The following is a 245148-nucleotide window of genomic DNA, read 5'->3' on the forward strand; positions in this document are numbered from 1 at the left end:
TTTTGCCCCCCCTTACTTCACTTATTATCATTCCCAAGTGTAGACAAATAGCAGTTGACTCATGTGTTGTCATTCTTTTTAGAACTCCAGTGTTTGTTTTGTAAATTTTAATGATCACTCCATATTCTGTATTTTTTGTATTACTTCAATCACCATCCACACTTCTTTATTACCCCTTTATTGATACCTATGGTTAATACTCTGTTTTTATTTCTGTTGAATAAACTGGAAATTGTAAAGAACCTTTCCGAGCTGGAGAGCAACCAGTGTAAATGCATGTTCTCCCATTGGGCATCTGTAAAGTAGTCAGTTGGGCATCCTTGCCCACCTTTGTGGGTGAACCATCGAGACAGATGCCGGCCGCGCCAGGCTTGCCAGCCACTGCAAGCTCTTCCCCTGAAATTGGCCTCATCTTCCACCATCGGGTTTGACACTCCCTGCCAGAGGAGCACATATATATATAATGAAATAAGGTGATAACACAAGCCAGCAGTAAAACTGAAATCTATACACATACAACCTCCAATTGAGTACAAATTAAAACAGACAATGCCTGCGTGAACAAAGAGCTTGATGTTAAAGTCTTGTTTGTATCAGAAACCTTACATTAAATATGCACACAATGCAATCAATGCAATCACTGATAGAATGCAAACAAAACGAACTAAAATACTTTAAAATTGAATATTTACATACTAATCACTTCTGGTGGTAAAGACACATAGAAAGTTCATGTAAAGAAAGTCGTTGGGTATAAACAATGCTTTTTCACCTCCACATTGCAGGGGACACTGCATATAAAAGGCCAGTACGTGTGGCAGAAATGAGCTGCATATAACTTTCTACTGTTGCACTTCTAAACTCTGCGAAGGTCCACCACCGCAAGGATGGGACAGAAAGGGTGGGTCCCTGCTGTAAACATTAAAGAGCTGATGCACTCCGTGACGCCCATCGTTTGATTGATTGATATTTATTTATTTAAAATAAAAAATAAAAAAAAACGTTCACGCGAAAAGTTCAAATATTCTCTACCCCCATGTCATGGAGCATTTCAACCTTGAGGATAGCACCACAAGAAAAGTCACATATCACTGACATGTGCAGATCATTAGTCATGTTTAAAAGAAAACATTAAAAATGGTTAAAAAAAACATTGCTTTCAAAAAAGGAAAAACTAGTGGTTACGAGGCAATATTGGCCTTTCTAGTGCGGCTATTGCAGAGAGAATCAAACTAGGTTAGGGGAAGCCAGAACGTAACCATTTTGTCCTATTAGCAGTCCAGAGTCTACTTATCACTATTCTCTTACAATGAGGAAAATTGATCAGCAGTCTGTCCTTTGGGGTCTTATACGCCTCCTATCTTGGTAGCAAGCTCTCTTAAGACCACTGACCTCAAAGCATGCAGTACTGGAGGGGTCTATTTGTGTCCCTGGGGACCCAGCCTGCAACCTCTGGACCTTCAGATGTTTTGGACTTAAGCTCCCATCAGCCACAGCCAACAGGGAGGGATCACGAGTTTAGTCCAGGACAACTGGCGAGCCAGCCACACGTTGCACACTCCTGCGTGCCAGCATTAACATATGTTCCTTTACCAACATGTGGTACGGGAGAGAAACCTGCAATCTAGGTCAATAATGCCCTTTTGCGATGTCAGCAAGAATACCCCTATCCTTACAGCAAGAATAGAAATTAGAAAGGTTGGTCCCCTCCCGCCATTTTAATATTGGGTCAGTCTAACCTTGGGCTTTCTGCTACCACGTAGCATGGCGCCAGTGTCTTTACGCAACCAATATCTTTGGATAGCCTGCGCTCCCATCATGCAGCCATCACATTTCTCCTTGCACCAGGGATAATACACACTGGGAGCTTTGTCAGCTGTCTTTGCATCGCTACTGTGTAGCCCTAACGTACTGGAAGAAAGTCTGTGCTGTAATCAAAAGGCATTAGTGGTAGTACTGGTGGCCTAGCAAGAAACAAGAACTTCCTTGCTGCTCCCCAGATGCAGACGCCAGTAACATTCTCTGGAGGCAACACACCAGTACTGAAAGTTAGTCATCAGGGTCAAAGCCTCCACTCATCACTATGCCACAATCCTTGTGACACAATGCTGAATATCAGATGGGCTGGTGTCATCCAACCATCATGTCAAGCAGTACAGTACAGGGTGCCCGTCCTTGGCATCTCTTACACATCCTTCTAGCCATGCTACAATCTGTAACCAACTGTTTGTTCCATATCCAAGATGGAAGGTACATCTCACCATCAACAAGTTACCAGCAGTCCGCCCCCCCCCCACCACTTGTATCACTATCACATAAGGTACTCTAGGGGAGCGCATGCTTGGGCCACATCAGGACTCGCCTTTGTCCTACCCTATGACTATTCTACGCAAATATGGAACCTCCCACATGTGGCGCATTCCCGTTGCAGTCCCGGGTGGTCTGACAGCACGGTCAGTTCATTACCACCAGGAATGGTAGATCAGTGCTGCCCAGGTACAACTTCCCCTTGTGCTCGTAGACGTCGCTGGTGGCCCAGGTAACGCTCCCATCAGGGTCATGGAAGCTCTCCAAGATCTCTCCTCCATCGCTGACCTCCAGAAACAGACCATGTTTGCGGAGGAGGGCACTGTACATCGACAGAGGGATAACCTGAGGAGAGCACATAAAAACAAGCTGCAATAACTCACAAATTGATTAACTGAAGCATCACAGAAAGAATATATGGTGCTATGAGACAAAGTAACAATGGCTGCACCACCAGAGAATGCATTGCGCCATGGCACAGCCACCAACTCATTACACAAACAAATTACGCTTGGATTGCATGTAGAAATGACCTGCCGCCATGGCCTTTGAACAGGCAAGTAGTGTAGAGCAGGATAAACTGGGAAACACTTTTCCCAAGAGTACGCGGCGCAAGCCCAGCCGTACACATTGGAACAGGTGGGCCGCTGGGGGCAACATGCACCCTTGTGCGTGTAAATGCACCATCATTCAGACCCAACAACAAACATTAAAAAAGGGTAAGGCCATTTGGAAGCGATTAGGGACAAAAGAGGGGAATGGGAGATTCCCCCGGAATCCACATTAAAAAATTGATTAGAACTTAAAAAAAGGAAAAGATACATAAAAAGTATATTAAATGTAATTAGTTGAAACATATTGAGGTAAAAAGACTGAAAAAAAAACTTCTACATTGAGTTGGACATTCAGTGAAACAGACTTCATTGTAGTGTCATATGGCAGGGGCGAATAGCCAAACTTGAAGGTTCGCGGGCAAAAGAGTTTGCTCGTTTTCCAAAAGCGCCAGACGCTCAGGTCAAAACAGATTTCTCACTGTAACACTCTCAAACTCGACACTTGAGTGAACTCTACCTTTGCAATGAATCTTTTCAGTGCAGGATATGGGCCGATGGCATCCAAAAACGGTGGGAACAAACCAGGGAATCGGACGGTGGCAATGCCAATTCTGTACGTGCCCGTGTTAGAAATTCTTATGTTATCGGGGTATCCTGGCAAGTTGTCCATGAACACTTCTTTGATCCCGGATTTGCTGCCAGTTAGCCAATAGCTGTTTGCGTAAAAAAAAATAGAAATCAATAATTTAATATGGGATGGTATGTTCCGAGTCTGCATTGAATCCATGTAGAAACTTCCTCAGTGATCTGTTCTTTGTGCAAGCGGAGTTCTAAAATGGGTCTCTCCACCCCGTTGTCCCCCTGCCTACCACCCCTTCCACAGCTCAACTACTCGCTCTACGGGGCCACTCCCGCACACTCATCATCATTATGTTTTCTGCACATTTAATGTGCAGAAAACAGTTAAAAGTTAATTTAACTTTCACAATTAAGTGAAATCTATAAAACACTTTGAGTTTCCGGATGAAAGAAAATATTGGTTATATAATTCTTAGGTTTGGTATTGAATCTGGTTTGATTTTCTCAATTATTTCTCGCAATTCAGCTTTACGCGGACATGTGCTTCGCACTGTACACTCTGAGGCATTTTAACATTTGGTAGTTTTTGCTTTAATAAAAAAAAAATAGAAACAAATGAAAGAAAAGAGATCAAATAATGTGATCCGATTATTAAAAGTAGAAAATACAAAATAAAGTACACATTCTTGATAAATAGGTCTGTTCTTGCAAAAATAGCTTTATAAATATCATACGTCTTGGTCGAGTACATACACTAGTTCCATGGACTTTTTGCCCCTTGTATTACCGATATTGCTGTAATGGATATTATGGAGGATCTTCTGAAATGTATTCCCTTTAGTGCTTGCTTAATGATACGTGAGCATTGGATAGACAAACTGAGGATGTTGAGTTACTATGGGTTGACTATTCCATTGCGCATTCAGGCGATTGCTCACCTGCGAGGATAACTCAAATTCTCCAAGTATGGGAAAGGAGAGGAATTGTTCTTATGAGACTGTGATGAGAAACGATGTACAACAAAGTTAGTTGTACTTAATAAGGAGGGTCCTCAGAGTCAAGTTAAAACATTTTTTTGCGATTTTGCAAGACGCTTTGGGATCAGACCTCAAGTGCCAGGGCAGTAACATCCTGTCAAGAAACTGGTAGTATTGGACTATGACTGCTAAAATGATTAAATGCGATATCCGCTCAAAACATACTTGACGTTTATTATAAATACACCACTGCATGGTTCAAAGAGGTGAAACACAAAATGACTTCCTTAAGGTAATGGCCCTGTTCTGCAAACTGCTGGGGTTGAACTGGGAAAATAAGGTAAGTGCCAAAGTTGTAGATGAAAAATTGTCAGATTCTAAATGAATAGCTTAAACACTGTAGATAACAATCTACCCAATGATTTTGTCTAGGATTATTTTTAAATTATGAACATTATTCATACGGGGGTCATACCAGAAACTCACAGATGACAACTACATATTACATGCTACACACCATACCACACCAGTAAGTGTGACGAATCCGGGAAATGTGTCCCTTCTCCCCTAGCTGGACCCAACCCCTTTGAGGGTAGGTAGGTGAGCCCACTTGGCTACAACCTTCATAGGGGTTTGGGAAAGTGTGATATCACTGGGAGTGACTCCCATTCCCATTGGGCAGTCCCTTATACAGAAGGTATTCTCTGCTTGCATGGGAGTATGAAATACTGACAAGACATCTATATGTTTGGCTCAAGGTAATGCTGAAAACACATTCATGTGGTTGACTCAAGGTAATGCTTGACAACCTGTGGTGAACAATACACCCCTTCTGAATACCGAATAAAGGGCTAACAAACGAATGGAGAAAGAGAAACCCATCGCTGAGGTGAGCCTCGGACATGAGAACGATGGCACAGGGAGAAGCCGCACAGACCAGCGGAGCTGGCTGCAGCGCAAAAGGAGGTGGATGTCATAGAGAGTGATGCCACATACCAAACAAGGAAGTGCACAAGGCTGGAGAGGCAGAGGCCGCGTAGAGCAATCCAGACCTGGAGGCAGGGCCACCTTCAGGACATGGTGGGCCCTTAGCCCACAAACAGACCCAGAGGTGCCAAGTCACAGGTACCCAAGAAATCCACGAGAACCAGAAGCCGAGCGGGGTCACAGGAGCCCTAAAGGACTAAGTGAGATATTGGGGCAGGGGATCCTAAATGAGCTACAGGGGCCGAGTAAGCAGAGTGACAAAAAGAGAACGAGACAAGTCAAAGGGTTACGGGAGCCCGAGAAACCAGAGTAGCATAAACCTCCAGAAGGGTCACAGGGACCCAAGAAAACTAAGAGAACCACAAGCAGAGAGGGTTCACAGGGGCCCTAACAAACTAGCTTGGGTCGGGGGACCCTAAATGACCATGGGGCCATAATAAGCAACAATGGCTACAAGGTGGCGTTGTGGAATGTGTGACTTGGCTCAAATTAACTTTGACATTTCAGGTGAAAGTTTTTTTTTCCAAACCTTTTTAAACCCACCATAACTTTATTGGTGTTGTGAAAACATGGCCAAATGCTCCAACCGCAAGGCGGTCAGGACTATACTGTACTGATGATCCCTAATAAGGGTGAAATAGATATAGATATTTTTTAATTATTTTACTATAGGCGAGAACCGTAGTTTGGTTTTGCTAGGAAGGGAACTCCCTTTTAGAACCAGAGTCAGTGAGGCGTTTTCTTTTATTTTAAATAAAACTACCGTCAAACACGTCCTCTGGTCGCAGTCCTTCTACTGGCTTGCCACAGTAGTCCGAAATATTCCAACCGGAGAATTTGAGAGAGCAAACATTTTTAAATGGGTGCGTTCATAATCAAAAGTCTAGTACAACGGAAATACGTCCTATTTACTATCTTTGCATCTATACTCCAATGAGTAGCAGCTTGACAGAATGAGACTGCCCTGACATTGCGGTCCGAGTCCAGACCAATCCATAAATAAATATTTAACATGATTCTGATCAGGGCCATCATTAGAAATGCTCTCTATAAAAACTTTATTGCTAAATCTGCTCGCCCACTCGCATAGTCGAGGAGATTTTATGAAGGATGAGGATCAGTGTCCTTGTCCTTCTTGGCAACTACAGGGATGTGGGAAACTTGAGTTTGCCATTTGCTGCAAACAACCGTTGTTTGCGGTAAATAGCAAATAAAGGTTTCACTGGGTGCAGCTGCCATCGGGTGGCTGCATTGTGCCGAATATGAAATGGACTTATGGGGAAATGCACCATTTAACACAAAGCCCTCGTCATTTCCTTTACCGTATCAAGGACCGAGTGAGCTATTTTTAGTCGAGTAGGAAAACCAAGTAACTAGACTTGTAGGTCTAGTGATTTTTTTTAAAGGATGTGCAAAGCCTAATATGGGTATTATTAGACAAGAACCAATACATTTTTGTTGTTGTTGAATAATCTGGGTAATACCCTTCACTGAATATCAGTAATGAAACGGGTAGTAATAGCATAAACATGTTTATGTAGCTGAATAACTAACTACCAGGTACAAATGTTATAATTATTAAGGATAATTATATAGAATTCCTATATTTTCTATGTTCTACCTTCCATTCTCAGATCACATGATTAACCCCCAGGCCATTGTCTGTTTCCAACTTCCTTCTTCATTAGAGTAACAATTACTAAATATATAAATACCTTGAGAAAAACAATCTACATGAGACATGCACAACCATCTGCCCTGATGAAGGCAAGGAGAGTGCATTTCCTAGTTAACGCCAGAGATGTTGAAACATATGTAAAATTCCTTGCTGTCTATTTTAAACTATTTTTGGACTAGGTCATATTTTGAAGAGTGCTTTTTGTCAGTCTTGTTAATTGTGGTTACATGAATTTATTTCTGACAAATTAACATGCAGAAACCCATGTAATTTTGATATGTGTAAAATGGATTACAAATACATGGTCAGTGCTCATTATTGCCCCCCAAAGGCCACAGTACGCACATAAAAAACAACATTAACTTCACTATGAAGTAGGATATTGACTTGACTATGAAGCAGGATATATAAGTAGAACCCTTTTTTCCTATAAGGAGAAATTTATTTGTACCCATAAGCTTGTTGTTGGCTTCATGCATTAAATTTATTAAGGCACACAAAGAAAATAATTAGGGCCTTTAAAAAATATTTTTGGAGTGCGCATGCGCGAGCGACGTATGCGCTGCTAAAACCAACGGCTCCCGGCGGCCGCTGCTAATATCCTGCATATTTTCCACTTTACGTGGACTAATCGTGCCTCAACCGCCCACCAGCGGTGGCGGCCCCATCAGAGCTGCTGACGCCGCACTCCGGAGAGAAACCGGGAAGGGGGACACCAGAACCAGCCCGCGGACCGCCGACGGACGACAGGCGACCATCGCGGCGCGGGCGGAAGAGGAGGACCGCCCCTCCCCCCCGGAGGCGCTGAGTTCGCTAGCTCCCAGGCGAGATTGTCGCTCGGTACGCGACCCCGCGGCGCTCTCCGGGGGCCATTGAGCGGCTGAGGAGGGTCCCCCCCCCACCTCCTCCACCCTCGAGACAACAGGGGCTTACACACTACGGGAGCAACGCATCTGGAGAGGCTTTGCGGCCTGGGCTCTGCAGCACCAGCCTTACCCGCTGGACCTCTGCCCCTCCCCCTCACCAGCAAGACTGAGACCCAGGGTCGAGCGGCAGCAGGAGCCGTGAGCTGCGCTCCCCTGTTGAGGAAGACACGCTGCAACCAGAGGCACCCACGACAGGTACAAGGGAGCGGGGGGCGGACGCTTTGCTTGTTTTTCTCCCCTGCGACCCCTTTCTGCAACCAGCCTGCTGCAGAACCCACAGTACACAGGTGTGCCACAGACCAGCACCAGACCCAGAGCGCTGCTACGACCTACGTGTCCGCGGTGGACCCCAAAACTCCGCGTGAACAGTGGAACAGCCCTGCCTCTCTCTTGGGACCACCTACCTCACACCCCGAAGCGCAGCACTCCCGGTAGAACACGGGCACAGTCCCACGCACTTTGGCCGCTCGGTACGCCCGAGGTAGACAAGTGCCAGCATCACGCCGCCTGGTGAGGCCGAGCGACGACACCGCGAACACCCCAAACGTGACCTTGGCCGCGATTCACTGTGCGCATCCCGCCCCGAGGGGGAACAGCTAGACCCCTACTACACAGAACCCAATCGCGACATGGGAAAGGAGAAAACCAGGAGGCAAACGCTACAGAGCAAGATGGATCTCTACACCGTGGGGGCCCCTCCCCAACGCGAGCCCCAACCTCTAGAAGAAGAAGGTAACCCTGGAGAACTCAGAGACCCTCCTGTCTCCTTATCAGACCTCATGAAAGCGATTGGGGACTCGAGGACGTCCTTGGAACTTAAAATGGGCGGCTTATCCTCGGAGGTGTCCCTTATACGCCAAGACCTCCGCAACTTGTCGACCAGAGTGGGCGAAGCAGAACAGAGGGTGTCCAGCAATGAAGATGCGATCCACCGCATGGAACAGCAGCTCACTGCGATTGCCCAAAAGGTGACCCAACTAGAAAACCGCGCCGAAGACAGTGAAGGGAGGGCGCGACGCAATAATCTCAGGATCCTCGGTATACCGGAGAAAGAGGAAGGCCCCTGCGCAGAACTCTTCCTGGAAGATTGGCTCACTCATATCTTCGCCCCGAAGAAGCTATCCAAATTCTTCTCGGTGGAAAGGGCACACAGAGTCCCCACCGGCCGGCCTATACCGGGCGCCCCACCCAGAACAATGATTGCACGCCTACTGAATTATCGCGACCGGGATGCGATCCTACAAATGGCGAGGGCCATGGGCCCGATCACATACAACGGCTACAAGGTTGGCTTCTACCCCGACTACACGAAAGAAGTCCAAAAAGCCCGCCAATCTTTTGACTCCGTTAAGAGGAAGCTCCAGTCACTATCCATCAAATATGCCCTCTTCTTCCCGGCATTGCTAAAAGTCCAGTATGAGGGCGCTACACACCTGTTCTACAACCCCAAAGATGCATGGGACTGGCTTGAAACTCATGTCCTCACGGAACCCAACGGGAGACGTGGGCCATCGGGCCCACCCACGCAGCGACCCCGACCTGGGAGACCCTCGCCCCCTCGCTCCCCGTCTGCAGCGGATGACGAAGCGTCAAGGACCCCGGCGGGAAAAGGATGAATACCCTGTACTGAAGGGCCCGAACTGCAGATTGGTAGAGTGGAAATGCTCACTTAGCGGCCGCCGCCCCCTAAGACCAAACGCGCGCTACCACACCCGGGTTATCCCGAAGAAGTTCATAAAGTTATAGGTTTAATGTTTGGGCGACAGGTGCTCCCAGTTGGGGGGGGAAGTACAGGGTGGGGGGGAGTTCAAAGTTCATAAAGAAAGCGAATCAAGAAACAAGAAGATACGACACATAGAAGCATTGGCAAGGGAACCAAGTATTGGCTATGGGCAAGACCACAGACACGATCATCATCCAGGCAGGAGATATACCAACACGAGAAGACCTTCGGGCATCCCCCCCGAAGGTATAGCCTTGCACAAATCTCGAGCGTATAGGACTACCATTGATCCTCCCAGATGTCCAGATAAGCGCCCCACGCAGAGAGAATGAACTCCAACAAGGTGACCGTGCTCTCCTGGAACGTCAATGGCCTCGGCTCCAGCATAAAGCGAAGACTGGTGCTCCAGTACCTTAACCGTCATTCACCTGATATTGCCCTACTAAACGAAACACACTTGCTAGGCACGAGCACTAACTTCTTCAAAAAATCCAACTACTCTCTCACCTACCAGGCTGGATTCACAACAGGAGCTAGGGGCACGATGATCCTGGTTCACAAGCGAGTCCCCCTGCAGGTCAGGAAGGTTAAGATCGACCCCCGGGGCCGATATGTTATGATACTGGCCGACATCTGGGGCGAGAAATGGGGCCTCGCTGCAGTTTACGCCCCCCCCTCACAGACGAAAGAGCTACTCTCCGAGCTACAGAGCCGGCTGCTTGAGGATGTGGCCGATGTATGGGTGATCGGCGGGGACTTTAATGAAGTGATGAACACTGCAATCGACAGATCTCACAGGAGGTCAGGTTCCTGTCCTGCCCCCACACCACTTGCCATGTTCGCCGAAGCTCTGGGTATGACAGATGCATGGCGCGCGCTCCACAACAACGAGGCTGGGTTCTCCTTCTTCTCAGGTGTCCACAAGTCATTCTCCCGAATCGATTATGCCTTCGTCCCCCGCAATGTAAGTCACAGGCTCCTTGACGCTGACTTCCTCGCAAGAGGTATTTCTGACCACTCTCCGCTCCTACTGTCTATGAAGAACTCCTGTCGTGGTCCGGATCGCAATTGGCGCCTGAACACATACCACTTACGTCTCCCCGAAATAGCGGAGGAACTGGAGAAGAAGACAACAGAATACTTCGAAAACAACGAAGGATCAGTGGACTGCCCAATCTCGCTCTGGGAGGCATATAAGACTGTCCTCCGCGGGGAAGTTATCTCGGAAGTTTCAGCCTACCAACGAAGACGAATCCAAAAGATCAAAGAGGCAGAAGCGCGCGTCCTGGAGTGCGAACAACAAACCCTGGAACACTCCACCCAAGAAGCTAAGGAAGATTTGGTCACCGCACAAGTGGCCCTTAGCAACCTGGCTCTAGACAATGCACGGACAGCCCATCAATTGGTCCGGAGCCAAATCTATGAACGAGGTGACAAGGCGAATAAGACACTGGCCTGGCTGGAACGGCGCGAGCAGACCAAGGGACATGTGCGGGCAATTGAATCCCCAGACGGAACGCTCCTCACAGACGACTCGGACATTGTCGCAGCATTCGCCGCCTACTATGAGAAACTCTACACTCCACCGGCCGAGCACCTGCCTCCCGAACCCACATGCTACCTTGACCGGTTTGAGATCCCGAAGCTCTCTCAGCGCCAAACAGACCTCCTGAACGCCGATATCACTGTAACTGAGGTACAAGAGGCGCTCGCACAGCTCCAACCTGGGAAGACCCCGGGTCCCAACGGGTTCCCTACAGAAACATGGAAATGCCTCGGCGGTTCACTGCCCGCCCACATGCACCGTATGTTTCTACGCAGCAAAGAGCTGGGGGCACTCCCCCCGGACCTCAGGAAAGCATGCATAGTCGTCATACATAAGCCCGGGAAACCCCCGGAGGAATGTGCCTCCTATCGCCCAATATCCTTGATCAACGGCGAAGCCAAGGTCCTTGCAAGAACACTAGCCAACAGACTGCTGCGGGTTATTGAGACCCTGGTTCACCCCGACCAATGCGGATTTATGCCCAACAAATCCACCCGCATGAACCTGCGCAGAGTTCAGTTGGCGCTGAGTAGAGCCAAGGAAATATCGGCCCCACTGGCCCTCCTGGCAGTGGACTTTGAAAAAGCATTTGATTCTGTGGACTGGGAGGCCTTGTGGGCAATCATGACTCAAATGAACCTGGGGCAAACATTCATATCGTGGGTTAAACTCCTGTATGCACACCCAGAGGCCACGGTAAGGGTGAACGGTAGGTCTTCTCGATCATTTCCCTTGGGTCGGGGCACGAGACAGGGGTGCCCTCTCTCCCCGCTGCTTTTTCTATTGGCCATAGAACCTCTCGCAATTGAGCTTAGGACCAACACTACTTGGACAGGGTTCGCCTGGCCGGGGGGGGGGAGAGGACCGACTATCCCTCTACGCGGACGACCTCCTCATATACCTAAGTAACCCACGTACTTCCTGCCCGATCGTCTCCCGCATCCTCAAGAATACCAGCGCTTCGCAGGCCTCAAAGTAAATGAAACCAAAACCATTTACTTCCCGATCCAGGGAGGGGAGTCTGCGATCCCTGAAACCTGTCCATATCATGTCTCCATTAGAGAACTCAAATACCTGGGCATAAGACTCGACCCGTCACTGGGGGGGTTCCTACAACTCAATCTACAACCAATAATTGACCGATTCATTAGGGACACCTCCCACTGGCAATCACTCCCATTATCACTACTGGGCAGAGCGGCACTATTCAAAATGCTGACCCTCCCCAGACTACTGTATGTACTTCAAAACGCCCCCCATATAATCCCCCGAGACACCTTCGCACTCATTGACAGACGCCTTCGCACACTGCTGTGGGGAGGGAAACAATCCAGGATCGCCCTGGAGACGCTGCAGCGATCAGTATAGGAGGGAGGCATCGGTCTACCATGCATTCGCACCTATTATCTTGCAGCCCAGATTGGGGTGGTAAATGACTGGATACATGCAGACCCCACACTCCCCCACATCCGTCTTGAAATGGAGAGCATGACCCCACTAACCCCACTACAGACCCTGTACGCCACCCACGACCAACCCCCGTTGTTACCCAAAATGACACGTCACATTTGCCGGGCCTGGCGAGATGCGCACAAACTGATAGGCTGGAAAGGTAAACCAACACTATCTCAACCCCTATGGCACAACGCACTCCTCCCAGAAATAGTAAAGATGGGCCCCTTCGGTCACTGGTGCGCGAAAGGGATACATACACTAGCACATGTGATACAAGGCGGCCACCTCCTTGACTTTGAGACCATGCAAGAGCGCTTCGACCTCGCACCTATGGACCGGTTTCGACATGCGCAAATGACCCACGCCATCCGCACCCAATTCCCTGACACGACGACCATACCCCCCTGTACTCCCATTGAGACTAACATCCTTCCGCAACGCATTGCCTCCAAGGTCACCTCCACGCTCTATCAAGCCCTTAACTCCTTCGGGGCGACGCAGCTGGACGGGCTCAAAGAAAAATGGGAAAGGGATACAGGTCACATGGAACCAGAGGACTGGGCAGAGGCATTAATGTCCCCTAGAGAAATAGGTATTGATTCTAAACTCAGGCTTATACAACTGAGGATCCTCCACCGCACATACTATTCACGCACTGCCATGGTCAGATGGGGTGGACTAGATGATGGGACATGCCTCAGATGCAAAACAGAACCGGCCACCTTTTACCATATGTTATGGGAATGCCGAGTCTTACAGGTCTTCTGGGAGAGCTGTACCAACACGATTTCTGCCACCCTGGCGACACCAATCCCCAGAGACCCCAAAATGATGCTGTTGGGAATCCGAGGTGAAGTGGATCTCTCAAAACATGATAGAATATTTCTGGCACTGGCACTTGGGGCAGTCAAAAGATTGATCGCGGCTAGCTGGGGCTCTGCCGACCCCCTATCGGTGAACCGATGGGGCAATGAGTTGGACAGATGCGCGGCCCTGGAGCGACGGATTTATAATGCACGAGGGTGCCCCCGCAAATTCCAGAAAATATGGGGTAAATGGCTGGACGCTAACTGAAATGTACCGAAAGAAATAGAAATGTACTATTGTTAACATTGGTCACCTACCATACCCAACGAATGTCTGATGGCTCTCGGCCCCACTGGGTTCCCTCGGCCTCTTTGAAAACTGCCTTACTGTCATGATCTGTTGTATGCCTTTGACCCATGCCTGTTTTGTTGTTGTGTTATTAAAACGTAATAAACAGAATTATTAAAAAAAAAAATATATATATTTTTAAAATACCACCTTCACCCACAGATCAATGTCTGGTTCATACGCCACCTCTTCGGACAACCTTCGCGGTGCAATGGTGGTGACGGTTGCAGTACAAATGGCCAGCTACGCAACATAACATACCGCAGAATCCTGCAAATGCTGGTTTCCGCTATCAAGAGGTAGTCTTGGCGTGGCGATAACGCAATCCCATTGGCCATGTAAAGGCCGTCCAGCAGAGTTCTCGCTCTTCCAGTCACTGGATTATATTCCAAGAGTCGTCCCCGGTGATTGGTTTCAATAACCTGCACAAGAAGAGGAATTCATTTAGTTTGTGTTTGTAAAGTGTGGTGGCACGCCTTCCCCCATGTGCAGCACTGCTTCAACGATACGAACGTACGTAGTTAAAACGAGACGCAAAACGTATGGTGAAGAAAGTAAATGCAGAGAATCGAGGAACCAGCATGCTTTAAAGGGTAGCTGCCACGTCACATTCACACGGAATAAAGGGTGTTTGCTTTGTGTAAGTGCACTGGCCCTGAAGCACATCCTCTTTCTACTTGGACTTTGGCTCTAGTAAAGGTGTGCTCAACACTGACACACATATGGTTAGTCTCATCATTTAAAGGCCCAAATAGGAAATAAAACAGCAGACTGAAATGCTAGATGGAGTAATTCAAAGTGGTGAAGAAGGGTTAGCCCAAGAAGCTCCATGCAGCTCTTTTTGGTTTTCTTAAGGGGTTTACCCAGGCGGAGTGTGCCTACTCTTAGGTAATAAAAGGGACAACACACTGAGGAAGTTCAAATAATTTGAAACACATCTGGCATCAATTGGGTTCCCATGTAGAGGGCACAGGGCCTGCATTTCAAACGAGGCTCCTCCTGAACCTCCTCCTACTCCCCCCTCTTACTCTGCCCTCCCACTCCCCCGGGGGTGTTCGGGCTCCATCGCTATGCTCGGTCGCTCCAGCATTTTTGAGGCACACATTTACGCCCCTCCAATTAAAGAATTTAATATAGCCACAACAGGAGCAGAATAAGGGAATTGGTAGCGATTCACAAGCAGCTTAGATAGGCTGCATCTTGAATTGTTGTCATTTGAAAACCCATCCCTTTTTTAATCTGCATATTCTGTCCATGTGCACCTCATGTTTCTGTGGTTGGTCAGTACATTTGTTTATTGTACCCAAAGTGCATTGTAAGGGTACTACCTTAAATATGGGCTGAACCTGTTGTACATTGTCACCCTACAATTAGACTGCTTGGCTTAAACCCAGTTTGAAAATAAAATAACATGTAACATTAAATAAAATCACGTGCCAGGATCTAGATAACACAACAGAAGGCGGCACAGTCATTTTGACTCATCAATTGCCTCACAGGGAGTGTGGCCCACTGCGCCCTTGAATCTCTGTCTTCTTAGACTTCAACCTCCTCTTACTTTCTTCCTGGAGACATACAAACATTACAATGCCAACTAGACTAGTTAATAGCCCCACACACAAGTAAACTACACACAGTTGAGGTTGTATTTCGCGCAATGACCACCCAATCCAAACACTTGGTCTAGACTGGCCAGACCACCGATCACCCAGTTTGCTTATGGGGACCTCTCTGGTCAGGAAGGTGTGACAAAGTGTCTATAAACCCAAAAGGAAAACTGAATACAGTGAAACCAGTGGTGCATCAACATTCTCACTCCAAGATGCAGCAGCTCTACGAGGCAGCTGCCGCAAAGAGTAAAACAGTAAAAGATGGCCGACTTGATTATATAACCAGAGGTTTCCCTTGTCATGTGACAGAAAACAGAAGGCAGACCGTGATGGGAAAAGGGGCAATGCAAAAACACCCTGAACAACAGAATTCAGGAAGGTGTGACAGAGTGTCTATAAACCCAAAAGGAAAACTGAATACAGTGAAACCAGTGGTGCATCAACATTCTCACGCCAAGATGTAGCAGCTCTACGAGGCAGCTGCCGCAAAGAGTAAAACATAAAAGATGGCCGACTTGATTATATAACCAGAGGTTTCCCTTGTCATGTGACAGGAAACAGAAGGCAGACCGTGATGGGAAAAGGGGCAATGCAAAAACACCCTGAACAACAGAATTAAAAAGAAAAGGCAGTGTCTACCTCTCCTAATCAGGGATTAAGATGAGGGTTATAAGATCAACATTGCTGTAAGGCTAGGTCATCTGGAGTTGGGTGCATGGAGCTGGTTTACAGGGAAATTGTTGGGGCCGTTCTCAGATTCCCAGTAGTTTCTTAAAGCATGAGCCCATCAGCATGCTAACAACCTTCTGAGAGCCCTGAAAATGCTTAAAACCTGAAAATGGCACTGAGAAGTTTCCGAAAGGGCCTAGAGCCTAAGAGTAATGATAAGGAATCTCAGAAGCACTGATAGCCATGTATGACTCGAAACGATCGAGAAAGCGACTAGAGACAGTCTTGAGAAAGCAGTAGAGAGGAGAGTTACCACGTAAGCCTGAGACAAACCCTAACAAAGTGCAAGAAACGTGCTCTTCTAAAATAATGCTGCTTTCAGACACTATGGGACTCATTACACGGTAGGCGGTAGCCATGGCGCTATTAGCGCCATGGCTATCCCCTTACTGCATTCCGGGTCCGTGTTCCTGGAATAGGGACTTACCGGGTCATTCCGACCTTGGAGGACCCGGTAAGTCCCCATTCTGGGAACCATTCCCCATTCCCATTGGTCCCCCATAGGGCTCAATGGGAATGGGGAAGGAGCTAATAACGGTACCGCAATTTGCGGTACCGTTATTAGCTCTGAAGTCCCTTAGCGGGTCCCTTCACTAACGCCTGGTAAAACCAGGCGTTAGTGGAGGGACCCGCTAAGGGACCTCGTAGTAGGGCGGTAAGGGATTACCGGCACCGGTGCCCTTACCGGTGCCAGTAATCCCTTACCGCCTACCGTGTAATGAGGCCCTATGTCTGTGTGTGCCTAATACCACTCTACCTTATACGCTTTAGTCATCTCAACATCAAAGTGGAGCATTCGACTTAACGATAGCGGCCACATGCTTGCCGATATTGGGGGTTTCGTTTTATGCAAGTGCTCATCTTAGTACTAAACTCATCCTTGACCCCATTTTCAATTATTTGCCCAATCGTCCGCTACCCCACACCTGGGGAAGATAATGACTATCACTGGGCACAGAAATGCTTAGATACCGAAGCACCAGTAAAGTCCTTTGCACCATCACCCTACATGTTTTACCCCAACCTTCTGATAGACAATTGAAAAAGGGCCTTTAGAACTAAGGCACTGACTGGACAATCTCCAGGCCAGAGAGGGCTGCCATACACACACCCATGAGTATCAAGGACCACTCAGACTCCCATTAACTGTCATGGAGACCCCAATGTTCAAATAAACATTTTTAGGATTCTGTATTGGTTTTGAGCCACGTAGGCACTGTTGAGATGGATTTCTAGAATCTGGCCTGGGGACAGAGTTTAGGAGGCCGCCCTAGTCATAGTGAGCAGGGAACTCAGAAAGGTTAGCCAAAACTCAATGAAGGTAGCAATGCAGAGTAAATATATCAACAGAGGGGGCGGGGGTGACCAGTGGTGGGTATTAACCCTAACAACACACCTAATGTTTTTTTACACAACTAGTGTTAGGGCATTATTTGTTTTCTTTTTCTGTTTTAAGTTAACATATGTTTAGCTATTTGCCCTCCAACATTCTAACTATTCCCTACTCTGATGTCTCACCCTAGACTGTGCTCGTTGGCCACTTATCTAGGGGAAGGGAATAGAAATAGAAATTTGCCCTACACCTAACTGAGCTTCATTGGTATTCATTTTGTCATTTTTCTTTTATAAAAAAAGCCCAGTCTACATGCATCCAGCGTAGCAGGTGAATTACCTTAATGTATTCTTCTTCCCTGTTTCGGCCTACTAAAATCAAATATAGAATTAAAAATAATAATGTCTTGAGGTTTGTTTTGGAATACCCTACATGTTTACTATAAAAAGATATTATACAGACAGTATGGGGGTCATTACGAGGTTGGAGGTAAGGGATTACAGGCACCGGTAAGGGTGCCGATGCCGGTAATCCCTTACCTCCGTATTCCGAGGTCCCTTTGCGGGTCCTTCCTTACCTCCTGCTTTTAGCAGGAGTAAAGTATGGGACCCGCAAAGGTACTTCAGAGGTAATTACGGTACCGTAATTTACGGTGCCGTAATTACCTCCTTCCCCATTCCCATTGAGCCCTATGGGGCAGGAATGGGAATGGGGGAAGGGCACTGGTGAATGGGGAATTACCGGTCCCTCCAACCCTGGAATGGACCGGTAATTACACCATTCACCATGCCGGATTTGGGACGGTTTCGGAGGCAACCATGGAGCTAATTACTTCATGGTTAGCTCCAAACCCGGAATGAGGCCCAATGTCTCTATCATGCAGTTATCGTGCCACTTACTGCTGACGCCTCGAGAGGGCACAAAATTCCCTAAATTATCTAGAGGTTTAGAAAAGCCTACCGGTTTCAGTGGTTTGAAAAAGAACGAACTACTTTCTTCAGGGCTACAGCATAATAGTTGTGCTGTATACAAAAAAATAGAGAATCTTTGCTGTGCTTTATGCCACGCCCTTTTGAGTGCACAGCACAGATAAAACAAACATTTCAATTAATTAATCTATAGACGTAGACTGTGCTTTTTATAAAAAAAAAAGATGACAAATGAATACCAATGAAGCTCAGTTAGGTATAGGGGAAATTTCTCTTTCTATCCCCTAACGCCAGATAAGCGGCCAACGAGCGCAATCTAGGGTGAGACATCGGAGTAGGGAATAGTTAGAATGTTGGAGGGCAAGCAGTTAAACGTAAGGCAACTTAAAACAGAAAAAGAAAACAAATAATGACCTAACACTAGCAATGGAGAGCAACCAGAGATTATCCTCAGGAGAGAATGAGATGGATCAGGGGCTCTCAATGAGTCTGCAGAGTATGGTACACAATAATTCAATTTAGACAGTGTAAGGAAGGCATGGTATCAAAGTAAGACAGACACTTGTGATCACTGTTCAAGGGTGTTTAGTAAACTGTAGAATTGGTGAGATAAACGCCTAATCTAAATCTAAGATGGGAGCAAGCTACGACCATTATAATAATAATACAGTCCTAGAGGAGTCTAGTCAAATAAAAAGTGCCTATACAAAAAAAAAAAACTATTGCCAATCCTTACCGCTATGCTACAAACGGGTGTGGGATAATGTTCACAAGAAAAGAGAGAAGTGTTACAAAATCATAAATCAGGATGTTATGGGCGGGGTCTCCCATTCCCACGTTTCTAGCATGGAACAAGGCGGGACTCTTGAGCACAGCACACTCATGAGCTTCTCCGGCATGAGGTTAGTTAATTTTCTCAATATCAGGACCTTCAGTGTCCAAGTCTCTTTCATGTAAAGTCTCTTGCTTCAGAGGGCCTGATGTGCCATTATAAACAACAAAACAAAAGTTCCTTCTGCTAATCTTCACGTCAGGTGATTACACTTTACCCTTGGTTCCCCCTCACCTGGGCTCCAATCCCTCTCTCAACGTTAGCCGGGCTCAGACCAACCCCTCACTGAGGACATCCCTCAGTCGGGTTCATATTTGTTGTCACAATGTTCACGGGTGTATTACTGTTCACCCTAATTCACAGGCATCCCTCAACCGTGTTCACATTTGCCAAAATATCACAGTTCACTTAGTTTTAAACACAATGCAGGATTCACTTCCCTTGGCTTTCTCTTGGCATCGCTCCGTCGGGTTCACATTGCCATTTAACCCAATTCAAAGAAAGCTATTCCGGACCCCTTAGGTTCTTCCCTTGCCTAAGTCTGGGTCTCAGCCGCCAGTCTGGCTTTCCCTAAAGCTTCCAGTCAGTCTTCACACATTCTATTACCACAATGTTCTCTGATGGTTACTGTTTAACCTAATTTACAGGCATCCCTCAGTCAGGTTCACACTTTCCCCATTTACACAGTTCACTTTGCTTCAACAACGTGTCAAAAACTTTCGACTGTATGAGGGGTTGGGGTTGACCCTCTTATGACCACTTTGACACCTTTCGCTGGCCTCCCCCAAGGCCTCTTGGTACTTGTAGTTTTCTACACCAACTGAAGACTTTCGACTATGCACGGGATTCAACATAATTCGATGCATAATCACTCAGATTTCCCAGTTCAACACATTCTCCTTGTTCAGGAGTCCTTCAAAGGAGCGCTCACGTGGCACCGGACTACTAACTCCGATACCAATTTTGCTTATAAAAGACCTTTGTACTTCAGTCTTCTTTCTTCATATAATGGTGCTCTTCGCAACCTTGAGGCCAACACAGTCCAGTCTATCATCAGCCCCTTCCGACTCACCGGCTGTGCCGAACTCTCTTGGTGTCTACGACCTACAAGGATGGCAACTGCTTCTCCCTGCCCTGGCTATCCAGTGCAAGAGGGTCCCATGTAACGCTGACATAGTTTGTACCATTCGCCAGCTGCGATTCCCGGTCTTATGTTTCCTTTTTTGGAAGTTGAAAAAGGGCAAGGGCAAATCCCTCATCGTCCTTTCAGGTCTCACCGCCTTTCTCCTCCGTTTGAACTGCCATCTTGGAATAACTGCTTACTCATGCATTTGGCCTTGCTCTCCGTGCGCTCTGCCTTTTATCCCTATGGGGAAACGGAAGGGAAGTCAGGTGTGTAGTTATCAGCAATTGCCTGACTTTGATTGACTCTTGAGTTGGGACATGTCAGGTACGGCTCTGATATTAGTCCGTTGTCTTACATGGTAATTTTCTGTGGGAAAGTGTTTGTGTCAAGAAAGGGGAGGAAGGGGGGGTTTCTAGATATTCTATGGGGTAGGATGGGGAAAAGGTGTCATAAGGAAGGGGGTATTGCCTCTCACCGTTCAGTGTCACACTTCCATTCCCCAAACAAGCCTCATCCAGGTATTCCTCCCGCACTGGTCCACCCCTAGGAACTGGATTCAACAGCGATGGCCATGTCCTGGCCACCTGGATGACAGGTCCCAGGGGACTAGTGGGTGAGACACCTTCAGGTTTCTCACAACAGTCATGTTTAAAAATACAGCTATTTATTATAGGCCTTCTGAACACACTAAAATAATGAATCTAACAGGCAGTATTATTGCACAATACTCTGTGATGCATATATATACATTTACCGCAGTTCAAATATGCATTAAATAACTTATTCAGCAATGCAGGTAAGTAGGCAAAATGCAATATATGATGGCACTAGGTGACAAGTTAATTCCCCAACGTATGCAGTCCAAACCCTAAGAAGAATAAGGCCTTTGCCCAAAAGTCACAGGAGCCACAATGTTTCTCCCCTGAAGGGAGTCTCTGCAGGCAAGTTGCAGTTCACTTGTGTTGGTGATAGTTCCAAAAGATATTGATTATTGTTATTATTGTTATTATTAGGGTATGTATTGAGCACAAACTTGGCTTCAGGAAGCAACAGAGCATTTTAACACCATAGGGGGAAGAACACAATGAGGGAAGCAGACAAAAAAGGAATGGGGAGCAAACAGGGGAGGGCAAGGGTGGGCAATTGGCAGCAAGGGATCTACAGGCAACCTTGGGAGGAAACAGGGGGAGCAGACCAGCCAGTCCCGGGTAGGGTGGGGAGTGGAGGGTGTGTGGACCTAGGTGTTAAGGAGGAGCCATTCCTTGAAAAGGAGGGTCTTAAGCTCTTTCCTGAACTGTAGAAGTGAGGGGGTGAGTCTGATGTTTACGGGAGGAGGTTCCAGAGTCTTGGGGCGTAGGCAGAGAAAGCTTGTCTTCTGGTTCTTTCCTTCCTGCGTCGGTGGAGTTCAAGTCTGCACATGTCCTTACTTGTGGTGGATTACAGGCCTCCAGACATGCTGAGGTTCTCAGTGAGGTAGTTTGGGGACTTCAGGGTGACAGCCTTGTAGCTGATGTGGCAGGATTTGAAAATGATACTTTTTTTTTTCAACTCTTATTTTACATAAACTTAACAGAAGCAACAACGGACAGCAATACTGTTCAAATACAAAATAAGGTAGTGCCATTGACAATGATACCATTACAAACAATGCAAATAGTCATTAGGATGAGTCTATATCAGACATTACGTAGGCCACGTATGGGCCCCAAACATTCCTTGGTTCGCAGACAGGTGCAACGTGGTACAATATTCAGTCTCTACATCGTGACAGTACCATATTTCAGACTTCCACTGATCATGCTTGGGAGGGCAACCCTTACCCCTTACCATGGCAACCCTTCTCGCCCGAACCAACAGTGGTCCCACAAGATGCCTCACATACGCTGCCACTTCTTTGGTATATCCCAACAGCGCTATTATGGGCAGTGGGTCATATTCATTCCCACAATCGCACTTAAAATACCAGACATCAAGACAAAAAAGCATAGACTCGAGGAAATTGCCACGACAAATCTATGAATGTGGCCGGTGACAACCCACATCTCCGATACGCATCTGATGTCTGAGGGAAGACCGTATGTAAATCAGCCGGGGTGAAATAAAATGGATGCAAGAATGTAAAGTGGATTAATTTGAATCTACTGTTGAGTGCCACTCCTTTCGTCTGGGCACAGCAATATTGCCAAACAGCATCCGCGATACAGACTTCAAGGGACTTTTCCCACTTTCTTCTATAATCATCCACCCAGTCCCTTGCAGCTTCAGTCATTTTTGCATATAGCCCTGATACCAGCTTTCCACCATCCTCAGCACTAATCACCCTGTGCAAAACTGGATCCGTAGGAGGCCCCATGGGGAAGGCTCGAAACCAGTTCTTCAACACTTTCCGCAACCTGAAATATAAAAAGATATCTAGCTCTGAGGTGCCACCCCTACCTCTAAACTCATCGATGTTTAAGAATTGTCCCCTGGGAAAAACATCTTTCCAGCACGTGACACGCAGCCGAGTCATACATTGCATATGGACCTTTTCGCTCGTCAGCAGGATTCCTGGGACATGCATAACCGGTTAGTGAGGAGTAAATAGGACCTCCTTTCTCGACTTCCCCTCAATGTGCCACCAGGCCTTACAAGTGATCTCAACCATGCTTGTGGCCCTGGCTATACGCTGTGGAGAGGTAATGATCACTTCCCTCAAGAGTGAGGGTGCCGCCAGAGCTCTCATTCAGTACATTCTCTCTATCCGGAAATGTGTCATAGCATTAGGCTAGGAAAGATGCTTCTGCCCCAACCAAATACGTTCCTAGATCCGGCAACACAAGACCCCCTCTGTGCAGCGGGGCAATCATTTTATGCCAGCGTAGGTGGGCCTACCTTCCCTGCCAGATAAACTCAGACAACAAGACTTTACTTTCTTGAAAAATGACAGGGGGACCTCTATAGGCCCATTCAAGAACATGTACAAAAATCTGGGGTGGATGACCATTTTAATCACGGCTATCTGCCCATATAGAGTCAATGGTAGATGCTTACACCTCCCCAGCCTAGCTTGAGTATGTTTCGCCACAAAATTCTGCCTATAGAACCAGGAGTCCTCACGACCCCCACTCCCAGGTACTGAGTGCTCTCCTCGTGCCACTGAAAGCCCAGCTCTTCCTGCACTGTGCCACACCCTCCATCAGAGAAACACCACCTACTTTGCGGGATTTATGTTAAGCCCAGAATATGGTCCAAACTCAAGTACATCTGTCATAATGGGCGCCATGTTCGCTTCCGGTCTTTGACAAACAAGATCATGTCGTCGGCACACAATGAAATTACCACCCGATGTGTAAACAGGCCAATCCCCCTGTGAATGTGCCTGGACCTGACCATCTACGTGAGTGGCTCTACTGCCAAGGCAAACAGAAGTAGGGAGAGGGGACACCCCTGCCTCGTTCCACGACCCATCCTAATGGGATCAGACAATCGCCCATTCACCCCTCAGCTGGACCCTTGTACATCAAGATGACCAAAGAAAGAAATGCCTCACCTACCCCCATGCGCCTGAGCACTGTGAATAAAAAGGGCCACTCCACGGAGTCGAACGCCTTCTCGACATCGAGAAGGGCAGCTACAACTGGGGGCTGACGATACAATACTGATAAAAGGCCAAACACACTGCGCAACACATTTGAGGTGATCTCCCTGGGATGATCCTGCTTGGTCCCCCTTTACGCACTTTGACATCAGGGGAGCCAGCCTAGCTGCTAGAACCTCAGCCAGTATTCAATTAACCAGATTTATAAGAGCAATCGGTTTAGAAGACGAGCATTCCTCAACATTCTTCCCGGGCTTTAGAAGCAGCGTCACTTTGGCCTCACGCATAGATGCTGGCAGACAGTCATCCGCAAACGCCTGCTACCACATATTCAACCGGTGAGGCACCCATATTGCCACCTATGCACCGTAGAAATTGGTGGAGAGCTGGTCCGGTCCTGGTGCTTTCCCTGAGGGCAATGCTTTAATAGCTGCATTAATCTCCTGCGCAGTAATAGGTCTACCCAGCCAATCACGTTCCCCTTGATTGAGCCAATACAAACCGGCCTGATTCAAATAGTCCAGAATCCTTAGAGACATCAATGTGAATTAACCGGAAACAACTGAAAAAGGAAATGTAACTAGACACGCCTGAAAAGGAAAAGAAACACAGCTTCCCTGATGATTGATGGAGTCAAGAATACGTTTGGAGGAGAAGACAATTTGTTGCTACAGCAGGAAAACTTGACTGGGAACCAGAGTGCGCGCCTTGCCATCGATCTTAACACTACAGTCATCCACCTCTGCCTGACTCACCACGGGCTTAGGCGACAATCTACAAGAGCCCCTGCAATGGCCTCATCCGTATGTAAGAGGGTCCGTGCTGATGTTTTTATGGCAGAAATGGGAGCACCGGGGGGACTTCACCCGCAGGGCGCATGCCAACAGCCTGCCAGGCCCCTGACCTTCCCCATACTGACACACCACTATGCACCAGTGCAGAAACTGGACTTCCCTCTCTGCTAACTCTCTGAACCGGCCCAGCTCTGTACAAAACCGTGCCTGTAACTCTGGGTCTGTAAGGAACCCGGTTGCAGTTTCCAAGCCCCTCAAGATAAACTCACTATCGGACAGCTCGGCCCGTATGGTCTTGAGGGTCCTTTGCAATACAGACTCTGCGAATTACACATTTAGAGGCCACTCATAACATCGAGTAGGATGTAACCGACCCCACATTGTAGTGAAAAAATGAAGAACACCCTACTTGACCGTTTCACTAAAGGCAACATCACTGAGATTCTCTTTCTTGAAAAACCATCCTTTCTCCCCAAACCACCTACCCGGAATACCCACTGTTGCAACCACCGGGGCATGACCTGACCACTTATGTGGTAGGATATCACAGTCCAGTGCCCAATAAGCACCCCTCTGTGAGACCAATATGTAGTTGAGCCTAGACGCTGTATGATGCACAGTAGACTGGAATGGCTTCCCCCCCCACCCCCCGTCATACCAATGGTGATCCCTCCACACATCCACCAGCTCCTATCCAGTTCAGGCCTCAGGAATGCATTAAAATCACCTGCCCATATAACACAGTTCTCTGGAAATGTCCTATGGTTTGACTCAAACTCAAGCGTGTCAAGGGAGTCTGTGTTGGGGCCCTAAGAATTGACAAATGTAACCCCCTGCCTTCGATCACCCCAGAAAGGATTAACGCCCTCCCCTCAGTATCCCTCCCTAGGTCCACATAGCAGAACCCCAGTCTGCCCTTTATAGCTATGCACACCCCCTCGAGTAATGTGAGAATGAAGAAAAATATCTATGACACCCCCAGGATTTAGCAAATTTAGTTTCATCTAAGGGTCAGAGATGCGTCTCTTGCAGGGAAGCCACATCCATGTGGTGCCTCTGCATATACAATAATATTTTCCTTGCTTTGGAGGGGCAGTTAGGACCACGTACATTCCATGTCATGCATTTAACATGGAATGTACGTGGTACTCCATGATCTGGACCTACAAACATCTATAAAAATGGGCATTATTTCGTTAATGCTCACCATTAACTAGCAGAGTATGTTGCCAACGGTGTTGGCAATTCTAACTTCTCATTCATTCCGTCACTTCTTACACAATTTGTAACTTTCTTTTCCGTCCAGCCACTCATTTAGTCTTTTTTTCATTCATTTTCTTTCATTCATTTTCCATTTCTCACCTGTCAATCTGGCCGAGTATGCATACAGGGCCAGATTCCGTCTCAAGTCTTAAAATCATCCTGACTCTGCAATACAAGTACTTTTGGCCCTATAGATACTGTCTGGCACACATGTAGAGATAGATACCCGTTTATTCATCCACACGTACTTTCTGGTCTTTGAAGCATTTGCGTTCACTTGCTTCTATGGCACTAAAGCTAGGCGTATGGTAGATTTTCAGTTTTAGATATACGTGGAGGCACTATTGTGGTTTTTTAGACTCGCACTGTCCAAAGTACAATGGCAACCGTTGAGTGTCCATCAACGCATTCGCCTTATTTTGGGCAATGCATACTACAACTCCCACATCGCCTCTGACACACGTAACCACTCCAACTTTCCCTTGCCGCACGGAGCCATGCATGCAAAGGACGGAACGTGCGCTTTTTGGAAAACATCACGGGATATAAATTGCGAGCGTCACTCCAATGCTTTCTCCCTGCAAGACCTTTGATTTTTCGGCGCCGCCAGCTTGTAGAAAACTACTCACTCGTACTTTGGAGGCACACCAGAATTTATCTGCATAACAAGAATCAGGTAAAACCACATACAAGGTATCCTACTCTGGATGCCCCTGCTATTTCAAAAATAGTATTTAAAAAATAAACCCTCTGAATCAGACGCACGACCATCCGAGTCCATTCACTGTACATGTCTTTCTCTTTTTCATTTAGTGTGGTGTTTTTTGCAACTTCCCACCCAAACTATTCGTCAATCTTGGATTATTCGCTAGCGCAGCTAAGGGGACAACAGGTTAGTTCAGTATGTGTTTAACAATTTGTTGAATCGACTTTGTTCTAATTGAAATCACAATCGTTAGCCATATAGTGGATACCTTTCATATCATGTCTGTGTGGTTCCTGCATGAATTTGCATTAGGGCTCCGTACCCGTGTTGCTACTCACTGGGTCTGGTACACATGTACCCCACAAACACACCTAACTTGAGATGTGTTGGTACATTCATGTTCCTTGTGAACATTGCCAATTATAAGTAATTTAAGTGGCAACTGAGTTATGTCATAAAAATAGGCACCTCGATTGACACAAACCATATTTTGGTTTATATCTAGGTACTCTGTGCAGAAGTTGGAACTACGTTAGCATCTGCAGTCGGACTGCAGTCTCACAGTCACACATCTAGGACCTTTCCCAAGGAGAGAAGACACTCAAGTTGAGGGTAAGACATTTACCACACCAGGCGACACAAAGAAAAACTGTGCAGCCGTTGTACAACTTACCATTGTGTTGTGTCTCTCCTCCCCCTCACCTCCTCCCCTCCCGTTCCCTCCCCGTTCTGTATTCCAACAGACTGGTCCACCTGCATCTAAGGAAGCTATATTTAGCCACTCCCAACACCCACAGCGTCATTTTTGGCGAACTGTTCCAGCCCTGATGAAAGTGGTCTCTACCGCTGAAACCGGTCGGCTTATTACAATACTGTATCTGCACAACTGAACGCAATATGCGAGAATACAGTTTGGTCAACCCTAATGAAGACAAGGACTGATCAAGGATCATTAATGTGTACCCAACGCACAGAGATATAGAGAAAAATCCTCTATTAACAACATCAAGAAAAAAGAAAAAACAAAAGAAGAATAAAAAGAAATTGACGCGAGGACTTTAGGTCCCAGATATACCAAATATACCCCCCTCCTACTAAAGACAGCAACTAGGCATCAGTGGGGGTCTTTTAAGAAAAACCTGCCCTCAAGGGAAACCTAATAAAGTCAATATTGCTTCACTTTGAGGACAGCCTTTTATGACAAACAAACGTTTTCCAAAACCTTTTTCTTTTTTTTTAACCATCTTTATTTTTGGTTCGAAGGCATATAAGCAATTACAACATAGCATTTGACAACATTAAACTCGTATGCTCTACATTTAACACCTGTTCGTGTCTTTCAGATCGTTAGGATACGCTTTACCTCAAGTTCTCCCCTCAGTTCACTCCCTCCCTCCTCCCCCCCTACTCACCCACTTCTTTTTATTAACCTCTTAACCTCTATAGGGTCCTCTCCCCCCCAACTGTAAGTATTGTTTTACATTTCAGATTCTAAACTTTTGAAGTTTTCTTCCCCTTCTTAACCTCAGCGTCTCATTATCTTCATTTTGAGGTAGTTCATGGTACATGTGTGTTTCGGAGCAAGCAGGGTTTGAAGAAATGAGCTTCTCTGTCCCGTACATGTTCATGAAATGGGTTCCATGTAGTTAGGAATCTTAGGTATTTACCGGTGCTGATGGCGCATATCTTCTCCATAGCCATCACCCCCCAGATCTTAACCCACCAGCATGCTGAAATTGGACCTTCTTTGTTTTTCCAATTTTGTGCAAGAGTCATTCTGGCTGCTGATAGTAGATGGGTGATAGGTTTGGCTCTTGCTCTCGACATTGCGTATATCCCTTCTATAGGGACACCTAGGAGGATTGTCTTCGGAGATCTCGGCAGGTCCACTCCTGAGATGTCTTTTATGTAGCTTAATATTTCCTTCCAGTAGGCGACTGCCTTAGGACACGTCCACCACATGTGGAACAAGTCTCCCTTCTCCCCGCAGTTCCTCCAACAGTTTGGTGAGTAAGACTTTGTAATTTTGTGGATGCGGTTCTGGGTCATATACCATCTAAGGCACAATTTGTACGCAGATTCCTTTATTGTAGTGCATCTGGAGGTGCTGTGTGCACGCGCCCATATTTGGTACCATTCCTCCTCCGTTAGTGACTCTTGCATATCTGTTTCAGAATTCATTTTGTATGCGAGATGGTCGGTTGGCTGGTCGTTGGAGAGGAGTTTGTAGAGTCTAGAGACCCCCTTTGCTGTGTTGCCTTCTTGAAGCGACAGTTCTAGGCCTGATGGTGTTCTCATGCCCACCTTCACCGTTGGGTGAGTAATCCAGTGTCTAATTTGCGCATATCTATAGCGTTCATTTTCACCTATATTGAATTTCAACTGGCAATCTGTGAAGAGCAATGGAGCGCCGTCTTTGTACATGTCTTTCAGGTGTGTTGTTTCTGCCCCTGCCCAGCCCACCCAATATCCACGCTGAAGACCCGGAGTGAAGTCTGGGTTGCCCATCAGTGGCGTATATGGACCCATTGCACCAGGAATGTGTTTCTTTTTCCGGGCTTTGTCCCAGCTTAGTAGAGACCATTTCGTCATTTTTAGTAAGGCTTCTCTGTTGTTTCGGTTTTTTTTTGCTCAGGCTCAGAAGGGCTATTAGGGGGGCGGATGAGACTGTTTGTTCGATTCTGCACCATCCTTTATGGTCTTCTGGTTTCGCCCATCTCAGCATTGGTGCTAATTGTGCCGCCATAATGGATCTGTCCATTTCTGGAACTCCCAGACCGCCCATATGTGTGGGGCGCATTAGGGTTCGTTTCTGGATTCCAGGTTTCTTATTATGCCATATGAATTTGAATACCGCGTCCTGCAGCTCTCGGATCTTGTCTTGTGGTATTGGCACTGGCAGTGAGTTTACTACATGGAGGAGGCGGGGGAGAATGATCATTTTGACCGCTGTGATGCGGGCGAACCATGACAGCTCCTGGGAATCCCATCTGCGCATGTCTTCCTGTAATTGTTTCCACAGCAGCGTTATGTTTGTCTGATATAGTTTGTGTGGATCGCTGGCGAGGTGAATTTCTAAATATTCCAGTTTTCTTTCAACCCAGCGCATCGGGAATGATCTCGCCAGAGTCTCAACATCCTCTCTCCTTGCCGTTATGTTCATAGCTTTCGATTTGGAGAAGTTTATGGAGAACCCCGAGACCTGTCTGAATTCCTCCAACTGGGCCATGGCTCTGGGCATTGCATTTTTTGGGTCTCCCATGAAGAGCATGATGTCGTCCGCATATAGGGATATTTTGTGGGTTTCTTGACCTATTGTAACTCCCTTGATACTGACGTCATGGCGGATCTGCATTGCACATGGTTCCATTGACATTGCAAAAATTAGGGGGGAGAGAGGGCAGCCTTGTCGTGTGCCCCTTCCAATCTCCACAAATTCTGTGCACTGACCATTGATACTGAAGCTTGTCGATGGGTGTTGGTAATTGGCGAGCACCATTTTCGTAAATTCTGGACCGCAACCAAAGCGCTCCAAAATCAAACTCAGATAGCCCCAGTCCATACTGTTGAAGGCCCGGGTGGCATCCAGAGCCGCTACTGCAAATGATTGTTGTGTACGTAGCCCAGCGTCTATGACGTCTACTGCCCTTCTGATGTTGTCTTGTGTGCGTCTATCGGCAATGAACCCTGCTTGGTCATCCTGTATTATGTTTGGAAGGATTTCCATTAGACGAGTTGCAAAAATGTTCATGTACATTATTACATCTGAGTTCAGCAGTGCTATAGGCTGATAGCTTGCACAGTTTTTGGGATCTTTGCCTGGTTTTAGCGGTACTATAGTTATGGACTTCCCCATATCTTGCGTGACCTTCCCCTCTTCTCTAATTGTATTGAATAGTTTTGACAGCGGACCTAGCAATTGTGTACGAAATGTTTTTTAATAGCCATTGCCAAAATCGTCTGGACCTGAAGTCTTATTTGCCGGTAGTGCTGTGATAGTGTCGCTGATTTCTTGGGCTGTAATTGGTTTCCCAAGATTGGTTCTGTCTTTCTCTGCAATTTGGGGCAGCTGGAGAGAGTTGATATAGTTGAGTTGATGTTCTGAGTCTAGATTTTCCCCCTTTAATAGTTCCGTGTGTAATCGTTTCATTATTTCTTTTTTTTCTAGCTCTGCTGTGTGAGGTTTCCCATGGGAGTCATTTAGCTGCACTATGTAGTTCCGGATTTTTTGTCTTCTCAGTTTTGCTGCCAGGAATCGATTAGCCTTGCCTCCGTGTATGTAGTAGGATTGTTTTGTTTTTAGCAACGACTGGGCCACCCGGTCCGCTGTGTGGTTCTCCAGTTGAGCTCTGATTTTCCATAGTGCTCTTAAGGTTTTCCTTGAGCCCCAGGTCTTGTGTTGGGCTTCTGCAGCTTTCACCTCTTTTTCTAGTTGGTTTGCCACTAGTGCTCTTTCGCGGTGGTATGCCGCTGCTTGTGACATGAATTCTCCCCTGATCACCGATTTTCCTGCGTTCCACATTACCCCCCAGGTCGTTTCCCCGTTATCGTTTTCTTTAAAGTAGTTGTTGATGGCGGTCTCCAACTGGGCTCTTAGTGCGATGTCTTTTAGGAGAATTTCGTTTAATCTCCAAAGTGGTTTAACTCTGTTCCCTTCCACCCCCCAGTCCACCCCCACCATCACTGGTGCATGGTCTGAATGATATTCCACTCCAAATTCCACTTCTGTTATTTGCGGAAGTAATGCTGTGGATACTAGGATCATATCTATCATGGAGTAACCGAGGTCGACCGCTGAGTAGTGGGTGTACTCTCTCCGATCTCCATGGAAGAATCGCCAGGTTTCAATCACTCCTAATTCTCTGTAGAACCGGCCCAGGGCTTGTCTGTTTTTCTGATCAGTGGTAGTTGGGGGAAGAGTCTTATCCAGCATTGGGTCCATAACGCAGTTGAAGTCCCCACCCACTATCAGTTGGCCCTCACACCAGCTGCTGAGTCTGCCCAGCAGATCGGTTATGAACACATCTTGGCGGCTATTTGGAGCGTAAATTGCTATGATTGTGTAGAATTTTCCTTTTATCAGCCCTTTAAGCCCCAAGTATCTGCCCTCTTTGTCTTTGCGAGTTTGTAGTTTTTTTAAAGTCTAGGGCCTTCCCTATTAGTATAGCCACACCTCTTTTTTTCTCACCACTTGAAGCAAAATATTGTTGTGGACAGCACCGACTGGACATGCCCTTTTCGTCTTTGGGGAGGAGATGTGTCTCCTGCAGGAGCCCAATCGCCATCTGCATTGATTTCAGCCTGTCTAGTATCGCCCGGCGTTTTATTGGCGAGTTCAGGCCCTGTACGTTCAGAGATATGACTCTTGACTCAGCCATTTTGGTTTAGGAGGGGTTGCGCTGTTACAAGCTGGGATTGAGTTGCATTTGTGCCTTCCATGTTTACTTTTTGGTGCCCCAGGGCTCGGGTTCGTGCTGTTGCTGTAGTTTTTGATACGTTTTGTTCTTCTCGCCGCCTTCCAGTTCTCCCTCTCAGCTGCCACCTTTTGGGTGTGCTGTTCCCTCTTCTCTGTGTAGGTTTTGTGTGTTTTGATGTATTGTAAATCTCCATCATTGTTCTGCTGGTGTACATTCCCTGGTTAGCTGCTTCTCCGAGCGTCCTTCCGCAACTTGTCATTCTTGGCTCTGTTGCTGGCTTTTGGGCTTCTCTGTTTTTTTTTGGTTTACGCTTTTTCTCAATTGACCATTCCCATGGTTTACTCGCAGTGTCTAGGGAATTGGGACGTGTATGGGCGATCGGACGTTCCTGGACTACTTCTAGCTGCATGATTGCACCGCCCTCCTCACAATTAGTAATCTTCTGCTGCTTGCCCTCCCACATAAATGAGAGGCCGAAAGGGTGAGTCCATCTATATCGTATCTGTTTTGCTTGTAGTACCTTTGTAATTGGCTGCATCATTCTTCTTTTGCGGAGCATGATGAGTGCCACGTCTTTATACAGTTGAATATGGGAACTATTGATTGTGAGGTCATTGTGGAATCTTGCTGCTCTCAGTATTTCTTCTTTCTGACCGTAGGACGTTACTGCTATTAGCACATCTCTAGGTCTTGCACCCGGGTCATTCCGTTTTTGGCCTACTCGATGCATACGATCAAAGCCGATTTGGTCTGATTGAGTTTCCGGCAGAAGGCTGCTGAAGCACAGTTGCATTGTATCTTTAAGGTCACAGTCCTGGATTGTTTCGGGGAGGCCTTTGACTCTGATGTTGGATCGTCTTGAGCGGTTTTCAAGGTCTTCTGTTTGTAGTTCTAAGTTGGTTGTTGCGGTGGCCAGCTGTTCCAGGAGGATACTTTTATAGTTAGATTCTTCTGCAACAGTTGATAAGCCATTTTCGACTTTATCTACTCTGTTTCCCAGGTCCATCATTTCTCTGCTTACTTCCTGGAGGAAGGATTTCAATTTTTTTTTCATCTGTTCCAGCTGGTTGTGGAATGAGTTTGTGAGTTGGGCTTCCATCCCCTTCAGACAGTTCAGAAGTTCCTCCTTATCTGACGACATTGTGGATGATATTGTTACTGCTGTACGTACAACCAGTAGGGGGGGTGACTGACTCGCCTCTCGTCGACTCTGACCCCAGCACTTTTCAATTTGGCCCACTTGAGTTTTGGCTTGGATTCTTGGTTTTGACTGTCCAGTTCTTCCTCTGACTCCCGGCATCAGGGCTGATCCGTCGGGAGCAGTCCGTGCTACTCGGAATTCAAGGGGGATGACTCCTTGAATCCAAGTGTATGCTTCCTTCACCGCTTAGAGTTCTTAGAGCCATAACGTGCTACCTGGCTGTTCTTGTGATCTTTTGTTGCGTTTTCTGGGTCGTTGGAGTGCCTTAAGGTCGCATTTGCTTACGGAAGTTGTAGTGACTTCGGGGGGGGGGGGGGAGTTGTGGCCCATGGACCCAGTTTCTCACGTTGTAGGGCTGAGAATTGGGGTGCCGATCCTGTCGGTAAGGCACAGTTTTGGTGATTCTATGTGTATATATGGCTAGACTGCAGTGGTCGTCGGGGCGCAGCTATACTCTCGCTAAGATTGTCCTTGAAGCTGCGTGGCTGCTGGAATTCACCTCCTCAGGTTCCCCGCTAACCGGTAGCGCTCGACAGGTCCACCTGGAGCGCCAGCAGTAAGGGATCGAGGGGTTAGGATAGATTGAGGGCTATGCAGATATGTCTATGATGCATGTTGTTGAGGTCTGGGGGGAGATTTTACTTCGGTCAGATGGCGCAAACCTTACAGAAGGAGCAGTGGGACGCCGATCTTGTGACGTTCTGGTGTGGTTCCCGGCTGCTGATAGAGTATGTTCAGGACGATTCCTCGGAACCAGGCTGCTGATGAGGGCAGGTCTCAACACAGTTCTAAGCAATTTGGGGCATGAGCTTCAGCTCGTATGTCTCTTTGACCACGTGGACCAGCAGCAGAACTTGCTATGGTATCTCAGCAACACAAGAGGCGATGGAAATAGAAGAGATCTTGCGGGCCACAGGCAGTAAGCCTATGTGACTGCTAAGGGTAGGTGGTAGACAGTGGCTTTAATGGGTTACAGTAGGTTTCAATGGGCTGAGTGATTGTAGGCCCAAACGGACCCTGTGGGGTTTTGGGCTGGCTGGTTTGCAGGTAGAGGTTGGGTAGTGTACTGTGCTGATTGAGGTGTCCAGGTCAGATCTCAAGACCTCTCCCCAGGAGGGCTGCAGGCTCGCCCCAATACCTATACTGTGACCTTCTCTGGTTCTTAGGGGCTCCTGGGGTCCGGTCGCCACCTGCCAGAGGACAGTCCCTCCTCCTTGGTTCAACGTTCAGGTGGACCTCTCAACTGTCCTGATGTCACCCAGTGGAGGTGATCTGCGCCCACTCTGGGCTTATGCCAGTGACTAAGGCCCCGTGGGGACCCGTAGAAGGCCCCACTACCCACTGCCCTCTGGGCCGCTCATAGGCCTGTGTATCACTCTCCTTGGGTGGAGGGACCGTCCCTCTGCAGCGTTTCCCGTAGTCTTTGAGGGCTTTCCCTGGTATCCCCCTCCTTCACTCTCGTCGAAGGGGCCGACCTCCCATCTACCGTGTGGGCTTTTGGTGCTCACCTCTCCAAACCCCCAGGTCGTCCGCTGCTGGGCACTCGCCCTTCTGGTTTCTGCAGATGGTCCGCACCGCGGGGGGTGGGTCGTTCGGCGGGCGCAGCTCCACGTTGCTTGTCCCTCTCTCTGTCGGCCCCGGAGGCACGTCCTGCTTCCTGCACCTCGATTCCTCCCGGGTCCCTTCTCTGTACTCCCGGCAGTGGAGCTGGTGATGAACGGGGGACCGTTCAGCTGTGGGTTGGATGCCTGGAGGTCTCTGCTGCGCCCGACCGCACTGCCACTCTGGTCTCACCTGCCGGGGCGGAGACACAGAGGAAGTACTGCCGGAGGCGGGCCTCAGCGAGGGTTCCCAGTGAGCAATTGCTTATTCTCTGGTAGTCTTCCGGGGACTTCCCAAAACCTTTGTTTTTTAAGAAACTATTTCAAATAAAAATGTCCAAATCCTAATGTGAAAACATGCATTTAACCCCAGCATTGGCCATGCAACACCAAAGAAGTCGTTCAAGGCAAAAGTGCCCCGCCAGATGCCCCTGCCAGGAATTGTGGGGCAGCCGAGCGCTACCTCTGCAGCGAGTACAATGAGGTTGCCTGCAGTACCATGATCAACAGCAAATCCTTGCTGCAGCCCCACGCCTCTACCTTCCCTCCCGCACCAACAGTCATGACTCAAGAGCACTCTCCCTTCCACCCGCTTCCGAACCCAACAGTACTGCACTCTTCTTCCAATACATCAGCCACAGTTACCTTGCCACGTCACCCTGATTATATAGACAGCATGCCATCCGCCACAACAACATACCTTCCTTTTGCCGACGGTCATTTTTCCGATAACAAAATACATTTCAATGGGGTTTTCAATGGATTTGTGTCTGCAAAAAATCCATCGAAAAAACGAACGTCGGTAAAATGACATAGAACCTACATAACAACCTCCCTGACCATCAGCCAATCCTGAAAGGTCCCCACCAGCAACCGTGAGGTGAAAACAGCCTGCCGTCCAAAACAACATAACAATCAGGTCATCTAAGGTCCCTGTCTCGAGGGCAGCCAGAGTTATTTTTAGCCTTCGATGTTTTAGCTTCATTTGTCGCTGCATCAAGGAATTCGATTGCCTCCTCTGGAGTCTGAAAAAACAACGCTCTCCCATTGTGCTCAACACAGAGCCTTGCAGGAAACAACATGGCGTATTTAAAACATTTTACTAGGAGCCTCTCCTTGACCTCAACAAAGGTTATTCTGGACACCTGGACCCTATTGGAGAAATCAAGGGAAATGTCATATTTGGTCACCTTTAGAAGTGAAGGTGCTTTGTTCCCTGGAATGGCAGAGGGCAAAGACTCTGTCCCTATGATTGAGAAGTCTAGCAATGACCAGCCTAGGCGTCGGACCAGGCACTGAAGACCTCCCTTCGGGTATACGGTGGGCATGCTCCACCACAAATTCCGTCAAGAAGTCATTCCAGCCCAGGGTTTCATGCAGGATAGCCTCTACCATCACATCGTTGCAGCCCATATCCGAGACCCCCACGATCCTGAGGTTATTCCGGCGAGAACTTGATTACAAGTCGTCCTGCTTCTCAGTTATTTCCTTGATCACTTTTTCCATCTGAGACACTTCCCTGGAGCTCGACAGGGATTCGTCCTCAACCGTAGAAAGGCAGGTTTCGGCCTCATCAAGCCTGTCACCATATTTATTAAGCCGGACCTGCAAATGGTCCACCTTGCAGGTTAAGGAATCAAGCTTTCCGTCCACCTAATGGATACCTGCTTGCAGCTGTGTCAGTATGCCTTTAGTATCCTGTAAGGCAGAGGCAGTGGCCTGCGGCTCTTCCGCTGATTGAGTATCCAATGTGCCCCTGGAAGAATGCTTAGAGTGGATGGGGGTTGAATAAGGAAGCTTTGACTGATTTTTGTCTCTCTTGACTCTTGACACGCGGGTTCCGGATTACAAAGCCATCCCCTCCATAACGGGGAAAAGCAGCACTCGTTCCTGCAGCTGTGTGCAAAGTTATAATGTCTCAGACAGTGCCTCCCAGTGACATCAGCAATACTCATCCAAGGAGAAAAAGGAAAAATATATATAGATTTTTTTTAAAAAGGGGCAACATTGCACTGCTCTACCACCACTCAGAGAGAACATTCCTATAACTCTAGTGCAAGGGGGAAATGTTCTATTCAATGCTCCCCTGCCGTGATAGCACTGCCCATCCAAGGGAGAGAGCGCACCACTTTACCTCTCCTTCAGTAGGGGAGCTTCAGCAGGCCACTGCGCGCCATCAGTAAGGTAGCAGATGTCAATGGCAGATTAGTATACCATCACAGAATCTGCTGTGGCAAGGGAGAGCCTCCCAGATCCATGCTGCATAAAATCCTTACACTGCACCCCTACTGGCCCAATTATATGCCCCCCTCTGTGGGGATCCAGTCTGCGTTGCCGGTGAGCGTAGTTGACAATTAGGCAGCCGAGCCGACATCACCGCACATAGAGTGCTACCGCTCTACTACGGAGCTCTGGCCCGCTGTCAGCCAGTCACAGGGCGGGCCTCCAGTACACTCTCCACTGGGGGTGCTCTCCAGGTGTCCACTCACTCCCTCATATGCCGCTCAGTGCAGGCATCAAAGTTAATAGAGAGCAAGCACGCTACTGAGCTAGGCTCACCCCGGCTGCTAGTCTCATTGCAGCTCTTTCTTCAAGTGCGTCCTCTCCACTCTGGGCAGCTGCGCAAAGATAATCAGCTATAGCCACTTTGTCTGCACCATCTGGCCTCAGACTTGCAGACACTGAATGCCAGGGACCGTTAGTACACGGACGTGCTGCACTTGTGCCTCTCCAAGACGGATGGCGCAGGATTTTGACCAGATGTTTTGAAGGAGGATCAAGAAGCTTGCATTAATACAGCCATCTTGGAGGGGCTCTCGAGCGCCCTCCGTTGAAAATGATAGACTTGCATTGGGAGCCAGTGCAGTTTCCTGAGGGTGTGGGTGAAGGGGTTGAATTTGGGTAGTCCTTTAATGACACTGCTGCAGCATGCAGTATACATTTCAGGGGTGCCAGTGTAGTCGTTGGTAGGCCTTCTAAAAGGGCAGAGCGACCATCCAGGTAGGAGAGGACCAAGGCTTGCCCAGCATCTCTGTTTTTTGGGATGAAGGGCTTGATATTCTACAAGAGAGAATGTTTGTATCAAGTAGTTTGTGTCTCCGTTGCTATGTACCGTTTGAAGGTAAGATGTTTAACTTGGCGCAGGTGGCCAGCTGAGAGGTGAAGTCCTCAAGGTTCATAGCAGAGATACAGGTCTCTATGTCAGGGTGTTCAGCGTTGTTGGTCAGCAGTAGGAATTCTGTCTTGGAGGGGTTGAGCTTCAGGTAACACTGAACACCCATGACTGGATCAATGTGAGGCAGGTCTTCAGCCTATGGATCTCTTTGAGGAAGGCTATCTTGGTGTAGGTATGTGTGTCATCTGCCTATTCACGAATGTGAAATGGAGCAAGGAGGGTTCCATGTAAAGATTGCAGATCACGGGGATGGGATGGATCTTTGAGAGACTCCACAGGTGATGGATAGAGTTGGTGATCTGGAGGAAGCAATTTGTACAAACTGGTGGCGATAAGCAAGTACGATAACCAGCTGAGGATGATTTCACTAATTCCCATGCAGCGATGTAGATTGTGGGTGAGTGTCTGGTGATCCAACGCTGCTGAAAGGTCATGGAGAACTAGGAGGCAATGATTGTCATTAGGATTTTAAGGGCATCGTCGATCACTAGGATCCAGTGTTGGTTTCTTGAGAAACAGGACGATTTGTGCAGTCTTGGGGGGAAGGAACCTTGAGTGAGGGAGCTCTTGGTCATCGTTAGGTAAAGGAGGCATGCTTCTGTCGGAAGGGTCTAGGGATGCAGGGAGGATTTCATCAGCATACAATGTGGCCTTGAGGGATGCAAGGGTGGCAGTGAGGTCATCCCTGGTTAGTGTCTTGAAAGCTGCCAGGTAGTTGTGGTTTAGAGAGATGTAGTCTGCTGTCAGTTGTGGCGTCGGGGTCCATGGGCTGACGGATCATTCTGATCTTGTTGGTGAAGAAAGAGTTGATGGTCGTGGACTTTTCAATGGTGTGGTGCAGGTGGGTCGGGCAGAGGGTTGATGCAGTGCTTAATGGCTTTGAAGAGGGCTCTGCTTTTATTGTTGGCCTAGTCTAGGGTGGTTTGGTAGTAGTTGGCGTTGGCAGTGGTGATCAGTCGTCTGCGCCTAGCACAGAGTTCCTTGAGCATGGTGAGGTTGGATGCAGGATTACCACCAAGTATTTTATTGTTTTTGGATTGTTCACCTGTTGAAGTAGAGCTCTTGAATGTGTCCGGGTGTGCGGGTGTGGAGGGTTTAGGGTGGAGGGGGCGTTGTTTCCCAGGGGCATGGCAGATGTTAGTTGTGAGGGACGGGTTACGTTCTTGGAGAAGATAGTTGCTGTCCTGGTTCGTTAGAGGTAGATCAGGCCACGTGAGGTGGAGTTTGGCGAGGATTTCCGTGAGAGCATCCACTGGGAACTTCTTGAAATTATCTGAAGGCTTGTTTGTTCGGTTTCTGATGAGTTTGCCCGACTGGGGTGGTGTGACCAATGTCAAAGAGGAATTCCAGATTGTCTGACAAGTCGAGTGGGATTGCAGAGCTGTGACGGAGGGTGGGGAAGGCAGTGATTATGAGGTTGAGGATATTACCTTTCCTGTGTGTTGAGTCTTTCGTGCAAGGTTCAGAGCCCCTAGACTTCTGTGCAGCAAAGTCTCCTAAAGGCCTATGGGAAGGAACAACTGGAACTGAACGTACGGTTTGCTTTCCGCCTCTGGCACTGCTTTTAAATCAGTGGATAGTGATGGTATCCCATAAGACAACAGCTACTACGCATATTGAACTAGGAGACAGTACAAGGAGGCCTCTGTAACAACTTAAGCAATTGGGGCTCCTCAATGTACAGTTTTTCCTAAACCCTTCATTTACATAGAACATTTGACCATTCTCGTCAATGAGACTTTAGTGCACTGACCATTATAAGCTATACAGAGTATTGCTAACCTCCTAGAATTAACATAACCAACAAAAGCGTACAGCCGCTCAGTTGAAAGCGCTTCAGAAATCTAATAGGATTTTCCTTTTCGTATTGGGCGTATGCCATGGTGAATTAGTTGCCATCTTGTAGTGATGCCCTGTTCACTCCTCCACCTTGACTACATCTTTCACCATATGGTAGATATCAGTTTAGCCTCCTCTGCCCAACCTAATAACAGTAGCAACAAGTATTGAGCGAAGGTTTACCCCAAATGTCAATCCAAGCAATAGAAGGACATGTCGGGATTGCCTCTAAAGCCTCTCCTATATTATCAGAAACCTGGGAGACCACAAACAGCTTGAAGAACTTGTTTCGAGTGCAAACACAATATCAAGAGCAGATGGGGAATATTAGTCCATCATTTTATGTAGTTTACCATCATGCCACCGGAGTTACCATCAACACTTGGGGAATTACAGCACTAGCAACTAGTTAACGAGAACTGTAACACAGGATCATGGGTTGAAGATGTAAAATGCACGCTCACTCTTTTCCAATGCCGTAAACATACATGACTTGATACTAGAAAGGACTTGGACCTACTTGCCATCACTGAAACCTGGCTGCATGAGGCAGCAGGTTCCACACCTTCGTTCGCCATTCGCAACGGCTACTCAATTCTCAGAACAGACAGACCTTCCACCCCCGGTGGAGGAGTTGCAACTATCTCCAAATCTTCTCTCCCCATTAGAACTCTCCCCCTCCCCACTATAATGGGCTATGAACTCCTTCTTGCCAAAAATCGAGCCATGCCCCCAAACAACTATTAATATTGTACTCCTTTAACGCCAGTCGAATAACTTCAGTTCCCCCCGACACCGACATACCTCTTCCCTTCTTACTGCTCCTTAAACCCAAATCAAACTCATACTACTTGGTGATTTTAACCTAGGTTTCAAGGACGTATCTGACTCTAAGGCCAAAGCCCTTAGTGCCATGCTTCTAGAGATGAACCTCACAAAGTCATTACCACCCCCACTCACACGAAAGGCCGGATACTTGACTGGATCTTGGACCTCAACACACCTGTCTCGGTCACCTCCATTGACCCCTTACCCTGGTCAAACAATTCCCTGATCCTCTTTAGCCTTACTCCCAAAGCCACTGCAGCCCATACAGTCACCAACCACCCCCCTATTACTGCAAGAAAGACCCGAAAATTCATTAAGGAGATGCTTGAACCCACAATTCCAACCTGCCTTGCTTTACTGCCTAAGAGCAAGGATCCAGAAATGATGCTCTCTGCCTACAGTGCCACACTCCTACACGCACTGGACCTGCATGCTCCGCTCAATACTATGCCACCAAATAAAAGGAATAACCACAACTGTTTTATTGACAAATGAATTACCCTCCACAAACAGAAAGGGGCCCAAGAACAACCGTGGAGAAAGAAAAAAGAATAACTCACAAATACACAAAGAGGCCTTTCTCTCCACGGCCAAAACCTACAAAGCCACTATCACCACCACAAAAGCCAACATCTACAATACAAGGATTCACGAAGCCAGCTCTAACACTAGAGAACTTTTCAAAATCTTCAAGGCGCTTGAATCCCTGACACACTCCCTCATCAGCTTCCCCAAGGACAAAGCCTGGTGCTCCCTTGTCCAATCCGCCCTTTCCAACAAAACACACACCCTCAGAGACAAAACAATCCTCAAAAAACCTTGCCCCCAATCAAGGATGAAGCCCTGCCCCACTCAGTGACCCACCCTACGATCACTAACCACATTTCCCATGTAAATCCCTCTGACGTCCTCACTACTATCCTTCGCCTAAAAACCTCAAACTGTAAAGGAGAAATCTGCCCCTCCCACCTGATCAAGATGTGTGCTGACCCCATCGCACCTATCATTGCTAAATTTATCAATGCCTCTTGAATCCTGCATGGTCCCGAAAACCATTAAAGAAGCACGGTTCACCCCCCTACTCAAAAACCCTTGCTTGATCCTACTCTTCCCACCAATTACAGCCCTATCCCGACCACCGTACCTTACCACCTGAACATTCTTGAGTGCACCGCCTACACCAAACTTCAAACCCACCTGGAAACCCACGATCTTCTTGGCACGCAGTATTAAGATGGATTCCGAAACTCTGACCTGGTGGGCAGAGGTTTAGGAGGCCACCCTAGTTTAGTGAAACAGGGGAACCTTCTGGACAAGCCAGACCGATCTAGGTAGCTTGGCAGGCGGTCAAGACCAGGTTTCAGGAGGGGGGAGAGTGATCACCCCCCACAATGAGCAAACAGTAAAGAACCACAAATTACCTTTAGACAAGTGTATATGAAAAATATCTATACATTTACAATTGACACAAGTAAACTTCAGTTATATAAAAACAGCTACCACACAAATACTATACTAAATAAGATATATAGAATACATTTCCTAATGCGACAAAGGAGTAAAACACAGCCACAACCTGTAAAAAGAAGGGTGAGTTAACACACTAGGAGCATTAGACAATTCTTCAGAGTCATTACCTAACTTGCGAGTCCAGTCCCAAGAAGTGGGCAGCCCTGTGCTGAACAGTACAGTTGTGCGTAAAAAGGCACGATCATGCAGGAAGAACAAAAAGCGGGTCTTCTTGGGAGAGCTGTAGCAAGTCAGGAAGAGGCATGAGGCGATGAAGAATTGGTTCCCACTATTCGGGTAGCATATGCATTTTGCGGCAGAGCAGTTGTCAAAAGGTGAGAATAGCTAGGGAGCGCAGACTAACCCAGCCAAAAGAGAATACCTTTTTGGGGTATTCGTGCGCAAAAGGGATCGGTTGTGCCAGGGGGCCACCGGTAAGTGTTGCAAGTACTCACTGACCCTGGGCACAGTCCAGACCAAACTTTGCCAGTTTAGTCGAGGTCGCTAGTAGGTTCGGGCCCTTTAGTTTTGCTGCGCTCCAGCTCTCCGCGGCTGCGGAATAGAACGATCATCCGTGACTTTTCTGAGCTTCCGAAGGAGATACAAAGACAATTCTGGTGCAGCAGGCTTCAGGGCACAGGAGAGCAAGTCAGCAAGACACCTACAGCGACCAACAGGTAGTGACGCAGGAATCACAAATGCATGCAGCGTTATGCACTCTCCTGAATCGTGACCCAGGCCTACAAAATTTGAAAGGAGAGGGCACGGGACCACAAGCAAGCAATGTCCCAAATCTCGGGTTTCAACTCAAGGTGGCTACGATTCTGCGGGATACCCTGAGGTTGAGCTGGACAGTTCACTGGATGGCCCAGGAACACTTCTGAAGGGGCTCGTTCAGTGGTTAAGCAGGGGGCACCAGGAGTAGTTGTTTCCACTACTCAAAAGGGGCAAAGCACCCTTGCAGGCCTTCTTGATGATGAAGAAAACAGGGGTCAGACGGGACAGCAGAGGGCGAAGGGTGCCAAACCTTGCAAAGCGTCTATGGAGGTGCCACAAGTCTGTTTCTTCATTGCAGGGTACTTGCCTCCTTCTGTAGTTTGGGGAGGACTCCGATGATTGACCTGGAATGGATGCAGCACCCCAGCTCTTATCCAGGAATAGCTTTGCCCTAAAATCGAGGCTTCCAATCAAAGAACCGCTCTCATGCAGGCATCCCAATCGTGGACCACTCACGGCCCACAGTGGTCCCAGCCATTCAGGCACTCCAGACATCCTGGCACCAGTAGTTTGGATTGGGACCGGACAGTCCCAACCCGCTTCCTGGGCACACACACATGACATGCAGAAGCCTGCAAAATGGATCAGTTTTCACGGGAGTCTGCATGCCCAAATAAGGAAACCCGGGTCACTCGTCCTGGATGAAGGAAAAGGGACAAAACGGCTATGGGACAGAACAAAGACTTTGTGGCTCAGCCATTTTCAGACCCGGCCACGGTCTTGAACCAAACACGGTTAATGCGATGTGATCCAGTAAAAAGAAGTAAAACACTAATAAAAAGTAACTGCTGCCACCAGTTTGTCCTAGGCACACTCATACAATCACCAAAAAGCCTTTCAAGGGTGTGTAGGGAGCCCAGCGCACGGTACTGGAAGGTACATTGTGCACTGTAAATAGTTACCAAGAAATGGCAACATAGTCGAAGCCTAAGGGAAACAGTTTCCCAGTACTGACAGTCTGAAGGACATGTCAGTTTCCCCAAAACAAGTGAGCAAAAGCCCGGGGGAGCGCAGCTGTAGGCTGTGCTCCACTGTCACAAGTTAGAATAGGATAGCCAAACAAAAGGAAAAATGTGGGGGGTCCACAAATGGAGGGAAAATTACACGTGGCAATCTCGATTTCGACCAAGACACAGCACGGAGGTAGCCCTCCTTGACATTACAATCCAGTTCGACACTATTTGCAACGCAGGAGATGGCGACATCCTCCTACTCAACCTATCTGCGGCTTTTCCTCTCATGGACAAGGACCTCCTCTGCCACCACCTTACCTCCTTCTTTAACCTCTACAAGGACGTGGCCAGCTGGATCAACTCCTTTCTGAGTGAATGCTCCTCCAGGGTCTTTGCCAATTCTGAAGCAGCCGACCCCATCACCATCTCATATGGAGTCCCTCAAGTCTTGTGTCACTCATCCATGCTATACAATATGCATACTAAGCACCTTTTTGATCATCTTGACAGCCTTGAAATCCCCTACACCAACTTGGCTGTTGATACTCAAGTGCTACTGAAACTTACAGGTAACCATAGCGTTGACTCCACTAACAATTGAATCTATAGCTTCAAACCCACCACCAACCACCATCTGTGCTTGAATTATGATAAAACGGAGCTCCTCATCGTAGGCTCCCCGCACCGACTCAAACATCTTGACCTAGCCATTGCCTCTTTCTCCATTGATGGCAACATCACCCCCGTATCATGACAAGTTAAAACTCTGGGGGTTAATCTAGACTCGCAAAAACACGTTAAAGCCATTGCCTCCTCTGCCTCCTCCGCAGCTTATTCAACGAAAATGATCAGCCGGAGCAGAAAATGTCTGTCCCCCGACAATTGCTTCAATCTAGCCAGAGCCATCATTGGTAGCAAACTGGACTATTGCAATGCCATTCTTGCAGGAACCGTAAATAAAAACCTTACCAAGTTACAACATATACAAAATAACGCCCTGCAGGCAGTTTGGGGTATGAAACGCTCTGACCATATCTCGTTAGTGAGACACGAGGGCCATTGGCTATCAATTAAAGCCCATATCAAATTTAAAATCTTGTCAGTTAGATGCTGATGCATCCACAACTGTGCACCTACCTACCTCAACCAGTCATCACCAAAAAGCCCAATTCTTGATGCCTACGATCCTCCTCTTCCACATCTCTAGTAACACCGAAATTCCCCAGAAAAGGCCGTCCTAGTGCCTACTCTCTGGAATGCCCTACCGCCTTCTCTGCAAGATGAGCCCTCCTAGCTGAACTTCCGAAAATAAAAACTGAAAACTGTTCTGTTTAACAAATATACCTAGCTACTTTCTTCTTCAAGTCTGTATTGACTGTACTGTATTCTAATCTAATCTAGAGCCGTGATACTTCCGGGTCTGGGCGCTATCAACAAATGAAATAAATGTTGTATATGCTTACGTTACTTAGTAGTTCATTTGAACATTCTTACAAGTAATTTCTTAGGAGATTGTAAAATAGAGTTTTCCATTCCTTCCTAACTGATCTTTGATGTTTGAGCTGGAATAAAGCTTACCTGTTTTCACCCATGGGTCTTGAAGTGACCAAATTCTGACAGCGTTTCACATTTCATTTTGATTGCTTACGTGTTGTTCTCATTAATTTCTTATATTTCTTTTAAATATTTACTACTAAGCCCTTGTCATATTTTAACATTCTTAAAACTGTTCCCGTTAACAGTTTGGTTATGCAGATTTCTTAACCTCTTTGTGTATTGTATTTTATTTATATAGTGCGCCAAGCCCTTGGGCATCTGGGCACATTTAAGGTTGCAGGAATTATACAGTTACATAGACATTATTTACATATATGAGGATGAAAGATATATTCTGCAAGATACATTTTACAGAAAAAAAAGGTAGGTATTTGCATAGCAGGACATATAAACATAGAAGTGTTTAGTAATGTGTCAGCAATTAGGTTTCGTTCATAATAAGCCAGTGTTTGAGGCTCTTTCGGAATTTGTTGTAAGAATGTTCTAGTCTGGGTAGGGCGTTCCAATTTTAGGCTGCCAGTACAGGGAAGCTTCTGCCGCTTGCCTTTTGGAGTTTAAATCTAGGTACGATAAGGGTGTTGGATTGGGATGATCTGGTCAGTCTGTACATTGTGTAGAGTTTGAATTTATCACATAAGTACATAGGTGCTTGATTGTTCAAACATTTGTAGGTAAATGAAAGGGTCTTGAATTTGATTCTTTGGTTTATTGAGAGCCATCGAACACTTTGGGCCTCATTCTGAGGTAGCCATGGTGCTATTACCGCAGACTGAATGGGGACTTAACGGGTCATTCCAACCTTGGAGGACCCAGTATTTCCCCATTCAGGGAAGCCATCCCCATTCCCATTCAAGTCCCCATAGGGCTCAATGGGAATGGGGAGGGAGCTAATAACGGGCCTGTTAATAACGGGCCGCTGCACTCGGAATGAGGCCCTTTGTCTAAACTCAGAGATGTGGAATGTTCTTGGGAAATTCATTGCTGCTCTATGCGCATTGTTTTGATATGTTTGAAGTTTTTTTAGGTTTTGTTGGTTAGTGCCCAGGTATAAGGCATGGCAGTAGTCTAATTTTGTTAGTACTAGTGCCCTGGCTAATGTAAAACAATTGTCAGTGGTTAGAAAAGGTCTAAGCATTGATGAGCTTGCAAGTGTAAGCAGTGGTGGAGGCACTGGCTCTGATTTGTCTGGCCAGAAAGAGAGTTACATGCCTAAGGTTTTTATGTCCTTCGAGACCTTGATCTCATTGCCATCAATGTTGAAGGTGTTAAACTGGTTGTCATATTTGTTCAGTCTGGCTTGGGTTCCTACCAGGAGTCGCTCTGTCTTGTCGTCATTTAAGCAGAGTCCATGTATCGCCATCCCTGCTTGGATGATGAGGTATATGTCGTTAAGTTGTTTGGAGTCTGTCATGTAGTTGCCTGTGGTGGGGATAAGAATTTGGGTGTCGTCAGCGTAGTTTGTATATGAGATACCCATTTGGTCTAAGTTGTCCATTAGAGGCTTTGTAACTATATTATAAAGTGTAGGGGAGACACACGAGCCTTGAGGGGCCCCGAATGTGAATGCAGCGGGTGGGGCAGTTGCAGTCGGGGCAAGCACTCTGGTAGTTCTATTGCTGAGGAACAATTGGATCCAGGAAGTGAGGTCATTTGAGAAGTGGGCTGCAGATGGTTTTGTGGTCTACTAAATCGAAGGCAGCTGATAGGTCTAGTAGTAGAAGGAGAGCAAGGTTGCCTTTCTCTTTTATTGCTTCTATTTGGGTTACTAGATCCATCGGTGCTGTTTCAGTGCCATGCCTGGGACGGACGCCCGATTGTCGTAGCCCCAGTACATTTTTACTTTCCCGGTGATGCTGGATCTGTAAGTGGGCTGCTCTGTCAATAATCTTGAGAAGGAATGGCACTGTCATGATCGGTCTGTGTGTTAGGGTCAAGGGAGGGTTTCTTGAGAAGAGACATCACCCAGGCGTCCTTGAGGTTAGTGGGTACTGTGTTCCTTGTAAATGATGCATTTATCAGCGAGGTAATAAAAAGGTGCAAGTTCCTTTGCAGTTTCTTTAATAATAGGTGCAGGGCAAATGTCGCCCATGCATCTGGAAGGTTTTTGGCTTAGGATAATCTCCTCGACTTCCCTCGTGCTACGGGGAGATCATTTGAACAGGTTAGGCTGCTCTGGCAGAGGGGTTTGGGTTGTAGGTTGTTGACTAGACTAGCTTTTTTAGTTTCAATTTTCTTTTGAAGGAGCTTGATTTTGTTAGAGAGCGCTTTTTGGATGTTGTGACACCAAGTGGTGTTTTTGGCACAAGATACGGGAGGTACCGTGCCTGTTTCTAGCTCTCTAAATATATTAAATAATTCTTTGGTATTGGATTTCGCATTCTGAATCCTTTAATGGTAGGATTAGCATTTTGCTAGGAAGATCCCTGTTTTGTAAGTGGAGGATGCAGTTGTGAAGTTATCTTTGCTGGCCGTAGAAGGGAGGGTTTTCCAAGTTGTTTCAGCTGCTCTTATTTTTTCTCAAGGATCTTAGGTGAGGGGTGAACCAGGTGTTCATATGGATGTAGGGTTTGGCTTTGCGTGGTTTTTGTGGTGCAATCTTATTAATGGCCTCAAGTATAGTCGCATTATAGAGGCCCACAAGATGAGTAGGGTCTACACTAGGACCATTAGCAATAATGGAGTTAGTGATAGGTTGAAGTAGCGGGAGCAGCTTGAGCGCTGTTACATTGCACATATTTCTAGCTATTCTTGGTGGTGACAGTGGTTTGTCAGGGTTAGGGTTAATGCTCTTTTGTAGGGTGAAGAGAATAGCATGGTGATCTCTCCATGGGCAGGGCTGGTTAGACGATATGTTGATATTGCAGTTAGTGTCTGTGATCCAGTCTGTCTGCCTTTGTTTTGAGTTGTATGTGAGAGCCGTTGTGTGAAGCCTAGTTCGGTGATGCAATTACGTATGGCTGCTGCATTGAGCTCTTAAGTGTCATGGAGTCCAAGGTTAAAGTCTCCTAGGAGCAGGATTTGAGACCCAGGCTTGGAGTTGGTTGTGAGCAGTAACGATAAGTCTTCCTCGAATGAGGCAAAGTGGCCGGGAGGTCTATAGATCAAGTGAGTTGTTTTGGCTTGTGTTGGAGATAGAGGTAGTTTCATTTAGAGGAGTTCTCATGAAGGGAAGATTTGGATCGGCACCTGCCTGAGGCCCAAGGAGATTTTTGCAATGATGGCAACGCCACCGCCTTTGACTAAGTTTCTATCTTTCCTGATTATTGTGTACTGGTCTGGAACGGCTAGTGAGAGCAGTGGGCCACATCTAGGTTGGGGCCAGGTCTCCATAATAGCTAGGAGGTCAAGGTCATTGGCCAGTATGAGGTCATTGATATCGCATGGGTTGTTAGAGCATTAATAAGTCCTGCTTTGATAGTAGTGGTGATATTTTCCGAGGCCAGTCTAATGGCTTTGGGATTGTTGGCTCGAAGACTCATTTTGAGAGGTGTCTTGCTAGTTGTATTGCTGTTTATCTGATCGGATACTAGATTGGTGGTGCTTTGAAGAGGGCTATTTGCTGTATGGCATCCCTTCATGATTCTGTGGCCAAGTCTACGATTTCTGGTTGCAATGGGACATGGTCATTTAGGTATAGGTTTGATAGTGGTTAAGTGAAGGCTATTGGTTGGTGTGAGACGTTCTTGATGAAGTCCATGGCCAGGTTTGCAGTATTTGATTACAGTTAGGCAGGGTACGTTAGGTGTAGGTTTGATGTAGTAGGGTTTTAATCCTGGGGCATGATGTAGAGGAGGGTCTGTGATAGGTCTGAATGCAGTAGGTGTCGTCCAGTTAGTAGCTTGTTCGAAATCGGGTAGGAAGGAGAGGGTTTGATGGTGTCCGAGCAAGGAAATACTGTGGCCATAGAAAGATAGAAAGAGAGCGGCTCCCTTTTTTATAGAGGATTGAGTTTGCCATGGTGGGATTTTTGGTGGCAGCATTGTGGAACTGCCGTAGGCCAGGTCTGCCATGCTGAAAAACGTGAGCCAAACCAAGTTAGGTAGTATAGCAGAGGTGGTTGGCCGGTGTTGGAAGTGGTCTGGGTGCCATTTAGCAGATGTTTCTAGCGGTACAGGCTAAGCGTCTAAACAGTAAACAAAGTTTGTAGCATTGTTCAGCGCGTCTACTGCAGTGCAAACTAGCATGGGTCTATGCAGCAAGCTAGGTCAATAGCATAGATTAGCACAGTCTGTAGTTATATAGGCTGTTGCTCTATTCAGAGCCAGGGCTTCCCCTCTGGGATGTATGACATGGACTATAGCCGAGCAGGTTCAAGTCTAAGCAGTAAGCAGGTCTATAGCCTTGTTTAACAAAGTCTACAGCAAAGCAGGCTATAGGCAAGTAGGAGGCGGGGACGGACGGTGTAAAGCAAGATATGGTCAACAGTAATGTGGACACATAAGTGACATCATCATTGCATTGTGTAAAAACATGTCAGACAGCCAGGAAGTATTGGTGACCTATAATTGTACTCAGTATCGGGTATCAGATGGTAGCGGATATGCTAGGAGGAGCTGAAACAAATGATTAATACAAGAATAGAGGAAATTAAGCCGTAGGGTGATAATGCGTTAATGCTGCGCACGCTAGTATGCATCGATATGCATCGTACATGACAGTAGGCAGTGAGGGATAAACAATAATAAGAAGACTTGTGCTGATTTACCGCCGCCTGACTTTCCGGAAAACACCGGGGCATTACAGCCCTGGTGGTCCGGTAAGTAAGGCGGAAGTCATTGTTAGTCCCCATTGGCATTTGAGCCCAATAGGACTCAATGGGAATGGGGACCATGCAAGCACCGGCACCGTTAGTAACGGTGCCGGTGTTTCCATGCAAGTCTGTGGGCGGGTGCCTTTCCATCCACCAGGGCAGACCTGGTGGCGGAAAGGCAACCCGCCCGCAGACTTGTACTTTGCCGATCCGGAAACAACGATGCCGGTAAGCTTACCGGCACCGTTCTTTACAGACCGGCAAGATTGTAATGAGGCCCAATTATTTTTTGAAAGGTCTAACCAAGCATTATTGTTTCTTGCTCAAGTTCAGCCTAACTCCTTTGGGCTCACCCTACACCTTGCATGTGCCATTCTCAGGGAATTGGATGGAGCTACATTTTTTGCATATGAAATAATGCTAAATGCCCTACTAAGAAACCAATATGCATCTTTCAGAATGAAGTTATCCATACGAGATTGCCTAAAATCCCTATGGAAAGGGTACATGTTCGGGTTGTCAACTTGTGCCCAAAACTGACACTTTAAAGCGATCTCCTGCTCTTTTGATGCTCACCTCAAGTCTGTGGTGTCGCCGCCCCCACTTGTTACTTGAATCTGTGAAGTATATGGTACCATTGCGCGACAGCTCCAGCCCATTTAAGAACTTAAAAGGGACCCCGTCCACACCTGCGTAAACAAACGTGCAGATGAACCAGCGAAGCGTCGAGACATTACTATCTTACAAGAGCAGTGCTTCAATACTCAACTTGTTTGCCCGCCCCATGAAATTACCATTTTCTGGAAGCCAAAACCTTTTCTCATGTCAAATTGAATGATAAACACTGAACACTGTCTCAATGACAACTTGGGGATTATTTTAGGAAGAAACTGTTCCAGTGAGCAAATAAATGATTTCTAGAAGAGCTTTTTGTAGAGTGAACTTGTCTTGAGGGGAGAATAACGTTTAACTAGCAACAACCGGAAGGCTTTGGAAGAATCAGGAGGGTCAAGCAAAGATGTTGTTTTGGCCCTTTCCTGAAGGTGATGGCATTATTATTATTATTATTATTATTATTATTATTATTATAGCCTAAGAATTAAAGGGATGAGTTTCCACAAAACAGGCCACTGGATGGAAACAACTAATACCAAGCATTCTTTGGAGAACTATATTTACCATTGGGATTTAGAAAGCACAGATCTAACTAGAAAGCCATGGAGCCCTGTACCAAAAGGAGGGAGTTATAAAGAAAGAGAGGGAGCTAGTCGGGGAGAGAAGGGGTATGGGAGAGGGAGTTTGGGGGGTGGGGAAGAAGGAAAGGGATGGTGCCATCAGGGGGCCATCAGGCTACAATGTGTTCCAGGAATGGAAGGGTCCTTCAGTTCTTTCCGGTGGTGCTAAACATGATTGGCATGGGGATGTTGTTCCAGAGTTCAGGTGCGCAGAAAGAGATGCCTAGTTTTCCGGTTCTTTCTTCTTAGCACCCTATAGAGCAAGGTGCAGACACTCCCACCATTCCGTGCCATGTTCCTCCATTTGCAGCACAAACATTGCATGCATTTGTTCCTTCTGAATGCAACGTTTGTGATGCAGTACCTAATCCAGCCTGTTGCCTCAGGTCTCTACCAAGTACTGTGAGAAACCTAATGGTATTCTCCCGTTTACTCCCCCTTTTTAACAACCATAACAACTTCCTCCCATCTCAGCCAAGAAATATAAAGGAGTATACAAACTCTCAGAGACCTACCTGCGTAATAAATGCCATATCATATCATACCTGTCCCACAATTCCTCAGATACTGACAAAGAGAAGGGAATGCAGGGAAATGGGTGCAAAGTACCCAAGCTTGAAACTCAAGATTCCCCCCCCCTTTCATCTACTTAAGCCAGAACAGAACCCTCTCCTCTTTAGTCAGGGGTCACTTACCTTCATACCCTATATCCCCCCTCCCCAATCACTGGGACGAAGAAGAGCAAGCAAAGAGGAAGGAAGATTTCCCATAGGGATCAACAGGGAACAGCTGCCTATGGAGAACGGTCATGTTGTAACCTTAATGAAGTCAGGCAAAATCAGGCAATTCATTTCAATCATCCACACCGGACTTCACTTAACCAATACACAAAGGTGTGGTTATAAACAGCAGAGTGAGCGAGCTGGGAACCTGTTTCACACTGAGGAGACCGCAAAGAGTACTACTTGACAAGAAGCGTAGAGGAGCACAGTGTGCCAGGTCACCGTCCCACTCAGCGAGAAAGGCTGTAGCAGGTCAAGGGAGCCATGCCTCCCGAGAGCTGGAACCAGGCCAAGAACTTGCTATGGACATTGTGTGAACAAGTGCTCGACCCCCTGGGATAAAGAGAGCCCAGGCGTCAGAGGTGCCATAAGAGTGAGCCCTGATCCCAAGGCTGAAGGAAAGAAATTGTTACAGTGCCATGCGGCAGCTGGTGTGTGTCTAAAGCTCAAAGGAGCCAGGTGCACGTGTGCGTGAGGATCAAGGAAACACACCGAAAGAAACATTTTGGTACATATATGTGAAGTACATTGCCACCAAGTAAAGGGCTGTTAGAGAGAATGTTCATTTCTGTGCCAATTCCCTTTACCCTTAGAGACCCCCAGCTCTTTTTGCTGGACTCTGGGCTTTTTAATTTTTACTCCTGGGAGAGACCTTTTTCTCACTCATGTGTTTTTATGACTATGATTTTATATGCGTTTTTTTGGAGTCTGGTAAACTCCATAGGCATCTGATTTTGCATTGTGATACACAGCACCTTTTGTGCAGTGCCATTGAGAAGTCTTTTGGACTTCTCTTAATGTGAGCTACATTTTCTTGGGTGAACTACTGTTCCCAAGACTAGTAAGATGACCTCTTTCTTACTAACCTTAACTTTATGGATCCAGCACAAACCACCATATGTGGAGTGCTGGGGGGTTGCATAGAAATCCCTTTAACCCATTTCTCATGTAACATTTTGTTACATTAACTCACTTGAATGGCTGGTGGCAGTGGTTTCTTTTTTACTACCAAGTGACACGCATCTGCAGGCTGATACCTCAGCTGCAGTACAGCACCCAAGGGTGACCATTTTCCCAAAATGGGAACGGTCTTTTTTCACCATTTCTTGTTAGTTTCTTCTGGGCTTTTACTCTGTTTGCACCAGGTATGAGTCAGTTGTGTAGTTTGCCTTTGATGGGCATCAGCCCAGAAGCCCCCCCCCAGGATCCATCCAGTGTGTCTGGAAAGGCAGTAAATGAGGGAGGGTCCTGAAACTTACCGGTCCCTTGCCTCTAGGTGCAGCTGAGTGCATCCAGTTCCAATTGGACAGCTGGCTTTCCTGGAGGACAGCCACCCTGCTGTGTGATTGACAACCTGGGGCTGTGAATGAATGAGAACTTGCATAAAAAGCAAGGTTTTTGACTAGAAGCAGAGTCAACCACTAGAGGACAACATCCGAAGCAGAAGAAGTGAAAAGACGCCATCAGCACCCACCTGGACCGAGAAGTGCCCGGTGAAGCCCTGCAGCTGCACTGACCCTGTTTTTGAATCAACAGGGAAGACCCGTAAAGGTCGACAAACTCACTTAGGCTGGTGGGACCAACTAGCCTCGAGGCAAACTATTTTGGCGCAACCCCCGACTTGCTGCAACGTTCCACGAGCTGCAGAAGCCCAATACCGAGAATACCATGACCATTTGTGAGTGCATTGTCTTCCGACATCCGGATCCGGCCAGATCTTCGTGGGCATCCACAGGACCCTACAGAAGCAAGAAATCTGCGTCCATAGTCCCCTCACCAGAATCCAGGGCCGAGGGATCAAGGAAATCCTAACCAGAGCTTTTCGTTCTTCATTGGCGTTGAGAAAAAGGCACCAAAACCGCAAAGAGCCGCTGAATCGACGGAAATCCATTGCTGCAGAGTCCCTCTCTCCAGTGCTGCTCCAGGAGCCCTCCAGACGTCTTTCCTTTCATCACCACGACCAAGGACCAGGAACAAGGGTCTACTGCATTGCATCGTGAAGGCAACCAGCTAGAACACATTCTTCATTTTCAAGGTACTGTGGTGCTTGGGGTATTTTATCCTTTTGCCATTTGGGGTGCTTCCCATCTTTAGGAGTGTGTGATTTAACCCTACACCAAGTTGACCTCCACTTACCTGCATTGGCCCCGCGGCTTCTGCTTTCAAAAAGGTGACTCCTCTTGAGTTGCTGTGATTTCTCTTTTGAACACTGGCTATTTAAGAACATATTTCGAAGACAAAGAGTCTCAGAACTTTGACTTGGTCCATTGACTTTGGCTGTCCTGCCTCCTTAAAGGCCCCTTCTGAACCTATTGGCTTTGGCAGTGCTTTTTCCCTTACAGGTCTTAAATGTTGAACACTTTAATGCTGGGATAATTGACTGCCTGCAGTCCTTTGGGAGAATCTAGACTGTCTTTATAACCCATCATTCTATTCTGATCTAACCTTTCCTTCTTGAAAAACTCAATATTGCAAAGGTGAACTATGTAAATGCTATACTGACCTCAAATAACGTCACCCCCGGGTTCTGGAACATGTGTAATACATGAATGAATTACTCACCTGCTTTATTGTTCACTTTTTTAAGTGAATCCTAACTGGAAATGTATGTTACATCTAATTATTGCTTTTTAAAGGATGATTTAAATATCTTTGTGTATAAATAATGTATTATATAACTTTAAGTGTGTAAGTATTTAATTGGATAGTTGTATTTACAGGTTTCATTGCACAGAGCTCACATTACCCGTTTTGTATGATCGGACTTAAAAAAAAAGGTCCGACCGTACAAAACGACTGAAAAATGCTACTACCAAAGGTTGGAACACCAAAAGTTCGAACCTTTGGAGGTAGCATTGCAGGGAAGTTAAAAAAAAAAAATCAAAAAACACTGCTGGGGCTGCGGGGGTGTCCCCTGCAACACCTGCCCACTATACGGTGTGGCATAGTGAGCGGGGGACACCCCTGCAGCACACCCACAAAAATAAAAACGGGGGCTGCAAGGGTGTCCCCAGCAACCCCCGCTCACTATCCTGCAAAGTTCACTTTGCAGTATAGTGAGCGGGGGTTGCGGGGGAAACCCCTGCAGCCCCCTTAGTCTGTGAGTGTGTTCGCGTGAGAAAGGTACAAACTTTTAGTAGTTCGCACCTTTCTCATGCGAACATTCCGGCCACGGCAAAATCAGCCGCGGCCGGATCACTTAGAATCCACATTACCTCTTTTAAGATAAGCCTGGTTGCTCAGTCACACTACCAACTTGTGTAGTACAGGCCTATATTAAAAGGTGGGTTACCTAATACCAAGAGCCAAGTCTTGTGTAGTCCCACACCAGTTGGGCTGCACTAATTCTTACCTAGCACGGGCATGAGAGAGCAAGATTGCTGAAAGCCAAGTTAAAAAATGAACAGTATACAAATGGTGCAGAAGTAGTGCATTCTGGAACGGGAAGTTTAAAGTATGTGACTATAAAGAGAAAGAGGGAAGAACAAAGTCTTATGGGACATGTGGTCTGAAAGTGAAAACATACTGTACACACACAAGCCACAGCCCGGATATCAGGGGGGTTCCGCACAGGGCTGGGGAAAAGATACTGTGCATTTTCAAAAGGCCCTGATATTAGGAAGTAAGAAGGAAATAAGGGAACTTTCTTGAACTGTGAAATCGAAGGGGTCTGAGCCCGAACGAGGGAGACCCATCGTGAACATTGTGCTTAAGGGGTTCGAGCCCGAACGAGGGAGACCTATCGTGAACATTGTGCTAAAGTGGTCCGAGCCCGAACGAGGGAGACCAATTGTGAATATTGCGGAAAAGGGGTCTGAGTCTGCACAAGGGGGACCTGTGGTCTGAGCCTGGCAGAGGAAGACCAATTGAAGGTTTTCTGTTAAAGTGGGTCTGAGCCCGGCAGAGAGGTAACCGGGGTGAACAGTAAATCACCCAAAAAATTGTTCATGTATCCTAAGAAGAAAGGAACTTTAATGTTTGTTGTGTTGCATCAGGCCCTCTGAAATAAGAAACCTTCAATTGCAAAGAGACTTTGGCACAGAAGGCCTTGATGTTGAAGTTTTGACCTACATCCTCGTGTTAGAGAAGCCAGAGAGTGTGCTAAGCACGAGTGTACCGCCTTGTACCCGTGTTGAAACCGTGGGGAAGTGAAGCGAACGGCCTGAATATCCTGACATATAATTTCTTGAACACTTTTCTTTTGCATAACATCGTTTGCATTAGTATTTGTATTTAGAAGTAAGGATTGGAAATAGGTTTATTAGTATAGGTCCTTTCATTTTGACAAGACGCCACTAGGACAACTTTATTATTATTTGATGGTCGAATCTTGCCCCCATCTTTAGATTTAGGATTAGGATTAGACAGGCGTTCTTCAAACCCAATTGAAGTTCAATAAACACCCTTGAAATTTGATCACTTGTGTCTGTCTTACCATGCCTTCCTTACAGTCCCCGGCAACACTTGGCAAATGGCTGGCTGGCTCCTCGACCAAAGAGCCAAACAACCTCAACTGTCCTGAAACCGGACTCTGAACATTCTGCTAATGCCGCAATCTGCAGTCGCAAACCAATTTTTATGGAAGGACGGTAAAACAGAGGATTTACTGAAGACCGGTATTGCGCCGATGGAAATGCTGCTAAAACTGGCCTCCCTTGAATTAACCTTTATGTTCTTTGCTTATTTTTTCCGCTGTCCACGGTCCAAAAATCCAGGTTATTCTGGTCAAATGAAAAGATCAAATGAAATCATGAGACCCCAAACCCTAGTGCCAAAATGCAACTGGGATTAACTGGATTTTGACCCTTAGGACTACAGCTAAGCGGGTTTCCAAAACCAAGACCAGCAACTGCCCCCAGAGGAGGACATTTGTGACTGGACAATTGCAATGTACATCTCAGAGAAGTGCTACAGGGACTGGGAAGAGGGATATACTAGAAAGCAGACCTGGCTTCTAATCACCTACACGGGTAACTAAGGCCTTCGGTTAGGGGTTGGTGGCAGAGTACTACTTTTTTTGTATCACAGTTTGATTTGAGTCAATTCTATTCAGGTATTACTTCATATTTTGAGGATTAAATCCACACCGCTGAATTCCTGATTTCTTTTATCCTTCAAGATTTCACACATTGTATGTTGTTTCCCAAATAAACATTAATATTTATTTCGTGTTTTGGAATGCAACCCTTTAAAAATAGAGATGAATCTCTTGTATTCCAATAGGAGGTTGCCCCATCACTGATGAGACAACTCCCATACGTCAAGGTCCTTGTTCTGAACTAGTATAGTGATTTACAGTGTCACAGATCCAAAAAGATCGCACATTCCTTGCTCACCTCCTGGTAGATGAGAGGTGCCCCTTGTGATTCGAATCCGACGTCGGATCAAGGACCTTGACGTATGGGAGTTGTCTCATCAGTGATGGGGCAACCTCCTATTGGAATACAAGAGATTCATTATTACTAGCGGAAGACTAGACCACACTAACTGGTTTTGGTCCTTAGCCCTGAAGAAAGTGGTCTTAATAATCCCAATACCACTGAAACCGGTCGGCTTTTATGTGACCTAATTGGCAAAATTACGGATCAGAGATATCCCCGATTCAGGCCACACTGTAATCCCAAAACCAAAAGGGATTGTGTATTTGAAAACCTTAGGAACTGAGCTTACACAAAGGAATATATCTCTGAACCACACAAAAAATAGGAGTAGTCTTCGACTATCTTTGGTCCAATACTCCAAATAACACTTTTTAACAAATACTACTTGTGAAATAAACTCATGAGTTCTGCCTCTCGACTTCTACAATCCTATTTTCAGCTGAGAGACATTAGATCAACACCTCTATTTTTAAAGGGTTGCATTCCAAAAAACGAAATAAATGTTAATGTTTATTTGGGAAACAACATACAATGTGTGAAATCTTGAAGGATAAAACAATTCAGGAATTCAACGGTGTGGGTTTAATCCTCAACATAAGAAGTAATACCTGAATAGAATTGACTCAAATCAAACTGTGATACAATACGAGGGAAGATTTGAGTTCCAGATCCCCAAACTAGGTTCTATTATTGTGGATACCATGGCAGAGTACTACTGCCAACCGTGACAGCACCACCACAGATTTGGAGGAAGAGCTGGGCTCCGCCTCCCCTGGCGGGAATCCTCCCCGTTGCGGTTAAAATGGCGAGCATTCCGACATGGCTGTCGCTTCCACCCTGTGCAAGGGTACACTCCTGAGCAATGGGAAGCAATGGCGGTGTTGTCAGTTTATACAACGGATGGTCGCTCAACCAAAACGGGGATGTTTCTAAAATAAGCCTGTTCCAGGTAGGCACTCAGGGTGTACAGAGCACATTGAAACCAGAAAGAACTACATACCCTTGTTAAAACTTCAAACCCAGCCACAGGTTCTATGTTCAATCATTGCCAGTCTTTTTCTCTCTAACAAAATGAATCAAAACATGAATTGTTTTATTTTTGTGGGTGTTTCCTCCCTAACCCGCCTCCCCTATTTATTTTACACTATTCCCTACCTCCCCAGTCCTTATATACCCTTACCGACCCCCCATATATTTTTCTATATATGCTTGGGGCAGACTTCCCCTTTGGCGGCATACACCCTTATACCGACCATATCACTGAACTAGCATTTTGCACCCCGAAGTAACAAAATCAGGGCAACATGCAGCAGAAGCTGAAGAGTCAGAGTATATTTGGTGTAAAAAGTGACTAAGGGGAGGAATGGTGTGAGAGGGTGGGGTTTGTTAATGTTCTAGAATGTTCAAATGTCAAAACAACACATTTTTTAAAAAAGTGACTAAGTCATCTACACTGCGGTCAACTATTCCAATAACAGCATTGTATACATTTCATTACATTGTTTACACGCTGATCGGTAGATCTATATTTTTAAAGCAGATTTGCCGGGAGATGTCTAAGAAACCAGAGGCATGTAAACTAGTCAACAATCTTATTAACCGTTTTTAAACAATCAAATATTCACCTTCAGCTGGGATAACACCCAACACGCCCTGATCAGTCTAATTTGCCATTAAACCGTCAAATATAGCGTGCAACCGTCAAATATAGCGTGCAAATTAAATGTTAAAATTCGCTGCCCTTCACTGTATTTATTTTGCTGATTTTCATGCGACACAGTTGGCGGACACGGTTGGCGGAATGGGTTTACCGGCACCGGTAATGGTGCCAGTGCCGGTAAACCCATTCCGAAGGGGACAGAAGGGGCGGGTGGAGCAGGCACACGGAACTGAAGGCCTCGACCATGACATTCACAGGCTCACCTTCTTCGCTGCTCAGGAGGAGGGTTTTCTCGCCCGTCTGTGGATGGACTTGGTAAATCCCAAAATAGGAGTCCGCCACAATGAGGTGACCATCTCGATCCATTCGTATTCCATGGGGTCTACCGCAGAGAGGTTCGTAGTCGGGGATACCTGGAAAACAGCAGCAGATTAAACATGTCATCTTGTAGCGAGGTTTCAAGGGCTCCCAGTGGCTACCTCCGCTATCTTCATACTCTCAGCATTAGGCAAGCCTCTAGCACCCACAGTAGCCGGATTGGTGCCTTTGCCTTCAGCCGGTATCACCAAAGGGCAGGGCCATCTTAACCACTTTTGGGGCCCTGGGCACGGACATCTTTGGGGCCCCCCTCCACCAAACCATCTGAATTAAGGGATCAAGAAAACTGGTTGCACCCACAACCCTACCCGTCGCGTTCACAACCTATAGGTTGATATGCTGTCTAGCAGCATAACAAGCATGTTTACTCCCTTTAAGTCCCCTTTCCCTCTTGATACAGAATGATAAACAAGTAGCATTTGAAGACCAACATTAGCAGTCTACGAAGAGGTTACTGTTCTAGTACATACAGTATACCTTTTATCAATAACATACAGGAAGGTATGCAGCCTGTAGTATTAATACAGGACCGTATGTAAAAGGTACATGTAACCGATAATAGACAGAGAGCTCACATTAGATGCCTCACAGAATGCAAAAGTGCTCATGCATGGATAAAGACCAGGGGCCTCATTACGAGGTTGGCGGAATGGGTTTACCGGCACCGGTAATGGTGCCAGTGCCGGTAAACCCATTCCGCCCTATTACGAGGTTCCCTTGCGGGACCCGCACAGAGCGTCTGGTCAGACCAGACGTCCTTTGCAGGTCCCGCAAGGGGACCAAGGAGCTAATAACAGCCTCGTTATTAACGGGCTCGTTATTAACGGGCCTGTTATTAACGGGTCCGTTATTAGCTCCATCCCCATTCCCATTGAGCCCTCTGGGGGCTCAAATGGGAATGGGGATTGTTTTTGTGAATGAGGAATTACCGGGTCCTCCAAGGTTGGAATGACCTGGTAATTCCTCATTCACAGAACCCGGAAACGATTTTGGAGGCAGCCATGGCGCTAATAGCACCATGGCTACCTCCAAACTCGTAATGAGGCCCCATGAATTGGAAGCAAGGAGAACGCTACACATATCGCAGCATGGATAACGGAGGCAGATTAGAAGCTACCAGGAAGGAGTCTTTATCCAGACCGACTGAGATTAGAAGTGGGATATGGTTTTCAAATAGTGTTGCCATTAGATATCAAAGGAACCAATGCCTGTGGTGTGCGATATAAATATGCTCACTATTAACACGGTGAAACCATGAATACAGCTTTTATGAAGACCATACAATGAGAAGGAAATCGCTCTTAAGGGCTGACAATTTTGAAAGGTTTAGGGACTGGCAATATTGAGAGCTTAAGCAATCCAAGATTAAATGAGATGCCCACTATCACACATTGGTTACGGAGTGAAGGGGAGAAGCTGGGATGTGTGCCAACTCTGCAATTTCTGCATTTCAACACTTTCTTTTCCAGTTCTTACCATGAACTAAAACAATGTCATTTTATAAAAATCGGACTTGGAAAGTACACAAATCACATTACTAAACATGACAACTTTTAAATTAAATATTATAGAAGGGTGTTATGCAAAATGGGAATTATTCTAGCTTCATTCTCTCCATCATCAAGCGAATTGTTTAAGAACCATCTTATCAATCGATGAAGTTTAACAAATTTAATCTAAGTTTGTCTTTTGTATTGTAAAGCTTTAAATACTTCCAAAACATTTTCATTTATAAACGTGCATAAAAACCTTAAACTTTACCAAAAAGCAAACCGTTTTTTGTGTCAGAAAAGCAGACCTTAAAATATGCTTGCATGAGGCCTGCAAAATATGGTCCGCTCTCTTTTGTCTACCAACCCTTCCACCCAAATGGCCTGCATAAGAAGAAAGATCAAGTAATGGGCTAAACGATACCAGCAGCATGCAAGATGGCAAACCTCACAGAAGACGGCACAGTAATTTAAGATATATCAGATGATTTGACCAGGATCACTGTATCGTCTGCTGGCAAATCCAGGATACAAACATGAATGCTTTTGTTCATAGTCTTGATTTTGTCATTCAACTCTTGGACTAACAGTTTATGCTATCATTGGAGGCGATTGCCTATGTTTTACATCACCCCATCTGAACAAACCAATTTCTAGACCTTCACCATACGGATAAAATGTTAGTTTTTATAGCAACCACTATCTGGTTCAGCCACATTGCTTATAATAGCAGATGTTGGTCTGCAAAACCAAGTACGTATGCAGGCAGGTTTATAAACTTCAGACATAGGAAAGGCTCAGCCAGCCTTGCTGGAATGTGATATTCCAGTTTTGCATATGAACGCATCTCTCTCCAATGGGTGCTTCACACACTGAGCTAACTTCTGAACCATTGTGGCACTCAATTTAGCAATATGCATTTCACCATTGCCTATTGCACATGATCAACATAATTCCCACAGGAAGGAAATAATGCTACAGAGTTGTGCCATAAGGAACACAAAACTATGTACGTCACAGTGAATACTGAAAGCAATACATGATGAATTGATCAAGGCAGAATGTATTTGCAAAACCGAACGGCAATGAGTTTAGAGCCTCAGCAGCATCCCATAAAATATCCTGATGTGTGCTATTTAAGACTGGTGAACAATGGAATCTTACTTCTTCTGATCAGCTAGCCTTGTGGGCCCCCCTCCAAGAGGGGGGCCCTGGGCAAGTGCCCCTTTTGCCCTCCCATAAAAACGTCTCTGCCAAAGGGCCAATGGCCAGTCCTTCTGGGCACAAAACCTAATGACGGGGGATCCTTCGGGAGAGAAGTTCAAACTGCAACACATACACTACCACTTGCAACTCTTCTACTCAGTTTTTACCTCCTTCTGCAGCACACCAAGTTATTTATGAGTTTATACTTCTTGCAGGATTTTTGGATGACTTCATGTGATCTCATCTTAGTCAAAGGCTGCATGCCTAAGATCAAAATTTAAATGAGGTCACTTCCTGTGATGTTGGCAAGTGAGTTAATCTTCCAGAATACCTCTGCTAAAACACCACCTACCTTGAAAATAAAATAAAACCCTGAATTATAATGGCTTAAAAAGCACATTATGATTTTGTAAATGACGAGTACTTATAGTTTTGTGACTTAATACAAAATTGCTGGCACATCAGATTGTATTTTACGAATTTATTTATACAACACGCATATTCCCTGAATCTTCTGCAATTTGACCTGCAAGTATCTTTGCAATAGTTTAGGATTTCCTGCTTTTGAAGCATCAAGATTTAAAGAAAGTTGACCAAGTTTGCTAGGTTTACATGCTAGTGTAATTTATCAAAAAACTACAACCAACTCCCTGTACACCCTCAAATACTCATTTTATCCTCTGATGTTTCTTTAGCCCCTTAGATTTTCAAAGGCCATGACTGGTTTAAACCAGACACAAATCCTGTTTGAATTCAGGACTAAACAAGAAATGTTAAGAGGTCCAAGATTAACTTTTCTGTATGAAGGGCTCGCTCACCCAGAGGCCTCGTGGTACCAGAAATTGAATAGGCACAACAATGTAATTGGATACTTTTGTGAAGCTGACGAAGGCCTGGTGATTGCTAAAAAATTTCTTTTGCAGTGCTACAGGGGTGGGGCATGGACAGAGACCCTTTCCTAACCTGGGTGAAGTTGACAGGTCAGTGAAGGACTTCAGAGTTTGTACAAGACAAAGGGAGTTCTGGAATTGTGGAGAGTATGATACGCTACAAAGTGCAATTTCAACTGAATCCGCAGCTCCAAGGAAAATCATTCGTTTGTGGGAAACGTGAACAAATTCTGTGATTCAAACGGATTTGAAATGGTGCTGCCCTCATGTAACAACATATTTCGTGGATGTGTTACTGAAAAAAAAGGGTTTTCACTTGTGTGTGTTTGTCCTACGACTTTCTTCTGGTGCTTGGAGAACATATTGGTGCAAACAGAATTATTTTAAATGGTTTTAGTTGGTGTCGGATCAAAAGTCCTAGTTACCCTAGCCTGTTTTGTGTTTTGCTACCTTTCAAAAGCAATTTTTGCAAACAGTTTACGTTAATTAGAGGACTGCTCCTTGATATTGCATCTCCACTCACCACATTCAGAAAGATTCTGCCCCATCTGAGTGATGAAAAACAACTGTCCATCCCGGATCCGCCACAGCTTCCCATCCACAGTGCCCGTGTACAGGTTTCCTAAGTAGAAAAATAGTGTAAGGGATACATCGGCAAGATCAAAGTAAATTCATCAAATAGCTGGGAAGCCTGACAATCCATCAATCTGAAAATGCAAGAAAAACAGGAATGCATGAACAAGAATACTCACCCACCTCTAACAAGTCACAACCGTCCACCTCTGGACCCCTCCTCTCCCCAACTACTTTTCAGATTCATATTCTCCTTCAATCTTCCTACCAAACATTCCATACACAATACATTCCATAAAACACTATGTTCCTAATAAAACACACAAACAAAAATCAAGACTAGAACAGAAGAACAGAATTATTGCAAAACAATCCTTGAACTGTATATGCATTCTGAGGATTCCCTACCCGCACGTCATGCTGCACACCACCCATCACCATCTCGTCCGAGATATGGTCCTGAACAGGATTACCTGCACTCTGTGTCACCTACAACCTTGCTCCCATCATGGCTCCTTGTACCATTACTTTTTCCTAACACTTTATTCATCCTTTGATAATCGCTCTCTTATCATTTTCCCTGACATTCAGACTGTCACGTTCACCCTCACCACACATCCCTGCTTCACATCCAGTATTCTGATAGGATTCAATGTCCCTCCTCCCATCAAGACAAATAGGTTGTCCCTCCTTTAACGTCATGTGACATGGATATGAAAATACTGATGCATCTTTCCTCCTATTCTCCGACAATGATTTAACCTTAACCACATAACATGTGTGAAATTAAGTCTCAGGCAGAACCCTTCTGGCATCAGTGTCTGGTATCAGTGTCCCATTTGCTACAGCATTGCTTATGTCATGACATTTCCCCTCTTATTACATTCAGACCCATTTTATTTTGTATGAAGGTCATAGCCATTTTTACACAAATTAGTCAGAGTTGACCTAGCATGCAACCTTCCAACCCTCTTTCTAAGCAAATGAATAAGGAGATACCGTACACGATCAGCAAACTACCTGCAATGCCATTTAAGCATGGTAAACCACTTTTTGCCACAGATAGGTGTACCTTTTAACCATGTTAAGCCACTCCACCTGTCCATTAGCTCGTGGATAGTATACAGAAAAACGGTTTTGTTAAACAGCAGTACCCAAGAAACACCCACATGTTATCAGACACGATTGCACTCCATTATCGGACAATGAATCCCTCGTCACTCCTTCACAAGCAGATTCAGACTCAATGCAATCCATTGCAGATTTTGGGAGACTTCTCCCGCAAATCTCAAACTATTTTGAGTTGAACATCAGTACAATGGCATATCTCTTATTATGTGGTTATGTTGCTTTATTATATCGATGTATGCCGCAAAGCACCTGAACATGCGACAGACAACATGGTAACCGCTCTTTCTGAGAAACATTTATCTCTCTGTGTAAGCTCCATGCATTGACATCAACAGTGGCAGTGCAAACTTAATGCAATTTCAGCAATAGAATCATGAAAAGCACAATTTAATTGCAGAAATAAGAAAACATGTCTGACACACTCAACATTAATACTACCGTTTATCTGAAGAACACATGCTCCAGCTTCAAGGTCTACATTTACCTTCCATAGTAAGTTGACTCTCATACCAAGTTCATCTCACAAGAAAAACAGCGTCACATGTAATGCCCACTACAAACTACCCTTACTGAAACGTCCCTACCACCCATTAATATTAAAAACAGAATCAAGCTAATTCCGGCATGGATTCTAACTCAACTGGACTTTTGCATTGCCTCTACCTAGAAATGCAGAGAAAAATCTATCAACTACCTTCAACTAGTCACTAAAAAACAGCAACAATTACCTTTGGTCTCAAACGTTGTGACCATATCACACCTGCAGTGGATAGCACTTTGCTTTACATCATTTAAGCAACTAAAATCTAATTTGCAAAAGCCTTCTGGGAACTAAGACCCAAGTATCTGTCAGACACTTTCAACCACTATACACCGGATCTTCAAGGACAGATCAACCGCAATGGTGAAGAGAAATAAGAACTGTGGCTACGCACTTATTCACACCAGGACCAGTGGAACTGAAGGAGCTGTAAGATGAAGCAAGATCATCTTCTTCAGTTGTGGCCCTATCCAGCTTCATTGTTTGAAACATGGTGGAGCTTAAAGCACATATGCAAAACGTTTCCCACAGTGAAATCCAAGACCTTGCACTGTCATCAAGCCTTAAATCTCACAGCTGTGGGTTATATTAACTTCAAGCCTTTGATCTAACAGCAGTGGGTTATATTGACTTGTTAAAGTCAAACAGACTTCCTTTCGCTCTGGCCATTAACTCAAACATCTGGGTTTTTCAAGAGTCTTCGTAGCCTGTGAATTTCAGGTTATAATAACTGGTTTCTTTTTAAGACTGAACTGTTCAATACTATTTCATTGTATTTGTTTTTGTAAATAGCCAGGTACAATGGGTTGAGTAAAAGGAATGGGGCAGAGAGCTTTCTTGTTCACACAGCGTTGCCCGACGATTTATCAGTGCAGGGATTACCTGTTTCGTCAGCAGTGAAAGATTCTGGGCCCTTCAGGACTCCTTCGAAGACCCGCTGCCCTCGCTTCAGCTTCTGATTCACCAGCAAAGGTCCAACGAGAGCAGGTGGCGGCTTTTCAAATCTGTACAAAGCGGGGGGAGAATCAGAAAAATAGACTGGTTCCAAACACACAGATCTTCTGCTTAAGAATCTTCTACTACCTCAAGCGTACCTGGCATTACATTCCTGAGGTGGCGGCCAGTGCCCCTGACAATCAAGGCTGAGATGGCACTACTAATACTGGCCCGCCTACTGCTCTGACCGGTGCTGCAAGCACTGAAATGTGAACTATTATGAATGGTGCAACCTCTGGCCTTGGAGTCGCTACTGCGATTAGCACCATTAGTTCTACTTGTAATATCGGTGTAAGTAGCATTGCCAATGCTGCCACTTATACAACTACCGCTGCTGCTAGGTCAGTGGGCTTTGACATCTTCTGTGGCTTCAAAAACTGTCATTTATGGGAAATGCAACATACGTTATGTACTAGTGCTATCCTCTGTATAGTCCACAAAGTTATTTTTAGTCCAATTGCAATCAATATAGACACTTCTTATGAAGGAATGCAACACACTACCATCCCATAGCATCTGTACAATGCCTACACCTGGATTAAGAATACAAATGTAGGATGTATATCTAGTGCTTGTCGTGTATACTGAATTGAATTGCCACCTTCAAGTACTAACCTATACCACAGAAAGAGCATTACCGTGAATACACAGTGTAAATAAGTATGTGTAGCTTCAGTTTCCCCTCAGTGTCCCCCGTGCGCAGATGTCCTTGTAAATCTACCATTGGAAGTCTATACCCTGTAGACCCTTGCACCCCTTTAGTGATCCACCAGATCTGAGAGTGTCTACTCTCTTTTCCAGGAGCTCACCGAGCGTGCAGAATGCTACCGATTACCCCATGGATATGTCCATGCACATCAGTATTTCATTTGTTCGTTGATTATTTATAAGGAGTGCCACAGACCTACCAGCTGCTTCAAGGCACCATGTTTCAAGGAGTGGAACAGAGAAGGGTTAGGAGGATTCCAACTTGCACTCGCCGCTTTCTGGAGCCAGTAAACATAGGCATCGGAAAATGTGGAGGCGCCATGTAACGTCCCCAGCCCCCACTTTAGCGACATCTAGAGCGATTACAAGTAAACGCACTTCTTTCTCTCCCACAGTAGGTGGCGGCAAAGGAGAATTGTCTGATGTGGACCCAGGGACACTACAGGGCTCTTAGGAAAGCCAAGATCAATTGAGAGTCCCAGGAATAGAGCTTCAACTGGAGCGCAGCAGCAGCTACACCATCAGAATGAATCAAGACTGGATCTGCCTGCATCCGCTGCAGCTGCCTCTAATCCGCTGTATCCCCTCAAGGCATATCCTCAGTGAACTCAATAGTCCATCCCTATAAGCGTGTTCATATTATTGTCATCTCTTTCTTTATCTCCAGCCTGTAACAGTCCATATCCTCCCTCTGCAGGACCATTCAAGTCTACCATTAATAGACCATCCTTCAAACTGTATCCCCCATCTCTTACTGTATCTCCATCCGGTAACAGTCCATATCCCCCCTCTGCAGGAACATTCAAGTCTACCATTAATAGACCATCCTTCAAACTGTATCCCCCATCCCTTATTGTATCTCCATCCGGTAACAGTCCATATCCCCCCTCTGCAGGACCATTCAAGTCTACCATTAATAGACCATCCTTCAAACTGTATCCCCCATCTCTTACTGTATCTCCATCCGGTAACAGTCCATATCCCCCTCTGCAGGACCATTCAAGTCTACCATTAATAGACCATCCTTCAAACTGTATCCCCCATCTCTTACTGTATCTCCATCCGGTAACAGTCCATATCCCCCCTCTGCAGGACCATTCAAGTCTACCATTAATAGACCATCCTTCAAACTGTATCCCCCATCTCTTACTGTATCTCCAGCCGGTAACAGTCCATATCTCCCCTCTCCAGGGCCATTCAAGTCTACCAATAATAGACGATCCTTCAAACTGTATCCCCCATCTCTTACTGTATCTCCATCCGGTAACAGTCCATATCTCCCCTCTGCAGGACCTTTTAAGTCTACCATTAATAGACCAGCCTTCAAACTGTATCCCCCATCTCTTACTGTATCTCCAGACTGTAACAGTCCATATCTCCCCTCTCCAGGACCACTCAAGTCTACTTTCAACAGCCCATCCTTCAAACTGTATCCCCCATCTCTTACTGTATCTCCATCCGGTAACAGTCCATATCCCCCCTCTGCAGGACCATTCAAGTCTACCATTAATAGACCATCCTTCAAACTGTATCCCCCATCTCTTACTGTATCTCCATCCGGTAACAGTCCATATCTCCCCTCTGCAGGACCATTCAAGTCTACCATTAATAGACCAGCCTTCAAACTGTATCCCCCATCTCTTACTGTATCTCCAGACTGTAACAGTCCATATCTCCCCTCTCCAGGACCACTCAAGTCTACTTTCAACAGACCATCCTTTAAACTGTATCCCCTGCCTGTAACCCCCTGCACCTCCCCTCCAGGAACTTCCAAGGTGTATACTCAGTAGTCCTATCTTTCTAACTGCATCTCTAACCGGTAACCCTGTGTATCCCTCCCAGGGCCTTCCAAGAACCCCCTCAATAGTCTTTCCTTCTAATCATGGCCCTAGTATTGTCCCCCCTTGCTGAACAGTGCTGGGCTCCTTCCCAGCTAGAGTTGCGCTACATACAACCCGGCTCATGCAAACACTTGAGCATAGGCGCTTTCACAGCTAAACGACAGGCACACTCCTGTTCCTATGTAGTAGAGTGTAGGTAAGGACGAGGGGAGGGATGCTGGTATGAAATGTGCGTTCTATGATGATCCTAACGAAGGTCTGAGAAGTCGTCATTTGACTGTGGAGGCTGCAAGGCACCAGGGGTAGACATAGGGTTGGATGAGCGAACTCTATCCAGTGTTTAAAGGCTTGGCAGACCAAGAGCGCGTTCAATTCCTTCTGGTATATGAGGTGATCTAGTTGGAGTCTGAGTGTTGTCACTTTAATATACTCGCTTTCAGAGTAAGAACTGGAAAATGGGTTGGTGGGAGAGGGAGAGGATTGTGATGGCATCTCTTCTGAAACATTATATTTTTTTTACAAGTGGACTTGGAAACAATATTGTGTTCCAACACTAAAGGCCTACGATTTTAAAAACAGCGAATACTGAAGGCCTACGATTTTAAAAACAGCGCAGACCCACCTTGATGTTTGTGGAAAATCCAACAGTGTCTTTTGCAGCGGACTCATTTCTCACTAGCGCACTTGGGATAGGACCCCGATTAAAGATGGGCCGGGCGGATAGCTCCGAAGCGAGGCGCTAAGACAACACAGAGCAACACAGGTTCGATCCCCAGCTCTGCGCTTAGAAACCTCTGGGTATTAAGCGCGTTATAAATAACCAATTACAAAATATTACAAAGAAAAGTTCATCTTGAGATCATGTTTTTGATCCGATTTGTTTTATTGTGTATTTGTAAGGCGCTTCTACATCAACTAAATTGTGTTTCAAAGCGCCCCCAGGGCAAGAGGGAGGGAGCATGAGAATGAAAGGCAAATAGAACAATGAAAGAGAGAGGCGGGGCTACTAGGCCTTGTGAGCATTCAGATAGTGCAAGTGCAGCACTTAATAGCTGAACCACAGTGGAACAAGGCATGTAAAGCCCTAGACTCCTGGTGTATTATGGGATAATTATGCAGATGCTAAATCAGGACACATTTCTTCCCTTTTCTGTTGCAATATCTATTGGGAATATTTTAGTGGATTATCAATGACTTTAAGTGAGATGATCTTTTGAACTATTAATGATGTTCCGGTGACATTCTAGTTGGGATCGATCACTTTCTGTGCATGTCTTTGCTGTGCTCCTGTGAATGTTCACTGTTTTTTTTTATTGCTTTTATGGGGGATTTTTTATCTAGTCTGAAGTCCCGACTTTGCTCGGCTCAGTATGTTACCAGCGTTGGCCCCACTGCACCCAGAATCCTGCCCCTGGAGGTTCATTTATCCCGGGTAAATCCCACCTTCTGATGCAGATATCAAACTACATGCTTTGTGTTGCCCTGAAAACTTTTTTCCTTCAATCTTAATTGTGTTTTAAGGCTCCCACTGCAGTTTCTCAACTATTGTCTATTGTATCATTATTAACCTTTATTGAACCGTACATTGGTTTTTGTACAGCGCCTTGGCGTAAGGAGCTATATAAATGACAAATGAATACAAATACAAAATACATGTTAGCAGGGGTTTAAATGAAGATATCATGAGCAGGAGCTAAAACTAGCTCTCGGTGTGAGCAAGAGCTAAAACTTGCTCTTGGGTATCAGGCATTACCTAGTGAGCAAGAGCTAAAACGAGCTCTCGGGTATCAGCCGTAACCTAGTGAGCAGGAGCTAAAACTAGCTCTCGGGTATCAGCCGTAACCTAGTGAGCAGGAGCTAAAACTAGCTCTCGGGTATCAGCCGTAACCTAGTGAGCAGGAGCTAAAACTAGCTCTCGGGTATCAGCCGTAACCTAGTGAGCAGGAGCTAAAACTAGCTCTCGGGTATCAGCCGTAACCTAGTGAGCAGGAGCTAAAACTAGCTCTCGGGTATCAGCCGTAACCTAGTGAGCAGGAGCTAAAACGAGCTCTCAGTATCAGCCGTAACCTAGTCAGCAAGAGCTAAAACTAGCTCTCGGGTATCAGCCGTAACCTAGTGAGCAGGAGCTAAAACTAGCTTGCGGGTTTCAGCCGTAACCTAGTGAGCAGGAGCTAAAACTAGCTCTCGGGTATCAGCCGTAACCTAGTGACCAGGAGCTAAAACTAGCTCTTGGGTATCAGCCGTAACCTAGTGAGCAGGAGCTAAAACTAGCTCTCGGGTATCAGCCGTAACCTAGTGAGCAGGAGCTAAAACTAGCTTGCGGGTTTCAGCCATAACCTAGTGAGCAGGAGCTAAAACTAGCTCTCGGGTATCAACTGTAACCTAGTGAGCAGGAGCTGCCCCAGGAGAGCCCGGGCCTAGCGCATAGTGCTCCGCAAATCTATCTTTTACGCAATGTGCATACTTTTAACCTTTTGTCCATTGTATATTTCTCAAGTCACTCTCTTCTCCCACCTCTTCCATCCGTCACATGCCACAGCATCTGCACTTCTTCAGGTCACTGACTCTCTCCTTGCTGCTCGCTATATCAAACTTTCATCTATACTCCTCCTTTACTTGTCTACGGCCTTCGACACAGTGGACGACCCTACACTGCTAACCTCTCTCTCCTCTCTTGGTCCGTCTGATTCCTTACACTGGTTTCACTCGTCTTTCTGGATGATCCTATTTGGTTCCTTGGGCTGCGCAGCTGTCTTCTAGTCCTCTACTTTACAGTGTTCCACCTGGAAGAACAAGTAAAGCGAAAATATCCCTAGGAGGCCTCTTCTGCCAGGCAAAGCGAGCAGGCTGCTATATCACTAGGAGGCTGTTATGCTCACCTGGTCTCTGCCGAGGCGTTGGGGCACGGTTGCAGCCCTCCTGGGGATGAGGTCACTCGGGTCAGACTTCGCCCTCTGCGCTTATGTGGTGACTGGTGGTAATAGGTGATGCTGCTTGGGACTGCTCCTGCATGGAGAATAGGAGGCGTGAATATGCCAACTTGTGCGCCTGATCCCCTTCTCCCAAACCGTGGTACAAGTTGGATGCGCTGTCCCTGGAACGCTCACCTCTTGATTAGTTTTTGCGAGCACTCAGTCCTGCTGCTTCTGGCAGGGGTGCTTGTATGATCTGGACCGCGTTCCTTTACTGGTCCCTTGCATGTAGTAGTCCAGTCCTGTTAGGCAGAAACCTGTGCAGTTCCCTTTGGGAACACTGCAAAAGATTAAGGACTACAGGTGCTAGCAGTAAACCCACTTGGTAGCAGTCTGTACCACCCAGATTTACCTGGTAGCTGTGGCTGAGCAGTCAGACTTCCCTCAAGAAGAGTTAGGCAGTATGCAAAGTATACAAAATAGGCACTCAGGCACAATAGCACAAGCAAACACTGACCAGAGCTTTGGTATCAAAGTATATAATTATTTATTTAAAAACACACGGTTTGAAACACTCCAGCACTCTTATTTGTAAAACACTCTAAACACAGTTACTATATAATATATACAACCCTTATTCCTTATCAGATAAGTCTTAGTTAACACAACTTATTTCCAGACAGAGGTGAGCGCTTAACTATAGATGGCACTCCAATAAGTTCATGAAGAAGGGAGGGAAAAAGACAGAATATGGAAAGATACACCACTCTAGGATTTAGGAACACTATTAGCAAGGCAGAAGAGCAAAAGTCACTTGTGAGCCAAAGTCCATAGGCTGGGCCCACTCAGAGAGAGCAGAGCACAAATGCGCCCAAGATCACACAGTTACACTAGGCTTAGAAAGTCTTGCAGAGAGTTCGAAAAGAGTTTAGAGAGGCTCAGAAGAGTTTAGCCAGGGTGTCCCAGGCTAACCCAGGTTCGAAAGCCGGGGGCTAAATCTACCCCGTACAGTCGGTGGCAAGGGAAGCCAGCCAGGGACACAGTATCTTAAATGGGAAGGATCATCCAGCGGTGGCAGTTGTTCCTGGCAGCGGGTGCAAGTCTCGTCATCATCCAGGGAAAGAGAAGATCTCGACTTGGAGGAAAGATGAAGGTCGTTGCACTGCCAGGGAAGAAACCAGCCGCAGAGTTTTCCGGTTAAAGGTATTACCCTTTATTTCGCAGTCGTGGTAAAACGTGGTATTCCGGTTGCCGGGGTGCTTGGCACAGGCAAGGCAGCCACGAGATGCGTCGGGAAGGTGAAAAGACGGTGAAACTGGTTATCCCCACCAGTCGAAGGAAGAAGACTCTCCGGCGGGAGATCTCCTCTGTCGTTGGGAAAAGTGGTGAGACAGTCCAGCAGGGCTCAACCGGTGGTGTCGTCGTGGCAGGTCGGCTCAGCTTCTCCCTCTTCAGATTCTTAGGTCCTGTGGTGACTTCTGAAGTTCCAGTCCACAAAGCCCTGCTTTTATGCAGAAAACCCCCATTCGCTCAGCCTAGCTGTCACTCAAACATGCTAAGTGGTGAGCCGGCCGGCTCACCACTTGGCCAATCAGGACGGAGTGCGACTTGAGTTGCCTTGGCAACTCAGTCCAGGGTGCCTAATTCCCCCTCCACCCCTCCTAAGTACCCCAGACAGAGTGACACCACTTTGGAGGGCTTCTGTGGAGAAGCCCGCCAAAAAGTGGAACAAAGGGCTCGACTTGGGTTGGAGTCACAGAAGAGAACACAAACGCCATTTTAGAACCGAGTTTTGGCAAAAAATACCAACCGGAGAATTAATAATAATTAAATAATCCGGCAGTATGTTCGAGGCTATCGTAATTAAATAAATAAAGATAGTAGCCTCGAACAATGGGAAAATCCCATAGAGAAATATTTGCGGTTGAATATAAAAAGTAGTATCCACTGCCACCAAACTCGATCAGGGGGGACGGAGACGTGACCCCTCGACTAACAGACCCCCGGGCAATCGAATTGCCCCAGCCAGTACGTCCACAATATGATGGTTTTTACTGGTTCTGTTCAGAATTTAAGACTAGTAAAGTCAATGGTGACTTTACATGCCCTGGGAGACAGTAGTCAGTCCCAGGGTATGGAGTCTATACTGGGGGGGTCACTATGACACCCCTGTGTTACTGCACTGAGGGTGCTGTGTAACACACATCACAAAAACACATGAAGCCCTATGGAGTAAAAGACCCCATAGCCCATTAAACACATCTAGAGTCAAAGAAACAGACTCAAAATCATGTCCAAGAGTCAGGGTAAAAGAGTGTCACTCTTGGCAGGAGAGAAAAAAATAAACCCCAAAAATCCAGCAAAGCTGCTGGGGGACTCACTAGGTTAGGAAATTCAGCCTAAACAGATAATTCTCCCTAACAAGTCCTGCTGCGACTAAGCCACTATACTTCAGTTAAGTGTTAATGTTTGCCTTTGTCTTTCCTCCTCTGTTTTAGTTGTATTGTAAGGTTCATTGTCTTGTATTGCTGTCCGTTCCACTTTTGATGTTTGCTCTTTTGCTTTCTTCCCTTGCAGGTGATGTTGCCGGCTCGGTAGAAGCTGCGGAGCTCGAGGCGGCAGCCGGAGGGAATGAGGAACAAAGCTGCAGCGGTACAGTAGCTGGTAAATTGTTAACTAGGGGGCGCGTGGGGTTCAAATGCGGCACGGACCTAGGACAGATGTTCTAACCTGGTCTTTCTTCTTCTTCACAGGGTCCGAGGTTGTGGATGCAGAGTGCAGTGCTGCGGCATTGGGATCAAGATCACTGGATGTCAGGAGAGGAGTCTACAGATGAAGCGATGAAGCACCAGTTTCCTGGAGGCAAGTATGCAGGAGAACGCCTGGTTTCAAAGGTAAGTAAACTGGTCCAAGCGGCGGTGAGCGTCACATTGCACGTGAGTGCACAGTAACGCAAAGCACCGGCCTTAAGGATGGAGCAGCTTATATAGCTGAGCTTCTGAAGCCACGCCCACCAGGTTCAGCCTCCCTGCCACACCCTGTCACACCCGATGAGTCAGCACATGAGGATGTTCTCTGGAATAAAAGCTTTCAGTTCCTGGAAAGTTCTTGTAAAATAAAAGCACTCCTGCACTGAAATAAAGTAAAAGCACTCCTGCACTCAAATAAAGTGTTCTTGCTCACATCTCTATATGAGCCTGGCACCAGGACTGAGTCCAGGAAGCGCCCCTGTGTTTATGGGTCCGAAAGGGACATAAGTGAGTTAAGTGACCCATTGCCCCCATCACTAGATGGTGTGGGTTTTGTGTTCTGGGGCCTGTGGCCATGACAGAGGCCTAATTCACCAGGCAGCGTGAACAGGGTCCTATATTCCTAGGAGGCCTGATCCATCTAGCAGAGTGAGCAGGGTGCAATACTCCTAGGAAGCCTGAGCCATCTGGCACAACAAGCAAAGCACTATATCCCTAGAAGGCCTCTTCTGCCAGACAAAGCGAGCAGGGTGCTATATCACTAGGAGGCCTAATTCACCTGGCAGAGTAAGAAGGGTGCTATATCCCTGGGAGTCCTGATCCAGCTGGCACACCAAGCAGGGTGCTATATCCCTAGGAGGCCTCATCTATCTGGGAAGGAAAGACAAGCACTACATCCCTAGGATTCCTGTTTTGGCCTGGCAGAACGAACAGGGCATTATATGCCAGGAAGGACTAATCCACCTGGCAGAGTGATCAGGGTGCTCTATCCCTAGGAGGCCAGATCCACCTGCCAAAACAAGCAAAGCATTATATCCCTAGGATGCCTCTTCTGTCAGGCAAAGCGAACAGGGTGCTATATCCCTAGTAGTCCTGATCCACCTGGCAGAGCAAGCAGGGTGCTATATCCCTAGGTGGGTTGATCCATCTGGCAGAGTGAGCAGGGTGCTCTATCCCTAGGTGGGCTGATCCATCTGGCAGAGCGAGCAGAGTGCTTTATCCCTAGCAGTCCTGATCCATCTGGCAGAGCAGGCAGGGTGCTATATCCCCAGGAGTCCTGATCCAGCTGGCAGAGCGAGCAGAGTGCATTATCCATAGGAGGCCAGATATATCTGGCAGAGAAAGAAAAGCACTACATCCCTAGGATTCCTGTTTTGGCCTGGCAGAGTGAACAGGGCACTATATGCCTGGAAGTCCAAATCCACCTGGCAGAGTGATCAGGGTGCAATATCCTTAGGAACTAAAATGTGAGAGGGAGTCCAATCCCTGTTCTTGGTTAGGGCCACAGCCCCCACCATCCTGACCCATTTAATACAGACTAATAGATACAAACTGCATGCCTTGTGTCACGTGATCCGTCACAATGCAACACAATCGAGAGGTTTCAAACAGGGCTTAGTCTGAGACTACATATGTGACTTTGGATAAAGGCAGGCCTTCGATCTCCAGGCCAGTGGCAGACTGGCTCAAATATTTGCCCTAGGAACAAATTGGTTGTGAAGCTGGTTATCGATTTTAGTGCTGCCAGAAAAGGCAGAGCCAGGCAGCAGCTTACACAATAAAGAAATTAAAACACAATTATAGATTTCATGCAATGATTTAAATGATGTAAATGTACTGCAAACTATTCATTTTAAATGTTGCTAGGCAAGAGGTCAAATAGAGAGGAGTCTTTCTTGAGCTCCCATAAGAGTTGTTGCTCGGGCTCTGGGTGGCCTGAAGGTTAGGGAGGGCTTCAGGCAAAGATTCTATCAGAAATCTCTGCTGGGATGGGTTGTGCTCAGGGCATGGCTGATCCTCTGGGTGGAGCGCCAGGCTGTACTGGGCTTAGGAGAATATTGGTTTAAGGAAAAGGCTGTGGTGCAGAAGGGGTGAGCTGTGGACAGGTTGGCCACCAGTCATGATATGAGTTCTAAGGATTGTAAAAAAGGATGTTGCTTCTCTGCTTCACATCAGGGCTGGAACTGCTCATTGGAGACACGTGTTCCTCCCCATCACATTAAGAACTGAAAGTAACAGACTGGTGGGAAGGGGTTTGAGGTACTTTATTTGGGAGAGGCCGTCAATGTTCACATGCATTAACCTTGACACTACTGCTTAGTGGCAGGTCTGTGACCAAGTCTGTATGATTGCAACGTGCTCCCTTGCTTCCCGAAGCTAGGCCTACGCTCAATAAATACCCTCACATTAATAATCATTTCTGCAGATGAATGGCACCCTGCGGCTAATGTGGATTTTCTTAATACTTTTAGGGTGCTGCACCGATAAGCAGGTAAACAGAGCACACTGGAGTAACCTTTCATGGTTTTGTTGCCTGCAGCCATGGACTCAGAGGTCAAAGTGCAAAACGTAAAGTAGTGGAACTATGCTTCCTGCTGCCCCGCTCCCTCCCCACCAGCCCCACTGCTACCCCCAATACCAACCCCATAGTAATAATGTATTTCTTATATAGCGCTACACACCCATGGGTCTCAGAGGACTGAAATAACAGAAGTCATTATCATCCCACAGATGGTACTCAATGTATCGACCTTGGAAGGATGAAAGGCTGAGTTGACCCTGCTGGGATTTGAACCTGCAACAGATATCAGGGGCGAGCGCTTAACTCACTGTGCTATCTGACCGCTATGGCTACGGCCATACCTGGGTTCGGACTTTCCTCCACTCCACCCCCCCACCACTGTATTTTACAACTGTACTATCAAGATTGAATGACACAAAGTGAAAGAAAATGCACCTTAAACTACCACCATTACTTGCATCCATCCTCGCCCACAGCAAGCAGCTTTGTACATCCTCCCCTTTCTCCTTTCCACCCCCACCCCCGAACGACCAATTACCTACACACAGTTGTGCCTGCAGCAATTCCATGTTAGTTGTGCTTAAATGCAGAAGACAAAATACTGATACCAAGGATGCAGAGGTATATGGCTGTGTTGGAGTGAGCTTTACGCTGGTGCCAGGGCCAACTAGCCGGTCTGATAGCACAGCGAGTACAGCGCTCGCTTTGACATCTGTGCAGAGCCTGAAGGTTCGAATCCCGGCAGGGCCAAACTCAACCTTTCATCCTTCAGAGGTCGATAAAGGAGCACCACACACTGTGGTTAATAAGCAGCGATCAGATGCTCGAGGGTTCATAGCGCTATATAAATGTTAAATTATTATTATTAACCAGGAGGCCTTTGCGAGCGCTGCACTTCGTGACGATACCCACTGCCATCAGTGTGTATTGGGGCATAGACCTCAAAATAGGAAGGCGGTTGGAGCCAGTTTAGAAGAAAGGGAGTTATAGCGAGTTGAAAAAAATATTAATAAAAGAGAAACTTGCTGTAAGGCCCTGGGGAGGTTGCTCTAGTGGGCCGGCATGGGCTAGTCCAGGAGGGGTAGGGCATGGCTTGCAATGCAAACTCTGTCAGGGGTATGCAGTGGGATGGGGCTGGCTCTTCAGGCTTCTACTCCACTACAGGTGAAACACAGGGTTGCCAGGTTGGGTTTTGTGAGAAACCAGAGGGTGTCTCACCCGCTAGTCCCCGGGGATATAGATATATTTATATATCTCCTAAGTGCATACACCCGATACCAGTTAGCTCTCCTCACATGAATAAAAGGCAACACCTGAAGAAACACTCTGAGCCAGGTGGAACACAGGAACGGGCAGAACCTCCGAGACGAAGACACACCTACTGGAGCAGAGCAACGGACCAAGGGACAAGAGCAGCGGGCCGAAAACCCCAGCCTTCCCTACTGGAGGTTGTTGCCTCTAACCGTGAAAAACACGTGAAGAAGCAGAGTGCGGACGTAGAGTGCAGTCTTTCTGCAGTTCCCCCCGTTTCATTTCGGATTCTCCAACAGTTTTTCCACTACATTTTTTTCCAGGTGAGAGGAGTAGCCTTCACACCCTTAAAACGTCCACCTCAACGCAAAGTGGATTGCGGACGTAGATTGCAGTCTTTCTGCAGTCCGGCTGCAACATGCTGAAACCCCGTCACCAAAGAAAGCTCCTGAACACATCGCCATCAAGCTGCGAGACGGCGGAAGACGCACCAAACACAGACGAACTGGCATCAGGCATGCAGGTGAGCGGGAATGCGAGCAGCAGCTTAAACCTAAATCTGGAAAGAACATGTTATAAAGACCTCTTGTCTGCATGTGACTATGACCCAGCCATAACAATATGATCTGCGATTCAGTTTCCGCCGCAATTAATAGAAGCCAATGTCAACGCCACCTGCATTCCCCTAGCTCGCCATGCCACAGCGATGCCAAGTCCCCTTTTACCTTTCCTCCTTGGTTGTGACAATATAACAGCCTGGGCCCCCACATAACTAACTCAGCATACAACCAGCAACACAAAGGTCGCTAGAGCCAACTCAGAAACAGCCGATTGCTTGTTCCTAGACCCCTATGATCCAGTCGACTTGCGACGAAACAAAACACCTAATGCGGGATCCACAACAACAAAAACAAAGCAAAATAAAAACAAGACCCACAGAGTTGGGAACTTGAACTTTATGCAGGAAAGGTACACCAAGTACCTGCTATGATACACAGCCCCCCCCGGTCAGCCATCACTACCACCCAAAATGTCCCCCGAAACATGCTAATAAACATGACCCTGAACACGATAAGCGAATCAAACAAGGAAACCTAAGGAGTCCAAGAAAGGCACTCATTGTGACGCCGACTGCAACACCAAAGTTGGTGCCAAGTACAAAACACGATCTACCTACTAGCACTTTAAGTACGCCGCATGACAAAGCACCCAACTTACCAGAAGACCTGTCACTGTATATTCCTCGATCTCGGACAAACGGGGCGAATCCACCAATTGACAATACAAACCAAAATGACACAAACTCACCATTGAAGCAAGGTCTACGAAGCTCAGACCTAATCGTCAACGTTTTTTGGATCGCACGGAAATAGATCTTGTAAACTACGCTGATGTACGGAAGCCCCTCTTGTGCAACACCACAAAATGGAAGCTGTATCGGCAACATCGACACCCATAACTGGCAACACAAGAAATACAAATGCAATGACATACAACCAAGCAACCTCACCCACGGATAGTGCCCCAATCGGAAACGGTAAGAGCAGTAATTTACAGGATCATACTCAGATAATACCAGTGAAAATCACTACTGCCTTGGCAAACTCTACCTTGACAAAGCAGTAGCCCAGGATGGAAAACAAAATCCTGTTATGTCAAACAGGAATAATTTGTTCATATCCACAAACACAGGAATCACCGTTACACACGGGCAGTAAACTGCAGAAATCACCCTCTGCTAGTTATAGCGAACCACCACCTTCAAGTTCTGTCCCGTTCAACGTACAACAAAATATATCAGGTGTAATTTTTCAGAACAAGACGTATTTGGACATCAGAAAGCCCAACGCCCCTTCCATACTATTTTCTGAAGGGAAAACCCTCTCATAGAACATTTTTAGATACATCAAAGACCCTTAACTTGGAAAATGATCTCCTCATCGAAGAAGTTGCCCATATGACCATACAGCTCGAAAACAGCATGCACTGTAAAAATGGCACACCATGTGCAGAAAGAAACTACACGGACAGCAAGAACTCATAAATAGTTCATCACCAAACAGTGGTCAAATAGCTGAAATAAACAAGATGAAACCTAATTCATCAAAAATGAAATCTACCTTACCAGAATCGCAAGATTGGACACTCGCATCCAATTCCGCAACACAAACACCATATCCAGAGACGACTGGCCCCGAGAGGGTGTCCAGGTGCATGGTGCCGAGAGAGAGCAGATCAGCAGCGGAGAGGGGGGGCGAAGGTGGAAGCAAAGAGGAAGGACTTGAGGTGCTTCCGGAACCAGAGATGGTTCTCCTCAAGCTTTAGAGTGGCAGGGAGGCTGTTCCAGGGGGAGGCCCAACTCCAAGCTAGTTTATATTGAAAATGCAGTCAGTAGCCTTGAGAAGAGGCATGATAAAGACGCAACACAGGCTCTACTTCAAAAATTACTGTGCGAACACGTGACGGAATCGGGGACAAACCAAGACATACAGCTAGAAGCTGCAAAAGAAATTTTAAAATTGACGAATCACCCCGCAAACAACACTCACAACTGTGGAATTCACCACCCTCTATTGGAAATAACACCAAACAATAAAAACACGCCATACTAATCGGAGCTACATGAACCTCTAAATAAATGGACACAAACTACACCAAGTATGGATCAGGATCGAATAACATTAGACATTGCCCAACCTCCTGCAGTTATTTCACAACCAACAGTAACTGTGGCGGATTGGAACCTAAATGCCGGCACTATAGAAATTGCAGACCAATCCCCCCATTGAAGATGAAACCCAAGTAGGCCAAAATTATGAAATTTTCTTGTCAAAAAGAACAAGAAAAAGAATGAGTAAAAACAAAGTAGCTGAAATAAGCACTAATCAATCAAAGAAATTGAAAAATCCGCAGAAGACGAAATCTATCAATTTAACTAGCACAAAAAGCTTTCTTCGCAATCTCAGTAGACCGGAAGAGACCCATGGCCTCGAGAAAATACTGATCGAAATAGCCACTAGGAGCACAAAACAGCATATCCCAGACACATCTGTGGGACAAAAAGAACATCATACCTCAAAACAAGTGGAAGATGCCATCGAGCCAGCCGAAGCCTCATTCGCCTGTGACTCAATCACTACCGAAGTCTTACTCGATGTCTTAGTGTTTAGTCACAAAGAAGTGGCTGAAGAATCTGACACATTAACACAAGGAAATGCTGTAAATTTACCAACCTCTGGAAAAACACAAATGGAAGTCAATTACATATCTCCACCATTTCTCACATTAGCTGACAAGTGCAAAGTTGTGTGTGACCGTAAAGCACAAAGCATCATCCTCGAAACACACCCAAACAAACTAACCGCAAAGAATTTCCCCAGCCATCACAAAAACCAACAGAAAAACCATTATTACTAAAAACCAAATACAAAGCAACACCACGAACTAGCAGTTGACGGCATCTATGAAATAAATGGTCTGCAGATAACCATACAACCACTTCAAGCCGGTAAATCTGCCCATGTCATCATTGCACAAAATCAAACAAGGCAATCAAATCTTGACAAAAGAAACTGGGATTGGCTAGCCAAATCACTTAATCCAACAGCCTCACATTAGAGCGAGATATGCCCTACACAGAGAACCATCGTAATAGGTTCCTGGAAGACATAGGGCAATCACCACCTATTTACCTCTGACATGAAAGCCTGGGACCTCTTTGACATACTATGTTTCCAGGAAACTTGGATGATTGACAAACCAATAGCCGACGACTACGAAGTAATCCAGAATCCAGCACAGAAAAGTCGCACGGAACGTGCCTTCTCCGGTTTATTAACGTTGATAAAGAAAAAAACTTGACTTCAGTACTCAATCTATTCAACATCCCAATGTGAACATGCAGATTGTTATTCTGAAAACAAATAGCTCACAGAAGAAATCTTATGACACACTAATTCTAATGAACATCTATTGGAACTCAGTCAATTGGGAACCAAGCTAATTCATAGACATGATGACAAATCTTGATGATTGCTTAGCAATATACAACAACCCTAAAATTATAGTTTGTGGAGACTTAAATGCAAATTGCCTATCAAAAAACCCAAATAACACCACGCGAAAAATAACAAACACTAACTCTAATCTAAAAACAGCAAAAGGAGAAATGTTGAAAAAGGAACTTCCCGCTCAGCTCGCGACTTCCGCATGCTGAATGGCAGCATTAAAGGAGATGTCCCCCTGCCACTACCTGGTGAAATGGACTTGCCAGCTCAACCATAGACTACTTTTTTGTAACCAGCAATTTAGTCGAACGAGTAGAGCTCCTAGAAATCACAGAAACCACCAAGTGCGACCATAGTCTACTTAAGCTCACATTGACTTGGCTTAATACCCTCTTGCTTCAAAAATACTGCCATCAAGTCAAGCTCAACACCGGCAGAAACCGACTATTCATCACACCTGAAGGAGTTGAACAATTGTGTAAAACATATGAAACATCCAAAGCAAGTGAAAACATAGACTGCAACTACGTGCCCTTGTTGCAAACGTTTATACAAAAATCTTCCAAACACATGAAACGAACTTTTAAACACACACTTGTAGCAGATTCATCCCTTAAACAACAAAAACATCTTTAAAAAAACGCAGTTAGGAATCTCCAAAAAAGGAATATAAGTACCAAATACACTACAACATTAAAACAAAAATACAAAAACTGAAGAATTGCACACAAAAGCATGCACCTCCAACACGCTGCTGAGATAATAATGAAAATACTATCAAACAAGAACACAAAATCCTTTTGGTCGATCCTAAACGAAACCACCACGGAGCAAACAACGCTAATCAACAATTCAATATCAGGGACTAAGTTCTTCTCAACCCCGTAAAACCACATTACCGAACCAACGTCTGGCTCAAGCCACTAAGCCGTCCCTTTAGAACAAGGACACAACGAGAAGCAAAAACTTGAAGATGCACAAATTATAACATTTGACTGGAATCTTAAAACAACTAACAACAACATTCTCACATTAATTATGAGATTGAGTACTTTGCATGCCTCTGGCCCCGACAGGCTCTCTAACTTCCTGCTAAAGAACGCTCTTAAAGAGTGGGCTAACTTCCGTCAGATCCTCTTTGACACAATAGCTACCACCAAAAAACGTCCTCCATCATGGACTTATTCAGTAATTATTCCAATCTTTAAAAGAGGCTCAAGGGACGACCCAAAAAACTATCGACCCATAGCGCTTTTAGATGTGCTGGGGAAAATGTATGCCACACTTCTGCTGGACTGGAGTAGAACCTCAAATCACTTTGATAACCGCCAATGCGGATTCGTAAGAGGTGTGTGTTAAATCTATTACTCTTAAACACACTGAAGATTAGAGCCCTGCAAAAAGGGAGCAAACCATACATCGCTCTAGTGGATTTCGCACAATCCTTTAACAGTGTTGATCGACCACTACTCTGGGAAAGGCTACGACAATGGGAATGCCCTTAGAACATACTGAATCCAATCATGGCCTTATATACGAACACCACAATCAAAATCAGACTGAATCAAGATAGTCTACTGACCAATGGCATAGAAACAACTAAAGGCCTAAAGCAAGGATGCCCTTTGGCGGCGGAGCTGTTTAAACTATTCATTTCTGAGGTGGCTTTAACAATCCATGAAGACACCTCATTCTCCCCAAAGATTAACGGTCAAAGACTTGGAAGACTTCTATACGCACACGACTTAATTTTATTAGACCAAACCAAAATTGGTCTACAAAGGAAATTACATCTCCCAAATAGCTATACAGCTAAAAATATCCTTAAAATTAACACCAATATAACCACGTTCCTGGTATTAGAATCCACACAGGGAAGAGCGGAGAAGAATACGTTCCAAAGCACTTTGGAATAAAGGGCTATATAAATTCAATAAAATACAAATACAAATACAATGCTACCTAGAAAAACAACCATTACTCCAAGGGCCAACCGCTAAATATCTAGGAGTGATAATTAACGGAAATAAAAACGATACTCCGCAACACACGGCTGCAAAAACAAGAATACGAGTCTTGACAACGCAAGGCCAAATCATACATTGAAAATTTGGCACATTTTTTTTAATACCTGTACTTAGCTTTTACAAGCCAAGCAGAAAGTTTGTCCAGCAGTTACCTATGGCGCTGTAACAGCGCAATGCTTACCACGTGAAATTTGACCCACCATCAATGGGCACTTTTGGAAACAGATTCTAAATCTACCTCAAAGCATGCCAGTACAGATCATCAGGCACGAACTGGGACTACGATCACTAATTGCAGTTGTTGAGTGGAACGCCTTGTCGCTTTATCGAAAACCTCAACCCAAATGTGGCGCCACTCAACACCACATTTTTAGGGGCGATAAACCCAATCATGTTGACCCTGTTATTCAATCATGGGCCAAATGCTGTACCAATCTGCTCGGCGAAGCAAACATCACAGAGGAATTACTCATTAACAACCCAAATGAGTCAAAAAGGAAATTCTGGATAACAACTGGATTAGAATTGAAGATGATCGAGTAAAAATTAAGCTGCAATCTCACATTCGCCCAGAAATAAAGGCTATGAACAAAATACCAACCTACCCAAGTATGTTCCTGTATATCAAACAACATTTATGTGCTTCAGATTAAATATCTTCAAAACAAAAGAAATACTACTCCAGTGAAAGCAGATCAATACAAATAACCAACTATGTCGACTGTGCCACGAAGAAAAAGACATTCAAACATCTTGTACTTGTATGTCACCAGTTAAACTCAACAAGAATAAAAGTCTTCATTCATAAACAATGCACGTTTAAGAGATGTTGACGTCTGGTGGCACAAGTTGTGCGAAATGGAAAACGTGAAATTAATCTTTGCCTTAAGAAAACGGTTATACAGGAGGTGTTTCAAAAAGATCCATGGTATGCTTTGCTTGTGAAACAGAATTTATCGAACTAAACGAAGAACGGCTCCTAATCCTTCACTAATAACTGAAAAGGCAATGATGAATAGATTGTTCTTACCACATGCTGGCAAAGGTTTGTAATAAACCATATACCGAGAAATTAACAACAACAAAAAAACGCGAAGAAGCCCAGATCCCACAAGTGAAGATTGCATTGTGTTTCAAGGATGCCAGCGACCCTCCCGGTTGAACGGCAGAGTTGGGGAGGCAAAGCCAAGCCTGCAAGACTAACCTTGATTCGTAAATTGGAAACCGCTAAACAAGAAAGAAGCACACACAGCCGGTGAGATGGCAAGAGCGTGTTAAAGTGAATGAAGTAGCAACATCATATCACAAGTGAAGGCTGCATGCGTGTGGATGAGACGTGAAGAAAAGCAGACCTGTGAATGAACTTCAAAGTGCAATGCTGCTGCGAGATCAGTTATACTAAGTAACGGAGTGGTCCGGTGAATGGAAGAAGCCCATTCGAAAGTCTTAGTGAAGGGTACATTGTTTGAAACAAAAAGGCAAATAAATGGCAAGGGTGAAAGTAAAATAGTGAACGTTGAGTTGAAGTGGTCCTGCGGTGGTCTGTAAGGAACCCACGCACATTCGAAAGACTTTGGACATCCGAAAATGGTCCGTGCCTGATTGAGGGAGACCCGAAGTATGCTAATCTTGGGGAAAGGAGGCCCCCCCTTGCAACTTCGTGTTGAACTTTATTGCAACTTTCTGTTGACCTTTATCGTGAGAGGTTTGGGCCCGGCAGAGGGGGCACTACAAGAACTGTGTGGTGAAAGGTCTGAGCCCGGTAGAGAAGGACCTATGTGACCGTTTTGTTTGACTCATACATTTTGAAGTCAGAGAAAGACTAACATGGAAGGCCAGATGAGCCTCGATCCACGGTTTTGAGCCAGAGTGTGTCATCATGCCTAAAAGGATTGCCTTACCCTGTGAGGCCTAATGTGGGGAGGAGAGCTGGTTCAGCCACATATTCATTTGAGCACTGATTTTTCCTTTGCATACATTTCTCCTTTTTACACTTTTGTACAAGAGATAGGGCAGGCATAAGGTTTTGTTAGCATAGGCCATTTTGATTCGACGGATTTCACTAGGACTGTTTTGTTTATCGTTTGATGGTGAAGACTACCCCCATCTAAGTTATAGGGCAAAATAGGAGTTTCTCCAACCCCAACATTTTCAAAAAAGGTTTTACAAATTGTATCCCTTGTGTCAGTGTCAATACTTGCGATACCATGCCTTCCCTACAGGCTATTTCTCAGACAAATGGGCTCCTCAAATTGTGTGGGGAAAATTAGCGTGATCGCGTCACCCAAGTTTGAGCTACTTTGGGCTATTTCTTCACAGCAGACTCATGTTATTTGAAAAAGTAGGTAACAGGGCCAGCATAGGGCATGTGCAGCCTGTGTCACTACCAAGGGCTTTGCTCTCCTCTGGGCCTTTCAGCCCCCATATACCACCAGAACACCCATATACACCCTCCAAACCCAAGATCTAGCATTAAGCCGGGTCTGTGGTTCAGTGGACTAATGTATCCCCTACAGGAACCTGTGTTTCACCTCATGGCCACAGGTTCCAATCCTGGCTGCAGTGGCGGGCAGTGAATTTTTTAACTGGAGGGGCGTAAATATTTGTAGCTGATATGGCCAAGCGACCGAGCATAGCGAAGGAGCCCACACCACACAAGGGGCGTTCGGGGGGGTTTCTCCGCCTGAGAATGTTTTTAAAATAATTGGTGATAATGGTGCATTTTAAAGCACACTTTTTAGAAAAATTGGGTAAAAAGCCAAACAGTTTGCAATTGGGTTTTGTAGGGTAAATCATAAAAAGAAATCCAATAGATGTAAGCCACCAACAGTGCACAGGAGCATTTCTCCAACACATTTTCATGATGCCTTTTCCCACAATATGTCCCAGTATAAAACAATGTCACACTGGCTGTGCCCAAACATTTCCATCCTGACTGCAACATTATACCCTATTATTCACATATAGGAACACACTCAGGTTTGCTTTGTGCATAATGGCAGTAATGCTAGTGTAAGAAAGCATGTCCATGTTTGTTCTGCCAATATATAGCAGTATTCCCACATATGAACATACTCCAGTTGGCTTTACCATTAAAAATGCATGCGAAAGTATGAAAACATGCCCAAACTGGCTGTACTAAAATGCTAGTCGAGCTAAATAATAACACTTATCATGCTTGCTTGGTTTACTAAACAGGCCCAATACAAAATGTCATACAGCAATAAGAAATGGCTAGCCTAAGAGCATAAAAGTGATGGTGTTGCTTTATGATAACATTTATCGTGGTTGCTTTACCAATGACGCCCAATACACAATGCCATACCACAATAAGACATGACTGAGCTGGCTGCATTGAAATGTCAATCTAGCTACATAATAACACTTACCATGCTTGCGTTATCAACCATGCGCAGTAAAAAATGCCATGCCTGCTCCATGGTGTTCCAGCGTCTTGAAGTCAGACATAATCACAATGATGAATGGGATTATGTGTGATTGTGAGGCGCTGGGGGCACTGGGGTAAGGAAGGGAGTAGTTTCTTACCTGTAACTCCATTTCTCCAGCATTGGTATCTTTCATGGATTCACATGCTTAGAATATTCCCCGTCGTCAGACTGGGAACCCTCGGTACACATATATATAGTCATTTCCAATAGGAAAAACTTCTGCCCTATCCCCGTCTGCGTCCTCTACGGGGCCGCCCACGTACGCCCCGTTGGACGTGATGGTATATAAGCCCCGCCCCCGCGGGTCCCTTCAGATTTCGACCCCTCCAAGATAACGGGGGGAAAACTTGCTTGCATACCAATCTTCCACATTGCAGTCCGGGGAGGCCGGAGGGCGCATGTGAATCCATGAAAGATACCAATGCTGGAGAAATGGAGTTACAGGTAAGAAACTACTCCCTTCTCCAGCATTGGATCTTTCATGGATTCACATGCTTAGAATAGATTGTAAAGCAGTAACATCAAGAAGGAGGTGAGAGTGCAATGTAACTTACAGTCGTAGAGACACCCCCAAACACTACCGTTTACACCATGTATGTAAGCAACAACTTATTATACTGATACGAAACGGATTTTCGCCATACAATGCTATGTCATATGACTCAGTATGCACCCCTTGCGCACATATCTACCCAACCACTTATGTTTAGGTCAATAAACTATGCACCTCCATGTATACACTCAGAAAAAACCGGCTGAGGCCAAATAATAATAATAATAGGCAGCATTTTACTTGAAACTTTGGCTTACCTCATTGAAAAAGGTGGCGAAGCACTGCCCTTCCCATTTGTACCTCATCCGCGTGCTGCTTTTCCAGGCAGTAGTGGCGCGTAAACGTGTGCGGAACAGACCATGCCGCCGCCTGGCAGATGTCCGTCAGCGGAATTCCTGCCCATAGAGCCACGGAGGAAGATGTCGATCTCGTGGAATGGGCTCTGGGACGATGTAGTAGAGGTCTCCCGGCCTTGGAATGACACAGGGTAATCGCCGAGGAGACCCAGCGAGCCAGACCTTGTTTGGAGATAGCCTTACCCCTAGCCGAGGGGCCGTAGGCGACGAATAGCTGTCTGGTGGTTCTGATATCTTGCGTTTTTTGTAGGTAAAATTTTAGTGCCCTTTTGACGTCCAGAGTGTGAAGAGCCTTCTCCGCCGTCGACGAAGGAGATGCAAAGAAAGTAGGGAGTACCAGGGTCGAGTGTTTATGATAGACCGACGGTACTTTTGGGATGAATGAAGGGTTAGTTGATAAAATAACTTTGTCCTTAAAGAACCTCAGATATGGAGGGTCTATGACCAGTGCCTGTAGTTCCGACATTCTTCTAGCCGAAGTGATGGCAACTAGGAACGCGAGTTTCCAAGATAGAAATTGTAGAGATGAAGAGGACATTGGCTCAAAGGGAGGCTTCATTAAGGCAGCTAGAACCGTGTTCAGACTCCACGACGGTGGGAACCGTTTTTCCGGAGGGAAGGTTCTAAACAGACCCTTCATGAAATGCTTCACTAGCCTGTCACTGAATAGTGGAGGGGACTGTCTTCTTCTGGTAAATCTTGAAACAGCCGCCAGTTGTACTTTGATTGACGATGATGACAGTCCGCTTTCCGCAAGATGAAGAAGATACGGGAGGATTTGCTCCGGAGTTACTTCCAAAGGTTGTATATTTTGTTGTGTTTGACACCATATACAAAACCTTTTCCATTTGCTTGCATATGATTTGTTAGTGGACGGGGCTCTGGCCGCCTGCAGAATCCTTCGGCAATCAGTCGAGACTTTTAGGTTCCCGAACTCCGAGAAGTCAGGAGCCATGCAGTTAAGTTCAGGCTGTCCGGATTGTGGTGCCACACGGTCCCCTCGTCCCTGGACAGGAGGTTCGGTACTTTCCTGAATGGTATCGGCTGATCCAGCGACAGATGAAGGAGGTCTGAGAACCATGGTTGCCTCGGCCAGCGCGGGGCCACTAGGATAACCCGGCAATTGTACCTGTGGATCCCCTGGATCGTCCTCCGTATGAGGGGAAATGGAGGGAAGGCGTAGAGGAACTTGCCTGTCCACGGAAACGAGAACGCTTCCCCCAGGGAGTCTGTTTGGGGCCATCTGCTCGCGAACTGAGCACATTTTCGGTTTCTTTCCGTGGCGAAGAGATCGATCGACGGGGTCCCCCATCTTTCGAAGATTTCCCCGAGTTGAGTGGAGTCCAGCTCCCACTCGTGTATTTGTGACATCGTCCTGCTCAGGGAATCCGCCTGTAAGTTCTTCGCTCCCGGTAGGTGGTATGCTACTAGGGAGATGTGGTGTTTTAAAGCCCAATGCCAGATCTTTTGAGCTTCCTTCGAGAGGGTCCTGGATCTGGTGCCACCCTGTTTTATCAGGTAGAACATAGCTGTCGTATTGTCCGTGAGCACTCTTACTTTTGACCCCTTGATGTGTGGGAGGAAAGATTTCAGGGCCCATCTCACCGCTCTTAGCTCCAGGACGTTGATATGTAGGCGAGATTCGGTCGACGACCACCTGCCTTGGGTTTGGTGACGTGACATGTGTGCTCCCCAGCCCGACAGAGAGGCATCTGTAATGATGGTGTTCTGAAATTCCGGCTCCTGCAAGGGGACCCCTCTGTCCAGGTTGCGCGCCACTTTCCACCATCGGATGGCTTTGATAACTCGTTCGTCGTCGACTATTATCTTGTCCGACCAGCGGCCTGTGGCCTGCTTCCATCTGTCTGATAGGAACCCCTGTAGAGGTCTCCTGAACAACCGGCAGTTCGCGACTAGGTGGATGCAAGATGCCATGGAGCCGAGGAGAGCCGCATATTTTCTTGCTGACAACCTTCTCTGTAAACGAAGTTGGCTTGTCAGGTGTTTGATTTTTAACAACCTTTCCCGGGATGGTTTCACTAGTCCCGTGTGGGTGTCGAATTGAGCACCTAGGAACTTCAAGCTCTTCGAGGGCTTTAGTGAAGACTTTTCGTAGTTCACTGCAAATCCCAGACGCTGTAGCAGTCGCAAGGTGGTCAATAGGCTGTCGTTGGTCGACGCTGGGGAGGATCCCCCTCACGAGCCAGTCGTCGAGGTACGGGTAAACGTGATGCCCTTCCTTCCGCAGCCAGGCTGCTACGGGTGCTAGGCACTTTGTAAAGGTTCTTGGGGAGGACTTCAGGCCGAAAGGGAGCACAGTAAATTGGTAGTGTGTTTGGCCGACTAGGAACCTCAGGAACCTCCTGTGGTGAGTGCGCACCGGAATGTGAAAATACGCATCTTGGAGGTCCAGAGACGCTAGGAAATCGTTCTTTTGGACCGATCTGATTACCTCCTGTAGAGTAAGCATCTTGAACTTTTGACTCAGCAGGGTTTTGTTGAGGTCCCGTAGGTCGAGGATGGGGCGCCACTTCCCGTTTGGTTTCTTTACTACGAAGCAGCGTGAGTAAACCCCTAAGCCTCTCTGTGAGGCAGGTACTAATTCGATGGTGCCTTTTTTTAGCATGAGCGCAACCTCTCGACGCAAGACGCTTAGGTGTGGTTGAGACAGGCATATCGGTGGACGTTTTGGAGGTCTGGATTTGAATCTTAGGGAATGTCCCAGTCTCACCGTGTCCAGAACCCACCGATCTGTCGTAATAGACTCCCATTCCTCGACGCAACTTGACACTCTCCCTCCTAGAACGTCATTGTTGATCTTTTTGTTTTCCCGTCGACGACGAGTAAGTGGGACGTCTCTTAGAGGCCTGGAAATTTCTGCGTCGGGTCGAGGACTGTGAGGCGCGTCTATAACCTTGGGACGGATATGAAGACCTCCCGAATGCTCTATCCCTGGATCCCGCAAATCGTGCGTTTCCCGTAGCTCCTCTAAAGGGGCGAAAGGAACGAAAGGGCTTACCGCTTTGGAGGGAGCCCAGCGAGCGCGCCGTCTCAGAGTCCTCTTTCATTCCTTTCAAGGCCTCATCCACCTTTTCGCCAAACAGGTGGTCACCTTCGAAAGGCATGTCGACGACCTTATATTGCACCTCGGGTCTAAAGTTGGTGCATTTGAGCCAGGCCTGGCGTCGTAGAACCACTCCATTGTTAATTTGTTTGAACCCCGAGTCTGCCAGGTCCACCGCTATATTGATAGCATGGTTCGAGGCTTCTTCTCCTTCACGAACCAGGGACATAGCTGATTTTCTGTGTTCTTCGGGGAGGTGGTCCAAAATGGGTGCCAGTCTGTGCCACATCTCCCTGTCATACCTGGCCATGATTGCCAGGGAGTTCGCTGCTTTCACTGTTGACGCTCCCACTGACAGGATCTTCTTACCGAAAGCGTCTTGGCGTCTAGCTTCGGAGTCCGGCGGGGTAGAGCACTTATGCTGGGCCTTTGCCTTTCTCGTCGCCGCCGCCGATACCACCGAGTCAGGCGTGGGTTGCGCAGAGAGGCATTTTGGCGTCGAATCTGGAACTTTAAATTTCTTCTCTACGCGGCCTTTGACCGCAGGTTCCGAGAATGGATGCCGCATGGTTTGGACGCCCTCTTTCCATACGTGGTCCAGTATCGGTATCGAAAAAACGGAACGCCTATTCTTGCCCATGTGGTCAAAGAGGAAGCAGTCCTTCTTTTCTTCTTGTTGGGTCAAACCGAACTCCTTGCAGGCTTTTTCCATCATGGAATGGAAGGCCCCTATGTCGTCCGGTGGAGATGGGTGAATGGGACTTTTCGGAGGATCCACCTCCACATCCGAAACCCATGACGGGTCTCTCGACGGCGAGAGGGAGATATTAGAAGCTGACCCCTGTTCAGAGAGGGAGTCCGAGAGCTCACCTTCTTCCTGGACTGTTGGAGCAGTTGGGCCCACGACCGATCTAGTCGGGCGGTGTGAAGGTCCGGGCTCGTCGACGAGGGGAGTCGTCGGAGCAGGCGGGAGCCTTTCGTCCAGGGACTTCAAGAGCGAGTGTAAGGAGGAAAGTACCTCCATGGAGAGAGTAGCCTGGGCGTTTGGAGGCTGGGTGAAAACTTGAGAGCAGGTTGCACCAGAAGGAAATCTGGGCCGTAGCCCCAGGTCTTCCGGGCTCACTATTCTGAAGCCGTCGTCCTCTTTGGAGGCGATCGAAACTGGCTGTTCTTGTAGCAGTGTGTCGGGTAGCCCCATGTCGAACGTTTCTGGCCTCCAGGCCTGGAACTCCGTCGACGAGGGAATCGTCGTCGACGATGAGCCCGTTTGAAAGGCGGGGGACTGTGACGGAGTGGGCACTTGGATCGTCGCCATCGTCGTCGTCGACGGAAGGCCTGCAGGTGGCTTAGGCGGTCCCGCCTTCGCGGAGCTCTCCCTGTGTTTATCCGCCTCTCTACTCGTAGCTGATCTTTTCTGATCGCTCGAGGAGGATTTTGGCCTGTCCTTGTCTTTCTTCGACGAAGAAGAAGAGGAAGATGATTTCTTCGTCGATTCTTTCGATGAGGCCTTAGAGGAATGACTTCGAGGCACGTCCTTCCCCGTAGGCCGTGATTTTTTGGCCGGAGGTTCTGACGGATGTGAGCGTCGGGAGTCTTCTGATGTTTTCGCTGAGGCGATACTGCGCACCGATCCTACCTCCGATTGAGGGTACGCTCCAGCGCCGTCGTTCAGCCACGAGACCAGTCGCCGATTCCGGTCCTTCAGGGTTTTTTGGGAAAACCCCTTGCAGATATCACATTGGTCCGCCGAGTGGTGGGGGTGAAGGCAGTAGATGCAGTCAAGGTGGCCATCCCCTTCATAAACCTTCTTTAGACCGCACGTGGCACACGGGCGGAAAAGAGGCTTACCCGACATTATTGCCAGATTAACTAACAAAACTCGTAGGAGTTGGAAGCGGACCAAACAGACCAACTCGCAGGAGTTAGAAACAATCGATAAGTATTTGAAGAAAATACACGAGGAGATCCCACTATCTTTGGAGACGGTTGAAATCTGAAGGGACCCGCGGGGGCGGGGCTTATATACCATCACGTCCAACGGGGCGTACGTGGGCGGCCCCGTAGAGGACGCAGACGGGGATAGGGCAGAAGTTTTTCCTATTGGAAATGACTATATATATGTGTACCGAGGGTTCCCAGTCTGACGACGGGGAATATTCTAAGCATGTGAATCCATGAAAGATCCAATGCTGGAGAATTTTATTTACTGGCCATCGATAATAGACGCCCAGTAAAAAAGTGACACAACTGTCCCATGGGTCCCGCGCTCCTCACACATTCACACAATGTGGTTATGTGTACATGTATGTTATCTAAATGTGTGCATTTGTATGTTCATTTATTTATTTAAATGTGTGGGTGTATGCTTGTGTTTTGACTGAGTGCATGATGGATGTTTGTGTGAATAAAACAGAGTGCTTGCTCTGTGTATGTTGTGTAAATGTTTGTTTGTATGTTTAAAGATCTGTTATTAGCGCCAAGATGCCCCTTCGGGGGTGAACTTGCGCTTTACAAATACACCTGTTGTGTTATTAAAGCCCTGCAAATGCCATGAAGTCCCTACGCGTTTGAAGACAATTTAGTAAGAAAGTGACAAAAAAGACCCGTTTTCCTCTTTTTAAGATGTCCAGTTTAGGTCCATGTTTTCTGTTCGACGTGATGCCAGAAAATGCATTTTTTTTCTTTTTCTCCCCTTAGGTTTTTAGGATTTTCTTTACATTGTTCACAATAACAAGCTGCAGGGAGTTGGTAGAAATGGGAGTTGCTATTGTTCTTTAAATTGTTTAATACGGATGATGTGAAAAGTACACAAATCCTAATCAAGTCCAAGTCTTGAAAGGACCGTTTTATTTTGCTCTGCTTTTTGGACATATGTGTCTGTTTTTCGCAAAGTATTTCTAAGAGTTTACAGCCTGTTATGTTGTGAACTTTACTGCTGCCCATTAGTCACGGCATGGAGTTGATCTGGGCACTTGAGGCTGCTGTTGGCGTAGGACGACGAAAACCTGGTGGGATTGCCAATGCAATTCCATCTACAAAACATTCCATCTTGCCAAAAAAATGCTAAAAATAAAATAGGGCTGAAACAGAAGATTAAAAAATTAATGCTTCACTTAACCACTTGATGGCGCCACCGTTCCACCTGCCGAATACAAACGAAAAGGGACGACTTGGTGGTTGCACTCCCAAGCAAATTTATAAACGCACCAAAAACCTCGCCCCCTCCACCTCATCAATTCAGGGCCTTTCAAACGAAAGGGGTCTCGAGCCTCAGGGGGATTCCCCCCCCCCAGCAACTGCCCCCATGTTGCCAGTTAGCAATCTTGTAACACGGCAATATATTCACTCTGTTTTCGTCTGGCTCTTAAAATATGCCACAAGTCATTTATAACGCGCCTGTACACAAGTGTTTCTAGGGGCGACAAGACAAGGAACGGCAGACAAAGTGAGGCAGAAAAAACTATCATACTAGGTCTTGTGTCATTCAGATCGTGCAAATGCAGGGAGAGGACTAGGAGAACTGACAGGGGGTTGGCCGTAGTGCAGTGGCAAAAAGCATGGTAAGGGCTGCCGGGGTGGTGGCTCAAGTAAGTGCAGGGAAGCAGGGGGCTGTAGGCAGTGCCAGCCTTATGGTGGGCGAGCTGGGCAAACCGCCAGGGGCACCACACCCCCCCAGGGCGCCATTAGCCCCTGACACTCCAGCTCGGGGGAGTCTTTCAAGGGCTCCCCCAAGCTGGAGTTGTGGGAGAAGGCGTGGCAGGCTGCCTTTTACTGTAAAATGTGCCCGCGGCAGTGGGTGCATTTAAATGTGCCCCTCCGCCGCGGGCACTTTTCATAAGAAAAGGCGCCATTAGCCCCCCACCACGCCAGCTCGGGGGAGTCTTTCAAGAGGTCCCCTGAGCTGGCGTAGTGGCAGGCGCCTCATTGTCATTCAATGCACCCGCAGCAGCGGGCTCATTCAATGACAATGAGGTTCTAACGCGCCCTATTTAATCTCTTTGCCGAGGCGAGGAGGTTAAAAAATAAATAAAAAATAAATTAAAAAAACAAAAAAGTTGCCCATCCTGGCCCTGCCCCCTTCCGCCCAGCCCCCTGTTAACCAGGGGCGCGCGGTGGGGCGCTATTTCGCTCGGGGCGCTGCTGCCCTTAAGGCCGGCCCTGGCTGTAGGGGTTGCAGCTAGAGTCCCTAAGGGCGTGGGAGGCCCGGAGGCAGTGCAAGGGGTGACTGGTCGTGCAGGGCCTGGAGCCCATGAGGTTCAGAGGTTGGCCAGGTGACTAGTATGTGCAGCTGACAGGAGCATCAGCAGGGAAGAGGGCAAACAGAAGCGAAAAGGAAGGTCTTGAGTTGCTTCCGGAACCCGAGGTGGTCTGCTCAAGTTTGAGAGAGGCAGGGAGGCTGTTCCAGAGGGTGGCCACAGCCGAGGACAGAGATCTACCCCCCCACTCTCTGCCGGGTGCCTCAGGCTGTTTTCGACCTAAGCACCCCCCCCAAACTATCAGGTTGAAATGTGCCCCCAGACATCTCCAGCCAGGCCTGCAGCCATCTATTTATTTGCGAGAGGTCACATAGTGCTTCAAACAGAAACACTTTTTTTTTTTAAAAAAAAGGAGAAATAAAAAGCGGCGCAATCCCATTTCCAGGCACTTCACAGTAGCAAGGGTGGAATGTGATGGATTAAATGTCAATCTGATGAAGAGGAGGAAGTAGGAGCCGGCAATACTAACAGTGCTGACATGTACACCCGGTGGCAATACAACAGTAGCTGTGACCTTAGGAACCAGACAGAGCCATCACCAAACGGTGTAGATAGGATGCTCCAAGGGGCATAGACCTCCTCCAGTCTTTACAAACTTACAGCGCATTGAGACTAGAAGCAGGAGTGGTCGTGGTTGCGACTGGCCTGCTCCTCCCGCAGGCCGGGGTATAGCAAGTTGGGGGTTTCCTGCTTTTTCCTCTCTGCGTGTCATCTATTGTCCATCTGGACTTGCACCCCCAAAAACCATCCACAAGGATTCCAGAAGGATCCTTGAATGACGCATGTCTGGTTGGGTATTGGTAATTATTGCAACATCATGCACCTGACTAGGTGCCCCTCCCGCGCCGTTTAACGGGGGATATCGAATGAACAAAGAACCTCAAAACCCGAGTAGATTTCACCAAACTAAGGCCAGCGGGACTCCTTGCTGCTGCCATGGTGATGGTGATGGTGGGTGGTTGGAGAAACGTTACATTCCTGCATGTTCTTATAACTTTCCTTATCCGTTGAAATGTTGAATAATGCACTTATTTTAGGTTTTGGGTTCGTTTTGTGATATTTCATTCCTTTCCACTTGATGAAATAATAGAATGATGTCATTGTTAGATGTGATGATATGCTGGATGTCTTTTTTTTTTTAATCAATTTTGGTGTTAAGGTTTTTTTTTTAACCAAAATACCCTATTCAAATAAATAAATAAGAATAAAAAAAATACGTTCTTTCTATTTCATTGGATGTCTCCTTTGCATATGAAGGAGGACATGGCTAGAAAGGGCTGTTGGATCTAAAGTGGGCCGAAAGCAGCAGCTGACTGGCTCTTCACGCCCTTCTAGATGGGACCCAGAAGAGAAGAGGGAAGAGTACAGGGGCAGCACCCCTTTATCAGAGCTCCCAAGATTCCCATGGCCATGAGCGAGAAGCCACCCGGTCCTGCTTTTGCAATTGCATTCTGGGACTTGCAGGTTTTTCTTTCAGTTTTAAAATTCAGAGAAGTCCCAGAATTCCAAGAAAAAACGGGACTGGGTGGCCACGGGAAAGGCGAGCACGTTGCCCCCTGAGCTATCCTCCCGAGACCAATCTATAGAGGACGCAGGATCCAAGCTTCAATGTACTGGCAGGTGCTATAGTTCAACTTTTACTCCGAGTACCTAAGATACGTTATAACACCCTGACAGACCGACCGACCGACAGACACAGGGCACGCACACCCTGGCACCACCACTCTTTCCCCCAGCCGTCACTCTTTGAACACACACTCTTACCACACACACACACACCCACAGTCCCACTGACATCACAGACACTGGGTGCTACAGCTCCAGTATGCCACCCAGTAAAACCAGATTGCTACACGCTCCCCAATACCCCCGCTTCACAAGAAAAGGAGCAGCTTTCAGAAAAGAGGGGAAAGGAAGCTTTTAACAGGAAAACAACAGTGGGGAAGATCATTCCAAATTTAAGGACCAGAAGGGAGAATGGGGGAAGCGGGAAGGAGAACAAGGAGGAGAGGAAGCGGGCCACCAAAGGAGAGAAGATAACCGGAGGGGGCAACTATCCGTAAGCAGAAAGAAGAGGCCATCAACACCTTTGAAGTCGATGCACAACTCGGGAAATTGAGGACGAGCAGGGAGAGAGACAACGAAGGGCAGCAACAGATGGAGAAGAACGCATGACTTACCTTTCACTCATGTGCTGATGGAGGTTCCTCTCAGATCCCCATCCAACATATTCCAGCTCCAGCTGTCTTTGGCCATTTTTCCACCACAAGGGGTGCAACGCTGACCCCGCTCAGCGCCATTACGCAACCCAGACCGGAAGGGATGTCGGACCCTGTAGATATCAAGCCACAACATCCCCTGGCACCTCACTTCCGTCTTAAGCACTCGGGCAATGAGGAACCGCAGAACAGATGAGGCGTACTAGCAATCCGCAAGAGTCGCGCGACGAGGAATTGGTGGGAAGAACATCCACCAGAAAGAACATTTCTTCTTCAAATGGATTCGTTCTTGCCACAGATTTCTCAACTATGATAGACTCCCAAAGCAGTTAAGAAATCTAAAAGAGGGAAGGGAGAGTGAAATCACCACCTACACCAGAAATATCTGGCGACTGCTCAGCCCAAGCGAGCGTCCTGCCCCGACACTCAGCCCAAGCGAGCGTCCAGCCCCGACACTCAGCCCAAGCGAGCGTCCTGCCCCGACACTCAGCCCAAGCGAGCGTCCTGCCCCGACACTCAGCCCAAGCGAGCGTCCTGCCCCGACACTCAGCCCAAGCGAGCGTCCTGCCCCGACACTCAGCCCAAGCGAGCGTCCTGCCCAGACAGGGAATCCAGGTAGTAATGCTTGGTAAATGTGTGCAGCAAAGCCCACGTATCCTCCTGACGCAAGGCCAAGGCAGCGCCCCTCCTCCTCCCCCATCTTTAGGGCAGAGGTGGCAAAAAAACCTCAGATTCAAGATGGGATGATCCCCCACAACCCCCGATCTTTCTTTGGACCAGCCCTTGCCTCGCTCCAAGTAGGGCACCAATTTTAAAAAGCCCTTCGACAGAAGCTGACGGACCACCTCCAGCAGGAGAGGGAAGCAAAATATTCCAGAGGGAGGGACTTTGGGTGGGTATTCAACAGGATGCAGTAACCCCGAGTCACGATCTGTAATGCCCAAAAGTGGGGCAATGCCACTCTTCGATCAACAGGGCTTTCCTCCCATCCACCTGGTTGAAATAGACAAAGTTGATTTCAGAGGTTTTGCCCCATGGGCTAATATGGAGACATCCGAGGGGTGAAAACCGCCTCCATTAGTTCCACAGCCTCTACCCAGGCCGGGGGAGGGCGCTGCTGTGGTTTGTCAGAGGGTGCCAGACCGCTAACACTGTGGCCGAACGAGACGAAGGGACATAAGTACTGTCCCCACCAGGTAATGGCGGAAGGCTGCGGCAAGATGTGGCCATAGGCGTTGAAGCCTTAAATGTCTGGGGGGAAGCGTCTGCTTTTGCCCCAGACAAAGTTGTTTGCGTCAAAGCACCAGTTTCTTCCCCGGTTCCTTGTAGATTCCTTTCTGATGTATTGCCCACCCAACCCACTCGCCCACACACTTGCATCTCAGCCTCCCTCACCATGTGCGCACCATGACCCCCTATGACTTGCTAAGAGCTCAGTTGCTTCCTGGAGCTGGGTCCATGATCAACAAATACCCCTAATAACAGTGTCCAGAAGCTTTGCCTGGACATTGGAGCGAATGCCAAAGTCCGCATCCAAGACTGCCCGCTCAGGACCAACCCAGTTTGCATGGCTCGTGCCACACACTCGGCCATGTCGAGGGCCATCTACAGTGCCTGGTGCGCGGCCTACCTTACGTTCTTCATCGCATTACATTCCTCCGTCATCTCTTATTCAGGCAAGTACTTTGCTGCCCTGGTGAGGGCACTCCAGTTCAAATACGTACTTGGACAGGGCACATTAACGGCCCTTCGCGATGAGGCTGGCCGATGCAAACACCTTGCGTCCCCAGGCATCCATTCTCTGGCTCCCCATGTCCAGAAGCAGTGAGGTGAAAGAAGTCGTTTTTAGCCACACCACCCACCATCATGGCCTTCACTACCAAACTCACGGATGATGCATGTGTGGAGGGAAACTCAAGATGCGTAGAAGCTGGACAATGCTTCTATGCAAGATCCCGGTCTATTGCATGCGTCGACACAGGTTTCTCTCAGGCCACTTATACAGGGGCTGCAACCGCCATATTGAAACAAAGCAGCGTCTTGCAGGGAAGACCTTCATCCAGAATATTGGTAAATTCGTGTTGGACCTTGGACATGGAAGGTTTCCACCATCTTGGCCACCACTCTCTGAAAAGAAGTATGATGTCTGACCAGTGCTGGAAGGATATCCAGCTCCGGAAAGTGTCCACGCCACTGGCCTGCTGCAGGTCCATGGCCCACTCCATCATGTCCGCTCTCTCTCCAAAGAACTTCTCTGGGAAGTCCTCAGCCCCAACGGAGTAAAGGGGTTCCATCCCAAAAGAAATGAGACCCTCTTCATCAAAGATGTCGGACACCTTTGCGATGAATTTGCCCATGAGGAACAGTGCATACTCCTATGAATTGCTTGCTTCGGCGGCGCAAAAGGGACCAGGTCTGTGGGCTCAACGCCTCAGTGTGGAGCTACAAGGCACTGGGATGGAGCCTTGTCTGCTGGAGCCAGGACCGAGCCTGCATGCATGCGGTTATGGGACTCTGCCTGCTTCACCAAGCGCATGGTCCTGCAACAGCCACTGAGGCTGAAGAAGCCGGCTCCTGGGAAAAGATGTCAGGCATTGTCTGTTGCAAACTCTTATTTCTGCGGAGTAGAGAAGGGAGTGGTGAATGGTACCTGCAGGAGTCAACTCCTCTAAAAAATAAAATCACTGGAGAGGTGACAAGTTCTTAGAAGAGGAAGAATAGTGGGGCTTGGAGAAGACACCAGGAGAGCAGGACCTTTCCTGTGCTGTTGCTTCTTGTCTTTACGGTCAGGGGAACCGTTCCTCCATCTGTTCTTGCCTTCCTGGGTTCTGCTGATGGAGACTTGGAAGGGGGTCCTCGTCCCACGCGTGTGGCAGTAGGTGAACAAGTTAGCGACACGCTCCCCAAGGGCCATCGGAAGCAACGATTGGCACGACCTGCAGTCTTGCAGATCAGAGCTTAGGCCGGAGGCCTTTGCAGTGTTAGGCATGACGCAGAGACAGGCAAAAGCTAATTGGGGTTCCTAAAGCGTTCTCAGTGCACAGAAAAAAGTAACTTGGGTCATGCTGCATGGCAGCTCATATACACTGGACACAGCATCACATCTGGTGTGGGGCACCGAGCTGAGCCAATGCAGTGCCAGACCGAGCCCCATGGTGGTGAAAACATTTCTATCATAGAGGAGGAATCTGTGGGAGGAAGGAATCCACTGGCAGTTTTGGGGGGGGGGGGGGGAGACACAGCCACACCATGTCCTGAGGGAGGCCCCATCAAGCTTCAGGAAAAAATCCTCTCTTTCTGAAGTCTGCACTCCGAGTGCATGCACTCAGACTTCGGGAAAAAGGGATTGATTTCTGAAGTCAGATCATTTCATTCCAAAGTTGGAGAGCACGGGGGCCCTCACAAGGAGATGATCTTAGATGGTATTTGGACCAGAGCAGCAGGGATGCTTGCCAAGTAGAAGGAACGTTCCTTGCAGCAGCTGGTATTCAGAAAGAAACATTTCATTTGTGGTGCACGCGCCGACTCCATTACACACGACAGGAAGCAGGAAGCTCTCCCTGCTTCCTGCTTCCTGCTTCCTGTCGGCTTGGTGGAGGCTGGTGCGTGGGGGCCAGCTGTCGGAGTCCCTCCTGAAGTAGTCCCTCGGAGAAGATGGATTCAGGAAAAGGTGAAACATTTGTTTCATAAGTGCTCGTGTGTGCATGCGTGCAAGGGTGTTGCATGTATGCGTGGATGCAAGGGTGTGCTATGTATTATGTAATGGGTGTGTGAATGAGTGAGTGTGTACGATATATGGCTGTGCATGCAAAGGTGTGAGTGTATGGGTGAGCATGTGAATGGGCGAGTGCATGACGTGTGTGGTTGCTGGGCCGGCCGCCAAGGAGCTCATTTTGGCTGGTGTGGGGCATTTTTGAATGTGCATCCATCCATGATAAAGCAAGCATGGGATGCGTTTATGCCTGGCTACACTGGCATGTGGGTGCGGCCAGTCTAGCCATTTCTCACTCAAATATGGCTTGTTTTACTGGGCATCTATGATGAAGCAAGCATGATGGGTGTTATCACTAAGCTAGACTGCCATTTTAATGCAGCCAGTCTAGCTAGTTCTCTTACTTATTGTAGCATGGCATTTCATTCTGAGCATCTATGATAAAGTAAGCATGATACCAGTTATTACATGGCTAGACTGGCATTTTGCTGCAGCCAGTTTGGACATGCTTTCTTATTGTGGCATGCCATGTTTAATGGCAAAGCCAACAGGGGTATGTCATTGCTTGTGGGTACTGGCATATAGCACAATGAGACAAGCAGACAGGACTCTTTTTGTAGAATGTCATTTTTTACTTACTGAAGGAGCAAGGCCAATACGATGTGCGTTCTTACATGGGCAGAGCGGGGGCACTTATGCAGACAGCAAGTATGTGTGTTCTTAGTGTAGCATTGCATGCTTTACTGGTGTTAAGGGCAAAGTCAACATAATGAGTGTTCTTACATGGTGGTGCAGCAGCATTTGTGCTGCATCAATGACCTTTTTGTTTTGTCCCGTGGCAGGATATTTAGTTAGTACATGGGGATACTTGCATATACTAATCGAGACAGCCTGAACATGTATTCTTATGGAGTGTTTACTGGCTGCGCACATATATGGCTGGTAAATGTGGGTGCCAGGAGACAGGCACCGCCCCCTTGTTTCTACGCTAGCTGAAAGATTTAAAGTTTGATTAAAACACATACTTAGGTGGGGCAGGGCACGGCGCACCCCTGCAGCAGCACGATTATTCTGCGCATTGAGCATGCATGGTAGTCCGGACTGCCACAGAGTGTGGTGCGGCCTGTGCTTTGATGCCGAGCAGGGCGGGTGGCGGCACCCGCATTACTGAAGGAATCTGTTAGAACTATGTGAATAGGTAGGAAGCAAATATACATGATGGATAGCAGAGTTAAACATGAAGTGAAGCAGGGAAAGAGAATACGCAGGAAGATCAAGAAGGAGTGAGAAACGGTGGTCAAGGTGCGACAAGACCCATCTGAGAAGAAAAGTCATAGAAGCAGAAAGAAAGAAGAAAACAAAACGACACGAGTAGGCAAGCAAGGAGCTATAAAGAGGACGCAGAAAGGACACCAGGATTTCAGGCAGAAGAGGGGGCAAATGATATATAGACTCTTCAATGGAATGGTGGGAGAAGGGGCCAGCATAGACCAAGGCTAGAACAATGCAGGCGAGGGGGATGGTACGAAGAGAATACAGCAAAGGACCAACAACTGGGCATTGCAGGACTCCTAAACCTAGAGGAAGCAGAAGACTCGCCAGCTCAGTAAACGGAACATGAGCCGTTCCAAAGACAGGAAGAAAAGCAAGAGAGGAAAGAGAACAAAGAGCAGGGTGAGCCATCGTATCATAAGCAGAGGGCAAGTCGCAGCGAATAAAAAGAGAGGAGAGGATTGCTTAGAGTAATGGGTAGAGGAAAGGAACTTAGTGACATGCAGAAGAGCAGTTTCAGTGGCATGATCGCGATGAAATCCAGATTGTAGTGGAGGGAGGAGTGTACTGGAAACATGAGAGAAAGCGGAGAATAGGCATCTCATCTGAGAGGAGTTTGGAAAGAAAAGGATGGAGAGAGAAGAGAAGAGAAGATAGGACATTAGCTTGCAGGAAGGGATGGGTTAAGAGAGAGACTACACCTGCATTGCTTGTGTTCCTGTATGGTCTACTAAACTAGGGTTTATTAAATGTTAAACAAACTTGCCCTGAATCCTTGCCCAATGGTTGAGAAGGTAATTATGAGGTCATTAACACCTACTCTTGATGTCCCATGTAGAAGACCTGGCACGCCCCACCTTATGCCAACAGACAATGGGCCTCATTACGAGGTACCGGTATGCTTGCCGGTACCGTCGTTACCGGACCGGGAAACTGAGTTGTGCCGCGGGTGCCTTTCATTCCGCCAGGTTTGCCCTGGCGGAATGAAAGGCACCCACGAGGACAGCATGCCGGTAGCACCGGCCCTGTAATGAACGGTGCCGGTGCTACCGGCATCCCCATCCCCATTGAGCTGGAATCGGGATTTACCGGCACTGTGAAAGGGCAATTACCGGGTCCGGCGGGGTCGGAATACCCTGGTAATTGCCCATTTGCGGGTCCCGGACTTTCATGCCGGTATGGAGGTAGCCTTGCCCCTCTTACAGGCAAGGCTACCTTCAACCTCGTAATGAGGCCCAATACCTCAAACGGAGGATGGGGTAGATGGTTACATGTGATTTTATCGAATGATAAAACAAAGAATTAATTTTGAACGAATAAAAAACATCTTTAAAAAAAGCCCATTTCTTTTAGTTGTTTTTGGGGGTTTCCCACCCAATCCCACCTCCCCCTAAATGTTTGGGGTTGGTTTTAAAATGCATTCTTTATTCGATGACATCCCTGCATACCGGGGTAGATGTGGGAGTGCAGGTCTATCAACGTACAAGTTAGGTACTTCTGGTTCTCATCGCTTGTGCCAACTACAGAAGAAGGGGAACGGGTGGGAGAAGAGGCAAACAACCTCGCCACGTGTCGAGGGTGCAGCGCCATTTAATGCATGTTCGTTTTGCTTTCAAACCACACTAAGAAGATCCAAACCCACCTGCGAAGGCAAAGACACTGGTTCCCTGCACGATCGGTATCAACCAAAGAGAACCTATTTCCCAAAACAACCCGTGCCCAGCACTCGTCTGGAAGGTAACCTACATGAACGGTTCCGGATCAATTGGCGACGGCAAGAAGTAGAGGGCAATGATTATTCCGATGAGAGCGGTGCAGCATCCGTACTTTAGGAACCTGCAAGGAAAGAACAAAACTCAATTAACACACAAGGATCCACTAGAAGGTCAGCTCATTCCAATGCAATGATCAAGATGAACGGCTGGATTTCCCAAACAAGGGAATCTTAATTTCGGAGTCTGAAAGTGACGCCTTCTTCCATCACACTATCACCTACCTGACAACAACTCTGTGTCCAACTTGTATGGTCCCTCCGGTTCGTATGCTGAACACAACACAGTGGCCCTCATTACGGGTCCGGCGGTAACCCTGCCGGTAAAACTGTGGATTGGGGACCACAGAAGCACTGGCGCTGTTAACGGTGCCGGTACTTACGCGATGGTCTGCATACCGTGGCCACTGTGCCCGGCAGAGTCAGCCCTGTCGGGCACAGCAGCTCCGGCAGGCAAACCCGTAGTGTGCCGGTCCGCAAACAACGGTGCCGATAGGCTTAACGGCACAGTTGTTTCTGGACGAGAACACTTGTAATGAGCCCCAACGTCGCTTAACGTGAAGAATTGGAAGGGGAATCATTTGCGTACAAGGGGACCAAATGTGTGTTCCCTAAAATCAGGACAGATCTCGTCTTTCAAGAAATATAACATTACTTTTAATACAAGTGCTTCAGTCCAGTATGCAAAGCCCCTCAAGGCACTTTCTAAAAATAATGTGTCACTTTACCATGGCAGGGCCAAACTCCACGGTTTTAAAGGGGGGGGGGGTGATCCAAGAGATACGTTTGCTGTGGACATATCATGCTTTGTAGAGGCGTGTATCAAATGTGGGTTTTGGGGGATATTACAAATGCATGTTATGACCAAGGCAATGTTCAAGTCAATCATGTGCGCTATGTGTAGGGCTCACAGTTTTCAGGTTTTTTTTGTTTTTGTTTTTTTACACAAATACAGACTACAGACGGAAACCACTCTAGATAATCAGACATTCAGATTTTCAGGTTGTCAATCATGCCTTGCAAGCCAATGGCTGTGCACATGAACACAGTGGAGGGGCTAGACAAGTGACGCATTTCCCTCTGAACATTCCTAAAGGACTACTGAGATATTTATAATGTCAGGAGAAAGAACAGTTGTTTGCTCTTAGGGTGAAAATGGATCTTGGATTGATGTGCAAGAACCAAACTCTATGAGCTACCCATTACAGGCATCGAGGCTATGTTTTTAATTTGAACAACGTGTGGTAAAGCACTAGTTGCAGTTTATGTTTTTTACAGAGCAAATGTACAGAAGATAAAAGGACTACAAAATACAAATGATGACTACAGCCAGAAATGTAGAAAAAATACCATAACACCATAAAAATACATACCATACCACCTGTAATGGCACTGCTGGGCGTGCCATTACAGGTTTGGCTAAACACGCACCTATTACACAAGCAAGGCGAAATCTGCACTGGCTGCTGGTAAAACAGAGTGACTCAGAAGAAAGATCCTTACACTGACTCATAAGTGTCAGCCCGTCTCAAGCGGCACCTCCCTACTCGTTCTCTCGGATGGGAGAATCAGCTCAAGCTTGTTCAGCCGAGGTTTAGACTGGTTACCGTGGGTGGACTGAGCTTTGATGCGCTGATGAGCTTCGGTCTTTTGCTTCTACCCTGGATTTCAAAAAAGGATTAAAAACAATGCGTTTCAATCAATCCCCAGATTAGTCTGTTCTGCTGGCCCAGCTGACTCTCCCCTGGCTATATGACCTAACTTCTCCTGTGCAATATCACTCTGTCTCGTCTCTTTGTTTTGTGTTTTGTGTGTGCGCCCTGAGGCCTGTGGGTATTTGGCCCCAAAACAACAAGAATTCCAATAAATAAATAAATAAATAAATAAATAAATAAATAAATAATGTGTAATGTCCATACGTGCTATGCTATGCTTGGTTATAAAAAGTGTAGATATTCCTATAGCACCTATATCACAGGGGTCTGCCGAGCAGTGCAAAACCACTGAGTAACATTGTTGAACCATGGACACCTGCGGCTGCTTTGGGAACCACCAGTCATTTCCCAGTTTCCTGAATACTGCATGTTTTGGAGACTTCAGGTGGTCAGAGGGAGAGAATTCCACAGTGAGGAAGCTTGCGTTAAGAACGAACTGCCCCCTTTTTTTGGCATTCTGAAATAGGGGACAACTGGGATATAAAAAGGTGCCAGGGGCAGAGTCTTGAAGAATGGGTTATCAGGGCCAATGGACTGTCATGAATTCTTGGGGAGCGATTTCTAAGTACTGCCACATGGTGGACATGGAGCAATCATCAGCCAGACACAACTTTGGTTGGTTGTGATGTTAATTCTGGATTTACTACACCAAAGAGGGCAGAATAATAAATAGGATCACAAAGGTAAACGTAAAGACCATTTCAGGATAGCTCTTACTCCGAGTCGGTCCCCAGTGTTTCCCCCACCACAGGGCGCCTTCTCCATGGGCTCCAATTTCCAACAGAAAGGATTGCCTCAAGCAAACCAAGAAAGGAATGTTCCACAGTTTCCAAATCCGGGTCTAGCAATCCTTTTTGGGGAGAGGGTCCTTCGGTCAGTGACAGTCTGGGATGTTTAGTGTCTGCTGCACTTTTGTAAAGACTGCCCGACAGCCATGGTCGTCTTTACTTTCCCGCTAGGATCCCGTTCCTTGGTTCACAAAAGCTGGTGAAGTCCAAATCCGGGGCATGGGCTTCTTGGGTCGAAACCCGAAATCCTGTCTGAGCTCTTGTTACCTCCCCATCTGCTCACCATGAGCTCGTACCTCCTCCCATCTGCCACACAGGCCCTCTAGGCATACAGCGTACCTCGGGATACCTTCCCAGGTTGCTACTCCTGTTCTCCTCTTGCTTCATCAAGGTTTCCATCACCGCCTCCTCCTCCTCCTGAGCTCTCCTTCCGTCTCACCACCTTCTTCTTAAATATTGCCACGACCACCTCACAGTTCCTGCCTTGTGGTCTCTCACCACCACCACCTCCGGATATCTTTCCTCCGTTCGCTCTCTTGGCAGCTCCTTTTGATGCTCCTCTGGTTGTGCCATCTTCTCTGTTCTCCTGAAGTCTGAGATCTCCCCTGCTGTCTCACCGCCTCCTCTCGATAGCTCTTCTCCTCCTGGTCACCACCTTACAAATATATCTTTCCTTCTCCAGCAGTCTCTCTTGTTGTCTTGACCCCCTTCGTCCTGGAGTTTCTCTTCCAAGCCCCCCTTCGACTCTATCTCTATTTTTCACATTCACTTAATAGTCCCATCCCCTCCCTCCTGCTCTCCCAGTCACCTAATTTCTCCTTAATCCCTTTCCAAACCAGCCTCCATCTCTCAGCTCCCTTTGCCTCCAACATGCTCCTTCTCTCCACCTCTGCGCTCTTTTCAGACACCTCCTGTAAACTCCTTCTCTCTTCATAGGGCCCTGGCCTCTCCTGCTGGGACATCTCCTCCTGTATGACTGTCAGGTGGGGGAGGGGGAATTGTTTTAAAAAAGCGATTTGAGTTGAATTTGTGGGCATTGTTCTGCCCGTGTTGTGCCATTTTAGGTTTAGTATGTGCGCATGTGTGCCGTCAACTTCAAAGAGTGGAGCCATGCAAGCCTTTCTGATATACAAATCCCTAAGTTCGTGAGGGTGTTTCGCCATGAGCGGGGCACACAATCCTCAGTCTGGTAAGCCTCACTCTATTCCTTCTCTCCGCGAGACGCATTGCTGCGAAGCAGTGACTTGGATGCCCATGTGCTGTGTGGCAGTCAGTTGGCAGGCCGCAGGTTCTCCTTAAAAGGACAGAGATAGCCTTGGGTACAATTATTTTGTATTTATTATTTTATTGTTTAAAAGCACAGACCTAGGTCGAGAGCAGCAGAATGCTGTGCAAAGTGTGGGTAGCCAGCGTTTGGGCTGCCATCTTTTAACAGTAGCGCAGTACTGCCAGTTGAGGTATGTGCATCCATTGGGATCAATCCTTGGTCAGGTATGGTTGAAAAAGCCATGTTTTGAGAGATTTGCGAATTTGGCAAATTGTAGGGGCAATCCGAGCCAATACCGGAAACGAGTTCCAGAGGTTGGGTGCGTGACAAGAGAAGGATTGTTGGCGGGTCCTCTCTTTGTGGACGAGTTGTGATTCAATGTAGAAAATCCCTGCATGCTGCTGGTAAAGGGTGAGTAGAACAAGGGGGTCATCCCCACTTACCCCACCAGCAAAACAGGTCCCTTTGTCACAGTCAGGGGCAGATCTTAGATTGGGAGCAGTGTCCAGACAGGATTCCCGAGTGAAAAGGGAGGATTTTAAGAGGTTTCCAGGTGCTCTATCCAAGAAATCAGATGTAAATCAGGGTGTAGGATCTGCCTCAGGCCTGAAGCTATATACAGCGAAGGCAACCATTCTGTACCAGAAGAGACTTGCTCTGAAGAGAGATGATTGCCATCAGTGAACAGATCAAAGTGTGCGATCCAGGATGGATCTGGCCCCCAAGACCCTGGGCACAGTTAGACTCCAGCTGGCGAGTTATACATCTGTTGGGGGATGATGCCCGGCCTATAGAGTAGCAGCTTATTAGATTGTGTGTGTCTCATCGAGGATCAGCACCTCCTCCTGACTGGCCATTGGGGGTCCATCATGCCAGAACGTTAGCCCATGACTACTGCCCAGGATATCGTGAAAGAATACAGCCAGTCAGATGGTCGGTGCCCTTTTGAGCACCTCTGGTGTTTCCAAGTTCCCTTCAGCCAGATGCAAAGGTCCTCGGTGCTCCCAATCTCTCTGTAGCTAGACCCAAAAGGAGTGGGTTGATTGCTCAGAACCGGACGTGTCTAGACTCCGGAGCGACAACGAATCTACACCTGAAACCTGCGCCGTCCTCATTTGACCGATTTGCACGAGGGCTTGGAAATCGTCACCCTTTACTGGCTGCCCTACTGTAGGTAGGCAAGGCTTGCACCAAGCTTAAATGCTTGGCTTGTACCTTAAAACCAGCTTCTCGCTGGATCCTGTCCGTACACTGGAAGAAGATTCTCTGGACCCTTTTAGCCAAGTCTGGATTTGGAGAAAGTCTAGTAATGCCACTAGACAACCGCAAGTCCTGCAGAATACTGTGGTTATGCGACGCAGATCATCTGCACAACCACATGGACCTGCCTCCTTTGGGTACTGATGTCCCATAGTTCTCTGCTCGTCCAATCTGGCTTGGGTTACTCACTGGAGTTGTGCTCACAGAGCTAGAACTTTAATGGAGAGACTCATTGACTCTGAACCCTTGGAAAAGCGGACACCGAATAAGTGATACTGTAGAACTCCTGCGGGCACCCGTCTCCTTTGGATTGCAATTGTACACTTTACTGTGCTGATGTGTGGTCAGTTCCCTTGAGTGGGAACTCCCTTAGACACACTGTTGGCATGCATTGAATAGCCGTTAAGGACATCCTTCTTATACACAGTGCGGTGTTGTGGTGAACAGCCCTGCTCAAGGTCTTTCTTATACACCGTTGTGTTCCTGCATCGGTATGCTGAGAATACACCTGCGCATGACCTTTCTTACACAGAGTTGTGTTGGTATGCTCTTACCAGCCCTGTGTGAGACCCTTTTCTTTATTTTATGTGCACTCTGATTTTGACAGTATGCAGCACATTAGCATTGGTATACAGTTGCACTTTTGCATGTTAGAATGCAACGTCTACTAAGCCCATTTTGAGCACCAATGTTCGGTGTCCGGTGGTTCTGCATGCCGCGTTGTGTGGTATTAGCGAGAGATTTGGCTGACACCCAGGGTCAGCTCTTGGCACGGTGGAAGCACTTTGCTATAAATCTAGGCCACAGCAAGTGGGAGAAGTCTAGACAGTAGAGTGAAAGCCACAACAGCTTCTGGTGTTACAGGGCGTGCATAATTAGCTACACATAGGACACAGCTGTGGCACTGCCAGCACAGAGCACAACTCCTTTAATGATGTTTTTGTTTATTTTGCCAAACTCCCTCAATGGCAAAAACGCAAGCCACTGGACTGGACGCCCCAAAAAATAACAGTAGCAATGAGCTTGGATCATAGATGATCTGGTATTAGTCGATATATCAAAAGGCAACACTATTCTCAGTTAGCTCTTTGAATTATATGAAAAAAGACCTAGTATGAAATATGTAGAAATATGTATGTGAAACCAAACTGCATCATATTAGCCACGTCATAAGAGATCAAACCCAGTCTAATGCACATTTCACATACATGAAAGATTGCAGATCAGCCTCCATATGGAAACCATAGTATGCATGGATTGCGCGATATGGCAATCCATGCACAATTACACACTGCAACCTATGCACGGATTTCAAAATATAACAACCCACGCAGAATTACAAGATGGAGCAATACATGCAAGATTGATATTACAATCCATGCAGTGATTGCTAGATGTAGCAAGCCATGCAAGATTGCACTCCTTACAGCATGCAAGATTGCACTCCATACAGCAATCCATGCACGGATATCTAGGTGTAGCAAACCATGCAAGGTTGCACTCCATACAGCAATCCATGCACGGATATCTAGATGTAGTAATCCATGCAAAACTGCCCTCCATACAGCAATCCCTGCACATATTGCAAGATTTAGCAATCCATGCAGCATCGATATCAGAATCCATTCACAGATTGCTAGATGTAGCAATCCATGCAAGGTTGCACTCCATACAGCAATCCATGCACGGATATCTAGATGTAGCAATCCATGCAAGGATGCCCTCCATACAGCAATCCATGCACGGATATCTAGACGTAGCAATCCATGCAAGGATGCCCTCCATACACCAATCCAGGCACAGATAGCAAAATATAGCAATCCATGCAGGATGGCACTCAACACAGCAATCCATGCACAGATATCTAGATGTAGCAATCCATGCAAGATTAATATCACAATCTATGCATAGACTGTAAAACGTAGCAATCCATGCATGATTGCCCTCTATACAGCAATCCAGGCACAGATAGCAAAATATAGCAATCCATGCAGGATGGCACTCAACACAGCAATCCATGCACAGATATCTAGATGTAGCAATCCATGCAAGATTAATATCACAATCTATGCATAGACTGTAAAACGTAGCAATCCATGCATGATTGCCCTCTATACAGCAATCCAGGCACAGATAGCAAAATATAGCAATCCATGCAGGATGGCACTCAACACAGCAATCCATGCACAGATATCTAGATGTAGCAATCCATGCAAGATTAATATCACAATCTATGCATAGACTGTAAAACGTAGCAATCCATGCATGATTGCCCTCTATACAGCAATCCAGGCACAGATAGCAAAATATAGCAATCCATGCAGGATGGCACTCAACACAGCAATCCATGCACAGATATCTAGATGTAGCAAACCATGCAAGATTGCACTCCATACAGCAATCCATGCACGGATATCTAGATGTAGCAAGCCATGCAAGATTGCCCTCCATAAAGCAATCCATGCACGGATATCTAGATTTAGCAATCCATGCAAGGATGCACTCCATACAGCAATCCATGCACGGATATCTAGACGTAGCAATCCATGCAAGGTTGCACTCCATACAGCAATCCATGCACGGATATCTAGACGTAGCAATCCATGCAAGGATGCCCTCCATACAGCAATCTATGCACGGATATCTAGACGTAGCAATCCATGCAAGGATGCCCTCCATACAGCAATCCATGCACGGATATCTAGATGTAGCAAACCATGCAAGGTTGCCCTCCATACAGCAATCCATGCACGGATATCTAGACGTAGCAATCCATGCAAGGATGCCGTCCATACAGCAATCCATGCACGGATATCTAGACGTAGCAATCCATGCAAGGATGCCCTCCATACAGCAATCCATGCACGGATATCTAGATGTAGCAAACCATGCAAGGTTGCCCTCCATACAGCAATCCATGCACGGATATCTAGACGTAGCAATCCATGCAAGGATGCCCTCCATACAGCAATCCATGCACGGATATCTAGACGTAGCAATCCATGCAAGGATGCCCTCCATACAGCAATCCATGCACGGATATCTAGACGTAGCAATCCATGCAAGGATGCCGTCCATACAGCAATCCATGCACGGATATCTAGACGTAGCAATCCATGAAAGGATGCCCTCCATACAGCAATCCATGCACGGATATCTAGACGTAGCAATCCATGCAAGGATGCCCTCCATACAGCAATCCATGCACGGATATCTAGACGTAGCAATCCATGCAAGGATGCCCTCCATACAGCAATCCATGCACGGATATCTAGACGTAGCAATCCATGCAAGGATGCCCTTCATACAGCAATCCATGCACGGATATCTAGACGTAGCAATCCATGCAAGGATGCCCTCCATACAGCAATCCATGCACGGATATCTAGACGTAGCAATCCATGCAAGGATGCCCTCCATACAGCAATCCATGCACGGATAGCAAAATATGGCAATCAATGCACGGACTTAAAGGTATAAGAAACTTAACATGTACATGCACCTTACATATTTATGGATGAAAATATGAAAAGGTTCACCAATAAGTAAGATTTTGTAACGCAGATCACTGAAATCCTAAATTTTAATACCCAGATAAAGTCATTCATAGCAACGATGCAAATGTTCAGCGATTGTGTTGCAAAAGCGGTCCTGTAGGGGCTTGTCTGGAAGAGTATTTAATGAACTACACAAATGAATCTGTTCTTCCTTTTAACCGACAATTTGGACATGCTTTCTTAGACCTTATTTACATCCCTAATTAACCTTTTATAACTCACTGCCTGAGAGCAGTCTCCAAGCACAGGACCAGGTTTCGAACCAGTGTTGCTCTGCATTGTCTTGCATCCAAGACAAGCGCGTTGCCCTGCAGCTATCTCCCCAGCCCTTCCAGAAAATACACCTTTTGAAACCAACATCTTAAGGTGAAAAAATAAAATCGGGGTGGGACACAAAGATAGTGAAATTGAAGAACAACCATAATATTACAGTGACTCAGTATCGAGGCGAGGACACAGTGTTCTCTGACTTCTTTGGCCCAACTTCAAATGCCTGTTGCCTAAGAAACAGCTCTCATCTGAAACTGACCTCAAAGTCAGTCAGAATGATCGTGTTTGAGGAGGAGGCACCAATTTCCAATCCATCCAATCTCTGAACTGCGTACCAACCCCTCCAGCCCCCTCCCCCAGACTATCTTCCAAAACGTTGCGAACCTTCCATTCAGCGCAAACCTAAGACTCATTTCACCAAGCTGCATCTGAAGAAAGCGGGAAGCCTAATCCTCATCGACTACAATTCTCAGTACCAATTATTTTGTTTTGCTTCTTGCCCACAATCCTTGAAGTTCAAAACTAAACTCTTTTGGCTACTCGCAATGTCGCAATGTCGGTCCAATGCTCGTTCGTCTGTGGTGTATGTCCCCTCAATGCTAAAGAAGACATTTAAGTAAATGCAACATGATTGAAAGCCTTGGAATCGCATCAACAACTCACAAGCCACTGTTTGTGCTACTTTCACCCACTCTCAATTTTATAGCATGCCCAATATATGCACTGCAAACCTTTTACACTCCAAGTAAATTAAGGAGCACGTAAAAGTTAAGTGTGAATTTATCCAAAATGTATCCTAAATTATTACAACATACAATGTGACATACCCTAGAGCCGAACTTGATAGGCACTTGAAATTAAGCCTTGCAAACAGCACAGTAAAAACCCAACTAACTAAAGAACGCGTCATCTCGTACACTGTATATTTGTTCTCCAACTGGGTTTGTTTTACTTTCCCCTGTATGTTTGCCAATGATCCTTCTCTTCACGCAAGGATAAAGAAAGACCCAATGCCAAACCCCCCATCACCAAAGAGAACATGCTCTTGCGGGCCAGGAAAAACAATGGTCAGAAAAGAAAGCCGTGCCGCCATCATCTCTGAGCGATGAGGTAACTTGGTTTCTGGTAGCTGTCAGGCTATTGGCTCAGTTCTTAGTCTTTTTCCTTGATGAAGATTGAAATACAATGGTAAACACATGTTGAAAAGTCATTGCTGGTGGGAGATCAGACAAGTGCACACACGCACACACACACGCACACGGTGCAGGTGGCCTAGACAATCTCAAGGTTCGAATCCTCAATCTCCCTAGACATCTCTCCAACAAACAATGTCCCATATTACAGGAGCTAGACTGCAGGGGGCTTTGTGGTTTAAGTTGTGGGTTCAAGGTTCTGGATTACTGAAATAAGACCCAAGTCTAACGAAACAGCTTGTCTTACATCGCACAGCATACGGCAGGAAACATTCATGAGTAATGTTACCTGTAAGGCAACAGTTCTTTCTTCCTACAAGTGTCCCGATACCACACCCAAACCTCATTCTCATGCCAGCGGCTCACTTCTTATCTGCAACTGGAGGGTGGCTTCCATTCACACACCAGAGAGTGGGTGCCCTGCGGCGGTCACATCCTTGCCTCCGTTCCCGCACCAGTAGCCTGCATCCAGGCATTGGGCCATTTGCCAACCTTCGTTCCCTTGCCCACAGCCAGCTGTGTATGGTGGGGCTATGCGCTTGTCCTACTGCTGGTAGCCCCTTGAAACACTTGTGTATCGGCGCATTATAAATGCCATATCATATCCCCAGACTCAAGGCTGAAGCTAATCTTGTCTAGGGAAGCCTCATCCTTCTAGTCGCAACCCCAGCACTCTAATGACGAATAACATCTCATGAACCAAATATCGTGGGGTCTCGGGGATGGGTGGGGGCTATAGTCAGATTTTTTTTTTATTGTGTTGTAATTCATTATGAACTTTACACAAATTACATACATCCATACTAAAATCACAAACAAAAAACAGACAAACTGGAGGGAAAAACATATATAAAATCTATACAAATTCAAATTAGGCAAAGTCCCACACAAAAATGTTGGGGTGGACACGCAGGTGGAGTTCGAATTATTAGATTCCATTCAAATTCTTGCTGCACAGGACCACAAGCAACTCCAAATAACTAATTAAGCTTTTATAAAGCGCTTAATACCAGAGACCAGTCTCTAAGCAGGGACCGGGATTCAAACCTGTGTTGCTCTGTGCTGTCTTGCTTCCAAGACAAATGCATTGCCCCTGAGCTATCCTCCCAGCCCATAACTCTAGATATGCTTCGGCTTCTCTGGGCATTACCAGGGAGATGTAGGGCAAAACAGTGGGGCAGCAGTCTTGGGTTGCACATCCGGGCATACCCGTCACTTAGGATAACTCACCAAAATGGAAAATGAATGGATGAAAACCTTTAAGTCAGTAATAACCAATGCAAACTCCTCTGCACAGATTTCCAATCCATTGTTTTATCCAACCAAGCTGCCCCAACAGGGAAACAAGAGTGCTCTGCAATGCTAGGTGCACAATACACAATACGGCTGCTACGTTTTAGAACTACAATAGCATCTATGCTTGCTCATGATACGGCATGTTTACACTGGGCCAAGTCACCACTATGGTGGTTTCAGGTGGCCTCGCCTTCTCCGTAGAGTAGCGCATTCTGTCCCATCCGGATGTATTCAGATCTTAAGTCTGGTGGAGGAAAAGAACAAGAACGGCGAGAAAGGGAGATGGAAAACCGAGAAATATAGCCACCGCCCATGCTTCAGGGGGCGGACCGTAGCGGGAACAGCTGTGAGGGTGCAGCAGTGAGAGAGCGACACACAGGTGGCATTTCTGTTGCTACAGACTTTTATTAGGTTACCAGTGATAGTATCGAAAACAAAAGGATCGAATGCCTTTTGTTCGACAGTGAAAGGATCGAAAAAAAGGGTTGAATTTTTTGTCTTTTTTTTAATGGGCGGTCCCCTCCCGAAACTCTCCGTTTCCTTTATTAAAAACTTTTTGTTTACCAACCCAAACGGAAAATATAAATAAATAAATAAACCCTTTTTTTCCTCGATCCTTTTGCATTCGAGCAAAAGGTCATTCGATCCTTTTCTTTCGATCGTTTGACTGGACACCCTTTTATTAAAGGAAAAATGGGGTTGGGGAAAGGCCTCGCCAGCTCCCATGCTAAGAGGGGTTTCGCTACCTCAAGGGGTGCCGGGATGTCAAAATAAAGGTACGTCCAACGTGGTTTCAAAACCCGGACTCTCGCCCTCACACTAATAACTAGATACAAGGAACAAAGGGTTGTCTGCTCAGCAAGATACTCTTCTCAGAGTTCAAAAATCAAAGTTTCCAAATGATGCCAAAAACAAAGAAAGTTCCACAGGGGTCAAGACAATGTCCCTGGTCTCTTGACTTCTTGCAGCATTTTACAAGTTCCAAGAGGCAGTGCCTACTGTCCCTTGGTCCCACTTCCTTGGGATGATAAGAGGATATTTCCTGTCTTTCAGCTTTATCACTATGTTCATAAACCCACGGGTCGTCTCCCTCCCACAGGCTTCTCTTCCTTGTACACGATGTTCACAATACCTGGGGTTGTCTCCCTCCCTCCCCCAGGCTGCTCTTCCTTTTACACGATGTTCACAATACCAGGGGTTGTCTCCCTCCCCCAGGCTTCTCTTCCTTCTACACGATGTTCACAATACCAAGGGTTGTCTCCGTACCCCCGGTTTCTCTTCCTTTTGCACGATGTGCACAATACCAGGGGTTGTCTCCCTCCCTCCCCCAGGTTTCTCTTCCTTTTACGCGATGTTCACAATACCAGTGGTTGTCTCCCTCCCCCAGGTTTCTCTTCCTTTTATGCAATGTTCACAATACCAGGGGTTGTCTCCCTCCTCCAGGTTTCTCTTCCTTTTACACAATGTTCACAATACCAAGGGTTGTCTCCGTACCCCGGGTTTCTCTTCCTTTTACACAATGTTCACAATACCAGGGGTTGTCTCCGTACCCCAAGTTTCTCTTCCTTTTACACAATGTTCACAATACCAAGGGGTGTCTCCGTACCCCAGCCTTTTACACAATGTTCACAATACCAGGGGTTGTCTCTCTCCCCCAGGTTTCTTTTCCTTTTACACGATGTTCACAATGGTTACCAGACATTTGATCGAAAAGAATTGGTCGACTGGACAAATGGTCGAACCAATTTGGTCGAAAACCAAATGGTCGATTTTTTTATTTTTACCCCTTTTTTGGGGGGGGGGGTCCCCCTCCCAGCCCCCTTTTTTTCCCTAAACTACAACCTAAAAAATATATATATAAATAAATTCGACCATTTGGTTTTCGACGAAATTACGTCGACCAAATGTCCTGTCGACGAATTTTTTTCGATGAAATGTCCGGACACCGTTCACAATACCAGGGGTTGTCTCTCTCTCCCCCAAGTTTCTTTTCCTTTTACACAATATTCACAATACCAGGGGTTGTCTCTCCCCCAGGCTTCTATTCCTTTTACACGATGTTCACAATACCAGGGGTTGTCTCCCTCCCCCAGGTTTCTCTTCCTTTTACACGATGTTCACAATACCAGGGGTTGTCTCCCTTACCCAGGTTTGTCTTCCTTTTACACAATGTTCACAATACCAGGGGTTGTCTCCCTTCCCCAGGTTTCTCTTCCTTTTACACAATGTTCACAATACCAGGGGTTGGCTCTCTCCTCCAGGTTTCTTTTCCTTTTACACGATGTTCACAATACCAGGGGTTGTCTCCCTCCCTCCCCCAGGCTTCTCTTCCTTTTACACGATGTTCACAATACCAGGGGTTGTCTCTCTCCCCCAGGTTTCTTTTCCTTTTACACAATGTTCACAATACCAGGGGTTATCTCCCTCCCCCAGGTTTCTCTTCCTTTTACACATTGTTCACAATACCAGGGGTTGTCTCCCTTCCCCAGGTTTCTCTTCCTTTTACACAATGTTCACAATACCAAGGGTTGTCTCCCTTCCCCAGGTTTGTCTTCCTTTTACACAATGTTCACAATACCAGGGGTTGTCTCCCTTCCACAGGTTTCTCTTCCTTTTACACGATGTTCACAATACCAGGGGTTGTCTCTCTCCCCCAGGTTTCTTTTCCTTTTACACGATGTTCCCAATACCAGGGGTTGTCTCTCTCCCCCAGGTTTCTTTTCCTTTTACACAATGTTTACAATACCAGGGGTTGTCACCCTCCCTCCCCCAGGCTTCTCTTCCTTTTACACGATGTTCACAATACCAGGGGTTGTCTCTCTCCCCCAGGTTTCTTTTCCTTTTACACAATGTTCACAATACCAGGGGTTGTCTCCCTTCCCCAGGCTTCTCTTCCTTTTCCACGATGTTCACAATACCAGGGGTTGTCTCCCTTCCCCAGGTTTCTCTTCTTTTTCCACAGCCAACTGAGTTCGCCCTTCTCCCCAGTACTGTGAACAAAAAGGGGAGTTTACAACTGTTCTTATATGGGAGCGAGTCCCAGACTCACATAACAAATAGAATTCTGCTTCTAGGTAGACTTGGTGTACTCCCCTGCCAAGTGCTACCTGTGGCACAGCCATCCTGGTTCACCTTTCTCCCAGATACTGTGACTATGAAGATGAGTAACTGAGATTGTTTCTACGGTACTGCTCTTCCTTCTGGGTAGGCTTGGTTCACTCTCCTGCCAAGCACTACCATATATAATCGGGGATGCAACAGCTGCTTCGTTACTACTTTGAGGGTTCCAGACCTTTGGTATGGGGTATGCCTCACCCTTCTGTTAATGTTATGTTTAGCATCACTTTAGTGCACGGTCGCCAACTAAGGCCTCATGGTGCTAGAAAGCAGACAGGAAGAGCCAGAAAAGAGGTTTTCGGTAGACAGCAAAATATTAAGTGTTCCTTGATAAATCTCAGGGTAAAAGGGATGGAATTGTAGAGTTTGGCTGCAGCTACTGAAAAAGAACGGCCGCTGATCCGTGTGGCCCTAAAGCGTGGAACAATGGTAAGCAAACCATCAACAAAACAGAGAGGTAAATTTTACCTGTAGATATTCGGCTACAGTGCCAAAAGACTTAAATTGGACAGGTTTGGCCACAGGGAGCCTATGCAGATGAAGTACTGGGGAGATGTGGGCACATCTGGGCATCGAGGTGGTAACTCTCGTTGTGGAATTCTGTAAGACTTGCAGGTGCTGCAGAAGATAAGCAGGCAGCGCCAAAAGTAAGGCGTTACAGTAGTCCATGGTTGACAGGATAAGGGAGGATATCACAGTGGCCTGGAAAATGAACAGGAAGATAGGGAAGGATTTTGCGCAGGATCTTTTACTGGAAATACCCTTTCTGACAAATGGCGCCGATCTGAAGATCAGCTGATAGTGATGATGATGATATTTTTATACCAAGATCCTTCACTGATGAAACAGGAGATGGAAAGAGACCAAGGTTGGGAGGCCAGTAAGCAGGTGTCCAAAAGGCTGCAGCAGATGAGGGTCCCACTGCCTATTATAACAAGAGGGTCCCTACTGCTATAAACTGAATTTGCAAGGATTCTAATCACAAATTGTTCTAAAGGCGTACCGGGATCGGTATCACACATTTTTTTAGAGTTCTCCGAAAACAATGAGGGCAAGTTTGTAAACAAGTTTTTGTGTTTATTTCACAAAGAGAAATTTGAATAGAATAAATGTGAATGGTTTATCAACAATGAAAAACAACGAAAAACATAAAAAACATAATGCAATAAACAAATAGCTGCAAACACAAATGGTTTCATAATTTAGAAATGTTAGTGAAGAAGAAAAGAACAAAAACACACAAAAGTTCAATTATCAATTCGTTTGGTTTTAGAGAGAAAGCAAACAGAAAATTCAATTGTCAATTTGATTGCAAAAGAGGGAATACTTGTGGAAACTAGATGCATGGACTGCAAATGGTGAAAAAATGGCCTAATTTTAAGCCAACAAAATTAAGTTTTTGTAATTTCCTTTACTGAAAATAGTAAAGTCCAAATTTGCTCGGTTTCCTGTATTCCAATGACAGGTCTGCCTACGTGTACGTGTCACAAAAATAATGGACTAAGAAAGTTCAAGTTGACATCATCAAACAACGTTTCGGCAAAGGTGCCACCTGTCTGGCCATGAGTTCATAACATAGTAGAAGATTGCCTTCCTCAGGGCGAGATACCTCACAACAACTTGCCCCTGTGGGGAAGCAGACATGAAAAGAATAAATAAAACATGATAGGGGCAGACCCCTGTTCATGAAATAAAATTGCCCTTACTGCTTTGAAAGAGAAAAAGGAAAAAGGAAATTACCTAGTGGGTGGGCTGTGGGTAAAATGGAAGGGAACAGGCGTATTGAGGGCTCGGAAGCCCAGTGATGGGCACCTGGAACCGGGGTAATCCACGGAGAGACTGCATCAAAATTGAGGTCACATTGGAGAAAACACTCACTGGAAATGGAAATGGATGGAGTTAGTGTGTGGATAGGAATAGTTGAGGAGAAGCGAGTAGAAAAAGCGCTGTCTTTATTGGGAGAATACTCACAATGGAGTATCCAAAGTAGTTGATCCTGCACAGTGGCATACGGAGTGGTCAATGAGGTCCGTAGTGTACCATCAAAAAGGGGGGGCTGGTCGCAGGCACGGTGACCGGGAGAATTCCCAGCCCAGTAATCACTTTAATGCTGCATGAGGACAAAGACCGCTGTTTAGTCGCCTCACAGTTGCATGGAAAAGACGCTAGGTGCTGCCTCTAAGAAAAGAGAAGAGAAATGGAGGCAAAAAGATAATGCTGAATGCATTCAGCTACAAAGATATGGCTTAAGTGTCAGCAGTTGTTGTATGCTGTGAGACACAGTCCGTGACTCACGGCGTTTTACCTGAATAACAACCAAAATTGCGTAAGCCCGGAAGCTCCTGTTTCACTGCTGCTAATGGAGCTCTAATGAGGCTTTTTAAAAATGTGCGCGTGTACGCTGTCAGTGGCAGCAGGGGCGTGTGGCTGTGTGGCCTTGTCCCATTGGAGCTTGGTCTAGGGAGTGCACGGATTGGCTAGGGATAGCCATGCCTCTGTGTCAATCACAAGGGTGGGAGTAAAATGCCTTCGTGACGGCTGCTCCTGTAACTCTGAGTTACAAGACAGTTCGCGAGAGGGAGCGGGGTGATTCGCTGAGGGTTGCCGTGCCTGTGCATGGATCAAACGGTTGGGTTTGGAACTGACTACACGGCGGCTGTTGCTGTAACACTGAGTCATGTTGCAGAACGCCGGAAAGAAAAAGCGTGAGCGAGCATAACTGGCGCTGGTGGGTTAGCCAGAATACAGTTGAGTAAGCAAAAAATGAAGCAAAAAATTACGTCTGGATCGTGACTAATAAGTGAAAGAGGGATTCTAGCAGACCTGCCTAAATGAATTGAAAGGGTGGAATAAGCCACAAATGGATGCATAGAATGCAATGGATGCGAGAGGCCCCATTCAAGCGCCGTGCATAACCCTGCGATAAAAAGCATAATGAAGAAAGCTAATGAATCGAAGAAACAAAATGAGTGTGGATGGGGTTCCCAGACTATGATCATGGAGGTAACCCTGGGAAGAAGCATAATGAAGAGAGCTAATGAATCAAAGAAACATATGAGTGTGAGTGGGATTACCAGACTGATTATGTTGATAGGGAATGGAGCACAAAGCAGAGAAATGAATGAAAAGGAAGCAACAGTGACTTAGATTGGAATAAAATCTTCATTAAGTCCGCTTGTGTGGGTGGATAAGCGATAAATCCATCGAGCCTCCTTCTGAAGGAGACATTGAGAGACATTCGGGGTATTCTTTACCACGTCCAAGATCCACCAGAATATATTGTTGGCGGAATGTTGTAGTTCAAGATAGTGACTAACCAGAGGTGCAGATACTGTTCTGCACCTGATTCTTGAGCGATGTTCCGAGATTCTAATGTGAACAGGTCGAGAGGTTTGACCAACATAGCGAAGTCCGCAGGGACATTGAATACAATACACTGCCTGTTTCGTTTTACAGTTTGTCATAGTGGAGAGAGTCCAAGTTTTTTGCCCAATTTTGAACTCCTTTAGTTTTTTAGTGAATTGGCAAACAGAACAGGATCCACATGGAAAATGACCTACAGTGGTCCTAAGGTCCCAAAGTCCCATTATGGGTGAGTCTTTTTTCAGAGAGGAATGGACAAGTTTGTCACAGATGTTGCTGGCCCTCTTGAAAGCAAAACGTGGTGGGGGCATTTCGGGCAGACTGATTTTAACAATTGGCCAATATTTCGAGATAAGTTTTTTGATCTCAAAGGTTTGAGGCCCATGAGTTAATAGACATTTCATTGGTGTGTTGTTGATATCAGATTTAGAATTGGGGTTTTGTTTGGGCGTAAGCAAAATATCCCAATCAGTAAACCGGGCCCTTTTGAACGCCTGAGTGATCAATCTTTTGGGATACCCTCTCTCTTTTAAGCGACTGCTCAGTTTGTCTGATTGTTCATAGAAATCATGTAGGTTAGAACAGTTCCTCCGTATACGGAGAAACTGTCCATAAGGTAAATTGTCCCGGAGGTGCCGGGGATGGTTGCTAGAATAATGTAAGAGAGTATTTCGGGCTGTTGTTTTGCGATATAGGGAACAGTTCAATTTCCTGATTCATCTTGGATTATTAGGTCTAGAAACGCAATTTGGATGTTGCTGGATTCCATGGTGAAATTAATGTTGGGATCCACATTGTTCAGCCAGTTGTAAAAAAGTGTTAAGTCAGCTTTAGATCCGATCCAGATGAAGATGATATCATCAATGTACCTTTTCCATTTCGTTATGAAATAACGAAAGGGATTGGTTTGGGATAAGATATGGAGGGATTCAAATTTAAACATAAAGAGTATTGCTAAGATGGGCGCAAAGACGGCCCCCATTGCCGTGCCCTTTGTTTGTAAGAAAAATTGGCCATTAAATTCAAAGTAGTTTTTATTTAAGGCTATAGCCATGAGTTCCAGGATGAAGTTGTGCGGAACACGATCCTGGGTATCATACTCCAGGAGAACTTCTCGCATACACTCAATGGCCTGGTCCTGCAGTATGCTGGTGTAAAGAGATTGAATATCCATCGTCACCAGCAATTGAGTTGTGCTGTCAAACTCAAGAATTTCAAAGATCGTAATGGTGTCAGTCGTGTCTCTAAGATAGGTTTCGGTTTTGACACTGATGGGTTTCAAAAATTTGTCGATAAATTTGCACAAGAGTTCTAATATGGAACCGCAGCCGGACACAATTGGTCTCCCTGGTGGGTTTTCCAAATTCTTGTGTATCTTGGGTAATGCATACATAGTTGGAATGCGATTTTGACTAGTGATAACAAATGTAGATTCTTTTTCTGTGATCCATTTACAGTCTAGAGAGAATTGTACCACGCTCTCAATTTCAGTACTGATGTCGCGAGTAGGATCTTTTCTAAGTTTTTTATAGCTGACATCATCTTGTAATAAAGCATCCATCATGGCCCCACTGCCAGCACCTCAGTTTTCTCCCCGTTAAGTTTAAGCAAGTAGGCGACATGCATTCCCCCACGGCTTCGAGACACACCTGAATAATGTCCGCTGTATCTTGAACAGACAGATCTAAACGGACCAAGATTTGGGTGTTGGCAGCGTACGAACAACAACTGAAGCCGTGGGAGAAGATGAGCTTGGTCAAAAGGTTCGATATAGGGATTAAACAGAACTGGGCTGAGGGCCGAACCCTGAGGGACACCACATGTGAGCATTGTTGGGGAGGAACAGATAGGAGTCAGTGAGAGAGATGGAGTCCTATCAGAGAGAAAAAGGGGAGAAAGAACAATACCAGAAAGGCTCGCCCTGGTGAGGCGATCAAGTAGGACTGTGTGGTCGATGGCACTGAACATACAGAAAGCTCAAGGGGCAGTAAGGCTCTGATCCCACCTTGATTGTGCAAAATGGTCGACCCCCGACACCAGCACACTCTCCATGCCCCAATCAGGGCAGAATCCAGATTGACACGTGTAAAAATTAGGATTTTGAGAAAAGAATTTAGGAGGAGGCCAACTAGAAAAGGAAGAAGAGAGATAGGACGGTTATTAACAGGAATCGCTTGGTCCAAGGAAGGTTTTTTCAGGAGAGGGACCACCAAGGAGTGTTTAAGCTAGGTTGGGATCTGCCCCAATGAGAGAGAGGTGTTAACGGCAGCAGTAATCAAGGGGCAACTATGAGACAGAATACCACCACCACTCCTTCTCATGCAATGGGTCTGTGACCCTAGTTTCGGGGCGTTCTCCATACTTTTGTACAGACCACCTCCTCTTCTTCTTTGGGTCCCAGAACCTTGGCTCGGGGTATTCTTCCACCTTCTCTATCTGCCACCTCTTTCTTGCAGTTTCAGAGCCCCAGACAATAGGCTTGGGGTATTCTGCCCCTGCGCCTCTGTTCGCCTCCACTTCCCTAGGTTCCGAGCATCCTCTAGCCCTTCTGCATATCTGTGCTTTCAGTCTGCGAGAGCATCTGCCTTCTCCCATCTTCCTCCGTTAGTCTTGGCAGTGGCTCCTGTTGGCCTGTGGCAGCTCCTCAGCACTGGCTTTCCTTCTGTGATTTGTGTCAGTGTCCACGCCTCGGGATAGCCTGACGTTGTTGTCCGTCAGCCTGCCATCCCAGCCAGAATTTTGGGGCCGGCTCAACCTCTTCTCAGGCATCCTGGTGAACGCAGTCCTCTTAATTGCGGTTCCTCCAGGGAGGACTGGTGCCTGCTGCAAGTCCTCAACTTTTTATTCGTTCATCGGGCTCAGCCAGATTAAATAGGCTGGCCTGCTCGCTGCGGTTCCACTCTTCTGCACTGCGCACATGTTCTTTGTCTCAGTCTAAAAAGGAGAACATACTGGATCTTAACCCTTTAGAGAGGGAAAGGTGGTGAAGGAGTTTGAATAGTTATATGGGTAAATCGCATTTCTCCTAGGGCGTCATACCCTATCCCATGAGGGTATTTCCTTCCCATGTCATCCTCCCGCAGCGCACCACCCCCAGGGGGATTACTGGACTATGGTAGCATTGCCCTGGCCACATGAGAGGATTCGTCACACAGCCCACCAGCCTGGGCCATGGTGAGGGCTCAGGGCCTTTACCAACCATGCCCCCCCTTTTGAGTGGGGGAGATAGTCATTCGCACCCTGGGGGTCCCCCGGACCGGATATCGACTCCATGTGTATTGCGCAAGCCCACCAGTTCATATTAAAAAAAAAAAAAGATACCCGCCGCCGTAGACCCTTTCCTATTTCTTTGGCTGCCTGAACGGAAGGAGCAGCATATTTAGGAGCCACAGCAGGCCAGTGGTGGGGAAGGATAAGCTAGGATGGGTCTGAGTGCCAAGGGGGGCTGTGGGGGGGCACGGGTGGGGTGGTTGAGGACCATGGGGCACCAAAAAACAATGGCAGCCCCTGCGGAAGGGGCTCAGTAGTTGGTGGAATGCGAGCAGGAAACTGGTATTTCCAGCCACCTGACTCGCTGAGTGCCCTTCCCCTGGTGCGAATAAATGAGGGATGTAGCTGGGAAAGAAGATTATTTTCGGTAGCGTGGGTGCAGGTTAGCACAAATAGGTGAACCACAGGTCTGTGGCGGGAGATGATCGGCGTAGGTCATCAGGCATTGTGCTCAAGGGAGGCTTGCAGGATTCCGTATGTATGGGGTTAAAAGAAGTTTAAACCCAGCTGGGAAGCAATGGAACACTCTACATAGGGGACACACCCAGGGGAATGTAAGCTGGGTGTGGGGGTATTAGTGGTGCAAGGATGGGTAAGGAGATCAGCAGGGTACCCCAGAAGGGGAGGAATGGGGGAGAGTGGAGTGATCAAAGATTGGCGAGACGTTCTTTGAAGGGTCGCGCCTTGTGGGGGTATTAGTGGTGCAAGGATGGGTAAGGAGATCAGCAGGGTACCCCAGAAGGGGAAGAATGGGGGAGAGTGGAGTGATCAAAGATTGGCGAGACGTTCTTTGAAGGGTCGCGCCTTCAGGTGCTTCCTGAGGTAAAGGACAGAAGCGGACTGTATAAAGTTTTTTTCATTCGTACCTGGTCGTGTTGGATGCGCGAGGGGCTTGAAAGTGTGTTCGGGATATTCTGGAAGTTTTGCCACTTATTTTGTAGGCGTCTTTTGATGTTGTCCCCCGGGTCAAACTCCAGAATGCTAACTCTGGAAATGCCAAGCCTGAAGAAAGAGTGGCCTGGTCCAAAAGAAGACCACGTGTAAAGGCAAATTGGTAACAGACAGTTAGGGAATGCGATGGTCCAACAAATGAGGTAAATCTGAGACTATGTTCTGGGTATCATGTCAGACTAAATGTCTATTACTGTGAATAGACAGAGGGCCTAACATCAAAGAGGAGACGAACGAATGCGTGGTTTCGGGTGGTCTAAATATCTCTATGGATTTAATGAAGGCAGATGATCACACACATAAAAGCACAGCCTGGGGGTCATTCCCAAGTAAAAGATATTTACTAAAATTCCTATACTATTAAAGGCCTAGAAGTCCTGAGGAGGCTTCGAGCCGATGCCAAGCACAGAAGTCCAGGGTTCAGCGTATGATGAAAAGGGGAGGCAGACAATGATTACCAGAAGGATGTGAATGCATAGCCAGAAGGATGTGAATGCATAGCCAGAAGGATGTGAATATTTCAAAGAACTTGATAGAGATACAAACCAAATCATCAGGCGAATGCAGGCGTGTTAGCAAATCTTGAGTGTTCAGGGTGACAAACAGATAGCAGAAGTGAAATGCAGCTGTCGGCAACCACCCGGCCACCACCCGTAATCTATGCACAGACAGAACCCCTGGGAACTGCTTGAAACAAGGTAGAAATCATTCACACAAGCCAGGGTTAATGCAAGTATTGACTGAAAAATACTAGGAGAAAAACCAACTATCTGTGCATAGAAGCACGTACAGCAAACGTGCTATGGAGAAATACATGCATTTTCAGTTATCACCATGCATTGTGGCGAAGACATTTTGCACATAACGCAGTGGAAAGCGTCCTCTGCATAATGCATGGAGTGAAACGGGACAGGGTCGAGCAGGCCAACTGAGGAGGAGTTGAGGCCGGGAGTGTGGGGTAGAGGGGTTGTATGGAGAGTGGGGATTTGGGAGGGATGGCAAGCTTGAGAGGGTTCGGGAGGGATGTCAGAGAAGGGAGCCCGTGCTCTCCCCATATACAGAGGGTGGAAAGATATGGGGGTGCCTAGGGAATATGCAGAGGTTCCAGAACTATCCAGCGGGGGGATGAAGAGGTGGGCAAAGAGAAGGTCAGTGAAATAGCAAGATGACAGTTGCAAAAGAGATTCGTTTTGAAAAGGCCACATAGGACCAAATTCTGTGTCGAGTCGGGAGGCTTAATATTATGCATTAATCTTCTATACCTACCCGTCCAGCAGCAAAGGAAAAAAATGCACTTTAAACAACGTTTTTAAGAGTACCATTAACAATTTCGTAATGAGAACATAAATAGAGCTGCCCAGATAGCCAGGGTCATGGCCCTCATAACAGCCAATCAGCACAGGACCAAGTCTATAAAACCCTCTGCAATCAGTCTCTCGTCCTTCTTTGCTGCTAGTCACAGCAGATAAGTACTTCGCACTCCATTCCGTTCTCAGGCCTGTGTTCAAGGGGATAGGGCAGCCACGGGGGCGGGTACTGACGAATGAGAGAGGCGCATTCAAGCTCGAGGGCGCCCTAAACACATCTCGCGCGATGGCAGGGAAGCGTGTTAATGCGCGGTGTTCCCGCTCTCACTGGAAAACATAAGGAACACATTTCCCAGCTTTTCAAAAGCCTTCACTGTCTCCATAATTCAGGCTGGCGCTCACAAAGCCTAATGTGATGGCAAAGCCTTGCCACGGACGCCTCTCTCATTGGGGGCGAGTTAGAAGTGTTAAAGTACTTTCTTCAGTGATGACGGCCATTTTTTTCTTCACCTGCTCAGTGGATGTTTCATGTTTGTACAGCCTTAAAGAGACAGTACTTTAAAAAAAATGGTTAGGATTATTTTGAAGTGCAGTTACATTTTCTGAGCTGTCCCCCAGCAACAGCCTAAGCAGCATTCTATTCCATTACTAATTGCATGCCCGTTCCTACCACAAGCTCTGTGAATTGGTAAACATCATTGGGGGACCTACCATTTTTGATTGGTAGGATTATTTCACTCGGTGCTCGCAAGGAAGGCAATTTTGGGCTGGAGGCGTTGTTTTATGATTGTCCATTTTTCACATACTAATTTGCACCACTTGCTCGGTGGTTTATCGAACAGCTTCAAAGAAAAGAGGCATTGCCCTTTTGAATGGTTAGAATTATCTGACCTGCTGCTAACACACAGATTGTTCCGTTTCCAGTAGTTTAGGCCGTCAACACTATGGCTTGAGACACAACATGCCCGTTTCCACCACTGCTCAGAGGATTATTGAATAACTTTGAAAAGGCAGTGCCATATTTACTTGGAATGCTTGCTTTGGCTTGCAAGTAACCGTTTGAGGTTTGGCTACCTCCAATACGGCCTACTGGCCTTACAGTTCTCCAGGCCTGGCCTAGAGCCAACAACCTGCTCAGGGTGTTTATCTGGAGCTACTGTAAAATCGGCATGGTATCAAGAGAGACAGACTCAAAAGTATTTGTTTTAAAACGCCTGTCTGTGTCTAAACCTATGCTTGCCCTCATGTTTTACAAAAATGTGATGGGTAGTCTTTTGAAAAGGAAAATTAGTGACTCAACAAAAATGGCAAAACCAAAGTTGGTTTCAGGCGGTCTTCTCGCCAGGTGTAAAATGGTCAATGTCACACAGAAGGGATCGCTCAACAGGGCTGTTCGTAAGACCTTCTGCACAGGGCCCTTACAGTGACTTAAAATGCCTTTGGGCACTTGAGTTCCTTGGGGTCCCCTTCCTCAAGCTTCAATGTGTTCACTTTGCTTTCTTCAATAGGCCCCCGAGGGTTCCCTTCCCCAAGCTCAGGTCTCTTCCAAATTTCAACACAACACACATTCTGCTGTCCTCAATATACCTCTCTGGGTGCCCTTCCCCAAGCTCAGGCCTCTTCCACCTCTTCCAGCTTTCAAAACACAGAAACAAAATATGTCACAGTTCCTTTTTAGTTTCTCATGGTGTCCTTGCTCAAGCTTGGGCCCCTCTAGTTTTAAGCAGCAATTCAGCTGGTCAGGCTGTGCTTTTTTCTTATATATCTTCAGTCTTACACATCATCCTATGATAGGGTAGAATCAGAGGCTCTCAAAAACGCCAGGTTTTCTGCTTTTCTTCAGCATGACCATTCTTTACCCCTCTATTTGTTTCTTATTTTTCCCTTTGTCATGCACACTTGGACTGTTGTATATTCCTTTTCAGTGTTGTGCCTCTTGCAGGTTTATTTCACTCTTTTGTACACTCCTGCAATTGCTTCTCTCTTTCCAGGTCACTCAAACCTGTTTACGCTGTCTTTCTTATGTGCCTCTTGCACCTTTTCCACGGGCTTATGGACCGCTTTCCACTCGCATCACTTAGTTGTCTGACTTCCTTCCATTCATGCATGCGCGTTTCCCTAGTTTCGCGCTTACACTTTTACTTGCATTGTTGCCTTGTTTAATCTTCCAGTTAACTTCAATCTTACGTGTTTCTAGTGTAACTTTGTATCGTGCTATTCACAACCCGGTTCTGCAATGCTTTCAGACGCACTGGGCTGACTTCTGCGCTTCAGCTCCACAACAGCTCTTCGTTCCGAGGTCAGCGTTTCACTGCCTTCTCCTCGGACAATCCTGGGTTCTTTCCCGGGCCCAGGGGAATGAGCATCCACATTCACAGGTTCTACAGCGGACCAGCACGCCACTCGGCTCCCATACACGGATGCTTCATGGCTCCCTGGCGAAATGGCTCACTCGCCAGGCTTTGGCTCTTTCGAACTGCCGCTTCTCAGCGTCTCGGCATCCCAGTCTCTGGCCTCCAGTCATGGCCAGTTATGGCATCTCGGTGCTCCTCCCAATTCGCTCTCCTGCTTGCTCTCCTAGTCGTTCATCCATTTGTCTAAGACCATACCTTTTACAGTGAAAACACCAGTCAAGTGGAGTCAGGTGTGAATGGTTACTATTAAATGCCTGACTATTAGTGGAACAACTGGAGTTCTTTCTAGGGCAGGTTGCCCTTAATTTCCCCCATACTATTCCTATGGGTAATCTTTATTGATTAATGTTACCGATTCCTCGTTGCAGTATTTGTTGGAAATTGGGAGAGGGAGATGGAGATCCGACTTAACTTTGACAGGCTAAATTATGACAGGGTGATGATAGACAAAAGGCAAATCTCTTTGTATTAAATTACTCTTGTGTTACCCCCAGCCCCTCAATATGCGAGCACAGGTCTGTATAACCCTTCCCATGATCTAAACTGGGAAAAGACAAAGAAGCATTGGATTTGGGATACGGTCTCCGTCTCACCTTGCTTCCCTGTTGTGGCAGATTATTCCATCTCTCTAATGTTTTATTATACAGGCATGGGTCTTGATCGTATTCCCTGTGGTCTAGATGGGTAACAGATGAATGGACATTAATATCATGGTCCTGTCTCTGTTGTGCTTGATCTTTCTTCTCACCCGATCTCATGTACTTAACTCTGTTCCTCCTTTTACTTGGACCATAAACAATGGGGCTTGAAATGGTTTTTGAAGAAGGAAAGACAACGTTAGGGTCAAGAGCTGTAAAAGGGTTTGTTCTCCCTAGCCGCCATGATATTTTATTTTATCTTCCCCTTTTCATGAGGGAAGGTCGAGGGGTAGGAAGGGACTCGGGTGACAATATGCCATTAACAATGAGGGTGGGTAGGAGGGATTGGGGCAAGGAACGGGAGGATACCATGTCTCGTCTTCGGACGCTCTCCCCGAAGTCCACGAAAACCCCCTCCCCAGGTGATCCTCGCTTGCTGGTCCGCCCCAGGGTTACCTGGCTACCTGAGCGTGGCCAATGGACCCCCGGCGACTACTTGTGAGAACATCCTCAGGTTTCTCACACTACGTATATGCAAATGCATATTCTATAGGCTGCTGACCATATTAATAATACTCCCAAATGTGCTGTGTGTACAGTTAAAGGAAAAATACCTGCAGATGTAGAGGAGAAAAACTTCATCCATATGAATTTAACTCCCCAGTGAGGGCGCGTGAAATTGGCCCCCCAAAGGTGGAGGGAACTGCTGGCTCTATGCTGAAATCAGGTTTTCTCTTCTCCCCTCGCCTTCACCAGTGGGTTAGCATAACATCTCCCATTATCCCACTATAGTTCCATTTGATATCACGCTGCTTTGTTTTATATCTAGATTCAATTTATTGTTATTTTAAAATTATTGCTGAAATGTTATAACATTTAAAAACAAAGTTGCAAAGTATCAGATTTTACCTTCTTAATACTTGAAATCGCTGCCTGAATTGTTTCATCCTTTCCTAAATTGCTGCCCCCTGCTCAATGCACTTTTTTGCAACTTTGCACAGCACATGCAATTGGAACTGCAAGTTACTTGTTTTTTGTAGTCATTGCACCCATTGTCAGTCACGTCGGCGTGTCAGGGTCTAGCTAGTCTGCGCTTCCGTGTTTTCGTGCATTTGTGTCTTTGCAGTTGTAGTATAGTGTCCCAGCTGAGAGAGCACTCATAATGAATTCAGTTATACATGGGATTACATCCTGGCTTGCTAGTCTTTCTAGCAACTTGCATAGCGGCCAGGGACTCCGTTGATAATGAATACATGGACTTAAATACAAGCAAGAACGAGATGGTGGCAACATCAATCGGGGAAGAGTCTCGCAGTATAGAAACTAAGGTGGGTGGACATTGCACTGTTAAAGGGGTAAACTGCACTAACCTGAACGCACCATTCATTTCATTTAATGAAGAGCCTACTGAGGTTCAAGGTAACTTCCAAGACCAACCGTTAATGCAGACGGTAGTCCGATTGCAACCTATTTTATACCTTAACGTCCCCAATAACAATAAAAACAATATATGTTGGGAAAACAGACATATAGAGGAATTGGATAGATTAACCCTTGATCTTACGCCCCATGACAGACAAATTATGAAAATAGCCTTACTTAATACTCGTCCACTGGGAAAATATTCTATTGACATTCCCGATTATAGTCTTGATAAGGATATTGATTTTATGGCAATAACAGAAACATGGCTTAAGGATTTGAGGGGACCAATCCTTGATCTGGCCATCCCCAAGGGTTATAAATTCTTTGGCCAGAATAGAGAACAAGGAAACGATGGGAGTTGCATTTATAGCCAAAGAAGAGCTGTGTTTATTTAGATCACCCATGGGTTGTGATAGATGTGAGATCTTGCATTTAAAAATCACTTCCTCTACTATAATTTGCACCAACAGGATATCTGATATTTTCGGTGGGCGGGGCGACAAATTGAGAAATGACCTAATTATTTTGACCGAAATACAAAAATTACTTTTCGCTTTTTTTAATATAATGCTGGGGGAATCCCCCTGCGCCACACACACACACACACACACACACACACACACACACACACACACACACACACCCGCCCCCCCCACACACCCCCACACCCCCCTCTGTTGCTGGGGCAACTCCTAAAATATATTGGGTTCGTTTTCCATAATAGTGAACCAACTGTTGCGCTCACCTGGTATCCACAGGGACGCCACCCAGCTGGGTTACTCGCTGGTATGCTTCTCAGCTTTGCCCTGATGTGGTCTGCAGGGAAGGTTCTGCCTGAAAATACAGGAGGACTGTGTTCAAGACTGGGGTGAGTATCCTCCCTCCACCCCGTATGCTTTCAGTCCCTCTGGCGCCCTCTCCTCACCTTGTGGTAGAATTAGGTGTGCTCTCTGTCCTGCCTTCTTTGCAGGGGCGCGTGGTCTTTCATGGGCGAGTGCGGTCCAGTTACTTCACTGACACCGGCCCGTTTGATATTGTTCAGATAGGGCTTATTGCTGATCTTTAGTTTTGTTGCTATCCTGCATGCCTTTCTTTGTTTAAAATGTCTCTTTTTTCTCCCTTAGGTATGCGGAGCTTCAGCGCGACAAACTGGCTTGGTTGAGCCCTGCTGGTAAATGATGTCGCATTAAGAGCACTATGATGCGGTAAGTAAGCGGTATGCGCAGCGCTGCAAAGTCTTGCCTTTGCTAACCTGTGTTTTCCTTCATTGTAGGTCGCAGTGTTCTTCAGCGCGAGTGGAATGTCCGGAGTGGTGCCAGCCAAGAGGCGACCAGCCAGATAAGCCTTTTGAGCAGTTCGTAATTTGTAAATGTCTCTACAACTTTCTTTAATGTTGCCTCTATCTTCCTCTTTCAGGTCGTTCTGTCCGGGAGGCGTGCAGATTCGAGGAAGCTGTTATCAGTAGCTGCGAGTGTTTAAAGATGAAGATTGCAGGTAAGATGCTGCTGCTAATGATGTTCCTTTTGTCTCCTTGCAGGTTCTTCTTCGCTGAGGTTCGAGGGAATAGCAGGACACGGTGAGCGTCACGTGGCAAACTGCAAAGTAACACGAAGCATGTTCTGCAGTCAGGGTGTGGTTTATATAGCCTACGTAAAGTAGTACCAGGGAAAGTAGTTCCAGGTCTGCCACACCCAAGACACTAGACCGCATAGCTTGGTTCTTCGGGAACCAAGCTATGTGGATGCCTCCATGTTGGCTGACAATACAATAAAGTAGTTCCCAAGCACATTGTTGTTCATGGTGTATGAGTCTGGTGCCATAGGCACCAGGACTGACCCCATGAGGGCTTTTGAAGAGGATGCCAGGCTCTAGAGGCCCGAGTCCTGACTCCACCTGGCCAATGGGTTTGCCAGAGGGGGTTTTGGGCAAGGGTCGCGACACCAACTCATATTAAGGGGAATACCCTTGATTGGGTTACCTCTAGAAACCTGCATGTTATCCCTACTGTCACGGAACCTTGTGTTTGGTCCAACCATTTCTTTGTTAATTTCCAGATCTCATTGCCTGGGAAATAGGCACTGAGAATTAACTTGCCTAAGAAAATTATTAACAGGAATTTAAACAAAGTAGGACAGGAAGATTTAGAGAAATGTATACATAACCTTATGCAAAGTACTACAAATTGAGATCCCTGCTTATATTGGCTACAAGATATGTTCGAGATCTGGAGGAAATGTTGTATATAATAGCACCCATGAAGACCAAGACTGTTAGGGACCGACTGAATCATCATAACTGGTTCTCTCCTGAATTAATTAAGCTTAAACAGGAGAAAAGGAAGGTGGAACGTAATTGGAGCAAGAATAAAACCAAGGGAAATGGAGTAATCTGGAAAAGTGTTGAAAAACTGTACAAAGCAGGAACATATGAAGCCAAGAAAAATGTGTTTAATGGGAAAATTGAAAATTCCCAAAAATACAAAAAGGTTCCGATTTGAAAAGGTTGGAGAAGCCACATTTGCAATCAGATCCATTCTCCCCTACAAATGACGATTGTATAAACATTCAACAAGCTTTCTACAGATATGATCACAGGGGCATTTTCTAGGACTGCATTGGTCTCCGTTTCTGGTGTACTACTGGAGACTAGAATGACTCCTAGAGCAGTGGACTTCTCGTTGTTCAGTTTCTTTTTAACCTCGGTCACAGATATGCAAAAGATATTAAGGAAATTGCACCCCACATCTTGCCCCGGAGGCACAATTGCAACTAAAATCATTTTGAATAATATTAGAACCTTTGCACCATTTCTGACGCGCTTCACCAATGCTACTTTTCTCCATAAAACGATCCCAGGTGCTATTAAGAACATAGTGGTCATTCGGTTGTTAAAGAAAAGCTGGACCGAATCCCAAGGAAGCTAATAACCTCAGGCCTATTACACATGTCCCTTTTCTTTTAAACATTGTAGACAGGGTAGCCACGAGAAAAATTTCAAGAGTACATTGATTGATATAATTATTGGACAGAAGGTGTGTTATTGGATTTGAAAACACAGGTTTTAGATATCATAGATAGAAGTAATATAGGGCTGCTGATGCTGCTTGATTTATCGACGTCTTCGATCTTCTCGACCATAGAAATCTTCTGAGCACACTGTCCACCATAGGTCACTGTTCGGAGGAGGCTATTGGGTGGATTGAATCATTCCTCTCCATATTGGGGTCTTACATGATCTACTCATAGAATATCCTCATGTGGAGTTCCCAGCGTGTGTGGCGGTCCCTGGCAAGCTGTGTAATTACGCCCTCTGTGTGACACTCTTGGTAAGGAAGGGGTTCACGAATTATGCCGTTGACATGCAGCTATTGATAGAGCAAAGCGGCAATCATACTAAGGATGCTAAACAAATCCAAGGGATTTATAAAATGGCGAAGGACTGAATGACAGCTAACTTGTTCTGCCTGACAGCACTAAAACAGAGCTTTGATACCTGGGTCCCACAAGCCAGAGCAAAACTTGACCCACGTTTCCTAAACTTCAACATAGATGGCCTCTGTATTGAAGTACAGAATGAAGTTAAGACACCGGGCGTGGTTTTGGATTTCTCTCTAGGCGCGGATGCTCAAATAGACAGCATAGTAAAAAGTCTCAGTACCATCTTAGATCGAGATTGCTAAAACCATATGTAACTAACAAGAAATGCGCAATTCTGGTACGGGGGCCCATCATGCCTAGATTCGGTTACTGAAATGCGCTCTTGGTCGGTGCCAACCAGAGTTGCATAAATAAACTCCAAATGCTACAAAATGAGGCAGTGCACATTATTAAGAATATATCGAAGAGAACACATCACCACTCCCAGAAAGGGACTTAATTCGTTAACAGTCGCATCCAGGATTCTCTTCAAAGTAACTACTTTTACACATAAATGTCTATTTGGATCTGCCCCATCATGTCTTAAAGAAAGCCTCGTTATTAAAACCGCAGGGGAGAGTCACTAGCTCTAGTGACACATTTCGGTATGTAAACCTAAATGTCAAGAAAATGTCAACGTTCCTTTCTAGTACAGGCCGCACCTGCCTGGAATGGTTTGGCCTTTGATTTGCAGAAGGAGAGGTGTCTCCTAACCTATCGCAAACGGTTGAAGAAAATTTTATTTAATTGAGATTGTTTCAGCCTACGGCACATTTCTGTTTTGCCTATGACATGTCCTGCTATTGTTGTTAAATGTTATGCATGTCTTATTAATGTGCGCCCTGGTGCCTGCGGGCTGCGGCATGTAATAAAAAGATAAAATAAAAAAATTAAAAGTAGTTTCACAATCTTGTAGGGTGAGTGGGTTGGTAGGTATTCTTACAGCATTGTTCTGGACATTTGCATCATTATAGAGTAAATTGCACAAATGTATTACCTGCTTGGTAATGATCAAACGGCCATACAAGCAATGCAACAGGATGTTGAGCTTCAAGGTGCTCTAGTTAAGTCTATTCAGTTGCGCTGTTACTGCATTCCAATGTTACAGGGGCTTTGACGCTGAAGTGCAAAGAGGTTCTGAGCATAGTGAACAGGGGGTCCTTTTCAATCCCATCAAGATTTCTGGCATATATGAAGAATTCTCTGTGACTGAGGCAGGAGAAAATAATCAAGTGCTTGGCATCTCAGCAGTCTTTATTCAATGTGGGTTCAAGATGCTTTAGACACACTCTCACAGACATCATGCCTCTCTCCTGCTTTTATAGTCTTTTGTACACCAATCTCACATGTAGTCATCCTTGGCATTAACACTTGCTGTCTGACACGTAGACTGATGAGCTTATTTTGGACCCAGCTAGACACAGTTACAACATTCTTCAACTTCTGCCAAGTACATTTTGAATTAAATCACTGTCAATCCCTCATCTGCTTCTCAAGGCCTTGCCACGTTGAGTTAGCCCTTATACTGTGGAGAGATGAAGAAAAATTAAATTCAATGATGCCAAGTAATGCAGCTGGTCTATTCAAATTGGTAATTTCCCTTGGCTTTATCCGACTCATCATCAATCTTGTCTGCTTTTCCTGCCAAGTCACAGGATTAACCTGCCAGATTCAATTATCTACTGCAAGATGCTGCCTAAGACCATTTCAGGTGTCGCTTTACATTACTTCTCAGCAGGAGTCTGGGTTTTCCCACACCTGACTAACACTAGCCACCATTTTGCTTGAGACATCCATTTTGAAATATATATCTGTCTGCTTACTGTATTAATTCTTCAGGAAATCAATTATTATAAGCCTTTCTCACTTTGTACCCTATATTCATGACATTTCTATATACTCATGATATGTGTGAGATATTTAAAGCACCCTTCACTTCCTGGTTAATTTTAACCCAGATATCCACCGCGCCATGTGCACTTTTTACCTTAAAATAAAGGCACTATAAACCTGATTTCGGTAATAATGGAAACATTAATCTGCCTATCATGTTATCTGTACTCAGTTAAGGAGGGGAGGGGTCAATACCCCTATACAATAGAAATTTACAACATGGAGTAATATGCTGGCCTCCTTTCCCGTGTGTTAAGAAAGGAAGAAGGCAATGTGCACAGAATCTCACAGTGTACAACTTTGAATCTAAATATGTGCATACAAAACCCAAGACTTGTGTATACTAAAACCCAGGAGAAACAATAATACCTATATATGAAAAGGAATGTGGGGTAAGCACTTAGAACCTCCTTATGACTGAAAGGAAAGTCGGCAAACTCCTTACCCACTATGCTATTACAGATACTGACAGCGCTAAACCCACGTAGAGGGCAAGCAAGGACAGGATCTGTGAGCTGACACTCTGGATGATACAGAATAAGGAACTTAGAAACTGTACTCACGAGGACCGGAAAGACCACTTGAATGTCAGTAAACTCACGAACCCAGTTGATCAAACAGGAACCCTGAAGGCTATAACAGCAATGGGTGGAGGAAACTAAATACATAAGACCCTAGTCAAGGGGCGAGTAGAAATAGTGATATAAAATAGTGAGGAAATAAAAGGGCATTTACACTGGGACTAGTTACAATAACACCCACACCTAATAATCCATGGGAAATGAATGCAGAAGTGAGATGGAAAACATGGAATGGATCCCAATAGAAAGTAAGGATCAGGAGCAGGGAAAATGATATCACAAAAGGAAACCTTGAGGCAGGAAGCTAAATCTATAAAGGGAAAGACTAAAGCATCAGGTTTTTCAGTAGCAAAGGACAGCAACAAAGAAACAGAAAACACAGGCGAATTGGGCAGCATCAAAGGGTAAAGCACAGAGACAGGCTGCCTGCAGACAGAGGAAGACAGAAAGGGAAATCCAGTGAGCAGAAATCAATTAAGCACAAGAATCTGAAATCCAGGGCAGAGGAACAAGAAACAGGAACTGGGCACTAGGCACAAAAGCAAGGAACAAGGAACAGGAACTAGGAACTCGGCACAAACGCTAGGAATGGAACCGGAACTAGGTACTAGGCACACAAGCTAGGAACAAGGAACAAGAACTAGGTACTAGGCACAAAAGCTAGGAACAAGGGACCAGTCACAACAGGAACACAGCAACAATGACCAGCGCTGGACTGAAGCAAACTGAGGCTTTTAAAGCTGCTTAACGAGCACACCCCTCAGGCGTGCCACCTGCTGCACCTGCAGCCACAGGTGTTGACTATCCTCCACCCAGCCTTGTCCTGCAAGGGAGGAGGTGAAGCAGTGAGCCAGGCATTCTGGGAAGCATAGTCATTTGATTAAAGTAGCATGCTGGCTGCCAAAAACCTGGAATGGATCCGGAAGGGAAGTAATTTGGAAAATAAGGTTTTAGCGCTCCTAATTCATCAGGACACTGTAGCATAAGGTTCGGAGGAAATGTCCAGTAGGGAATAAACCCCAAAACATGCCCCCAAGTGACGGGAACGGGAGCGAAGGGAGCGAGCCGCGACACCGTGATGCATTTTATCTTCCCTGTAATGACTTGTTAAACATAGGCTTATTGCTGACCAGCTTACGTATCCTTCCATACACCTTGGCCCTATAGACCTTTATCTGCAGGACAGACTCACAAACCTTAATGAAGAGTATTTCCTAGGCAGGCTTGCCCAATTATGGTCGTTCATTAAAGGGTACCCTGATTAATAACAAATGTCTTCAGGCTGGTAAACTATCTAATAGTCATTTGTTTTCACTTCAAGTTATGGTTACCAACTCCTCCATTTAAATAGTCAAGTACTATCATGAGTGGAACAGTTTGCAGCTCTTTCGGGCGTTTCAAAGGAAATTATGATTGTTTGGTTGGCAAGTTCTCTCCCAACTTCTTATGATCCTGCTTCAATTACAGGGTTTTTCATATTGCAGATTTAACTTTAATTTGACAGACCCTTTTGAAGCCCTGTGTCTGAGGCGTTTGTTTTTTGTCTTACACTAGGTGCCCTCTGTTCTGCACGGTGGAAACAGTGCCATCTTTTTGATTTTTCCTTCGATCATCCCTTTCCTCATTATGTCACAAAATCTGGGATTTGCTTATAACAGAGATCCAGAATGGGGTCTCAAGGCAGAAGGGTGTCTATCCTGCTCGTAGTGTTGCTTCTCCAACACACTGTTATAGTTCTTAGGGATTATAATAATGCTTGAAACTTGCATAATATGAAGCCTCCGGTCTTGACATAGAATGGCTAAGACCCCCCACTAACACGAGTGGGGGTTTAGATTTTATTAAAGACACAGGCAACTATTATCCCTCCCTCCCAATTTAGCTTACTGGTTAGTACCCGGAATATTCGCAAGAAGAAGGAATACCACTTTTTAGATCTTTTTCCTAAATGCCAGGCCCTCCCGGTTACCAGCTTTTGCTTCATAACACTTGGTGAAGAGGCTATGGGAGGGTTCTTTCTGTTCTCTTCAAGTGGCTCAGTTTATATCCCCAATACATTTAAGAGTAGAAGCTGCTCCTTTTTTGTAATTAAACTTGGATCAGAGACGGACATTGTCAGTGGTGTCGGAAACGGCTGGTGGTCATTGTCCTACGTTTCAGTGCGACTTGACACTTTAAATCTGTGCATAGTGGGATGCTCGAAGGTCCTTTACTCAAACATTGAAACACTGTTGTGCGGGCTGAGAGCTCTGGCCATGGTCTCCTCTGTGTCCTGGTACCGCTGCCGGTGAGATCCGGGGCCCTGGTCTCCTCTATGTCCAGGTACCCCTGCCGGTGAGATTCCGAAGCTTGGTAGCGTCAGAGGGTCCTAAGCATCACACGCCATAGAGACGTGGTAGTCAAGCGGTGAGCCGGTGCGGCCTCTGCTGTAGTGGGTAAAGCACGCAATCCGAAGGCCCCCCTCTGCCTATCTGCCTGCCTGGCAAGTAGTAAGCAGTAACAGTGGGCAGCAGGGGTCCCCGTGACCAAAGTGGGTATTTGTGAAGGCCAGGCATGGCAGAAAAGCCCACAGTGAGTGTGTGCGGTGGGTTCACGGCTAGCACAGTGCAGACTCATCCTAGTTTTGTGGCGTGGGGCTCTTTGTCCACCGAAGGTCAAGCGATTCACTCGAGATTACTTGCAGAGAGCTCAGTTGGTAGCCAAAACACCCGAGCAGGGACTGCAGGGTGCAATACCTTTGACCTGCTTGGAGCAGAGTTGATCAACTACAGACTATTCACACGGCATGTAGGGGAAGGTTAAAGCAAACCACAAACGGTATAATTTGAGGAGTCAAGAGCTCCGTTCGGTACCTGGCACACCGAGGACAAGGGAGTCTGGTTTAGCTGGAGGTTCTCCAAAGGGGGGCATCTCCGCACAGGGGCTAATCACAGGTTTTTTTCCACACAAGCAATCAAAAACCTACAGTGAAGTCCTAATGACTGCAGCAGATTAAGGGATTTGGCGGGCACAAGGACAGATTTGGATATCTCAGGGGTGGTGCTTTCTCAGGTGGAATTTGAAGCAAGCCTGCACATCATGGAAGTGTGCCACAGCCTGGAGGAAGAAATCAGAGAGGCATAGAAGGTGTATGAATGCCTTAGCATGTCACCAGGGCTCTTCAAAACACAAGTAGAAGGGGCAAACTTACATAACACCCTGGTGTCACTGTCAGTACACGAGGAGCAGTCGCACAGTACAAATCACCAGATTCCCTCACTGTTGGGGGGTAATGAGATTGAGGGTCAGACTTTCATGACACTGAATCTAGCCCCCTGGCGGCATTAAATACTGTTCTTCAAGCATTTATCAGGCTCTACTACATCTTTGCTCTGGAAAAAAAAGCAAACACCACTACCCTGGAAAAGATCAATAACGCGCACACTAAAGTACGAAAAAGTACGGCTGTTGGCTGGAAGCACTACCTTGGACTTGCTTGCTGTCCCAGACATGAAAGGATTTCCATTGCCGTGCAGTGAGAGTAACGCCGAGCGGACTTCCCCTTCAGGAACACGGAAGCTGCCTGACTTCCCATTGGACCGATGTAAATATTGTCATTGACTCGGTGTAATCACGTTTATTGCAATCCTATTTACCGTTGACTCGGTGTAATCACGTTTGGTTCTCAATCAACCCTTTTCCGTATACACCTAACGCTGCCCCTTTCACTTATTTTCAGCCTGTATTGATTGGGCCATTGCGGCAAAAGCCCGCCTCTGACTCCGCCCCCTCCACTTTCAAAATCTGTGTGTGTAGCGCACATGCGCGCACACACACGAAAGTACGAAAAAGTATGGCTGTTGGCGGTTTGCTGTGTTGCGCAGTGCGCAGACTAAAAGCTACGGTATGGTTATACTCTTTGCCCCCTTCTTTTGAAGAAGGCATTTAGGCATGCTATGAGTTTAGCCTGTATTGTTCTTGAGCGATCCGGCCTTGAGAGGGGTCTGTTCTAGGCATAATAAGCTGTTTTGTTGTGTGCATTCTAAAGAGTGGAAATTGTTTTGCCTAATTTGAGTGATTTGAGTAATGAAAAGAAAGCTTGCTGGTGGTAAACGTTACGCAGCAATGGCGACTAACATTAAAACTCGGTGAATGAGCATAGTCCACGCTAATGCGCTAGCACTCCCTGTATCCTCTGATGAGGACTTGATTGTATGTGCGCAAAATGAACCTGCAAAAATGATGTTGGAAAGGCAAGAAGATGATATCCCTGCCTCCTCGCAGTCTCTATTCAATGAGGAACCGAGATTGGAAGGAGGAGTTGGGAGGGAAACGGGTGGGAATGATCCTATTGAAGAAACACAAAGCCAGACTGCTGTATCTCTTATGGACACACCGCCTACATTTGCCTCAGGTGAAATAACTATGTTAGGATTATCTGAGCATCTTGAATCATCCACACAATGTTCTAATTCAAGATGCAACTTAGTGAACCCAGCGGAGGTGATGAGTGAGTTCAGGAGGATTGGTATGCCTTGGAATGTTGAGGGAACTGATGGGATACAAGGTGACATATTAAAAGAAGTAAAATCACAGATCTGTATTTTGAAAGAAATGTTGCTAGCCATGATAGCATTCCCTGAAATGTTAGCTGAAAATATGGCAAAGATGTATGTACCGACAGGTGATGGTATCCCTAATAAGCTAATAGCTACCATAGGTAATGGACTACTAGTACCTGGTGATCAGCAATTGCCTATACCTAGGAGCGAGCTGTAAGTTAAGGACCACAGTATTATTGATGTAACCAACACCCTGATTACCAATAGCCACGTGGAAGACTTACACATTCCAACTGTAGCTAATGGACCGATCAAGGTCGCAGAAATGTTTAACATTAAATTATCTAAAAAAAAAAAGAAATGAAAGAAAATAGGCAAAAACAGGTGCGTGCTCAAAAGGCAATGAACGTATCCTCTTTAAAGTTCCTAAGAGGCATTAACATACGCGACCCAGATGTGATGATTGTGGAGAAAACGGATACACCACAGTCTAAGGCTGGGTCTGAGGTGCAAAGTGTTAAGCCTGTACCGTATACCGGCATTGGAACTGAACAAAATGTGACTGGGTATGCCGGTACAGTTAAAGAAATAAATGTGACCGGATACTCTGGTAAATAAACTTTCAGATGCTATGAAAAATAAAATTGTTACCAATAGAATTGACACTAACATAAAAAATATTGAGCTTGGGATGCTCGACATTTTTGATTTATTTAAGAACCCTGATGCTCCGATGAGAATAATGATACCTCCCAGAGATGGGAATGGGGTTCAAAAGACCTATGTGGATAATGAGAGTATCAGAAAGGCGAACCAAATACATGTGGAGCCCTCAGGTTCTGCACAAGAAGTTATGAATGAAAAGAGATGCACTGATGGTACAAATAAAGTAGTCATAGACAAAGCACAGGCATGTACGATTAATGAGGTGCAAGCTAATATGGACTCTTTGCTTAATAACCCTGACCGTACTGAAATGCCTAATATACCACAATCGATTGCAAACAAAGATCATTCATCACTCAATAAGGATGATTCTCGTGATGGAGACCGTCCTTTGACTGATGAAAATGTAAGAGCATTAATAAAGGAAATACTGACGAATAATTTAGGTAGGACACCTCTTAGAGAAACCACAATTACTGGAAACATCATGCCGAATGATAATAGTCACTGTGATCCCGGCAAAAGCTCTGGTCTAAATTCAAAATACGAACCTAGAGTCCAGGCGAGTGATAACATTCAATTCGGTGATGTTGTGAGAGATCGTGAGGCACCTCAGGATACCGCGTATGCCCACAGATCTCGAGAGCTTTCATACGAGAGCTATGTGAAAGGGAATAAACAGTTTAGTAACTCTAATGAAAAACCCAGGAGGCCTCACTGGCCTAATGAACCAAGCTTGATCTTATACTGTGTGTTTGAGGATGGTTATTCCCCAATCCTAAACAGACCATACATTCCCAGTCTATTTCGTGACATACAAGAGCTAGCCCTCGTATCATCCTGTGACATCCAACTAGTGGGTTATATCCACCCATTGAGGATGGATTTTGTACGACTGGTGATTGCCTCCCCAATTGTGCGCGCTATGATTCTTAAGGAAGCTGGGGCTTTGCCGAAGAGGGGGCATCGATATGTATGAGTTTGTGGATCATAGTGATAATGTTTCAATGAGAAATGAGGATCACATATCTCGAAACAATAGTCTAAGAGAGAAGCAACGGGACATGAATCAAGTAGGTGGGGATAACCTAACCCTGAGTGAAATGAAAGAGTGGAGATCAATGGCGGTTTCACTTAAGGAATCTCTGGAACAACTAAAATGTATGCGTAAATCCCTTTAGCGCTGATAGTTCCTATAAATTGGTGTCCTGGAACTCTGGAGGACATACGCATTTGGTCCAAAACAAAATTGTCTGCAAGTCCTGAGAGAAATTTGATTTTGTTTTACTGCAGGAAACTTGGGCTTGTGGACCGCTGTTATGGAATGGCTTTGTTTGGTCTGTTTGGTACGAAAGGACCAAGAGGGCGTCCCAAGGGTGGCTTGGCCCTTGCATATCGTAACAACAAAGATATTTCACTGGTAAACGAGTTACACTTGCATGCGTCCTGTATTGTTGCTACTTGCAAAATTGCAACCGTGAAGGATACTGTCCATTTGATGATTATCAATGTTTATTGGAACGATGCAGACAATGATGTTATTATGCTTGAAAAATTGATTTGCGATCTGAATTTAGCGCTAGAAGAATGTATGATATCTACTCCAGAGGGTTTAATAATCTTGGCAGGCGATATGAATGCGGACGGTACCCTAACAAGTAGTGAGAGTGCATGGAGTCTATCTGGACCTAGTAATAAAGGTAGGCGTATAGAAAAACTGCACAGAGGGGCTTTATGGTGTCATTTTGCAAAATCTTGGGGCTTGATACGGTTATATAATGACAAACCCACATGGAAAGCTTGAGGCATATCTTCTACTATTGATTATATTTTTGCAAGTGAACACCTAATTGGAAATGAGGCAAATATGCTTGTGGAAGATAATCCTGCTACGTAGCGATCATGCTACGTTATCCATGAACATGAATGTAAGTAAACAAACCTATTCCAACAATAAATATTGTGCTCAAATGGTGGTAAATACTAGAGGATCCAGAATAAAGTGGAATGGAAAAAAAAACATCCCAATTTAATATGCTAATGTTGCTTGATTTCGAGAATACTGCTTTAGAGGAGAAAAAGAAGCTATATTCGGTTAATAAATTTGGTGAGCTATTCGGGTCAACGATAGCTAAGTTTGAGTATCCACGATCGGGGGTAGCCTATCAGAAAAAAAGTCATAAACACACATTTGATCTTGAAACTAAGCTGCAAAGAACTAGGCTAAATAGGGACCTGCGTACCTTAAAAAAACAGATGATGCCAAAGCGGAACTCAAGAATCTTTGTAGAGCGAGGCGACAGGCATACAAGAATTGGAGGATCCATCATTATGCCTGTTTATTACAGAAGGATGGTGAAACCTTGCTTAAAGCTATGAGGGAATCCAATTCGAGAAATTATTGGGCTCTGATTAATAGTATGGAGAGTGCACACATTCAATTAAATGCAAATCCTATTAGTGAAAAGGTCTGGTGCGAACACTTTGAGAAATTATATGCACATTCTAATAGTGACGACTTTGTGATAGGACAGATACACTACAATTGGATTCTTGACGTATCTGTGGAAAAAATACCATCTATAATCAAGAAAATGAAAGCCTCCTGTACTCCGGGACCCAATAATTTATCTATGGCTCTAATTAAGGACAACAAACTTCTGTGGGCAAAATTACTACATATGGTTTTTAAAGATGTAATTGAGCTAAAATCCATGCCAGAATCGTGTAAAGTATTATATGTAATATTGATATTTAAAAAAGGCAATCGCCAGAATCCGACAAATTACAGACCTATATCCCTTATAAATATCGAGGCAAAGATATTTTCTGCTATAATTCTAGAAAACCTGCTAAAATGGATAGAGGACAAAGATATTCTCGATGTCCGTCAGATCGGATTTCGGAAAGGACTGGGTACTGATGCCAGGAGTTTACTAGGTAATATTCTGCAGAATCAAACATCGAAAACAGGGAATGCACCTATTTATGCTGCGTCAATGGATCTCTCGGCAGCTTTTGATATGGTGGACAGGCCGCTTTTATGGCGAAGACTTGTAACACTAAACATAGATGGGGGGCTGCTTTCTATGCTTATTCATCTGTATTCAAACACCGTTTTAAAGGTTCGACTTAACTCAGAAGGCTTGATGTCTAAGGACATTTTTTCCAGGAATGGGTTGAAACAGGAATGCGCCCTGGCAGCAATTTATTTAACCTGTATGTTTCGGGAGCAAATGCTATATTGGATTGCTCAGGCTTGCTAGCTCCTAAGGTGGGAGGAATTGCGATCAAGTGGGTGGCCTATGCAGAGGACTTCATGCTCTTTGACAAAACTAAAATTGGGATGCAAAGGCTTCTAGATGCTTTTGCCAGCTTTATCAGAGATTTGAAATTGAACATTAATCCTCAGAAAACAGTTGTGATTAATCTGGGTGATACTAACAAAAACAGTGTTAATCCTGTATGGTTTGTAGAAGGCACAGCAATTCGATTACAGAAAGCATTTAAGTATTTAGGCTATTCTTTTGCAAGCAATAGGTCCTATAGTTTTGTAAAGAAATGTCTGTATCTCAAAGCCAGTGATGCTGCGAAACAAATAAGAGTAATCAAAAGTAAATATGGTAAATTTTCAATGAGTGCGTGCAGGGACTTCTACCTGATGAAGGTGATTCCAAGATTGACATATGGCCTAGAATTCTATCCTGAGAAAGAAGTATTGCAGCTAAAAACTATTGAATCAAAAATCTGGAAAAAGCTATTATTTTTTCTGCCAGAATGTGTACCGTTTGAATTAATAAGATATGTGTTTGGCATGAACTCCTTAAAATGCTGTATGGACTGTAAAAAAGCGATACTATATCGAAAGTGTGTCCTAGCTAAGCATAACTCTCTGTATCAAGTATGCTGTAATGACACAGGGAAATACATGTTGAACCTGAAAATGGAGGTGGAAAACACTCTAAGTAATCTTGGTGTCACTATGAAATGCCTTTTGGAGAGACCTACCAAAACTAAAACAATGATTAAAGCATTTGATTGGGTGACGAATAATGCGGTAATAATGAATCCAAACTTGTATGCTCAAGTCTTATCAGCATGGAAATGGTTCCCGGAAACGGAACTATATCTCGTAAAATGTCCTTCACGGAAACTACGTCAGAGTATTATGAGATTCCGTTTTAATGTGATGAATACAAATGAGATTAGAGTGATAAGGAAGTTGATTCTCGCGACTATGAAGGTCTGTAGATTTTGTAGGAACGAGGATTTTCCAGAAACACTGTCGCATTTGTTATTGGGTTGCCCGATGTTGATGAAAGAAAGACTTGCTTACTTTTCGGATTTTATATATGACACTTCCTATGTATTAAGAGAGCAAGCATGGTATGAAATGCTTCATGGACATAATATCAAACTGAAGTTAAAGGTCATAGCGTTTTTGACAAATGTCTGTAAAGTGACTTAAAAAGAGTTATGATAGCTGTGATATGAAATAATTACATCTAGGCAGGAAAACGTAGGTTTGTGGCAAGTGCATATCAGTGATTGAAATTGAAATCTAACGAATTCTAATTGAATTAGAGGAATTCAAGAATTGTCAGTTATTTTAATGTCAAAATTGGGTTTTTTTATGTTTGAAATGATTTTTTATGTATGGATATAATAATCATTTTGATTTCTTCTGTGTAAAATGATAAAGTATTTTTATACGTTTTGATATTGAAAAATGTGTAAAGGTTTTTTTAAACCAATATACAATAAAGAAGAAAAAAAAAAGAATAAAAGACTCGGATAAGGGGGCGTCATTTCTTCTCAGGACCGAGGTGGGGGGGCCGGTCAGGGGGTACAAATCAGGAGGGAGGATGCTCCCTTGGGTCCTTCAGTCTCCCATTCGGACCCAAAGTCTGCTGTGTTAGAAGAAGATCAGAGCACTGTGGTTATTAGTCCCAGGATGGGCAGCTCAACACGTATTTCCCCTTCAAGGAAGAGCGGAAGTAAGCAAGAAGAAATAAAAAAAAATATATATGTGAATATTGAGGAGGGGGGATTTCTAAGAACGATGTGGTTAGCGGCCTCAAAGACAAAGGAAGGTATTTCGGACAATAAAATGGAGGCGAGCCGCAGACCAAATGGAGACTCCAAGAATAACCTCCCTGCCTCAGGCAGAAGGGTCGGCCACGGCACATTGTATCATCAATACAGTCGAGGTGAAGAAACAGGCCCAATATGGCATCAGAGCTTTATAGCGGAAGTCAAATGGAGCCTCTGATCGCGAGGCAAACTCGGCAACAATGATGCCGATCCCCCCGACCCCCTGACAGCTGCTAGTTCAGTGAGGGAGGGTCAGTCACATCGGAACAGCACAACAGCGGTGGCCCTAGGCTCCCACCAGTCTCACGAGCAGAACCTGGTAAAAGCGTTGGCATTAATTCTAGGCCCTTGGCGTCCTGTCAAAACCTGTGAGCTGATGAGCTGGGAAGAAGGGAAAAAACAGGCAACAGGGGGCGACCGGGGCTGAATCAGGAAATCCGGCCTATTATTTTTGAATCCGTCTTTGAGGAGGAAGACAATAGGCGTTGTATTTTGACCCTGCTGAGTGTTGTGCATTTGTTTGACTGCCAAAAGCTAGGAAAATGTGCAGTCTTCTTCTACTCTAAACTGGTGGAAGAGCTAGTAAGCAGTTGTCAAGAGGAGCTCTTGCTTAATGGCTTTATAACTTACTATCCGAAAGCAAAGGATGCAGAACAATCCGTCATAGGAAAGGTGAATCTCACTGCAAAATGCATCTTTGAAAATTGCCCACCTAGGCAGGTCAAACAGAATGATGACATTCACGAATGGGGATGGCTATCCAGGCCGCTCCCAATCCACTCAAGAGCAAGGCCTTGGTTCTGATCATGCCTCCTGACAATATGCAGCTAGAACTCCAGGTGTCATAAGTCATTCTCATGTACTGATTCAAATACTCTTTTCAAGGGTGCAGATATTTTTCTACATTAGATCAAAAGAGCTTGGCTCCCAAGACTTGTAGGTTTGGCACAGAACCACTAGATTAGAGTTTCTTTATCAGAGATTGGCCTCTTTCCCCTGGCTACACGAGGGGGTTGGTCCTCTGCAGACTGTCACATTAGTACTACTCTTGCGCAGAAAAATCCTGCACTGCATCAACGACATTTTCCTTGGATAAGGTTTCAGTTCATTACGATAAGTCAATGTTGTTGGTTTCCTTTCACAGTATGTCTTGTTCATTTATATTTTTGTTGAATGTTTATGCATGGTTTGCCTAGAGGTAAAAGGTTTTTCATTTTCTCTGTACCATGGACTAAGATTTTTTTTTATTTGCTCTTCCTATGAATAAGGAAGATATATTGTTCAATTATTTGGATGTTTCCACGATGGTAATATAACCTATCTATACCAAGTATTTCCAATTTGATTATTCATACTTGACTGTATTATTGGCTAACCACACTTCTAAGAGACTTAATGGAGAAAGTCTAAATACCTGTGAGAAAGATACTTTCTTAAAAAGGCTTGCGTTTCTTTCTGTTCTACTGCATTAGAATGTTTCTAGAATAAAGTAGGATGGATTATATAGCTTCATTGCTACAACCCACAGACTTGGTTTTCTCTGTCTCAGTTTTCAGAAGCTGTCAAGAAGTTACAAGAGTTTGGAGGACACACTGGTTGCTTCTACTGGATGTTCCGATACACATCTCCTGGGTCCTGCTTTTCATCAGAGGAACTGCTGTTGTTTCAGAGCACTAAAAGAATGATGAGACTGATTGCAGGGGGGGGGGTTTATAGACTTGGACCTGTGCTGACTGGCTGTTATGAGGGTCAGGACCCTGGCTCTATGGGGAGCTCCATTTATGTTCTCATTACAAAAATTGTTAATCATACTCTTAAGTTTTTTAAAGCATACTTTTTCTTTGCTGCTGAATGAGCAGATAAAGAAGATTAATGCCCAATGCTCGCCTCTGTGTCTTTAATAGAATCTAAACCTGCACCCATGTTAGTGCAGGGGATTAGCCATTGTCCCCCTGGTGGTCAGAACAGGAAAAATATGAGACAAGCAACGCATATTGCTAACTTGGAATACGCCCATGAAAGAGGGAGGAGTCAGGGAATATGCCTGGTAAAAGAGGAAGGATTCAGAACAGTATTGCCTAGAGTGGGAGGGGAATGTGCAAAGGAAGGGGCTGAGGGCAGTCAGGAACAGCTGTGAAAGAAAGTCCAGACTGAGAAGCATCTCGAGAACATGGAAGATGCTTAATAATGGGAACACACCAGGTGTTAATGGCATTCCACCGGAGTAAAGACTAGTAGAAGAGGATGATTGCAAACCACACCCGTGGGGTCACTTTCTGGAAAATTTAAAGAGCATGCTGGGTCCAGCGATGTTAGTACTTGAGTGCTGTGGGTTCCATGCCTGCAATTTTACAGGTCCACGAGACAAGCGTTCTTTTACTCTTTGCATTTTCCACTGCGTCTCATGCAAAGGTTAACGCCACCTGCACATGTGCTTTGCAGGTGGCATTTACTGGTGGATTCATATGGAATCCGCCTGGTTTTGAGGTCGATTCCCTAGTAAGGACCGAGCTGTGCAAGGGCATTGAACGACGTTTACAGTCTGCAAAGCCATTTTAAACCCACGTCGCTCTTGAAAGTACAAATGAGTTATTAGTCCCGCAGCCATGGGAGGTCACAGGGAATTGTCTGCCTGTACTCCCACACTGCTGGTAATCCCTTGGAATGTAGTAGTCTAAATGTGAACCGTTTTACAAGTAAGGTGGGGGGGAGCGTCGCTCGGATCTGTAACTCAGGCCCTGAGCCATTACTTGACGCCCACCGACAGAGGGTCGTTATAACTATTGGCACACTGGCATGCTTTCAAAGTTGAGAAATGGCGTAGTTGCTGTATATCAACTAAATACAAAAATGCCACCAAGGACACAGGGAAAGGGAACTACGTGTAGTCCCTTCTCCCTTTCCATGGTGGCCATTGCCGTGGTGGGGAAGGGGTGGGACAGTGGGTTTTTTGGGAATCAGCAATTGATGAGGCCTGCATGTAAGTGGGGCCTGTGTTGGGATGGTGAGGAGCTTGGGTAGTGGGAGGTAAGAGTGGTGTGGGGGTATGGGGAGTGAACATGGGGCAAGCCAAGGTATTTTTTGTTTTGGGCATCTATAATAAAGCAAGTATATAAGTAAGTGTTATTACGTAGCTTGGCTGGAATTTTTGTTTAGCCAGTCTAACCATTTCTCACGGTGGCATGACATTTTCTACTAGGCATCCAGAACATTTGCCTAGTACAGAATGCCATGCCACACTGTGGGCACAGGGTACATGGCTTGCAAGATGGGACTGCTAATGGGAATGGGTTGAAGAACAAGGGAGCGACAGCAGACGTCCCCCCTCTAGCTAGACACGGCCAATTGCTGTCAGAAATCTCGTCTGGCAGCATTGTAAGATGTCCTGACCCTAACAGAATTTGTGCCTGACCTTCGGAAACAATCTTGATGTCTGGATCATGCAGCGCGTGGTCAGTAAAAATCAAAAAGGTGCATATTTACTCACATGTGTTTATATTTGGGCTAAACTGCACACACAAAAAAACTACACTCGCATGTAGCGGAAAAGGTCACTTAAATGTGACAGACACAGCTCACAACAAAATGCTAACCTGGCTCTTTGGCCTTACAGACTACTGACCATTTACAATTAACGAAGCAGAATGAATACATTCACTTCCCCTTGTTCCTTCCCCCTCCCCTGACTGTTCCTCAATTCCTCTCCCCACTTTTCACACATTTCTCCCCCTTCTCCCTGAGGCCACGACCCTCCTTGTACCATACCTCGTCACCCTTCTTGTACGCCCCCCATGCTAGATTGTCGGTCCAAACAGTGCTACCCCCTCCTCCTTTACCACGCTAACCACAACTGTTTCTGCTCCCCCCCAAACCATCCTCCAAAGGACCGTGTCCCAGGCACTCAGAAAAACCCTGCACAGAGGTGTTCTTTCTGCCCCCCCCCTTTGACTTCCAAGACTTCACCACCTCCTCCACTGCCATACTGAGATCCAGCAGGTAGCACTCATTACCCATCATAGACCGGTTCACCCAGTCCTCCCAAAATAAATCAAAAGACCTCATACTTAATGTCATGGTGTGCGAGCATGTGCACCCCATACATCATGCAGAATTTCCCAATCTCCTTATTGATATTTCTCCTTGTACGCTCCACTGACCCTTCCTTATAAGACCCTCTCCACACCCGCCTTGACATCAACTCTGTCCAGTATATGGTAACCGCCAGCCAGATCTTCCTCACCCATCCCTCCATATCTTCTTAATCCATGCTACCCCCAACTCCTTGACCAAGTAATTCTCTCCCACGTCCAAAAACAGCGCCGTCAGCACCCCATGTTGCTCCCTCAGCCCCACCAACAGGGGCAACAACTGATCCCACCACAATATCTCATAGGCTGGAAACCCCAGAACCCTTTCCCATAGAAAGCAATCCCTGCCAACTTCCCCACTATCACAGCCCTCGATCACCTTTTCTCCATGCAATCCAGTATTAAATTCACCATGTCCCCCCTCCTTCTCTCCTGAGCAGCGGATCACCCCCTCCAACTCCACGCCCCCACTTTTAGGAAGTCTAACCACGTTCTCCTGTATGCCACCCAGCAACTTGCAGCCAGCGACTCCACTATATACAGAGCTCTCACTCTCCTAGCTGCCAAAGTTCCACTGGGATATGATGCCCTTTCTCAGCCACTGAAAACAAGATAAAGCATTGGCAATGCCATTACCCTTCCCGGGCACATGCCTCACCTTGAGCACAATATTGCACCGCAGTACAAACTCCCTCAAAAGCCTGGACGCCATCTTCTGATCCTTAGCCGACTGCCCGTTCACCACATTATCCACTGCTGTGTTATCAACTTTAAAGTACACCTTTTTATTCTCCAGCTCCTTGCCCCACAATGCCAAAGCAACCACCAACAGAAAAACCTCCAACAAGCCAATGCTACTCCCTCCCTGTTGCCATTGCAGCTGCCACCTCTGGGCACATCATCTCCCCCGCCAGTACACCCCAAATCCTCCTGCCCCTGAAGCATCTGAGAATGCCTGCACCTCCCACGACACGGGGTCCCACAAGCAGCTACATGGACACTCCATTAAATTCTTCCAGAAAACGCAACCATAGCTTACAGTCCTCCTTGAGAGCACCAGACACCCTGATTCTGTGGTGCGGATGCTTCACCCCAGCCATGGACTGAGTCATGTTCCTACAAAAATGTGCGCCTCGGGGCCACCAGCCTGCATGCAAAATTCAAATGCCCCAACAACCTTTTCATGTCTGACAGCACCATCTTGCGAGCCCTTACCACCTTCTCCAACATCCGACCTAGATTGCTCATCTTGACCTCTGGCAAGCGCAAGGTCATCTCCACGGAGTCCAATTCAATCCCTAGAATTGTGAGAACCAATGCTGGCCCCTCTGTCTTGTCCTCCACCAAGGGAACCGCCAATACCTCAATGAAACTTTGAAAGTCCTCCAACATCCTCTGACACTCTTCCTCTCTCCCTGCCCTGCTGATGAACAAGAAATCTAGGTAATGGAAACTCCCCTGCAGCCCGCTCTGCATGTAAAAGAACACTGAAAGAAAGATCTAATCTTTGCTGCTGCCCTGTCCAGATAAAAACTCAGCCATTCCTCCAACTTCTCCAGTTTAACTGGAGTATAGGCCTTTCCCCACAACCCCTCTCCCTGCACGGTACCCCTTTGCCCATCTCGCGCTGCAAAGCATTGAGTAACAGGGTGCCGTCCCACACACCTGCTGCTCTCGTGCCGGACCTTACAGACAGACCTGAATCACAGTTCCTTGTTGAAAGGCCAGCATGCCATGGATGGGCACACTCTACCTCCTGGAACAAAACGAAAGAGGCGATGGCTGGAAGGTTTAGAATTAATCTTAACCTCTGGCATTGCTCTGGGCAAACCTCCAGACCATCGTTCTTTGCCTGCCAAGCCATTACAAAAAGGGGAAAGACCATATGCAAATCAGGCTTGTTAACACCACCAAAGGGGAAGTCCAGCCCAAACTGCTAGGTCACATCCCTTCTGCACGAGACCACAAGCATCCCCAAACAGGTTTCAGCATTGTTGGGCCTCATCAGTGAGGGGTAGCTTGGGTATCGAAGCCCAGCAGGCACAGGACCCACGTCTAGGCATCCCCGTCCCACTCTGGGTAGCTAAAGCCAAACAAAAGAGGTGATGGCAGGTTTAAAAATAATCTTAACCTCTGGCATTGCTCTGGGCAACCCTCCAGACCACAGTTCTCGCCTGCCAAGCCATTACAGAAAGGGGAAAGACAATATGCAAATCAGTCTACCTCCTGCCACCACCCAGTCCAGGGCGGGGCGACCATGAAAGGGCTGGTAAGGCACAGGCAAGCCGCTTGCTGTATGCAAAGTGAAGCTGGGCGCGTTAGCGCCATTCACTCAGACCACAGATCCATGTGAATCTCCCCCCACACTGCATTTTGGTCCACCCCAACCTGGCCCCAAATTTTGAATCGTACCTTGCGCCAAACCCCAGAAGCTTATAAACGCCTTCCTGATGACGTACATATATTTGAACACCACTCTCCTCACCGGGTACTTTTCACAATACACAGTGGCATGTATCAAAAAGGCTGATGTCCAATTATCAATCATCACTGAGACCTTGGGCCTCACTGCCAGCACTTTCTCTTCTTCCTTGGAGCATTCCTTCACCCTCTCCTCCCTATGTAACAGCTTAAAGACAGCCACAAATTCCCCAAGCCAACTTTTTTCTCTGATGGCTGCCATCGAATGCGCCCCTCAAGACTTTGTGATCCCCATGTATGGTAACTTCTTTAACTTCTGCTCGCCCTTACTGACCGAATACTACCTACCCCATCCACCACATGTACCTCTTTATCCGGTACCTGGTCAGTTTGTACCTCCACTGTGCTCCTAGTCCTCATGTCTCACCAATCCCCGGTAGCACCCCTGCAATCTTCCTTCCACAAACCCTGATCCTTATCCCCACCCCATTTTGGCCCCAATTTTGCTCCCAATCTAACCCGCGCAGCAGACCATTCTCTCCCTTGCTCACCTCCTAGCCGCCTGTCCACTCCATCCGCTCGCGCCAACCTGGTCGCGACACCGCCACTCCTCCCTTCCCTATAGTACTGCTTCTGCAGGGACAAAAATTGTTGGCAGATCTATTCTGACCATTAGCCCGGCCACTAGGCCCAACCGTAATCCATCTCTCCTGCATGGCTGCCATACCTCTAACCCTCCCTTGTCCCCTCTTCCTTCCCCTCCCATTCCCCCCACTCTTCTTGCCCTCTTCCCTCCCAGATGAACCAATCCTCCTCCCCACCATCATATACCATTCTTGTTCGGTGAGCCCACTTGGGCCAGGTTCCTCCTCATCACGCCAGCCAAGGGCGTCCACCCCAATGCTCCTTCGCTGTCTTCTTGGCGGGCCGTCCCAACCTCTTCCTGCACTGCTCTTATTGGCAGAGGCATCCTGTCTTCTGCCCCTCTGTCTTCTGTGTTAGAGGCCGTACTGCGCCCTCTCCATTGCCCCTCTTCGCTGTCCGGAGGAACCGTCCTGGTCCCTCCCCTGCTTCTGCTAACTGCCAGGGAAGATGTCCGGCACTCTTCTACAGGAACTTCCTCCACTGATACTACTTCACCATCACAGCGTTCTGACCCCCAACCCTCTCACCGTCCTTCCTCCAACCCACCCTCTGCATTTACCCACAACCCGCCTTCCGGTCGCCCACGTTCCCTTTGCCCTTACCGCTGGGTATCTGTAGGTTTAAAAATATTTTTTTTAACTCCCCCAAACTACCATACCCTGCTCCCCATGCCCCAGCAATCCCCCCACCTCTTGCCACCTGTACCCACAAGGCTCCTCCCAGTCACACAGGTGTCACCCACTTATGCGGCCCACCATCTGTGCTGACCAGCCCGGCGCCGCTCTTCCCGCGTGACCAACCAGCCCCCCAGTAGCACCTAAAAACCCTGCCTAGCCACAGTGATGCCCCTTGCCTACCCCAAAGCTCTGTGCCCCCCCCTGCCCCAAGCACAGGGAAAACCACCAACACTCTTCGCAGGGCCAGTGCCCCACACCGCCACCAGCTGGCCAGACCGCACCCCACGAACTAAACACGCCCCGATGTCCCTGCCCAGGATCCCCCACCGTACCACCCTAGACATATACGAGACCAAACCCCGGACCTTAACAACACACGAGAAGTGGCCCGCGCGGCAGCCCCTGCATCGGAAACCTGAAGCTATATACCAATCGGCACCACGACTGCCCTTAGTGCACATCTCCGTACCAGGTAAGATAGGTTGGGGTATTCAATATATATCAGAGAGCAGGGAGACAGAATGGGGAGGAGAAAGTGTCATGGGAGTTGGTAGGTTGCAGGTAAGGCATGGCCTTTCAGTTAAGCAGAGCACTTTTAGGAGAAGGCCAGGCAACTTACAAATATATGTGTTTAACGATTCAACTATTGTGGGATAACCACTGTGGACATGCAGGTTAAACAAAGCTCCATGCAGCAGATGTATTAAGCTATGTTGCCGCTGTATTAGAACATCTGATCCACAGTTGCTAAGTGTTCTGCAGAAAGTACATTGTACTACCCACAGTGCTCTCTTGTGTATGTTTTTGCACCAAAAGGTGATGATGTAACTGAGTTTCAAAAGTGCAATATCGCCGCACATACAACAGGTAAGTGGTGGGGCAGAGCAGCAGAGGTTCTACTCGCATAGAGAAGGGAATGCGTGGGATGGAGCATTGCAAGCACCCTCAAACTGAACAGGTAAAGGAGGTGGTCTCAGAAAGGACCTGCCCAGCATGGGCCTTGGGGATCCAAGCGCTGCTCACAGATTAGGACCAGCATAACCACTGCAGTGGGAGCACCACCCAAGTAGAGCAGGAACAGTTACCTGCCTCTGCAGAGCAAGCGCCTCACGGCTAGCACTAAATGCAGCCTTGGCAGCAACTAGTCCAAGCATGCAGCCTAACTCTGCTTCTGCAATCAGAAAAGCTCCATGGGATAGGAATTTAGTAAACCGTAATTAACCTCAGAAGAACAAATGATGTGTACCAATTCCCAGCCACTCCACAGCTGTTGGAGAAGGGGGTGTCAATATTACAGAACAAGTCGCCCAATAAGCCTTTCATTCTTCCTCTAGAAAGCTCTGCACACAAACACGCAAAAAAAACCTGCCCAATTGCAGAGTACAGTAAACAAGACGTGCATTATGTGTAGCAGAATATACATTGATGATTAATGAAAGTCCACATTTCCTGGAAGTAGTACTACTTAATGGCACGTTAGTGTTGCGATACAATCGCACAGAGAGGCAAGTGCTCAATGCAAAATGAAGTCTATGGACCTCATTACGACCCTGGCGGTAGGGGGTTAATGGGGCCCGTAGAGGTGCCGGCCCAGTTAACCCCTTACCGCCTCATTAGAATGTCTCCTCGCGGGACCCCGCTAAGGACGCCTGGTAAAACCAGGCGTCCTTAGTGGGTCCCGCGAGCAGACCAGGATGCAAACAACGGGCCCGTCATTAACAGGCCCGTTGTTTGCATCCTCCCCATTCCCATTGAGCCCTATGGGGGCTCAAATGGGAATGGGGATGTACCGGGTCCGGGTTCCCTAAATGGGGAAATACCGGGCCCTCCAAGGTCGGAATGGCCCGGTATTTCCCCATTCACCCGGGACCCAGTATGGGGGTAGCCATGCCGCAAATAGCGGCATGGCTACCTCCATGGTCGTAGTGAGGCCCCATTTCTAGAATGTGGACTAGACCAAGATAACCTTACCACGTCAGAGGCCGGTAAACAGACAAATGACGGAAGTAATAATAATTACAGTGCTTAGAAGTTGTAAGAATCCTGCATGAAGCACTACATAAAGTGAAATGACTATCGGGATTACCTCTACAGGGACATGTTTTGGCGAGTTTCTATTTCATGTAATCATTTCTTAACATGCTTGCACTGGCGGGAGAGTTACGTTTCCAATGTTTGAATTGTAGTCTTGAAGATTTGAAAGAGGTTGTGACCCCTGTGATTGGTGTAATAACAATCACACGCCCTTGAGAAAATACCCTGCTGTTGAAGGTAAGGTTGTATGGCTGTTTGCACTAGATAGCACATGCTCATCTGTGCCTCAGGTAAGGTTTTAAGGTGGGAGTTATTTACATAAACTATGGCAGGAAGCGCTATACAAATGCAAGATAACATCACATAGGGCCTCATTACGAGTTGGGCGCAAAGGGATACCGGGCACCGGTAAGGACACCGGTGCCGGTAATCCCTTTGCGCCCTATTCCGAGGTCCCTTTGCGGGTCCCGCTAAGGCCGCCTGGTTTTACCAGAGCCGCATAGGGTCCAGGGAGCAAATAACGGTAATGCAAATTGCGGTACCATTATTTGCACCTTCCCCGTTCCCATTGAGCCCTAGGGGGGCTCGAATGGGGAATGGTATTTTCAATGGGGAGCTACCGGTCCCGCAAAGGTCCGACTAGACCGGTAAGTCCCCATTGAATGAGGGCAGACCCGGTACCGTTATTGGAGGCAGCCATGGCGCTATTAGCCATTAGTAAAAATAAAAGAGTTGTGTAGTAAAAATGTCTGGCTTCAAACAATGCACTATTTTACATGTGTGTAATACAGGGACTGTGAAAAATACTTTTGCGCAGTGCAAGCATGCACTCAATGTAAAAAAAAAACAATTTGTGTTTGTTACAAAGAATTAGGTTTTGCATCCGATTACCGATAAGATCCTAAAATGCTAGGAAAATAAACCTGCATGCATAATGCGTCGCTCCATGAGTATCTAAAGACACACCAGAAGTTTAACAGAAAGAAGCCGTTCCTGATCTCACTGTGTGCTATACTTTACTAACAGGCTCAGTGAACATAGCTCAGAGAACACATGTCTCTTTTCAGACCAGCCGCTCCCCCGTGACCTGCAATTTCCCCCATACAGATAAAAATCGAAAGATGTGTTCCGTTTTCTGTCAAGTCACTTGCCCTTTGCACTGCCCCCTACTCTCAACTGATGTGTAAATAATACATATGGGAAGATTCTAATGCATAAAAAGGTTTGGCACAACACATTTCTGGAGGCCTGCTTCTAATTGTATCTATATTATACCTTCGTACACAGCTGTTAGAGGAGGGGGGAGTGCCAGCCTCACAGCCAATCAGGAGGATCATACCACATGGTAAACCCCCCACTCCGAGTCTCCTCAGAAGCGGGAGACCATCTTCCCAGCCAGTACTGAGGTAAGGCGCCCCCCTCCTGCCCTCCGCCTCCAACCTCGATTTCCACATCACCCAACAACCCCCACCACATCCCCACTTACCTTGCGCTCCTTCGTCCCTTGCTGGTGTCAGAACACTGTTCCCAGCGCAGCCATCGTGGCAATGGCTGCCATGCAAAAGGAGGAGGGTCTATGTGTAGTTCTCTTCTCCCTGATCCATGGTGGCTGTGATACGTTATGGAGGGAGAGGACCTCCTAGTCCTTGTCCTACCACTTCTGTGTGTGTTTTGTCTGTTTTCTGCCATGGAGGTCCCGCCTGGACCTCTGGCAGTGCTATAGCTCTTCATTTTATCTTTTGGTGTACAACACCCATGGGATACCCTTATGGCACCCATGGGTGGGGGTAGACCCTTGTACCCCTTACGTGTGTTTTGGGCACTTGTGTGTTGCCCACAGAGCAGGGTATGGGCTAGTGGCAGCTACAAGCTGACTTGACAGTGGCTCTGAGTGTCCTCCATTTTTGGACACCTATGTAGTGCCATCGGAATCAATGGCTTCCTGTTAGAAGGCAAGATGGCCCCTGTGGCCTCTTGGTTTCTACTGCCTTTTACCTTGTTTCCTAAAGTCCTGGGAAGCCCCGTCTCTGTTCCCTTTCCTCCTGACTGGCTGGTGGGTGGAAATACCATATATGGATCTGGGGCTTCCCCCAGTCAGACTGACTGGAGCCTTCCCAGGGGCTGTGTGTTGTGGGTACACCCTATGGGTGAGACCTGTATTAATGGAGTCTGAAGTGAACTCACATTCTGTGTTATGGGTGTCTGGCTTCTGTGTGTGTGACACAATGAATGAGACAGCCCTGACTGAAACTGACATGAATGCAGTGTAGTGTGCTGAAAGGTGGGGAACTTACCCCAATCCACATTCTTTGTTATGGTTGTCTGGGTGGAGTGATTGCCCTGAAAGCAAGTGAGCCCGATTGGCTGCCTGCATGAATGCCCTTCTGTGTGATTGGCTGACTGAGCCTGGCTCAGCCAGGGTGAATGGGGAACAGGTGTGTATATCTGGGGACCTCTCACTTACAAATTGGTTCAGAAGTCAAAGCTGAAGCAAGAAGAAGCTGTTCATTGAACCCCAGCTGGAGGAGAAGTCTGCAGCTGCATTTGCTTTGGGTAATCCAAAAGCTGCCGTGTTCTTCCAAGGACTGATCAGTGAGGACCTGCAAAGGAAACCTCTCCCTGAGCTACAAGGGGCCATCGTACAACCTGCTATTCTTCATCCGAAGTGCCCTGGAAGCCAGTCATTTGTGCCGGCCGTCCAGAGATGGGGTCTTCAGGAGTCCTGAAGGGGAGTGCCCAGGCATCTCGAGATGAAGAAGTCCATTTGTGTCACCCAGGGTCCGGAGGTGCATTTTGTCACTGCTGGAAGATATTGCTGTCTACCGCCCAGAAGAGGGGGTACCCTGGCATAGTGCTGCTGGACACCCAGAGCTGCGAAATTTCCAAACTGCCCAAGAACATTTCAAGAGACATTCTTGCCATCTTCACTGACCACCTTTTCCCACCGGAGAGTCTAGAGTTGCAGAGTGCAGAGGAAGGTCTGTCGGTGGGTTTCCCCGCCACCAGAAGTAAACAAAGACATCCTGAGGGTCCACACTGGGTGACGGTCCAAGGTCCACTCCAGTGGTTGAGTCCAGGTTGCCAGAAGCTGTCCAGAGATCTGATCTGTGCTGTGGCTGCAGTGCCGAAGAACCGAAAGTCGGAAAACCACGATATTCCAAAACCTGACACCTAAAGTGACCTACACACCCATCGCCGCCAGAGGTCATTGAAGAGCCCCATTGTCTTACTCCCATCTGCCAAGCCTTTAAGGACACTACAGTCAGAGAAATCGTCGACCAAAGGAGAGAACTGCAAAAGCAAAACTACTACACTTCAGAAAGACTTTGGTTACATTTTTCTTGTTGACTCGGCATCCCTGTGGCAACTTCTTCCAAGGAGGGTCCATCCTCGTGGGGAATCGTTGAGTGAAACCGAGAAACTCTGCCACTTCGCCTGCCAAGGTACTGTGACGACGAAGAGCCTCTTCTAGCCGCAGGAGTCATCCAGGAGTCCAGTTTAGTCTTGGATCCTGTTCTCCTGTGGCCTCTCAGGTACTTTGGGATGATACAACCTTTTAAAGAAAGCAGAAGGTTATTGAACATTATTGGACCAGGCTGTAAAAGACAAGATAGGTTACTCCCTAACTTTTCCATTACAGGTTGCCCAGGTGGGGGGTACTCACGCAGAATGTATACCTAGTTTGAAGAAACCATTCTGCCACTGTTCATTACTAACCTGCCTTTCTTTCCTCTTCGATGCCGATACACCTCACTTAAGAATTCACATTACTATTTAAAACTATCTGCAGTTAGTGCATCTATTACTGAATGTTATTAATGTGTGGAACCACAGAGAGTTTATATATTTGCCATTCTTTGAATAAGTATTTCCAAGTACAAAGTGTTGTTATTTTAATGTATGTATATCCCTGAATCTTATTTTATATACAGAAACTGTGTTATCACCTAACATAGTGTGTGGACATTCCTTTGTGGGGGCTTTGGGAATTCACTGTACATAAGAACCAGCCTGCATCACCTCCTGAAAGCGTAAGCCTGGCTGCTTGTCCACTGCTACCAAAATCGAGAGCCCTGGCTGGGGAGTTCTGTGCCTTTACCTTACCATATAGAGGGCAGAAGTACAGATACGCCCTCCAGTCTTTACAGTGGCCATCTTGTTTTGTAGTTGTTTTTCCAAGTTGAGAAACATCAAGCATGCGGTTTTTCAACTTGAAGAAAAAACTATTAGTATTCTGGTACAATGTACCAGGATTCTAAAGGTAATAAACCCCCCCACCCTGGCAGGGGCCTTACATGGACAGATTATGCACCGGGCTAACGTTAAAGCCCTTGCAAACTGGCCCAGGATATATCCTGGCCCGGTAATGCCCCTGCCCAAAGGGGTTTATTGCTTAATTATTACTGTAAGCCCTTGTTATACAATAGTCTGATGCTTTGCAGCTCTGCTAGCGCTACAGAAAACCCAACATAATATCCAGCACATACTGGGATATACCCAGGTGTGCGTCCCTTGCTTCCTGCTGTAAGGAAGGCATGGCATCAAAGTAAGACGGACACAAGTGATCACAGTTCAAGGGCGTTTATTAAACGGTATAATGGTGTGATAAATGCTTAATCTAAACCTAAGTTGGGAGCAAGTTAAGACTATCAAATAATAATAATACAGTCCTAGTGGACTAGTCAAATAAGCAGGGCTTATACTAACAAAAAAAACATTGCCAATTCTTACCGCTAGGTTACAAAATAGTGTGGGATAATATTTACGAGACAGAAAGAAGTGTTCACAAAATGATAAGGCAGGATGTTATGGCTGGGATCTCCCTTCCCCATATTTTTAGCAGGGGACAAGGCAGGACTCTGGAGCACAGTACACTCCTGGGCATCTGCGACACGTCCTTACAATTACTTTTCTCATTATCAGGGTCTTCTGTACACAATTCTCTTCTCATGCAAAGTCTCTTGCTTCAGAGGACCCGATACGCCAAAACAGCAAAAGTTCCTTCTATTAACCTTTACGTCGGGTGATTACCCTTCACCCTTGGATCCCCCCTCAGCCGGGCTCCGATCCTTCTCTCAGTCATCAGCCTCCCTCAGTCGGGCTCAGACCAACACCTCACTGTGGCTATCCCTCAGTTGGGTTCATAATTGCCATCACAATGTTGCTCATTTAGCTTTTTCACAATAAAAAAAGAACACATTTTTTTTTTAAACTCAGTTCTTCCCTTTACCCAAGTCCGGGTCTCAGCCCCCCAGTTAGGCTTTCTCCAAGGCTCCCAGTCAGGCTTCGCACAGTTGTCATATTTAACAAAGTCTTAATGTCTTTTTAAACAAACCCCTTCGGTTAAGTGAGGTTCCCCTCACTCAGGCTCAGACCTTCCAAATACTGGGCAATCTTTAAACGTAAACTTCCGAAGGGTGATCTTGTCTCGCTGGGTCACTCTGTTAGCCTACAGGAAGCATGGGCTTCATACCTTCACAGTTCGCACAGTGTTCCCCTCAGCCGGGCTCAACCGCCTGTTTCACAATATCAAAAGTTCTGCAATGTGTCAAGGACTTTGTACAAGGGATTTGGCTACCCTTGTATGACCACCTTAACACCTTATACAAGTCTTCCCTATGCCCTCTTAGTACTTGTAGTTTTCTTTAGATAAGTCATAATGTTCACCACGATCTCTGGAGGGGGTTACCAGCCAGAGACCTTCGACTGAGCGCCTATGTGGCACTGGACCGCTATGACTCTGGTACCATGTTTGTTCACAAAAGACCTCTTGTCCATTTATCTTCTTAACGTTGCCACTGTAACCTTGCGCTTAGCACAGTTCTTGTAGGACTATCAGGTTCTTCCAACTCACCGGCTGTGCTGAACTCGATGGCGGTTCCTTTGTCGCTGGAGTCAAGGACGGTACCACGATGGCAACCACGTCTCCCCGCCCTGGCTATCAGTGTGGGAGGGTGCCATGTACCGCTGACATCCGTTACACCATTTGACAGCTGCGATTCCCTGTCTTCTGTTGCTTTCATCTGAGGCTTTGCGGGTCTCGGTTGAAAAGGGCAAGGGCATCTCCCTCCTGGACATCCTTTCAGGTCTAGTTGCACTTCTCCTCCATTTGAACTGCCGTCCTGGAATGGCTGCCTCCTCGTGCATTCGGCCTTGCTCGGTGTGTGCTCTTGTGCTCCGCCTTTTATCCCTATGGGGAAGGGAAAGGGGAGTCAGGTGCAAGTGGTTGTCGGTAATTGCCTGACCCTTGTGTCGGGACAGGCCAGGTAAATGGCTTGGGTATTAGTCCGTTGTCGTTCACACTGTGAGAAAGTGTTCATGTTAGAAAAAGGGGGGGTATAGTTTCTAAGTATCCTACTGGGCAGGATGGGGAAAAGGTGCCATAAGGAAGGAGGTACTGCGTCTCAACCTTAGGTGTCCCACTTCCACTCCCTGAAGACCCCTCATGCAGGTGATCCTCCCACACTGGTCCGCCCCAGGAACTGGATCCAATAGAGATGGGTGTGTTCTGGCAACCTGGATGACAGATCCCCAGGGACTAAGGAGTGAGACAACTTCAGGTTTCTCACACTGGGCCTAGTGAATAAAGGAGCAACTTATTAATGCCGTCCAACAAAGCAAAACATGCCCAGTGTTGCTTGTACTACTGAGAGGGTTCATGGCCGTCACAGTTGCCTGGCAGAGCTTTGCAGCTCCCTGCCCCTCTTTTCCCTCCCCAAAGCCCAACACATGTCATGCCACCTCTAAAGGCTCCTCTTCTACTTGCAGGCATCGTCACGCTCCAGGATTCATCCTTATTTGTCAAACCAGAAAACAGTAATTTCATGTCCTGCTGCCGCCAATTGACTCCCTCACTAGAGGGACCATTTGTACTTGAGGATGCACGGAATGTGAGCTACAGACAGTCCCAAAAGATGGACTTTATTCTTGACCATTCTGCAGTCTCTGGTCAGACCAACATTTTTTTTTTTAATTAAAAATATAAAACTGTGCAGAAGACCAAAAATAAAAAAAAAAGCTTACAGACTTGACTCCTAGAAACGCCTTGTAGGAAATAGAAACAGGCTGTCATGGCAGCACTGTCATAGCCATCATCGTGAACAATTGTATTGTAGTCACTTATGTAGCGCCTTTTCTCATTTCTATGGCCTCAATGCGCTTTGTTGTAGGAACGCCCTCAGGGACCAAAGTCCAGGTATTGGAAGAGTTCTAAGAGGAGACCTAAGATGCGTGTGTGCATTTGGCTGAAATTTGGACTTGGGTAGGGTGGCTAGGCTCCTGTAAGCAGCCCAAGAGGTCATGTACGTAGGTGGGTGCGGAGGGTGGTCATGACAGAGCACTAGTGTAGGAGACTCAGTGTGTGACCAGCTAGTCTGAATTTGTCATGGCCGTAGCTCCATTCTAGAGTGCATGGATGGAAAGCCGTGCCTGTGGCAGATGTCCACCAAAGTGGTGCATTTATACACTCCTGATGAGAGCATACATGTTTTTGTCAAGGCCACTCCTGAGACTGTGCCGCTTCATCTGTCACATTCTTTGAATTGGTCCAAGCATCGGCCGGCATACCTGGGAGACTGTGACAGATGAGTAGTGTTATGATGCCGTTCTGTGATGCATGCATCGCAATGTTTTGTGTTTTGTTGTTCAGTTATGAAAATGGAGGAGTGTCATGTGGCAACCTGGGTGCTAATAGGCATTTATTTATTTGCAAAAAAACCATTGCAAGGAGCGCCCAACCCATTCTTTCAAAGAAATGCTAATCTAACATGGAAATGGAAGCAACGTTCCAATCATAGCCCCTCTTCCAGTTCCATGACAGCTGTCGGACTTGAGGAGTAGCGCCACGGCCGCCCAACCACTTCAGGAACGTGGGAGGATGGGTGGGGTGGGTTGGGGAGAAGAGAGGGGGGGCAAATAGTGGGGCAGGCGATGACAGGCCCGAGGTTGCTCAGAGCACGAGTTCATGCCGTGAGGTTCAGCCCTCAATATGAGCAACCCGATTGGCAGAGGCACCTGCCCCATTGCTAATAATGAGGCAACACCTGTACAATCCATCCCAACTCAAGAATTGCCTATTTATTTTGATTCATCACATAAAATCAATATCACAATTAATACTTCCAATAGTTACCACATGAACACAGAAACAGGTTACCAATGCTTGGATTCCCTAGTCAGGTATCTTCTCTCCTCCGATAGTTCTGGAAGCGCATCCAGCACACTCTCCTGGTCCCAGACCTCTACCTCTGCATTGTTATGCGTTAGCCATCGGCAGTCAACTGGCCCGCTATCATAAAGGTCAATTCTCATTTCTTGGTCTGTGCCTCTCGTGAGGGAATGTCCATTTCTGGGGGTGGGGATGTTCGCCATCCTCTGAAAAAAGCTGGAGTTCTGGGTGACGGTCCCGACGCCATCCGAGGCTGTCACCATGAATCCTTTGACATCAACGACTTGGAACGGTTGTGGCTCGTACGTGGGGGATAGCTTCCCTGTGGGATGTTGGGACTGTACTAAAACTCTCTCTCCCCCAGTGTCACTGGGTACTCCAGAAGGTGTCTTCTCCTGTTTTCTTGCTCAATTACCCTCTCCCTTTCTTCCCTCACCTCATAATGGTTGATGGTCTCAGATGATCTTTGCCCATTTTCCGAGATGAGTCTTTGAGGGCAGCGTTGGAAGAGGGCCTCTGCAGGGGCCACTCCAGCAGAGCAGTGTGAAGTTGTGCGGTATTCCAGTAAAAACTGAAACAAACCTCTGTGGCATATACCTTGCCCATGGGCGACGCAAAAGACAGTATCCGCATAAAGCGTTCCACTTCACCATTAGACCTTCATATGGCGCACTCCTCTCTCTTCCAGGAATTCACGGAACCCACCGCTATGAAACAGTGGCCCGTTGTCCGAGCACAGCGTGCTGTGAAATCCATGAGCAGCAAAGATCTTCTCCAATGCAGGGATCACATCTTGTAGGGCTGTCGATGGCACAAATTCGACTTGCGGGTATCAGGACCACTGGTCCACCACGACCAGAAAGGGAGTGTGCCTGTGAGTGGAGCCAAAATCCACGTGTACTGTTTCCCACAGTGCCTCGCTCCTGTCCATGCAATCGATGCGAGGCTCGGCATGTTTGGGGGGGCCGCCGCCTGCCACCATATGCATCCCATCATGAATTCTCAACCTTATCTTGTAGCGCCAGTAACCAAACCTTGAGGTGGAGTCGGGCATTGGTCTTTGCAACTCCCTGGTGGTCATGGTGAGCCAGTTGTATGACCCTGTGCACCATTGCAGTGGTGCCACTATTATGGAGCCTCGCAGCAGGAGTCCATCCTCTGTGAAGGTTAGTTCATGCTGCAAATGCCACAGATGCGTCAGGGTGGTTTTAGCTTCCTGGGTGCGCTTGTCGAGGTTCTCTTAATGTTTTTTCCACATGACTTGTGGCATGGCGTCTCGTAGTATGCCAAAACACTCATCACTCGAAGATATTCTCTTCAATTCCTCCACCTCCATTGAGTATGGGATGGCCCCAGCCATGGCAAGCCTCACAAACTGTTCATTTTCAAAGGCATCCTCATCCTGCACTGGTGACCTCCCAGAAGGGTGCCAGGATACGTAAATTGGTAGCGTTTCCTGTATCAGGTCTTTACACCAGAGTCTGACTATACTCCTGCAGCGACGGTAGACATTTTTCGATTCTGGCTTGGGGTTGCGCCGAACATAAGGGAAATAGCAGTGTGTGACCGGTCACTACCCGCACTGACCTGCCAAAAATGTGTGGTAGTGTTGACATCCCCACAATACTGTTGACACCTCCCTCTCAATTTGGGAGTAGGGCTGTTCCATGAAAATCAGGGTTTTGCTTGCATAAGCAATTTGTAGAGGAGGTCTATACCCCTCCACCCCCTCGTATATGACTGGCAGGTAAATATGGTAGTCAGGGACTATGCCCTGTGATAAACCAGAAAGTGTCTCACCCACTAGTCCACAGAAATCTGTCATCCAGGTAGCCAGGACATGGCCATTGCTTTTGGATCCAGTTCCTGGGGTGGACCAGTGCAGGAGGATCACCTGGGTTAGGGGTCTTCGGAGAGTGGGACACCGGACAGTGAGACGCGGTATCCCCTTCCTTTACCGCATCTTACCTGGTAGGATATTTAGGAACTTTACCTGCCCACTTATACAACACGAACACTTTATCACAGACAGACCACTCTAAGGGAAAACAGACTAACACCCGAGCCGTGTACCTGACATGTCGCAATACAATGGTCAGGCGAGGTAATGCAATTACTGATCATCACATACACCTGACTTCCATTACACTTCCTGATACGGATAGAAGGCGGAGCACGAGAGCACACTGAGCAAAGCAAACAAAACACACGAGGAAACAGTGGTTCAAAGATGGCAGTTTAACGATAGGAGAAAGACAGCAAAACAGAAGGGGTTACAAGAAGGAACGTTCCCTTGTGACCTTTTCAACAAGGAACAGTTACTTTCATGAGACATTGAGAGAAACTGAAAGACCAGGAAACCAGGCTGAAGGAACCTGCATTGTGTGTCTGGGCCCTCCCGCGTCAGTAATAATGGCAGGGAGAATATCCAGCCACCGTGGTACTGTCCTTAGCCCCAAGGACAAAGCTGCTTCAGTGAAAGCAACACAGCCGGTGAGCTGGGTAGACCGAACAAGACCAGTCTTGTTAAAGCCAAGGTTGCAAGCAGCAACATTGTATGGCGAGCACTGAAACAAACATTGTTAAAGCTTGTGTGATAAGAGACGCAAATGAAGTTAAACTACTGATAAGTGATTGAACTTTAAAGCAAACTACAATACCTTTGACAGAGTGGTCCGGCACCGCTTGGGTGCTCAATAGAAGGTCTATGTAAGGTAGCCAGCTAAAAAGGGAGAAAAGTAGATAAAGTTGGTCCGAGCCAGCAGAGGGAGATCAATTGAGAGAGAACGAATAAATGTGAATCGAAGTGGTCCTGCGACAGGTCAAGTCAAATCCTGCGCAGTTGAAAGTCTTCGATTTCGATGAAGTAGATAAATGTTTGGAAAAGTACATAGATTTGGTCCGAGCCCGACAGAGAGAGATCACGTGAAAGCTTTGTGTTAAAATGGGTCCAAGCCTGGCGGAGAGGGGCCAGGGGTGAGGCAAGAATCACCCAAGAAGTTGTACATGAGAATCCTGAGAAGAAAGGAACTTTCGAATGTTTGTTTGTCGCATCAGTCCCTCTGAAGAGACTTTGAATGGCAAAGAGACTTAGAAATAGATTGGCCCGATACTGAGATCTGAACTGCATCCTCATGCTAGAGAAGCCAGAGACCTTGCTAAGCTCAAGTGTGCCACCTTGTCCTGTGCTGAAAATGTGGGGAAGGGACACCAATGGCTTGAATATCCTGGTATATCCTTTCTTGAACACTTTTCTTTTTGCATAACATTGTTTCCCACACTATTCGTATTTAGAAGTAAGGATTGGCGATAGGTTTATTAGTATAGGCCCTTTTATTTTGACAGACTCGACTAGGACTGCGTTATTATTTGATGGTCGTAGCTTGCTCCCATCTTTAGATGGGCTTTTTTCAAACCCCATTGAAGTTCAATAAACACTCTTGAACTGTGGTCACTTGTGTCTGTCTTGCTCTTTGATATCATGCCTTCCTTACAGACCCCTCCTTCCCTGTCCAACATTGTAAAAATCAGGATTATTGTCCGTTTAGGTAGTTAAACTGCATTTATTCAATGCATCATAAATATACAAGTATGTGTAAATTATACACAAACTTTAAACACAGAATATAGATTTCTGATGTATAGGTTAGCAAACGATAGCCATTGCATTACAAGATTGTTGTAAGCCCCCAACGCTCAGGGAAATGTACAAGTGCTGAGAACACAGAAATGAAGTGTGTGCAGAAATGGGAGTGTATTTGAACAGAAGCCAGTATGAGGTGATTTAGCATTAAATGAAAGATTATACCGTATTTCCACAGTGCTGTTTTGCAAGTGAATCTGACACACAGTCAAAAGTAGATACGCAGGGTCGAGATGACCGTAAACAAAATGTGTTAGGAAGTCTGGAACATGTGTGGCATTCTTAGAAACTTGTTTTGGTCAGTGTAAAAATTACAACATATATTACATGGTCAAGCGAAATATGGGAAAGTACCTAGTCTTGCTAATTTGTATAAGAAGTTGTGTCATCCAGAAAAATTAGGAAATAGCAAGTCATCCTAATCAGGAAATGTTTTTATCCAATAGGGACACCAGTAGTACTTTAACCTTTTAGTAAGGTGGCCAATTAAAATGTGTTGAAATATAAAAGTCCACATTAGTATAAATTGTTGCACAATCTCTGTTTGCCATGGTATGAAAACCCATGATGTATGTATTACAGTGAGAGATGTTCCTTTTTTGACCGTGAAGAGGAGTGACTAAATTAATTAAATCCCAGAGCATGCTGATGTCTCCCTTCCACACACAAGCAGCATGTGCTGACCGGATGGCTGGCTGCAAGAAAATTATGTCTGAGAATGAACCTTTTAACAAATGATCTGGACATCACCCCCACTGGATAATTTGAGTGAGGACTGCCCCCCGGCTGAAAGGTTTGGTGTCTACCACCAGTTCAGTCTCGAGACAGGGGTCAGCGAATGCCAACGTACATTCCTCTGACATGGCTTCCTTAATGTCGTAAACACCCGCTGTTCTAGTGGCGTCCATTGCCATGCCGTTTCGATATTGACATCGGGTCTTTAAAGAAACAGCCACAGTAGGTGACCATCTTAAGGAAGCTTCTCACCTTGGACACAGACTCTGGGGCCTTGGCCATACGAATGTCCTGGACTTTAGCAGGGTCCGCGGAAAACACTTCTCTCCTGAAAAATGAATCTGAAGAATTTAATACTCCTCTTTAGACACTCGCACTTTTTCTTGTGCAATGTTAGTCGAAGAGCGCATATGCGTTCTAGCACCATGTTCAGGCACTCCAGATATTCAGACTCTGATCGGGGGAAACAAGAATATCGTCACTGAAATTTAGTGCTTGGGCACCACAAATAGTGTTCTGAAAAACCTCTGTGGGCGAGGATATACCAAAGTTGATTGTCTTGTATCTAAAGAGATCTTTGTAGGTCTAAAAAGTGGTGATGCATCTCGACTCCAGGTGCAAGACTAGCTGATGGTAGCCAGCTCAAAAGTCTAACTTGAAAAAGAACGTGACTCCCTGCAGGTCAGTGAAGTGATGTCGTCGTCAATGGTGGGCATAATGTAATGCTCCCTTTTAAAAACCTTGTTTGGAAGGGGCATGTCCACACATGTTCTAATGGAATGCGGCTGCTTGGACTTTCGTGCGATCACAATGAGTGAAACCCAAGGGGTGGGCCTCTCCACCTGCTCAGTAATGTCTAGGTAAACTAACTTTTGGAGGTCCTGTTCCACTTGTTCTCCCAGGTGAAATGGCACTCACTGGTGTTTCAATGCTACAGGCTGAACTTTTTTATCAATGTGGAGTCTTACTGGGTCACCTACCATCAGTCCGATGTCTATGAAAACATCACCGAATCTCCCAACCTGTATTTGTATATCTTCCACAAATACACTGTAGGCAAAGTGTACTCGTTTGAGTGCTTACGTGGCGGCACAATCGGGCAGAGTCTGGTTTCTGATTCGGGATACGAAAAATCATGCTTTTATGGTTACCCAGTCATATCGGATGGGAGCCACAAAGACACCCTCCAGGGGCAGTGCGGTCTTGCCTCCAAGCGTGGATATGTGTACACCTGTCTTTTTCAGTGGTGGGGGAGGTTGTAATGCTCGACAGTGGGTGTACCTCATAACATTAACAGAAGCACCAGTGTCAATGAGCACGGGAAAGTCCTTGTCCAGTATTGTCACCGCACACTTGGGCTGGCGTTTCCTTCTCCCACTGACAGTCAGAACAGACAAAATGAAAAAACACATCCTCTCGTCTTCATCTTCACCTCTTATGGAGTGTCTTCCACTGCCGCAACTTGAGAAGTGTTGCATTGAAACAGCATCCTTGGATGTGCTCTCCCTCTCGAATGGGTTGCGGGGGCCTGTGCTCTGCATAAGCGGACAAAAATGGTTCTGGATAGCACATCTGCTGCAGGTGTGTCCTTTAGCTGGGAATTCGCTAAGTTTTGTAATGAAATGTATGCAAAGCAATTAATAAATTGGATGTTGGGAAGCGATGTTCCACTGGTGTGACCTCACAGCCGGGAAATATGGATCTATTTCTGCCTCTTTGGCGATGTCAAGAGTGAAGGAGTGCAGCCTAAAGAGGCGGGTCGTGAATGGGAGGGGTGGGCAGTACATCAGGTATTTTGTTTTTACCCAGGTTGTCTATACGTTCATCCTGCCTTCCTTTATGCCTATCTGCAGTGGGGGTCCAAAGAAACAGCACATGGTTGGGAGAAAGGAACGCAGTGGGGCAATACCAAACAAACTGTAGACGGGCACTTAACAATGGGGTTCATTACGCACCGGGTGCCACTGTAGATGGGCACCAATCAGCAATGGGGTTAATTTCCCTCTGGGTTCCTCTGTAGATGGGAACCCATCGACAATGGGGTTAATTATCCTCTGGGTTCCTCTGTAGATGGGAACCTATCAGCAATAGGGTTAATTTCCCTGTTTCCCTATGGGTTCCTCTGTAGACGGGAACCTATCAGCAATGGGCTTATTTTCCCTCCGGATTCCTCTGTAAATGGGAACCCATCAACAGTGGGATTCATTTCCCTCTGGGTTCCTCTGTAGATGGGAACCTATCAGCAATAGGGTTCATTTCCCTCTGGGTTCCTCTGTAGATGGGGAACCTATCAACAAAGGGGTTCATTTCCCTTCGGATTCCTCTGTAAATAGGAACTCATCAGCAATGGGGTTAATTTCCCTCTGGGTTCCTCTGTAGATGGGGAACCCATCAGCAATGGGGCTCATTTCCCTCTGGGTTCCTCTGTAGATGGGAACCTATCAGCAATGGGCTTAATTTCCCTCCGGATTCCTCTGTAAATGGGAACCCATCAACAGTGGGATTCATTTCCCTCTGGGTTCCTCTGTAGATGGGAACCTATCAGCAATAGGGTTCATTTCCCTCCGGGTTCCTCTGTAGACCGGGTTCCTCTGTAGACAGGAACCTATCAGCAATAGGGTTCATTTCCCTCCGGGTTCCTCTGTAGATGGGGAACCTATCAACAAAGGGGTTCATTTCCCTTCGGATTCCTCTGTAAATAGGAACTCATCAGCAATGAGGTTAATTTCCCTCTGGGTTCCTCTGTAGATGGGGAACCCATCAGCAATGGGGCTCATTTCCCTCTGGGTTCCTCTGTAGATGGGAACCCCTCAACAATGTGATTCATTTCCCTCTGGGTTCCTCTGTTGATGGGAACCCATCAGCAATGGGGTTCATTTCGCTCTGAATTCCTCGCTAGATGGAAACCCATCAACAATGGGGTTCATTCCCCTCCGGATTCCTCTGTAGACGAGAACCAATCAACAATCAGGTTCATTACACACCGGGTTCCACTAAAGATGGGCACCTATCCACAATGGGGTTCATGTCACACCGGGTGCCACTGTAGACAGGAACCCATCAAAAAGGAGGTTCATTTTGCACTGGGTTCCTCCGTAGACTGGCACCCATCAACAATGAAGTTCATTTTCCTCCGGGCTCCTCTGTAGATGGGGAACCTATCAACAATGGGATTCTTTTCCCTCTGGGTTCCACTAAAGATGGGCACCAATCCACAAAGGGGTTCATGTCACACCGGGTGCCACTGTAGACAGGAACCCATCAACAAGGAGGTTCATTTTGCACTGGGTTCCTCCGTAGACTGGCACCCATCAACAATGGGGTTCATTTCCCTCTGGGTTCCTCTGTAGATGGGGAACCTATCAACAATGGGATTCTTTTCCCTCTGGGTTCCACTAAAGATGGGCACCAATCCACAATGGGGTTCATGTCACACCGGGTGCCACTGTAGACAGGAACCCATCAAAAAGGAGGTTAATTTTGCACTGGGTTCCTCCATAGACTGGCACCCATCAACAATGGGCTTAATTTCCCTCCGGGTTCCTCTGTAGATGGGGAACCTATCACTAATGGGGTTAATTTCCCTCTGGGTTCCTCTGTAGATGGGAACCTATCAACAATGGGGTTCATTTCACACGGGGTGCCACTGTAGACAGGAACCCATCAACAAGGAGGTTCATTTTGCACTGGGTTCCTCCGTAGACTGGCACCCATCAACAATGGGGTTCATTTCCCTCCAGGTTCCTCTGTAGATGGGGAACCTATCACTAATGGGGTTAATTTCCCTCCGGGTTCCTCTGTAGATGGGGAACCTATCAACAATGGGATTCATTTCCCTCTGGGTTCTTCTGTAGATAGGGAACCTATCAGCAATGGGGTTAATTTCACTCTGGGTTCTACTGGAGACGGGCACCTATCAACAAAGGGGGTCAGCGGGGGAACACCTGCACTTTACCCCTACTCATCCGGGCATTGTGTCAAATTTGGCCTCTTCCTTCAGAAATTGGACGCACCTTTAAAACACCCGAGGCGGTAAGAGGATTGCCCAAAAGAAATCGAGTTGCACACATTTATAAACGTGTTTGTGTAGCAAGAAAAATGCCCTCAACCAGGCAGACAAGCAGCATTTCTTTCAGGCAAAAAGCAACAAGCACTTCAAAGACTATCATTAGCGAAGTTTCTAGAAAACACGACAGCAAGCGAAAAAGAAAGGGCAGACACACAACCTCATTTCCAAGGGACTATCACACTTTTTTGAAGGGGGAGGGGTGTGAATTTCACACTTTTTTGCCCTGGTTTTAAATTTTAGTTCCTCGCCCCATGCAATTAAACGTTCATTCTCTCAGAACGTGCCCCTTTGACTCAACGTGTTCATGAAGAAAGCTTCGAATCGAAGAACGCGCAAGACTAACTCCCCGCGAGTCATTTGACCATATACATATTCTAAATTAATAAAAAGGCAGACGCATGGGATAAAAGAAGCGGTGCAACGGGGAAGGCTTACATCTCTTTCCTCTGTGGTCTCCGGGTTTTCCGGTGATTTTGAAGAGCAGATCCAGCAGGGCTCGCCTCAGAAAGCAGAGTTTGTGTATGAGGCGGGGGGAGGCACTCCCGACACCGCTTGGAAGTGGCCCCGAAGCACACACACGAGGTCAGCAGCCTCTGTGAGACTGAGGCACTTGGAAAGCCGCGTCTTTGGAGGGAAGCCTGTGGTTGCACAAACTGGGCAAGGCTGGGGTTTCAGGGGCGGGGCCTCGCCAGGGTTCACCCAAAGGGCAGGGCTCTGAAAACTGGTTGGCAACAGCTGTGTTGGGGGGCGCCCCTCCACCGCCCGCCTGGGCTAGGCTGCAGGTGCTGGGGTGCCAGCAGCCAGGACTGGTGGCTGCAGAGCACGCACTTATTCTTTCGCTGTTATTATATGCCAGGAGTCCCAGGGTACGAGTTATGGCAGCCCAAACGCACAGTGGGTTGAGCGCCTGCTACGGAGACTTGCCTGTGACCTGGAGTTTTTAAAATCTAATCTGAGTGGCATAGCCAAGGTTCGTGAGCCGCTTTCCAAGTTCACGTGGGACCTGCACACATTAGAAGGTTGGAACGGTGCAGTCGATGCATTGGCCAATCCTAGTTTTCTAAATTGAAACGTCCCTCTGTCACGTGACACTTTACCCCATTCGGGCATGCCCAGTCAACGGCACTTTGCATTGTGGTACTTGAAGTTCCCTTTACCCAATTTTAAGTATTGGCCTACACATCCCAGCTCGCTGTTTGCTGCTAGCTAAAAAGACCGGACTGGCCGTCGGTGTGGCATGGCCTGGAGGCACTTGGTAGCTATGGCTATCAATGGCTATCAATTCTCTTTGTTGTTCTGCATTTTTGCACTGTTGTAACCAGGGCGCCGATGGTTTGGTGCGCTTTATGAATGTTAAAATAAATAAATGGCTGTGGGTGAATAACGTCTATTATTTAATGGAAATACATCTGTTTGCCATATGCACTCAGTGGTCGAAGTGTACGAAAAGAAGTAGTGGAATTATGTTCCCTACTGGCCCGCACCGCTCCCCACAAACCCCATTGTTGCGCCCCCTCCCCCGCAAAATACAAACCCCAAAACACATGCACCTGCTGTTTAAGGGCATGTCCAGTGCACCGCACTGAAAGTGCAAGCTTCAACTTCTTCCTACACTTTTATTTTAAAACGAAACCATGCCGGAACGGTTTCTTTTTAAAATAAAAGTATAGGAAAGGTAAAACTTATTTAAAATAAGTAGAGGAGCACCGCTCCCGCCCACTTCAACCTCTGTATGCACTACATACAAGGAGTTGTTCCTTTTACATGTGTGTTTTTACATTAATAATTTCATGATGAGACAAAAGAGCTCTTGTGCTTTACTTATTATGATGCTTTGGTAATGTTGGGGAAAGCGTCCGAAAAAATACAGGAAGTACAGGGAACAGCATTGTACAAGAACACACAGCGCATCAGTTATAGTCAAGGGTATCAGTGTCCGCGATTCCAGCCCAGTTTCCCTGTCTGACATGTGTCCCAGGTTCTTGGTAATATTTACCAATTGTCCCCGATTTTTGGGACAGTGCCACCCATTGGCCCTGGGCAAGAGTCAAAGAGTGGGTCACGTGTTTAACCTCTAGTGCCAGCCTATATTAACCACCACCACCCCACCCCCCAAGGTGGAGGTCACCGTCTTTGGTGACCGTTCTAATCGGTGGTACTCTCAATTCTGGCCCTTTTCTCTTGGCGCATGTCCTCCAGGTCTCCATGTAGTGAAACACCTTGGTTTCAAATTGGGTGCTCTCTTGTCTCCCTCAGTTGGGTCTTGTCCCATCTTCCTGTTGGTATTATCGTCACTATTGCCAACAGATTGGTCGTCTTCTTGACCACCTATATTTCTGCTTCTGTGTTGCTTCTGCAATTCCATCTATGGAGAATGGCTCCCAGTGGCAACGACTCCAAATTCCTCAGAGTTCTGCTGCCCCTCTCGCTTTTGGCCCCTGGCACTCTACCCCGATCAACTCTCTCATTGAGCTGCAATGGTGGATTATGAAACAGGAAAGGCAGTTCAGAACGGATATGGGGTGGTTGACCGAAAACAACTGGGTTGGTTGACCGAAAACATTTGACCTACTGCCGATTTGACCACATTTATTTGATCACATTTTTTGGGACCTCCTGCGGGGGACACCCCCTGCACCCCCACTTTCCCCCACCTCAGCCTATTCCCTTACCCAACATCGATTTTATATCGTTTGACCTAACAAATTCGACCAAAAAATCTGGTCAAATCGGAGTAGGTCAAATTGGACAATACCGTTCAGAACTATGTGCACTAAATGGATCGGATCAAAGTTTACTCCCAGATGTTAAGTCTCACCACCTCTCCAAACGCGGTGCCAAGGAACCACACTGTGGTTGGTGTACGTGTGCTTTATAGGAGGAAATAGAAGAGAATGGAATGTGGTAGAATTAAAGGACTTCTCAACATTGGGCATAGCAGTTTGAAGAGGGATACAGTTTCAGCTGGCTAGAATTTCACCTCAGCTACCAGAAAGCCACATTTTAAGAGTTGCAGGGTCAGGAAGTCCTGCCCCTCATTGTCCCAGATAATGGCTTTACCCCAACCTCTGTCTCCAAGGCCTCTCTCTACCTTCTAATCCTGTACTTTCAACACAAGCCTTAAGCATGTACGTTCCACCAATCCTGTTTTCACGTTATGCAACCACTAACCACACTGCTGAGCTTTCCTCTTGTGTGGGAAGTGACATTGCAGACGGAAATCATATACGCAAAATTGGCAAAGTTCAAATATTTGGTTTCAAATGCACTTCACCCGTTTCAGCATAAAATATGCCCGCTCTATGTGCAGCTCTGAAAAACGAGCATTGCTATTGTGAAAAAAGCCCCCTTGTCTGTGGGCCGGGCACAGCCTCATTGTGACCCTTGTTCCCACCCCCCTGTCCCCTCCGCGCCTGCTATGAGGACCCCAAGAGTCATTGGTGTCAGGAGGAACCAAAGGAAAGAAAACCCCAGAAGGAAGAGAGCTGAAAGTGCCCGCTAGGCAGACCCAAACCTGCACTGCTGGATAAACCTTGTTCCTTTTAAGGAAACAAAGTTGTAACATTGTGAGAGCAGTGACAATGAGACAGTTACTTTTCTCCCTGGCCATACTACCAAAGGAATTATTTGATACAGTTTGAGGGTTTTACACGGTCCACAGGATCCCAATGAATACAGCACCCACATGACCCTGAGCACATGGTACAATCAGGAGACAACCCTATTACACAGGGGCAAGTCATGTACCCGAGCACTTCTCCAGGGGGAAGAGAAAACAGGCTTTTAAAAGGGAGCCAGTCTAGCGGCAGAGCCTAGTGCGTCTCTGCCAGACCTTAGGAGTCCTTGTGTACAGGTGCGTAATAAATGACATATATCACTGGAGGAGAGCAGCAGACCGTGGGAGGTCAGGCAGTTGGGCTGCAACGTAGGCGGCTAGAGCTAGACTATCGTGGGTGAGAGAGAATGAGAGATTCTGGAGGACTAAGTTAGACCAGGGGAGTTCATACAGGTGATTGGAGGAATGAGACGGCAATGGTACATCAGGGAACAAGGAGGCCAGCATTGGTTTAGGTAGGAGGGAGAAGTCAACCAGGAAGAGCACGAAATGGGAGGTGGACAGAAGTTTACAGTAGGGCCATGCTGCTCCACCAAACCCCACCAGGGCCTCCCAAGCAAGTGTGCAAGCATTAATCTTGATCCCTACCTAGGGGGGCGTGGCTAAGAAGCCATGTAGAAGGACGTGTCCTGCTAGAGCTCGTAGCGATCCGACTATAATCCTGTGATTTTGTGCCGTAATACTGGACCATCTGGCCCGCAGAGCAGAGGTCTAAGGAGGGGAAGCAGCGGAGCACACATTGGTGAAACCGGACGCGGACCGCCGGCTTGAAGGAGACAGCTGTAGCCTCGAATGAGGTGCAGGCGCCCGCGGCACACACAAAAGGAAAATGGCCGCCGCTTGATGTGCCACAGAACAAAGAGAAATTCGGGCCGCAGAGAGTACTGGGCGTGGAGTCAGTGATTAAATTGGAGGACCCATAGCGCCGGCGTGTGCTGGCAGGAGCCCAGCGAAGACCGCCGGCTGCAGGGGGTGCCCTGTGAAAATAAGGAAGAAGCTGGGCCCGCTCAGAGTATTACATTTCCTCCGTTCGCGGGCTCCGGCACGAGCGCACATCAGAAGGTGCGCATGTAGCTGGAAATTGAGCGGCGCTGCTACAATTGTAACTAGGTGGATCCAGCGAGTTGCACGGGTGCCGCACAACAAAGGAATCCGGGCTGGAGCGGGTGCAGGGAGCGGGGCATGTGAGGAGGGCTTGGGGTCCCGCCCGAGGCCCGCAGCAAGCCTGGACATGCAATCATTAAATCGGAAGACCCATAGTGCTGGCATGTGCTGGCAAGACCGGAGCAAAGACTGCCTGCTGCAGGACACTACCTGCGAAAATCAGAAAGAAGCCGGGCCCGCTCGGACGGTTACATTTCTCCGTTCACGGGCTCCGGCACGAGCGCACATCTGAAGGTGCACGATTGGCAGGGAATTGGGCAGATGCAGCTACAACTGTAGGAAGGCAGATTCAGTGAGGCGTGTGGGCACAGACATTTGTTGCCTTGCACGCAGATGCCTACAGAAGTGGAATGTCACGACCGATGAACGCCTGGAGGCAGAGGTGAGCGCACACGCCCAAGACCCGCACCTAAAAGCAGGAACTGCAGCAAACACACGAAGACAGGTTCAGCCCTGCAGGCATGCTTGGATCAGTACTGGTCGAGTGCTGGACATGGAGCCAACAGTGATGTGCTTGCAAGAAACAGATTGTCGTAGTGGATATCGGAATGCTGCAGATGGGGGGCCCCCCATGCATAAGGGCTGCACAATGGGATCACAGAGGCAAAGGGAGGCAGACACCCCCTAGCCCTTGCATGAGGTAAAGTGAGAAGCACGGGGGGGAGTCATCTTGCTGAGAGGTCTGCAATCACCTGGCAGGGCTCACGGCGGACATACACCGGCCGGTGCTTGTATTTGGAAGACCCATGAGAACTGGTGTGTGGGCCCACGGAGTCTGATCTGCAGAGGCAGGTGCTCACTGCTCGTGCGGATTGAAGCGCCTAAAGACAACTACGTGGGAGGACACAGCCCACTCGGGGAGCATATCTAGCAGTTCGGGGGCTCCATTGGCTCAGCCCACCCAGGCCCAAGCACCAAAGTCAGCACCAAGATGACTAATAAACTGCCCAGAATGAAAAGCAAACAACCTACGCTCGACGAATACGCCAAGACACCACCAGGAGCAGAAGGGGCTAGAAGCAAAGACACATCCCCCACTGGAGGCATGGACACCACGGGGAGAGATCAGAAGATCCTTGCCGCGATTGCTGACCTAAAAGTGGCTTGGGAAACCAAACTAGGACTGGCCATGAACAAACTGAAGGCAGCACTAGAGCTCAAGGTTGGGGCAGTACAAGAGGAGGTGACTCTCGTCCGGCAGGACGTTAGAGCACTGGCAGAACGCACAGGGGACCTAGAAAAAGAGGTGGCCCCGAATACGGTGGCGTGCACCACCCACAAATCTGAACTTCATGCTCTAGTACAACGTGTGGGCAATTTGGAAAGTAGGGCAGAGGAGGCAGAAGGACACGCCCGAAGGAATAACATACATATAGTGGGATTGCCTGAAGGTACAGAGGGACCCAACCCTACGGAGTACATAGAGTCAATGCTGCTGCAGGAGATAACCGGAGGTGTGTTGCCCAGTGGTTTGTAGTGGAAAGGGCGCACAGAGCCTTGATGAGGAAGCCACCGTCGGGTAAACCCCCCCAGGCCGGTGATAACTAAGATTCTGAATTATCGTGATCGGGAGAAGATCCTTGAGCATTTCCGAAAGGGTGGAACGATACGAAGGGCGTCAGCGAATATAACTGCATACCCAGACTACACCCTGCAGGTGCAACGCCGACGCATGAACTTTGGGACTGTGAAAAAGAGGCTGCGTGAAGCAGGCTACAAATACTTGCTGATCTACCCGGCAAAATTGAAAGTGTTCCACAAGAACAGAACATTATTTTTTGAAACTCCAGAGGACGCCATGGAATGGCTGGACTCGCTGAGCTGCCCCCAAGAAACGGGCATCCAGAAGGAAGACGGTGCAGATAAGTAATAAGCTACTGTGGTACCTAGGATGCTGCAGATCACGACATTGGGACTTGAATATAGTACAGGATAAGGCTGCAGAAGGCATGGCACTAGGGTTACATATACGGGTATGATCGTTTATGCACGGGGAACTTAGCGTACGAGCCGAACGGAAGTAGTCCTCATACCTCCACAGTGAAGAGATTAGTTGGGTCACTGGTAGATCGGTGACACCCTGTCGGGACCCTGCCCTCGGCATCCCGAGGCAGGTCCAAAAGCGGGGGAGTCTGAGATCCAGGGATGGAGCTGGGCACTTGTTGGGCTGGGTTGGGGAAAGGGAAGGGGGCGGGAAGGGGTTGTGTGCAGTGCTTTATAGGTGTGTTACGGGGAGGGGGGTTAGTTAGGGAGTTTTTGTTAGAAATGGGAGGGGAACGAGCCAAATCTTGTGTCAAATCAGGTGGGGGGGGGGAAACTGTGGGGGGAGGCTGGATGTCCCACAGATGGCATCAGGTAGCCTGAGAGTGGTCACCTGGAACGTGAGGGGCCTCAACAATTACTTGAAGCGTAATAAAGAAATGATGTATCTAAGAAGGATGAGGATTGACATAACAATGCTACAGGAGACCCACCTTACTGTCATGAGCACTGTTTCCAAGGAGTCAGGACAAGCCCAACATCCCCGGAAGCAGGCTCACAACCCCCGCCCCTGGTCCCAACCGACCCCTATCGGGGCCCTCTGGACCAGAGGTGCCGGGCTCATACTTTGGATAAAGGTGCTTGGGTGGACTTACCTGTAGCAGACCATGCTGCATGCTCACCTTCACAAGTCCTGGCAAAATGAAGCCCCAGCCTTCTGCTGGGTGGGACTATTTTTCCAAATCTGGAACTACTTTCTTACCTGGGAGGGGCTGGCATCACTCCTTGACTCTGGAACACAGGAACTCTTTTTCTCTTGGGCGAGGCTGAGGAGGAAGACACCTAATCACCTCAACACTATTTAAACCACACCCGATTGGAAGAATGTGCTTCGCGTTATTCTGCATCTGCAGCAGGACGCTCACCGAGTCAGCTCCAGTCTTCTAGTGATATCTTCTGCTCCAGCCTGTGAAAACAAGTCAGATCTTCACTTACCATCCAGGGATCCAGTCTCCGGCTGCACCTGCAAGCAAAGGAACATCAGGTTAGCAAAAGGCAACGCTTTAGCATCCGCGCTTACTTACCTGAAACCACGGCATTTTCCGAATCCCGCGGCCTTTACCTGCAAGACAAAGAACTCCGTTCAACGTTTTAGCAGCCGCGCTTACTTACCTGAACCCACGGCATCTTCCGAATCCCGCGGCCTCTACCTGCAAGACAAAGAACTCCGGTTAGTGCAAAAAGGGGGAAATTGGACGCAATTATATTTTCACTTACCAGAGCTGTGCGCTCCTCGCCATCTCCTTTTCTGCTGCATCTCCGCACCTGCAAATCAAGAAAAAGACATTAAGAGGTGCGAATAAACCTGTCAGCAAGCATATTACTTACGTGCTCCTCCACGTGCACGGACCTTCATACTTACGTGCATCCGTATGCTCAGCATATAGCATTTCGGAACCTAAGAAACAAAGGCAAAGACTTCATTAAAAAGGTGCTCTCGAACTTTACAAACGGACCAGCATCCGCTCGTGCAGAAAACGACGGCATCGCTTCTTCAGCAGCTTTAAACCCTCTGAGGCTACAAGAGACTTAAAGCAATCCCAGTGAAGTAACTGGATTCCAGCGCCCCAGCATCAGTCGCAGGATGGAGAGCCCAGCATTTACATATCTAAGGTGAGAGCTCATTCAGACTTTGGGCGGCCTCAGGGAAAAAACGAATAAGGAGGAGAAGCCCAACCAACCACCAGCCATTAATCCCTTTTTCTTCCGCCTGCAGACACCTTACTCTACAAGTCAGACATTCCATAAGAGGAGGTCCGGTCCAGAGAACCATCAGAGTCCTGCGCTTCTCAATTGAAGACACGGTAACTGTCCAGCCAGGATCTGCGCCTCCGTGGGAACCAGGTGAGCGTTACAGAATGCGAAGCCATCCAATAACTTCCTACCCAGGCGCAATGGAAACCTCAGACACTGACCAACTAGCCCAGCTATTAGGGGAATTAAGAGCAGAGGTACATGCAGCCCGCCAGGAAACAAATGCCCTGAGGAGAGAATTGATTGTATCAAAAGAACGAACTGATGATCTTGCCAGACAGTTGTTACAAACACAAGCGGGGCAAACCCCTTTGCCTACGGGAGGGAGCTACATTCCTGCAGCCTCGGCCAGTCCGGTACAAATCAACCTACCCGGAAATGTGCCTTTGGCTCCACCCGAACGCTTCTCCGGTGATCCTAAAAGGTTTGCGGTTTTCATCAACCAGTGCCGATTGCACTTTCTGTGTAGACCAGCTGCTTTTCCGACGGACCAGACTAAGGTAGCCTTTGTGCTTTCATATCTTAGCGGCAGTGCTGCTGATTGGTCGGTTCCTCTAGTTGCACAGGATGATCCGTTTCTTCACGATTTCCAAGCATTCCAGACCAGCATGGAAAGACTGTTTGCAAGACATTCCCAGGGCCAGGCCTTGGATAACGAACTCCTTTCCTTACGGCAAGGCAATCAGGATCTCCTGGCTTATATTGCGTCATTTAATAGGCTAGTAGTTGAAACCAGATGGCCCGAGGACAAGAGGATCACGCTGTTCCACAGAGGTCTGCGGGGAGAACTCAAAGATGTTCTAGCTCAGGTAGTAAATCCTCCTCAGGATTGTTCTGAATACATCGATTTAGTCGTCCAATTGGATCACAGATTGCAAAACAGGAAGGCAGACCGCTCCAGGTTCGAAACTCAAGTGTTCTCCAAACCACAGAATTCCACCAAGGGAGCTGAAGCCGTAGAACCTATGCAAATAGGGGTCATGAAGGGCCCTTTAACCCAGAAAGAACGCGACAGGAGAAGACAGTTGCAGTTATGCCTCTATTGTGGAAATTCAGGACATTTCCTTCGAGAATGCCCAGTGAAACCTTCAAAGAAGACAGTGGGAGCTTCTGATAAAAATACCGAAAGGCCGGAGCCGGGAAACGACCTCGCCCGACAAGTGTAGAGGTCCGCTTGCCGAGCGTTAAAACCAGTCCTTTGACCTCGCATTTCATAGTTTCAATGGTCCTCATGAATCCAGAGCAACCGGATCGTTTGCATGCTATTAAAGCATACATTGATAGCGGAGCAATTGGTAATTATGTAGACCACGAAATGGCTTCCAGGATGAACCTACCCCTCTGTCCTAAGGCAATTAAAGACATTATTACCACAGTGGATGGTACGGAAATAGCTTCTGGACCAGTGACCCATACCACCACGGAAGTGGCGTTATTAAGTCAAGATGGACATTGTAAGGTGATCATGTTCGATGTGATCAAGGCTCCTCAATTCCAAGTAATATTGGGGATTCCCTGGTTGGAGAAACACAATCCTCAAATTGATTGGCGAGCAAAGACAATACGGTTTCCAGAGTGTGCCCCCACTTGTTATCCTCGACCCAGTATTGGACTAGCAGCGACAACATCCGAAAGTCCGCAACTGCCTATAGAGTATCAGGAATTCCAAGACGTTTTTCAGAAGGAGCAGGCGAATACTCTACCTCCCCACAGGTCGTACGACTGTCAAATAGACCCGATACCCGGATCCATTCCCCCCTGTAGTAGAATTTATGCCCTTACCGAGCCTGAGAATCTTCATTTGCGACAGTATCTGGACTAGTACCTAGCCAACGGATTCATCCGTCCTTCAAAGTGTCCAGTATCCTCAGCTTTGTTCTTCGTGCCGAAAAAAGAAGGTGACCTTAGGACCTGTATAGATTATCGTGCCCTGAACCAAATCACGGTATCCCTTACCTCTAATTCCGGAACTCCTTGACCAAGTTAAAAGTGCCTGTATATACACCAAGCTAGATCTTCGGGGAGCGTACCACTTGGTACGGATCAAAGAAGGCGACGAATGGAAGACGGCCTTTCGCACCAAGTATGGACTATTTGAATACCAAGTGATGCCCTTTGGCCTTTGCAATGCTCCGGCCGCCTTCCAGTACTTCATGAATGACGTCCTTAGAGAATTTATAGACGTTTGTGTAGTCGTCTACATTGATGACATCCTTGTGTACTCATCTTCTGAAGCAGAGCATCAGAAACACGTTAGAGCTGTTCTTGAAAGACTTCGCCAACATAAACTTTTTGCCAAGCTTGAAAAGTGTATTTTTCATGTCACCGAGGCCGCATTTTTAGGTTTCATTTTGACCCCCAACGGGGTCCACATGGACTCGAGGAAAGTTGACGCTATCATCAAGTGGCCATCACCAACTTCCGTGAAGGGAGTACAAAGCATGTTAGGTTTCGCCAACTTTTACCGCCGGTTTATCCCGGAATTTTCACGACTAGTTCAGCCCATTACGGCTCTTTTAAAAAAGAATAAACGTTTCGAGTGGACAGCAGAGGCAGAACAGGCCTTTCAGGAGTTAAAAGCCAAGTTTATCTCAGCACCTATATTAAAACACCTGCGCCCGGACCTTCCTTATATCGTTGAGACCGACGCCTCCAGCTTGGCAATGGGGGCGGTTTTATCACAGAGGGATCCAGAAACTAACCAGTTACACCCTGTGGCATTCTGGTCCCGCAAGTTCTCGGCGCCCGAAATCAACTACACCATCACTGATAAAGAACTTATAGCTATTAAGTCCGCCTTCAAGGCCTGGCGGCACTACCTGCTTGGAGCCAAACACACAGTCACAGTAATCACCGATCATCGCAACTTACAGTATTTGAAGACTGCTAAAGCTCAATCCTCCAGACAACTTCGCTGGGCTCTGTTTTTTGCCGAATTTGACTTTATAATCACTTATCGTCCAGGCAACAAGAATGGCAAAGCAGATGCCCTTTCCCGGATTGGAATGGAGGAACACATGGTCAATCCTGAACCCGTGCCTATAATTCCCGAACAAAGAATCCTGGGCCTGGTCTCCTCGCAATCCATCGAAGATATCGAAGCAAAGGCCAAACAACTTGTGACTCCTTCAGATCTACAGAACTGGCAACAGAAAGGAAAGGACTTCACCGTGTCTAAGGATTTGCTTTATTTTCAAGGACGACTATACTTACCTGGTACTGATTTACCAAGACAAGTAATCTCTTGCTACCATGATTCTTTAATGGAAGGACATCCTGGCATTGCCAAAACCTCAGAAAAGATCAAGAGACACTTCTGGTGGCCATCATGGAGAAAGGATATCAAGGACTTTGTAATGTCTTGTGGGGTGTGCGCCCAAAACAAAAGTCAGAAAGAAAAACCAGCCGGCCTATTACACCCACTAGACATCCCGCCACACCCCTGGCATACCCTTTCCATGGACTTCATTACTGATTTACCCTCATGCTCCGGATACAACACCATTTTAGTAATCGTGGATTTGTTTTCTAAAATGGCCCACTTCATCCCACTGAAGGGCTTACCCTCAGCTTCAGCCCTGGCCCGAGAATTCCTCGAAAACATTGTTCGGTTACATGGTTTCCCTTCAATTTTGATCTCAGATAGAGGAAGCCAGTTTATATCGCACTTTTGGCTAAATTGCTGTCGTCTAGCTCAAATCGATGTGAGACTTTCAACCAGCCATCACCCCCAGACCGATGGGCAAACCGAGAGGACAAATCAAACTCTAGAACAATATTTACGTTGCATGCTGCAACAGTCGGAAAGTAATTGGAAAGACATCCTTTGTATCGCCGAATACGCCTACAACAATTCGATCCATTCAGGAACCGGAAAAAGTCCCTTTTACCTCTTATACGGGATTCACCCTCGAACCTCCAATCTTGATCCACCTCAGGATCTCGGAACACCTGCCGTAGATCATCTACACACTGCTATCACTCAAGCTTTCAAGGAAGCCACGACCCATCTTCAACTAGCCAAAGAACAGTATAAAAAGGGAGCAGACCGACATCGAAGGGAGGCCCCCCAATACCGGGTTGGAGACCTAGTTTGGTTATCCACTAAACATTTAACTCTTAAAGGGCCTCGCAACTTCAATCCAAAATATCTGGGACCATATCCTGTCACCGCCATAATAAATCCAGTGGCTGTCAAATTGGGCTTGCCGTCCCACATGATAATACATCCAGTTTTCCACGTATCTCTACTAAAACCAATGCAGCCTGGAACCCGATTGACTAAAGCTCCAGAACCTATTCAAGTTAATGGAGAACTCGAATTTGAGGTTAAAAACATCCTGGACTCCAAGATCATTAAGTCTAAGCTATGCTATCTGATTGACTGGAAGGGCTACGGGCCTCAAGAACGATCATGGGAACCCTCTGAATACGTCCACGCACCTCGCCTAATCAAAAGATTCCACCGAACTTTTCCCGACAAACCAAAACCCCCGGGGGAGACAATTTTGGGAGGGGCCTTGAAGGGGGGTGCTGTCATGAGCACTGTTTCCAAGGAGTCAGGACAAGCCCAACATCCCCGGAAGCAGGCTCACAACCCCCGCCCCTGGTCCCAACCGACCCCTATCGGGGCCCTCTGGACCATGTCCTGGCGCCGTTGGCGCCAGGCTCATAAGAATCACCAGTCCCGGCGCCAGAGGTGCCGGGCTCATACTTTGGATAAAGGTGCTTGGGTGGACTTACCTGTAGCAGACCATGCTGCATACTCACCTTCACAAGTCCTGGCAAAATGAAGCCCCAGCCTTCTGCTGGGTGGGACTATTTTTCCGAATCTGGAACTACTTTCTTACCTGGGTGGGGCTGGCATCACTCCTTGACTCTGGAACACAGGAACTCTTTTTCTCTTGGGCGAGGCTGAGGAGGAAGACACCTAATCACCTCAACACTATTTAAACCACACCCGATTGGAAGAATGTGCTTCGCGTTATTCTGCAGCAGGACGCTCACCGAGTCAGCTCCAGTCTTCTAGTGATATCTTCTGCTCCAGCCTGTGAAAACAAGTCAGATCTTCACTTACCATCCAGGGATCCAGTCTCCGGCTGCACCTGCAAGCAAAGGAACATCAGGTTAGCAAAAGGCAACGCTTTAGCAGCCGCGCTTACTTACCTGAAACCACGGCATTTTCCGAATCCCGCGGCCTTTACCTGCAAGACAAAGAACTCCGTTCAACGTTTTAGCAGCCGCGCTTACTTACCTGAACCCACGGCATCTTCCGAATCCCGCGGCCTCTACCTGCAAGACAAAGAACTCCGGTTAGTGCAAAAAGGGGGAAATTGGACGCAATTATATTTTCACTTACCGGAGCTGTGCGCTCCTCGCCATCTCCTTTTCTGCTGCATCTCCGCACCTGCAAATCAAGAAAAAGACATTAAGAGGTGCGAATAAACCTGTCAGCAAGCATATTACTTACGTGCTCCTCCACGTGCACGGACCTTCATACTTACGTGCATCCGTATGCTCAGCATATAGCATTTCGGCACCTAAGAAACAAAGGCAAAGACTTCATTAAAAAGGTGCTCTCGAACTTTACAAACCGACCAGCATCCGCTCGTGCAGAAAACGACGGCATCGCTTCTTCAGCAGCTTTAAACCCTCTGAGGCTACAAGAGACTTAAAGCAATCCCAGTGAAGTAACTGGATCCCAGCGCCCCTGCATCAGTCGCAGGATGGAGAGCCCAGCATTTACATATCTAAGGTGAGAGCTCATTCAGACTTTGGGTGGCCTCAGGGAAAAAACGAATAAGGAGGAGAAGCCCAACCAACCACCAGCCATTAATCCCTTTTTCTTCCGCCTGCAGACACCTTATTCTACAAGTCAGACATTCCATAAGAGGAGGTCCGGTCCAGAGAACCATCAGAGTCCTGTGCTTCTCAATTGAAGACACGGTAACTGTCCAGCCAGGAACTGCGCCTCCGTGGGACCCAGGTGAGCGTTACACTTACAAGGGAGAAGCTGGAGGTGGTCAAGAGAAAGTGGAGGGGGTGCACAACGGGAGCCGCATACTCGGCTTACGCGAGGGGTGTCATCACATGGGTGGCACCGCATGCACCGTTTCAGCTGATTCAGTCTACAATGGACCCAGAAGGAAGAATGGTAATGGTGCGGGGGATGTTGGAGAACAGGGAAGTGAGCATTATAAACTTATACACCCCCAATCAAGACACAGCGGTTTACTTTAGGGCCCTATGTCGGAAAATTAGCCCCTTAGTGGGTGGTGCGATCCAATAGGGAGGGGAATTTAACTGTACATTAAATCCTAAATTGGATAGATCAGATGGCAGACCAGACAAACCTACTCCATCTGCTAAGGCACTACAAGCCCTGCTGGAAGGTTTTGGACTCAAAGATGTTTTGGAGCCAGCTACACCCAGCTGATAGGCAGTACTCACATTATGCGGCCCCACATAACCTGCACACGAGGCTGGTATCTTTGCCGCTTGTGAGTTGGTAGGAGAAGGGACGGGTCCTGGAGCGGCAACACCAGCCCCCTAGAGCGCGAATCCCGATGTGGAAGCTCAGAGCAGAGGCCCTTCAGGATTTGGGATTCCGGGAGGACCTGAGAGAGGCGATTACTGAGTACTTTGATACCAACACCTGAAGTGTCCAATCGGTGGGAACCTTGTGGGAGGCATTCAAAGTAGTAGTGCGGGGCGTAGCCATATCAAAATCTTAAGGGCTCCGTGGGGGCATAGAAGGGGAGTTGCAAGAAACGGAGAGGGAGCTGGAAGACATAATGCATAAGGGGGGCACCACACAGGAGGATGGGATAAGGATGAAGCAGCTACAACAAGCTACTAGTGATCACTGGGACAGATTATGTAAGCTGAGTTACAAGAAATATATTGAAAGGCAGCATGCTGGAGGAGACAAGCTGGGCAGATTTCTGGCCTGGTTATATAAAAACAAAACACAGCCAGTGATTAGGGAAATTAGAGGGGACGGGGGCCAGAGTAGGGACACCCAGGAGGAAGTAAATGAAGAGTTCCTTAGGTACTACAAACATCTTTATGGGGATGCAGGTGACGAAATGGACCAAAAGATTCAGGAAACAGAGGATATAGGCTTGCCCAAATTAGATGATCAGGAGCGGGCAGACCTGGATGCCCCAATTACACTAGAAGAATTAGAAATAGTGATTCAGCACCTCCCCACATGTAAAGCCCCGGGGTCGGACGGGCTCCCCAGCGAATTCTGTAAAGCATACAAACAAGAGTTGCTTCCCCCACTGCTGGCCATGCTTAATGAGGTGTTTGAGCTCGGCAGATTGCCGGTGTCCCTACGGGAAGCGGTGATCATTCCGCTCTTAAAACCGGGTAAGTCAAGTACAGACTGCGGGTCATACAGGCCCTTATCTATGCTTAACCAAGATAGTAAAATCCTCACAGCGGTGCTGGCAAGCAGGCGTAAGCGAGTCTTCGGTAAATTAATACACCCCGACCAAACAGGTTATGTCCCTGGCAGGAACATAACCGATAATCATAGGAGACTTCACCATATCATTGACTAAACAGAGAGGGACCCCAGCGAACTGGTAAATGTCTCGCTGGATGCCATTAAGGCCTTCGACTCAGTGAGATGGCCATGGTTGCGGGCAGCCCTGATATAATATGGGATTGGGCTGGGGTATATGAGGTGGGTCAAAATGTTATATAGTTCCCCAATTGCAAGGGTCAAGACGGGTGTTATCATCTCAGACAAATGGCAACTCAGCAGGGGTACTAGACAGGGTTACCCCTGGTCGCCCATGCTGTATATCCTTGCGTTGGAGCCACTGCCAGTTTGCCTCAGACAACAATATGGCGAAATAGGGATCCACACGACGGGAGGCTTGCATCTCATATCATTGTATGCAGATGACATACTGTTGTATCTGCGCTTCCCAGAGGAAAACCTACAATATGTCCTGAAGGTGATGGACTGATATGCCACACTTTCAGGCATAGCTGTAAATCCCAAGAAATCTAGCATGTTCCCCCTGGGGAGGTACCGGCGTGCTCCACTGGGAAGCCTACTGGTCTTGCCGATACCCTGGCGAACTGAGATGGTCCGATACTTGGGTATTGATATATACCACGCGACGGGAGAAGAACACACACAATACGGAAAAGGCAGTCGAAGGTATCAAGTATAGTATGGGATTTTGGTCCAGACTGCCCCTGGCCATGATGGGTAGAGCGGCTTTGATTAAGATGGTGGTCCTGCCAAGACTTACACTTTTTTGCAAACATCCCGAATGTGATCCCTAAACGCTTTTTTGTTAAACTCCACAGCCTGTGCAGGGGGTTCATATGGCACAATTCTAGGAACAGGGTGGCCCTCTGGAAACTACAAAACTCGTGTGACAGGGGGGGTATAAACCTGCCGGAATTTGAGTTATACTACTTGGCGGGACAGTTGCAATATGTGGCTAGGTGGTTGTCTGATGAGGAAACGGCGGAAGTCAGGCTGTTGTGCAAGGACCCTGCTCCCTTCTTTCTCCGTGAAAAAGTGTGGTTACCCAAGCTAAAGGTACTAGGAATGGCGAGACTGTTAGTGCTTGGCTGGGAAATGTGGCACAGAGCGTGGCCAATTGTAGGAAACCCAAACCTGTTCTCCCTGCAGGTGCCGCTAGTGGTGCTGTGTGGAGAGGACTCCCAAATGATGAAAGGGGTCCGTAGATTCTGGGAACCAATGGGCCTGGCTACCCTTGGCGATATATATGGCAAGAGGGGGTGGCAGTGGACTTTCAGAGGCTAATGGAGGACACAGGTCAATACATCTCTTACTCCAGAATTATCAAACAGGTGCGACAAAGGTGGCCTGAGGCAGTGCTGGCTGAACAACCCGATACAACCATCGAGACAATGTATGATATCTCGGAGGGTGGGCACGAGATATTCCGCCTATATGAGCTGCTGGGGACCAGGGTGGGAAAGGAACTGCTGCAACTGAGGCGAGACTGGGAAGAGGAAGTGGGAGAACCCATGTCGGAGGGGCAATGGGATAGAACCTAAAGGGATCACAAAAAGGTGTCCTGAAACGCAAGGCTCCAGCAGATACAGTTGTATGTCACTCACAGAGCATACATGACCCCTGGCAGAATAGCCACGTTCGGAGGCCCAGGGGCACAGAAATGCCCTTGGTGTGGGGAGGAGAACGCTGGGATGCTACATATGCTTTGGGCTTGCCCAGAGGTGGGAAGGCTTTGGACAGAGGTGAAGATACGCTTGGCGGAAAAAGGGTTTATGCTAGAGGTGGAGTCAGCTTGGGCATGCATGCTGGGGGGATTTACCAGACCACGCAACCTGAGGCACATTAGTAAGCTGAAGGACCTGGCCTACATCCTGGCTAAACTGAGAATTGCAATGGACTGGAAAGAAGTCCAACGGCCTAGAATTGAGTTGTGGTGGGCGGACCTCATGAAGTGGGTGGAAGCAGAAACGGCTGCCTGGTATGAAGCAGTCAGTAGGGTGGGGGGGGAGGAAGTGGGACCCCTAATAGCATGGAGACAATTGGTGGCCTCGATGGTGGGACCCCCCCAGGCCGACCATAGTGATAATGCAGAATAACGGAAGTAGATATGTATGCCTGAAGAGAAGCAGGAAGATGACATGGAAGGAGGGGCTCGAGTTAAAGGGGTGGGAGGGGAGAGGACTGAAATGCATACTTTGTAATGTAACATTGCGAAACTGTAAAACGGATGTCCTCACTGTTTGTAATGTTTGGAGTGTTGTTAATAAATAATAAAATTCTTAAAAAAAAAAAACGTGTACCCTACCTGGGGTAGAGGGGTGTGGGAGCTATGCCTACATACCAAGCCCCAGCAAGAGAACTTGAAACCAACTCACAAGTGACAACCCTTGGCCACATCTGGGGAAAAGGGGCTACCACTCTGTCTGGAGAGGACCGCAAGATAAAGGCCTATAGACAGCAACCCAGTGACCCACCAAAACATCTTTCCACACAAGAGCTTTGGATTTGGAACCTGGGATAACCTGCAGCTCAATGGGTAGTTCCGGGGATCCAATTAACTATTCCCTGGATGCCCCAATAGGGGAACAGACACTGTCCATGAAGAGGAAAGATGTTGACGAAAACCTTTTTTCTGATTTGTGACACTGGTAGATTTGTGGGGACATTTGTGTTGGCACTGTGAGAAACCTGAAGGTGTGTCACCCGCTAGTCCCCCGGGGATCTGTCATGCAGGTGGCCAGGACACAGCCATCGTGTTTGGATCTAGTTCCTGGGGGTGGACCACTGCGGGAAGATCACCTGGATGAGGGGTCCTCTGGGAGTGGAAGTGGGACACTGGAGGTTGAGATGCAGTATCCCCTTTCCAATATATGAGCAACAATGGACTATCACCAGAGCCGTACACCTGTCATGTCCCAACACCATGGGCAGGCAAAGTCAGGCAGTTACGGATTATTAAACACACCTGACTTCCATCATCCTTCCCCACATGGATAAAAGTAGGAGCACGAAAGCACACTCTGAGCGAAGCACACCGCACGAGGAAACATCAGTTACAAGATCAGAGTTTAGCACAAGGAGAAAGATGGCGAGACCAGAGAGAGTCAAAAGGAGGGAAGTACCCGCGACCTCTAAAGACTGTTACTTTCATGAGCCTTGGAAAGTAAGAAACCGAACACCAGGAACTAAGGCTGATCAAACCTGCATAGTGTGTCAGAGGTACCCGGGGCTCTCCCGCGTCAATAACCAAGGGGGGAGGAGCGTTTGCTGCAGGGGTTCTGTCCTTGGCTCCTACAACAAAGCAGCCTCAGAAAAGACTGCACAGCAGGTGAGTCGGAGGGACTGATACCAAACCAGCTTGTGTTTTGAACAAAGGTTTCATCTGGCAACATTGTAAAAAGAGAATAGTGTGTGAGGCGTTTTCAAAGAGCAACGCAGATATAATTGGAAACCAAAAGGAGTAGTTGAACTTTATCATTGAACTTTGGGAGGCCAAGAAAAGATACCATACACAGAGTGGTCCGCCGCCACGTGGGTGATCATTCAGAAGTCTCTGTTAGGTATCCAACTGATGCGGAGTGTGAGTAAAAGGAATATTGAGATCGAAGTGGTCAAGCAACGGGTCAAGCTAAACCCTGTGCACATTCAAAAGTCTTCGATAGTTTAACATACACCACAATTGGTCCAAGCCCGGCTCAGGGAGACTAATTGAGTGAATGAAAGGGATCTGAGCCTGGCTGAGGGGGATCCAGGGTGAACCGTGAGTCACCCAATAAAGAATTATTGGAACTTAGTTTGAAAGGGATCTGAGCCCAGAAGCGGGAGATCCAATGTTGAACTTTTGTTTTGAAATGGATCTGAGCCGGGCTGAGGGGGATCCAAGGTGAACACCCAAATTCAATACAGGAAAAAGGAAAATAACGTTTTTGTGGTGTTTTTGAATAGCAGGCTCTCTGAGTCAAGAGACTTGCAAGAAGTAAAGAGGCGTGGACACAGAAGGTCTTGAACTGTGTAAATGGAACTTTATCCTCGTGCCACTGAAAACAGAGTGTGAGCTTTGCTCGAGTGAACCGCCTTGTCCCGTGCTGAAAACGTGGGGAAGGGAGGCCAACAGCCAAACATCCTGACTTATCATTTTGTGAATACTTCTTTCTTTTTCATAAACATCACCCCACATTATTTGTAAATTAGTAGTAAGGATTGGCAATAGGTTTTTTGTATAGGCCCTTTTAATTTGACAAGACACCACTAGGACTGCATTATTATTATTTGATGGTCATAGCTTGCTTGCATGTGTAGATTTAGGTTTGGATAGGCGTTTATCTCACGCAGCCCTCCAGATAAGGTGCATATCAAGCCTTTTAACACACGTGAATCTTCCTTGCGTACAGCTTACCCAGCCCATTTATAGCAGCACCTCCATAAACTTGCGTTTGATGTCTCAAAGTTTTGGAAGAGCCTCCCAGCAAGCATTTGTTTGGCATTTGTGAGAAGGAAAAGCTTTGGATATTCTCTTCTGAAGATGTGTTTTTTGTCTTAAGATTATATGTGTCCGTGTGCATGCATGAAAGGGCACTGTACATGGTTTGCTGGCTTAGAGAGCAAGGAATAGCTGGGCATGTAGTCTGAACTTTACTTTAACTCCCTTACTGACCACCCGCCAACCACAAGCGGGTATAATGGATACAGGTAGAAGCAGTACTGTATATATTTTCGGTGGCACAGATGTACCGGTACCTCTCCAGGACGGCTATATATTCAGGCAAAGTAGCCTAATTTATCAGCAGAGCTGCCATACCCATGTCATTATTCACGGCAGGGCTGATTGCATCATGCCCACATTTCTTGGCAGGACTGCTATGTTTTGGGACAGTGCATGAATTTCTTAAAAGAACTGCTGTAATGACAAAGCACGAACATGTGTTGGCATTTCCTGCAGCGAGCTAAAGTACTGAGCAAGAACAGTGTCTGAGCTCTTCCCACCGGTTTCCCTACAAAATTCCTGAATCCCATTACTGCGATGTAGAAAACCTTGCATGGAAAACAAAAAATGTCCCCCAAAGAATAGATGGGGAGGAGCATTGGGTGGGGGTATTTTATAAAGTGAGTCGATGTGGAGTGGGTGTGCTGCTAGCAGTCTCCCCCTGCATTAAAAAAAACAGAAAATGTGTTTTACATGCAGGATTTTGGACCTCACAGTAAACATATTTGGTATTTTCACGTAGATCCTTCCCGCCACCCTCCTGAGCTAGTGTGAGGCACACTGGCGGACAGTGTGAGCAGATGACAATGCTGTCATATACTTCTTCCCCCTGCCTTGCGCTTTTTAAAACTTCTGCTTCTCCCATGTCACATTACTGAGTCGCACTACCAGAAATCTAGCACATTTCAAAGCCTCATTATGAATCTACTGCCTCGTGTAGGATAGTACAAACAGGCTGAGACATTTTGACAAGCCAGTTATGTCAGGCAAGTTGGGAAAGGTAGCTCAGTGGGTCAGTAACCCTGCTGCAGAGAGTTAGTTCAAATCCTGTTGATAGGTGAGTTAATGTGTCTGCATCAGAGGTATGTGTTTAAGATGCAGGTAACATTCATTTGTAACAGAGCTAACTTAACCTTCGACTCGATTCAGAGCACACCCCGAGGGCTGCTATACTTGTAATTGCTCAGTACAGACACCCCTCATCGAGGCTGCTATATCTGTAATGGCTCAGAACACACATCTCATATGGGCTCTTGTACTTGTAATGGCATACAGTGTTGGTAAAGCATCTGTATTCAAGCAAGTGCTGCATCTGGTGAGACAAACCTCTAACTCTATAATTCCCAGACTAATGGCCAAAAGAAGGTTTGCACACATCTAAAAAAAAGAAGCACCCAATGGTCAACCTGCACTGCATTTGTGAATGGAAAAGGCATTTTCAGCTTTTTAAATATTTATTGATGCTATGAAAAAAAAGGAGAGAAAGAGCAACTCTGAACCTAAACAATACAGGAGCACAAAGTGAGGGATTCGGGGCGAGGTCGCGAGAACAAAGAACGTATTAGCAATCCAAAAGAGGAATTCTAGCAACAGGAAGAGAGAGATCAATGAGCTAAATAAGTGAACAACAAACAAAGTGAGAAGGGAAACAGAGGTAAATAATAGGAAACACACACACAATAGGAGGATAAGATAGAAACAGAGTGAAAGGGACATATAGAGACAGTAAAATAAGAAAACACAGATCAACAGTAGACGGGGAGATCTGGAAATGAACATCCAAATTAGGGAAAGGCAGGCCAATAACCTAAGAGGCAGTGCAAGAAAGATCATCAAAAGGAGTAGCAACCACAACAGAGAAAATGAAAAAAACATATATAGCCAGAGTAATGACATGAGAGAGAGGAAGAGGAGCTATGTCAACCGGGAAACACCAATAATAAAATGCAGGGATGGGAGAGGAAGAGTGACAGACCTCAAAACGTGGCATAGCAAGAGTGAGAGACAGAACATCAGAAAGTGAGAGACTAAGGAAACAGAGTAGCAAAGGGAAGGAGCGAGGGAGAAAAAACATGGAGTGGCAGAAAAGCAGATAGAGCCAGACAGCAACAGTAGGCCTGAGAGGCAGAGAAGTGATGCTGCTAGAGTGAGGGACTTGATTTATGATGTAACTGGCTGGCATCTGTAGTAGTTATTAACAGAGTTTTGATGTCCAAGTATAATGAAGATGAAGCTGGGTGGTACGCATCGGCAAGTTCTTTGTCACTAATGTTTTGGAACACAGTTTTAATTTTACACACAAATCGGACAGACAGTTGTCAAGACACTTTTTTACTCTCTTGCAAAGGAAGAAACACATTTTTACTCTCTTGAAATTGGATTTACTCTCCAATTCTAAAAACTGTAAGTAAAATACTCTCACGTCAAAATCCTCCCTGGAGCACTAATCTCACCCTTGTGAAATTTCAATAAACACCCTTGAACTGTGGTCACTTGTGTCTGTCTTACTGTTGATACCATGCCTTCCTTAAAGCACCAACTCGAGTGGCTGGTTATAGGTCAAAGGTTCGAATGAAAAGGATCGAATGACAAAAGGGTTGAATCAAAAGGACCGAAAACAATAAGGGTCGATTTTTTTTTGGGGGGGGGGGGGGGCGGCCACCAAATCCCCTTTTTTGTGGTAAAACACTTTTTTTCCTATACGAAAACCCCCCAAAAAAAAGATATTTAAAAAAAAAAATTCGACCCTTTTGTTTTAGGTCCTATTGGCTCGACCCTACGGCATTTGATCCTTTTGGATTCAAACCTTTGACCGGACACTCGAGTGGCTATGTATTGGACTTTGGAACACTGCTTGAAAAACCCCTTTGAAACAAGAGAGGGACCCCTGTTCTTTTAAACATTTCAGCGTCCTCTGCCTCACGGTATCAGTACGTTTGGCCGGTCAGAACTATTATCCAGACCCCTTGTTTTGTTGAGTTGGCAAGGATCCTGACGCCCTTAGTAACTTTGAGTATTTTCTTTCACAGAACCTTTAAACCTCAATATCTGTGCTCGAGTCTCCGTCCTAGCAGCATGGGGATGGGCTGTGATTCATGCGGCTCCTCCAAGTGTGAAAAGAAAGAGTTGCTAGTGTTTATGATTAGGCATGTGCTATATATGTTTCTAAGATCAGTGATAGTGAATCGACATTGTAGTTTGTATCTGTCCAATGATCGTTTGTTTTCTTCATTGTTGCAGAGGAAAGATCTCACAACTGAGAAAGCACAACCATAGGGGCTTCAGTACAAACAATCCTACATCATTATTGTCAAGTGCACAAAAACTAAATGTGCCATACTTGTATTCAAAGCTTTTTCGAAACCACTTTCTTGCTCTTCTTCAATGTACTCTGATATAATCATTTACACAAGAGAGATACGAATGTTCACAAAGCAGAGAGTGACATTTGCCTCACCAAGATATTTTTTCATTTGAAAAATGCTCACCCCTTGAAGTAAAGGCATTTGTAACTGTACGGGTACAGAACAGGGGACCAAATCAGCAACGTGTGTAGCACTTTCACCTGTGCTCCTTGGACTTGGCTATCAAAGTTGGCATAGTAACATGGCACAGAATTGTTGGGGAAGAGATCCTGCACTCGGGTAAATGTCTGTATTGATGATGCTAGGCGAGAGGGGACTTGCACTCCTTAAAGGAATAGTGCGCTCAAAAATATTATTGTCCTGAAGGTTCGGGCATGTGTTTTTAAGCACATGTTGATCGATCGTACAAACATTTCCTATGCACCTTACCGTAGTTTTCCTCATTTTTACACATGCGAAATCAGGCAGCAGGGTGCGGCCATCTTGTGCTAATCTTAGCTGTTGCTGCATCGCCCTAAGGTGAACTGCCCTGGCAGCACTAAATCTTATTCCCCGCCCCTGAGGCTGAGATCACTAGATGCGTACTGGCCATTTTACAATGCCAATGCACGTCTCGTGTCAACATTCTCTGCGCTTCAGCTAATGATGTGTCTCCATGGAAATGGCAGGACACCTCTTTCCTCAATAAGTATAAACAGACCGCTTCTCATCAGACATCAGAGTTGCTTTTTCAATCGTTTCACTGACTTTTTTTGAGTATTCCGTACCTCGTTTCTGTGCTCTGGTCAGTTACCTTCGTTGCTCGTATTCCATGAGAACAGATACTAGTACTATCATTATTATCTATTTTTATTTTGTCCCATAATGGCAACAATACAGCCCTACCAGTACGAGCCGGAGTATTCAGAGGCAGAAATACTCAAAAGAGAAAGATGCAGAAACGATGGGGTTTTGAACGACAGTTGGGAGGACGAATCAACAGATCAAGAGCCTGAGCCTAGTCACATGGATGACGTCTCCACCTGGTGCACCTGCAATTGGTGCACTCTAATGCCAACCGAGGAGAGCTCCTGCTGCTGCCGAGAAAACCCTGGATGCTTGTCCTACATATCGGAAGGCGAAACACGCCCACAATGCGTTACCGAGCTGCATGACTTCAGGACAGCCTGCCTCACATGGTCTGTGTTGAGGATTATGATGGTGCTTATGCACGAACTTCGCGCAACAGTTCGACCTCGCAAATCAAGTAACGAGTAAGTGTACTCTAGTTGTGATGTCACTAAGGCCACTAACATTTCATGGTTGTCTCCTATATTGTCGTAACTTTGATCTATCACTTCCAAATGAATGTAGTCTTGCAATTCTATACATCACTCGCGATTTCGGGAAATCATAGTGGTCTTCTTATGTTTACTTCATGTACAACCATGAAGCAATATTTCTTTGTGTCCCAAATGTAATGGAATCCATAGTCATTCAATATTGTAATGTGTCTATACTTTAAAGCCCAATTGGATTGATCAGAGAAGTAACATTTGTACTGGAAACAATGCCATTGGATACAAGATTGCATTTTCAACTAAGGTTTAATACACTTATCTTGTTCATTTAAAAACAGTTTGTATCTTTCTCTTCCACAGGTGGTACAGGCTGGTGGCCTATTGTTTGTTTACGTGGTGGCTTCATGGGAGGCTCGGACACTGCGTTTGATGAGTAATACCTGCATGTGTCGTTGGTGCCATTAGAGACACATTCCCCAGTGACAGCGGTCAATACAGGGGATTTTCCCATACTGTGCTGCAACCCGAAGTTTATAATGTGTTGTCCATTGTGCCATCAAAATCAGCAACAAAATAAAATACAACTGAACTTTTATCAATGAATGTTTCCATTTTTCAGTGAATCAAGTGTGTCTCCATTCAGCAGTGTTCCGGCCCTTTCCTGCATGCCTCTTGGCTGGCCGTCCCCCCCCTACCCTATCAATGACTGTTAGCACCTGTGGCCATGTCCTCCCAAGGTGGCTGGCAAGGTGGGAACGGCCAAGGTGCCACACACCATGTACACTTCAAAGGTATCTTACGCGCAGGGGCCATTGTTCACATGCCCTCCTCAGACCCAGTGTCTCCAGGCAGGCTCCCCTGAAGCAGACCCTGCCCCTGCAATCCACATTAGTATGCCTCTCCTTTCAGCAGTGTTCCGGGCCTTGTCTGCACGCCTCATGCCCATCCATCCCCCACCAGAATCAACGGCAGTTCGCACCAGTGGATGTGCGCTGGCAGGGGTGGGAACGGCCAAGGTGCCGAACACCATGTACACCTCAAAGGTATCTTACACATAGGGGCCATTGTACAAATGGCCTCCCCAGGCACAGTGTCTCCAGGCATGCTCCCCTGAAGCAGATTGCGCTCCTGCAATCCACATAAGTGTGTCTCAATTCAGCAGTGTTCCGGCCCTTTCCTGCATACCTCTTGGCCGTCCATCCTCCCTACCCTATCAATGGCAGTTCACACCTGCGTCTGTGCACTCCCAAGGGGGATGGCAGGGTGGGAAAGGCCAAGATGCTAAACACCATGTATACTTCAAAGGTATCTTACACGCAGGGGCTATTGTTCACATGCCCTCACCAGATCCAGTGTCTCCAGGCAGGCTCCCCTGAAGCAGGCTGCGCCCCCGCTATCCACATAAAACCACACCATATACACGTCACTCATTCACATACACACTCACTTTTCTAATTCTTTATAAATCCCCCTTGATACTTATCATGAGAACATCTGTGAGCACTGCAAGTCAACTCGTGAACGTGCTACCTGAGAACATCTGTGACCACTGAAAGTCAGCTCGTCATTGTGCTACCTCAGAACATCTCCCTGTTCTCCTGCTACTAACTACCCTCCTAGCTGAATCTAACTGTTTGTTGGTCAAGGTAAGGGCAGGTCACCTAATCATATCTTCTTGATCTATAAATTTCCATCTATTTCAAACGAATGTACCCAGTAGTGTAATGTTCATTCATCTCATTACCATTGACTTGTGTTTAATTTGTTCTGTTCTCGATATATAGCAATTGTCATCAGTGTCAATTGGGATAGAATTGCATCCTTCACGGACCGTGTCTATATGCATGTTTCCTTTTGATGCATGATAGTACATTCAAGGGACCAGTAACATGTTACGATTTGCATCACATCAATTAATTATGTATGAAAGCTATCCTAGAATACAGTCGACTACGCTATACAGGTTTTGCTTCGGTGCCCAAAACATAGATTGCATAGAAAAATGTATGGTATAATTCCATCTTTCTCACGCTTTTATGCAAAATAATTTCTTAATGGTGTGCACCTTTTTTTTATTACAGAATTTCCAACAATGCCTGCATGTATGTATGGTTTGAGGTTGCTGTTCTAAGACCCATACAAACCTAAAGGCACAATAATGCATATATTCCCGAGGAATATAGATCTAATAAGAGAATGGGTCAGATATTGCAGATTTGCGCCGGAAGAGCTTGAAAGTAGAGCCCAGGACGTTTTGGGGGACTTGAGGGGTGATCGATTCCATATCTGCAGCCTGCACTTTACCACGAATATGTACGACCAATCGCAGTACACATAGAAGTATTGACTCAGAAAGTCTCGAAAATTGCTTCCAAATGCAATTCCAACTCTATTCATGCACACGCTACCTCAGGTGAGTCACGGTTCAAGATACTTTCCCTATTTACAACATTGTATTGCTTTATAACTAAACCCTATTTTGCTATACATCTATCCTTGGTTTTAGGAGCATCATAGAAAACTATCTATGGGCATAGAAAACTATGCTATGGTGGCCTTGGAAATCTTTTCATAATCGGTTGCTTTACATGACAATTTTTTTAGGTTAGCATTTCTAATTCAAATCCCTTTACAACTACTGACAATGCACTGAATATGAAGGAGCAAGATTCTGTATTCATGTCTTTCCCGGAGTCAACAACAACTTTGAGCACGTATCAGGTAGTTGTATTTCGCATATGAGGTCCAGAAATGTATTATGCATGGAATTAGAGATAATATGTTTACATAGCCTGTCGTTTGTTTACATAATGTTTCATTTATGGGTTGTTATTGATATGTACCATTGTCTGCATCCCATTGTGTGTGTTAAATTTCACTTTTTTCATCCATACTAAAACAAGTACTGTGTTACAGGGTGTTGCAGGTACTTCGACTACAATTACATCATCCTTTGAAACTGATCCAGAGCCTGAGGTAACCATACTGACAGTTCCCTTGAATGAAAGAAAGTATATCATACATCTGATACTATTAGACAGTGACATTATTATAAACGAGCATTTTTTCGCAAACCGCTTGAGTGCAACATTACAATCAGTTGGGTTTCGCACAGTGATCTCTGATCGAGTGCACTAGCCATCAATCAGGTGAAATTCGAAATGTATATTTGGACTAAATGATGTACACAGTATACGAGGGTATCTATTTAAGTCATGTGTGCGAGGAAATAATTTGATTTCAAATACGAGTGACTTTTTTAAAATCAATATTCTATTCTAGGGATGTATACAAGATCGGGAAATAGAAGAGGAGGCACGTGGATCCGAGGTGGAGGACCAACTTGCTGGTGCAGTCGTTACAATGAACAAAACGGTTTCACAGAAAATCAAGAAAGCAAGGGTAACTAACAATTGTGATTCCAAAAATTGTTTTGTGCTGGTATCTTCATGACATACTTTTAAGAAATTCTAAAGTGCTATATACTGTATATTGGTTTTACATTGAACATGTTTTTACAACCCATTTCCTAGAGGCCCCGATGAAGGTGAAACTGAATATAATGAAGATGCTTTTGAATTACTCGCAGACCAATTGACACAATCGACACCAGCAAAAAAAAGGGCCACCCAACAAACAAATGACATTGATGTTTTCTCCGATTCGTGTTCAAATAACACAAGCTAAAATAACAGAGACTGAAGCCTCAACACAATTGGCCGAGGAACTAGCCAAAGATCTCGACTACAGTGCGTCCTGTTCGGCCGATATATCCACCAGAGTTGAGTCACAAACAAAATTAATGCACGATAATAGTCTAATAAAGACAGCTGCCTGGTGGAGATTATACTGATTCTGAAATGTGTCCATACAGTGAGGGGGGGGAGTATTCAGGAAGCCATTGTTGAATGTGACTCGTGTATCACAAGGCACTAACTTGGAAATACAAGCCACCTGTGATCTGCTCCATGCTAAATTTTCATGGCTCGCTCAACCGATGCTGGGGAAAGTGGCAGCTGGAAATCTACTGTGTGCAGCAACTTTACTTTCAGTGGCCCTACTTTTAATAAATTGTCCAGTTTCTGTCAATTTGTGGGACTCCAGTTCCTTGCTAAAATGCAGTACTACAAATATCAACGTGAATATGTATTACCTGCTATTAGTGAAGCTTGGAAAATTGAACAAATGTCAATTGAAAGGACATTCTCTGACAAACGGTTCAGGCTAGCTGGCGATGGACAGTGCGACAGCCCCGGATTTTCAGCATAGTACTGCTCATACCACTTTCAGGACATGGAAACAAAAAAAATATTGAGTTTGGTGGTCGTGCAGATGTCCGAATGTAAATCCTCAGTGCCCATGGAGAAACATGATTTCATCAAATCCCTGGAAGATCTCAAATTGAGGGGAATGCAAATAAACCTCATAGCCATGGACAAACATGTTTCAATAGCCAAGACCATGATAGAGCAGTTTTCAAATATTCACGATCAATTTGATGTATGGCACGTTGCCAAATCAATCAATAAAAAAATCTCAGCTGCTGGAGAGAAAAAAAGGTTCTGAAAATATTTTACAGTGGTCCCAGTCTTTCAGCAATCATCTTTGGTGGAGCTCTAAAACTTGTGGTGGGTCTGTGGAAATTCTACTAGAAAAATGGCGGTCACTGTTCCAACGTTCACTCTTGGACAGAAAACCAACATTTCCACCAATGTGCACACCGACCTTTGTCGGAGGAGCAGGAATGCAAGAAGAAGTGGTTGATTCCATCTTCATCTCCACACAAAGCTCTTATGAAAATCTTGTTTGATAAAACTCTATCAAGAGATCTGAAGGGACACTCAGAGTCACACGGGAAATTTGGAGGTGTCCCACAATATGTGACTAAAGTACAGGCCTAAGGATTGCATTTCAGCATACACGGAATGCAATATAGGCCATTACTAGCAGTATTAGTGCATAACGAGAACGATGATGAGAAAGTAGGGCGGGAACAATCGAGGACTGCAGGAAACATTGGGATGCTTCATTACACAATGTCCTTTACGAAAAGAAGCAAAAAAAAGGGTGGTCAAGCCAATATACCAGGAAATGGAATTCGATTTTGTGAAAGATCTTATTTTGATTGTCTTGGACATACATACTCATGGAATCGTGCACAATTTTGTTCCGAGGACACATACATTGCCACAAAACATTGCAAGCGTGCCCGGTCCACTGAAAGCAGAGCTCGTGGAACAGTTCACTTCCCGGTCTAAATGATTAGCAGCTATTCATTTGTTCAACAATGTTTATAGTGTCCAAATAAAGCGTCCAATGTGTCTTTTGAAATCTATCCTCTTTGTCAATTTTTTGTTGTTGCCAGAAGTGCCTTTGGAGAATGCCATACAGTGTAACGCTGTGCTTTCACACTTCCCGGTTTCGTCGAGCTCTTGTGGGTCCTTCACTGATCGTGGGAGGGTCAGATGAATAACAGTATGAAAGCAACTTTGGGGTTCTGCAGTTGCCTTACCAAACACTTTGTTGTAAATCTCCCCCCGTCTCACCTGTGATCGGGATCTCCCTTGTTCGGCTGCAGGACACTTCCTGTGGATGGTTCGGGTCTTGAATAGGCTCGCCCGAGCCTCGTCAGGTTGCAGGACGCGTTCAGAGTTCCGGGAAGTTCGTGGTTCCAGGGTATCCAGGATTAGTGTAGAACGAGTAAGTAGGGGGGGAAATCCGGGAACAGGATAAAGGCAAGGAAGGAAGCAAGAGGATCAAGGAAATCAATGTAGAGAGCAAGCACACGTCTGGTCACTACCGAAGATAGCGTTGAGACGCGCGGACCCACAGGGGCGTGACCAATTTATAGTACGTGCCACGACGTGAAAGCTAGTGCATAGCACAGAGCTTAGTACGGCCATGTTGGGAGGAAGAAGGAGTACAAGCCCTTCGTGACAATGACCATGAGGTCCAGAAGGGGCAATTTCGCCGGGTCATGACAGCATGCCCCCTCCGAAGACTGGTTCCTCCAGGCTTGCCTGGGTGAATAAGATGGAATCTTCTGAGCAAACGAGGGGTCTATAAATTAGAAACTGGTTCCCATGTTCTCTCGCTAGGGGGGTAGCCTTTCCACTCGACCAGATATTGTAGTCGACCCCTCCTATACCTGCAATCACATATCCTGGACACCTCATATTCCAACTGGTCGTCCACAACCACAGGTGCGGGTTTGAAGGGTTTTCGAGTAGAACTAACATAGGGTTTCAACAGGGAAGTATGGAAGACTGGATGTATCTTTTTCCAGGAATCCGGAAGCTTAAGTCGGAAGGAGACAGGATTGATGACCTTTATAGAAAATGGACCATAATAGCGAGGAGCTAATTTGTTTGGTCGTAGATGTCGAGGTAACATTTTCGAGGCTAACCAGACTTGATCGCCAACTGAATAGGAAGGTGATGGTCTTCTCTTAGAGTCCGCATATCTTTTGGTTCTAGTCTGGGCCTGTTCTAACTGATCCTTTGCTTCTCTTTGTAAGTCGATCAGCGTCTGAATCCAAGAGTCAAGGGTAGGTACCGGAGTAGATTCGGGAAGAACTGATGGTAAAACAGACGGGTGATAACCTTGACTGCAATAGAAAGGGCTGATCTTGAGAGCTGAATGATCTGAGTTATTGTAGGAGAATTTGGCTAAGGGTATAAGGAGAGACCAATCGTCTTGAACCTTGGTGGCAAAACAACGAAGACATTGTTCCAGGGTTTGATTTACTCGTTCTGTTGCCCCATTGGTTTGTGGATGATAGCCTGAAGAAAGGGCACGTTGGATTCCTAGAACACGACAGAGATGTTTCCAGAATTGTGAAATATACTGGGGTCCCCGATCCGAAATAATCTTGGAAGGAAGGCCATGAAGACGAAAAATATGTTCCAGGAAAATTCCAGCAAGTTCCGAGGAAGATGGTAGTTTATACAATGGTGTAAGATGAGCTAGATGAGTGAACAAGTCAATGGTTACCATAATGGTTGTATATCCTCGGGAAGGTGGTAATTCAACAATAAAGTCAGTGGCAATAACTTCCCAGGGTCGGGTTGGCAACGTAGGTTGTAGAAGCAGACCCGCCGGCCTCTGATTATCGTACTTGTTCTGACTACAAATAGCATATGTCTTGATGTATTAAACTACACTGGACTTCATCCCTGGCCACCAGAATTGTCTTTGTATAAAACGGAAGGTGTTGGTTACTCCTCGATGGCCGGAGTGAAGAGTATCATGGCATAGATTCATTACCTTCTGTTGAAGTTCTTTTGTCGGAATGACCACTGAATTGTTCTTGAATAAATATCCTTCCTTGATTGTCAGACGCCAGGGATTTTTCTTCGATATGTCCTTCCAGAGTTCAGATAATTGAGTCTGTGCTCCGATTTCTTCCAGGACATTGATCGCTTGAGCTACAAAGATTGTGGGTGGAAACATTTTTAGATAGATCTTATCCTCCAAGGGAACATAGTCGGGACACCGCGAAAGGGCATCGGCAATCAAGTTTTGCGATCCAGGAACATGTGAAATTTGAAATTGATATTGAGCAAAGAAGTAGGCCCATCGAGCTTGTCTACTATTCCTGCACTCCATGGATTGTAGGACCTGAAGATTTCGGTGATCTGTACGGACTTGAACTGGATATTTAGCGCCCAGGAGTAAATGTCTCCATTCAGTGAAGGCATGACGAATAGCCAATAACTCCTTCTCCAGAACTCAGTAGTGAGTCTCGCTGGTGGTCAGGGTCCGTGAGAGATAAGCAATGGGATGTTCCAACTTATCATCGGATTCTTGTTTTAAAACTGCTCCTATGGCGTAATTGGAGACATCAGTTTCCACTAGAAAAGGACGATTTATGTCAGGTTGGGCCAGGATGGGGGCCTGGGTGAATTCTTCTATCAAGCGTTGGAATGCGTTGTCCTGTGGTATAGACCAGTTAAATGGAACGTCTTTCTTCAGGAGATTAACAATGGGTTGAACAATCTCAGAAAAGGTGGGAATAAATTTCCGGTAGAAGTTGGCAAGCCCCAGGAAGGATTATATTTGCTTAACAGACGTTGGGGCGGGCCAAGCCAGTATGGCCTTCACCTTTGAAGGGTCCATACTAATTCCTTCTGAACTGAGGACAAATCCCAGATAGTGAACTGATGTTACATGAAACAAACATTTTTCTGGTTTGGCTAAGAGTTGATTTTCACAGAGACGTTGAAGTACTGCTTTTACATGTTCTTCATGTTTCAAGGAGTCCTTGGAGAAGATCAATATGCATCGAAGTAGACGATAACATTGAGAAATAACATGTCAGAGAACACCCTATCCATAAAACGCTGGAAGACTGCGGGAGCATTGGTCAGACCAAAGCGCATGACTAGGTAGTCAAAGTGACCAAAGGGTGTTCTAAAGGCTGTTTTCCATTCGTCTCCTTCCCGGATACGGATCAAATGGTAAGCACCTCGGAGATCCAGTTTCGTGAATATCACTGCACCTCTCACAGCTTCAAGGATATCCGAGATCAGGGGTAGAGGGTATCTGTCTTTCAGAGTGTATTGATTTAGGCCCCGATAGTCCAGGCAAGGTCTGAGCTCTTTAGTATCCTTTTTCGGAACAAAGAACAATGAAGCACCAGCTGGTGATTTTGAAGGTCTTATAGTGCCGTTCTCAAGATTAGTGTCTAGGTATTCCCGGAGGACTCTCTTTTGGGGTTCTGAAAGGATAAACATCCTGCCAAAAGGAATCACTGCTGAGGGTTCAGTATCTATGGCACAGTCTTCGGGTCTATGTGGAGGTAAGGCTTGAACAATGGCAGTAGAGAATACATCAGCATATCCTTGATAGATCTCTGGAACTTTTACAATATTGGAAACCATGAGTGGTGTCTCTGGACACCTTGGTAGACTTATAGGAGCTGTGACTGAGGTATCCAGGTTTAAACAATGGTTCATACAGAACTCCGAGCCCAGGAATAAGGATCCGGCCGTCCAGTTAATATATGGATTGTGCCTTTTTAACCAGGGCATGCCCAGAACCAAGGGGTAATGGGCTGATTTTATAATGTCAAACACAATCCTTTCTTGATGATGATTTATGGAAAGATGGATCTCCCTTGTTTGCAGACATATGGGTCCTGAGGAAAGAGGTCTTTCGTCAATTGCTTCCACTGGCTGTGAAAAACTTCTTGCTTCATATGGAATGTTATGACTTCTTACCCAATCTTGATCAATAAAGACTCCCATTGCTCCGCAATCCACCAAGGCCAGTATGCGGTAGACCTTGTCCTTGGATGGCGATAAAAAGGCCTGTAATATCACCAATTTGTTTTGTCCAGGAGAGTTCAAGGATGGAATTGATGTGGAGCAAACATCGCTCTCCCGAAACCTAGCTCCATTTAGGATCGGGAGCTGGCGTTTCCCGAGCGTCGGGGAGGAGCCAGAGGACACTCTTTAACTAGATGTTTATCTGAGGCACAATACATACATAAGCCTGTGTGTATCCTTCTTAACCTTTCCTGCGGGGAAATTGGTCCACGAAAGGCTCTGAGTTGCATGGGTTCAGAATCAGTGCTCGGATTCTTGGCAGATTCGGTCCTTGTAGTATTCTCTGGGGAGTTTCTTTGAATTGAGACTTTATTCTTTTTCTTTTCGGCCTTTCTTTCTTGGATTCTGAAGTCTATTTGCATAGACAAGTCCAGGAGGGCCTGGAATGAACTAGGACGTGCCACTCTGGCTAATTCGTCCTTAATCTCTTCATTTAGACCTCTGCGAAATAAGGTAAAACTGGCTTCCAGGGGCCAGTCCGCCTCTTTGGCTAGCTGTTTGAATCTGGTAACATAGGTCAACATGTCTTGGGATCCTTGTTGGAAGTCGAGTAACTTCTCTTGAGCACCGTGGACCAGCTCTGGACGTTCGAACATGGTCTTGAGTTCCGCGATGAAGCCTTCATAATCATCCAGGAGAGCATCCCCTGAATTGAGTACAGGAGTGGCCCATGTAAGGGCATTACCGGAAAGATGCGATATTATGAAGCCCACCTTAGCCCTAGGAGTTGAGAAATAGTAGGGCTTGAAGGTAAAATGTACCAAACAAGAATCCAGGAATCCACGTAAGGTCTTTGTTGAACCGTCGTATTTATCAACCACTCCTCCCAATAGTACGCTGTCCTTATTCGCTGAGTCACGTGACAAGACAAGCTGTCTTAGCGCCCCATTCTCGGCTTTTAAATTCTGCATCTCTGTGGAAAGTTCTTGCATTCCGCGCATCAGGTCCTGAATAGCATTCTCCACGGTAGAATCCGTATTGATCGTTTGGCGTCTCAAACTGTCGTAAATCTCCCCCCATCTCACCTGTGATCGGGATCTCCCTTGTTCGGCCGCAGGACTCTTCCTGTGGATGGTTCGGGTCTTGAATAGGCTTGCCCGAGCCTCATCAGGTTGCAGGACGCGTTTAGAGTTCCGGGAAGTTCGTGGTTCCAGGGTATCCAGGATTAGTGTAGAACGAGTAAGTAGGGGGGGAAATCCGGGAACAGGATAAAGGCAAGGAAGGAAGCAAGAGGATCAAGGAAATCAACGTAGAGAGTAAGCACACGTCGGGTCACTACTGAAGATAGCGTTGAGACGCGCGGACCCGCAGGGGCGTGACCAATTTATAGTACGTGCCACGACGTGAACGCTAGTGCGCAGCACTGAGCTTGGTACGGCCATGTTGGGAGGAAGAAGGAGTACAAGCCCTTCGTGACAATGACCATGAGGTCCAGAAGGGGCAATTTCGCCGGGTCATGACACACTTGCCCAAATAGCTGAATAACTGGCAGCCCCACCTTTTTCCTCCTGTGCCTCCCAAATCCCTTTCTCACGGATGCGCTGAGACACGATGTTGCGAGCAAAGAATGTATTAATTTCATTCATCCTCTGAGATCACTGTCCTGTGTGTGACCAGGCCAAACCATAACTTGTAGTTCATCCATCTCAACAAATCTGCTCCTGCACCTCTCACTCCTGCTGTTGGAAAATTATTGCTTCTTCAACCTTGTGCCCCTCCAAAGCTATTTCTTTGATCTACCAGAAGTGTGAATCTTCCTTGGTGACCACTCCAGAGTGCTTCCTAAAAAACAAGACCCCAGTCACAGTATATTACATCCTAAACTAAGATGGGTCACTCCACACCCTTCTCGCTCTGATGTGCCAGACCTGTCAGCTATCAATCCCGACCCCTGCAGGTTACCTTAGGGGCAAGACCCCCATACCCTTCACCTCGCTAGTGACCCAAAGTGGGATAGTACACACTTGTGCAATTAATAGTCCTCTAATATATACTTAAAAGTTATAGTGATGATCATTATTTAATGCATGTCTAGGATAAGTGTGTAGATCAGTGTGAGGAGTGAGCGCCTTCACTATCGGATGTCTTATCACAGGGGCCGATCTTTGATTTGCAGCCCTCAGAGTCTTACGATTTCAGACGTAGTGGGGGTAGGTGTCTGCGTTACCAGAATATATGACCAATCAAGAATAGGTATATGGGAGGTGAGGTTGAGGTGCTGTGGGGTTAGGGTCTGGAAACCAGATGCGTTCAAAGAGAACTGGGGTCATGGGTTCAGGGGCCCGTGGCCTGGCAGGAGGGGGTTGCAGCAGGTCTTGCTCTGACATTCTCATACAAGCACATTTTGTCAGGGCTCGAGACTCGCTCCTCGCGAAAAATGGGATTTGCCGTGTGAACAGGAGACGGGCTGAGCTGACAGGTGGTGTGGGCTGGCTGTGGGAGTCGCTGGGAGAGTGGGAAGTTCTCCAGAGGAACATTATAAATAAGGCATTTGGAAGTAAACTGTTTTCATTAAAAAAAATTAAATTACTAGAAATTTTGCGTGGCATTGGTGGATGGCAGCAAACAATTCATTTGTTTTTCAAAAATATTTCTAATGCCACTATGGTCTGAAGAGCTATTTGCTCCGATTCGGAGTGAAGGTCAGCGCCTTTGAAGTTGGCTTGCGAGCTGAGCAAACCGATGCATCGTACACAGTATAAGGTTCTATTGTTTTTTGACCTTGGTAGAAAGGGAGGATTCCGAAAGTGGAATGAATGAAGGGAGGGGTGTAATACCGTCAAGTATGATAAGGTTCACCTTTCCAAAACTGGACAAAGGAACATGTAATTTAATTTTATGAAAATTCGTTGATCTGAACAGAGTCTCTGCGTTACGTCGAGAGAATGGAAATGCTGAATATTATGTACGTTTTACTGTAGACCATTTTATAGTCGAACGAGTCAAGGTTTCATTAGCCGACTGTTATTGCTGGCTTACATTGTAATGGGTTGTTCTTTGTGGCATATTGCAACAACATGCAAAAACAACCTGTGTGTGTACTTGTCTTTGTCCCGGGCACATGGGTAGTTCAGCATCAAAATGCATGTACGCCACATCTGGGTTCCCCCAGGTTCCACAAACGGCAAATTCTATGCTAATATTTAGTTAAAATGCTGTCTATGTGTTCTTCGAATTGTAGCGTCAGCTTCCGCATCCCATTGCGAGCTAAACATACTCCATAGCACTAACCTCTCAAGCAAATTGTAGACTACTTTCCACATTGTTTTCTCTGTGTTCCCATTGTTTCATGTTTGTGTTCATCATTAGTTTTCACACGGTGCAGAATTAATGGGTAAAATGCTAAATTATAATAAAGAACTGCTACTGAGACACATTTCTGTTATATTTTCCAAACAGCTACCGGCTGCCTTAGTTCGATTTCAGATACCAATTGATGGCTTTTTTAAAAGGCAGCTGCAGATACACTTAAATGGCTGGATCACCATGATCCATGCTGTTTTTGGACAATCAACACGGCCAATATGCCCTTACGCAGTACCAGCAATAAGGAGCATCCTCACATCGTTTACGGTGGCCTAGCGCCAAGCTGATGCCGAAGCCTTGCGATTCACCGTGCATCCAATGCGCTTCTTATACCCAAAAGGAAAACCGTGCGACTCACGATAAACATTTGTGGATCAAGAACAAAGAAAAAAATTACCCATTTGCTTATATATGGTAATCGCTGGATGTTCTCAGAGCGTTTATTGTGAAATAAAAGTACATTACAAATTGTAGAGTTTTGCTATTTCCTTTAAAAGTATAGTTTTATATTCAGAATTGGAACGCGCTGTGTTGTGAGATGATGTGTGTTGATATTCCGGGTTCTGCGTCAACTTACGTTAACACGTAGGTGATGACTGGGCACGAGAATATCACTAGGTTTGGTGATCTCAGGGGCGAGGGATATGATTTGGTGCCGCCAGGGCAGTTCACCTTAGGGCGATGCGGCAACGGATAAGATTAGCAAAAGATGGCCGCGCCCTGCTGCTTGAATTTGCATGTGTAAAAGTGAGGAAAACTACAGTAAGGTGCATAGGAAATGTTTGTACGATCGATCAACGTATGCTTAAAAACACATGCCCAAACCCTCGGGACAATAATATTTTTGAGCGTATTATTCCTTTAAGGGCTGCGTTGGGAAATCCCACACTAAATTGTCTGAGATGAAGGACCATTCATTGGGAGCGGACTCCATCAGAATATGGGCTCCTGTTGCAAGGTATTTCGACTGATCGTGAGGTGGGGACTGTGTCTGCGCATGACTCGAGGAGAGCATTGTGCTACACAATGACATTAGTGGTTGAAGTAGGAAGAGACACATCCTTCAGGAAGGATGTCAATTGAGTGAAATTACATAAATATGGGTCTTGGGCAGACCAAAGGCTAATAATATTGTCTCATTTGTAAAATAACTTGTTACAACAATATGGTAATGAGTTGGAACCATATTGCTGGCAATCGAAGGCTGCTGGTAAAAACCACTGTTGCGGCATGTCCTTATTGAGATTTACAGTGTGGAGGTAAGGGTATTTATACCCTTACCGGGGTGTCAGGAAGGTAAAAGTATACCCTTCTGCAACCTGCATCATTTTACTGTCCTCAATATGACTTAGATCCCATCGGAGCATGTGAGTTTTTGCTCTATATAGTATGGCGCTGGTTCTAGCTCTTTATGTTGAGGGCAGCACAATAGTCTCAGCGCATATTCCTCTAGTAGCTTATTCACGGAGTGCTTTTACTTGAGTAACCTTTGACACCAAGGATTTCCATAAGGCACCTTTTACATACGGTCCAATACTAGTAGGTTAGGGGAGAAGGGTTGAACTTAATGGGGTGTAGGAGAAGGTGGAAGAGTCATAGTGAAGAGTTAGGGATGGATGAGATAAGGGCAAAGGACAGAGTGTAAGTGGTTATGAGTAAAGGGCAAGGTGAAATGGAGTGAAGGCTAGTAGGTGAGAAGCTTGAGGGGAAGGGTTAGTAGGCGACGGGTTAGGGGAAATGGTTCATGGTGTGAAAACAGAATCAAAATATCAAGGCTGAGTACCCCAAAAGGAAATACACCGAACGCGGGTTACAAAGGAACATACAAAGTACTTTATTTTATACTGAATCCAGTTACAAAAACAGAGCAAATTCAGATAGCTATCGGCCCTCAGTACAACACAATGAAGGCCAGCGTGGTTCAGTGTGTTCAGTGAGAGACGTTGTACATTAGAATGCATTCACTTTTTATACACCTGGCGGGCACAATGTCCAGCCCCACTTCGGGTTAATATTCCATGTAATACATCACCGATCTAGGGTTTGTGCCAAGTCTCGAACAAACGCATATAACTGGTTTGCCTTTAATACATGTATCAACAAGCCTATGCAATAACTGTGTATTCTCAGATTTTCCATGCAGGCCTTCTCAAACATTAATACAATGTAGTAAAACAAGTGTTCTATGTTCAGTATTTGAATACATTGTTTCAACATATGCTCGTGGATTAGTTTCGTTGCATGAGTAATCCTTTTACACACAGGTCAACGAAGGACAAGGTCACAGTTCACGACCTCAACAAGTGGCCTGCAGGCAATTTACATATTAGCTATGTACAGAGGTCAAGACTGCCATGTTGTATTTTGGAATGACATCGTCCACCATTTTAACTGACAGGGTGACTTTTACAAAGCGAATCCTAAAATGGCGGATTGGCCTAAAATGGCGGCTTACATTGATTTAAGGTCAGGACCTTGCAACACGGTTTCTCTCGCAAGCGACTTTCGAGCAGCTTGGCGTAGGCCAATATACACATATTTATTGCAATAGGAGGCATGATATAATTTCTCTTTTGACAAACCCTCCTTTTGGCCTATGCCAAGTGCTAAAACTACTTTGGATCTCCTTGCAAATAACTCCATGCATCATCGTCCATGCACCCTGAATCACTGTCGGAAATATTTATTGCCATTAGGTCATTTGCTAAAATATCTTTCAACACATATTCTTTGGAAGTTTTATCCGGGGCATACACTTTATGTCCTATTGAATCTATCGCTTGTGCGCAACATCCCCCTAGCATCAAACACATACCAGGTAGACACTGAATACAGCAACAAAGAAACAGGATTCCCAAAATAATTAGCAAGACCGAAAGTACCTTCCAACCCCAAGATCGCAAGAAGTCCCAGAACCAAGCGCTTAGATCCCAGTTTCCCTCGGGAACATGCACTTCGGAACTAAGGACATGCAGATTCTGTATTGCCTTGAAGATAGTTGGGGAGGAATCTGGTACGAAAACACAGCAAGCGGACCCCACTAATTTACACACTCCACCACGCTCAGCCAGAAGGACATCTAATGCCATTCGATTTTGAAGTGCTACTAATCTTATCGCCTTTTGTTCTAACGTCATATTGTAGAGTATGTCCGTGGTCCGGTTGATGGTTCTCTCCGGTACTCTCGCTAGTTTTCTGATATCTTCTGAATTCGCTATCTGCCCCCAAAATGGCACAACTGATTTAGCTATATCTCCCAAGATTTGTGCTGGGGTGTCACCATTCTTGTCCCGCCGTGGACGAGCCTTTGAAACTTCTCTTGTACTAGCTATAAACACCCCAGGTAACAGGATCCCTAAATAACAGGTTCCCTGCCAATCCCTGGGCAACCATGGGAATGCTACATTACCGCAGACAAAGTAGACAAGTTTACCTACATACAAAGGTCTGTTTTCCCCAATCAAATTTGCAACGTTGGCACAACCTAGAAAATTTACCATTGACTGAGTTCCATTCCTTTGTATGCAAAAAGAAACTGAATCGGGGCTATGATTAACAGTGTAAGAAGGAGGCATGGCATCCTTATTGCCTATTTGAGCCATTTTAAAGGAAATCAAATATTGGAAAGGACGAGACAATTTATCAGCACGGCCTAATAGAAGCAACATTCGGTTTACTCCTGTTTGCGAAAAGCAAGCATCCCAGGGGAGTTAAAACACGTATCTCAAAACTATTCATATTGGTGCCATCAAAGTTCCCTGAGATGCTATCATTCCACTGGCCAAAGAACAGTGCTCTAAGAGAAGCATAGCAAGCAGGTGTCAAAGGTAAAGGATGAATATACCAACATAGCCCCTTATCCCCGTGTTGCGGTAAATGTGAGCAGACCCAACAGTTAGATTTATTAAAAATGGCATGCGTAGCATTCATGATAAGCAGTAGAGTGTTATTGTGGTACCTTTGTCTGTGCTGAGAATCCCTAGGGGATAAAGTATGCAAATGTACAAAGGGACTAGGAACAATAGGTGTACTTTCAGTAGGCAACAAAAGTTCTAAAGAATGAGTTTCCTCGAGGTACCACAATCCTAAGGCAGTGACTATTAAGAAAACAAATATCATTATAAAGATACAGCAATATGTTTTCGGGGCCCAGGCATTTTGTTCATTGTCTCGGTTGGTCACCCCCTTATTTACAAGTCCCATATGAGCGGTAGCGGTAGCAGGCATTGTAGTCTTCAAACGGATTCTCCAAAGTTCGTTGCTGGTGACCTCCCGGTCGAGCGACTTCTTAGTCCTTCCACAACCCTAGCCAACAGAATCCCCTTTCTCAAATTTTGGGCAAAAACAAGCCCTTGATGATCCTTTTCTTCTTCAAATTGCACAGCCGAACCGTGCCATAAGTCTATTTCCTCAGACGTTGATTGTTCCTTACTTTTCCCGGTACTGATTGATCCTGAAACAATATGTCGTCACTTCCTGCTGGAAGCAACGTGTCGGAAGCAAGTGAAGGTGCCGAATTTGAAATGGCAGTTTCCGGATGCAAAACTTTTGGAGAGTCTGGAGACAAAATGGCAGCCTCCCCAAGCCTCACGGGGTCAGAGAGATTCTCCGACACACTCTCAGTGCTACTTACTGCTTTGGGATCGTTGGTTGCAGTATCAATGATGGGTTCTGTTTCTTCTTTAACGTGTGGCACAGGGTGAGGAAGTTTCTTGATGTGGGACGGTGGATCAGTTCTTTCTCCCAGCGACCCGCACCGCTGTCTGGGTGGCCAACAGGACTTGGAATGGCCCATGCCAGCGAGGCGCGAGGCAAGAGGAGCGCTCGCACGATTTGACGAGCACCCAACTTCCAGGCCGTATGTTGTGGCCCGGGCCCTCGTATAGCACAGATAAAGCTTCTCGTACCTGGTGATAAATCAAATACAGATTTTTAGTGAACTGACTACAATAATCTGAAAGTAATACATTTTCAACATTTCTCAGTGACTTGTGTTTAGGAAGGTTCCAAATGTTGGCAGGTCTCCCCATTACCACCTCAAATGGAGAGAGTCCAGACTTAGTTTGAGGGGTTGTACGCATGGATAACAACACGATCAGTAAGGCGTCCGGCCATTTAAGTTTGGTGCCGGCACACGTCTTAGCGAGCTTGTTCTTGATGATACCGTTGTGTCTTTCTACTAGTCCGGCGCTCTGGGCATGTCTGGCTGAATGGAACCGTTTGTCAATTCGTAATGCCGTACATATCTGCAGAATTACAGCAGCGACAAAATGTGGACCATTGTCCAACCAGATAACTCTTGGTAGCCCGAACCGCGGGAAGTATTCCCTTAACATGATTTTTGCAGTAGTCATAGCTGTGGCATCTTTAACAGGGAAAGCCTCAACCCATTTACTAAAGGCGCAGATAACCACCGGCACATATTTCCATTACAAGGTTATCACATCGTTCCATTTCAATAAAGTCAAAGTGGATCACTTCGAAGGGGACAGAGGGTGGCCCAAAACTTCCCCTTGGAGTTACTGTCCCCTTTCCCACATTGTGTTGTAGGCAAATCATGCAATCCTGGACGTAGCGCTGGGCAATTTTCGAAATCTTGTCATTTACCCAAACTTTCTCTAACATTCTTGTCATCTTCTGGGCACATACATGCGTAGGACCATGGGCCATGATGACCATCATTACATACGCATCAGGCAGTAGCCATTTCCCTTCCACTATATCCACCCAACACCCGTCATCATCAAGTTTCCCCAAGCCTTCAGCCCACCTTTTGGATTCTTCTAACGTGGCATCAGCTTGGATATCCCGTACAGACCCAACACCCTCATCCATTGCATAAGCATTTACAGTCTCCCTTGAAACATACATCTCCGTAAAGAGAGCGGTAGCAGTTTGTCTAGCTATCTGATCAGCGAAAGCATTCCCTTTCCCTATATCATCTGTAATCTTTCGATGTGCTGCACATTTCATAACTGCTAACTGAGTAGGGAGCGCAAGCGCTGAGAGTAGTTGTACTATTAGGGAGCCATGTTGAATTTTGGTGCCATGTGAAGTTAGGAACGCACCCTCTGACCAAAGTCTCCCAAAGTTGTGAACCACCCCAAAGGCATACTGACTATCAGTATATATATTTACTGCAAGCCCTTCGGAAAGTTCACAAGCTCGGGTCAGTGCTATTATCTCTGTGGCCTGCGCAGAATTATGCGCGACTCTCTTAGTGTCATGATCACTGCTTCCAAGGAGCTAGGACCAGCCCAACGTCCTTGGAAGCAGGCCCCTAACCTTCATCCTAGGCACCAGCCGGTCCCCACTGGGACCTTTTGGACCTTGTCCTGGCGCCGGTGGCACCAGGCTCATCAAAGTCACTGGTCCCGGCACTGGAAGCGCCGGGCTCATAATTTGTATAAAGATAATTGGGTGGACTTACCTGCAGCAGACCATGCTGCTTACTTACCAGCCACATAGAAATCCTCTGTGAGCCGGGACTACTTTCCTACCTATGTGGGGCAAGCTCCACTCCCTGGATACAACACTGGAACTCTTCTAGAACAGGAACTCTTTTCTTACTAGGGCGAGGCCGTGGAGGAAGACGCCTCATCACTCCAAGGCTATTTAAACCACACCCGATTGATGAAACGTGCTTCGCGTTATTCTGCATCTGCAGCAGAACGCTCACCGTGTCTGTTCCAGTTTTCTTCTTTCCGGTCCTGAACCTGCAAGAGCAAACGCTTACCATTCCTGTATCCAGCCTTCAGTAGCACCTGCAAAGACAAGAAACAACAGGTTAGCACGGCAACCTTCACGCGCAGCGCTTTCCTTACCTGGATCCATCGGCAGCTACCATCTCTTCATGCTGCTCCTCCGCCTGCACTCCGGGAATTCCGGTTTTCTTCAACGCTGCAATCCTGCACCTGAAAGACAAAAGAAGAGACATTAGACAGGTATTTTACTTACGCACCATCGCGCCCGCCACCATAGGGCGCCTGCAAATACTCCGGCCTTTACTTACGCATTTCCAAGCACGTCAATTCAAGACTCTGGCTCGAACTTCGGCTTTCTTCACACCATGTTCTACCTCAAGAGCCCTGCAAGACAAATAGAAAAAGCATTATACAGAGACCTGTTCCACATTAACGTGCCCGCGCACCTAAAGACTGTAAGGACTTAAAAGGTGTCCGGAAACTCACCGCTCGTGCAGTTAACGACGGTAGCAATCCTCTGATGTCAAGAGGCCTACATTTCATCCAGTGAAGGAACTGGCAACGGCACCCTGCACCAGACGCAGATGGAGAGTCCAGCATTCACCTATCTAAGGTGAGCATGTTGACCTTGGGGCTCCACGGAAAAGCGAGGAAGGGAAAGGGAGAGAGATACCCGACAACCCCAGATCATTAACCCCATATTCTTTCACCTGCAGATATCTCACTCTTCGAGTTAGACACACAGTACGAAGAGGCTCAGCCCCGGAAGCCAATCGAGTCCTGCACTTCACTTTTCGAGTCACAGACACCATCCTGCCAAGACCGGCGCCTCCGTGGGAATCAGGTGAGCGTTACAGAACGCGAAGCCCACCGCAAAACTCCTACCCAGGCGCAATGGAAACCTCGGATACTGATCAATTGGCCCAGTTGCTTGGGGAACTAAGAGCAGAAGTACATGCAGCTCGTCAGGAAACAAACGCTCTAAAAAAGAGAGCTGATAATATCCAAGGAGCGAACAGAGGACCTCGCTAGACAATTGCTACGAACACAGGCAGGACAAACACCTTTGCCGGCTCCAGGAGGAAATTATCCTTCAGCATCTTCCTCAAATCCAGTGCAAATCAATCTACCCGGTAATGTGCCCTTGGCTCCGCCCGAACGCTTTTCTGGTGACCCAAAGAGATTTGCAGTGTTCATTAACCAGTGCTGCCTACACTTCTTATGTAGACCAGCTGCCTTCCCAACAGATCAGGCCAAGGTGGCTTTTGTGCTTTCTTATCTCAGTGGCAGTGCCGCAGATTGGTCGATCCCTTTAGTCACTCAGGATGATCCGGTTCTTCATGATTTCCAGGCCTTCCAGTTCAGCATGGAGAAACTGTTCGCAAGACATGCACAAGGGCTGGCCTTGGACAATGAACTCCTTTCGTTACGACAGGGTAATCAAGACCTCTTGACTTACATTGCCTCATTCAACAGACTTATAGTGGAAACTCAATGGCCTGAGGATAAAAGAATGACGCTTTTCTACAGAGGCCTGCGTGGAGAGCTCAAGGATGTGTTAGCTCAAGTTGTGAATCCTCCACAAGAATGCTCAGACTATATTGACTTAGTTGTTCAATTGGATCACAGATTACAGAACAGAAAGGCTGATCGTTCCAAATTTGATACCCGAGTGTTTTCTAAACTGCAGACCTCTACTAGGGGAGCTGACACCGTGGAACCCATGCAAATAGGGGGCATGAAAGGACCTTTAACCCAAAAAGAGCGAGAAAGGAGAAGAAAGCTGCAATTATGCCTCTATTGCGGAAACTCGGGGCATTTTCTTCGAGACTGTCCAGTGAAACCAGCTAAGAAGGCTGTAGGAGCCGCAGATACCTGTACCACAAATTATGAGCAGGGAAACGACCTAGCCCGACAAGTGTAGAGGTCCTCTTGCCAAGCGTTAAAATCTGTTCCATGACCTCGCATTTCGTGGTGCCTATGGTCCTCATTAGCCCTGAACGTCCGGATCGTTTGCATGCAATTGAAGCTTACATCGACAGCGGAGCAATCGGTAATTATGTGGACCGTGAAATGGTATAAAGGATGAATCTACCTCTTGTCCCTAAGGCAGTAAAAGACGTCATTACTACAGTGGATGGCACGGAGATAGCCTCCGGACCAGTAACTCACGCCACCCAAGAAGTGACCTTAGTGAGCCAAGAGGGACACCGGGAGAAAATCGTGTTCGATGTGATCAAGGCCCCTCAGTTCCAGATCATTCTGGGAATTCCTTGGTTAGAGAAGCACAATCCTCAGATCGATTGGCGAGCAAAGACGGTTCAGTTTCCAGAATGTATCTCCACTTGTTATCCTCAGCCTGATGTTTCACTGGCGACAATCTCTTCTGAGGTTCCCAAACTACCTCCCGAATACCAGAAATTCCAAGACGTCTTTCGGAAGGACCAAGCTAACACCCTGCCTCCTCATAGGTCGTACGACTGTCAAATAGATCTGATACCCGGAACAACTCCTCCTTGCAGTAGGATTTATGCCCTCACCGAGCCAGAGAATCTTCACCTCAGACAATATCTGGACCAATACCTAGCTAACGGATTTATCCCTCCTTCAAAATCTCCAGCTTCCTCGGCTTTGTTCTTCGTTCGGAAAAAGGAAGGAGACCTTAGGACTTGTATAGATTACCGCTTCCTGAATCAAATCACTGTTAAAAACAGATACCCGTTACCTTTGATCCCTGAACTCCTGGACCAAGTCAAAGACGCATGTATATATACAAAGTTGGATCTCAGAGGAGCCTACCACTTGGTACGAATAAAAGAGGGCGATGAATGTAAGACGGCCTTCCGCACCAAGTATGGGCTGTTTGAATATCAAGTTATGCCCTTTGGACTATGCAACGCTCCTGCCGCCTTCCAGTATTTTATGAATGAAGTCCTTAGAGAACTCATAGATGTGTGTGTTGTTGTCTACATTGATGACATCCTCGTCTATTCATCATCTGAAGAGGAACATCGGAAGCACGTTAAAGAGGTCCTCGAGAGATTACGCCAACATAACCTTTTTGCTAAGCTTGAAAAATGCGTTTTCAACGTAACTGAAGTTGAGTTCCTGGGATTCATATTGTCACCAAACGGAGTCCATATGGATTCAAAGAAAGTCGATGCAATCATCCAGTGGCCTTCACCAACCTCTGTAAAAGGAGTTCAAAGCATGTTAGGCTTCGCTAACTTTTACCGCAGGTTCAATTCTGAATTCTCTCGAATAGTCCAGCCCATCACCGCTCTATTAAAGAAAAACAAACGTTTTGAGTGGTCTACCGAGGCGGAACAAGCTTTTCAGGACTTAAAAGCTAGATTCATCTCTGCACCTGTTCTAAAACACCCTCGCCCAGAACTCCCCTACATCGTAGAAACAGATGCTTCTAGCCTTGCTATGGGGGCAGTTTTATCACAAAGAGATCCGGTCACACACCAATTACATCCTGTAGCCTTTTGGTCCCGCAAATTCTCGGCTCCCGAGATCAACTATTCAATTACAGACAAGGAACTTTTAGCTATCAGATCAGCCTTTAAAGCCTGGCGGCATTATCTTTTTTGGGAGCCAGACACACAGTCACCGTAATGACAGATCACCGCAATTTACAATATCTGAAGACGGCCAAAGCTCAGTCTTCCAGGCAGCTCCGCTGGGCTCTGTTTTTGGCTGAGTTTGACTTTATAATTACTTATCGACCAGGCAGTAAAAACGGAAAAGCAGATGCCCTCTCCCGGATGGGAATAGATGAACACTTGACCAATCCTGAACCAATACCCATAATCCCGGACCAAAGGATTTTGGGCTTGGTCAGCACTCAATCCTTTGAAGACATCGAGGCTACAGTCAAATCACTCCTAACTCCGGCAGAATTACAGGACTGGCAATTCAAGGGGAAGGATTTCTCAGTGGACCAAGACCTACCTTATTTCCGAGGACGATTGTACTTGCCCTGTGAGGAAATACAAAAACAGGTAATCTCCTGTTATCATGACTCATTAATGGAGGGTCACCCTGGCATTACCAAAACCATGGAAAAGGTCAAAAGACATTTCTGGTGGCCATCATGGAAGAAGGATATTAGAGACTTTGTAATCTCCTGCGGTGTGTGTGCTCAGAATAAAAGTCAGAAGGAGAAACCAGCCGGACTCTTACACCCACTGGACATCCCTCCCTGTCCATGGCATACCCTGTCCATGGATTTCATCACGGACTTACCTCCATTCTCAGGGTATAATACCATTTTAGTAGTCGTGGATCTATTCTCCAAGATGGCTCACTTCATTCCCCTGAAGGGCCTACCTTCAGCTTCAGTATTAGCCCGAGAATTCTTAGAAAACATCATTCGGTTACAAGGTTTTCCCTTGGTTTTGGTTTCCGATAGGGGAAGTCAATTCATCTCCCACTTTTGGCGAAGTTGCTGTCGCTTAGCCCAAATTGATGTGAGACTTTCAACCAGTCACCATCCCCAAACTGACGGACAAACCGAGAGGACAAATCAAACTCTAGAGCAATATTTACGTTGCATGCTCCAACAGACTGAAAACCCTTGGAAGGATATCCTTTGGATCGCTGAATACGCTTATAACAATTCGACCCATTCTGGAACCGGGAAGACTCCCTTCTTCCTATTATACGGAAACCATCCTAGGACCTCTAACCTGGATCCTCCCCAAGAATTCGAAACACCTGCTGTGGATCACTTGCACTCGGTGATCACTCGTACTTTTAAAGAAGCCACTGCCCATCTGCAAAGAGCTAAAGCTCTATACAAGAAAGGAGCGGATCAACACCGTAAAGAGGCCCCTCACTACGCAGTGGGAGATCAGGTCTGGTTATCCACTAAGCACCTGCCTCTAAAAGGACCCCGCACCTTCATCCCGAGATACTTAGGACCCTTTCTCATCTCTGCCATAATTAATCCGGTGGCTGTCAAATTGGAATTGCCTTCGCATATGAAAATACATCCAGTATTCCATGTCTCCTTACTAAAACCAGTACAACCAGAAACCCGATTGACCGAACTCCCAGAACCTGTTCTAGTGGATGGAGAACTTGAGTTCGAAGTGAAGAACATCCTAGACTCCAAAATCTCCAAATCTAAATTATATTACCTGGTTGATTGGAAAGGATACGGCCCCCAGGAAAGGTCTTGGGAACCCTCAGAACATGTCCACGCACCTCGTCTGGTCAAGAAATTCCATCTGAATCACCCCGACAAGCCAAAACCCCCGGAGAAGACACGCTTAGGAGGGGCCTTGAGGGGGGGTGCTGTCATGATCACTGCTTCCAAGGAGCTAGGACCAGCCCAACGTCCTTGGAAGCAGGCCCCTAACCTTCATCCTAGGCACCAGCCGGTCCCCACTGGGACCTTTTGGACCTTGTCCTGGCGCCGGTGGCACCAGGCTCATCAAAGTCACTGGTCCCGGCACTGGAAGCGCCGGGCTCATAATTTGTATAAAGATGCTTGGGTGGACTTACCTGCAGCAGACCATGCTGCTTACTTACCAGCCACATAGAAATCCTCTGTGAGCCGGGACTACTTTCTTACCTGGGTGGGGCAAGCTCCACTCCCTGGATACAACACTGGAACTCTTCTAGAACAGGAACTCTTTTCTTACTAGGGCGAGGCCGTGGAGGAAGACGCCTCATCACTCCAAGGCTATTTAAACCACACCCGATTGATGAAACGTGCTTCGCGTTATTCTGCATCTGCAGCAGAACGCTCACCGTGTCTGTTCCAGTTTTCTTCTTTCCGATCCTGAACCTGCAAGAACAAACGCTTACCATTCCTGTATCCAGCCTTCAGTAGCACCTGCAAAGACAAGAAACAACAGGTTAGCACGGCAACCTTCACGCGCAGCGCTTTCCTTACCTGGATCCATCGGCAGCTATCATCTCTTCACGCTGCTCCTCCGCCTGCACTCCGGGAATTCCGGTTTTCTTCAACGCTGCAATCCTGCACCTGAAAGACAAAAGAAGAGACATTAGACAGGTATTTTACTTACGCGCCATCGCGCCCGCCACCATAGGGCGCCTGCAAATACTCCGGCCTTTACTTACGCATTTCCAAGCACGTCAATTCAAGACTCTGGCTCGAACTTCGGCTTTCTTCACACCATCTTCTACCTCAAGAGCCCTGCAAGACAAATAGAAAAAGCATTATACAGAGACCTGTTCCACATTAACGTGCCCGCGCACCTAAAGACTGTAAGGACTTAAAAGGTGTCCGGAAACTCACCGCTCGTGCAGTTAACGACGGTAGCAATCCTCTGATGTCAAGAGGCCTAAGTTTCATCCAGTGAAGGAACTGGCAACGGCACCCTGCACCAGACGCAGATGGAGAGTCCAGCATTCACCTATCTAAGGTGAGCACGTTGACCTTGGGGCTCCACGGAAAAGCGAGGAAGGGAAAGGGAGAGAGATACCCGACAACCCCAGATCATTAACCCCATATTCTTTCACCTGCAGATATCTCACTCTTCGAGTTAGACACACAGTACGAAGAGGCTCAGCCCAGGAAGCCAATCGAGTCCTGCACTTCACTTTTCGAGTCACAGACACCATCCTGCCAAGACCGGCGCCTCCGTGGGAATCAGGTGAGCGTTACACTTAGTTTCCCAACCGTGCTTAATGTAGTGATCGCATAAGCAGCTGTGGATGTACCATCCGGAAGTTTCAAAACAGCTCTCCTTGCGGATCACCCAAAGGAGTATCTGTTATATCAATACTACCCTTTGTCTCTTGCTCGGTCGTATATAAACAATCATGTGGCACTTCATCGCCGCAAGTAGTATCTTGCGGGAAAGGTAGGAGTTCAGCCAGATTAAGAACACATCACCTCTTAATTTGAATGTGAGGAGCAAACAAGATCAATTCATATCTTGTCAACCGTGCAGAAGTGAGGTGTTGCGTTTGAGTTCGGTTCAGTAGAACATCTACAGAGTGAGGCACCATGAGTGTTAGATCATGGCCTAGGACCATTCCCTCACTCTGTTTTACAAACGCAGCAGCGACAGCTCGCAAACATCTTGGCAAAGCGCATGCTACAGGATCAAGGGTGGAAGAAAAGTAACCGCACGGCCTATTCTTCCCTCCATGTTCCTGTGTTAATACAGCCAAAGCACATCCATCACATTCATGCACAAACAACACAAAGGCCTTTTCATAGTTTGGTGTGCCCAAAACCGGTGCAGAGCATAATGCAGTCTTGAGCAAGTCAAACGATTGCTGGTGTTCGCATTCCATGGCAATGGCGGAGAAATGCCCTTCTTCGTCAAAGCCAACATCGGTTTGATCACTAGTGAAAAATTAGGGATCCACAACCTACAGTAAGAAGCCATACCTATCAAGGCTCTAACTTCCTTCTGTGTATTTGGGACAGACATGCCAGAAATGTGTTTTATTCTCTCAGGTGTCAATCTTCTTCCCTCCTTTGACAGGAGATAGCCTAAATAGGCGACCTCCTGACAACAATATTGAAATTTTTTTAAGTGAAGATTTGTGACCATGCTTGGCTAGATGGATAAGCAATAAAGCAGTGCCCTCCTTACAGGCACTCTCAGAGTCAGCAGCTAAAAGCAAATCATCAACGTACTGAAGCAAAGTACAGGTAGAGGGCAATTCAAGGGTATCAAGTTGTTCTTTCAAAGCCCTACTATAAATGCTAGGACTCTCTGTGTACCCTTGAGGTGCATGAGTAAATGTGAACGAGCGTCCCCCTAAGGTGAACGCGAACAAGTATCTACTATCCTTGTGTATAGGAATACTAAAGAAAGCATTCTTTAGATCCACCACACTGAAGTAAGTAGCTGTAGCTGGAATCATGGTTAGAATTGTCATTACATCAGGCACAATTGGAAATTGTGGAGCCACGATTTTATTAATGGCACGTAAATCAATTATGAAACGGAATGGAATTGCATTATCGCCTTTCTTGTACACTGGTAAAATCGGACTATTACACAAACTTTCTGAAATTTTATTCAATCACCCCGCGATGCACAAAATCGGAAACAATGCATTTCAAAGCTCTATTCCATGTTTCAAAACTATCTTGACAGGTTCAATCTGTAAAACACCGACATCATTGTTGTCGACAGCCCACAAGCTCTCTGGTACATTAATGAATTCTGGAGACAAAGGTCTAGTCAAGAATTGCGAGACAGAAAATTGCTGTGGTGAAATCGTCAAGCACACTCCATCAGAAGAACAATAAATCGCTGCATTTAATTCTTTTAACAGATTCAACCCCAGCAAGTTCTCTACGCAATCCGAAGTCAACAGAAACAGACAATGGTCTGTAAAGGGACCCAAAGAAATAGGTACCGGCACAGAAACCGGACAAACAACTGGTGTACCAGAAAACCCTACAGAAACATTGGTTTGCCCTGACAGTGGAATGTTTGGAACCCGTCAATAATCATTGGAACACTTCTATGCTCCAGTGTCTATCAAAAACTGATGTTCCCTATTTCCCACCATCATCATTTCAACGTAGGGACCTTTCTGATTGACGGGAATAGGTGTAGGTTCCAAACCCTGCTTCGGGCAATCCTAATGAAACAGAATGTCATCAAAAGGAAGCTCTTCAGATAACTATACAGCGGAGGGATGATCAAATATGTCCCTGGTGTCCACACTCGGAGTCTGATTGTCCTGCGAGAAAGGTTGCTGAGGGTCCTGTGCAAACTGACCTCTACCAGGGCCCCCTACACCCGGGCGACCTCTGGATCGCCTACCCATATTTCCAAATGTATTATTTGACCTTTGTTGAAGGACAGGGCATTGTGCTCGCCAATGACCCTCTCAACAACAACAGGCACACTGGTTAATGTTTACAGGACCCAAGGGCACATTACCCTGCGGGACATACTGACCTCTAACCTGAGAACTACCCCCTCTGGGGCCTCTAACAATTTGCTGCAATGGCACTTTAGTTTTCAAATCGCCTTTTCGTTTTTCAACCCTATATTTTTCATTATTGACACGGTTCTCGTAGTACTGAGCCATGTGCAGTACTTCCGATTGTGATTTCGCCTGCCAAGCACTCTCAGAAGACATAATTTGTGCCTGGATGTCAGGCAGCAATCCACGCACAAATTTGTCCACGAACCACCTTTTCCCAGACTCTGCGCCTAGGTCATGTCCACTGAAATCCGAGAATACCTGTTCGAACCGATTAAAGAACTCGGTAGCACCCTCAGACTTTCCTTGGACACAGGCCGTAAGTTTGTCCCATATAATTCTTTTTTATGGAATTATAGTTTTTAATTTTGCAATAATTCTATCAGGCAAAGTCAGTATCACCTGAGGCGGTCTTTCACCAGCTGGCCTTTTTCCATCGAGTTTAGTTATATTCACCCATGTATCTCCCAACCCTGGTACGTCGTCTATAGTTCTAACTTGCCTCCACAAATCTACAGGCAGGAGTACAGGGAATAACAGATCAATATCGCCTAAGGTGAACACTGAGGATTGAAAGACAGACTATTTCTTTATAGAATCCTGTCGGATTTTTCCTAATATCAGGAATAGATTGCCTAATAGTATTCACTTCCTGTCTTGAGAACGGGACGTGAACGAACTGTGATACATAATGTGCGGGAATGTTCACAGCAACTATACCCTGTGCAGCATCGGCCACAACCTCGACCTTTGGGACAAATGTCGGAGGGACTTCTCTCATAGGCAACTGAGAAGTAGGTGACTCTGAATGCTTACTAAGCAACAGAGCTAAATCGAGCGCTAAAGCAGTCAAAGAAGTGTCAAGTGAAAAAGCTCTCTTGTAAATACTCAATAACTCTGTGGGACAACTAATCTTTCTTTTTACACAATCATCCTGTAGGTACTCCATCATTACCTGTATGACTTTCCTCTGCATTTCTGGCGTATACTGACTATACGTGTCATATACTTCAACTGGAGTTATCGACATATCCGAAATCCATCTAAGTGCATCTTTCCTACAAATTTGTGCTTCCTCAGATATCGATTTACGATAAGGAACCGTTTCTGTACATACATATTTTCCTCCTCGTCATCCTCATTCTGTAACTTTTCTAACTCCTTTCTATAGCCAAATAACCTCTCGACATGCTCATTTACCTTCTCCACAGTGTCTCTAGAAAACGCTAGAGTATTTAGATCCATTAACCCTTGCGGAAAATCCACATTATTTAATTTTCCCCACATTATACATAACTGAATCCCTAAACCTTCAATAAAAACATTTTTCTCAGGAAAATTATCCATATTACAAAGTGTGGCAAAAACACTAGCTTGATCATCCTTCTCCATACAATGCTTAGCCCATGCCATTAACTCACGTTTCTTCTCCGGTAGTACAGTATTGCGAGTAACAACCTTAGACCCTGCACCTCGATCGATTACAAGCGGCTCAGGACCACTTGCAAGAGAGGGAGCAGGCAAATTCAATGGAGGTACTGTAACTGCTGCAATAAGAAGAGGTGGAGGAGCTGGAGAAAAAGGAACATTAGGAGGAGCAAGAACAACAGGAACAACAGCAGGTGGAGCAGGAATAACAGGAGGAAGAGGCAAAGCAGCAGGAAGAGGAACATACGGACGTGGCGCAGAAGCACCAGGCCTTCATTCATTTAATAATTTATTTATAAATTCATCGGAAGCATGGAGATCTTTGGACGGATATATTTTTTGAATTCCAAGTGAGAAAGCCCAGTCCATATTTCTAGTCGATTCAGAATGTTTATCTTGGTCATACAATAATGCTTTTTCGGCGTTCGTCTTATGACAGCGCGCATGCTTCTCTCTACTTATAAGTTGTTGCAACGCTTCTTTTTTCCAATTCTGCAAAACATCAAATGCTGCAGGTCTAGCCTTTTTCTTTAATAGATTTGACATTAAATTTTCAATACGAGGGATTTCGAAACTACCATTGATTGGCCACTGAAGTTCAGAGGCATGTCTGGTTTGTCTGTGCCAAATCTCATTAAATACTATACTTCCAATGCCATGCTTACAGTCCATAGTACATGCCGGTGACCCCACCTGTGGTGCTGGATGGCTAAATTCCAAAGATTGTCTATCGCTGCGGAACAATGCCCTGAAGCAGGTAGACAATTTCCCAGGCATATCAAATTATTGGTGTTACCTGGTCAATAATTGTGTCTGCAGATACAATGCAAGTAAAAATAAGGGCGCCTGGCGGAGTCCTGATCTACCCAGGAGGGAACGTACATAATAATCAAAAATAATCAGGATGTGAGTTTATTTCAGAAAACCACAAGTGTTATTGTTCAATTAGTTTACATAGCTTTCGATAAGCACGAAAGGCTCAAAAAGAACGGACAAGAGTGATTGAGTTTGGTGGAAATACAGATTGAGTATTAACCTCTTTTGTGTTGAGGTACAGAGTTCCACCTAAGGGCACAGTGGTATACAACAGTTAGAAGAACATGTATATATATATAGTAGTGCACCTGGGACATAGGGTGGTCCAGGGTATTGTAAACACGGGGTGTACACAACATAATCTACAAGACATACACGAAAAAGGGTATTTGCAGTTGTGTCACTGGGGATCGACACAGGTGTGTTTCGGCCAGGAAGGCAGAGTTGTTGCCTGGATGGTGTTGGCCTTCTTCAGGATGAGCACCAAATGTGGTGTAGTCTGTTTTGTCTGTGAATAGAGAAGGATTTGTAAGGATCTAACGGTCTAATTGTGTTATTTATTGTTTCATAATTTAGGCCCTCCTCTAGCCGATAGGATCCTGACCAAATTGATACCTCAGGAACCCACGGCTCCCCCTAGTGCAGTCTCACACCTACCATCCAGCACTAATCCTTGGATGGTTCTGTACAGCATCACCACTGCTACCACAGCAGCAGGTAAGCTGTCTTTCGATGTGGCAATACTAGGCCTCAATTATGAAACAATAAATAACACAATTAGACCCGGAGATCCTTACAAATCCTTCTCTATTCACAGACAAAACGGACTACACCACATTTGGTGCTCATCCTGAAGAAGGCCAACACCATCCAGGCCACAACTCTGCCTTCCTGGCCGAAACACACCTGTGTTGATCCCCAGTGGCACAACTGCAAATACCCTTTTTCGTGATGTCTTGTAGATTATGTTGTGTACACCCCGTGTTTACGATACCCTGGACCACCCTATGTCCCGGGTGCACTACTGTATAAATACATGTTCTTCTAACTGTTGTATACCACTGTGCCCTTAGGTGAAACTCTGTACCTCAACAGAAAAGAGGTTAATACTCAATCTGTATTTCCACCAAACTCAATCACACTTGTCCGTTCTTTTTGAGCCTTTCGTGCTTATCGAAAGCTATGTAAACTAATTGAACAAAAACACTTGTGGTTTTCTGAAATAAACTCTTCTGTTCAGAACCATAGCCTGCTGATTTGTAGGATCTCACATCCTGATTATTTTTGATTATTATATGCAGATACAATGCACTAAATTCCAATTTTCAGGGTTGAATTAAGAGTCGGGTCACGACTCACCTGAACAAACCTAAGGAGGTCCGATCGGATCTCAAAGAATCTTACCTAACTAATCTTACCTCGTGTATGGTGATTTCGGCAAATCTGCCCGCCTCGATAAGTGGACCCTCGTCAAGATGCTGTCTCAGACCACAAGCTAATCATCCAGGGATCGGGTCGTGCAGCGCTGCTGAGGTGTCGCGTCTCGTTCAGTGGGGCCCCTTTGTCACACCGTCCGATCCCAGTCCGATAACGTGTGTCAACCTTCAATAATCCGGCATCAATCTTGAGGGTCCCTATTCGGGCACCAACTGTGAAAACAATCAAAATATCGAGGCCGAGTACCCCAAAAGGAAATACACCGAACACGGGTTACAAAGGAACATACAAAGTACTTTATTTTATACTGAATCCAGTTACACAAACAGAGCAAAATCAGATAGCTATCGGCAGGGCTTTAAGTGGGGTAAGAAATCGAGGGGGGGCCCTCATTTGGTTGCGTGGCTTGTGGGGGGCGTGGCCTAAAACGTACGCAAATCGTAAGGTATGCACACACATATATATGCATGTTATATATCTGTGTGCATACCTTACTATGGTTTGTGTACTTTGCAAGCCATCTTTTCTAAACATAGAAATACGTATTTCTATGTTTAGAAAAGATGGCTTGCAAAGTACACAAACCATAGTAAGGTACGCACACAGATATATAACATGCATATATATGTGTGTGTGCATACCTTACGGTTTGCCTACTTTTCAGGCCATTTTTTTTTTAAACATATCGGTTTTATAAAAGATGGCTTTGAAAGTACACAATTCAAGCCATCTTTTATAAAGCTATGACTACGGACAAAATTGTCCGTCGGCAAAGCTTTATAAAAGATGGCTTGAATTGTGTACTTTTCAAGCCATCTTTCATAAACCTCGAAAAATGTCGAGGAATCCCCAGGTTCGCCGAGGCTTAAAGACGCCTCGGCGACCTGGGGAAACAAAGGGACAGTAACTGCCTCTGGTGACCTCTCGCGCGAGAGGTCACCAGAGGCAGTTACTATGATTTACAGAAGTGGCAGCCAGGCACAGCATCGCTGTGGTTGGCTGCCACTTCTGTCAGATCGCCTGACTTCATGGCAGGCGCATCTCCCGTCGCGGCTGCCGCCGCGACGGGATAATGCATCCCGCCAATGTTGCGTGCAGTGGGAGGGGGGGCCCCGGCAGGGCCCCGGCTCAGTCCCACTTTTTGGAGACTGCCGGGGCCCGGCCCCGGCAGGCCCCGGCCCACTTAAAGCCCTGGCTATCGGCCCTCAGTACAACACAACAAACTCCAACTTGGTTCAGAGTTTTCAGTGAGAGACGTTGTACATTAGAATGCATTCGCTTTTTATACACTTGACGGGCACGATGTCCAGCCCCACTTCGGGTTAATATTCCATGTAATACATCACCGATCTAGGGTTCGTGCCAAGTATCGAACAACCGCATATAACTGGTTTGCCATTAATCCATTATCAACAAGCCTATGCAATAACTGTGTATTCTAAGATTTTTCATGCAGGCCTTCTCAAACATTAATACAATGTAGTAAAACAAGTGTTTTACGTTCAGTATTTGAATACATTGTTTCAACATATGCTCGTGGATTAGTTTTGTTGCACGAGTAATCCTTTTACACACAGGTCAACGAAGGACAAGGTCTCAGTTCACGACCTCAACAAGTGGCCTGCAGGCACGTTACATATTAGCTATGTACAGAGGTCAAGACGGCCATGTTGTATTTTGGAATGACATCGTCCACCATTTTAACTGACAGGGTGACTTTTACAAAGCAAATCCTAAAATGGCGGCTTACATTGATTTAAGGTCAGGACCTTGCAACACGGTTTCTCTCGCAAGCGACTTTCGAGCAGCTTGGCGTAGGCCAATATACATATATTTATTGCAATAGGAGGCACAATATCATTTCTCTTTTGACAATGGGACATTGGGTTATCAAAAAATGCAACTCTTGTGGAGGTTGTGGGCAAGGTCACAAATGTGAACTACTTTTCAGTTCAATTCTTCAATGCATTTAATGTGTAGCAAGTTGAGGAAAACGCGCACTCTGAGAATGGCAGTTGAGGAAAAACACAAGGAAGGAACATAGATCTGTAAGTTGATGGGGAGGAGAACACGTAAGGATCCTCCTCTCCTCGTGTCCCACGCTCTATATTTTGTTGGTCACTCACTCATGGTCCTAAAGACTGGTGGTGTCCCAGATTCTACCAACTGATATCTGGTAACCTTATTTATAGTGGTAGAAGCATGGAGACCAGGAGTGGGTGGCTGGCCTCGCTATACTCTGCATAAGGGAAATGCTTTCTTTTTGCAACTTTCCCTTTGTTGATTTCAATGGAACCCCCAGCTTATTTTTCATTGACTTGGTATCCTTGCTGCCTTTGGGGTAAGCGGGAGCTTTCTCTCCTCACTCATCTTGCCAACTGACTTGTTTTAGTGTATTGGTCAGCCCCTTGGACCTTCTGCCACCCTCTGAGGATGGAAACTTCCAAAGAAGGAGAGGCACTTTTGCGGGGTCCACTTGTGAACTCCCGGTCAGTGCTTTTTTTGCCTAGGATCTCACGGTCAGTGGCTTTTTTCACCTGGAATGCTTGGAACTCAGAGCGGGACTGTTGGGTCCCAATCCATGTTCCAGCCTGAGGCTGGGCAGATGCTGCGCAGTGATTGGACAGCCACTGCCTGTTTGAATGGTGCAGATCCAGCCACAAGTCTGGATTTTACATATGAAAGGAGGGTCTGGAGTCATTCTAAAGATTGTCCACTGAGGCCAAGAGTCTGAAGATCAAAGACGACACAGAGGTGACTCGGACTGCTGGTGAGGTGCAAACATTGCCAAATCAACCACCGGGGAACCTCTGTATGGTCTTCAGCCACCAGGGAAGACCTTCATTGGATGGCTTCTTTCCCTGGACTGGTGGGCCTAAGCAGTCTCACTTCCTGCACTTCTGTCCTGCTGTCGGTGGGCTTTGGAAGTTTCCCTGAAGCATCCTGGGTACTGTCGATCCACTGCTCTCAGCAAGAACTTGGCTGGAGACGCGACACTCAGCAGATCTCTTAATTATGGGAATGGAACATTGTTGCCTGCAGCAGCTGCTCTCCACTAAGAAGAGGGGCCTACTTGGAGTTGCACTACTGGAGATCAGCACCTGCTTGGGGTCATCATGCCAACTAGCTGTGCCTCTGGGGTCGTGGGGATCGTCGTTCACTGTGGGAATCACAGTAGTCATCTTTAAAGGTCATTTGTCCCATCCAGCTGGTGGATCCCTAGAACCGTGCTTTCTTTGGGAGATTGGAACTGCCGCTAGCTAGGCCCACACCAGAGTGAATACAACATCTGCACTCAGGCTAAATGCATGAGTAGTTGGCCCCAACGATTCCTACTTACCAGAGTGGTTGGGATAAGTGTACTTACTACTATTGGGGACTTTCGCAAATTTACTCCTGCTCTTTAGAAGTACAAGGATGATTGGCTAACCCGCCTACTCGTCCCCAGACTACTGCTAAACCAACAGTGATCCCAATCATAAAGGTGAAACAGACACAGCTCAACATGTATGCCTCATTTGGTAGCGCAGGCCAAGGGCAGTCTAGATCTTGAGCCGATACAGATGCAACACAAACAATATTACTCTGGTGATTATTTTTACATTTTTTGTGTGTAGAGCTATTTTTTATTTAAGTCTTATTTTCTAGAACCTGTACTATTGTTTTTTAAGAAACAGAATTACCTGCACCATTATATTGATAAAAATACCCAAAATCTCAGGCTATCCCACCCTCACCAGATTGCATTCTGTCTCAAGCCCCTCTGCCAAATATAAATCAGGACCACCCTTCTATGGGCCGGGCTAATTATCTAGGCAAAAGTACCCACTGAGGCCATTTGCAATGCACTGTGTATGATGGATTTCTGCATTCAGCCTGTTTAGGGTGTACGGAAATCATGGTTGAAACAGTAAAGACAGACACAAGTGATCACAGTTCAAGGGTGTTTATTAAACTATGTCCAGGTTGGAAAAGTCCCTGATCTAAACCTAAATATAAGGTGGGAGCAAGCTTCAACCATCAAACAATAATAAGGCTGTCCTAGAGGTGTCTTTATCAAATAAAAGGGCCTATACCAAAAAACCTATTCCCAATCCTTACACTAAATACAAAAAGAAGCGTGGGATAATGTTCATGAGAAAGAAGTAAGTGTTCACCAATAAGTCAGAATGCGGAATTGGGGTCTCCCTTCCCCACGTTTTCAGCACGGGACAAGGTAGGGTTTTGGCACACAGCATACGCTCGAGATTTCCCTGCATGATCTGACAGTTCCGCTCTCAGCAATCAGGTCTTTCAGTGATTAAGTCTCTTTTCTACAAAAAGTCTCTTGTCACTATGGACCTGATGTGTATGAAATAAACAAAAGTTCCCTTCTGCTTGCACGTTGCGTGATGCCTTTCACCCTTGGATCCATCTCTTCCGGGCACAGATTCCTAGAAAGTCCCTTAATGATACCAGGACCTACGTAGCTATATTTTCTTGCTTTTGAGGACGTGACGGGTTGAAAGTATCCAAAAATAGATTCAACAATCTCTTCTGTGATATTCACAAATCTTAATGTCCTTTTGAACAGTTCAATGTGGACATCCCTCGGCCGGGTTAACTCTTGTCAACACACTGTATTTCGGGTCTTTAGATTTCACCCTCTTTTTATCAGCAACACTCTTTCGGGTTCACTCTTGCCAATCTTGTGAATTGTGCTTTTCTCATTCAACTTGATGCAGGATTCATTACCCTTGGCTTCACAGTCATCTGCCGGTCAAAGACTTTCGATTGTACGGAGCTTTTACAAGACCCCTGTATGACCACTTTGACCCCCTTCTCGTCTTTCCCAAGGCTTTCTTGGTATGCAAGGTCTTTCTCCTCCTCTTGAACTGTTATGCTGAGTTAGCTTTGTGCGGTCTGCCTTGCTCGTGGTATGCTCTCTTGCCCCCCGACCCATGTTTACAGCATCTATTTTTTGAATTTGAGTTGACTTTTCTCTAGTTTGAATGTTCTGTGCCGCTACCAATGGGGAGTTAGTTATTTACTTTTGGGCATACCTCTGTTTCTTTTCAGGTTTCAGACTAGATTTTCGATATTCATAATATATGTTTAATACCCGAGATACCCTCAACTGCATGGGGCATCCTGACCATAAAAAATATATATCACCCTAAATTGTGCTTTTTGTCCTAAAAAGCACTACAATTCAGATTTTTGCAATACTGGAACTGTTGATCAGCCTGATAAGTTATCTTCATTCCGTTTGAGGGGGGTGGGGTCTAATACCTCCACTACAAATAATCAAAGGGACGTGAAGAAGAATGACTGGGAGTATTCGGGGGGGGGGAAACCAGGAAAACAGGGATTCTGGAAGATGTGGTTTTTGAGTCTAATGGTGTTTGTGCTCCTAGGGGATTTACCAGATGCAGGGGCAGGGGGGAGGGGGTTGGTAGGTAGATCTTGAAAAGGGAGATGTTTCACGAGGAAGTGAGGCTGATTTGGAGTAACCCATAACGGTCTCGGATATTTCGATTTCCTCCCTGGTGCAATACCGCGTCTCCCCTGGGGCATTCCCTCGAACATTATGCCGGGCTCTCCAACCCAGGTGATCCTCCCTTGCTCGTCCACCCCCAAGTTTGGGATCCGAGGGCACCAGCCCTTCCCTGGCCACCGGAATAAGGGATTCTCAAGGTCTGCTTGGGAGAATACCCTCAGGTTTCTAGCAAGGGATATGGCCCAGCCAAGCCTCCTGTGCCAGTGCAGTAGACTCATCAGTGGCCACCAAACCCTCTCCTACAGGAGTAGGCACTTCTGTGGATTTAGGATTGGGACTTGACGCTACCGGGGTCTCCGGTCTTTTGTTTTCTCCAGTGGAAAAAGCCTCAGTACCCATGACCACAGCAATTATCTCGGTATCAGGCCACCATTGCCAGAGGGCATTGGCTGAGGCCATCAGACCCCTTGACTAATCTGTCTATACCTGGAATTATTTGTCCTTCTTGCACCCACAGTTGCCGGACAGCAGTGACGCTAGCAGCTCTGTTACGCAGTACAGGAGCTTTGTTTAATGAAGTCATGCTACAAGTAATCTGAGTATTTGTGGGAATTGGGCCTCCTCAGAAACCTTATCCACTCTGAGTCACTGGGATCATTCAGCCACTCCCCAACAGGGTGAACCTTCCTTCGTTTGTATTATTTCCCGAAGCAGAAACCCTCTTTTGGGTGTTGAGAATGCTGCTGCCCCAGGAACTGGACCACAAGCTGCTCATGTCCAGATCCATTGTGCAAAAATCAAAAATATACATGTCAGTGATTCTAATGTTGAACACACTATCATTTATTTTAGTTGACTAAACTGTAGGTGCAGTCTGTACCAAACCCAATCAGCCACCAGTGTAACAACAATTACAACTGCTCTGCAGGAGTACAGGGATGAAAACTGAGAAACCTGAAAGTGTCTCCCTGACTAGTCCCCGGGGGTCTGTCATCCAGGTGGCCAGTACACAGCCATCGCTATTGGATCCAGTTACTGAGGTTAGACCATTGAGAGAGGATCACCTGGATGGGGGGTCCTCGGGAAGTGGAAGTGAGACACTTATGGGTGAGATGATATATACCCCTTCTTAGAACACCTTTTCCCCAACCTACCATGTATGATAATCACTCTACCCCCCCTTTTCCGACGTGAACACTTTCCCACATCACGAAGGACAATTTACCCGACATGTCCCAACACAAGGGTCAGGCAAAGTCAGGCAATTGACCAAAACCACACACACCGGACTGCCCTTTCCCTTTCCCACAGGGATAAAAGGTGGAGCACAAGTGCACAATACGAGCAAGGCAGAACGCAGAACGCAAGACAAAAGAGCTAACTCAGCGTGGCAGTTCAAGAGGAGGAGAAAGACAGTGCAAACCAAGAGGGTGACAAGGAGAGAAGCGACCTTGCCCTTTCCGACCAAGGCCCGTGAAACCTCTGCTGAAGGAATCGTAAGACCGCGAACAATAGCCAGCGTGTGTTGCAGCAGATGGCAACGGCACACATGGCCCTCCTCCGCTGATAACCAAGCCGGGGAGAGACGCTTGTCTCAGTGGTACCAACCTTGACTCCAGAGAAAAGAAAAGAAGCGTTTCATCACAGCCGGTGAGTCGAAGGGAAAGCCGATAAGAATCCGAACTGTGTTGAACGAAAGTAGCAAACGGATAATTGAACTGTGAAAGAGTACAAAGAACTATTAATAACAGAAGGGGGAAAACCAGCAACTGAGGAGTCAGGCACCATGTGGGTGCTCACTCAGGAAACCCTATGCGATTACCCGATTGTTGAAACTACTGTTACCATAAGGCCTTGAGAAAGGGGTCAAAGTGGTCATACAGGGGTCCAGTAAAATCCTCTGTACAGTCGAAAGTCTTTGACCAACAGATTACTGTGAAGCTAAGGGAAGTGAATCCGGCATCATTAGAACTGATTGAGAAAAAGTGCGATTAACAAAGTTGGCAAGAGTGAACCCGAAGCAGGGATGCCGATAGGAAGGGGTGAAGTCTAAAGTCCTGATATACAGTGTGTTGACAAGAGTGAACCTGGCAAAGGGATATTCACAGTGAACCGTTTAAAAAGACATTAAGATTTGTGAATGTCACGGACGAAATAGTGTTTAAAGCAGTAGTGAACCCGACGGAGGGAAGCTAACATTCGAGAAGGGGCTGAGCCCGGACGAGGGGCACCCACGGCTGAAAAGGTATCACCCATCGTTCAAGCAGAAAGGAATTGTTTATTATTTTGAAACACATCAGGGCCTTGGAGGCAAGGGCCTTTTTGTAGAAAAGAGACTTCACCGCCGAAGGTCCTGATTGCTGATAGCTGGGAAAGCTTGAGCGTGTGCTGTGCTCCAGAATCCTACCCTGTCCTGTGCTTTAAATGTGGGGAAGGGAGACCCCAACTACCGTATCCTGACTTATTTGTGAACACTTCCTTCTTTCTTATGAACATTAGCCCACACCTCTTTTTATATTTAGCGTAAGGATTGGCAATATGTTTTTTTAGTTTAGGATCTTTTATTTGACAAGACACCATTCGGACTGCCTTATAATTGTTTGATGGTCGAAGCTTGCTCCCATCTTAGATTTAGGTTTAGATTAGGCATTTTCCCAACCTACCTATACAGTTTAATAAACACCCTTGAACTGTGATCACTTGTGTCTGTCTTTACTGTTGCCACCATGAGTTCCTTACAGAACTCAGTCCTCAAACTATTACTAGAACAGCAGCCATCCCAGTGATAAAAGTGAAACTAGCACAAACCGACAGGTATATCTCCTTCACTTCTTTTGGTAGCGCAGGCTGAGGGAAAGCTGTATGTTCAGGAGCGGTGTGAGCCATGTGAATGGTCAGCAATGCGAGGCAGACAACTTTTGTATGTTTGTTCAAAATTTGCCCTTTTATTAAAATTATAAAATTTGTTAAATGGCTCACTATCCATACTCTGACAAGGATTTTCCTGTCTGACAAAACTAAGAGGAAACACTCACACTTAAACATCAAATACAAAGAAAATATATGGCATTTCAAATAACATCAACAATTATATATACAGTTCCTTGATAACCTCCAAGTAACCTGGTGAACTCCCTTCCCCAGGATTTAAGGTAAACTCAGCTTCAATGTTCAACAAAAAGAAACAAGGAAATCCCTGTAGAAAGAACAATCTCAGTTCAGAGCCTTATGGTTCAATGTCAAGGTCAAGTTTAGTTAACCAAAGTTCCAACAACAACAACAACAACGTTTCTCCTCTTGATAAGACCTTTGAAGAGGGCAAAGCCGAATGTGCCCCCAGTCCGAGAAGACCATCCAGCAAGAAGAAACACCTGATACAATATGGCCGCCGATCAAATGAATTTACACCCATTCCTTCTGCTCCCACAATGGAAAACTACCACAAACGATACTCACCCAGCAGACCCTATAACCCTGCAGTGGTGCGGATCCTACCCTGAAAGAATGAAGAGACTCAAGACAGAGCTGGAGACGATTACATGGACCGAATCGACTAAACGCTGAGTAGCCATTTCACTTTTCATTAGAGACTTCACGACGACTTAGCCAGGTTAGACATGAAGCATACGTGCCATCCGCACATCACAGACACGCACACACACCCAATTACACGAAGAATACGGATACTCAGCCCTATAGTTAGAGGACCATGACATATACATATGATCTGCATGTTTATTATTTTTACCATTAGGCCTGCTACAGCACTGCAGTAAAGCAAGAAGTGTTTGTGTATGTGCTTGCTGATGCTCATATGCAAATAACCTCATGGTATGCCAAGAGCACTCAAGGGACTCGACAGCGAAAATGCACTAACTTATAGACGAATTAGAACATGTGTACAGCAGAAGCCAGAACATGGCTCACTAACTCGAGTAGGCCAAGATCGGCCTAGACACGGGACCCACAGGATCATGCACAGCGGGACTGTGCGACAGCAGCGAAGCCACTACCAGGTCGTAATGTTGCAATTGGCATTCCTTCTTCTGAACTGTAGTAACACCGGCCGCAGGAGAGTTGAGCTCTCTGACAAAATACAGAATAACTTGAATATCCTAGGCTCACAAATACGGTCTCCAGGCACGTGATCAGACCATGGTGAGGAGCTGCCAATAGTACAGCCTGAGAAGAGCCACCTGTTCCACCGTCTAGTTGCACCTTATTGATACACAAGTATACAAAGTATTGTTCACAGGTGATCACAGCCGGAGAACAGAGTTAGTCCCGGGCTCGAGGCTCGAGGCTTACCCAATCAGGGCAAAGAACCTTCAGGGTGGATGGTGAGGGTCGCCAAAACAATCATAGGGTCCAGTCACTGTAACTAATTTGAAGTAACACATTTAGGGTAACGGCTAAGCATACCACCTGACACTGTCCAGGCCAATAACCGGATTCAATCATATGTCTCATAGGGGACCTACTACACGACAGCCTATCCCAATTTCGGATAGGTTATTGATATGGTTTCCAACAATGACGCTAATCACGATGTCACATTGTCACAAAACTGGCCTGCGAGCCAGGGTCCATTGAGAACTTTGTGGATGCCCTTCCATGTATGTGATCCCTGCAGCATTTTTTGTATAATAAACCGCAGTAATCCTTTTCTCGTGTGGACCTGGAGTTCGTGATTAGGACTGAGGGAAGAAGTTAGGCCTTTCACGGACTCGCTCCAGCAGGCCCTCAAAACAGCTCGGCCGTACCTGGGGGTCCACCCCCAACACTTTCCACTTCAGCACAATAGCATCAATGACGTTCCTAGCCACAATGCTTTTTCACAAGATCTTATCTTAAATGAATTTATAAAGCGCACATCTGCCTGGTGGCATCTTGGCACTAGGAAGAGTACAGACAACCAGCCCAGCCTCACTAACCAAAATGAAACAAAGAGCGAATGACGGAAAGACAGATCAGCCGTTGCCCGAAGATAGAAAGGGAGCAAATTCCAGAACCTTGCTTTGGCTACGGAGAAGGCACGTCCTCAGACCCAACAAAGCTGCAGCCGGGGAACTGTGATAGTGCAGGAGAATGAAGTGGACGGTTGGGGTGTAAGGGCAAAATTTGTCCTGCAAATACACTGCTCCAAGGCCAAAGAAGGCCAAGTGCACAATTCACATATATATTAAATTGCACCCTCTGGGCGACAGGCAGCCAATGCAACTGCCATAAGGCAGGGGAAGCGGACATACAATAAGGAGTCTGAAACATCAGTCTGGTGGCTGCATTTTGCAGCTCTTGGATGCGATGAACTAAATGGAGTGGCTGGGCCAGATACAAGGAATTACCGTAATCTAGCACACTAAGCACCAATTCATCAACCACTGCGCATAGAACTGCACAGGGTGGAAGCCCACTATCCTGCGCATAACTAAGCATATAGGGCCCAGATTGGCAGGCAAACAACATCTGACCCTCCAAGGACAAGGCAGAAGAGAGCTTGACCTCTAAATCCTCCAGAACAGAAAAGGACAGGAACCAAGAGAAGACCACCAGAAAGAAGTCCAATGAGAAGAGGCAGGGGGGGGGGCATACCACCAGGACCTCAGTCTTGTCTCCATTCAATTTAATTTTTAAACAAAACAAATTATCAAGAACAATTTTTACAGAACAGGACAAAGCACATTTCACAATTAGTGTTGGTCACTTAAGGTATGGTGTGGTTAGGGGGTTAGGGTTTCACAATGGTAGGCAGGACCTTGGTAGTCATGAATGCAGTCTTGCATTGCATGTGAATTTCATGTCAATGGCAGCTAAAGGTTTTTCTTTTTTTTTTAAGCACAATCATCATGAACTTTGTTAACTTGAGCAACCCATACTTCGCTGCTGCGATACAGGTTGCCCCTACACTTGGAGGTAGAGGCCATTGTGCATACATTTCCAGGTAATTACAGAGCTTGCATGCACTTCTTGCCCGTTTCTTTGCTACAGAGAATGTTTCAAGTCCTAGAGCTGACCAAACAGGCTGTTGAATCCTGGTAGATTGGTGGCCACATTTGCTTGCCTTAAGGCCTGGTCAAAATATTTTCTCATGCCCAGCACATCATCCTCTTTATCTAATGGGGTCAGCACAGGCTCCGCCAGACCATCTTTCTATCGTTGGAGGACGGTACGACACTACAGTGCTCGAAGGGAGTCTCGGGTGAAGTAATTCAAAATACCTTGTCAATGCACACCCAAAGCTACAGTCACTCTCATAGGCAACAATTGATGAGGAGCTTACATTTTACCTGCCCTTTTGGAAGGAGATGTTTTGAACTGTATTCTTTGCTCTGCTATTGCCTTTTTGCGGGGTGTGGCATCAAGGTGCTGAACTAGAAAAACAGCCTGACGTTTGAAACAACCAAACTGCTTATTGGAGGAATAGTACCGTTTTCAATGTACACCTGAATACTGTGTGGTTTGTGAGCCATAACGCTAATGGCTAGGATTTCCATGGTTTAGCCAACATTACAGATAAAGATCACCTGCCCATACTCTGGAATTTCAAGGAGGCTTATCGGTACATATCATTTCTTACAAAAAACAGGGGGACGAGAGTGGTAAAATTCATGCACAAGGCATATCACTTAAGCAGCTTATACCAGAAGCCAGTGTAGCTTTCGAT

At 46.5% G+C, this 245148-nt stretch overlaps 1 protein-coding gene across 1 annotated transcript; it reads right to left on the reverse strand.

Annotated features, from left to right (window-relative positions):
- Positions 1-493: 493 nt before the first annotated feature.
- On the reverse strand, positions 494-176495 carry LOC138514333 (adipocyte plasma membrane-associated protein-like). The gene is made up of 9 exons (XM_069629769.1): positions 176265-176495; positions 105304-105393; positions 66546-66667; positions 63942-64040; positions 59718-59867; positions 50973-51085; positions 14149-14309; positions 3379-3574; positions 494-2652 (listed from the first exon to the last, which is right to left on the reverse strand). Coding segments are annotated over exons 1-9 (1131 nt in total). The 5' UTR covers positions 176267-176495; the 3' UTR covers positions 494-2454.
- Between the last annotated feature and the right edge of the window lie 68653 nt (positions 176496-245148).

Source organism: Ambystoma mexicanum, chromosome 12 (genome assembly GCF_040938575.1).
Source record: "Ambystoma mexicanum isolate Mex_15411 chromosome 12, UKY_AmexF1_1, whole genome shotgun sequence".
NCBI classification, from domain to species: Eukaryota; Metazoa; Chordata; class Amphibia; order Caudata; family Ambystomatidae; genus Ambystoma; species Ambystoma mexicanum.

Coding starts and splice junctions, on each gene's coding strand:
- LOC138514333 (XM_069629769.1), bottom strand. Junction 14,310..50,972: donor GGCGACACCACAGACTTGAG/GTGAGCATCAAA, acceptor CTTCTTGTGCAG/GTTATTGAAACCAATCACCG. Junction 2,653..3,378: donor TGAAAAGATTCATTGCAAAG/GTAGAGTTCACT, acceptor TGCTCTCCTCAG/GTTATCCCTCTGTCGATGTA.